Source organism: Hibiscus syriacus, unplaced genomic scaffold, assembly GCF_006381635.1.
Source record: "Hibiscus syriacus cultivar Baekdansim isolate YM2019G1 unplaced genomic scaffold, ASM638163v2 tig00111403_pilon, whole genome shotgun sequence".
In the NCBI taxonomy this organism is placed as follows: Eukaryota; Viridiplantae; Streptophyta; class Magnoliopsida; order Malvales; family Malvaceae; genus Hibiscus; species Hibiscus syriacus.
This window is the reverse complement of record NW_024063083.1, coordinates 566,286-805,335: the sequence shown is the minus strand read 5'-3', so window position 1 is coordinate 805,335 and position 239,050 is coordinate 566,286. Positions and strand designations below refer to the sequence as shown.

Here is a 239,050-nt window from a genome sequence, read left to right as displayed (position 1 = left end):
GTGCTCAGTGTGAGTACCATGCAGGGAACCCTGGGCATTCCATTGAGAATTGTACTGCTTTTAAGAAGTGTGTCCAAGCTTTGAGAACGAGGAATGTCATCAACTTTGGTGACAGTGAGCAGCCAAATATAGCTCAGAATCCGTTGCCAAGCCATGCAGGGGCAGGAGTTAACGCGATTACTGAAGAGAAGGGAAAGAGAATTATAAGGAATGTTGGTGAGGTGGTATCACCCATGAGTTGGGTATGGTGCCAGATGGTCAAGGTAGGATTGTTGAAGCCCAGTTTGATGGGTGAACAGTTTAACAGTGGAGAGGTATGTCTGTATCATAACAGTGAGGGACACAATATTCAGCAATGTTCTGACTTCCTATCTTTGGTACAAGACATGATGGACAGTAAAGAAATTGAGTTCTTTAGAGAGATTGCTGAGGAAGAGGAAGTGGAAGTTTGCGCTTCAGAAGTATCGTCTAAAGGGGTATACAATGTCAGTTGTCCCCTAATTATTACTCCCAAAAATCGAGTTGCTGAGAAGGTAGCCCCGAAAGTGGTTATTACACCTCCATCTCCATTCCCATATCGGGATAATAAACAAGTGCCTTGGAGATATGATTGCCAGATGAGAGATGTAACAAAAGAGAATGAGGAAATAGATGAGGTGGGACGCTTTACTAGAAGCGGTAGGTGTTATTCTCTTAATCCACCTAAAGAGTCTGAGAAGAAGGTTGCAGTTGATAAAGGGAAAAAAGTGGATGTGCAGATAGAAGAGGATAAGCCTGTTATCAATGAACCAGTAACCGAGAGTGAAGCGGTAGAATTTTTGAAGTTTCTGAAACACAGTGAATACAGTGTTGTGGAACAGTTACACAAGTTGCCTGCCCGTATTTCTGTTTTATCATTACTTTTGAGTTCAGAGGCCCATAGGAATGCTCTGTTAAAGGTTTTGAACCAGACTTTTGTTCCGAAAGAGTTGCCCATTGAAAAGTTGGACCGGTTAGTTTCCAATGTACAAGCTGATAATTTTTTATCTTTTTCTGAGGATGAAATCCCTTCTGGGATGATGGGTAGTCAGAAGGCTTTGCACATTACAGTTAAATGTAAAGGACATGTGTTGTCCCAGGTCTTAGTTGATAATGGTTCAGCTTTGAATGTGATGTCCTTAGTGACTCTGAAGAAGCTTCCATTAGATAGTACACTTATGAGAACCTGTCAAAGTGTGGTTCGAGATTTCGATGGGACTAAAAGAAAAGTGTTGGGCAAGATTGATGTTCCTCTGAATATTGGTCCAGCAACTTATGAAGTAGAATTTCTCGTAATGGACATTATGCCTACGTACAATTGTTTGTTGGGAAGGCCTTGGATTCATCAGGCCGGTGCAGTTCCGTCCACATTACACCAGAGACTGAAATTTGTGATTGATGGAGGGTTGGTATGTATTCATGCTGAAGAGGACATTATTGCTTCTGTTTCTACTACTGCTCCGTATATTGAAGTTGATGAACAAGCCGTCGAGTGTTCTTTCAGATCGTTGGAGTTTGTCAATGCTACGTTTGTGGCCGAAGGCAAGAAGATACCGAAGCCTCGATTGTCAAACTGTACTAAGATGGGGCTTAAATTGACTCTTGGAAGAGGAGCAAAAGTTGGAAAGGGTTTAGGTCGACAATTGCAAGGACTAGTGAATCCAATATGCCCTATTACTAAAAAAGATCGATTTGGTTTGGGATATCAGCCAACTTCGAGGGATAAGATGAGGGGAATTAAGAAGGGCCAAGAAATCAGAAAGGCCAGATTGGCTGGTGAAGATCTTAGCTGGGAACCCATGACCTTCCCGCCGTTGAGTAGCATTTTCATGTCTGGGGGGCATATGTTTCAAGGGAATTCAAGAAACACTGAGACGATGGTTGAGAATACCTTGGGAGATTTAGGTATTAATGTTATAACTGATGATGAATCCGAGGAAATGAGAGCTATGTGCATTTATCCTGCACCGCCGGGCTTCGTGTTGAACAATTGGACCGCGGAAGAACTGCCTGTAGTTTACAAATCTTTTACAGAGTAATGCACTGGAACTTTCTCCCTGTTGTTCATACCCTGGGGCAATAGGTGATTTTATGTAAAGGGTTAAGCTGTTTGTTTTTTCTTGCTTTCAATAAAGGATGCATTCTGTTAGTTCCAAATGGCAAACATTCTCCCATGTATTTCATTCATTCATTCTTTGTTGTATATATGTATGTATTTATTTCTTTTTATTTATTTATATGGGAAAAGATCCTCCCATATGTATATATGTATATATATCTTCTCTTTCATTATTTTTTCAGGAGCTCAGATATCAATAATATGAATGCCAATGACTCTGACCCGGAGATTGATTTCGAGAAGCCTATATGTCAAGGGGAAATCAAAGATTGTGATGATGATGAGGGATGTGAATTACCTTCTGAATTGCTGAAAATGGTGGAGAATGAAGATAAGCAGATTCTACCTCATAAAGAGCCTATTGAGATTTTGAATTTGGGGACAGATGAAGATGAGAGAGAAATAAAGATTGGTACCACTCTGTCAGTTGGAGGTCGACATGATTTGATAGAATTGCTTCAAGAATACAAGAATGTGTTTGTTTGGTCATACGAAGATATGCCGGGTTTAGATACAGAATTGGTTGTTCACAAACTGCCAATAAAGCCTGAATGTAAACCGGTACAACAAAAACTGAGAAGAATGAGACCTGAGATGATGCTCAAGATTAAAGAGGAAGTGAAAAAACAATTTGATACCGGGTTTCTTAAAGTGGCCAAATATCCTGAATGGGTAGCTAATATTGTCCCAGTACCGAAGAAGGATGGGAAAGTTCGAATGTGTGTTGACTACAGGGATCTCAACCGAGCTAGTCCAAAGGATAATTTTCCCTTGCCACATATAGATACGCTAGTGGATAATACTGCTGGAAATTCTTTGTTCTCTTTTATGGATGGTTTCTCTGGCTATAATCAAATTAAGATGAACCCTGAGGATATGGAAAAAACGACTTTCGTTACCATGTGGGGAACGTTTTGTTATAAAGTAATGCCGTTTGGACTGAAGAATGCAGGGGCAACATATCAAAGGGCCATGGTGACGTTATTTCACGACATGATGCATAAAAAGATAGAAGTTTATGTCGATGATATGATTGTCAAAGCCAAGACAGAGGAAGAACATATTGGGAATTTGAGAAAGCTTTTTAAAAGACTAAGAAGATGCCAACTAAAACTCAACCCAAATAAGTGTACTTTTGGGGTGACATCTGGAAAGCTGTTGGGTTTCGTAGTAAGCCAAAAAGGAATTGAAATAGACCCAGATAAAGTAAAGGCTATTCAAAACTTGCCACCCCCACGAACACAAAAAGAAGTCAGAGGATTTTTGGGGAGATTAAATTATATAGCTCGGTTTATTTCACAGCTGACAGAAAAGTGTGATCCCATATTTCGCCTTCTTCGCAAGAATAACTCAGGAGAATGGAGTGAGGACTGTCAAAGAGCTTTTGAAGCAGTGAAGAGATATTTGTCGAGCACTCCAATCTTAGCACCACCCATCTCAGGCAAACCCTTGATTCTTTATTTGTCAGTTTATGAAAATTCAATGGGGTGTGTGTTGGGGCAACGTGACCAAACTGAGAAGAAAGAAAGGGCTATCTATTATCTCAGCAAGAAGTTCACTGAATGTGAGACAAGATACTCACCCGTTGAAAAGTTGTGTTGCGCTTTAGTATGGGCTACCCGAAGGCTTAGGCAATATATGTTGTATCATACTACTTGGCTTATATCCAAGCTTGATCCCTTGAAATATCTAATGGGTGTGCCTGCATTATCTGGAAGATTAGCTCGTTGGCAGATCTTATTGTCCGAGTTTGACATCCAGTATGTAAACCAGACGGCAATTAAAGGAAGTGCTATAGCAGAATTCATTGCAAGCAGAGCTTCGCAAGAATATGAGTCGTTGAGCTTTGATTTCCCAGATGAAGATTTAATGGCTATTTCGGTAGAAGAAGCAGTGGCATCCATTAGTAAATATTGGAAGTTGAACTTCGATGGTGCTTCAAATGCCATGGGACATGGAATCGGGGCAATTTTGGTCTCACCAGAGGGAGAGCATTATCCTTTCACCAGTCGGCTTAATTTTAATTGTACTAACAATATGGCTGAGTATGAAGCTTGTGTTCTGGGTATTAGAGCTGCTGTTGAATGCAAAGTAAAAATGCTCAAAGTGTATGGTGATTCAGCTTTGGTAATATACCAGCTCAGAGGAGAATGGGAGACAAAAGATCCCAAGCTTGTAGAATACCGTAAGTTAGTTATGGAACTTGTTGAAGAATTTGAAGAAGTAACTTTCAATTACCTCCCCAGAGAAGAGAATCAAATGGCAGATGCCTTAGCCACACTGGCAGCAGCGTTTAAGATGAACGAGCATTCAAATATGATGCCCATTGAAATGAAAGCTTATGAGTATCCAGCTCATTGTTTCAATATCGAAGAGGAAGAAGATGGAAACCCCTGGTATTATGATATCTTGCAATATATAAGGTATCAGAGTTATCCAGAACAGGCCACTGAGAATGATAAGAGAACCATTAGAAGAATGGCATCAAGGTATGTGCTTGATGGTGAGACCCTATACAAGAAAAGTCTGGATCAAGTCTTGTTAAGATGTGTGGACGCGAAAGAAGCCAAATTGATTCTTGAAGAAGTGCATGAGGGAATATGTGGTACCCATGCTAATGGGCATACTATGGCTAGGCAGATTATGAGGTTTGGGTATTATTGGTCAACTATGGAAACAGACTGTATCAATTATGCCCGAAAATGTCACAAGTGTCAGATTTATGGAGATAGGATACATACTCCTCCTCATCCGTTGCATGTAATGACAGATCCGTGGCCATTCTCAATGTGGGGCATGGATGTTATTGGACAAATTTCGCCCAAGGCTTCAAATGGTCATCGCTTCATTCTGGTAGCCATAGATTATTTCACCAAGTGGGTAGAAGCGGCTTCTTATGCAAATGTTACCCAGTCTAAAATATGTAAATTCTTGAAGAAGGAGATCATTTGTAAATATGGTTTGCCCGAGAGGATTATCTCCGATAATGCGTTGAATTTAAATAATAAGATGATGGACTCGGTCTGTAAACAGTTCAAAATAAAGCATCATAATTCCACCACTTATCGCCCAAAGATGAATGGGGCAGTAGAGGCGGCCAATAAGAACATCAAAAGGCTCATAGAGAAAATGACTGAGACCTATAAGGACTGGCATGAGAAGTTGCCCTTTGCTCTGTTTGCTTATCGAACTTCAGTATGGACTTCAACTGGAGCAACTCCGTTTTCTCTGGTATATGGGATGGAGGCTGTCTTACCTATTGAGGTGGAAATTCCCTCACTTCGGATTTTGTCAGAGGTAAAGCTTGATGAGGCAGAATGGGTCCAAGCTAGGTATGACCAATTGAATTTGATTGAAGAAAAGAGATTGAAAGCTATTTGTCATGGTCAGATGTACCAGAAACGTATGATACGGGCACATGGTAAGAAAGTTCGCCTTCGAGAATTCCATGAGGGAGATTTGGTGCTTAAAAGGATTTTGCCTATTCAGAAGGATTTCAGAGGAAAATGGATGCCCAATTGGGAAGGACCTTATGTTGTCAAGAAGGCCTTTTCAGGGGGAGCTCTAGTCCTAACTGAAATGGATGGATCAGAATTACCATATCCAGTGAATTCTGACGCTGTTAAGAGATATTTCGCTTGAAGAAGAAATAAAAGAAAAAAATATAAAAATATAAAATAAAAAAACGAAAAAACGAAAAATGAAAAAAATAATAATAATAAAAATGAGAAAAAGAAAAAGAAGAAAAGAAAAGAAAAAATGAGAAAAAATAAAAATGAAAAAAAGAAAGAAAAATAAAAAGAGAAAAATGAAAAAAATGAGAAATAAAAGGAGGGTTCAAGACGAAAACCCGAAAAGGGCGTCTTGGAACCAAATGAGGTCTCAAGTTGAAAACCCGCAAAGGGCGACTTGACTTGAATTTGAAATTCAGAATTCGCGCATGGTGGAGGTTCTGAATCAATTTTGGAAGTGGAAAGAGCTCCTAATATGGATAGTAATAATGACAGGTGGTGATCAAGGATGAGACTAAAGATTAATGAGTCTCGATGAAAACAACCAGAAGAGAAATGGAATACATATGAGATTCAATACTGGTTTAGGGCATCCAATGATAGAGATTTGGGGAGTTTAGAAGTAGCTTCATACTCTTAAGCATCTCAATTTTGGAGATCCTTCTGACAGAAGCTACACTCGAGATATTCTAACGGCGTGCCAGTTCAAAAGCATTTGCATTATTGATATTTGAAGACGCCTACTCTTTTGTTCTTTTACTGTTTCCAGTTAAAAGTTTGCCATTTAGTTGCCTAAAATTCTCTGTATTTATATAAATAAAGAGATGTTTTTTTTGATAATTTCCCTTTTGCAAACATCTTATTTTGAAAGGTTAAAACATATAGCTTAACTTGAAGTACATGAGATCATTTTGTATTATTGTGCAAAAGATTTTGGAAAATGCAGGTATTCTGAAGTTGACAATGGTTTAAACATGTAAGCTTGTGTGGCCATGGGAAACTAAAATCCTCAAATTCAAAGAAAATCTCAGCCATTAAAAGATGACCCAAGGAGGTTATCATTGGTCGAGAAGTTGGTCAGGGATACTGACGGGTTTCAAGAAAGAAATAAGTCAAGGTACTGTTAAGGCGAGAGATATGGAATTGAGATTGTCAACTGGGGTGAACTGATCAAACGTTCTGTGCCCAAGATGAAGCCGAGTTCCATCGAGATCAAAAGGAGATAGAGTTCCTACAAAGAAGAAAACACATTGAATTGCATAATTGCATACATTTTAGGCATGAGTAGGATCATGGCATTCATAATCGCATGATGGCTTAAATATCTACAGGTTTCCCAGGGATAGTTGAAGATTGAAGATATGAAAGTATCGAGATGAAGATAACTGGTTTGACATTTGAAGCAAATCATCTATAAGCCTTCACGAAAGAGTAGTGAAGCAAATAAGTTCGTTGAAGATTGAGTCCTATACTCTCTGAATGAATAGGGAGCGGACAAGTTCGTTGAAGATTGAGTCCTATACTCTCTGAATGAATAGGGAGCGGACAAGTTCGTTGAAGATTGAGTCCTATACTCTCTGAATGAATAGGGAGCGGACAAGTTCGTTGAAGATTGAGTCCTATACTCTCTGAATGAATAGGGAGCGGACAAGTTCATTGAAGATTTCCTATACTCTCTGAAGGAATAGGGAGCGGACACGTTTATTGAAGATCGAGTCTTATACTCTCTGAAGGAATAGGGAGCGGACCCGTTTTTTGAAGATTGTTCGAGTCTTATACTCCCTGAATGAATAGGGAGCAGACACGTTTACTGAAGATTGTTCGAGTCTTATATTCCATGAAAGAATAGGGAGCAGACCCGCCATTTGAAGATTTTTTCAAGTCTTGCTTATCCTGAAATAGCAGAGAAGCGAATTAATCTTCTGAAGTTCTAATGGCCGGACAAACTTGATCATCTATTGATCTTTGCTCTATTCTCGTTGCATAACAATGAGCAAAGAGGGGCAGCTGTAGATGCTTAATTTGTCTGGGCCTATATCATGGGCAAATGAAAGTAGTTTTTGGGAGTTGAAAACCAAAAAAAAACGTGGAGGGTCAGTTTTATTGGAATTAACTGCCATTGGAATAAAGGGGGGGAAAACAGTGAAAAGAAAACCAACGGAAAAACACAAAGAAAGGAGGAAAACGACCAAAAACGAGGGGGAAGCAGAAAATCGGACTAACTATCAGTGATTTTGCAGTACCGAGAGAATACGAAAGGAAATCACAGTGTAATCATACAATTCAAAAAAAGATAAAGTAATAAAGGTACATTTCTCCTAGGGGTTCTTCTCCAATTTTCTTAGTTTTCCAGTTCGTTCTTTCGTTTTATGCATGTGTGATTGTTTTTTAAAATTAAAATGTTGAAAGGGATTGGGACTTACTTATACTGCTCGAGCATAAAAAAGGAAGGAGTCTCGTCGGCTTCATTTGTTCACTGTGTGGGTTTAGTAGTCAATAAAAAGTGTGAGATTTAGTTTAATAATACCAAAATAAAGAAAATAAAGAAAGGAAGCAAGGCAGTACCTTAGGATTGAGCAGTAGAGATCAGAGTGTAAGGGTCTCGGGGTTGGGAGTTTAGGTTTGTTTGAGGTTTGTCTAACTGTCGAGATTAGTGACTAGGGTAGATTTAATCTTCATCGGAGCATGCGATGGCTTTGTGTGGTCGTGGGTTCGTAGGAGAGGGTGAGAGGCTCGGCGGCGTTCATGGATCGAAGGTAGGTCTAAGGATTTTGGCCCTCGGCTAGAGTTATTTGCGGCTAAACCCTCGTCGGGTTTAGATGGTGTTCTCACCGGAGTCGAGCGAGCAGAGAGGGTCGTGTGTGAGGAAGAAGGAGAGTTAGGCAGTTGAGAGTGATAGAGAACGGCGAGGAATTCGTTGGGTTAGATATTAGGGTTGTGTCTAAAGGTTAAACGCCGTCGTTTCAGCCGATACTTTCTTAGTTTCTATTTCTGACCCAGTATTATGCTCGCATTCCATTTCGGTCCCCAAAATTAGGCATTTCGAGCTTTGTTGTTATTTTAATATGGTCTCTTAATTTTAAACGTTTTATATCTTAGCCCAGAATCATGTTAGAGCCATTTTCGTACTGTTTTTACCTTGGTTGTGTAATTTACAGAACTTTTATTTTGGTCCTTGAACGAATCTTTTGCACCTTATTAATTTTGTCTTCATATTTATGAGCGCTTTTCATTTTAGTCCTGAAATGTTTTTATGTTTTATTTTTGAAATGTAATTTGTAATTTTGGTTGTTTGACCATTTAGTCACTTAGCATGTTTTTTAATTTAATAGTTAATTCCTATTTTGCATGCTTAGTTTAATTTTATTTTATTATGGTCCTTCATGGTAAGTTTGAATGTGAAGTCGAGTTATTAATAGTATGTTTTATTGTATATATGATTTTATTCTAATGTATGTCAATGTCGTAAATACATGTTTTTTTAGATTTAGAAGTTTGTTTGAGTGCATGGCATATTTTAATTAGTTTTTGCATGACATTATTTTGCATAATATACATGATAATCTCATTTGCATAACTCGACATATTGCATAATTAGATTAAGGGTAATGCCCTTTTAATTTAAAATTATTGTAAGTGGGCAGTCATAACTGATTTGAGGTCCGCTTTTAATGATTTTAAATTAAAAGTGTATCCCGAAAGTGAAACCAAAAAATTTGATTCGTCACCTAAAATTTGGGAACGAAAGAAAAAGAAATGTTCGTTTATTTAAATATATATCGAGAAAATGTTGTTATATCTTTAAGATCTGGTCTCGATATTTGTAGATAATCGAACATTCTTTATCTTTCTAAAACGACTTGGTAATTTTAATTTAATTATTTTGAGTGCTTTTGAATGTTTTAAATTTACATTTTTATTTCATGGGATCAAAAATCAAAATAAATTCGAATTTGTAAAGTTCATTGCAAGGACATTAATTAATCGACTAGGTACCGATTTAGGGCGTTGTGGGGGTGCTAATCCTTCCCCACACGTAACCGACTCCCGAACTCGGATTTTGGTAACGCAGACCTCAATTTGTTGTTTTAATTAAAATTAATTTTTATTTAAAATGACAAAGCATTTTTGGGTGCCCAATCACACCCTAATCAAAGATTGGTGGCGACTCTTCAAACCGTATTTTTCGATCGTAAAGGAAATCTAAAATTTTTTCAAAACGAGAGGTCTTTTAAATCGCATTTGTTTTTAAATTAAAAAAGAGGATAATTAAGAATTAATGTGGTTTTCAAAATCTCACCTTTTTCAAATCTAAGAAAAAATCGTTTCGACACATGGTATGTGCATCGATGCATAAAATGCATTCGATGTTCAATTAAATCATCGGTGCATCGATGCATAGTTTGATGCATCGGTGCATGCCTTTGAATAATTGAATTTAAGGCTTGATTTTGGTTCAAAATACTTTGTGAAAGTTGTTTCAAAGATATATTAAGTATAAAACACAATTTTACACATTTAGTAAGGTTTAAAATTGATCTTGAAAGATTTGGAGTAATAATTTGATATTCGATTAATTGAATTGAATATATTTAGAAAATCATTTGTAAAATCTTAAAATTCATTTAAACTTAATTTGTTATATCGCATCAAAATATTTTCAACAATCTCCCCCTTTTTTATATAACAAAACATTTGTGTTATTTTAAGATTTTCTAAAATTTGAAATCAATTTTGAAAAATTACTCCCCCTTACTATAACACTTCTCCCCTTTAAAAACATATCAACACTTAACACTTAACATTTTTTAAAAACATATAACATTTCTCCCCCTTTTTGTTAAATCAAAAAGCTTCATATTAAAAATATAGCCAATTGATTAAAAATATATGTATATATAGCTTAAGCTGCTAAGATCACAATCAAAAGAGAGATTAGCCATTAGTTTCATAATCAATATTCATAATAAAATGTGAAATTGTAAATTGGTCATATTTTAACTAAAAAGTAAATGATGCATATATTGAAATAAACCAAAATATATATGAAATAAAATTTCAAATATCCATCAAACAAACATCCAACAATCAAAGAAAGACAATCCAAAATGTTTTAACAATTAAAATTAAAGTACAAAGACGATCCTAAACCAAAACAAAATCTACTCGTCTATAGAGGGATCGGGAGGAGGCAGAGGAAAATGGGCTTGCATCTCAAGCGAGAGAGTATTCATGCGTGCAAGCATCTCCTTTTGAAACTCCATCTGTCGAGCTTCCAATGTGTCTAAGCGTTGATTTACTGCTTCGTGAGTAGCAGTCAAGTGTGATTCGATGGAAGCATATCGTAGATCAAATGTCTCCAAGAACGATTGAAAATATGGAGGTATTTGATCCTCTTGTGGAGATGGTTCTGGTGCAGGCTCGTCATCGGGTACATGATCATCGATGTCTTGCATAAGCTGTTGAAATTTAGGATCATCGTCATCAGCTGGAGCCGGAGGAGGAGGAGCACGAGAGGAGCTAAGAGCAGTTCGTGAGAAACTAGCTCCCGGAGTTTGCTTGCTGGGTCTAAAAACCCATTGACCGATTACCGCGTCTTGTTTCCAATCCGCTTTCTTCAAAGATGTGAGATTGATTGGGTTTTGGAGAGGAATAGGATTGTCAAGAGAGACATCCATACCGAGTTTGATAAAAAGATTGCTAAGAAGATAACCATAAACTAGTGTTTCAACGTGTTTGGATGGGATAATGTTTACGGTATCGACTAGCACACTAAAGATAATTTGTGGAAGATTTATTTTGATCTTATTCTTAATACAATACATCCACCATAAATCCCTAGCCCAAAGAATGAAGTACCTACCCGCGGATGGTCGAAACCACCACGAGATCATTAAGTGAAGAAAACGATCGTGATGAGATCAGAAGGTACTAACACTAGCATTTGGGAGATATGGATATTCCACAGTTTCTTTTTCGTCATAAACACCATCGTCATCTAACCCAAATTTTGAAGCTATAGTTGTGGAATCAACAATAATATATTGTCCTAGAAGATATAATCTAATTCCTATAGTTCCACATTGAGTTTCGTTTTGAATACAGACCGCATTAGAATAGAAAATGCGAACTAATTGATGGAAAACGACAGGTTGAAGACGAAACAAATTATCAAACTTCCAAGATTGAAGAATCGAAAGGTATTCAAAATCAATATCTATCATGGCTTGAAGTGAGGGAATACGTTCTTCCCGAATTCTATAGGATTGGAAAGAATTTTTGTACCTAGAGTACAGTTCGTCTCTACGACGCTCAGGCATGTTAAAACAAGATCCTAATAGACTAGTTGGTGGAGGAGGAACGGGATTTGGCAATTAGTTTGAACGAGAACGACTAGACGAAGTTCTAGGGCATTTGGGATTAAACATGATTAAAGGAAATCGGAATAAGGAATATCACCTGCAATTTGAAACACATGTATGCATAATCAATCCCAAAACTCAAATTAGTCCTCAATAATTCAAGGTTCTCTAAACCATATCCTAATGGGCATGTTTTGAAAACTATTTAAAAATAATATTTGATAATCATAATATAGTTTTCATGAAAACAAAACAATTAAATCAAAAAATATTACTAATTTTCGAAATCATATTTTTTTTAATTTCGAAATTCAAAGAAAAATCTTGAAAAATTGTTTGTTTTTGACAAAATTGGTAGTAAAATTTAGTTTAGAACCAACAAACAATCAATGCCCGACATAATGTACATTCTAGAACTAATTAAAACTAGTTCTAAAATCAAAATTTTGTAAAATAGAAGTTTTTTAGAAAAATGCCTTGAAAATTCAGATTGAGAGGGATGAGTAGTTGTTTTGCACGATTTAATGATTGAAGCAGGTTTGCAAGTTGAAAAGCTTGAAGATTCCGACGAAAAATCGTTGATTTTTGAGCAAGAGGAGGATTTAGAGATAGAGAGAGGGAGGAACAGCGGGAGAGTTTTAGTTTTAGGTTTTGAGAAAATAAAGAAAATGAGGCATTTTAACCCAAAACCCGACGGATGCATCGATGCATGACCCTGTGCATCGATGCACATTCAAGGCGTGCATCGGTGCATCAACATGATGAATCGATGCACATTCAAAGGGATGCATCGATGCATTGTTAAGTGCATCGGTACATGAAGCACAAAAAATATACAAAAATCTGGTTTAAAAACTCAAAAATGCTAAATTAATTAGCTCTAGTGGTATTGGTAACTCATATATTGAAAATTAATCATGTTCAAACAATCAAATTAATCTTTAAACTATATATGAACATAAAGTTAATTTTCATCAAGAATCATAAACTCCCCCTAACTAATAGCAATGAATGCAATCAAAAATTACTATTCTAAGCATTTTTCATTTAGTCTTAAAAGTGCTAAAATTATTTTAAACACTAAGTGAAGATAGATTGGTCAAACCTAATTCTCTCCTAAGTGTCCAAAATCTTTCCTTGTCTAAAGGTTTTGTAAAGATATCCGCTAATTGGTGCAAAGTATCAACAAATTCTAGAACTACATCTTCCTTAGTGATATGGTCTCTAATGAAGTGATGTCTTATTTCAATGTGCTTAGTTCTAGAGTGTTGGATGGGATTTTTAGTGAGACAAATAACACTAGTATTGTCACACTTGATAGGAATGGAACCAACTTCAATTCCATAATCAAAAAGTTGTTGTTTCATCCATAAAACTTGTGCACAACAACTACCAGCTGAAATGTATTCGGCTTCAGTGGTAGATAATGCAACACAATTTTGTTTCATTGAAAACCAAGAAATCAACATATTTCCAAAGAATTGGCAAGTACCGGAGGTGCTTTTCCTATCTAATTTGCATCCTCCATAATCCGCATCAGAAAAGGCATGCAAGCTAAAGCTAGAGTCTATAGGATACCAAAGTCCTAAACTAGGAGTGTCCTTAAGGTATCTAAAGATTCTCTTAACAACTAGTAAATGTGATTCCTTAGGACATGATTGAAATCTAGCACATAAGCAAACACTAAACATAATATCCGATCTACTTGCAGTTAGATAAAGCAAAGAGCCAATCATTGACCTATATAATTTAACATCTACACATTTACCTTCTTCATTTAAGTCAAGCTTTGTTGAAGATCTCATTGGAGTGTCATGAGGTTTGCCATTTTTCAGTCTAAACTTCTTGAGCATATCTTTGACGTACTTAGCTTGATTGATGAAGATGCCATATTTTCTTTGCTTGATTTGGAGTCCCAAGAAAAATGAGAGCTCCCCCATCATGCTCATCTCAAACTCACTTTGCATTAGCTTAGAAAATTCTTGCCAAAGAACATCATTAGTAGAACCAAATATTATATCATCAACATAAATTTGAACTACTAATAAATTTTTACCTTTATGCTTTAAAAACAATGTAGTGTCAACCTTCCCTTTTGAAAAACCTTTTTCAATTAAAAAATTTGACAATCTTTCATACCAAGCTCTAGGAGCTTGTTTTAAACCATAAAGTGCTTTTTTCAATTTAAGAACATGATCCAGAAATTTTGAATCTTCAAAACCTGGAGGTTGTTTCACATACACTTCTTCCTTTATAAAACCATTTAAAAATGCACTTTTAACATCCATTTGATATAATTTAAATTCATGAAAACATGCAAATTCTAATAACATTCTAATTGCTTCCGTCCTAGCTATGGTAGCGTATATTTCATCATAGTCTATGCCCTCTTCTTGAGTATACCCTTGAGTAACAAGTCTAGCCTTGTTTCTCACTATATTACCACTCTCATCAAGCTTATTCCTAAATACCCATCTAGTACCTACAGTGGATTTATTACTAGGCCTTTCAACTAATGTCCATACTTTACTTCTCTCAAATTGATTTAATTCTTCTTGCATAACCATAATCCAATGTTCATCTTTTAATGCTTCTTTAATATTCTTAGGCTCTATGCATGAAATAAATGCAACATAATTACAAATATTTCTAAGAGAAGATAGAGTTGTTACCCCTTTGGATGGATCACCTATAATCTCACCATCCTTGACATAGTTGTACTCTATTGGATAAGATACTTCCCTTTCTTCAATAGTTGGATTCTCAAGAGGATCATGAGTTACCTCATCTTTTGTTTCTTCATTTGATGATGGTTCTTCAACGTCATGTCTAACTTCATTTGTATTTATAATACCTACATCATCATTCACACAAGAATCCTTCCTCGGAAGGGGATTATCATCGAAAACAACATGTATAGACTCTTCTACAACTAAAGTTCTTTTATAAAATACTCAATAAGCTTTAGAATTTAAGGAATAACCCAGAAAAAATTCCATCATCACTTTTAGCATCAAATTTGCCAATATTTTCTTTACCGTTATTTAAAACAAAATATTTACATCCAAAAGGATGAAAATAGCTAATGTTAGGCTTTTTATTTTTGAAAATTTCATATGGAGTTTTCTTTAAAATTGACCTAATCATTACTCGATTTATAACATAACAATCGGTATTTGTAGCTTCCGCCCAAAAATATTTTGGCAAATTATTTTCACAAAGCATGGTTCTAGCCATTTCTTCTAAAGTTCGATTTTTCCTCTCAACAACTCCATTTTGTTGAGGGGTTCTAGGTGCTGAAAAATTATGGCTAATACCATCAGAATTACAAAACTCATTAAATCCAAGATTTTCAAATTCAGTGCCATGATCACTTCTAACACTAGTGATAGAGTAACCTTTTTCGTTTTGGATTAATTTTGAAAATGTGATGAAATTTTCTATGCTTCATCTTTAGTACTTAAGAATATAACCCAAGTATATCTAGAATATTCATCTACCAAGACAAATGCATATTGTTTTTCACCCAAGCTAGTAGTCCTAGTTGGCCCAAAAAGATCTATATGGATCAATTGTAATACTCTACTAGTTGATACGTCATTAATGGATTTAAAAGAAACTCGCTTTTGTTTTCCTTTAGCACAAGCATCACAGAATTTATCATTATCAAATTTTAGTTTAGGCAACCCTCGAACTAAATCACCTTGAATTAGTCATTGCAAAACACTCATACTAGCATGTCCTAGTCTCCTATGCCATAACCAACTATCATGTTCATCGCACAAATTAGTCATATCAATAGAATCTAAATGCACCATGTATATGTTTCCTATTCTATGACCAACAAGCATAATCTGATTAGATGCAATGTCAATGACTTTACAACCATTAATATTTAAGAATATAACCCAAGTATATCTAGAATATTCATCTACCAAGACAAATGCATATTGTTTTTCACCCAAGCTAGTAGTCCTAGTTGGCCCAAAAAGATCTATATGGATCAATTGTAATACTCTACTAGTTGATACATCATTAATGGATTTAAAAGAAACTCGCTTTTGTTTTCCTTTAGCACAAGCATCACAGATTTTATCATTATCAAATTTTAGTTTAGGCAACCCTCGAACTAAATCACCTTGAATTAGTCGTTGCAAAACACTCATACTAGCATGTCCTAGTCTCATATGCCATAACCAACTATCATGTTCATCGCACAAATTAGTCATATCAATAGAATCTAAATGCACCATGTATATGTTTCCTATTCTATGACCAACAAGCATAATCTGATTAGATGCAATGTCAATGACTTTACAACCATTAATATCAAACATGACATTTAATCCCTTATCACAAAATTGACTAATACTCAATAGATTATGCTTTAATCCATTCACATATAAAACATTCTTAATTTGTATGGAAGAGGTATTACCAATAGTACCAATACCTTCAATGTGACCTTTTGAATCATCACCAAAAGTCACTTCTCCTCTATTTTTGGCGTTAAGCTCAATGAACCGGTTTTTGTCTCCGGTCATGTGTCTTGAGCATCCACTATCAAGGTACCATGAATTTGGATTTGTTTCTCGTACCTTGTAGCAATGCTCATTTTCCTACAAACATAGATTAATTTCTAATTTTTGGTACCCAAATTCTTTTGGGTCCATATTCATTAGTTTCCAAAATCCTAGTCTCTTTAGGTATCAATTTGTGTAGGATATCCTTATCTTTAGTAGTAATGAGCTCTTTAGGAACCCATATACTTCTAACGATTTTTCCATTAGAGGTTCTTTGGGGACCTCTATGATTGTAGTTTTTAAAACTTTTTTTTTAACAAAGTTGGATTTTGAATTTTCTCCATTTTCAAAACGTTTTGTTCCAACTTTATCAAAAGAAGTTTTAATATCATCAAATTTCTTTTGATGATCATTATTGACCTTTGAAAGTAAATTTGCAAATCCAAAATTTTCTTTTCAAACTCTTCTAGTTTGATTTGCAAATATTTGATTTTACTTTCAAGATCGTTGTTGGTTTTGGGTATGAGTTTATTTTCATTTTTCAATTTTGAAACATCATTTTTATATTTTAAAAACAATTTCTCATAATCCGAAACCAACCCATTATATTCCTCTAATAACTCATCATAGGATAAATCATCAAAATCAGATGAGTTAGAGGTTACCTTAGAATCTTCCCCGAATGCCATCAAGCACAAGTTTGCTACTTCTTGTTCCTCTTCATCAGAACCTTCTTCATCGCTCCATGTAGCCACATGAGCCTTGTGCTTATTCTTTGATTGACCATTTCTCTTCAATTGTGGGCAATCATATTTGACATGCCCCGACTTTTTGCATTCATAGCAAATGATTGAGTCATTCTCTTTTAGTTCATTTTTGAGGCCTTTATTTCGTTTGAATTTTCTTCCTCGGTAAGGTCTCATCATTTTTCTGAACCGTTTGGCAAACAATGCCATTTCCTCGTCATCGTCATCTTCATCCGAATCACTCTCATTTTTTGTGGATTTGAGAGCAACTCCAATGTTTTTCTTCTCATTCTCCTTTGGTGTCTCTTCAATCTTATCAAGGTCCACCTCATCTTCAAGCATCATTTCATGAGTGAGGAGTGAACCGATTAACTCTTCAAGAGTTAAGGACGTTAGATCCTTAGACTCGATGATTGTCGTCTTCTTTGATTGCCACGAGTTTGGGAGGGAGTAGACTAACTTCCTCACAAGCTTTTCATTTGAAATGATCTCTCCATATGATTTGAGACCATTGACAATCGTTGAGAATCTATCTGTCATAGCTTTGATATCTTCATTTGGTTTCACCTAAAATTTTCATAGTTATGCGTTAGAATACTAATTTTAGATTTCTTTGCCTCATCGGTACCTTCATGAGTGACTTGAAGTTTGCACCATATTTCTTTGGCGGTTGTACAAGATGAAACTCTTCCGTATTCATCTGGTCTAAGAGCACAAAATATGTTATGGATGACTTTGGAGTTGAGCTGGAACATTTTTGTCTCTCATTCACTCCATAATCTTGGATGAGTGAGAGGCTTGAAGTATCCTTCTTCTACGACATTCCATGCTCCCATGTCACTTGCTTGAATGAAGTACATCATCCTATTTTTCCAATAGGCATAATTTGCCCCATTGAAGAAAGGAGGCTTGTTGACGGGCATCGAATCGAGACCGGAGTCAAAGTTTGAAGTAGAGGCCATTGATGACTTTGATTATCGATGTAACTCTTCCCGAATCGACTCAAGAGGCGATTAAACCTTCAAATGAGTTAGGCTCTGATACCAATTGTTGAGTTAATCGATTGACGAATATGACCAAGAGGGGGTGAATTGGTAATTAAAATTTTGGTGGAAGCTTTTGTAGAAAATTGAAAGAAATTTGCACAGCGATTTAGAGTGGTTCGACTTTCTCAACCAAAGTCTACGTCCACTACGTTAGCTATCCACACTAAGAATTTTCCACAAATTAACTAATTTGTCTTTCTTTAGAGGACAAAGAGTAACCTTACAAACCCTCAAGAATTATACCCCAAATTCTTGAGAACACTCTCTCCCAAAGAGAACAATACAAATTTGCAAACTTACAAGGAAATTCTCACAAGGTAGATTGTTTGCACAATTCTAGAGCAAAGTAAAGAACACTCAAGAATGAATACAATTGAGCACAATAAGTGTTCTTGAAAGCAAAATGAATATTGAATGAAAAATAGGCTTGAAATGCTCAAACTTGAGGTTTGATGTTTTCTCTTTGATTCTCTCTTGATTCTAGTTGCTTGATGTTTCTTGTTATTGATCAATGGCTTCTAAGCTTGCTTAAATACACCTTGGATCACTTATGAACGTTGGGGATGATTAGTGGAGTCAATAGAGCCGTTTAAGTGTGAAAACAATTAATAAAATCAGTTAGGAGCGTCTCATGCATCGATGTATACCCTGTATCAGTGCATTAAGTGTAAAATTCAAATATTTTGACCGTTGGACTCTTAGTGCACCGGTGCACTAAGAGTGCATCGATACATAAAATGCATTCGATGTTTTGAAAAAGCCTGAGTGCATCGATGCATGGTATGTGCGTCGATGCATCAAATGCATTCGATGTTTTTATAAAACCCTGAGTGCATCGATGCATGGTATGTACATCGATGCATAAAATGCATTCGATGTTCAATTAAATCATCGTTGCATCGATGCATAGTTTGATGCATCGGTGCATGCCTTTGAATAATTGAATTTAAGGTTTGATTTTGGTTTAAAATCTTTGTGAAAGTTGTTTCAAAGATATATTAAGTATAAAACACAATTTTACACATTTAGTAAGGTTTAAATTGATCTTGAAAGATTTGGAGTAATAATTTGATATTCGATTAATTGAATTGAATATATTTAGAAAATCATTTGTAAAATCTTAAAATTCATTTAAACTTAATTTGTTATATCGAAACATCAAAATGTTTTCAACACAATAGCTTACGGGGTTGGCAAATCTGAAACCTCTGATTCATGGACATGGTTTATGGGGCATCTTAGGGATTTCATAGGTCCTATTAGTTATCTGACAATCATATCTGATAGGGCAAACTCAATTGAAAACACTGTTAGAAGGTGTTTCCATATGCTTTTCATGGACTTTGTGGTGTTTATTTGTACAGAAATCTAAAATAAAGGTCTGCTGGTATAAAAAATCACAAATGGACATACTGAAAGGCTGTAAAAGCTTATCGGGAAATGGATTTTAATAAGCATATAAATTGTTTAAGACGTGTTTTTCCTCAATGTGCTCAAACACTAGAAGATGTCGGGTTTGAAAGATGGTCAAGAGTACATCAACTTGGAGCAAGATATGGTTTCATGACGTCTAATAGTGCAGAATCAATCAACGCTCTAAGTCGTCATTCCCGAAAATTACCCATTACTATGTTAATGGAGTTTTTTTGAGCCTATATTCAACAGTGGTACTACAAGAAAAGAAACTATTCATGTATTATTTCTTTAAATTCGCAACTTATCATATTTATATATTTCACTAAGTATTATTTATTTAAATTTACAGGAACATTGGAACGTCGTGTTACACCATGGACTGAAAAAAGATAACGAAACGTGTTGTGAAGTTAACGTCATGGAGAGTTGAACCATGTTCAAACACTTTGTTTGAAGTATTGGATAATAACTTAAATGGGCTTGTCGATCTAAATATAAAGACGTATAGTTGTAAGAAATGGCAAACATCTGGTTATCCGTGTGGCCATGTTATAAAAGTTGCTCTTCATCTAAACCAAGATGATTCAAGCGCATACGCTATGGATTGCTACACTACAGAAGTATATCAACAAACTTATGTCGTGATTGTCTACCCATGTCCACATCCTTCTAAGTGGGACATACCAGATGACTTACAAACATTTTTGCCACCAGTCATGGACAGTAGGCTACCTGGCCGACCAAAAAATCACGATCGTATACGTCTAAGGGTGAAGAGAAGAGGATATCGACATGTAGTCGGTGCAAGGAAAGTGGTCATACAAGGTTGACCTGTGGATCACCAGTGCCATCACAATCATCTTTTCCTCTACCAAAAAATGGATCCTCATCAAAATCCAAAGCTCATATGGTGTCAAGCAAAAGAAAATCAAAATCGCAATCAAAATCAAAATCTTAATCACAACCGGCTTCACCTTTTGGGACTTATTAACTTAGGTGATTTTTAAATGCAAATGTTGTATTATGTGTATTTTATGTGTGAATGCATATATTTTCAGTTAAATATTCATTAGTAACTTGAGTTTGAACATTGTTATGATCTGTTCTGTTGCTATCATGTTGGGATTTTCTCTTGTGTTTGATTGCTTGGATAGTTGTTCTCTTGCTTCTTCAAGTGACCTTAGCTTGTATTTATAGCTTGGAATGTGTTTGATGTTGTATATAACTTGATGTTGTGATCAACGCGAAAGTCAAATTCGCAATGCAAAATCGCAAACTGAAAATCGCAACGCGAATTTGATATTCGCGTTGCAAATTTGACTTTCGCGTTGCGAATTTGACTTTCGCGTTGCGAATTTGACTTTTGCATTTCGAATTTGACAAAATTACAACGCAAATTTTACTTTCACATTGCGAATTTGTACCTTCAACAGGTCTTTTCTGCCTTCAACATAATGCAAATTGAATTTAAAACAACAAATCAACTTTTACAAATCAATTAAACAAGCAAAAAAATAATTCTTATTTACACATCAAATTAAACAAATCAACTTTTACAAATCAATTAAACAAGCAAAAAATAATTCTTATTTCCTCATCAGTTAAACAAATCAATTTTCAATGTAAAATTCAATTAAACAAGCAAAAAAAGTGTACCCCAGACTGTTGTTTATGCACAAATACATCAATTTCACGCAGCTCACGTCAGGAATAACCTGTAGAAACCAAACATTTTCTCAAACAACACTTTCTACACATCTAAAACCAACAAACAACAAATTATTGAATTCTAAGTACTTAACCAAACATTTTCAAACCAACAAAGAGTATATATGTTAACAACACTTGCTCAAACTTACCAATTGTTTATGCAAACTTTCAACACGCGGATGCAGGTAGGCAATGTCTCGCATATATCACTCGAGCCATAAAATGCTGAAACCATAAGCGTACTGTACCTCTATCTCTATCTGTGGGAGGTAGAAGGTGTTTACTTCATGTCGTCAAACGCTCCAAGCACATGCATACAAGAGGACCAAAATCCCCTCTGGCTCCCTCCGTTTGTTATGGCACGATATCGTCTCTGATCATTGTAACTTTGAACTTTTTTGGCTTCTTGTTTCCAGAATTAGTCCAATAATCAATCGCGTCCAAGTATTTCACCAAATGAGCGCTCCATCCCTTACAAATAATATCTCTCAAATCAGACAATTGTATGTAATTCAACATGATGTCATATACCATTATCTTCAGGAATGGGAGTTGAAGCTCGACGAGAAGCCAATGACGACGTTCTAAAACAGGGATAAACACCTGCAATCATAAATAATTGCGCACATCAAATAAAATTTATGAAAACCTTTAAAATATTCCAAAAATAAATACTAACCTTATCGACCTCCCACCACGCAGGATAAAGTTTAGCTTTTCCATTACCCAACGTATATGAAGCATCTATCGGATCCTTCAAGTGAGCTACGTGAAAAAGCCGTCCGCATAATAGTCCATCGAGTATTTCTTATTTTCCTCAATTTCCTTATTATTAGAAGACGTGACATGACACCCATGCATCAATATGTCGTTTTATAAAAAAATACATATATTAGTGAATTTATTAATAATTTTTAAAAAAATTAATCAAAATGCAATATAAGAAGAATATAAGACTTACCATCGCTTCAAGATAGCCATTATCTTCAACCCCTAATAAAATACCCCACCAAGACCGATCAAGAAACAAATGCATAACATCGTCGAGTTTGCATAGGTCAGAATAACACCCCCTTGTTCCACTCATATAGATAAAAATCAACTGCGGTCTTAGCCCAAAGGGTATTATTCGTAATTGTGTCCGATAGTGTTTCCCTCCCCTGCTGAGGAATGGTACTGGCCGGTAACACATACGAAAGCCAACTCGCATCCATCATATCGGGCACGGGAAGGGGTTTATCAATATGTCGACATATGACGCCATGTGCATCAGGCTCGGACCTCTTGAACAATGACAGGGGCCTCTTGAACGGTGGGAGGGGCCTCTTCGATGATGATAGAGGCCTCTTGAAAGATAGAAGGCGCCTCTTGAACGATAATAGGTGCATCGGACTTCTTCTTACGGAGTCTTGGCACTAGTGGGGTGAATGGAGACGTAATGGCACGTGTACGACGTCTGATGCGTGAACCCCGTCGTGCAAGAAAAACCCGACGTAAAGCATCTACCTTATCGGGCCGCTAAAAATAAATTAATACATAAATCAGTAAATAAATAAATAAATAAATAATGCCGAAAAAAGGTTATTTGCATTTTTAGTATAGTATTAAACAAATTTACCTCATTGCGTAGAGTATGACTCATTTTACAACGATAAAACAATCTCACGTAGAGCGGCAACCTCATCACGTAAAGTAGATACCTCACCACGTAGCGTACCATTGTCATCGCGTAAAAAATCTACCTCACCACGTAAAGACCGAACCTCATCGCGCCATGCACCATTATCTTCACGTAAAGTACCGACCTCATGACACAAAGCACCGACCTCATCACGTAACTCCCCTAACTCATCCCGTGGAGGTGGAGAACATGGAGATAAATGTCCTGGCCTCTTTTTTCGGTCGCCTATCATGAGGTGATGGTGGAGAAGAGGCTCGATGATGTGATGGAATATGTGATGGTGGAGGTGGAGAAGAGGCTCGATCAGGTGATGGCTCCGGGTGTCGAGCTGTAGAATCAACCCGATCAGGTGATGACTCTCGAAGTGGGGGGTGCTCATCATCCGTCCCATCAAAAAACCGCTTACTAGCTTGCCACCAATCAGTGGCAACCTCAGCCTCTGTGGGTGTCAGCCTCTGTAATGGATAGTTGGCCTCCTAACAATATAAAAGCTCAAACAAAGTTAAACTTGTTCTAGTAATAACTTGTTTATATATGGTATTATTTGTGTGTTAACTTGCATCATTCATCGACGTATATGGGAGTAACTCTTCCCAATCCAACACGCGGATCCTCTTCCAGGTAATAGCCCTAGGAATATCATTTGATATTTTTATCGCATATGTCCGCATACTGGGGAAAACCTCAAATATCCAAATCTACAAACAATATAATACATAAACATTAGTAATTGTTAAATAATTAATTATAATTTTGGAAACATTATATAGAAATTCTTACCTTAAAGGCCCAAGTAAAGCATGTCAAAGTGTATTTAGAACCATCGCCCCGCAAACTTTTTTGGTCCTCAAAGGCAGACGACAACTTCTTCCAGGTAGCTTTCCATAGATATGAACCCCACAGAAATAGGTTCCATGCATTTAGGTCCTCTACCAATAATATTAGGTCCTCAGAGATAGGTTGTATGCCCTCTTTGCCTAAAAAGTCGGCATGCAAAAGTAATAAATGTCATACTCGGACAACATCAAGGTCATCCATCCGAGTAAAACCATCTTTAACAAATAATCTCTTCAAGTCGTCGACGTGTAAACTCGGCTTCGACTTTTCCAGCTCAGGAAAAACCCGAGATAACCATGATGGGCGGGAGATATGACAAGTGTACCGGGTTACTTCATCATGTCCGAAGCGTAGACCAATGATTAAGCAAAACTCCTCCCGCCCAAAACAAGTATACGTCGGTGCCGGAGGAAAATGAAACCATATCTTTTCATCACCATGTTATATCCTCTCGGGTAGATCGTTAGTCATGGTCTGAAGAAACAAATGTGTCAACATAGCATCTCCACCCGTATGTTGTACTTTCAGCTATGGCCCGAAGCAAGTATCCTCAAACAATTTTCTTTGTAGAGGTGTAAGCGTCGACGCAATTTTAGTGGCTATGCTTAATTTATTCCTTAAGGTCAATGCAGCCGAAAAAAATTTCTACAAAAACAATAAACATAACAAGTTAGATATACCAAAAACTATAAATTATACACTATAAACAAACATGATATTAAACAGTGAAAACAAAGCCAAATATGTTTCAAACTAGAACGGTATTCACCCAAATCATTATTCCATCATAGTTCACAAAATGCATCAAATAACATTCCAGAAGTAAGCACTTATATAAACATTTAAAAGGACAACATATAGGTTTAGTGCAGGTTCAAGTACAACATAAAAAGTAGTAGTTTATTCTTGAAACTTAAATTAGCAACACTGTGAAGTTAGTATTTGTCTTTGTTTTGAAGAAATACAATTCATTCAAGTTTCGATTTGCAGAAGAATAGTTTTTGAAACTTAAATTCGCAACACGAAAATGAAAATCGCAACGCGAAAATGAAAATCATGTGATTTTCATTTTCGCGTTGCAAATTTAAGTTTCAAAAACTATTCTTCTGCAAATTGAAACTTGAATGAATTGCATTTCTTCAACAAAAAGACAAAACAAAGACAAATACTAACTTCACAGGGTTAAAGACTAAACATTTTAGCAGTATTGGCAGCAACCGAATGAATTTACTAAGAAATCTCAGTGAAATGATTAATCTTTATATATATTGAAATTACCAGTAAATTTATCATCAATATAAGAAAAATCTAATAATAATACAAAAATTTCAAAATAAAAATAAGAGATTAAAAAACTAACCCTCGGTGGTTGATTTTTCATTTCTGATCGTGAATGGTTGTGAGGGTTGCTCTGAGAGATGGAGATAGATGGGTTTCGCCGGAGATGGGGATGAATTTCGTAGGAGATGGGGACAGATGTCGCCGTAGAGAGTGAGAGATGGAGATGTGTATGAGTTGTGATTTAGGGTTTTAGGTTATGATTTGTGATAATACTGTTTACATTTGTGTTGCGAAATTGATATTGTGTTTCGCGTTGCGAATTTGACTTCTGTGTTGCGCATTTGGGAAATCGCAATGCGATTTACATATTCGCGTTGCGAAATTGGAAACTGGGTTGCGAAATTGGAGTTTGCGTTGCGAAATTGGAGTTTGCGTTGCGAATTTGTTGGTCATTTTGGCAAATCCAAAAAAAGTTGGTTAAAATCGTATATTATAAGGCATTTTCGATCACTGAGATTATTTTTCTCTTTCTCTAAATGCATAAGGGAAATGAAAATCAAGTTGCTCATCCGCTTGTCAAAATTAACGGATTCGATATTGATATGATTAAAAAATTCATCGATTTGATATTGGCATGAATAAAAAATCACCGAATCAATATTAACTGACTAAAAATCAAATGATCAAATATTAATCCGATCTGATACTTGAATTGATCCGATTTATCTGAATCAAATCTAAACTAAATATAGTTCAAACTGAAAATAACCCGATTACTTGCTCTAGTCACAAGTGATCATTTTATGATTAACAAAGAATATCATTGATTTAAATATCATTGATTTAAATGTAACTTTCAAAAGTTGAATAATCAACATAAAAAAATGAAGCAAAATGGACCACCAGTACAATATATCCAATAAATAAACCCTCCAATTTGACCGGCTTGACCAAAAACTAAGCTCAATTTTGAAGCTTTGTTAATTCGTTGAGTCCTCCTCTATCTTCCGTCAAACCCTCTTTACTCTTTAGTTTAGTATTTATGTTATTTTCACTGTTTTACACTCTTCCTTGAAGCACCCTCAAACATGAGGTTCTTTAATTTTTCCCTCTTCTTTCCTGATTCTTATAAATTTCCATCTTTCCTTGTACTGTTTCATCTTGCTTGATTCCTCTGATGTCAAAGAAAGAGGGAAAAGATGTTATACTAAATTTGTTTTGATTTTTAAGAACAAGCCAGTGTTTGGTTCTCAATGTACCAAATATTTTTGGTAAAAAAGTTGTAGATTTTGCAACCATTTTATGTTTTTATCTCTAGTTCTTGCTGTATAATACTGTAAAAAACTAATAAATAAGCGGGTTAATTGTATTTGGTTTTGCTTCAGTTTGCTTCATTTTGATGTTGATTATTTATGATTTTTATTGTATTTTCCTGGGTATTTCTCAAATATATTTGTTCTCTCTGGTTTTCTGATTTATGGGTTTACATTATTTTGTTGCTTTGGGTTTTACTTAGAAATTGATTAATATATATATATATATATATATATCGGTTTCCATGATCTTAAAACTGTTTGTTTTTCTCTGTTTCACAGTCGTCAACCGGAGGCTCTTTGGGCTCAGCGTTCTGATAAGGTATATCTTACGATTTCTTTGCCTGATGCGAAAGACATTTCTGTTAAATGTGAACCCCAGGGGTTGTTTAGCTTCTCTGCCATGGGAGTGCAAGGAGAATCTTTCGATTTCAGTTTGGAGCTTTTTGGGAAAATAGTTCCCGAGGTGAGTTTTTGTATCCTAGTTGCTCATTTTCGTTCTTCTTTAGTATTTTAGTACCATAAAGTTATAATGCATTTCATAATTTTTGTTTCCACTCAATTACTTGACTTGTGTGAGTGGGGGATATGGAAACATGTCTGACCCAGGTATGTTCAATTTCTTTCAAGTTTTTCATGTATTTGGAGAGTTCTTGGAGGGTCATATTGTCGTATTCATGTCTAGATACGTATCAGATTAGCATTAGATAAGAATACTTCAAGCAAAATTTATAGGTTGAGCAACATAGTTTCTTCATGCCTGTCTGTCACTCTGTCTGTCTGCATGACTATTGTTCCAGAAGAGTGGAACTTGTGAAATGGTCAATGTTATCTGCATAAGATAAAGCCATTAAGAATGCTTGCATCTTGTATTTTTATAATGAGTTTAATCTTCTAAGAGTCTAAAGCTGATTGAAAGGAAAATCAAGAAAATGAGCCTAATTTTTTTTATTGATAATTGGCCTTGCCTGTTTCTTATTCGAAGTGACATACAAGCATTTCAAATCAGGATCATAAACAAATTCCTTTAAGAAAGTTGGGATCTTGCATCTTCTCGAAGTCAAAAAGCTGAACGTTGAAAGAAGGAAATCATGAAATCAAGCCTTGTTTGTGGCTTTGATCTTTGGGCCTTTTCTCATTTGAAGTGAAATACAAGCATTTCAAATTGGGACTTCTTAGCTTTTGTTTAAGATGGCCAGAGTTGAATGGCATTGGTGAAAATTTAAATGATAGAAAACCCAGCAAACTTGTTACATACGAGGGTGCAAGGCAGTTTTGAAAATTTCCCTGAAAGTATAACATGGAAGGAAGTTTTCTTTATTCCTTTGCAGTAACTATTATTGTTATTTTCATTTCTTTCCTTCTATTAACATTTTTGTTTTAAGGAAATCCTTCAAACTTTCATTCAAAAAATTATTCTGCTTATTTTGCAGGGTTGCAAAACTAATGTTGGGTTAAGGAATATAATATGCTCGATCATGAAAGAAGAAAAAGGGTGGTGGAAAAGATTGTTGAAGTCAGAAGAGAAACCTGCACCTTACATCAAGGTTGATTGGAACAAATGGTGTGATGAAGATGATGAAGATCCAAATTGTAAGTTATGTAATCATTTATTTCAGTTTCTAATATATTAACTTCCATTTGCATGATGTGCGTTGCAAACTTTGCACTCTTGCTGATTCCTAGGAACCTAGACTATTTGTAGATTATATATTTGCTTTTGTTTTGCCTTTTCATTTCAACATCGATGAAGCATTTACCTTTGTACAATTATGTTCATTCTATTTCATCCATGCCTTTCCATCCCTATGCTTTTGGGAAACGGTGCTAGTACATTTATATCTTAATATGATATTTTATAATTTTGGAAACCCATGAATAATCTTATTTTCTGATATGCATGAAAATCCCCCTGTTCTGCCCTCCGACTTAAATTATTTTGAGTTTTATCTAATGTTTCTCCAACTCTTCATTTTTTTGGAGTACCCATGTCCGAAATATATTTGGATATGGATGCAGGGAGTATGACTGTCCAAGGGTTCTCCAAAGACATGGAAAAACTTCGAAAAAACAAAAATACCCATACCGGATGCATACTTTATATTCAACACTCACCCCTACTCCGAGTAACATAGTTTTTTCATATGGTCTTAATGCTGGAGTATTACTTGTCTATTCATAACTTTCTTTTCTGTATCTAATGGACTATTCTATTTCTGATGTATAGCGTTCATATTTAAGTTATGATTATATTGGATCTAACTAGAGCTTTTTGGTCATTGGCAGCTGATTTGGCCTCTGATGATGATGATGACCAGGTAATTGGTTTTTTGTTTCACTTATGGATGCATAATGCAGTTGATGTGGGATAAAATTGCGGATTTAAGTTAGCCATTGAGTCTGAAGTTTCACGCCCAGAAAGAAAGAGAAAATCTCTTCTTGGCCGTTGGGCAAATTATAAAGTTCCTAGAACTTAAAAGTTCAATGCTAGTAACATTTTAAGTCGAGAAGCAAGCATGACTTAAAAGTTTTTTTGTATCCTTTAGTTATAATATAGAAGACAACCTTAGATCCTAAGAACATCTATTAATTGTCTCTGTCATCGTTCTTTGCTATGGTATTGCATGCTATCTTTACTGCCGTATTTAAAAAAAAGGGTCAAAAATCCTAACTTGTGTCTACATCTAAACTGGTAGAAGCATTTGAAATGCTTTATAATTATTGATTAACCATTTGATGTGAATTTGTTTCTTTTTGCAGTATGTTTCTCGAGAAGAAGAAAGTAGCGATGATGAAGGAATGCTGTGTGAGTTAAACAACTTGATTGCTTCCTGAAACTATTAAATTGGATTGCATTCTTAAGACATGTATTCTTCATAGAGTACAATTTAAGGTTCCAACTTTTTTCTCTTATGTCGTACAATGAAAAAAAGTTGCTTTAAGATTCATTACTAGGCCTAAAAATTTGAACGCATTCATTGGGGACCTGGGGAAATGGATTAAGGAATTTTACTTAGTTTAGTTCATATTAATATATATTATGGTTGCATGTCTACTATGATCTTTGCAAAAATTGTGAATGATATGATTTCTGTTCCTCTTGAATTACATTTCAAAATATATGCAGAAGTTACAACTTCATAAGTTTAACTCGGTTTTAAGATATACTAGACTATATATATCTACTTGATAAACCTTATAACTTTTGTGATGAGTTTTCTGCTGCATGTTGCAACCTCAATATGTATTGACCTTCCCTGTATTAATGAGGGAATCTATTTGATTAAAAGGGTCAAGGCTAGAATGACTTGCAACTGGTTTAGCACTTACATAGTTACATATTTACGTGGTCTTGTTCTATGTTACTCTTAAAACTTTGATTTTCTTGGAGTATTCATGTTTGATGCATATCGGGATATGGTATTAGGTTGTAACCTAGCAAGGACCCCCAATATACATAGAAGAACTTTATATAAAAAAATGAATGTACCCATCTTGGACATGTACTCGTATTTGACGATCACACTGGAGTTCAAATAAAATAGGTCCAGTTTAATTGTTTTCATCTCTGCTAAGGCAACACTAATAAATCCTGGGTGCGTTTATTCTGCATTTAAGTCAAGGAACAAGGGAGTCTAAGCGCTTAAAACCAGTTGAAGATACATGAATAAGAGAAAACCTCTTATTTATGGTTATTTTTTTAGGTTTCACATTTCTCGTTTCCATTCTTACTAATTTTCTTATATGCACTGCAGATCTTCCTGATTTGGAAAAAGCAAGAGGAAACTAAGAAATGAAACCCGATTTACCATTGACAAGTTGAAGATGGAGGTACTAAGCTTTTCTTGAAGAGCTACTCAATTTTATGTAGTGGAATTATAACCTTGTGCTTAAAAAGCAGGGTTAGTTGCAAATTTAGAGCCGATAAATAATTGTGACCGTCTTGAAAATCTGAATTCAGTTGAATATATTGTTGCATGAGTAACAAATTGAGTGCTTTCATGGAACAAATGACTACAATGCATTGAGCATCAATGGAGAGGAGTCGATGGTTGCGTTATCTCATTCGATCTAAAAGACGACGAAAGGGTATTTAGACATAAAAACTCAAGGACGAGACATCAGCAGAGGCAACCAGGTGGGTCTATGATGCCACGACACTCTAGATGGAATTTCCCACCTATAATGGTATTGGGGATCCTTTAGGGTAGCTGAAACGGTGTGAGAAATTCTTTGGTAATCAACGAACTAATGAAGATGACAAAGTAGGTTCAGCCACATTTCATCTCTCAGGAGAGGTGTAACCATGGTTTGATCAAATGGAAGAGGAGGCATGCCTTGATTGGGGGCATTTCAAGGAGTGTTGTCATGTGAGGTTTGAGCCACCTATGAGTAATAACCCCTTGGGGGGAATGTGCCAACCTGAAACAGATCAGGGCTGTAGAAGAATATCAAAGTCAATTTCAATCGCTATTGGTTAGCACTTTTGATCTCAAGCCGCGATAAGTAAAGCTCTTTGCTATTGGTTTGGTAGAGGAACATAGAATCGATATTAAGATGCAATAAACGGGAAAATTTAGAGTTGCAATGAACATGGCTCGAGCATTGGAACGTAATCAAAGACCTTAAAAAATATTATCTCGAACTAACCTGAATTAGCCAACTTCCCAAAACATTGACAGTAATCCGATCATTTCAACCACATGACCCTAAACTTGCGGCCAACAAATGTTCTCTAAATTTTTTTTACAGCAATGATCATAGTTTAAAAAATATTAAATAAACATGCAAGAATTGATAACGTAAATATTCACAAAAACAACATTTTTTTTAATTGTAAATGAGGAATCAGATTACATACAAAAAACAACATTTTAACTTTTGGTTATGTTATATAAATCTCTTATAATAAAATAATTATATAAACTGCGAGCTTTTTATGATGGGCATTTGAATTGTATAATTATTATATTTATTAACAATTGCAGTGTGTAAAGAATGATAAGACACCATACATTCTTTATAAAAAAAATCAAGTTTAAAATTTAAAATTACATTGTTGAGAATAATAACTCGAAGGCAAACATAGAGGATAAAAGAATAAATTACAAATTATAGAAGCTCAAAATTATGTGATGTGGAAGTTTGTAAAACTTGAAAATTATCTGGTCTGGAAGTTGAGTCTTTTTATGCAGTAGGCAAACATGAAGGCAAAAAAGGCTGCAAAACCGATCAAAGCACCGGCAATCGGCCCCATGAAGTTTGACTCGTAGCCGTACTGATCTTTAATATACGATTTAACAGAGGGATCGGTCACGATACCAGGTGCTTTGATGGTGTCTTCAATATCTCCGTATTGGGACAGAATGAGTCCGTAAACTGTCCATGCCACGGGACAAATCCAGTAATACCAGATCCACCACTTGGGAATTCTCTGAAGGTAATGAATTTGTATCAGTTTTTATGATCATTGTTAAAACTCAATGATTGCTTATGAAACAAGTAAACTTACCGGTCTTGGAATGAAGAAGCCAGAGAAAAGATTAAAGAGAGAATAGAAGGCGGCAGCGAATACAGCTGCTATTTGATGGTTGGGTGTGATGGAAACTGTCATCATTCCATAGTAAGTGAAGTAAAGGAAGGAGAAGAAGTTGACAAAGAAGAACCAGAAGAACTTTGCTGCAGTCCATTCAAATCCAACCATAGCATACACTATAAGTGTATAATATGATGTTTGGAATAATATGTATGGCACTTCACATGAAACCTGCAATTAAGAAGCAGTTAATTTCGAGATTAAAGAATTCGAGTGTAATGAATGAGTGCAGTAAACCTGTTTTCACGCACCTGCGCCAGGGCATATGGTAATGCAGAATACATCCCAGCTGCTCGTTCGCGATAAAACACTGTTCTTTCGATGGCTACAATCGGCTGCACTGTTGAGCTGTTAGCAATTCCAACGAACATGACTGCAGCATACATTGCCCCAATTATCATCATAAGATCGGTTGTGGTATCCCTGAACCATGGAACAAAGAGAAAGAAAAATGTAAGCTTATTGTCAAACATTGGATAATGTTGCAGGCATGAAAAATAATGCTTTGTAAGTTGAAAATCAGTAACCTTTTAGTGCCGACCTGCAAAAATACAGTTCCGACCATGAGGGCCGAAACTAAAGTGAAGAAGTATCTAACAAGGTTATAGTCTGGACTTCTCCAATAAGTCCACCATTGTTTCCAAAGGCATGACTTGAATTGACCCCATGAGGATTGTGAGTACTGAGAGGCAAAATAAAGGTCTTTAGCTCCTGCAGGCGGTGAGCTTAACTCCATTACTAAGGCCTTGTTTCTCCTGTTTACATACATTTATATATATTAGCTCAAGGCAACAAAAGTAAGTGAATGGTAGACAATTGAAATTCCTTATGTCTGGACATACTCGTATAAGGATGAAGATTTATAGTGTTCAGCAAAGTCAATTCCAAGAAAGCTTCAGCTGCTATAGAGCTCACTTCTAGCATCCATGTAGCTGGATTATACTTATCTTTAATTTTGGGAACTCCAGGGATTGCCTGCAATGGTGAGCAAGAAGGGAATGAAATGATGATGATTTATTTTTTGCCTCTTCGAATTAGTGAAATAGATACGAGATGTTATAGTTACATACCTCGAAATATTTGATGATATTATGAGAATTTCGTCCCAACAGTCCAGAGTAAATCACCTGACCTCCTCTTTTCATCAGTAGTAACTCATCAAAGGCTTCGAAGATATCGATACTGTTAGGAAACTGGTTAAGCATGATATTCAAGAAACATTGAATACTTCTCATTCATTCCAGTAAACGGATTACATTGCTTTATAGCAGCTAACATAAGCTTAGTTCTAGTCTAGAAGCTTTGTAACTACCTTAACTGACTACTAACAGCTCTAACAACTCTTAACTGACCTTAGCTACTTAGCTCTAATATTCCCTTTACTTTCTCCTCCTCCTTCAACAAAGTAACACGCACATCTTAGCCCTGAACAATTGAAAAGATGAACAATTGAATCGAAAGTGCGGATGCTTCCTTCCGTTCACTTGAATCGAAAGTGCCGATGCTTCCTTTCGTTCTTCTTGAATCGAAAGTGTCGATGCTTCCTTCCGTTTATTTTGAACCGAAAGTGCTGATGCTTCCTTTCGTTCTTCTTATTCACCTTCATTTCTTTCTTCTTCACCCTCTTTTACAAGGTTCTTTGACATATTTTTTTATGGACTCTTGGCTGTGAAGTCCCATGACACTTTGAGATAAAAGCAACAAAATGAATACAAAATTAAACTTCTGTTTACACACACAAAAGAATTATACTACTATGCTACTTCAGTGGCCATCTCCTCATTTGCTTTTCGTAAGTGCCGAAGAATTGCATCAGTACTCCATCAACTTTGATAAGCTCTGTTGCAGCTTTAGGATCAGGTCCCTTGATAAGGTTTGACAATGCCCAAGCTGTTGTTCTCACAGTTGAACCCTTGTTTGGCAACATCATGCTTGCAAGAGGTGGCAAAGCACCTTGAGATAGCAGAACATTTCGCAACTCCTCCCCTTCACCAGCAACATTGCCTAATGCCCAGGCACACTGCTTGGCAACAGGCAAGTAACTCTTTTCTCCAAGGTGTGCAATGTGGAATGGTAATGCAGGCATCAAAGCTTTTGTTTCTTCCGGTTTTCCTGTTGCAAAATTTGTAAGACACCAAGCTGCCTCGAGCAATTGTTCATCCGGAGATCCAAACGAAAGGCATTGCACAAGCAGGGGAATAGCTCCAGCTTTAAGAGCAGCTTCAACCGGAGAGAACTCAGATTTTGACAATAATCGCCTTAACTCACGTAGTGAATTTACCCTCTTCTGCATTGCACCTTTCCCTTGGTAAGCAGCAGCGGATTTTAACTCCTTCACAGCTGTAGAAGTTTGGGCATCTAAAAGAAACCCTGTTTTATCAGTTATCATATCATTTCCCTCGACGGGAACATTGTCGTCACCAGTGGCTCCCACTCTACACAACCGTTTCGCTCGGACCAACGATTCTCTCCTCTCTTTCCCCACCGTCACCGCCTTTTCCCGCCGTCTTTGAGCCGCTACGTTCCCAACTGATGATTTAATGGGATCTCTTCGATGGGAAGTGGAGGAATCATCGGCCATTCAGAACTACTGAACAACCACCTTCTACGCCAACAAGCACGATGAACTAACAAAATTATGAAGAACTAGAGAGACAGAAAGTTTAGAAGCGTGAAAGCAAAATTCCCAGGACTTTGGCGAAAGATACCATGTTAGGAAACTGGTTAAGCATGATATTCAAGAAACATTGAATACTTCTCATTCATTCCAGTAAACGGATTACATTGCTTTATAGCAGCTAATAGAAGCTTAGTTCTAGTCTAGAAGCTTTGTAACTACCTTAACTGACTACTAACAGCTCTAACAACTCTTAACTGACCTTAGCTACTTAGCTCTAATATTCCCTCTACTTTCTCCTTCTCCTTCAACAAATCTCCACATAATCGTAACCCCCACTACGAAACTTTTACCGATATATTTATGAGTCATAACTAACAAATCTCCACTTTGACGAATATCCTGCCCCTTAGGAAACATTCAATGTGGGTTGGGTTACCTTACTTCTTTAACAACTCGAAACATTCAACAAGTCCAAGCAATGCATGAACTTGTCTGTCGTAACTGGCTTGGTGAACATATCAGTAGCATTCTCATCAGTATGTACCTTCTGAAACAAGATCTCTCCAGATGCAACCAAATCTCTAATCTTGTGAAACCTTACATCAATATGCTTAGTTCTAGCAGGATATACCTAATTCTTAGCCAAGTGAATAGTACTTTGATTGTCACAAAGCAACTGAACTCCACCTTGCTGAACAGTCAACTCCTTCACTAAACCAGTAAACCATAAAGCTTATTTTGCAGCTTCAGTCGCTACCATGTATTCATCTTCAATTGTAGAAAGTGCCACAACAGATTGAACAGTAGACTTCCAACAAATAGGCCCTCCACCAAGAGTAAAGACATATCATGTCGTAGATCATCTATTATCCAAGCCACCTACATAGTCTGAATCCACATATCCTACAACCAAAGGATTATCCCGCTGACTACCAAAAACAATTCCATGTCCCACAGTACCCTTTAAGTACCGAAAATCCACTTGACTGTTTCCCAATGTTGCTTACTAGGTTTAGACATGTACTTACAAACTTGACTAACAACATGAGCTAAATCAGGACGAGTACATACCATTGCATACATCAAGCAACCAACAACATTAGAATACGGAACCTCTGCCATATCTTCAACTTCTTTATCTGTCTTAGGGAACTGTTCTGATGAGAGCTTAAAGTGATTCGCCAATGTAGTGCTAACTGGTTTTGCACTGCTCATTGCAAACCTTTCTAGCATTTTCTCAAGATAACCCCGTTGAGATAACCACAGTTTTCTTAAGTCTATATCCCTGCAAATTTCCATTCCAAGAATTTTCTTTGCAGCACCTAAATCTTTCATATCAAATTCCAGACTCAATAAAGTTTTCAAACCAATAACATCATCCATGTTCTTCGCAGCAATTAACATATCATCAACATACAGTAACAAAAAAATAAAAGAATCATCCTCAAGGCTCTTAACATAGACACAACAATCATACTCACATCGTTTGTAGCCAATCTTGATCATATAAGAGTCAAATCGTTTGTACCATTGTCTCGGAGACTGCTTCAACCTGTACAAAGATTTCTTCAATCTGCAAACTAAATGCTCGTTTCCAGGTTGAGTGAAACCTTCAGGCTGTCGCATGTAGATCTGCTCCTCTAAATCATCATGCAAAAAAGCAGTTTTTATATACATCTGCTCTAAATGCAAATCCCAACTAGCCACCAATGCAAGTACTACTCGGATTGAAGTGTGCCTGACCACAGGAGAAAAAATTTCATCATAATCAACTACTTTCTGCTGTGAAAAACCCTTTGCTACCAAACGAGCCTTGAACTTCTCCCCCTCTTTTTCTGTCACTACTGGTTTCTTCTTATACACCCATTTGCAACCAATCGGCTTCTTACTCTCAGGAAGGCGAACTAACTCCCATGTACGATTGTGATTCAAAGACTTAATCTCCTCAATCATGGCAGCCATCCACTTGTCGTTTTCCTGACTAGTAACTGCATCATGAAAAGTAACCAGATCATCACTACTAACAGTAAGTGCAAAAGTGACCAAGTCTTCAAAACCCAATCTGTTCGGAGGCTTTATATTTGTCCGTCTCACCCTTTCTCTCGCGAGACTATAATTCTGCAAATCATCCGTAGCGGAACCACTAGAAGTTGGTTGAGAAGTTTCTGTTTTCTCAACTGGAAACTGATCGAAATCCACCACTGTCGTGTCTTTCTTCTGCTGCAACATGGGTTGTTCACAAAAACAACATCTCTACTGATCACAATTTTCTTCGCAACTGGATCCCAGAACTTGAATCCTTTGACACCTTTCTTGTAACCCAGAAAAATGCACTCCTTCGATTTTGCATCAAGTTTGGATCTCTCATCAGCAGGTACATGCACATAAGCAGGACAACAAAAAATCCGTAAGTGATCAAAAATAAAATAATGACCAGTCCATACCTCTTCTGCAACTTTCCCAGCCAATGATGCCCTTGGCGATCATTGATAAGATAACACGCCATGTTAACAGCCTCAACCCAGAAGTGTTTGGGAAGCCCCACATTCAACCGCAAACATCTGGCTCTTTCATTTAACGACTTGTTTATCCGTTCCGCAACACCATTCTGTTGTGGTGTCTTGTGCACTGTAAAACGCCTCTTAATCCCATGCTCCTTACAGAAATGTAGAAACAGTATGCATCTCCTTTCTTCCACACACTCTCTCTCTTGTGAGGTGTAATATATAATAAAAATATCTAGGGGTAATGATGATGTTGTTGGGATATTGTTGGGTGCAAAATACCCCTCATACCCCTAGAATCACATGTTGTGCATAAACCTTATCCTCCAGGTGTCAGTGGTCCCCTAGCAGGTTGTTACAACCATCATTTCACGTGCAGAGCCAGCTGTCACGTACAACTGTATATTTTTGTCATTTTTTGCGCCAGAAATACCGAGGCATTTCAATCTGCTTCAGCGTGTGATGCTGCGGCATTACTTCCCAGCTCGCCTATTTTGCTTGTTATTTCCTGCACATACTAAAAACCACACCTTCCTCTTCATATAGCACCTTAATAAAATAAAATAACATAACCACCAAAAATGCAATTATATACAGCTACATACATCTAAAATGACCTATATGTACCCTTAAACAAACAATAACTTAAGTTCAAAAAGGCCTTAAAAATAGTCTTTTTACGGAGTTATCACACCCCCAAACTTAAACTATTGCTTGTCCTCAAGCAATGGATAACAATTAACACAATCAAAATGTCATGGCAATTTCAACAGTAGGACAACAAGACAAAATTTGAATTTCAACCCTCAGAAAAATTGGCTTCAACATGCTAGACATATCAAGAATTCAAGTACTTTTCCCTAGGTCAAGATCCTTTATGGTGTTGTTTGTGATTGATTGTATCTAATCTATACTTAACGAATTTAGGCAATTTCTAATTGAGTTCCCTAGTTTCGCCAAGACATTTACTCATTCATTAAGCACATTTATACTCCCTTTTCATTTAGTACACATTTTTTTCTTATTTTTTTCACTTTTTTTTTACTTTTTCATTTTTTTACGCTGCTACGAAGGGAGTCAGCTCATCACACCTACCATCCCACACTCTAGGTGAAAGAGAGCATACCTTCCACCCCCAAGCTAGTCAGACAGAGTCATCCCGTGACTACTTTCATTCACTCATATGCGCGTGGCTGCCATTTATTAAAGAGAGTTCTAGGCAATGCCACGACAAAGAGGAGTGTCCCTCTACAGCTATGCCGAAGAATTTATTCACGATTAAACAAAATTCAGAGATAAGGGAGTTTTTTTTAATTGATTTATCATTTAAGCATAATACCATATTTTAATGCCAAGGCTAACCAGAGTTCTTTCATAAAAACTTCCTAAGTTCTTTAAGTATGGAAAACATACAAATCGTGTAAGACTAATTCACAAAGCATCAAGCCCTAGAGTTAGTTCTATCATTCTCAACAGTCATTTACATTCAATTTCTAGCCTAAAAAGTTCATCATCATCAGGTATCATCAAAACATTTCCATCTAACTATCCTACCATTTACTGATGCCATGGCATAACATTATGCTAATATTATCATGCACATGTTCTACAAAGAACACTACCTCCCCCAAACTTGAGAGAAGCATTATCCTCAATGCTGAATAAAAACTAAGTTAAACTAGACTACATGCTATGTGATGCGATGCAATTCCATGCAAGGTACCTTGTCTTCCTAAGATGGTGGTGGAGTCGCGCTGGTAGTGCTAGTAGTACTGCGCCTGGTGCACTTCCTCAGTGACGTGGGGCTTTTGTCAGGATCAGAATTGGGTTCAGCAGCTGGTGTGCTAGGGCCTTCAGTGTTCTTAGATGTTGAAGTCTCCATACGCCCAACAGATGACTTCAGACGTCATCTAGTCCATGCTGACTGGGTTAGCATCCTCTGGCTTGGGTGTATTGTCTTGCTGAGTGACATTTACAAATGTCGTGGCATCATCAAATGATGGCAAGATCTCGTCCAGAATGACTAGAAGATTATAAGCCCAATGTGGGAGCATCTCCTTGTGAACAGGTGCCACGACTGTGTCTTGTTAGAGCCTCAATTACATCTAGATTTACCATGGCATATTGGTTTGTGAAGTTCCCTCGTGAGATTTCATCATATTCCTCCTCCAAAACACCCTTCGTCCTAAAAAGAACTAATATTAAAAATAAAAATAAAGAAATAAAATAAAGAAAAACAAACAAACACTCATGAAAAAAAACAAAACAAAACTTCTAAAACATAAATTAAAGAGAGTTGAAGGGATGCAAACTCCAAAACATCATGAATTGCTATGGCATTTTTGTCGCGTTCGATTGGAGCACCAGTATAGACTAAAATACTCCATATATATAACAGCGCCACCTTCAGTGTAAGTCGATAGAATCCGATCTGTAGGACCTTTGCAGTAGTCATCTATCCTCTTGAGTGTTCTCCATATAAAGCTAATTTGTGGTGAAATAGGATCTCTTTTCGCTCCCCGTTGCCGTGGCATATTTTAATTGCTTGGGCAGCAAAGTCGTTCAAGAAGTAGGGGTCATCATCCTGCATCAATCCGTTCTTGCCCTGGCTATTCAAGTACGGAAGCAAAACACCACTAACGAGAAAATTGATAATGTCAGCATACCACGACAATGCCGTGGCAAATAATAATTTCTCATCAGGGAATTTAATCTCCATTTCATTCCTTAGTTCTTTCACACTTTCTAGCCTAGAAAAATGGACAGCTACTTGGAGTTTAGGATGAGGAAATTCAATGAAATCCAAAGGTTCAGATTTCGTACCTAGTCTAGCTATGAGTAAGCTAGACTGACCCGTCTCTTTTGAAATATCCTTAAGCTCATCTTTTTCTTCTTCATCGAGCTTCAAGTAATCACCAGTGCCTGAAAAATTGCCTTGGCAAAATTCTGCAGCTTCCCTTTGGTCATCAACTTCTGCTAGTGGGGGTTTTTCTTTTGCCGTGGTATTATTTTGCTTGTCATCATCGGGTTTACTCATTGAACATCCAGCTTTGTTCTCCAACGAATGTAAGTCCTCTTGCAATTGAGACTCTTCATGCACAATCTCATAGCTAGGTTCTTCTAGTGTTTCCCCCCCAAACTTAGCATCTTTGTAGATCTGGGTGCCACTCTCTAAGGTGAATGTACTAAATTGCTCACTGGCTTTAGCCTTAGTGACTTCAGTATCACTAGGCAATCTGTCTGGTTGGTATTCTTGTAATACCGTGGCAATATGACCCACTTGCATTTCCAAAGCTCTCAAAGACAAATTATGACTTTGCAACATTGCCCCTTGGCTTTGTAATAATTCTTCTTGATTCTTAATAGATGCATCGTGATCTTGTAATAGAGCCTTTGTAGTTGCCATAAAGTCTTGCATAGTGGCCTCTAGAGAACTTGTATTAAGAGAAGATGTTGTCCCTTGATTATGCCATGACATATTCGCTTGAAAGGCTGGGGGCTCATCTATATATTGCTGCTGAGCGAGATGACTGACATTACAAGCTCCTTGATTTTCCCATGAGAAATTGGGATGCTGACTCCATCCATTGAAGCTTCCCACATAGTTGATGGACTTTTGATTGCTCGGGCATTCACATTCATGGTGATTGCCTTGGCATAACAGACATGCCAAGCTATCAACCTTCACTTCTTTCACCTCCTTAGAATTTTGCAAATTCTTCAACATATTGGTGATGGTAGAGAGTTGGGCTGACACTGAATCTTCAGCTTCCAACTTGAATGTCCCAGATGCCTTCCTTATAGTTTCAAACCTTGAAGAGGGAAATTGGTAATCATGGTTAGCAATTCGATCAAGAATGCCAAAAGCTTCTTCAGGTGATTTGTCAAGCAAAGTGCCATTTGTCCAGGCATCTAGCATCATCCTCGTGGGTGCATTGGCTCCATTGTAGAACATCACGACTTGAGTCCAGTCGTGGAATCCATGATTGGTACATTTGCGAAGCAATTCTTTGTAGCGATCCCAACACTCATATATTGACTCGTCATCAGCTTGGTGAAAAGATGCTATGGCATTCCTAAGATGGTTGTTCATATTCGGTGGATTATGCCGTAGCAAATTTTTTTTGCACAATTCAGTCCAAGACCTTATAGAGCCGGAAGGTAATCCATTGAACCATGCCCTGGCATCATCTTTCAAAGAATATGGAAATAACTTCAATTTCAGCACATCTTCATGCACAGCTTCTTGTCGAAAGGAGTCACAGACCTCCAAAAATTCTCGAACATGTTGCCTTGCATCCTCATGAGGAGCACCACCAAACTTTCCAATCAAGTCCAACATGTCGAACATAACTGGTTTGAGCTCGAATTGGGTTGCCTGAATCTTGGGAGGTATAATAGCAGATTGTAGGTCATCTAAGGTGGGAGCTAAATAATCTCTAATAGTTTGTGGTCGAGCAACATTCCTAGCATTTGGAATTGTCGTGGGATTTAGAACTGTAGGATCCTTCACTTGATTTTGAACAACATGAGCCTCAGGTTCTATATGAAATAATGGTTCTTTGGGTCTTTTACGTGTCATGCGACAACATAACACCTGAAAAAGGTAAACACAAAAACAAGTAACTATGTACAAAGAAAATAAATAAAACGGTGCAACAACTAAACTCAACATCGTCAATTGCCAATCCCCGGCAACGGCGCCAAAAACCTATTGCGTATTGCGAGTACTATAAAATTATACGCAAATAATGTGCAAGTATACACAATCGCAAAAGTAATACAGTGATGAGTGAGTATCGTCTCCACAGGGATTGGAAGGATATTGAGTAAAATTTATGCACTATTCTAAATTAATTAAGTATAGCTAATGGTATTCACAAATGATTATGCCGAGGCAAATGAAATGTGTATGAGTAACAAAAAGAAATGTCATGGCAAAGGAAAATGGTAAAAAAAAATAGTAAATAAATAAAAAGAAGATAATCCTCACATGACAAGCTTTCAATGGAATGAATGGTAGGGATTGATCTAAGGATGTTAAACTTATCTCTCAGGCATATTTAAGCTACATGGTCGTTATTTACTCGACAGGGCTTTCCTAAAATGTTCTCACAGGAACCTAACAGAATAGGATGCCAAGGCATCTGCTCTCACTCAACGATGTTGGACAGCCTACCCTATTGATAAAGACACCCTTTTTAGTCGTTGAAATCCTATCCTAGTTTCTTCCGAGATCTAAGGGATTAGGTTATAATACTCCTAGGCCAGTTCAAAGCCCCTTGAAAATACTATAACCCATTGCTTATGAGGATCTTGTCTTGCGTTTCTTCCGAATACTTACAAGTATTTTTAGCTTAGGATTCTTCCGAACACCTAACCTTCATCTAAGAAATAGACATTTCCATGCCTCTTACAAGCCTAGATGGTGAAGAATTCATAAGCAAAGCAAATAAAGAACCAAAATAAACTTAAACATACCATTAAAAATAAAGTTTAAACATCCATTAAACCAACCACCACCAAATAAGTTAGTTCATGGTAGGGTTCGAAATATTCATAGAAAAATCCATAAAATATTCGTTCCAACAACCCACAAATAAAATAAATAAAAATAACAGCAAAGGGAAGTGAGAAAGAGCCTTCGACGCGCGCCACCGGAGGTCTCCTCGGCCACCACGAACCGCCTTAGCTTGCTAGCTCCTCTCGGCGCCTAGCTCGCCACTCCTTGAAGCTTTATCAATGGAGGAAAACCCAAGGAAGAAGAAAGGAAAAGGGAAAATAAAAATCTGATTTTTCTGCTACAGTATGCGTCTCCTTTCTTCCACACACTCTCTCTCTTGTGAGGTGTAATATATAATAAAAATATCTAAGGGTAATGATGATGTTGTTGGGATATTGTTGGGTGCAAAATACCCCTCATACCCCTAGAATCACATGTTGTGCATAAACCTTATCCTCCAGGTGTCAGTGGTCCCCTAGCAGGTTGTTACAACCATCATTTCACGTGCAGAGCCAGTTGTCACGTACAGCTGTATATTTTTATCGTTTTCTGTGCCAGAAATGCCGAGGCATTTCAATCTGCTTCAGCGTGTGATGCCGCGACATTACTTCCCAGCTCGCCTATTTTTCTTGTTATTTCCTGCACATACTAAAAACCACACCTTCCTCTTCATATAGCACCTTAATAAAATAAAATAACATAACCACCAAAAATGCAATTATATGCAGCTACATACATCTAAAATGACCTATATGTACCCTTAAACAAACAATAACTTAAGTTCAAAAAGGCCTTAAAAATAGTCTTTTTACGGAGTTATCATCCATCCACGTCATCAATCATCTTTACCATTCACATTCATAAGGGAGATCTTTTGATTTCTTGGTTATCTTATTTTATTTGCAATTCATTTATCTTTTCTTTATCTTGTTTTAATCTTATTTCTTATCTTTTTTCCAGCAGAAAAAAGAAACCCTAAAGAACTTTATCTATTGCCACCACCTTCCCCATTCATCCCTTATTATTCTTTATCGAGTCTAGATCTTTTCTAGGTTTGATTCTTCAACAACAACAACTTTCATCAATCCGCCACCGCTTCCCTATCAATTGGTATCAGATTTGGGTCGATTCTTGGAAAGAAGCAAGCAATCTTGCTTGTTCTTGCACATAAAACCGTCAAGGTATCCCAACGGAGCTAGTCCAGAAAAGATTCATCGTTTCAAGTTATTTTTATTTAATTTTAATTTAGATTCAAATCCTTCTTGTTAATTTGCTATTTTTTAAAACAAAAAACAAAAAAAAAACAAAAAAGCCAAAATTTCAAAAAATTGCAAACAAAAGTATTTAGGGCTTATTTTCTCCAGATATCATATTCATCCTAATATAAATCTCCAGTCCAAAATTCACCCAAATCGGAGTTTATTAGAGCCTTCAAATATGTTCTTCAAGTTTCATCGGCAGATTCGGTCTAGGATCTTGTCGAATTTCTTGAAAATTATAAAGGAGGAATTCCGTGATGCAAATTTCCAGATTGCAACTTCATATATTGAAGATCATTTAAAAAAATCAGAATATTTGGAGATCAAGAACACCTTCGAACAAAGTGATCAAGAAAAACAGATTATTTGAGGACTCACCGTTCAACAGAGTCCACTGGATACTACTGAAGGTATTTGGTTCTGAAATTTTACAGGTGGTTTCTTGACGCATCGAAAGACATTCAAGAATTTTTCCAAAATTTGTGGACACCGGTAACCCCCTAAAAAATATTGCTCAAGATGATCCAGCGTTTTCCAGGTTTCTGGGTTGGTTCTTTTTTTTCTTTGACTCTTAGTACTTTAAGTTCTTTTGTTTTTTCTTTTTATTGTTCTTGTGCATTATCTAACACACTATATTTCTTGTGTTAGTAGGACTAAAGAGTTTGCATACTTCTTCCATCTTTGCATTCTCGTTCTCTTGGAGTCTAACCCTTGTTTGGCCTCTTAGAACTTCTAAGTTTTTCTTATAATCTTTGCTAGTAATCAAACTCCGATACGAACTGTGGAAGACTACTTGGTAAAGTGAGTTTTAAAGAGTACAAGATCGGCTTACTTGCCTCTCGTTGTGTTACTTTCTTGGAGTGACTTGTGAGGTTTCTTGCTTTGTTGAATTTTCTTTCTTTTATTTTTATTTTACTTTAAAATTTTCTTTTGAGTATTATGATTTCAGAATGGGCGACAATAACAACAAGACACTTACGGCTATCTTATCCATACTTGCCCGACTCACGACTCAAGTTGAAAGATTTGATGAAATCGTGAGAGAACGACAAGAACCACAACTGGATCTACCAAACCATAATTCAAGACCAAACAATGTTGAACTTTTGGTGCCCGGGTGAGAACAACCACGTTTCCAAGCACCCAAGCTCTTTACAAAACCAAAGTTCACGATCCCGTCTTTTAAAGGAGACAACGATCCAGACAGGAACATCAAATGTGAAGGAAAAGTTGATATCATGTTTGCATACCATGACTGCCCCCAAGTTAAACAAGTTCACCTCATCACCATACAATTTGAAGGATATGCTCGAACTTGGTGGATGTAAACAAGGAGAAAGATCCAGAACTTCCAAATTCTAACAATCACTTCTTGGACCGACCTCAAACAAACCATGAGGAACCGATTCCTACCGACACATTATACATGAGAAATTAAACAACGACTACACCGACTTCGACAAGGTGGAAGTTCAGTTGAAGATTACTACAAGGAGATGCAGTCCTTACTCAATAGGGCTAACATAACCGAAAAAGAAGAAGTCACCGTGTCAAGATTCGTCGTCGGCTTAAACTCAAACATCACTGATCTTCTTGATCTACAAGGGTACGAAAACCTTGAAGATACACTAAAGAAAGCAATGACAATCGAAGCACAAATACAAAGGAGATCTCGATTCAGTGAACATTACCAAGGTACTTCATCCTCTTACCGAGGTAATCCTTCAAATCCTTCCTCATCTTCTACTCCATCTTCTCTGAAAAAGCCAAGAGATGACAAACCTGACAAGGAGAAAGAACGACCAGAAAAGAATGACACACTTTCAGTCCCTAAAGATCAAATGATAATTTGTGAGGAGGTAGGGAAAGCAAAAAAAGAAAAAGTTGAGAAAAAGACAAAAGCAAAAGAGGTCACTAGTTATAAAAGCCAAAAGAATAATGACCTATGGGAGGTGAGTGAACCTAAATGTGAGAAGAAAAGAGTGACTCAAAATCTATGTGTGAGCACAAAAGAATTGAGAGAGAACCTTCTTTACAAATAACCTTACATCCTTGTTCGCTTTAGGGAATCAATTGTTTCGATTTCTAACATTAACAAGGATTTGCCTAGTGTGTTTTCATCTCTTTTACAGGATTTTCGAGAAGTGTTAGGTGATCTACCTAACGAACTACCACTGAAAAGAGGAAAATAATTCCAAACCAATATAATTCAAGGTTCCATCATACCTCGTCAAACATACAATCTCGAAGAAACCAAAGAGTTGGATTTGTTACAAAAAGGCTACATCCAAGAAAGCCTTAGTCGTGACGCCATCTTAATGATGAAACATGATTTGAACAACTCTACAGGCTTTATAGTTTGTGCACAGGAAATCCATGTAAATGATGAAATAGTAAAAGCAACACGAGACTGGCCCACACCATCTTCCATAGCCAAGAGTTGTCGAATAATATTAGGTGACCCTCCTGATGGGTTACCACCTGAAAGCCCTAATCACTATGACATATCAATGAAGAGTCATGATTTACGGGAGTCCAAAGGTAAGTATTTTATTACTTATTTTAATGACATTGTAACATACTTCTTCTCTTTCTTATAAGGTAAGGCTCGTGAAGTTGTCATCCATACTAAACACAACTCCTTTAAGTGCGTAGCTGACCGAGGTAAGCAAAACACATTAGACGATGCACTACCACGAAGGTATACTCTTAAGCATGCTACTATTTCAAGAATTGAACATATAAAAGATGTATATCACGATAACTCGGATATTTCTGATATTTCTACCCATACTTTTAAAAGTACTTTTAATGAGTTTTATCTTGTATATGAGTTTCCTTGCCAACTAAACAGGTTCTACAATCCACAAATCTCCTACCGAGAATTATTAATTCATGAACCACACTTAAGAGACTTAAGGGATTACTTTAACAAACCAGTTGACATGGTTTTTAAGCACTCATTCTCACCACACACGAATAAAACCATGGAGAAATTATCTGAAGAAATCATACAGAAAGCAAACAGTGGTAGACACCATGTTGAATTTCAACCTAAACATCATATTATAAGACTTGTATGCAAAAGAGGATTTCAAGACTACAAGAAATCAGTTCCTACAAAGAAGAAACCTCGACTGAAACACATAAAGACACATCACATTGATCCTGGTAAATGTTTCACAAGTTTTCCTTTCAACACTTCTAAGTCTCTTTCTCTTGGATTTTCATATTCGAGGACGAATCATTTTGAGGAGTGGCAGAATGATACATGCACCAGAGTCCATAATACATGCTTCTTTGGACTAATGTTACTACTCGAACCTATTAGAAGAACAAAGTCTCGAAGATTCAAAGCATATCTATTCGGTAAGTATAATGTGAATGAATCATTAAACGATTCTAATGTTGCTCCCTGTAATGTTTCAGATTCGAGGTCGAATCTTTTTGAAGAAAGGGAGGATGATATATGCATCACAAGGCTCACATCAAAGGAAGAAGTAATAACTCTTCCAAATGATCCACTCGTCCAAGCATTGGAAAAGAAGATCAGAACAGAAGCAAACTTACGACAACTTTTTGAATGGGATCCTGATCTTATTTAGTCAAGATGTCTCTTTAGATACGACCGTCTGTCTCTTATATTTCCAACGGTTCTTGAATCGCATCAATCCGATATTGGGAACTCAAGATATGTCTATTTTACTGAAGACGGTGCATGCAGAAAATCCTATACGGGATTAATACGGGATTTTGTAAATATTACGAATTTTCAATATTTTTATTGATTATTTGTAATATAACTTAATATAGGATGATGCATTATGTTTTAGGATTAGATTTATTATTTTATTAGGAATTAAGGTTGGGTTAAAAATATTATCTTTAGTTATTATTATTTTATTAGGAATTAGAGTTAATATATGTTTAGTTTATTATTATTTTATTCATTAGTTATTTAAGACCTTTAGAACTCAGCCCCTATTTAAAGGAGGCTTCATTAAACTTTGTAAGGCAAGATTTCTTTGATTAATCATACAATGAGAGTTCGTTTTTGTAAGTGCTGATTGCCTTGTGCCTTCGAAACTTCTTCTCCTTGAGTTCTTTCAAGTTCTTGTGAGGGAGATTAATCTTCACACTCCAATTTGTCTTTTCATCGCGACTAGGAGGGTTGGTTAGAGCCATATTATCGTGTTTTTCTTTTCATTGCAACTAGGAGGGCTCGATAGGACATTATCCATCAATTTTCCACATATCCATTCACGTCATCAATCATCTTTACCATTCACATTCATAAGGGAGATCTTTTGATTTCTTGGTTATCTTATTTTATTTGCAATTCCTTTATCTTTTCTTTATCTTGTTTTAATCTTATTTCTTATCTTGTTTCCAGCAGAAAAAAGAAACCCTAAAGAACTCTATCTATTGCTTCCACCTTCCCCATTCATCCCTTATTATTCTTCATCTAGTCTAGATCTTTTCTAGGTTTGATTCTTCAACAAGAGCAACGTTCATCAATCCGCCATCACTTCCCTATCACTTAATACCTAGATCCACCCAAAGACGATGTCGTGGAAGGCTCCCATACATCAAAATGCACATAATCAAGAATCCCTTCAGTTGTGTGCTTCGCAGTCTTAAAACGAACTTTGGTCTGTTTACCAAGAACACAATACTTGCAAAAGTCGAGCTTACAGCTTTTAAAACCATGCAACAGATTTCTTTTATGTAATTCAGCCATACCACGTTCTCTAAGATGAGCAAGACTCATATGCCACAGTTTGATTGTATCATAACAGGACTCAACAGAATGAACTCCACCTACAACAGTACTATATAACAATCTGTAAAATATTCCTTGCAGTCATCTTTCCTTTCATCACATTCAAAGCTCCTTTAACAATCCGAATGGTTTCTCTATCCTCATCAGCCTTAGGGATAAAACTATTCTTGTGCAAAGTGCCCAAAAAAATTAAATTCTTCTCCAAATCTGGGATATGCCGAACACCACTCAATTGGTATACCGAGAAACTAACACAGCTTGTGGCTTTCCAATGGCTATTATACACCAACCAAGAAAATGCAGAAGATTAGTTACCCAGAGGAAGAGACTGATATGCTAGAAGAACACATTAGTCCAATGAGTGTTGAAACTTACGGTTTAGGTACGTGAGGGCGAATGTGAAGAGAACATTGAAGAGCACCGTGAAACCGAAAAGAACACCTGCTCCAATCCAATACCAGTTTTCATTATTTGGAACATCATAGTTCCTAAGCAGTTGTACCCCCAACGGCGTGACATTGTCCGAAGCCTGCATTGTAGACAAAGTTTCGGCTTGTAGCTAACCTTCTTTTAAATGAAATTGTATGTTTTTTCAAAATATAAGAACATCCAATATCTTACTGAACAAGAAAGCTAAATAACATACCAGTTTGTTCATCAACCTCGGGTCGAACATTTCATTCACAGTGAAGGCATTGTAACCATAACTCAATGGTGAAACCCAGTAAGCCCATTCCCACCAATTCGGAATTTCACCTGTCAAAATAAAACACCCCATATCAGTTAAAACCTTAATAAATAGGGTGAAGTCTGATAATCTTCCTTTTTTATCGTTTTATGCTTACGTTTTGGAACAATGAAGCCTCCCAACAAGAACACAAGGAGAAGCGTAAGAGCCCCACCAGTATTAGCTATGACCATCGTTCTGCATAACCCAGCGATGAGTCTAAAGAACCTGGCTGCCATTTTTTGTGTCAAAAACACCAGCATAAGCTGATTGAAAAACCTGGCAATAGGTTTGAAGGGTGTTAACTTGTTGCTCGTGTAAAAGAACAGCTGGGAAGGATTAGTAGAGTGACATGTTAAAATATTACTGCAATTCGATAGACCTGCTGGCCTCAGGTACAAATCCGATAGTGTAATATGTCACAGCGACCCAAACAACATATTCAAGAATCGATATTGGAACCCTGAGCAAGAAACTGGGCAAAGTGTAAGTCCAGGCTGGGTGGAATAGAAGATCCCTTTGTTTGTAGAACACCGGAAGCCTATTGATCATCAAGGAGAGCTCGGACAGACCGTTAAACATGTTTATGGCCATTCCAAATATAAGTGCACCAACATTCGTTCCTGGTGTTCAATTCCGTCCGCAAAAACACTGTCGACGCAATGATTGCCATGAGCCCATGATGATAATTTGAACAGTCTTGAACACGTAAAGGAACGAATTCCTTGTAATCAATAACCATTCTTTGTCCCAACAGGCTTTAAGGAGTTCCTTTTTAGAGACTGGGAATTTTTGGAAAGCCAATGCTGATTTGTGTCCTCTCGACTTGTCGAAAGGCACAGAGAGCTCGTTATGGAGTTGCATTCCGACATGGAAGCTCTTGAACCTGCTTGCAAATTCACTCGCTGTGATGTATCTGTATGGCTTGCTTCTATCTGCCCAATATTGTTCTTGATCCTTCTTTGAAGTAACCTGTAACCATTTCACCAGTGTCATGTGTCGGGCACGGATAATTACATAAAAGGAAAAGAAGAGCTGGACACTGCCTTTCCGGTTTTCATTTTACCTCTTGTAAGAAGTCAGCAGTGCCTTTCCTTTCAGGACATATGAAGCCACTGTTAGGAAAATAAACCGAGTACAAGTAATTTCCCTATAACCAGATTAGTGAGAATGCAAAATAAAAGCGGAAAAATAATACCCGAAAATTGATAACGGAGTTCAGCCAATTGTGCTTACGTCTCCGGGCTGCTGCAGATCTTTTACTAAGAGAGAAAATTTACAGGTGTTTACAAAACACTCACTACTCACAAGAAAGCTCTCTAGTATAGGAAGAAAGAAATGTTTTGGGATGATTTTGAAGCTAAATGGGTAAGGGTATTTATAGTAGAAACTTAGGGACTAATCTTTGAAAATACCCTAAAGTGCAATGACTAAAGTGAATTTACCCATTCCTATTTTCAACAAACATCTACCAAAATTTTACCAAACTTTGAAAAACATTTTTCAAAGAAACATTTACCAAACTTTGAAAAAAACATTTTCCAAAGTTGGTTGCCAAACTTTGAAACTTTTAACAATCTCCCACTTGAAGACTGATTTTAATATGTCTTCACACCTCGATCAATGCAGCAGCATGTCTGGTCTTGTTATTCTAGCATGCCAACTGAAGTTGAACACAACTTCAGTTTATCCGTAGTCACCGTCTTTGTCAACATGTCTGCCGGATTTTGAGCTCCACTAATCTTTTCAAGTTTCAAAATCCCATCTTCCAGAAGAGACCGGATAAAATGATATCTCAATTGTATGTGCTTTGTCCTGGAATGAAAAGACGGATTCTTTGCTAGATGGATAGCACTTTGACTGTCGCAATACAAGATATTGTTTTCTTGTTTCTTGCCTAACTCTTCCAAGAAACTTTGGAGCCAAACCATCTCCTTGCTGGCTTCCGTAACATCGACATATTCTGCTTCAGTTGTGGAGAGAGCAACTATCTTCTGTAGTTGAGAAACCCAACTCACTGCAGTTCCTCCTAGAGTATAGACATACCCTGTAGTGCTCCTTCTGATGTCGACATTTCCGGCTAAGTCAGCATCTACATAGCCTGTCAGTATCATATCTCCACCTTTGAAACAAAGTGCTTTGTTTGTGGTACCCCGAAGATATCTGAGGATCCATTTGACTGCTTCCCAGTGTACCTTGCCCGGATTATTCATGTACCTGCTAACAGCTCCCACTGCATGAGCAATATCTGGTCTGGTACAAACCATGGCATACATCAGACTTCCAATTGCTGAGGCATACGGCACCTTCACCATGTGTGCACGTTCTTCCTCCGTCTTTGGTGATTGGTCTTTGGAGAGTCTGAAATGAACACCTAAAGGTGTACTTACTGGTTTAGCATCTTGCATGTTGAACCTGGAGAGTACTTTGTTGATGTACTCAGCCTGTGATAACATCAAAGTCCCCGACTTTGTGTCTCTCTTGATCCTCATCCCAAGAATCTGCTTTGCAGCGCCCAGATCCTTCATAGCAAACTGCTTCGACAATTTTTGCTTCAAGTGTATAATCTCTTGCATGTCTGAGCCTGCAACGAGCATGTCATCAACGTACAATAATAAAATAATGAAGTTGTTGTCGAACCTCTTGATGTAGCAACAATGATCTACTTGGCATCTGATAAAACCACTGCTACTCATGAAACTATCGAACTTCTTGTACCACTGTCTAGGAGCTTGTTTTAAACCATACAAGCTCTTCTTCAACCTGCATACCAGGTTTTTCTTGTCTGCCTCTATGAAGCCTTCTGGCTGCCTCATATAGATTTCTTCCTCCAAATCACCATGAAGGAAAGCTGTCTTTACATCTAACTGCTCAAGATGTAAATTCTCTGCAGCTACAATTTTCAACACCAGTCTGATTGTAGACAATTTTACGACTGGAGAGAAAATTTCATTGTAGTCAATACCTTCTTTTTGCTGAAAGCCTTTGACAACCAATCTTGCTTTGTAGCGTTTGCTCCCGTCGTGCTCTTCTTTGATCCTGTAAATCCACTTGTTGTGGAGCGCTTTCTTGCCTGGTGGTAATTCAGCTAATTCCCATGTCTGATTTGACATAAGCGAGTCCATCTCATCTTTCATGGAAAACTCCCACTTGACTGAATCCTCCACTTGCATTGCTTCATCATAGCACTCTGGTTCACCATTGTCAGTCAGCAACAAGTAGTGTAAAGAAGGAGAATACCGTTGGGTTGGTTTAGGAATTCTGGAGGAGCGTCTCAGTTCTGGTGTGCCTGGTTCTTCTTGAACTGCTTCAGGATTGATCTGAACATCATTTCCAGAAATCTCCTCGAACTCAGCAAATTCCTTTGTTTCAGCTTCGGTATTACTTGATTCTACGGTTGACCTATCTTTGTACATCACATTTTCATTGAAAATGACGTCTCTGCTTCTGATGATCTTTCGATTTTCGTAGTCCCAAAACCGGTAACCGAACTCATCACCACCGTAACCAACAAAGACGCATTTGTTGGACTTGGCATCAAGTTTACTTCTTTCAGCAGAGTTTATGTGTACATAAGAAATACAACCAAACACTCTTAAGTATGAAAGGTTTATTTCTTTCTTGCTCCAAGCTTCCTCTGGTATTCCGCCATCCAAAGGAACTGAGGGCCCACGGTTGATCAAGTAAGCTGCAGTGTTGATAGCTTCAGCCCATAGAAATTTGGGCAATCCGGCATGTATCCTCATGCTTCTGGCACGTTCATTCAGAGTTCTGTTCATGCGCTCTGCTACGCCATTCTGCTGCGGTGTTATGGGAACTGTTGTCTCCATCTTGATCCCATTATTTGCGGAGAAATCTCTGAATCTACTATCTCTGTATTCTCCTCCATTGTCAGACCTCAACCGCTTGACTTTCAAACCAGTCTCATTTTCCACCATGGCCTTCCATTTTCTGAAGGTATCAAAGACTTCTGATTTCTTCTTCAGAAAATAAACCCACACCTTCCTTGTTGAATCATCGATGAAGGTGACATAATATAGTGAGCCTGCAAGAGATGGAACTGGGGATGGTCCCCATACATCAGTATGAATCAATTCTAACCTTTCTGCCTTGGGTGTCTTGCCAATCTTTGCAAAACTGACTTTCTTTTGTTTGCCAAAGATGCAATCCTCGCATAGTCCGACATCTACATTCTTTAGATCCGGCAGCTTCCCTTTTGACAAAAGTGTCTTCATCCCTTTCTCGCTCATATGGCCAAGCCTTTGGTGCCATAGGTTTGATTTTCCATCAGCATCTGCTACTGCAATGATATTCTCTAAATTTGAGGTTACATAGAGAGTACCAGTCTTCTTACCACGAGCAATGACGAGTGCTCCTTTGGTAATCTTCCATTCACAGCCTGAAAAGGTTGTGCTATATCCTTCTCCATCAAGCTGTCCAACAGAAATCAGATTTCTTTTGAGGCCAGGAATATGTCTCACTCCTGTCAGCTTCCAGGTGGTCTGGTTTGGCAACTTTAGTCGGATGTCTCCTTTTCCGACGATCTTTAAGGTTTCATCATCAGCAAGATGAACCTTCCCAAAATCACCACTGACATAGTTCTCCATGATTTCTTGGTATGGGGTGGAGTGGAAAGATGCCCCTGAATCCAAGATCCATGATTCAATCGGACTGTTGACGCTTAGAATCATGGCATCACCTGTCTCCTCTGTCACGTTGGCAGATTCCTGTGCACCGGTATCTTTCTTCAGTGCTCGGCAATCTCTTTTGAAGTGACCCTTCTTGCCGCAATTATAACAGGTAAAATCTTTATTTCCTGTTCTTGATTTGCCCCTTCTGGATTTTGATCTGCCACGATTTGAATTTCTTTCTGAAGTTCTCCCTCTAGACTCGGTGTGCAAGGCTGAGGAGGTTGATGCTTCACCCGATTCTCTTCGTCGAATTTCTTCACTCAATACCAGATCCCGAACATCGTCGAATTTTAATTTGCTGTTTCCCGACGAACTGTTGACTGCTGTAACAGTAGCATTCCAACTGTCTGGTAGAGATGATAAGAGAATTAAAGCTCGAACTTCATCATCGAACTCAATTTCCACTGAACTCAACTGGGTTGTGATTGTGTTGAGTTCATTTAGGTGTTGTGCCATCGATGCCCCTTCCGCCATCCGCAAATTGAATAATCGCCTCATCAAATGAACTTTGTTTGAGGCCGATGGCTTCTCATACATACTGGAGAGAGCCGCCATAAGACCCGCCGTGGTCTTTTCCTTTGCTATGTTGAAAGCAACATTGCGGGATAACGTCAGTCGGATAACTCCGAGGGCTTGTCGGTCGAGAAGAGCCCAGTCTTCATTCTTCATGCCCTCTGGTTGCTTTCCTGAGAGAGGTTGATAAAGATTTTTCTGGTACAGAAAATCTTCAATCTGCATCTTCCAAAAGCCAAAGTCCGCACCATCGAACTTTTCAATTTTCACCTTCCCTTCGTCTGCAGCCATCGCTTCCACTCGAATCTGGCTTCTTTTGGATCGTTTCTGACAATTCTTGCGAACCACAGTGTATTAGAACACCACTGTCGACAAACTCGTATCGCCGACCGAAATTTCACTATTCACGAAATTCACTATTCACGTGAATAGTAATGAATAGTAACCTCGCAGAAAAATTGACAAAATTCACAACCAAAAGCTCTGATACCAGTTGTTAGGAAAATAAACCGAGTACAAGTAATTTCCCTATAACCAGATTAGTGAGAATGCAAAAATAAAAGCGGAAAAATAATACCCGAAAATTGATAACGGAGTTCAGCCAATTGTGCTTACGTCTCCGGGCTGCTGCAGATCTTTTACTAAGAGAGAAAATTTACAGGTGTTTACAAAACACTCACTACTCACAAGAAAGCTCTCTAGTATAGGAAGAAAGAAATGTTTTGGGATGATTTTGAAGCTAAATGAGTAAGGGTATTTATAGTAGAAACTTAGGGACTAATCTTTGAAAATACCCTAAAGTGCAATGACTAAAGTGAATTTACCCATTCCTATTTTCAACAAACATCTACCAAAATTTTACCAAACTTTGAAAAACATTTTTCAAAGAAACATTTACCAAACTTTGAAAAAAAACATTTTCCAAAGTTGGTTGCCAAACTTTGAAACTTTTAACAGCCACAAGTCTCAAGGAACTCAACAATATGCTCACGTGGACCCTGATAAACAATTTTGACCTTCGGACAAGAGGATGATGTCATCGAACAAATCGAAAGTCTCGGGAGCGGGTTGGAGCAGGGACTCGAAAATTGTAGCCTCGGTTAAGTGCACAATCTGCTGCAAACACTTGACAATCTGATATGTTGTGGAACTGTCGAGACCGGTTGATATTTCATCCATGAAAAGGGTCTTGCTTGGACCAACAATCATTTCCCCTATAATTAATCAAATCCTTACATTATTATATGAAGACGAATGTGAAAAAGAAGGGGATTAAGAAATAATCAACCTGTTGTTACTCTTTTCTTTTGTCCACCAGAAACTCCCCGGTGCATCTCATCTCCAACAATGGTATCCTTGCATATGTCAAGCCCCAACAGCTGACCAATTCAATACAAAAGAAAATCAGAAAACTTTTCCATGGTTTGGTTGGTGACTGCACTTTTCAACTAGACGAGTGATTACTCGTAGACCTTTCAAGGGTCGTTCAGTTTGATAGATTAAGGTTTGAAAAAATATTTATGAATGAATGGTATCTTACTTTGAGAGTGTAGTCAGTAATGAGGCTGCTTTCAACTCCTTCCATGGCAGTTGCCTTCATGAAAAGGTCAACATCAGCTTCTGGGAAAATTCCTGCTTCCTTTTCCCTTCTAGCAAGCTCTTTCAAAAGATCTTCAAATAAAAAATAAAAAAATAGGCATTTCAAAAGTTTCAGTTAAAAATCATATTCAACAAAGCTTGAAGTTAATGGTTTATTTCTGGTTACCATATCGAGTCCCGACACCCTGACATCTTGCCGAGAAATCTAAGGTTTCTTGAACGGTCATTTCTCCTACATGAACATCGTTTTGACTGATATATGCAGACGTTTTCTTAGGAACAAATTCATCAAGGCTGTATCCATTGTATGTTACATCTCCTTCAACCCTTAAGCTTTCATCCAATTTGCCCGCCAGTGCCAGCAAAAGGGTCGTCTTCCCAGAAGAAGGTGGCCCCAGTAACAGTGTCATCCTGTAAATCCCAAGTTCAATTAATAATCCTTGGAAACAAAGAAGCTCGAGGTCATAGCAAGATTGCTACCTTGATGGTTTAACAATCCCAGAGACATCTTTAAGAATGGTGAGATTTGTTGTCTTTGCAAGTTTGATTCCAAGCACGGCGAGAGCCGATTCCGCAATGTTTCTAGCAACGTTGGTAAGGGAAGGAAGAGCTCTGCTTCCAATGTAGCAATCGGCTTCAACGGTCAAGTGATCAAACCTCACTTCTACTGTTGGTAGTTTGATACCAACCCTGTGATGAACCAAAAAGAAAATTGGTGATTAATTATGTTACTGGGGCGATGAGTACCAAATATAGATACGTGTGTCGTATGTTCAACGCTTACCTATCAATCCTGTTTCTGAACTTCTTCAAGTACTTTTCATTGTCTTCCTCGGCAACCTTAAAGTGCATGTCCATGAATTTCTGTCTGTCATTCATGTCAAGCTTTGTAACATCAACTTGTCGATCTTCCAACTTCTTCCCGATGATTTCATGATCCACAAACGACTGCATGACGCTGGTTCTAAGGCGATCATAAGTAGGTAACCTCTCGATGGCAGCCCATTTTAAAGCTTCTTCGTCTTCATCGACTCTGCGACTTCGGCTTGAGTGCTTGGAAGCTGAAAATACATCTTCCATGATCCAGCTGCTTCTGCTTATACTCCTTCCTATGCTGCTAATCCCTATTCTTTTGTTGGGATTTCCAGCTCTTTGTAAACCATCCATGTTTTTTTCGATTCTTTTCAAAACAAATGGAACAGGGATTTTCCCTTTTTCTGTGCAAGCTGTGGAGAAATTAAATAAACAAATGAAGAAAAGCACACACTGTGGAAATCAAAATCCAGTTTTGAGTTGTGTCAATCTCTTGTAATTTTCTCTCTGGATTTGGAAGTGTGGAAATGGATGAGAGTATATATAGTTATATACATGCAAAGGAAGATACTGAATGTTCAAATATGCAAGACTATAAATTAGATACTCAATTGTGAGTTATTATTTGGTGTTCTCATTGCTCCGTATGCCTTCAACAAACATTCCCCATTTTTCTTAATTCAATTTGTCATTAATTAGAAAGTCAATTGTGTGTTATTATTAGGTGTTCTCATTGCTCAATAAGTCCCTACTTCAACAAACATTCCCCATTTTTCTTAATTCAATTTGTCATTAAACAACTCACTATTATTTAGGTTTTTGGTTTTGATTTTTTTAATAAATAGATTTTAATCATGTTAACGATTCAAATATTATATTTGCATTAAAAAAATTAATATCCGAAGAATTTTATCTTACTCATTTTCATTACAATGTAGTTTAATTTTATTACATCTCCTGAGGTTATTTTGGAAATTTGTCAGCTATTCGTTTATTAAGATATTCGGATAAATCTCTTTATCCATTGAAGCATTCAAAGAACCCATATCCTCCGAGCTAAGGAGCATCACAGCCTCCGAACCATCTATATTGCATAAGATAAGACCTCTGATAAGTTTACTTGTTTGACTAGAATGAAATTCAAGATCTGATAATCAAATCTATTTGGTATACTGACTAACAAGTAGTCATAATGAACTTATACCTAACACCAACAACTAGGGTCATTATAAATACCTTTTAGCTACAAATGAAAGGGAGGAAAATTTTTTCCATCAACTTCCTCCTCCTTCACTCTTATACCTCCCATCACGTCATCATTCTTATTATAAATAAATATTGATCACAATTCTCCACTTAAATCAATAAAAATAAACCGTTAACGAAATGAACTTATTCTCATCAACTATTGATGCATTCATAATACATATAAAAAAAAGTTTAAAATTCAATTGTGTTATTATTAAGGAAACATAGTATATTTGATTATTGAATTGAATATGGAGTCAAATAATGAAATCCACTTGGGGAAGAAAAAAGATTAATAAATATAGGGTATTTTGGAAATAATTGCATTGCCCAGGAACCTTCCTTTCTCCTCCACGTTTGAAATTAGAAATCAATTAATTAAACAAGAAGCCATTATCCAATTCTATTTTTGAATCACGTTTTCAACATGGCTTATGCGTTAATAGAGTTTATAGTCGTCCAAAAGTTGACTTGGTCTTATTTTCATTTTGGATATTTAATTAATTTTAAACAATTAATGTTGTTTTGTTTCATATTTTATATGATATAAATTCTTTTTTAAATAGTTGTGTTTCAAATTTTTGTATTAATTATATATGCATACAACGTAAATATTATCGAGATTTATTTTTAATGTGTTTTTGGTATGGGTTCTAAGTGTTCTTCATTTATTTAACGGTGTAAATAAAGATTAATCTTATCAAATTATATATGATCACAATGACAATAGAACTCTTCCCTCAAGTATCTTATCACTCTTACATTTTAAAAAATTCAAGCACAAGACCTCTAGTTAAACTAAAGCAACATCAACTAGTTAATATAAAAGTTTTACGATAAATATTTTTTTAATTAATCACTAGTATCCGATCTATTGACTGACTAATTAAGATCGGACACTGCAAATGCGAGGGCAACCTTCCCAACCCAATTTGCTCGATTCGCAAACGTCAGGATTCAAACCCATGACATTGCTTAAGGGATTTAGTGTCTCATCCCACTAAACTGATTGTTAGTTGACGATAAATATTAAAAAATTATTAAATGTACATTGCATTTCCAATGATAGTCAAAAAGCAATCATCGATGCATCACAATCATAACAAACAAACAAATATAATGATGTAGTTCGAGGTCACGTAACATTGCGAGATTCACACCTCTCTAACTTACAACATTGATATCTTGGATGAGACGTAAAACCAACATCAAGTATGTATATTCAATTAGCCCATATTACAGAGCATCTCAAGTGAGATATGGGTCGCATAGCATCAAAGTCATTCACCAACTAGCCTACTTCTTTAAAGTATAGAAATAAGTCTGGGTCACCTCAACATCATAGTAACATTCGACTAACATTTAAGTGTAAGTGAACCGAACAACATAAATCAACTACGTGAGAGTGAAGTGGACCCGTTTCAAAAAAACTATTGGGACATAGTTCTCTAAGCTCTTGCAGAACCAAGTGATGTCCATGGTTATATGAACATAATCATGAGAACCAAATTCTTTTCAATGAGATATTTGTGTGAGGCATGTCATCGCTTACAGAAACGGTAGGACAGTTCAAGAAAATCACGTCTATTAGACAGCTAGTAAGATAAACATATTTTCACAAGGGAAGGTTCAAAGGGGAACACCTATATTTCTTATGCAAATATCAAATGTATAATCTATCACTATATCAAATCAATGGTTTTGAACCATCAATTTCATTTATGTGGGAATTGTTAGAAAATAATAAATTAATTGAATAAAAGTGATGTTATTTATAATAAGTCATGTGAATGGTGAATAGACCTATTTTTTTTTTTGTTTAAAATTGCATTCATTCAATTATACCTATTAGCTTTTCAATAATTATCTTCATCAATGGTTTTAACCTTTCATCAAAAGGTCTTACCTTTTAATTAATTTACACTCTACTATAAATGACAAAATGGCTGAGTAAATGATGTGGGAAAAAAATCCCCAATTTAATCCACCCCGGGGATTATTTCCCCATCTAGGGTGAATTGCACAGTACCAACCTAAAGATGTCAGGTGATCCACGCGTCTTCAAGCTAAATATGAAGACTCCACGACTGCATGGCGTCTTCAAACAAATGAAGAATACCCCACAACTGCATGGCGTCTTCAATCAAATGGAGAAGACCCCAGAGTGCATGGCTTCTTCAGACCAATAAGAATCCCTAGTTCAGGAAATAATTGGTGGACGCCTTATATGGACAAATCATTTTTCCCACAACCCTATATGGGTGAGGAAGCCACTATAAATAGGTTAGTTGAGACACTTCCTAGAAAAAAGTTACAACTTATAACTTTGGAATAGGAAAAATACTTAGAAAATCCCTTCTAAATTCATTTTTTCGGTGATAGAGAAAGACAAGATTGTATTTGACTTATCATTACGATTGTGCTTATTGTTGTGATCATTTGTTGTTGTATCATGGGAGAATGACATCCAATGTAACTCAAAACATAAAGGAGAGGATAAATGTCTTTTGAGAAAACTATTCACACGAACAAACAATTTATTCTTCTATTTTAATTTTATATTCATTTTTATTTAATTATTATATTTCTTTTATTAACATTTTGTCTAACAAATATGCCTTAAATACTCCTAGATTTAGGCTTCAAGTCAAAATCCTTTCTAAACCTCTTTCAAGTACATGTCTTTAAAATGAGTGATATCTATTTCACTTTAAAGTTTATGATTTTATAGAAATATTTATTATCGCGATGAAGTGAAATATGAATGTTTTGATATCGATCTTATCGCAACACATGATTGATGAATGATGGTGTTCGGCTACCGTCGGCGGTCAGAAAGTGTAGTGGTAAAAAAGAAAAGTATTTAAAGGTTCGATAGCAAAATCGATATACCTAAAAAATTTAGTGTCTAAAACGACGTCGTTTTAGGCATTAGAACAACCGTACAAAATTAAGATAATGAAAAAACAATAAATTGATATGTGGCACAAAAGTCTCAGGAATCCATATACCTAAATATATAAATACAGAAAATAAAAAACAATAGTTTGATGTATATTAATAAATGATCACCAATTACACACTGCCTCTATTAAATTAAGATAATATTATTTTCGAAAATGAATATGACCTTTCATAACCTCACCGGTAACCCAACATCAGTGGTCAGTGGTCACACTTCATATGTTGATGCACTGCTGTAAACAAAACCGTTGTGGTTTGGTCAATATGACTCGGATGCTAAATTATTAATTACTCACTACTAATTTATTTATTTTCTAATAAATAACAAGAAATTATTAAATTATTAATTTACTAAATTTTACATATAATTAAAAGAACAAAGTACAAATTATGGTGACCTTAACAAGCAACAAGTCGAGTTGAGTAACAAATCTTTTTAACTAACAACAAATCAAATCGAGCAACAAGTTTTTATCGAGTACAAATAGAGCACTACTCAACTCGCGATGGACTTATTATTTCAAACCTATACGAATGTAACATAAATTTTGTGTTTATAATTCATATACAATATTAAATTTCATGTTATAGAATTAGATTTCAAGTATGATATGTATGGATAAAAATTGAGAAAATTCTATTTAAGAAAACAGAAAAATGAATAATTGGTTCAGTTATAAATGATGGAAACGTCTACGAAGTTAGGAGGATGATTACAAGTGAGCATAAGCCATATTGAAAACATGTTTCAAAAATAATTTCAAATGTGTTTGAATGAAATATTTTGCCCAATTTTGGACAGTTGGTCTTCGATTGTGTTCTAGTTCAATAATTTATTGAAGAAAGGAAAGTTCTACGTGCATGTAATTTTCATTTTCTCCTTAATATTTATTTCCCGTGCGGATTGCATTATTTGATTCCATTTTCAATTGAATAATCAAATATACTCTCTTTCTTGGCGTCTTTCCAACACTGGTTGTTTGGGGTTTTATTTTATGAATTAAACCCCCTTTATTGTTGTAATAATTCATTCTACTATTTCACCAGATATCAAAGGATATAAAATTATTCAATTATTAGTTTTATCATGAAAATTGGAACCCTAAGGCCTAACACGTTGATAAATTCTTATCGGAACCAAAATCCAAAATGAATATTTATTAAAAATCATAACATGAGTTGTTAGTTGAGCAATGAGAACACCTAATGATAACACACATTTGACCTTCTAACCATATTTGAACACTAATCATTTGCATGTATATAACTATATATACTCTCATCCATTTCCACACTTCCAAAACCAGAGGGAAAATTAAGAGAGATTGACACAACTCAAAACTGGATTTTGATTTCCACAGTGTGTGCTTTTCTTCATTTGTTTATTTAATTTCTCCACATCTTGCACAGAAAAAGGGAAAATCCCTGTTCCATTTGTTTTGAAAAGAATCGAAAAAAACATGGATGGTTTACAAAGAGCTGGAAATCCAAGCAAAAGAATAGGGATTAGCAGCATAGGGAGCAGTATAAGCAGAAGCAGCTGGATCGTGGAAGATGTATTTTCAGCTTCCAAGAACTCAAGCCGAAGTCGCAGAGTCGATGAAGACGAAGAAGCTTTAAAATGGGCTGCCATCGAGAGATTACCCACTTATGATCGCCTTAGAACCAGCGTCATGCAGTCGTTTGTGGATCATGAAATCATCGGGAAGAAGGTGGAACATCGACAAGTTGATGTTACAAAGCTTGACATGAATGACAGACAGAAATTCATGGACATGCTCTTTAAGGTTGCCGAGGAAGACAATGAAAAGTACTTGAAGAAGTTCAGAAACAGGATTGATAGGTAAGCGTTGAACATACGACACACTTATCTATATCTGATACTCATCGCCCCAGTAACATAATTAATCACCGATTTTCTTTCTGGTTCATCACAGGGTTGGTATCAAACTACCAACAGTAGAAGTGAGGTTTGAGCACTTGACCATTAAAGCTGATTGCTACATTGGAAGCAGAGCCCTTCCTTCCCTTACCAACGTTGCTAGAAACATTGCGGAATCGGCTCTCACCATGCTCGGAATCAAACTTGCAGAGACAACAAATCTCACCATTCTTAAAGATGTCTCTGGGATTGTTAAACCATCAAGGTAGCTATCTTGCTATGACCTCAGGCTTCTTTGTTTCCAAGGATTACTAATTGAATTTGGGATTTACAGGATGACACTCTTACTGGGGCCACCTTCTTCTGGGAAGACGACCCTTTTGCTGGCAGTGGCGGGAAAATTGGATGAAAGCTTAAGGGTTGAAGGAGATGTAACATACAATGGATACAGACTTAATGAATTTGTTCCTAAGAAAACGTCTGCATATATCAGTCAAAACGATGTTCATGTCGGAGAAATGACAGTTCAAGAAACCTTAGATTTCTCGGCAAGATGTCAGGGTGTCGGGACTCGATATGGTAACCAGAAATAAACCATTAATTTCATGCTTTGTTGAATATGATTTTTAACTGAAACTTTTGAAATGCCACTTCTTTTTTATTTGAAGATCTTATGAAAGAGCTTGCTAGAAGGGAAAAGAAATCAGGAATTTTCCCAGAAGCTGATGTCGACCTTTTCATGAAGGCAACTGCCATGGAAGGAGTTGAAAGCAGCCTCATCACTGACTACACTCTAAAAGTAAGATACCATTCATTCATAAATATTTGTTCAAAACCATTCATTCATAAATATTTGTTCAAACCTTAATCCATCAAACTGAACAACCCTTGAAAGGTCTACGATTAATCACTCGTCTAGTTGAAAAGTGCAGTCACCAACCAAACCATGGAAAAGTTTTCTGATTTTCTTTTATATTGAAATGGTCAGCTGTTGGGGCTTGACATATGCAAGGATACCATTGTTGGAGATGAGATGCACCGGGGAGTTTCTGGTGGACAAAAGAAAAGAGTAACAACAGGTTGATTATTTCTTAATCCCCCTTTTTCACATTCGTCTTCATATAATAATGTAAGGATTTGATTAATTATAGGGGAAATGATAGTTGGTCCAACCAAGACCCTTTTCATGGATGAAATATCAACCGGTCTCGACAGTTCCACAACATACCAGATTGTCAAGTGTTTGCAGCAGATTGTGCACTTAACCGAGGCTACAATCTTCGTGTCCCTTCTCCAACCGGCTCCCGAGACTTTCGATTTGTTCGATGACATCATCCTCTTGTCCGAAGGTCAAATTGTTTATCAGGGTCCACGTGAGCATATTGTTGAGTTCTTTGAGACTTGTGGCTTCAGATGTCCTGAAAGGAAAGGCACTGCTGACTTCTTACAAGAGGTAAAATGAAAACCGGAAAGGCAGTGTCCAGCTCTTCTTTTTCTTTTATGTAATTATCCGTGCCCGACACATGACACTGGTGAAATGGTTACAGGTTACTTCAAAGAAGGATCAAGAACAATATTGGGCAGATAGAAGCAAGCCATACAGATACATCACAGCGAGTGAATTTGTAAACAGGTTCAAGAGCTTCCATGTCGGAACGCAACTCCATAACGAGCTCTCTGTGCCTTTCGACAAGTCGAGAGGACACAAATCAGCATTGGCTTTCCAAAAATTCTCAGTCTCTAAAATGGAACTCCTTAAGGCCTGTTGGGACAAAGAATGGTTATTGATTAAGAGGAATTCGTTCCTTTACGTGTTCAAGACTGTTCAAATTATCATCATGGCAATCATTGCTTCGACAGTGTTTTTGCGGACTGAATTGAACACTAGGAACGAGCAAGATGGTGCAACCTATGTTGGTGCACTTATATTTGGAATGGCCATAAACATGTTTAATGGTCTGTCCGAGCTCTCCTTGATGATCAATAGGCTTCCAGTGTTCTACAAACAAAGGGATCTTCTATTCCACCCAGCCTGGACATACACTTTGCCCAGTTTCTTGCTCAGGGTTCCAATATCGATTCTTGAATCTGTTGTTTGGGTCGCTGTGACATATTACACTATCGGATTTGCACCTGAGGCTAGCAGGTATATCGAATTGCAGTAATATTTTAACATGTCACTCTACTAATCCTTCCAAGCAGTTCTTTTACATGAGCAACAAGTTAACACCCTTCAAACCTATTGCCAGGTTTTTCAAGCAGCTTCTGCTGGTGTTTCTGACACAACAAATGGCAGCCGGGCTCTTTAGACTCATCGCCGGGTTATGCAGAACAATGGTCATAGCTAATACTGGAGGGGCTCTTACGCTTCTCCTTGTGTTCTTGTTGGGAGGCTTCATTGTTCCAAAACGTAAGCATAAAATGATAAAAAAAAAAAAGGAAGATTATCACACTTCACCCTATTTATTAAGGTTTTAACTGATATGTGGTGTTTTATTTTGACAGGTGAAATTCCGAATTGGTGGGAATGGGCTTTCTGGGTTTCACCATTGAGTTATGGTTACAATGCCTTCACTGTGAATGAAATGTTCGACCCGAGGTGGATGAACAAACTGGTATGTTTCTTAGCTTTCTTGTTCAGTAAGATATTGGATGTTCTTATATTATGAAAAGACATACAATTTCATTAAAAAGAAGGTTAGTTACAAGCCGAAACTTTGTCTACGATGCAGGCTTCGGACAATGTCACGCCGTTGGGGGTACAACTGCTTAGGAACTATGATGTTCCAAATAATGAAAACTGGTATTGGATTGGAGCAGGTGTTCTTTTCGGTTTCACGGTTCTCTTCAATGTTCTCTTCACATTCGCCCTCACGTACCTAAACCGTAAGTTTCAACACTCCATTGGACTAATGTGTTCTTCTAGCATATCAGTCTCTTCCTCTGGGTAACTAATCTTCTGCATTTTCTTGGTTGGTGTATAATAGCCATTGGAAGACGCAAGCTGTAATTTCCGAGGAAACTGCAGAAGAACTAGAGGCTAACTATGAAGGTATTGAGGGAGAACCAAGGTTAATGAGACCTGAATCGAGCAAAGATTCATTCCCACGAGCACTCTCAACTGCAGATTCACTTATTTCAAGTAAGAAACTTAACAAAATGGTTTGTTTCTATAAAGTTTACTCTTTTAACTATCAAGATATTAATAGTATTAAATGAAATCTTTTAGAAGAGATAGAAATCCAAAGAATGAGCAGTCGGACCAATCCCAATGGAATGAGACAGAATGATTCTTCACTTGATGTAGCCATCGGTGTTGCTCCCAAGAGAGGAATGGTTCTTCCTTTCACTCCTCTTGCAATGTCCTTCGACACTGTCAATTACTATGTAGAAATGCCACCGGTAACATCCCATTTTCCACTCTCGCATTTCGACACAGACCTTATGGTTGTTACCATAGAGCATGGTTTGAAAATAAAGTATTTGAACAGGAAATGAAAGCACAAGGAGTTGCAGAAGACAGATTACAGCTACTTCGAGGAGTAACCAGTACGTTTAGGCCAGAGTATTGACTGCATTGATGGGAGTCAGTGGAGCTGGAAAGACAACATTGATGGATGTTTTAGCAGGAAGAAAACCGGTGGATATATCGAGGGTGATATAAGAATATCCGGTTTCCCCAAGGTACAAGAGACCTTTGCTAGAATTTCTGGATACTGCGAACAAAATGATATTCACTCACCTCAAGTTACTGTCAAAGAATCCTTGATTTACTCGGCTTTCCTACGGCTACCGAAAGAAGTCAGCAATGAAGAAAAGATGGTAAGAACACTGATTTGTGTTATTTTCAATGACATAAAGCGTTGTTTAATTCAGGTTCTAAATATTATTTGATCTTCTTTTTAGACTTTTGTGGATCAAGTGATGGAACTGGTCGAACTCGACAACCTTAAAGATGCTATAGTAGGGCTGCCAGGAGTCACAGGGTTGTCGACCGAACAAAGGAAAAGGTTAACAATTGCAGTGGAACTTGTTGCTAATCCCTCAATCATTTTCATGGATGAACCAACATCCGGCCTCGATGCAAGGGCGGCCGCCATTGTCATGAGGACTGTTAGAAACACGGTGGATACTGGACGAACAGTTGTCTGCACTATTCATCAGCCTAGTATCGATATCTTCGAAGCCTTTGATGAGTTACTACTGATGAAAAGAGGAGGTCAGGTGATTTACTCTGGACCGTTGGGACGAAATTCTCATAAGATTATCGAATATTTCGAGGTATGTAACTATAACAAGATTTCTCGTATCTATTTCACTAATTCGAAGAGGCTAAAAAGAAATCATCATCATTTCATTCCCCTCTTGTTCACCATTGCAGGCAATCCCTGGAGTTCCCAAAATTAAAGACAAATACAATCCAGCTACATGGATGCTAGAAGTGAGCTCTATAGCAGCTGAAGCTCGACTCGGAATTGACTTTGCTGAACACTATAAATCTTCATCCTTATACGAGTATGTCCAGACATAAGGAATTTCAATTGTTTACCATTCACTTACTTTTGTTGCCTTGAGCTAATATATATAAATGTATGTAAACAGGAGAAACAAGGCCTTAGTAATGGAGTTAAGCACACCGCCTGCAGGAGCTAAAGACCTTTATTTTGCCTCTCAGTACTCACAATCCTCATGGGGTCAATTCAATCATGCCTTTGGAAACAATGGTGGACTTATTGGAGAAGTCCAGACTATAACCTTGTTAGATACTTCTTCACTTTAGTTTCGGCCCTCATGGTCGGAACTGTATTTTGGCAGGTCGGCACTAAAAGGTCAGTACCGATTTTCAACTTACAAAGTTCATGTTATTTTTCATGCCTGCAACATTATCAAATGTTTGACAATAGGCTTACATTTTTCTTTCTCTTTGTTCCATGGTTCAGGGATACCACAACCGATCTCATGATGATAATTGGGGCAATGTATGCTGCAGTCATGTTCGTTGGAATTGCTAACAGCTCAACAGTACAGCCGATTGTAGCCACCGAAAGAACAGTGTTTTATCGCGAACGAGCAGCTGGGATGTATTCTGCATTACCATATGCCATGGCGCAGGTGCGTGAAAACAGGTTTACTGCACTCATTCATTGCACTTGCATTCTTTAATCTCGAAATTAACTGCTGCTTAATTGCAGGTTTCATGTGAAGTGCCATACGTATTATTCCAGACATCATATTATACGCTTATAGTGTATGCTATGGTTGGATTTGAATGGACTGCAGCAAAGTTCTTTTGGTTCTTCTTTGTCAACTTCTTCTCCTTCCTTTACTTCACTTACTATGGAATGATGACAGTTTCCATCACACCCAACCATCAAATAGCAGCTGTGTTCGCTGCCGCCTTCTACTCTCTCTTTAATCTTTTCTCTGGCTTCTTCATTCCAAGACCGGTGAGTTTACTTGTTTCACAAGCAATCATTGAGTTTTAACAATGATCATAAAAACTGATACAAATTCATTACCTTCAGAGAATTCCCAAGTGGTGGATCTGGTATTACTGGATTTGTCCCATGGCATGGACAGTTTACGGACTCATTCTGTCCCAATACGGAGATATTGAAGACACCATCAAAGCACCTGGTATCGTGCCCGATCCCTCTGTTAAATCGTATATTAAAGATCAATATGGCTATGAGTCGAACTTCATGGGGCCGATTGCCGGAGTTCTGATCGGTTTTGCAGCCTTTTTTGCCTTCATGTTTGCCTACTGCATAAAGAGACTCAACTTCCAGACCAGATAATTTTCAAGTTCTAAACTTCCACGTCACATAATTTTGAGCTTCTATAATTTATAAATTATTATTTTATCCTCTATGTTTGCGTTCGAGTTATTATTCTCAACAATGTAATTTTAAATTTTAAATTTTAAACTTGAAACTTTTTTTAAGAGTGTATGGTATCTTTTCATTCTTTACACACTGCAATTGTTAATAAATAAAAGCTTAGTCGTTGGAATGATTGGATTAGTGTCAATGTTTTGGGAAGTTGGCTAATTCAGGTTAGTTCGAGATGATATTTTTTAAGGTCTTTGTTTACGTTCCAATGCTTGAGCCTTGTTCATTGCAACTCCAAGATTTCCGGCTATTGCATCTTAATATCGATTCTATGTTCCTCTACCAATCCAGTAGTAAAGAGATTTACTTGTCGCGGCTTAAGATCAAAAGTTTAGCTTAAGAAATCGAATAATGACCAACTTAACTATGTTGGAAGCGTAGATAAGCTCACGATAATTTATAACTCGAACTTTTTATTGATACAAAACAAAATATGTTACAATGACACTACCTCAATATTACAATACTAACTACGGCTAGTTTACAAACTCACAAATATAGCTTTGCTAAGCTCTCTAAGTTTTCTCTAATTTTTCCTCACTTCTCACTCGTATTTTTCTTCCACTCACTCACACTCTCTTTGCTACAAATTACACATATATATATAGGAAAAACTAAACCGACTTAGAAACTCTAGTTGCTTCTCAATTTTTCCCTACCATCTCATTTTCTCTTGTCGTGATTTGCTCCATGCCGTGTAAATTCAATTTTGCAATCTAGCTTTGCATGTGCTGCCAAGCTGCCTTCTATGTGATAATATTTTTTATTGTTGCCATGCTTTGTTGCTGCCACATTTCAACTAATTGAAAAATATATTTGCCGACATTGAGTTTGAATTCCTAACACTCCCCCTCAAACTCGACTTTCCATTCTGAGCTTTTCTTTGAGTTTGTTGAATATATCTACTCTCAATGGTTTTGTGAAAATATCTGCTAGTTGATCTTCAGTTCTGCAATAAATTGGCTCCACATTTTTGTTCTTCACCTGCTCTCGTATAAAGTGATACTTTGTATCAATATGCTTGCTTCGGCTATGAGAGACTGGATTCTTGGCAAGAGAAATTGCAGACTTGTTGTCGACATAAATTGTAAACGGTTCTTCTTGTGCCAAATTTAGCTCGTTCAAAATATTCTTTAACCACGTTGCTTGGCAAGTGCACACTATTGCGGCTATGTATTCTGCTTCACATGTTGAAAGAGTTATCGTTTGTTGCTTCTTTGATGACCATGAAAATGCTACAGAGACACTATGAAATAGATATCCAGTCGTGCTTTTCCGATCTTCTAAGTCTCCCTCATAATCACTATCAGAATAACCAACCAGCTTTGAATTTTCTGAATGCGTGTAGAACAAACCATGATATGTTGTACCTTTGACATATCTAAGGATTCTTTTTGTTTCAATCCAATGATCTTGTTTCGGATTCTCCATGAATCTGCTTACTAATCCCACAGCGTATGTTATGTCTGATCGTGTGATAGTCAGATACCTTAGACTTCCAACGATGCTTTTAAACAACGTCGGATTCACTTGCTCTCTTGTTGAATTCACACTTAATTTGATTCCTGGTTCTGCTGGAGTAGCTACCGGCTTGCAATCTTTCATTCTGAATTTTCTTAAAATTTCTTCTGCATACTTCTTTTGTGATATAAATATTCCTTCTTGCATTTGCTTCACTTCAACTCCAAGGAAGTATGACATTTCTCCAATATCTATCATTTCAAATTCTTTAGTCATAGCTTTCTTAAAATCATTGAACATACATGGATTATTTACTGTGAAAATCATGTCGTCCACACATAAGCACACGATCATGATATCACTGTCTTCATTTTTCTTTGTGTATAAGGCATGCTCGTATGGACTCTTCATGAACCTATTTCTCTGGAAATATTCATTAATTCTCGTGTTCCATGCTCTCAGGGCTTGCTTCAGACCATATAGAGCTTTCTTCAATCGATAAACTTTGTCTTCATGTCCCTTTTTAATGTATTCAGGTGGTTGCTCAATATAAACTTCTTCTTCTAGCCATTTAGAAATGTCGACTTCACATCCATCTGGTAAATTTTCCATCCTTTTTGTGTTGCGACTGCTGTGAGAAGTCTGATGGTTTCGATCCTTGCTACTGGAGCAAATATTTCATCATAGTCTATTTCTTGTCTTTGCTTATAGCCTTTGACAACTAGCCTCACTTTGTGTTTCTCGACCTTTCCTTCTTTATTGGTCTTAGTCTTGTAAACCCATTTTACTCCAATTGGGTTATGACCTTCTGGTTGTCTTGTTAGCTCTCATGTATCATTTCTTTTTATTGATGCAATTTATTCATCCATTGCATTCCTCCATTTGTCATCTTCAATCGCTTATTCGTATGTTATTGGATCACTATTCACAAGTAAGCAGAAAAGTGAAACATTATTTAGTTCATAATCGTTGTACCTTTCTGGCATTCTTCTCTCTCTTGTGGATCTTCGAACTTCTGTGAGAGGTGTTTCAGAATCTTCTATTATGTTGTTGGCATCTCTGCTGCTGCTTGACAACGATGATAGATTTTCTTTATCTTCATTAAAAAATGGTCCTTCGACTTTCTTTTCCTCTTTACTCCACCTCTAATAGTCTGCTTCATCGAACTCGACATCTCATGAAATTATTACCTTCTTGGTAAGAGGATTATATAATCTATAAGCTTTGCTTCTTTCATCATATCCAATGAAAATACATTTTTTCTCCTCTGTCATCAAGCTTCTTTCTGGTCTGTTCAGGAACGTGTGCATATGCGATGCATCCAAAAATCTTGAGGTGTCCAACTCCTGGTTTCTGTCCACTCTATGCTTCGTTTGGCGTCATATACTTCACACTTTTTGTTGGACATCTGTTCAATAGGTAAACTGCACATCGAACTACTTCAGCCCATAAATTTCTTGGTAGTTGCTTACCTTTTATCATGCTTCTTGCCATGTCCACGGTTGTGCGGTTCTTCCTTTCTGCAACTCCATTTTGTTGTGGCATGTATCTGGATGTCAGCTGATAGATGATGTCATGCTCTTTGTAGAATTCTTCAAATAACTTTGATATATCTTCACCTCCTCTATCTGATCTGAGTATCTTCAAATATTGACCGCTTTGTTTTTCCGCCATTGCTTTGAATTCTTTCAATTTTTCCAGCGCTTCTGACTTTTCTTTCAAGATATAAATCCAACATTTTCTACTAAATGAAAGTTAGGTAGTACATGTTACCTCCAAGAGATGGTATGTCAAAAGAACCGGCTATATGTGTGTGTATTATCTCCAGCGGTCTTCGGGCACGCCAGGATCTACCAACTTCAAAGCTTTGTCTATGTTGTTTTCCTTTGATACAAACCTCACATAATTGATTTGGAGGGTTGATCTCTGGTAGTCCTTTCACCATGCTTGTTTTTTATAACAGCTTCAAACCAGAAAATCCAAGATGTCAATATCTTAAATGCCACAGCCATGAATCATCTTTGATCGCGGTCTTCATGCACTTGACTTCTCCCGACTCGATATCAATTGTAAAAAGACGATTTCGAGTCATATCGACTTGGGCTATCAATTCTCCTTCTTTATTTTTGATGGCAAGCGAGCGGTTCTTCATCTGCACATCATATCATTTTTCCAGGAGTTGACCAAGACTGATGATATTGTTTTTCACAGCAGGTACATAATAAACATCTGAAATATATTTCTTTTCTCCATTTTTCTGAGTAATCATGACTTCGTATTTTCCTTTTAATTCTGGGTGTGAGTCATCTCCGAAAGTTACTCGCCCATGGACTGTTTCATCTAATTTCACAAACAGTTCCCTTTGACCACACATATGGCTACTGGCACAATTATCAAGATACCAAATATTTTTCTTTAATTCTTCATTTCCTTTATAAGTGAGAAATACATGAGATTTTTTAATTTTTTTCTTCTTCAGCTGCTGCTACGTTATTTCTTTCTTCTTGTTTAGGAGCAGATCTACAGTCATAACTATAATGACCATACTTATTGCAATTATAACATTGTATATGGAATTTATTTCCTTGTTGATATTTGTCTCTACCTCGGCCTCTGAATCATCTTCCATGACATGATATTGGATTGTTTTCACTCATTTGATCGGTGTTATATGATCGACCACCACGTCCACGAGTTCCTCGTCCTCCTCTGTATCTTCCACGATAACCGCCACGATTTCCTTGACCTTGTGTGTAGCTGCTGCTAGCTTCTCCTTCGTTGACATTCATCTTGCTTTGTAGAGTTTGCTCCAAATTTTCAGAATCTTCATTTTGTTTTATTTTCTGCTCATGGGCTTGAAGTGAACCCACAAGCTCATCAATCGATATTTGGGATAAATCTTTCGATTCTTCAATTGTCACCACCACGTAATCAAATTTTCTTGTTAATAACCACAATTTTTTTTCCATCACTCTAACATCGTCGAGTGATTCACCATTTCTTTTCATTTCATTCACGATCGCTTTCCCACGGTTAATATAATCATCGATGGTTTCTTTATTTTTCATTTTTAACATCTCAAACTTAGCTCTGAGAGTTTGTAAGCGTACATTCTTTGCTTTTTCGGCACCTTGTAGAGATTTTTGCAGAATTTCTCACGCTTATTTTGCGGTATTCGCATCAGAAATTTTTTCAAAGGTAGATTCGTCTACTCCTTGAAAAATAAAGAACAATGCTCTTTTATATTTTCTCTGGGATTCCTTCATTGGTCAGGGCTGCTTCTGCTACTGCATTTTTAGGCTCGGTGTAACCATCCTCGATGATATCCCAACAATCTTGGGAGCCTAGTAACGTCTTCATTTGAATGCTCCAATTGCCATAATTTGTCTTTATCAATCTCGAGATTTGAGGTTGAATCATGTTGGCCATATTCTTCACCATGTTGAACTCGAACCAAGCTCTGAGGCCACTTGTTATAAGCGTAGATGGGCTCACGATAATTTATAACTCGAACTTTTTATTGATACGAAACAAAATATGTTACAATAACACTACCTCAATATTACAATACTAATTACGACTAGTTTACAAAATCACAAACATAACTTTACTAAGCTCTCTAAATTTTCTCTAATTTTTCCTCACTTCTCACTCGTATTTTTCTTCCACTCACTCGCACTCCCTTTGCTACAAATTACACACACACACACATATATATATATATATATATATATATATATAGGAAAAACTAAACCGACTTAAAAACTCTAATTGTTTCTCAATTTTTCCCTACCGTCTCATTTTCTCTTGTCGTGATTTACTCCATGCCGTGTAAATTCAATTTTGCAATCTAACTTTGTATGTGCTGTCAAGTTGCATGTGATAATATTTTTTATTGTTGTTATGCTTTATTGTTGCGACGTTTTAACTAATTGAAAAATATCTTTACCGACATTGAGTTTGAATTCCTAACAATAGACAATATGCAGAAAGAGAAAAAAATCAGATTTGAGATATGATTTATGAATCAATTGATGAAAGGCCGTGGCTGCCATATGCGGGCATAAATAGGCATAGACTCCATCATCTTCTGAAATCGTCCCGCTTCTCCCTCTCCGCCTTTCTCTGTCTATATCTCTATTTTAGTTCATCTATCTGGTTCCTCCTCCTTTCACTACGGTACGGTTCGGTTCTTCTCCTCCTCTCATTTCTCTCATTCACTCATAAGTACTGTTTCCCTTCATTCAAACTCTTCTTTCACTCCTTTTTCAACGCTCCTATTCATGTTTCCTGTATGGGTTTTCTTTAAAATGTTTTAAAATTCTCTCAAAGTTCTTAAAAATTGGCCTTCCCTTGTCTAAAGTTTAATCTTTTTTATTAAGATTTACTGGTAAGTGCCATATATTCTACTTTTCCTGGTGATTTCTTTTTGGGTTCTCATCGATATGACTTGAACTCCTCATTATTTTACGTGGATTATTCTGTTACATTACAAAACAAAACAAAAATGTGCCGTTTTTATTTAGATTTTTTTTTGTAAGTGTTAGTATTTCAACTAGACCGGTTCAATGCTAAAGTGTAGAAGAAAGTGTAAGCCTTGATCAGGTCTGTCAATTATTTATCCAACTTTTTTATTCGACTTTCTTTCTCGGTATTTATTACTAATATTCTAATTTTAACTTGTTTGTGAAACTATTGAGGAATCTTTGTTTTTTAGTGTGATCTATTACTTAGCTTTATCATTTGATCATTTTTTTTGGCTTTATCTTTTATAATATGTCTTTATGAAATCAATTTAATAGATCCAATCATTTGAGATTTTGGATTTTATAGTCTAGTGTTTAATCGTTGGTTTCTGCTATAGATATAAAGGGAAGCGAGCAGTCTTCTTCCGGTTTCCAGCGTATTGTTATCTTTCAGGCACAGATGATCTAGTAATCTAGATGTCCTTAAGTGTGTGTGTGTGTGTGTGTGTGTGTGTTATAGAGAGAGAGGGAGAGAGAGCGGATATATATATATATATAAATGTATATGTATGCATGTACACACACACTAGATCACATGTACCAACCGAGATCTTGAATTTAAGTGCAAATTTGCTTTTTCATTGAATACTGCAATATTGTTTTCAGTTAATCAAACTTAGGACTATGTTGAGTTTGGTCTTGCCAATGTTTTGCATTCATATTCACACCTTTTGGGCATTTAGTCTTATGCTAGACAATTATATGATTTCTTTTAGCTCAAAACTTCTAAAATATTTTCATATGAACTTTTCATCCCTGTCCATGCTGAATTGCATATGTATCATGGATCTTAGCTTTGATTCCAATGATTTCCAGTTTAGGAGTATAAAATACTTAAAAGTTGTGTTATCCTTTATGTATGATTTTTTATCATAAAGATGATCTTTGTCAAATTTTTTTATTTGGTTCAGAAAATGGCTTCTCACATTGTTGGATATCCTCGCATGGGACCCAAGAGAGAGCTTAAATTTGCTTTGGAATCTTTCTGGGATAAGAAGATCAGTGCTGATGATTTGAAAAAAGTTGCAGCTGATCTCAGGTCATCCATCTGGAAACAGATGTCTGCTGCTGGGATCAAGTACATTCCCAGCAACACTTTCTCTTACTATGATCAGGTTCTTGATACCACATCGATGCTTGGAGCTGTTCCACCTAGATATGGCTGGAGTGGTGGTGAGATCGGATTTGACACTTACTTCTCCATGGCTAGAGGAAATGCCTCTGTACCTGCCATGGAAATGACCAAGTGGTTTGACACCAATTAGTAAGTTTCCATTCTTGGTGGTACGTTTTGGTTTTGTTGTTCTTGCCGAGTTTTCTGACGCTAATGCTTTTATTGTGTTGTGTGTGTTATGTTCAATGTTGTTTCAGCCACTTCATCGTTCCTGAACTTGGACCTGATATTAAATTCTCTTATGCATCTCACAAGGCGGTGGATGAGTTCAAGGAAGCTAAAGCGGTATGCTTTGGCTCTAGTTTGTATGTGTGTGTGTTGTGTGATGGAACAGGAGGATTTATAAGTTCTTGTAATTGCATGAAAATGTATGATGGTCTGAATTTGGGATAGCTTCAAGGATTTAGACAATTGATAAACATCTTTTAGCATAAGTTATTCAATGACAGAACATATAGTTAGCTGGGTCAGGGTTCTGGGAATGGTTTAATGTTTGTCCTTCTGGTGTCTGAGATTTTGTGCAATAGTTTGTTGCTCTCTAGTATTCTATTTTTATATGATCCTTTTATTGAGAATTCCTTGAGTGGAACTCGGAATACTCATAAGATCCAACTTGATTATTGTGCCCCACTTGTATCCCATTTTTCATATTTCTTATTTGATGTTTCTCTTATTGTGTAACTTAGATGCTGATTTTCTGTACCACGTGCAGCTTGGAGTCAACACCGTCCCTGTCCTCATTGGCCCTGTCTCATACTTGTTGCTGTCTAAACCCGCAAGGGTGTTGAGAAGACCTTTTCTCTCTCTCTCCTCCCAAAAATCATCCCTGTCTACAAGTAAGAGTTGGTTCTTTGTCTTCTAGTTATTTTTACATGTTTAAATGCATTAATTTGCGTATTATGACATTGACTATCTCTGCAGGGAAGTTATATCCGAGCTTAAGGTAGCTGGTGCTTCCTGGATTCAGTTCGATGAACCCACTCTTGTCTTGGATCTTGAGTCTCACCAATTGGAAGCATTTACTGCTGCTTATGCTGATCTGGAATTGACTCTTTCTGGCTTGAATGTTATTATCGAAACTTACTTTGCTGATCTTACTCCTGAAGCATACAAGATCCTCACCGGATTGAAGGGTGTCACTGCTTATGGTTTGGATTTGGTTCGTGGAACACAGACTATTGAATTGGTCAAGAAGGATTTCTCTAAGGGAAAATACCTCTTTGCTGGAGTTGTTGACGGAAGGAACATTTGGGCCAATGATCTTGCTTCTTCTCTTAGCACCTTGCAGGCTCTTGAGGCTGTTGTTGGCGAAGGTATTCAACTTTCGTTTGTTTTTTATGGCCTGTGCATGAACTATGAAGAGTATTACAGTATTGGTATTTATTATAGACTAATATCATTGAATTAATTTTCCAATGTGCAGACAGCCTTGTAGTGTCCACCTCCTGCTCGCTTCTCCACACTGCCGTCGATTTAGTAAATGAAACTAATCTGATGATGAAATCAAATCCTGGCTTGCATTCGCTGCCCAAAAAGTTGTTGAAGTCAATGCACTTGCTAAGGCATTGGCTGGTCAGAAGGATGAGGTACATCTTAATTTGCTAGTTTTCTAAGAACTAGGATAGTATCTCTCGATGGACCTTAAACCGTCAGGCTTGGTATTTTGGTTTTTGGTGCTTGGTGTTTTCTCGATTAACTCACAGGTCATTCATCTACTTTTAGGCTTTCTTCTCTTCCAATGCTACTGCTCAGGCTTCGAGGAAGTCCTCTCCTAGAGTAACCAATGAGGCTGTTCAAAAGGCTGTAAGTGTTTTGACAAAACTAAAAACTCCTAGGTTTCCGAAGTGATTGCTCTGGGGTAATATCTTTTTCCATAAAGCTCTTTCTTTGCTTATAGTGTTTTACGGTGCTTGCATTTCCAGGCTGCTGCTTTGAAGGGCTCTGATCACCGTCGTGCAACAAATGTTAGTGCTAGACTTGATGCGCAGCAGAAAAATCTTAACCTACCAATCCTCCCTACCACGACCATTGGATCCTTCCCTCAAACTGTGGAACTCAGGAAAGTTCGTCGTGAATTCAAGGCTAACAAGTGAGTTAATCCGGAAATTTACCTGCTACCGTTCTTATAAATGTCAATGTTACCATTTTTATTACTAGTTCTTTCATCCCCCTTCAGGATCTCAGAGGATGAGTACGTTAAAGCCATGAAGGAGGAAATTAAGAAGGTTGTTGACCTTCAAGAACAACTGGACATTGATGTCCTAGTTCATGGAGCCTGAGGTAAGTATTTCTTTTTGGTTTGCCCTTTCGCAGTAAACAGGAGATACAATTTGGGTTAGTTGTTGGCAAGTTTCCTAACTATTGTCTTCATGTAGAGAAACGATGGTTGAGTACTTTGGCGAGCAGTTGTCTGGTTTTGCTTTTACTGTTAATGGGTGGGTGCAGTCTTATGGATCCCGTTGTGTCAAGCCACCCATCATCTATGGTGATGTTAGCCGCCCCAAGCCAATGACTGTTTTCTGGTCATCTGCGGCTCAAAGCATGACTAAACGCCCAATGAAGGGAATGCTTACTGGTCCTGTTACCATTCTCAACTGGTCCTTTGTAAGAAATGATCAGCCCAGGTATGCACGACATGAGAAATCCAAATTGGCGAAAATGACGACAAGTATCGTATTTCTACCAGGTTATACTTTGCAACACAATTATCGTTTTACTATTGCCTATCTTTCAGATTCGAAACTTGCTATCAGATTGCCTTGGCCATCAAGGACGAAGTCGAGGATCTCGAGAAGGCCAGTATCAATGTTATCCAAATCGATGAGGCTGCTTTGAGAGAAGGGTTGCCGCTTAGGAAGTCCGAGCACTGCTTCTACTTGAAATGGGCTGTCCACTCCTTTAGGATCACCAACTGTGGTGTCAAGGATACCACCCAGGTTCATATATAAATTCAGTCTTATCTCGAAAACATTGTATTCTTGTTCTCCCAGTGATTGCTGAATTCTCAAAAAATCCAACAGATCCACACCCACATGTGCTACTCCAACTTCAACGATATCATCCACTCAATTATCGACATGGATGCCGATGTCATCACCATCGAGAACTCGCGTTCAGATGAGAAGCTCCTTTCAGTATTCCGCGAAGGAGTGAAGTATGGTGCTGGAATCGGCCCTGGTGTCTACGATATCCACTCTCCTAGAATACCATCGACCGAAGAGATTGCCGACAGAATTAACAAGATGCTGGCGGTGCTCGAGACCAACATCTTGTGGGTTAACCCCGACTGCGGGCTGAAAACTCGCAAGTACGACGAGGTGAAACCGGCACTGAACAACATGGTTGCTGCTGCCAAGCAGCTCCGCACTAAACTTGCCAGTGCCAAGTGAGAGCCGCTTGGATGGATCCAAGAAGAGGGAGCAGAAGGAGAATGAAAGGAAGTTTTATTTTGTAATAATCATATCAATAACTGTGTTTTTTGATGAAATTTTGTTAGACCGGTTGATTTCCATGTTTTTGTTTACCAGAGTTATTTTTGCATGCACAAGTCAGCTATAATTTATTATTATTTTTAATAATAAAAATAATATTTATTCAATTTGAATTATAAAATATAAATATTTATATAAAATTATAGTTTATTCATACTCATATAAGGCTTATAAAGGTGATTACTTGGATTACTTGACATATATATAATGAATCATAATTCAAAGAAATTTATAATTGAATCATAATTTAGTTTCTTCTGCTCTTACTATTTAGCTTTTATCCTATATAAGGCTCCAATTATCTATGCTATATATGGTAAGGTTCATAAGGATTTTCTAAATTTGAGAGCAGATTAAAATTACTAGTAATAATAATTTAATTAAAATATACAAATAATTATTGTTAGTCATTTTTGTTTTATTTTTCTCTGACTTTGATCATTCAACTTTCATTAGTTACAATTTTGTCACTTACATTATTAATTTATCACAAAAATATCACTCCAACGTTAACTTCCATTTAGGGATGGCAACTCAACCTGAACCCGACGGGTTTCGACCCGATAGGGTTGGATTTTTTTTTAAATAAATTGGGGTCGGGTTTTTTTATGCACTGTTTGGGTCGGGTCGGTTTTGGGTTTAGGGTGGAAAAAATCCGACCCGAAAAATATATATTATTTTACCCTATATATTTAAGGATAATTACAATAATACCCCTCTATATATAAATTTTTTCAATTAAGTCATTATTTTTATTGGAAAAAAATATTTTTTTTATTATTCGGGTCGGGTCGGGTTTCTAAGTCATATATTCGGGTCGGGTGAAACCTTAATTTCGTCGGGTCGAGTCATGGTGGAGAAACCCTTTCTTCTCGGGTCGAGTTCTAATTTGACCCCAAAATTTTAGCCAAAAAATGAATTTGTATTTAAAAAAAACATTTAAAATTCTAAAAATATCAAAAAAAAAATATTGAAAATTTGTGTAAAACCTTAATCGTTAAAAAAATAAATAAATTTTAAAAACATGTATAAATTCAAATACAAATGAGTCATTGGAAGAAAAATAACTTTCCCTCTACATGATTGAATTGATATAGTTAAAGAAAAATTGCAAATTTCGTTATCAGGTAAATATTATTGACGACCGTTGATCCGTTCCCTCACTCCATAATAACAATTACATGCACGCAAAATATTTGGCTCTTAATGAAAAATAAATCCTTTTTTTTGAATTAATCATCGGTATCTGATCTATTGATCGACTAATTCAGGTCGGGTACTGCAGAGGCGAGGGTGACCCTCCCCAACCCAGTTTGCTCCATTCGTAAATGTCAATTCGAACCTCTGACATTGCTTAAGGACCTAATGCCTCATCCCACTAGACCAATTGGTGTTGGTACGTATCATGGTTTTTTAATTTGAGAATAAAAACAAAATTATTTCACTTTAGAAAACTAAAATGTCAATTATCATATACAGAAAAGCTACGTTCGAATCTTCAAAAGAAAAAGGAAAGGTTCAACACGCCATGAATTCCTTAGGAAAAAAAAACCATAGCTTAAATTTAATGCCACTTTTTAAATATTATTTTTCTCGTATACTAATTTTATTTGAAAAAAATAATCTGATAATAAATTCAAGTCTTAAAGTACAAAAAAAAAGTCATTATTCTTGATATATTACTTCGTTTATACTTAAAAAAGGGGCCATCCTGTTAATATGATCACTTTCTTGTTTATGAACTTTAGAAGAAGAAAAAAAGATCATTTCTGGTGACCATTATCTAGTTAGAGATGAGTAATAAATAATTAAAAATTAGATGTCTTATTCAATTTAATTTTACAATAAATTATTATTAATTAGTTAATGGAGATGACGTATTAATTTTTTTAAAAGTTATTGTCAATTAAGTAAATTTAGTTGAGAAAATTATTTTGTGACGAGTCTTTATAGTATTCGAACTAAATTAATTAATAATAGATTAGATAAAAATAACTCTTTAAAATAGTTAATTTCAGTATTACAAAAAGTTACCAAATACTTTACTATGATAAAGTTAACATCAAGCATTGAATTAATTGACAAAATCATAAGCAAGAATACATTTTTGTCAAGGTGATTGCTTACAAGTTTTGAGTAATAATTCAACGTTTTCTCCTTTCAGTTCTGTTTTTTTTTTTTTTTTGAATTCACAAATTGTTTTCTAATACAAACTCAAATAAAAAAGGAATAGGGAAAAAATAATATAGAAATCCTGTATAAATACCACCTTGTTCTTCCTTTCATTTCCAGACTGCTACTTGCACATTTTAGAAGCCACTTGGAATTCTGGGGTTTTTTTCTGTGCGTTCTTTGTTCTTGATTTTCTGCATTTGTTTTTCTTGAATCTGGAAAAAATATTGGAGAAGATAACCAGCGGCCATTGCAGCAAGCAAAAAGCCAAGAAATCATATGGTTTTTCAATCTATTCTTCATTGAAAACTAAACTTTCTTTTCTTCTTTCCTTTTCCAATTTAATATGTATTGTTTTCATTGGTATAGTGCTCTTCTTTCTTGGCAACATAGTTATTAATTGTATTGGTCCTTAAATTTCAAGGCAGTTGAAAGAACATCGAAGATGGCTGGAACAAGAATGACCATCTATTTTATGGGACTGCTGCTTTGGTGTTGCTTGACAAAAGCAGAATACATGAAATATAAAGATCCGAAACAGCCGGTTCGTGTTCGAGTAAAGGACCTGTTGGATCGAATGACGTTAGAGGAGAAAATCGGACAAATGGTTCAAATCGAACGCAGCGTCGCTTCGGCCGAGGTGATGAACAAGTATCTCATTGGTGAACATCATCTGTTAACTCTCCATTGACACCCTTTAGAGACAACATAATTGTGCATATCAACGGAAACAAGGAGTTTTCTTTTTGGTGATTGCAGGGAGTGTGTTAAGTGGAGGAGGAGTGCCCCAGCTCCACAAGCTTCTGCAGAGGATTGGATAAACATGATCAATGAGTTTCAGAATGGCAGTTTATCGACCCGGTTGCATATTCCAATGATTTACGGAATTGATGCCGTTCACGGCAACAACAATGTATACAAAGCAACAATTTTTCCTCACAACATTGGTCTAGGTGCTACCAGGCAAGTTGCTGCACTTTAATCAAATTTCAATGCTACTGTATTAGTGCATTTTTTTTAAGTTTCAAGATGCTATGTCGTCTGGACTCGGAATGAGTGTTGGATATGTTTATGCATCAGGGACCCTGAACTGGTTAAGAAAATTGGGACTGCAACAGCACTCGAAACTAGGGCAACTGGCATTCCATGCTTTCGCACCTTGTATAGCGGTAGCTTTCGTTTTACCTTATCCTAGATGCTATGTCGCTCGGAATTGGAATGATTGATCTTTGCATAGGTCCACTGACTGTTCTAACTTCTGATTCCTTCCACAACTTCTGGTTGAAACAGGTTTGCCGAGATCCGAGATGGGGTCGATGTTATGAAAGCTACAGTGAAGATCCCCAGATTGTTCAAGCAATGACAGAGATGGTACCAGGATTACAAGGAGACATCCCTGCTAACTCTCCTAAAGGCATTCCTTTTGTTGCTGGAAAGTGAGCAATTTAATTTTAACATATATAACACGAATTCATCCGTATAACTTTCATCGAATGTTATGCAGAAGCATAAAGATCGAATTTGATTGAACTTTGTATTAATGATTATTCAATTTCCAGTAAAAATGTTGCAGCTTGTGCTAAGCACTATGTAGGTGATGGTGGAACAACCGATGGCATAAACGAGAACAACACGGTGATCAACTGGCATGGTCTGCTTAGCATTCATATGCCAGGCTACTACACTGCTATTGCCAAAGGTGTTTCGACGATCATGGTCTCGTATTCCAGTTGGAACGGAGTTAAAATGCATGCTAATCGTAACTTAGTCACTGGTTTTCTCAAGAACATGCTTCGATTCAGAGTAATGTTCCTATGTCACTAGCATAAACATGCACAAGAACCTGAGAAAACATAACACAGATTTTGCTCCACTGTTGCAGGGGTTTGTCATCTCGGATTGGGAAGGAATCGACCGGATCACCTCTCCACCTCATGCTAACTATACCTACTCAATTCAAGCCGGAATCCAAGCCGGCATCGACATGGTTAGAGCTTATATTTGATGTTGAATTTCATGCGCTTTATCTTCATACCGTACATAAACATGCACAAGAACCTGAGAAAACATAACACAGATTTTGCTCCACTGTTGCAGGGTTTGTCATCTCGGATGGGAAGATCGACCGGATCACCTCTCATCATGCTAACTATACCTACTCAATTCAAGCCGGAATCCAAGCCGGCATCGACATGGTAGAGCTTATATTTGATGTTGAATTTCATGCGATTTATCTCATACCGTACTGTATCTCTACAGGTAATGGTACCATACAACTATACTGACTTCATCGACGGGCTAACCGTCCTCGTGAGAAAACGTCATACCATAGGCCGCATTGACGATGCAGTGAAGAGAATTTTGAGAGTAAATTTGCTATGGGTCTATTTGAGAACCCTCTAGCAGATTACAACTTGGTTGACCAACTTGGTAATCAGGTTAGTTATCAGCTCGGTTTAGGCAAGTAACTAAAGCCGACATGACTCAAACACGACACAAATACTGAATGTATTGAAATTTACATCATAAGTATTATAACAATACCTTAAACAGGAACATAGAGAGTTGGCTAGAGAAGCAGTGAGAAGATCACTTGTTTTGCTGAAGAATGGGAAATCTGCAGATAATCCATTGCTTGCCTAAGAAGGCATCAAAATACTTGTTGCTGGAAGTCATGCAGACAATTTGGGTTATCAGTGGCGGAATGGACTATTGAGTGGCAAGGTTAAAGTGGCAACGACCTTCAATCGGTAAACAAAACAATTTACCCTCTGTGTTTTTAACTACATTGTTCCGAGTCTTGGCTCTTGACATATATCCGAATGCGAGTACAAGGATATGTCAAAGCATACCGATACACTCACTCCCGAGAATGATAGCATAGGTTTTCTGCATCTCTCATTTGCCAATATGCAAATAGCCGTCAAGACTGCTATTATGATCGCAGGTACAACAATCCTAGCAGCCATCAACAACACAGTTGATTCGAGCACGAATGTCGTGTACAAGGAGAATCCCAACCCTGATTTATCAATCCAACAAATATGACTATGCCATCGTCGTAGTAGGTGAGTATCCATATGCGGAAACAAACGGTGACAGCATGAATCTGACGATTCCAGACCCCAGTCCGACCATAATCACAAATGTATGTGGAGCTTGGAAATGTGTTATCAATATCCGGTCGACCCGTCGTGATAGAACCATATGTCGACTCCATGGATGCTCTAGTTGCGGCATGGTTGCCGGGAACGAGGGTCAAGGTGTGGCTGATGTTGTGTTTGGTGATTATGGTTTTTCAGGCAAGCTACCTCGTACTTGGTTTAAAACCGTTGATCAACTGCCTATGAATGTTGGGGATCAACATTATGATCCACTCTTCCCCTTTGGATTCGGCCTCACCACTGACCCAACCAAATTACTGGGTAAACTGTACTCTTTTTTCCTAGAAAGTTTCATGTTTTTGAAGCATTGTGAATTAGATTTTACAAAATTATATAGAAATTAAACATGTATTCGGATCAAACACCAACGTTAATTCCACTGAGCGGACAATCAACGTTTTCTTAATCATGAATCATGTTGTGTTTTAACAGATTAAAAAACGTTTTTTAAAAAATAAAAATAATATATAGATAAACCGACACTGGAATTTGTCAGATAAAAAATATGAAAGCTATTTAATATCATCTAAACATAAAGTAATAGGAAGAAAGCGTGCATGACTTTGTCCAATATTTTTATAAATAATTATTTATGTCTAATAAAAACGTAAAATGATATCAAATTAATAATAATATTAAAGATATAAAAAGTTGAAAAATCTAATTATAAAAACATACTGATTAAGGAAATCAAAGGTTGAAAAACCTAATTATTTTATATTTTTACTACCATTGGATTAAAAAATCAAAAGTTTGAGATTAACACTAGGAAACGAGAATATATTCATTGGGGGAAAACAATGAGTTAATTTCAGCAATTGATTTTCTCGTCTAACAGTCTTAAAAATGTAAAATACGGTGTAAACGGATCCTAACCCATATAAAATATACAAAAACTATTAAAGATCCCATTGTCCATTAACAGCCTCCTTAAGTATTGTGTGTTTCAAGTAAAACCTCCAACCCTTTGTTTTAAATCCAACATTTTCTTCCATGGAAATTCATTTCCAACAACAAAATCAGCTGAAACTGCATCAAAAATCAAGCATACCAAATGCTAGCAAAGTCAAGGAAGAAACAAGAAGAAGAGCAACAACAATTATATTCAGGTAACAAGTTTGTCGGTGTGAGAGACAAAAGCCTTCAGGTAGATGGCTGAGATCAAAGACGCCACTCAGACGATCAGGATGTGGCTTGGTACCTTTGAAACCGCTGAAGAGACTGCTCGAGCTTACGAAAAGCCGCTTGCTCTCTCCGCAGTTCCAATACTCGTGGCGTCCTCGGATTCTCCTCTTGCTTATCGGATTCAGATCTTCTTAACAGAAAAAAAGGACAACAATCAATCAATCAACAAAGTGCTGTTGTCTCAGTACCCCCTCAACAAGTTCCACCATCAGTTTCAGCCCTAACTAGCCCTACCCTAGCCCTAGCCCTAGCAGTAGTAATGGTGGTTTAAGCAATGGAATTTTCTGCATAGTGGAATGGTTCAAATACTCAGTTGTTTGATGATGCATATCAGCCTGATGTAAGCAATTGCAGAAGGGAATTAGGGTTGGATTCTGATTTTACTTACCTCTTCTGAATTAGGATTTGATAGGTTTCTTCATACAAAAGAAATCATAAACTGGTTCCGAGTTAACAGAGTACTAATGAATGAAAGTTGAAAGGAGATTTCAGCTTCACTTTATGCAATGAATGGAGTTGAAGATTCTGCTGAAAACTTGGGGTCTTCCAGCATTATGTTGAATGAGATATGAGAAGATTTTAGACAAACAATATATATACATTTAGGTTCAGTACAATCATATATAGCTGATGAAGAACATCAACAAACTTACAATCATAAATAGCTGGTAAAGTAATCAGATCAGGATCATGGTAGATCATTACGAAACAACAATCTAGTAATCTTCTGGTTCTTCCTCGTCTTCAGCGCCTTCTGCCCCAACTTCCTCGTAGTCTTTCTCTAGAGCAGCAAGATCTTCACGGGCTTCCGAGAATTCACCTTCCTCCATTCCTTCACCATACCAGTGAACGAATGCTCTCTTGGCATACATGAGATCGAACTTATGGTCAATTCGAGAGAAAACCTCGGCCACAGCGGTGTTATTGCTGATCATACACACTGCACGTTTTACTGGAGCAAGATCGCCTCCTGGTACCACCGACGGAGGCTGATAGTTGATGCCGCATTTGAAACCAGTAGGACACCTGAGAGACAAGACACATCACAATTATTCGAAGCCAAACTCGATGTTTCCTCCTTGGCAATTCTACATATATTGATAAATTGTCATATGTAATTTTCGGAACCGTAACTTAAGAGATGGATACTGACCAATCTACAAACTGAACTGCCCGCTTAGTTTTGATGGTAGCAACAGCGCCATTGACATCCTTCGGTACAACATCCCCACGGTCAAACAGCATGCCATGTACTTCCCATGTCTCGGGTCACATTTGGCCATCATGCTCGATGGTTCAAAGACGGCACCTGTGATCTCGGGAACTGACATCTGCTCATGATAAGCCTTTGCAGCCGAGATTACAGGGGCATAAGATGAAAGCATGAAATGAATACGAGGATACGGCACAAGGTTAGTCTGAAACTCTGTAATGTCGACATTTATGGCACCATCGAACCTCAATGAAGTTGTCAAAGAGATATAATTTGGGATATCAAGCGGTTCAAGTTGGTATAAGTTGGCCTTTCAATGTCCAGGGATCTTCTGCAGATATCATATAGCTTCATTGTCAAGAAGTACAGCAACATCCGAGTGTTCAAGGAGAGAATGAGTTGAAAGCACGCTATTGTAAGGTTCCACAACCGCCGTCGAAACCTGTACAATCAGGATAAAAGATTACCCCTGAACGGTAAACATAATAGTTTCAATGTATGATAAAACTTGGAAGTCCTCGATGATACCTGAGGAGAAGCAACTGACACACGACACCGAAAAAGAAGTTTTAAGCCGGTGATCGGATCTAATAAATCGTCATATTTTGCAAGACGAAAGATGCATGTACCCGTATAAGTCCTCTAGCAAAGTTATTAGCAGCATCTTCCTTGCCGGAAATAAGTTGCTCGGGAGAAACAGTTGTCGATAAGTCCCGGTTCTAACTTCATCGATGACAGTGGGCTCTAGATCGAGAAATATAGCCTCGGAACATGCTTGCCGGACCCAGTCTCACTAAAGAAGGTATTAAAAGCATCATGGGAAGAACCTACGGTGGTGTCACTGCAATCAAACACGAAAGTGATCCATTTAGGACACTCATTCCATCTTCGTCTCTGTTTTCGATAATTCACAACAAAACTCTAAGCATTTTGCAGCTATTAAACCATACTAAACAATTCAGAATTATGCAGATTCAAGGAAATCAAGTGCATTTCATCACATAAACGATGATGATGATGCATAGAAAAATACACACCTAGGCATCATGCCATCAGGTTGATTCCATGTTCAAGACAATAAAGCTCCCAACAAGAATTTCCAACCTGATTCCAGCTTGACCAATATGAATGCTAATAATCTCCCTCATTCTTTTCTCTTTTCCTTTTTTTCTCTACAAGAATGAAACCAAGGAATTGTTGAAGAGAATGAAGAGAAGAAAAAAGGTTTAAAAAATATTAGTAAAAATGGGTATTAAAGAATGTTTAATTAATGAACAAATTAATTAGAGTTTGTTGGATGTCCCACCAACTGTGTGGTGGGATTCCACCAACTCGGCTCCATTGTCGCTTCTCTTCTGCCCCAACTGTTGGCTTAACAGTTTTGATATTTTTTTAATTTTATTTTCCTCTTCCATTTTCACCGCTAATAATAAAATATCTTCTAAATGTATTCTTTTTGATAATTTAGATGATTGGATAAAAGTTTGTTGTTATGTACTTTAAGTCTTCTAATTGAAATTTATGAGCAATGGATTTATAACAAAACGATTTCTTTATCCAATTTACAATAAGACAATATCTTAACAATTTATCAATTTTTATATTTATTTGATAGGTGAATTAAGAAATGAATTTACACTTCAATGATATGTATATACATTATGGGTTATTTAGAATTAAAACCAAATTAAAAATGTACAAATTTTAAAAATTAAAATCATTTTATATTAAAATTACATTACGATTTCTATTAAGAAAAGACGTTATATGTTGGTAATTAATTACAGAAAAATCAATTACACAAAAATAATATGGTGATCAAAATAGGAGAACAATAGCATAATGACCAATGGTAAAATTTGCCCTAGAAATTTTCACTTAAGGTATCTTGCCTCGTATCTTATTTTCTTAGTACATTAAAAGATCGCATCACCCTACTGATTGATCTGTAAAATTTAAAAAGACCAGTCAACGAAATTTTTTCATTTTAATCTCAAATAGATTATTGGTAATCAAATAAATTAACAATCTACTAAGGGTGGAACGCCAATTTTGCTTCAATCTTTGCTCTATGACGGTGGCCAAAATGACATTTCGAATTTGGCGCAAAGATACCTATAGATGAAGGAATAGAACATATCCATAAAATAAACATCGATTTCCATCTAAATGACTTCCCCTTATAGTTCAACTTAAAGGATGATATATTCAACATCGGTTCTCATGTCAAAACACGATTTTAGTAAAGGAACATCGAAAGAAGCGAGAAGTTACGGTTCAATCGTATATGTTTTCAAGACCCCTTCTAACCTCTCAACCATGTGTTTCGATATGACGAGTTGTCACGCAAAGAAGCATCGTGGGGCTTGTACTCCATGACATAGCTGTGGGGAAGCTTTAAGTGCCGTTTGATTGAATCTCGTAGGGCCATCACAGCCTGCCACGAACAAAACATGATCTATATAAATTCAGAAGGCAAAGAAACCAAATAGGAAAATTGATGTGATTACTAATAGCTAACCTGATGATCTGATGCATTACAATTCCATACACTCAATATATCCTCGTTGAAGCGGATGCTCAGCACTGCACCACAAACATTATCGCCATAATCAAGTTGATCACCAACCAACGCAAGAACCTGCAAATGTAACGAGTAAACAATAATGTGTATATATTTAGTAATGCATAATATTAAATACCCATCCCATAGTGCCCAAGACAATGCACCATTTCAAACAACCAATCACAAACTAATTAGAAATTTAGAACACTTCACACAGCCCCAAACGAAAAGATGTATCAAGAATGGCCCAGAATTTCACCACTCACAGTATTTCTTCCAAAAGCGCATTAGCAAATAAGAATCCTGCGTTCTATTTATTGTTTTTTATTTATAGTTTAAACTTGGGATAAATCTTTAAAAGAGAAATGAGGTTGACATTTAGGCCAAGGAAGCCTAAAGTTAATTAATAAAAAAAAAGATGGCTAAGATGTGCTTCGGGGGAAATTTGAACCAGGTTTCAGGGATCTTTTCATATGACAAGAAACCATTGGATTTCAGATCAAAGGTTGGTGCACAATATGACCAATTTCTTCCCCTCTATACAAACAAAAACGTACATGATAGTTATACATTCGGTATTGGTATTTTCAGGCATTAGATAGGTACCAATGTAATCAATAGAGGAACATAATAACTGGCTATGCACAGAAATGACGGCCACTATTTGTCTGAACACATTAAACTGTAGCTCTATATTTGAAAACATTCTATCATCGGTAGATCATAAATGTCAACAAAGAACAATAGCTCATATGGAGACAGAGACATCAGAGAGAGAGAGTGTAATCAACTCAACAATTTTCAGATTCCTCTCTCTCATAGCTTAACCACAAGACACAGTTTTAGTCCATACAAAGTATTTTTGTGGGACAAGGACTAACATTCTACACATCCATCTTCAACAATGGTATCATTATACTTCCTATGTGTTGACTATTAGAGAAGAAAGGTACTGTAGCTTTATTAATAGTGTAAAGAATCACCTTACAATGGAAAACCCTAGTGCTATTTAAGCTACACATAATACATGCATTTACACACCAACCTGTAACCAACCTACAGCTGTATAACAACTCTCATAACAACCTCATAACCAACTAGCCTCCAACCTTCATACTACAATACTATGAAATAGTCTAAGGAAGTTCAATAGATCGTAAAGGCTTTCTTTAGTTATAGAACAGGTCAAAATCAAGTTTATGCTTCAATGAAGGTGATATTCCCATGATTCAGATTAGAATTCAAAAGCATTGGTTAGAAACTATTGCAGAAAGCAGATTTAAAGGTGATATTTAACTTGTTCAAACAATAAAACCTAATTAGTATATCAGAAGGGAGATTCTTATATACAGTATTCTTTCTTACCAGATCTTCCCAAAAGCGACCTGAAACCACCTTTTTGAACCGAAATCCACTTGCCACCATTGCAGTTTGCAGAGTCCTGAAATAATAACATACAAAATCAAAAGGATTCATAGTAAATGAAATGTTAATTTTTATGCAAAAACAATGACAGTTATTGGTACAGGCAGTACAAAGGTAAGGTCTTCAAAAATTACCTCCCATAGTGGACGGATTCCCTCCTTGAATAAATGCAAATCTGTGGGGCTTGGCAAAGTAGAAGGGCGGGCCAAGTGGCAATAACAGACCCAAAAGCCTTCAACCTACAATGAAACACTTATACCAAGGTCAGTATGTACAATCAAACACATTTCGCATATGCTCTTTTAAAAGAACTTACTGTACTGAAATCCACAATTTTCTTTATGTTGTCCTCGTAGGCTGTTTGGGTTCGAGCTCCGGGCGTTCGACGAGTGTACCAGAACACAAACTTGTGCTGTTACAAAGAAGCATGAGAACCAAATGAAGGAGCTAATAGGCAACCAATTTGGTACTTAACAAGCTATCCATGCCAAACCAAGAAATCTATTATACGAACATATTATAAAAATTGAATACCAAAGTTAGTTGAACACAGATTTATTTAGATCATAAAACATGGACTAGAACATAACAGGTAGCAAGTGGGTAAATTATGCTTTCCCTTCAATTGAAGTGAATTCATTTTAAACCCTTAGTTAATTAGGATCAATTTTAGAATGTGTAGAAATTGAGTTCTAGTCATACATTACTTTGCTACTGTAGAACCATGGTAGGCTCTCTACACCACACATAATATATATATATATATTTCGAGGTTTGCTTTCATTGTTTCATGGAGTCTTTTCACATTTTGATCAAATTCAGATTGCATGGTCAGTATTATCCATAGGTTTTTAAGTGAATTATGGTAAGCTGAGGCATCACTAAGACGGTATCTAGGAACTCATTTGCCACTTCTAAGTGGAAGCATGCACGTTTGCGACTATCATTTTGAACATAAAAGGTTCAATAAAAAATCCCCTGTGGATTTAAAAAATCTCCTAGACGCTTTAATAAAAAAAGATTCAAATAATCAACAAATCACTTACAAAACAACCTCTTAAGTCTTAACCACACATTCTTTCACAGCATCATCAAATGTATCAATCGAGTAAATCATTACAAAGGTTATTTCAAAAAGCAATCAACATATCAAAAAAAACGTGAAAGTTGAAATGACAAAAAACTATTCAACAAAATGAAATAAACCTCCTATTAAAAAATCTGGTTTTAGAAGACTAATGAAAGATTATATCTTTGAAATGTAAAAGAACAGTTATCTGAATCGAAAAAAAAAAAAGTTCTACTCCATCATAAACCTAACAGTTTCAAAATGCTGAGCTTGAAATCGTAAACAGAGGTATCCAGACGCAAAAAAATTACACATAAATTCACATGATTCTAGATTTGAAGAAGAGAAAGTTTATGGACAATAAAAATACCTTTAGAGGATGCAAACCGGCTTTGAGCTCACGGGCTTGGCGTTCTTCAGCTTCTTTTCTATCAGAATCCGTCAATTCGTTATTAATATTATTATTGTTCAAATCTTTGCTGCTGTTATTGCTGTCTCCTTCCTTTTTCTCCGTTATATCCATTTCCCCTCTTTTTGCAGATCAGAAGCCCTAACGTTTTTATTTCTCTATGTTCTTTTTTTTCCTTTTAAGGGGAAAGGGAATGAAACGGTGCGTTGCGTGTTAATATTTTTATCTCCACCCTGTTTGGCAAGTGGGTCAGGTAGGCCGACTTGGGTTCTTTGTCATCCGTAATCCGGCTAGATTTATCCTACAAATGGATTGGTTTTAAAATAAAAATACAAAATGAATGGCCCAATTAATAAAATCCATATTTCTGATAGATTTTTCCGGTATATATTCCCAAACCAACAGCACAGTCATAAACCAATTACAAAATCAATCTAACTAGTACTCTAGTAGCTAACAATAGCAGACGCACCAATCAAACAAATAACAGATATGCCATGGATTACCGTTTGCAGAATGTATCCATTGAAGAAGGTTCAGAAGTCCAAATTCAGCCAAATCGGAGTTCATTCAGCCCTTCAAATCGATCGTTCAAGTTTATTCGACAGACTCTCATTTCTGGCATTGTCGGATTTTTCTAGAATGAATTTAGCTCTAAATTTTCCAGATGTCAACTACATCAATCGTATGACATAAAAAAATTCAGAATTTTTTGAGAACAGAAACCCCTTCATAAACATTGATCAAGTTGATCATGTGTTTGTTCAGCAGATTCGAGTTCTTCTCATTGTCGAATTTTTCTAGACTTTTTCAAAAGGAATTTCAAGCTAAAAATTTTTAGATCACAGCTAGACTCACTGAGGAGCATTAAAAAATCAGAATTTTTGGAGATTGAAAACCTGCTCAAAAACGTTGCTCAAGTTGATCCAAAGTTTTAGGTTCTGCTGTGGGTTTGGGATTTTTCCATAAATTTTCTTTGACTCTTATTGCTTCTAGGTTCTTTTGTTTTACCTTTTCTTATTCCTTTACACCATCTAACACATTATTTTCCTTGTGTTATTAGGATTCAAAGAGTTTGCATATTTCTTTTCCTTGTATTCTCATTCACTTGGAGCTTTTCCTGACCTCTGAGAACTTCTAAGCTCTTTTGTCTTCTTTTGTTAGCGATCAAACTCCGATACGAACATCGAAAGAATCTTGGAGAGGAAAGGTTTTAAATAATACAAGATCAGCTTTCTTGCCTCTCGTTATGTTGCTTCCTTGGAGTGACTTGTGAGGATTTTCTTGTTTTATTTTCTTTTTACACATTAAATATTTTCCTTTGAGTTTTGGTTGTCAGATGGGAAACAACGACGAAATACTTACTCAGGCACTACGATATTCTGGACACAATCAATCAACAGACAAAAACATTTACCATCCTACAACAACAAAATGTTGAACTCAACACCAACTTGAGACAACAACAACAACCACATATTGCAACCCCGAGATTTCAGATCCAATAACTTTTCGCAAAGTCAAAGTTCAGAATTCCATCTTTCGATGGAGAGTGTGATCCGAACGGCTATATAGATTGGGAGAGCAAAGTCGACCTCATAATCTCTCACTGCAATTGTCCCATGGAAGAACAAGTACCATTGATCACCTCAGAATTTATAGGTTATGCTTGCACTTGGTGGAAGCAAACAAGAAAGGCGATACAATATTTTCGAATACCAAAGATCATGTCTTGAACGAATCTTAAACGAATCATGAGGAATCGTTTCCTCTCAACAGAATACATTCGTGCAGCTAAACAACAACTTCAAAGACTACAACGAGGTCCAAGTTCAGTAGAAGACTACTACAAGAGATGACATCCTTAATGAATCATGTAGACATACTTGAAGTAGAAAGATATACAGTAAATTGTGAAATTATAGTTAAAAATTGTTCATTAAGTGGTAAAAAACATGCAACTCTTTTTCAAGGAAAAATAAATTGCATATACACGATAAAAATGGAGAAATAAAGTAATAAATATGACATATTTAGATATATAATTAATACGATTGATTTAAAAAAAGTAAAAGAAAAAGAAATTAACCATAGGAAACAAATAATTTATTATGTCACTAAGAAACAAATCATATCAATTACACATTAAAACTACAACAACAACAACAAAAGTATGCATACATTCAATAATAGTCACAAGCGATAAAAAAAGTTAAAAAATCATATATATATATATATATATATAATAATGTAGCTAGATCATCAAACACCGGCGTTTTAAAAAAAGAAATCCAAATGTAAGAGCAATAAGGGAGGCAAACACCGCCGGTACGAAGGTGGTGGCATCCGAGGTTGGACTAGGGGCTGGAGCATCGGCTGCTGCAACATTTTGGACAGTAAAAACGGCCACCAGAACAATCACCACAGCCCAAAATGAACTCATCCTCAATGCCTCCATTGTTGATGTTATCTTTGCAGAGAAAATGAAGACAAAGGAAGGAGAAAGAAAATGTCTCCTTGAACAAATTGAGAATAAGCTAGCTGGCAGTGCATCAAATGTGATTTTATAAAAGTGATGGGGGGCAAGAATGAATTTTAGAGGGGTTACGGGCAAGCTACCCGTTGCTTCAATAATAAGCATATGTACAAATGATTTTACAAAATATCATTAAATTATAATATTTAAACATAAAAGTTATTAAAAATGTAAATAGTATAAATTATTAATTTATAAAAAAAATATGTTAAATATAATTTATGATAAAAAATATATATACTACTAATACAATTCGAATACACTTTATTTTTTTCGTGGGGCGGGGTTGCCCGTTCGTGGGGACAGTGTGGCTGTCCTTAAGCTTTAGGTGTCATTACAGCTGTCGCCAACGATTTTTTGTGGCCTTTCTTTAGAGGGTCCCCTGCCTTAACGATCTTTTTCTCTCGGCAGGACAAGCGACAGCTAACTTTATAAAACCCTTTTTTATTTTACAAATTTATGGAGTAATATTTAAAGACTATTTTATTCGCCAAAAATAAAAAGACTATTTTAAGCCTAATTGAATGGATGTTATCTATTCTCAGCGTTTTTTTTAAAAATCACTGGTGATCTGTATATTTATCGATTTAACATCGATCAGATTATATTTCACAATCTAACACCCGTAGCAGTAAAGCGCGCTCCCTGTCCCGCGCTATATGACGATTTGGCGCCATGTGGGGCATAACACGCCCCCTCTACCGCGTTATACGCTGACATGGCTTACACGTGGGTATAGCACACCCCCTGATCAGCGCTATACGCCACGTTTATCTGACACGTGGGGTATAGCGCAGCCCCTGATCCGCACTATATCTGTTTATCTGACACGTGGGGTATAGCGCGGTACAGGGGGAGTGCTATACATTTAATTACCCTCAATCCTCCCTATAAATACCCCATCCTATTACTTTCATCACACCATATTCTCACCATATTCTCTCAAATACTCTCTCTATTTAAGGTATATTTTATAATATTTTAATATTATGTATTTAATTTATTTAAGCATTTACTTTATTTAATATTTTACTAATATAATTTTTTGTAAATATAACGGAAGGCGATCTACTTCGCTTGGATGGAAATCATATATCTCGACACTTTGCTGATACGGTAACATTTTAACGTTTTAATTTAATTTAAATTATTTGTAATATTTGTTGATTTATTTAATGCATGATTAAGAATTAATTTGTGTAATTATTTAATTTTAGGAGAAGGACCGTGTATTAGATCTTTTTATTAGGAATCTTAAGTTAGTGATACCTAGTCGTGTCTTGTTGTATTTAGTAGAGGCTGGATTTGGTTACATAGGTAGATATCAGGTTCACTATAAGATAGAACCAGACCTTATTTCTGTCTTAGTAGAGCGGTGGAGGCTGGAGACCCACACGTTCCATCTTCCGTACGGAGAATGCACGATTACACTTGAAGATGTTACTATGCACCTAGGGCTTCTGGTGGATGGATATGTGATATCAGGGATCTCGCAGGGTTCATAGACTACTTTGTGACGGTATAATCTAGGTCGTGTCCCGGAAAATTTTATCGGAGGTAGGATACCGTTAAATTGGTTAGATGCCAATTTTCGGGAGTTGAGCGCATACACCTTTGAGGATGAAGTTAAGATGTATGCACGGGCATGCATACTGCAGTTGATAGGAGGGTTGCTGATGCCGGACAAATCGGGCAACCTAGTTCACTGCATGTGGTTGTGACATATTAACGACTTTCGTCTGGTCGGATCATTCAATTGGAGCTCGACAATTTTGGCTTTGTTGTACAGGGAGATGTGTGGAGCTACTGACTACAGGCGTAATGCTATCGGCGGATGTCTCATGCTGCTGCAGTCTTGGGCATGGTATCGACTGCCCTTTTTATGTCCCGTTGTGAAAAACCCATTCGTATTTCCACTACTTCTGAGGTAATTATAAAATTGATTTTGTATATTAATAATTTTATACAGCATATAATAATTTTTTTCCTTGAATAGGTGGTCTACTAATAGGAAAAATCATTAGGATCTACCTGATGATTTAAAAAAATTAGGGTGCTAATCGATCAGAAGGATGGCACACAGGTATGAATTTTAATTATAAAATCGATTTTAGATTATAGTTATATAATTAGATTATTATTTTGATAAAAAATTATATAATATTTGTTTTAGTTTGAATGGGTGACATATTGTACTGATGATGTGAGGGCGGTGATCCCACCTGAGTTGAGGGGCCCATCAGATGTTTGGATGGCGATGGTCCCTCTGATTTGTTATGCGACCGTAGAGTGGCACTCTACTGATCGCGTGCTCCGGTAATTTGGTTGTTTTCAACCAATTCCGGAAGCACATCGCAATATGGACGAGTTGCATAGCTTATATAGATGCGGCAATACATATACAGATTGACTGGTGAGACATCATAAGTGGGTCGTGTTGTGGGAGGATCGACATCGGCGCCTTCCCCGTAGAGAGCCCATTTTACTTGACCTCTTGAGTGTTGCTGAAGGTTATTATGAGTGATTCAACAGTAACGGGAAACCGTTTTTGCTTCCCGAGGATGTACGAGGGCAGACCTTTCTGCGACGTCGATAGAGACGTTCACTGACACAGCACCATCGTCCCCCGACTCGTGGACGTAGAGCAGGTACTTCCGGTTCATCCTCAGCTGCACCAGTAGGACCTTCACAGCAGCCACCACAGCCATTTATGATGCCACAACCATATATGATGCCGCCGCCTTTCCATTACCAGATGTCGCCGCCGCCGCTTTCACCTGGTTTTATGACCTCGCCGCCACCACCGTCACAAATGATCCCTCTTAGAGGCTATTATGGGTCTATGTTTGTAGATCTGACTTGGGGTTCTTATGTTAGATATGGCGGGTTCAGCCTCATCACCCATGGCCGTAGCACATACACCTCTTATACAGTTTTCACACTCAGCGATGTCTGGGTTTTATGAGTTTTCCCAGTTTTCGCAGGCCGGTGGATAGTTAGTCATACACCTCCAGGGTTCTTTATTCTATGGAGGTACTTCATCATCATCAGCTCCTCATCAACCTAATGTACCTGCTCAGGACGACGATGGTGATGATGATAACAGCGATAAGTCAGAACTAGTGATACGAAGAAATCCTCCTCGAGACCGACACCCACCGCCCTGCGGAACACATTCGCAGCGCAGACATCGATAGATTTTTTTTTATATTTGTATTTACTTTATTTTGTTAAATTTGTTGGACTTTTTTTAATGTATTTCAGTTAATTTTGTTTATTACCATTTAATATCAGTTATTGTAATTTGGTTATCATTTACTATTTAATTCTTATTGTAAGTTTGTTGTATTTAAAATTATATTCAAATACCAAATTGTTATTAGTTTGATAAAATTTAATGATTGTGTTCGTTTTTTAATCTTCATCACGATTATCGAATGACATTAACTTGAAGTAAATGCAAATCAAAGTACAAGAATTATTATTTGATAAACAAATACATCATTTCCTCATCAATTGTTACTTGATGGCAACAGAAGTGGACATGTTTTTCTAGTGTGTTCTGGGTTTCTACAATGCCCACATCTTCTGTCTTGTCTAGATCTTTCTCGAATATCCATATCGCAATGAATTCGATTGGATTTTGGACGACCACGCTCCCTCAATAAACTCGGGTTTGGTACAATTGGAAGACAATCTTGAACCTCATCAGAGTCTTTGTCATTACCTATGGGGGGAAACTCAAATTCGTATACCTTAAAAACTTCAGATAGTAGGTATACGGGATCCACAAAACGGTTATAGTCTTGACGTGTATGCGAGCAAGCTGCTATCACATGAGGCATGGATACTTCAGAGCTTGAAAAAACCCACAGTCGCACGTTCTATCCCTTAGATTTACTCTTAACGACACAGCTTCAATCCGTTGAAGAGGTCGCGGTAACTCTGTGACACGAAACATTTCATGCCTTCTAGAGAAGCTTGTTACAGACATTCCATTTGATGCATCAATTTTTTTTCCTGTAGATATGCAACTAATCTAGGGTGATAGACATGACCGCCTTGCATCCAGGTTTGAGCTTGTCCCCCGAGCTTCGCAAAAAAGTACCCCAAACAAAAATATATAGTTTTTTACCAAAGCCGCTACTGGTAAGTGGCGTGCACCCTTTAAAGTTGAATTGATTGTCTCTGCCAAGTTGGTCGTCATGTGTCCATATCGATATCCACCATCATATGTGTTCGTCCATATTTCTTTATCGATGAGGCTGATGTAATCGTATCCTTCCTCGTTCTTCGCCCGTAAATCTTGAAGCATTGATTCAAACGTTCGAGGAAGTAGTTCGTAACCTGATCAAAAAATGTATAACTTACTAACTTGCTTTCTTTGCAAAATTAAAACGATTGAAAGAAAACAAACTACATCAGTTTCATTTACCCATGCGAACAATTAATTGAAGCTCATCATTCTTCTTGTACCTTCCATGATAGTTCGCAGCAATGTGTCGGAGACAATACTTATGTTGGACAAAGGGTGGTTGCCACATTGGACCCAAAGACTCCATTGCTGCTTTGATCCCAGCTCCGCGGTCTGAAATGACACATGTTTTCCCTTGTGATAACATGTGCTCGTAAATTTCGGAGGAAAAAAGCCCAAGAATCTATATCTTCTCCTTCGAAAAGAGCAAAAGCAACTGGAAGAATGTTGCGATTGTCATCTTGGATAACTGCCAATAATAAAACTTGCTTGTATTTTCCATACAAGAAAGTCCCGTCGATCTGGACCACAGGCTTGCAGTATTTGGCAGCATTTAACGCATTGTGGGTAACTCCAAAAAACCTGGTAGAATTGGTATCGATCGCGGAGAACTCGATCATTATGGTATGCATAGGAGGTTTCGAAGTACACAATTATCCCAGGATTCAACCTCCGTACCAGTCTAAACCATCATGGAAGTTCGTTGTAAGATGCATCCCATTCGCCATGAAGTTTGACAATAACATTTTGTTTTGCCAACCAAGCTTTTTTATAGGAGACAGTATACCCATACTGCGATTGTATAGCTGAAATCAACACTGCAACATCTATATGAGAGCTTGCTTTTACCATGGGTATGATGGCTTGGCATATCACTTCAGATTCCAAGTTGGGATGATCTTGGTTGACCCCTCCAGCACAACATGTGTAAGGACCGTTGTATATGTTAGTTCCCATATGTTGTTTTTCCTCTTTATTTTTGATACGCGAACCATCCAATTGCATCCGTTTTCGCGTCGGGCACAATAGCATACATATTTTTCGGTCGTGGATCGGTTGACTCTGGACTGAACAGAATTACGGATATTGTAATTTTTTATAGCCATCACCACTTCTTCTTTGCTTGAGAACTCTATGCCTAAAGATAACTCACCATTATTTATTGATGAGTAATATCAATAGTCACCGAGATGAGGCATATCCGCAAATTCTGGCCCGTACATTTCACCATAATCAGCTTCATACATGTGTGCAAGAGGGTCAGTTTGTGCCACATTTCCTGGAACTTCATCATCATCGGAGTTGAATTGCGGTGATTCTGGGTGAATGAATAGTCCAGTCTCAGCACCATCCGCACCAGGCTCACGAAGCAGTTCTTCTGGTGGAGATGATGGTTCCTCCATGCTCTCCAGATTTAGGTCGAAGAACCTACTACTTGCACGCATTCCCCTTGAACTGGAAGGCATATCGACATTGAGATCGAAAAAGCTCGCAGCCGAATGCCTCCTCCTGGAGCTTGAAGCCATCGTGTCAAATGGAAACTGCACAGATGGTTGCGTCGATGACATCTCCATATGGTCAAAGAAATTCGCAGATGAATGTCTTCCCTTTGAACTGGACGCGGTGTTGCCATATAGATTATTCGTGGACCCACCTCAGTACATATCGTAAGGAGTTATGGATGAATGTCTCCCCATTATGATATTAAAATCATTACACATTACTGTAGTCGGGCTGTCAACTTGATCAACTTGTTCAGCCAGCCCATAGTGGGAGCTTAAAGATTGACCCCGAACAGCATGCACTTGAACAAAATGTGCATACATCTCAATAGCGGCGTCTGAATAATTACTTTGAGCTTCAACTATCATTTGCACATCATCATTGTTCGAAAGTTCAAACGATGTATAAGTTAATGGCAACAATGATGTTTGAAATCTGTACTGCAACGACGACATTCTTCTATTACTTCCAACATGAATTTTCCTCGAAATCTTCGTTATCAGCTCCTCAAGAATTATGTTTCTCTTGAATGATATTTTAACACGCTCATTTGATACAAAAACAATGCCGGTTTCATCTTCTCGAATTTCACCATCATAATAAACAATAGCTGAAAGTCGCGTCATTCTTTGAGTTTAAAAGTGCGGCAATATTATATCTGCAAAAAAAATAACTAAAACAAACCTGATTAAATAAATTATATATGAACGAAAATATAACACAATAAATTTTTTACACATCAACGTAAATAACTTAAATAATATAATTTTATATTATTACCTGTACCGCAAAACTATTTTGACGTATGCTTATGCTTTTCAATTTTACAAACACAAAAATTAATTGAAAATAATTAGTATAATATTTTTTCAAATAATCATAATAAACAATAAATATAATAAAAAAATTATAACAAAATTTATAACGAAAAATCGCTCGGACTTCTAAATCAAATATGAGAAAATTACCAGAATTATTACTTGTTGACGGAATTGTTGTATTAATTTATAAGTAAGAGGAGAGAGATGTGAGGAGATGTGAGATACTTAACGGGGAGTGAAGGGTATTTATAACCATATAAGGCATGGTACTTGCACCGTGCTATATGTAATTATTCCAATAAAGGTATAGCGCGGACCAGGGTCCGCGCTAAATATAATTCATACCTAGATATAGCGCTGAGCAGAGGCAGCGCTATACCCCTATGTGGCGTATAGTGCGGATCAGGGAGAGCGTTATACCCCACGTGGTGCCAAATCAACATATAACGCGGGATAAGAAATACGCTTTACTGCTACAGTCACCGCTGATTTTTCGAGAAAAAACGTCTCTATTCTCCGAGTTTAACTTTTCTAATGGCAACTTTTTTTATTTTAGATAATAATTAATAACAAATTTTTATTTTATCGTCTTTGTGTTTGAAACTGATAGAAGATATTTTTAGCACTTTGTTTTGTTATTAGTTTTTACTATTTCTATGTTCATTTTGTTTTTATTATATTATTTCTATAATAAAACGAATATATTTGATAAATTCATGTTAATATAAAATTTACTAACATGTAAGTTTATTTTTTAAAAAGTAAATTATTTAAAAAATAATAAAAATATAGAATAATATTCAATTTACTGCAACTGATTTTTTTAATTTCATAAATAAAATTAAAAATCCAACATATGTTTAACATTATACTTTACCAAAAATGAGAAAGACAAAAAAATAACTTCAATTTTTTAATCCAATTCGTATTCCTAAAATTAGAACCTCAAAGTTAAATGTACATTTCAACCTCTCGTGTAGATTTTTTAAAAGAATAAGACAACTTGGTTCACGGGCGATATTTTATAGCCACGCATCACACCAAATTTTAATGGGAGATAGAGCATGCATTTGTGGCCCTTATATTTGAATGTATTCTTCTGATTTTAATTTATCTGCATATATATATTACTTAGAATTGTAATGGTAATTTAAAAAAAAAATCCTACAAATGATTTATTTACGGATTGATGCATTTTATTAATAACGATTTAATTATATAGCTTAATACCTAAATAATTGTCCAATTATATCTTTTTAATTTGAATAAGTTCCTACAGTAATTTTTTGGATTATTCAGGTGCCTAACGTTACAAATGTGATTTATTTAGGTGTTCAAGACATAACGACCGTTAGTTTTCTCTGTTAAGTGACATGTGCCATGATCTGGTAATTTTAAAATCTATTTTCTAAAATATATTTAAAATATTATTATATTTATAAAAAAACTAATTTCTTTTAAATTACAAAAAATCTCAAAATCAATAAAATCCCCAAACCCTAACACTAACCTACCATCGTCACCCTTTCCGGACATGACCGTCGCCGCCGCTATAGTATTTACCATCATACTAGTTATACGCCGTCGTAGTTGTCGTCGATTGATCGTCAAAATCGTGTGAGATCACGATTTTCATCCTAGGGTTTGTGGGGTATAAAACGTCGATTCGCCGTCAATCGGTCACGATTTCATATGGGTTTTGGTCGATGGGGGAGATGAGATTGGGTGGAGCTTCATTGACAATAAAGGGCGATGGGTGACATAGGTTTAGGGGTTGGAATGAAGGTTTTCAATTTTTTTTGTTATTTCAAAATTTATGTGTGTTTTAATATTATATATATATATAATTTTATTTTTTTTAAAATTTTATATAAAAATTTTAAAATTATCTTGTGATACATGTCACTTAATAGAGTAAATTAACGTCGTTGACGGCCCGAGCACCTAAAGGATAACGTTTGTAATGTTAGGCACATGGATGGTAAAAAAAAATACTACATGCACCTATTCAGAAAAAATGATATAGTTTGAGCTCTTATTTGAACATTAAATCTAACTATATTTATAACTATTAAAAAACTAAAACCAAACTTTATACATTAAATCTTAAAAAATAAAATTCTTAAACCACAAATTATAAAATATTAAATCATTAAACTAAAGAAATCTTAAATCAAGATTAAAAAAACCTCGGAAGACGTGTTTTTTTTTTTTGGTAAAATGTACAAATGGTCTCCATGTATGGCTAGAACTCAATTTCTACCCATTCTACAATTGATCCTAATTAACTAAGGGTTTAAAATGAGTTATAAAATGGTTTCTAATTATATGGAGTTGCTTTGTTAAGTTTTTTTTTACTATTAAAAGTTACAAAATGGTCATCCCACTATTCATTATGTTCAAATTTTGTCATTTTTTGTTAAAAAATTAACGGTCGTCTGAGCTGGACGTTAACATGTTGATTGAGATATGATATTCGTTTGAGATTATGAGATCAAATTTTATTATAGCTCAGTCAGCATGTTGACGTCGAACTCAAACTCTCAGCTCAAATTAACGTCCAGTCAGTAGATTAGCGTCCAACTTAGACATGTTTAGAACATAATGAATAGTCGGGTGACCATTTTGTAAATTTTAATAGTCAAGGGACTCAACAAAGCAACTCTCTATAGTCGAAGCATCAATTTGTAACTTTTAATAGTCGAGAGACTCAACAAAATAGTATCTTATAATCAGAGGACCATTTATATAATTTATCCTATTTTTTCTAACAATTCCTATATAAGGAAGGCGGAAGGAGAATTTTACTTCTAATGGGTATTAAAACTACAATTTTGCTTCTAAGTTTGCTTCTAAGGAGAGTTTTTAACAATCTACTATAAAATTATTAACTGAAAGACGTATTTTATGAATCGGGTTTTTAACTTATTTATGATAAGTGTCACGTGTAAAAAGAATATGTATAGTATGTAACACCCTAAATCATATTTGTTGAAACAATTGACTCATGATGTTACATTCGAGCCCTTGAGAGACCTAATAAACTTGCTATTCTCACTGTCATTAAATTTGTCTATTGTTGACTTTTTTTGTTAATTTTTTTAATTTTAACTCAATATTATTTAAAATTTACTATTAATAAAAATATAAAAAATATATTTTAAAAATTTTAAATCAATTAATTTTAAAAACTTAATTATTTAAAATATTTAAAATAATCATAGTTAAAGTCTAAAAATTTAATTTTAAAAAATCGATAATTGACGTTTTAGTAAGACAGAAAAAATATAAATTTTTCATTGAAAATGTTGAAATCACATTTTAAAACATGACATCATCTATTAGAAAGTTTTAATAAAGATATTTTATATAAATACAGAGATCTGACACACTCAAGTTTAAATAAAAATAATCAATACATATGTCCTTTATAAAAATCAACATTGCATTGAAAATAAGTGTACTAAAATTCCTTGACGACAGTACTCCTTTAATCCCTAATTTATTGTCGTGAAAATGATAAACAATTAAATACTGAGTTACACGAATTCAATAATACACAATTTATTTTATACAGTTCGTTCAGCACATAAACATAGACAAGTAAGTAAGAATATGTTTCAATACATGGTATAACACATTATGTACAATAGACTTAGGGTTATTAATTATCCACTCGTGTTCAATTCATTATTCCACATATCGATGTTTCATTCTCATCTTATCATGCTAGGCACCTTATCATTTATTAATTGGTCATTTCGTATCATGTACGTTATATTGTCATTCATGACTGCTACATAATTAGATCTCGCGTGTTCGAAATGGTTTCCTAAACATCATTCATGATCGCTACATAAGAAAATATTGGGTGTTCGAATAATTTTTCTGAGTGCCACTCATAATCGTTAGTTAGTCAATTTATAGCGTTCGTGGTTTCAATGGCACTCTTATACGAATCACCTTATTTATTAATAATTAATGTTCGACTTGATTCTCATTTATCATGTTATGGAAGTGTGTATTACTCTTTCAGGTCTCATTCCATATTTATTAAGCTTTAGTAACATACCCGAACAATTCAAGTAACTAAGTGGCTTTTTTTAAATCTAAATGGGTATCGATACTCACCTTATGACGTTGATACCGAAACAGGTTCAATGTTGCTCAATATCGATACCATACAATTGGTATAAATATCCAATCTCATGGTATTGATATCCTAGGAAGATATTGATACCAGAAAATAGCTCGATGTTTGATTAATATCGATACCCCACCCAAAGTATCGATACTTAACTTCATGGTATTGATACCCTATGGAGATATCAATATTAGAAAATAGCTCGATGTTGCCTAATTTCGATAACCCACCATGATATCAATATTATATGAATGATATCGACACTACATAAATAGGTATCGATATTCTATGCCTAAATTGCTTAGATTTCTTCTTTAGATTTAAAAGTATCGATACTACAAGAACAATAATGATATCAAAGTATAAAATTAGTCTACTAAGGTCTGATAAATCACCCTAACATAGCTCTAATAATCTCCTATGACCCTCAAATCAATCCTTGTGGCCATTAGTATTATCCATACATCATTTAACAATACGAATAATCAATTTTTAGGTCAAATTCGTCACATATAGGTCAATCCAATATATTGTCATATCACACACCAAACACACATTTCACCTTACGAGTTGTTACATTTACGATTCATATAAATCCACTAAGAATATAAAATGTATTATCTTAAATAAAAATACCAAAAATAATATACTTTGATTTTCTCTTCAAACTCTCTCTTTATCGCTAAATTGGGATGAATCTTCTCCCTCTTTCACTAAAAATTTAATAGAAAAATTATAACATACCTAGGGGTGGAAAGAAAGATATAATACAAACTCTAAACTATAAATCCTCCATAAGTCTTCTAAAATCAAAACTCATATAAAATTATAGTTTTCCTTTCAACCTTTCTTTATAGAGATTTACATTTCAAAATGGAACTTATAGCATGAAGAAGAGGATGATTACTTTAGAAGTGAGTTCTAGCGATACCAAGAACAAAAGATGGTGAAGAAAGCCTGTGGAGAAAGAAAAATGGCCAAGTAGAGAAAGGTTAAAAAAAAGAAAAAGAAAATGAGATCACTTTGTCCCCTACATCACCAAACCTAGGGATGGCAGTAGGACCTGAACCTGACGGGGAAACTCGAAATCCGGTCAAATTCGGGTCGAGTTGAATGATATCGGGTCGGGTCGGGTATAAGAGATTTTTTTCGAAGATTTTTTCGGGTAGAGTTCGGGGCAAGGTATCCCCGACCCGCCCCGCCCCGATTATATATATATATATATATATATATAATATTTTATATTTTTTTTCTATTAATTATATATATATAATATTTTATATATTTTATATTAATTATATATAAAATATTTTCGGGTTCGGGTTCGAGTTCAGGTTTGGGTATAACATTTCGGGTCGGATTCGAGTTCAGGTTTGGGTATAACATTTCGGGTCGGGTTCGAGACAAAAAAAAATATCCGACAGGACGCCCCGATAAGAAAATCCGTCGAAAATCAAGTCGGAGATTCATTTTGGGTTCGGGACGAGGTGAGCAAAACGGGCGAACCCGATAGGTTGCCCTTCCTAACCAAACTCACGTCTAAAACAAGGTTAAAGGCAAAAAATATTTATTTATTTTCTTTAAAGGGAAATTTATTCCTTTGGTCCTTATTTCCTCCCTTATTTAAAAGCACCCCTTAAGTAACTAATTTGGCCTTCAGTTCCTTCCCGAAAAGGCCTAAATCCATAACTAACTAATTTAGGTCAATTCTCAACTTAAACTTTTTGATTCGTTAGAAAACATTATTTTGATAAATAATTAAATATTATTTGAAAATTTTCTATATTCAAATAAAATAGACTTGATGATACATACATGAACAAATACAACAAAGGGAAGAATTCAGAATCCACAAGAGAGAAGACAAACACAAAAATAATAGACTGAAAAGAGAAATAGAGGCAGAGCAGCAACAGAAGAGGAGCCTTCCTCAATTTCAAATTCATTTTACAATTTTTCTTGAAGCAATAATTTTGTGGGGAAATCCTACTTTTTTTTCTTCTCTGGGATGATTGTATTTTCACTGTAAGATTTCTTCTTCCTCCTCCTCCACCTTTCATGTTTTCTTTTACTTGGTAATTGACATCTATTTTATCTTACCTTTTAGGACTTCTGAGAAAAAATATAGTGTATTTGTTTAGATCTTTAAAGTCAGGCAGCAAATTCCTCTCAAAGTTCCAATTTGAGTATGTATGTGTAAACTCATATATATTGCCTTTCTCTATCTCTGATGACTCATCTGGATTTTACTTGAACCAAAAACAGGAAAAAAACCAGAGTTGATTTTCATCATCTCTTTGAGTTTCACATCATAAACCATTTTAATGGTATCGTTCTCTTGTACAAAGAAATTATCCGGGTTCTTTCAACATTTCTTCCTTCTTTTCTTCAACGGTGTTTTATTTATTTATTTATTTCCCGAGTCAAGAAAATTAAAAACTTTTTTTTTTTGCTGGTTTTGATAGCAGAGATGGAGAAAGAAGAGAGGAACCAAAGGACAAGCAAAACAATAAATTCAGAGCTGTTTCTACAGTGGGGAAACAGAAAGAGGCTAAGATGCGTGAGAGTTAAAGACCCTAAAAAAATATCTCATAAATCGAATGTCATGGTCCGTAGAAGAATCACTTGTCGGCTTTTAGATAAAGATTCATCCCCTTCTTCTCGATCCAATCATCGTCTCACTAGGTAAGAGAAGATCAGTAATTTTTTTTCTTTTTGGATTTTAAATAAAATATGAATTTTCTCGGTACCTCTTGTTTGTTTGGGATCATGAGATTTTCTTCCGTTTTTTAATACTTTTTTTTTTTGGATTTTTTTGTTAGCATTTTGTTTGATTTCTGAAAAACTGTTAGGTTGGGAAAAGAATGAATTTTGTTTTAATTTCTTTCATCCAAACTAGCTGCGAATGGAGCTCAGCCACCTAGTGTGTGTGAGGAATTTCCCGAGAAAATGAGGTTGGGAACCTTGTTTTCCCTTCCCCCACTGTTTGGTTGCTGGGAAAAAGAGAGAAGGCAAGTTTGAATTTGTTTGTTTTATGCCATTTTAATTAGATGGCTACTATATTTTAGTCCCTTAGGGTGTTAAGAGTTTCCCTGGTAAAATTTGTACAAATTAGCAAACTAGTAAAAGTTTGTGAAATTCTCTTTTTGTTTGTTTGATTGTAGGAATTCCGAGGCAGCTATACTCCGGTCGACTACAACCGAGCACCGGAAAAATTCATCACAAGAGGAGGAAGATCGCTACTACACAACAAGGGGATCGGCGGTGAGTCTAATGGATGAGAATGGGAAGGTTGCAGTGGATTGTAGTAATGGAGATGATAAGAAAGCACTAGTGTGGCCAAAGTTGTTTATCACTTTGTCAAGCAAAGAGAAAGAGGAGGATTTTATGGCGATGAAAGGGTGTAAACCTCCCCAAAGACCTAAAAAGCGAGCCAAGATCATCCAAAGAAGCTTACTTGTAAGTAACATTGATGGATTCATGCTAAACTTTCAATAATTGAACTATCGAGTTCGAGTCATATGCAGTTTTGTTGTTCCAAGTCTTCATTTTGCTTGAAGTACTTGTATATTTGATGTTCGTGTTTGACATATATCCGGATATGAGTAGACCTCCAACTATATGAAAAAACCTTTTAAAGTTTGAACATTCCTGTTTCAACAGTCACAACCAAGTCCGAGTAACATAGTTTTGTATCTGGATTGATGTAGGTAGGACTGAGATTTAATCATATATCTTTGGGATTTCTTTGCAATTTCGGTTAATTATTAGGTATAATTTTTGAAATCATTTGATGATTGGCAGTTGGTGAGCCCCGGTGAATGGTTGACCGATATGTGCCAAGAGAGGTATGAAGTTAGGGAAAAGAAGAGTTCTAAGAAGGTACGTACTCTCAATCTCTCTCTCTCTCTCTCTCTCTCTCTCTCTCTATATATATATATATATATATATATTCAGTTTTCAATATATTCTGCGAGTGTAGTCATTTGTTTTTCGTTTTCTTTGAAATATCTGTATCCGACATAGGTATGGACGTATGGGGTATGATCCTTAAAACATAGGAAAAAATTAGGGAAAAAAAGAACATACTCGGTCTTCTGTATATCTGACACCTGACCTAATTCTGAGCATCATAGGTTATTTTTTATTTTCCGTTATGCAGAGACCAAGAGGATTAAAGGCCATGGGGAGTATGAAAAGTGATTCAGATTGAATGATAGTCTATTTATCTATCCATGGCGCAGCAGAGGTATTTTCTCTTCTCAAGTTTTGCAATTAATGGGATTGTTAAGAGTTTTTCAAAGAAGAGAAATTTTTGAAGAATCTCTGCCACATTTGTTATATACAAGTTGACATTTTCATTTTTATAAATGAAAAACCCCATTTTATTGCACAAATGCATGCATGCCAAATTATGTATCAGATATCCGGCATGAAGTTTTATTTTTGTTAGAGGATTATATCTTTTATTCGTATTCGAATATAATATCATGAAAAATGAGTGGGGAGTAACCAAGATTGAAGTTAAACAACGTGGTCAATGAAGCAGTAGACATGGTAAAGAATTGTCAAATTTTATGGGTTTTTTAATAAGAGTTGGATGTCTCGTTGAAAACCCTTTTCATAACCATCCTACGTATAAAGTGTTGTAAAGTCAAGGAAATTGGGCTAGCAGCCGGTTGCTAGAATAGTCTAAGGGGGCTGATAATTTTTATTATTATTTTGTAATAGGGATAATTATAAAATTGAGTCATTAAACTTTAGGGTATTTATAAGATTAACCTATAAGTTTCAACTATAAATAACCTAACCCATTTAGTTTCAAAATCATCCCAAAAATCATTCTTTCTCTCAATACTAGAGAGCTTTCTTGTGAGTAGTGAGTATTTTGTAAACACCTGTAAATTTTCTCTATTAGTAAAAGATTTGTAGCAGTCCGGAGACGTAGGCATAATTGGCTGAACTCCGTTATCAATTTCGGGTATTATTTTTTTGCTTTTATTTCGCATTATTACTAATCTGGTTATAGGGAAATTACTCGTACTCGGTTTATTTCCCAACAATTGGTATCAGAGTTTTTGGTTGTGAATTTTGTTAATTTTTGCGAGGTTACTATTTACGTAAATAGTGAATTTCGTGAATAGTGAAATTTTGTCGGCTATACGAGTTTGTCGACGGAGGTGTTCTAATACATGGTGGTTCGCAAGAATTGTCAGAAATGATCTAAAGAAGTTATATTCGAGTGAGAGCGATGATTGCAGACGAAGGGAAGGTGAAAATTGAAAAAGTTCGATGGTGCAGACTTTGGCTTCTAGAAGATGCAGATTGAAGATTTTTTGTACCAGAAAAATCTATATCAATCTCTCTCAGGAAAACAACCAGAGGGCATGAAGAATGAAGACTGAGCTCTTCTCGACAGACAAGCCCTCGTAGTTATCCGACTGACGTTATCCCGCAATGTTGCTTTCAACATAGCAAAGGAAAAGACCACGGCGGGTCTTATGGCGGCTCTCTCCAGTATGTATGAGAAGCCATCGGCCTCAAACAAAGTTCATTTGATGAGGCAATTATTCAATTTGCGGATGGCGGAAGTGGCATCAGTGGCTCAACATCTAAATGACCTCAACACAATCACAACCCAGTTAAGTTCAGTGGAAATTGAATTCGATGATGAAGTTCGAACTTTAATTCTCTTATCATCTCTACCAGACAGTCGGAATGCTACTGTTACAGCAGTCAGCAGCTCGTCGGGAAACAACAAATTAAAATTCGACGGTGTTCGGGATCTGATATTGAGTGAAGAAATTTGACGGAGAGAATCAGGAGAAGCATCAACCTCCTCAGCCTTGCACACAGAGTCTAGAGGGAGAACTTTAGAAAGAAATTCAAATCGTGGCATATCAAAATCCAGAACGGGAAAATCAAGAATGGGAAAGAAAGATTTTACCTGTTATAATTGTGGCAAGAATGACCACTTTAAAAGAGATTGTCGAGCACTGCAGAAAGATACTGGCGCACATGAATCTGCCAACATAACAGAGGAGACAGGTGATGCCGTGATTCTAAGCGTCAACAGTCCGATTGAGTCATGTATCTTTGATTCAGGGGCATCTTTCCACTTCATCCCATGCCAAGAAATTATGGAGAACTATGTCAGTGGTGATTTTGGGAAGGTTCATATAGCTGATGATGAAACCTTGAAGATCGTCGGAAAAGGAGACATCCGATTAAAGTTGTCAAACCAGACCACTTGGAAGCTGACAGGAGTGAGACATATTCCTGGCCTCAAAAGAAATTTGATTTCTGTAGGACAGCTTGCTAGAGAAGGATATATTACAACTTTTTCAGGCTGTGAATGGAAGATCACCAAAGGAGCACTCGTCATTGCTCGTGGTAAGAAGATTGGTACTCTCTATGTAGCCTCAAATTTAGAGAATATCATTGCAGTAGCAGATGCTGATGGAAAATCAAACCTATGGCACCAAAGGCTTGGCCATTGAGCGAGAAAGAGATGAAGACACTTTTGTCAAAAGGGAAGCTGCCGGATCTAAAGAATGTAGATGTCGGACTATGCGAGGATTGCATCTTTGGCAAACAAAAGAAAGTCAGTTTTGCAAAGATTGGCAAGACACTCAAGGCAGAAAAGTTAGAGTTGGTTCATACTGATGTATAGGGACCATCTCCAGTTCCATCTCTTGCAGGCTCTCTATATTATGTTACCTTCATCGATGATTCAACAAGGAAGGTGTAGGTTTATTTTCTGAAGAAGAAATCAGAAGTCTTTGATATCTTCAGAAAATGGAATGCCATGGTGGAAAATGAGACTGGTTTGAAAGTCAAGCGGTTGAGGTCTGACAATGGAGGAGAGTACAGAAAAAGTAGATTCAGAGATTTCTGCGCAAACAATAGGATCAAGATGGAGACAACAGTTCCCATGACACCGCAGCAGAATGTCGTAGCAGAGCGCATGAACATAACTCTGAATGAACATGCCAAAAGCACGAGGATACATGCCGGATTGCCCAAATTGCTATGGGCTGAAGCTATCAACACTACAGCTTACCTGATCAACCGTAGGCTCTCAATTCCCTTGGATGGTGGAATACCAGAGGAAGCTTTGAGCAAAAAAGAAATAAACCTTTCACACTTAAGAGTGTTTGGTTGTATTTCTTATATACACATAAACTCTGCTGAAAGAAGTAAACTAGATGCAAAGTTCAACAAATGCTTTTTTTTTGTTATGGTGGTGATGAGTTCGGTTACCCGTTTTGGGACTATGAAAATCGAAAGATCATCAGAAACAGAGATGTCATTTTCAATGAGAATGTGATGTACAAAGACAGGTCAATCGTAGAATCAAGTAGCTCCAATACCGAAGCTGAAACAAAGGAATTTACCGAGTTTGAGGAGATTTCTGGAAATGATGTTCAAATCAGTCCAGAAGCAGTTCAAGAAGAACCAGACACACCAGAACTGAGACTTTCCTCTAGAATTCCTAAACCAACCCAGCGTTATTCGCCTTCTTTGCACTACTTGTTGCTGACTGACAATGGTGAACCAGAGTGCTATGATGAAGCAATGCAGGTGGAGGATTCAGTCAAGTGGGAGTCTTCTATGAAAGATGAGATGGACTCGCTTATGTCAAATCAGACGTGGGAATTAGCTGAATTACCACCAGGTAAGAAATCACTCCATAACAAGTGGATTTACAAGATCAAAGAAGACCACGATGGGAGAAAACGCTACAAAGCAAGATTGGTTTTCAAAGATTTTCAGCAGAAAGAAGGTATTGACTACAATGAAATTCTCTCCAGTCGTAAAACTGTCTACAATCAGACCGGTGTTGAAAATTGTAGCTGCAGAGAATTTACATCTTGTGCAGTTAGATGTAAAGACAGCTTTCCTTCATGGTGATTTGAAGGAAGAAATCTATATGAGGCAGCCAAAAGACTTCATAGAGGCAGGCAAGACAAACCTGGTATGCAGGTTGAAGAAGAGCTTGTATGGTTCAAAACAAGCTCTTAGACAGTGGTATAAGAAGTTCGATAGTTTCATGAGTAACAGTGGTTTTACCAGATGTCAAGCAGATCATTGTTGCTACATCAAGAGGTTCGACAATAGCTTCATTATTTTATTATTGTACGTTGGTGACATGCTCGTTGCAGGCTCAGACATGCAAGAGATTATACATTTGAAGCAAAAATTGTCGAATCAGTTTGCTATGAAGGATCTAGGCGCTGCAAAGCAGATTCTTGGGATAAGGATCAAGAGAGACACAAAGTCGGGGACTTTGATGTTATCACAAGCTGAGTACATTAACAAAGTACTCTTCAGGTTCAACATACAAGATGCTAAACCAGTAAGTACACCTTTATGTGTTCATTTTAGACTCTTCAAAGAACAATCACCAAAGACGAAGGAAGAACGTGCACACATGGTGAAGGTGTCGTATGCCTCAGCAATTGGAAGTCTGATGTATGACATGGTTTGTACCAGACCAGATATTGCTCAAGCAGTGGGAGCTGTTAGCAGGTACATGAATAATCCGGGCAAGATACACTGGGAAGCAGTCAAATGGATCTTCAGATATCTACGGGGTACCACAAACAAAGCACTTTGTTTCAAAGGTGGAGATACGATACTGACAGGCTATGTAGATGTTGACTTAGCCGGAAACGTTGACATCAGAAGGAGCACTACATGATATGTCTATACTCTAGGAGGTACTGCAGTGAGTTGTGTTTCTCAACTACAGAAGATAGTTGCTCTCTCCACAACTGAAGCAGAATATGTCGCTGTTACGGAAGCCAACAAGGAGATGGTTTGGCTTCAAAGTTTCTTGGAAGAGTTAGGCAAGAAACTAGAAAACAATCTCTTGTATTGCGACAGTCAAAGTGCTCTTCATCTAGTGAAGAATCATTCTTTTCATTCCAGGACGAAACACATACAATTGAGATATCATTTTATTCGGTCTCTTCTGGAAGATGGGATTTTGAAACTTGAAAAGATTAGTGGAGCTCAAAATCTGGCAGATATGTTAACAAAGACGGTGACTACAGATAAACTGAAGTTGTGTTCAGCTTCAGTTGACATGCTAGAATAACAGGATCAGAAATGTTGTTTCATCGATCGTGGTGTGAAGACAGATTAAAATTAGTCTTCAAGTGGGAGATTGTTGTAAAGTCAAGGAAATTGGGCTAGCAGCCGACTGCTAGAATAGTCTAAGGGGGCTGTTAATTTATTATTATTATTTTGTAATAGGGATAATTATAAAATTGAGTCATTAAACTTTAAGGTATTTATAAGATTAGCCCTTGTTGTGCGAAACCATCAGCCATGGTATTACCACTTGTATGAATACAACACAAGATGACAGCTCTTTCCTTGACCCAAGAATCAATTTCCCGAATGAGAGAGTTGAAGGCCGGAAGATAAGAAGCTGGAACAGAGATCCAATCCAAAGCCGATTTGCAGTCAAACAGTCGAACGAAAATTATCACACGGACAGTCCAAGTTTGATTGCCAAAATTTCAACTAAAATGGGAGGACAGATTCAGAAAATGAGATCAAACGTTTATCGTCAGAGTTACGAAGGATATCCCCAATCCCACCTGCATACCTATCGCTTAACATATCACCATCTACGTTAAATTTCAAGAAACCGGAAGGGGCAGGGCTCCATGAAATAGGAGAGAGGTTATTACATCTCACAGAAGAAGATTTATCCGCCGATGATGGATCAAAAACAAGATCATCCATCGAAACCATGGAAGATGGAAACTTAGCCTTAAACCATGAAGCTGGTCGGAAACTTGGTTAGGAAAAATAATTGGATTACATCCAATTTGCTATCACCAAAGACTATTTCATTTCTAAAGAGCCACAAAGAGCAGAGAACTACAAATGGAATAAAATGTCAAATAGAGTCCTTGGAGGAATGTGAACTAGAATCATACCAAGAAGACAAGGAGGAAACATTACTCGGAAATACTGTCGAGAGATCCCAGAAAAGTGAAAAACGCATACAAATCTCCCAAGAAACCTTGCATAATAAAAAGAGATGAGTAACAATTTCAATTTCATTTCGGCAAAAAGAATATGATCTTACAGATTTTGGTTTAAATTATAATAATATACTCTTTACCAAATAAGAATGTCCAAATTACATTTCAATATTATAATAAAATTACATTTCAATATTATAATAAACAAAACTATAATTAATTAAATTAATATATTCTCTTACTTAAAACAAATTAATTTAGAACTAAATCTTAGATTTGATGAAAAAATTTAGATGACATTAGATTCATGAAAGACCTATCTCATGCAACTAACTCTTAGATAATGAGAAAAAATTATAGAAAAAATTCCCAAAACAATGATTATAATTTATGTAGAAATAATAGATTTCACTAATTTAATTATTAAAAATTAAACTAAATTATACTTCGAAATTATTTAATTATAATTTTAATAAAAAATATTTAATTTTCTTCCAAAAAATATATTAAGTAAAATATTATTATAAATATAATACTATTTCGTTAAATATTAACAAAATAGTAATGTAGTATGATATAACAACAATTTTAATCTTTAAAATTTATAAAACTTATCAAATTTATATTAATATGAAATAATTCAATAAATTAATTATTTATATTTTAAAAGATAAAATATTAAATATTAACCAATAACTAACTGATCTAATATGATAAAATATTAAATTCTTTAGACACCTAAAGTTAACTTAGGTACAATTTAAGCACTACATTAAGCTTAGAATATAAACATAAACATGTCACTTAATCATTTTTTTAACAATTGTTACTGTGTAAGCACCTAAAAGTGTAATAGAGAAAACACTAGACACGTAAAAATATAACAGAGAAAACATTAGACACCTATTTTGACGAATGATTCTAAGTGTTGAAAGTTAACTTAGTGTATAATTTGAGCACTTGCTTTTACATTAAGCCTTATTTTATATATGTAAATTACGTTTTCATTAATATATTTATTGATTCTAATTATATTTGATATTTTTAAGATATTAAATTAAATTTCAAAAACATATATAAAGATTGTAAGAATATAAAACGTATAAAAAAAGAAGTTTGGTTTGGATTTTCAATTCAAATAAGGATACTCATTTAAATGAAGAAAAAAAGTATCTGATATCAATCATTCAGCCCTCAGTAACACAAGAAATTACATTCATATGTTGAGAGTAGAGCCAAAATACAAAACAAGAAAAAATAGAGATGGAGATTATATCAGATGTGGGTGTGAAACCGGCGACAAAGGAGAGGAAAAGTGAAGTTTGTATTAGCAATATTCTTCATGAATCTGAAGTCAGACTCTTTATATTTGATTTTTCTCCACAATTTTTTTTTACTATGATAACTTGGAGGTTAAGCAAAAGATAAAATAAGTTGATAACCATATCAATAAAGAACAACCAGCTTCGGGGTTACTGATTGATGCATAACAATCAAATAAACCATGACCACATCATTTTCACACTGCCTGTACCTCTACTTCCCAAGAAATTGTTGTCCTACTATAACCAAAAGCCGAAAGATTTTTGGGGCTGCCAATCAAGCATGGAGTGGCTTCATGTTTCTACATCGCACGTAAGTCAAAAATTGTACCGGCAGCTCTTCCAATAGAGCTTGGACACAAGAAATCTGCCCACCTGTACAAACACCGTTCTTTGATTAGTTTAAATCAAATGTAAAACTAATCGAGTGTTGGACACATCAAACGTACAATATCGGTTTTGATTCAGCATTAACCATATCCAATTTTTTTAGACTGGGATGAATATAAGATGGTATTTGTTCATAATTTTTCTTAGCCTATTGACAAACACACCTTGCAGACACAACTGCTCAAACCTAGGTCCTCTAAGAAGAACAACATTTCCTTTTACCATTGAGGCCATTCAATGGTCTCTAATACATTAAGTTTGGAAGAAATGGTTTGATAAAACGGAAAAGCTTGGTGGTGTAGAACATGACTTACTGTGCACTTCTAGCATGGGAACAAATTGTACAATGTCTCGTGTAGCAACACGACCTGTTGAGCTCTCCAATCGATGCCCAGCATCAACATCCAGAATCTACAAAATAATATGACCCCAAAACAAAATTTCTTATCATCCTTTTAGTAGAAAAATTACAACTATATAGTAATGCAAAAGGTGACAATTCAAAAGATTGTTCTAGAATAAAATGGCATACCTCCATTTGTTTAAAGTCTGCATTCCCCACTCCAACTATAAGAATGGATAAAGGAAGATCAGATGCCCTAACCAAAGCATCCATTGTTTGTTGAATATCTGTCAGCACTCCATCCTGCATAACACCACATATCTTTCTAAGTTCATTCAATGACTAACAATTCTTTACATACATAGAGGCAATTCATTTTTACCGTTATAATGAGCAGCACAAAATATTTGGTAATGTCATTTGAGGCAGCCTGGGAAGCCATTTGTGCAGCCTTGTTGATTACATCTCCGAACAAAGTAGGTCCAGACAGAGTGACATTCTGCAGCGCACTAGCATAAGCACCCATGATGCCGTGAACTCCTTCAACCTTTTAATAGAATTAAATAACTAGTCTCAGAAGAACTCGCAACTTTGGAGGTGAAGGATCATGGTGAAAACAACAAAGGGCTTCTCTTACCTCAGAGGCATTTGTACCGTTCAAGTTAAAACAATGGGATAAAGTGCCATTATGTGTCCTTCCTCCAAAACCCCAAGCTGAAAACCTCCTATCAGAATCATAAAATTGTATAACCTCCCCAACCTCCATTATAGCCTGTTAAGATGTCATTAGTAAGCTAGCCATCATTATGGGGGATTCAAGCAAGGAAAATTCTTGTGCTAGGAGAACATCTCTAAACTAAATAGCAATGCATTATAAAGCGCTATCCCCGACTTACTCGTTGGTAAGAATTCAATCGGCCTGAAGGATCAATGTAGTGCAAGGAATCTTGATGTCGAGGATTTCCATTTGAAGCTGGACAAGTCAAATATGTAAATTTGTACCAGAACATAAGAATTTGGAAAACAAAAATGCTTGAGACTAGTATGTCATAGATCACAATGATTATTTACCTGTAAAGTCAATGGCAACCATAAAATTTAGCTCAAACCCACTAGAAATGTAGTCAAGGAAACTGAATTGCTCCTTCTCAATAAATTGATCAACAAATAGCTGGCCCTTCAGAATCTGCAAGGCAAAGGAATGTTTAAAAACACAGCATATTGCTGCTAATAATATTGATGCCAAGCACGGTGAACACCTTTTCCCGACCACGATGAGATGGGAAAACCAAATTCGCACCACTTCCATCTTTGTGAAGTTTTTCCAACTCCGAAACTGATTTATGAAGTTGGCTGATTAAGTAGATAAAGAAGTCCAAAGTCAGCCTTTTTCTTGGCAGGCAACAAACAGTTTTAACTAGTACAAGCTAAAAGAGCATAAAACCAGAGGGAAATGCAATATATTTTGGTAAGCATGAAGAAAAAAAAAGTGCAGTTTTTTCAATAGTAGATGAGGATGAAGTAATTCTAAAAAGTACTACTACTTCCTTAGTTGATACTAAAGAAATACATAATATGATCCAAAAACAATAATGGATGAGAGGCAACTTACCTCAGACAGAAAACAAGTGGTTTCTCCCAAAAAATCCTGCTCATTCAACTTTAGTTCCTACAAAGTAACACATCAGAAAATTAAATAATAAAAAAAGCAGCGGTACTTGACATATGGTATTTAACAAATTCCTTTTATGAAACAATTTTTCCTTCACCAATTGAAAACTTTTTGTTCCAATGGTAAAATTTGTAAAAAATAAGGAAAACACTTTTACAGCTAAGTTATGCAGCTCTAGCTATTCATTTTTCTTGAAATTTCCGAGTATGACACCCGTGTATGGAAGATAGGACCCTCCAAATACATAGGAGATTAAGCATACCCATGACGAACATATATCAATATTTGATCTTTTTCTATGATTGTTGACTATAAATTTTGGTTCCTCATTTGTTAGGTGCTATATGAATCAAATTGTTAAATTCATTCAGAAAGGAGTTTGATTTAAGAAATATAGGAAGGGGATTATCTAGCACAATAAAAACTTGAAACATTATGATTGGTAGTGAAGCCGTTGTAATCTGACAATGTTTGCTGATATCTCCGCAGAACCTGTCAACAACAAAATCTAGAGGGAAAAAAGAAAAGGAATTTTGACATACCTTCACAGGTATGTTGTGATAGTTGGTATCCACATCATATACATGAAAACTGGAGCAGAGGGAAAAGAAGAACATCAGTCTAAAAATCCGTATAGAGACTGACGCAAAACTACAGTTTTTTTTTGGGGGGGGGGGAATGGGGTAATCTGAAAGATATGCTTCAGAAAACATGGGAAGCTTACACCAAATTTTGAACAATCTCAAACTGATAAGCAACATTAATCTTCCGAATCCAAACAGGATTCAAATTGTTGAGTATGACTTCAGTACGACCAAGCTCCTCTAGCATACCATCCATTTTCTTTACATACACAACTGCCATAGTATCACTCTACAAGAAAACAAGAGCAGTTGCAACTTTGAAGTAAACTTTTACTATGTAAACAAAGTAACAAACACATGCAATAGAACACCTGAACTTTCAGGCATTTGCTACAAAGTACATGTTCTATATCTCTTATTTTCCCTAAATTTCCAATACCTGCCATTAGAAAATGATAAAGGCACATGAACCCAAAATGAAGGAAGATTTATCAAGAATCTTACCTTTGATGTGATGTCAAGATCGCGCAAGTTTGATGCTGACATAGATAACTGCAATGCAATTTTAAATCACAATAAAACTCCATAATAAGCAGCATTTTCATATTACAAAACTAATATGAACTATCCACTGCATCTAAATTTGTAATTGGGTACTATAATATATCCTACTATCCCAAGTCCCAACAGAATCCATGAAATTGTTTCCATGCAATATTAAGGTGTTCGGAAACAAAATGGCTGCCTCGTAGTGAATGCATCATTCACATAATAGAAAGCCGAGAAAAGCTATACTTATTCTTACAGGAACATGACAGTTCTGGTATTCCGTCCTACTGAGCATGAAGACAATCTCTCCAATAAATTTAAATATTCCATTTTAAGTACTTCATACCATGATAGCAATAGACAATCACCGAGCTAATACTTGATTAAAAGCATAAGATATGAACAGTTGACAGCTTGATGCATTCTTATCATAATCAGTAGATATTTCTCCAATAAATAATAGTTAAAGGTTCTATAGCCAAGAAGCGTCCAAATGTTTGTCCTCTGGTAGGTCCAAGGTAATAAAACATTCACATCAGCAAAAAATTAAAGGAATCAAATTACAAAAGCATCTTGCAGTCTTATGTGCCCAATCAAATTTAATACATGTGTATATATAAGGGTATAAAAGGGTAATAAAAATATGGTGTCATGTCAAGCCCTTGCATATGATTAACTTGTGTTTCTACATCTCAGCTGACTATTTGAATAAGAATCTAAAAAAGAGAATCTTGCTCTGTTTCGGCCAGGGAAACAATGATTCGGAAACAAGTTTTGAAGTGGGGTTAGTTCAGCAAAGCAGATGGTTTGAACAAAAAGAAATTAAATTAAAGCAGATGACTTAAACCTTTCGAATAAATTGCAGAAACCAATAATAACACATCAATTAATCCATAACATGAAAAGTCAAAACCATCAACTTTGCTTAATGTTTGATGCTGAGAAATAGATAAAGATGTAGAGTTAACATGATAAGACCAACATGATAGATACAAAAAAATCATCTAAATATATAAAAAAAATTAAATTCAAGTTCAAATAACATAACACACTAAGAATCAATAAAATCTCAATAATCAATCCAAACTATACAGTCACGCACACGAGTACTGTGGTAAAATCAATGTCAAATATCAGAATTCATTACAGTTATACGTAAACAAAGATGATTTATCTTTTGATGTAGAACCCCTATAAAAAAAATTTTAACCCAACAATTATAAAAAAATAATAATAATAAGAATTATAGTACCTCAACTTGAGTGAAAAGAGGACATTGACCTCGAATTCTGAAATAGTGATCAATGGCGTCGTTATGTCCAGCATTGTTATTCACAATGGACCTACAATCAACTCCACCTACAGCTTGTTTGCCGCCTTTCAGGTCACCAGAAACACAGCCGCCCATGTCTTTCCAAATTCTTTTGACAATTTTATTTTTTTAAAACGAACTATTTAAACTCTTACCTGAAGCTTAAAATTTGATTTTCGCCTTCTTTCTATAAAGAGATTTCCAGGATACCGAAACCTTACACTAAAACAACAACAGGAATTTTTGGGTTTGGGTTAATTTTTATTTTCAATTGTTTCTGAAGAAAATTTGCCGTGGAGGTTTCTCGACTAGACCCAAAAGCAAAAGGAGAAGAACAGCAATTGTGTCATAGTCTGTTTCACCTTTCAAGTCGTTTGATGCACAAATTTGGTAACGCGGTTGAAATGTCGAGCGGTTAAAAAATAATCAAAATATGGACGAATTGAGCAATTAGTAAAAATCACGATATTATCCAAAGAGTCAAATGGAAACCTTGGGGCTTTTTTATTCATGTAAAGATATATTTTTCCATGATTACTGGGGAAAATGAACTGATTTTTCTCGAGAAAATTAACCACCGCACCGCCCGAATATAAGAAACTAACTTTATTAGGGGGAAAACCTTGATTAGAATTTGGTACGATAATCTTGGTCAAAACAAATAAGACGTTTTAAAGAAGATTGTTGCTGCTGAGTATCAAACTTCAATATGATTTTAGGGTTTAATACCTTATCTGTTAAAAAAGTAAAGAAAATTAATAATTAAGAGGCATTATCATTACAAGAACTTGTACTAAAAAAATTAAAATATTATACTTTATTTCACAGTTTTATTATGAATTATTTTTTCGATTAATTTAGGGTGATTATAAAATAATATATATTTTAAAAATTCTTAATCATTTGATAATAAAAATTTAAACACCTTACAATCACTAATGTTCGAACCTAAGATCTTAAACGATAACAATCATCTATAGCTTAGTTCGTGCTAGTTTAAATTATTTCAGTTTTGAATATATATATATATATATATAAACTAAAAAATATTGTTTTAAAAATATATTTTTTAAGCTCATTAGTGTCACGATTAGTTCCTGATACAACTTAATTAAAAACTTAAAAATTAATTAAATTTTGTAACCAAAAAGAAATATTAATTATTTTTTTATAAAATAAAATGTTCAAAAATAATTAATTTAATATTCTAGTTAATATATCCATATACTTCTAAACCATATATATGGTCAATTCGTCATCAAATTAATATTCTCGGGATAATACTGTCAAAAAATATTCTTTTTATAATCTGATATAAGAAAAGGAATAAAAAAATTAAACAAACATTCACAAGATTTTTTTTCATTTAATTAAGAATATTTTGCACTAATTTATAATATTTTTACTGAATTCTAAAAATTTATGTAATTAATTACATATTATTTCTATAAATATCATATAAGTAATCATTAATATTATCGTTTTTGGCTAAATCAATATAAATTATAAATTGATCAAAAACAATAATTGTAGAACTTTCATGCTAAAAAGAAATCAGGAATAAAAGATTCTATTTTTTTTTATCATAATAAGTGATTCTAGTTTAAATATTAGTATTAAAAGTTGATTTCAATTGAAAAAAAAATCAGTTTTAAAAAATTAAACTTGAAGTACATGAATATAGAAAATATTTCTAAAAAAATTGATTGAACCTGAAAATAATCTAAACTTTAACTTAATTTAGTATAACGATATCGTCATATAACAATATTAATCAAGTTAAAATTTAATCGATAATGGATTTATAACTAACAATATTTTAATTTTATTTTTTGGATTTTCTTATTATCTAAATTAGTCTTAACACATGATTTTATTAATTTAACAATGAAATTTAAATCTTCAGTCTTTTTTATCACGTGATATTTTAATATTGCACCATATCATTATTAAAAAATTAAAAAATAAAATTTAAAGATCAAATTGTCAAAAAAACCAATCTTGATCTAATAATGAACTAATGATCAAACAAATCCTTAAGTTAATATGAGTTAAGAACAAATGTGTTGCAAAAATATATACCGAGAGAGAGAGATGAAGAGAACTTACATGATAATAATTAAAAGGCAAAACTCAGAGTAATAACGAGTAGTTGGAAAGAAGCAGAGAAAGACTTAAAATCCCTGAGATGATAATCTGCTGCTGCTTGGTTTTTATATTTTCTCTAATCTATTTCTTCATTAAATCATCATCACGGCGTTGTATTTATAGAGACAATCCCACCAAACATCACTCGGTTTCACGTCACCTGCTACATGTCATCACCCGAGTATGCAATGTATCTCATTATCATAAAACATTTCATCCATCTTGGAACGATTACATGAATTGTTTAAGTGTGTTGAATATTCATAGTCCAAGGCCAATTCAAGTAGTAGACACTTATCCACACGTTTGGATTTTTCTAAATCTTGTTGTAATTTTCACTTAAAATACGTACCATTCACTTCACCTTTTCGATGTAAAGATTGCTTCTTCTTCTTTTTTCTATAAGTGATCAGAAGTTCATTTGTAAAATATATAATAATACTCTCTCTCTTTTCCTTAATATGATATGCTCGCTGCAAATCTGCATTTCTTTAATCTCTAACAATCTTCATGCATGGAATCCCTAAACTGGAAATTCATTGTTTTTTTTCTTTTCAGTTTAAATGGCGAAGCTTCGACGTTGTTTTTGCTGCTACTGCTATGTTTAGCTTTAGGGTTTTCGGTACCTTGTGGATACTTCAGACAATTACATCATGATATTTGTTGAACTCAACAATGATTTGAGTTCGAGTTGTAAGACTAATCCGCTTGCTTGTCGTGCCTGCTGAAGATGTGTGAGTTGTAAAAGGTTTTAAGCTATGTTGCATTCATACGGATACCGAATAGATACGAGGACGTGGAACAATAATTTCTAAAATTGTATGGTACAAGTATGGAAAGGGTACAATAAATATAAATAAAATTTAAAATTTGTAATTATTATAAAATCACGTATTAGATTCATATTTAATTTATTGTTTGCACTGTCTTCGTTAAAACGGACACATATTGAATTCTAGACATTAAGACATTTCAAGATGTGTTTAGAAAGATAATTGAATGACGATTCATATGTATGAAGACATCTCAATACAAAAATGTTCAGAAAACTAAACAATGGGCGACTACCATCTGGTTTTAATTTTATATTTTAAATTATTTGTATATTAAATAATAATAAATATCACATAATACCAAAATAATAATAATAATATAATTTAGGACGACCAAAACACGAACACTTTAAAAGTTCAGTTAGTAAATTAAAATAGATTAAGATTACAATGAATAAAATATGAGAAAGATTAATTTTTAGTGATGAATAATGTAGTTTACCCAACTTACAAATTCAATGGTTGCGTGCTACCAATCAATCCTAATTGGTGACGACTTATGTTTTAGATAAGGCAATATTGAATATACAAAAGTGTCCTTGTTCAAGGTAACACTCCAAATTTGAACAAAATTTTATTTTAACATCCTCTCCAAATGACCTAAACTAAAATAAATTACTTGGAGGGATCTTCCTTGAAACTCAAGAAGTGGATAAAAGCAAGGATAATCTATTCATATAACAATTTAATTTTGGTTTAATGTAAAAATAAGTGTTCAATTTATATTTTAGATTAAATTTAAGTGCTTAAAGAATTTTTTGTTAAAAATAAATGTATAATATTTTATTTGTTACACTTTTAGTTCATACTGTAAAAAAAATTGTTAAAAGATATGTGCAACATTTATATTTTCTTTTAAATATTTTTTAAAATACTTAAGATTATTATTATTTTTAAAAATATCCAAAATACTTTAAAATCACAAAACCTTAAAGTTTTTAATTTTAAACCTTATTTTTAATCACAGTTGATCATTTTCGGTCACCGTCGTCACATATCTTGGCCCACTTAATATCGACCATCATCTTTAGTGTCACCCTGAATCCCTAAATATGTAATTCTTAACTCTAAATTTAATTCGAACTGCGCATGAAAAATGGATATTTTGCACCGTTCATGTTAGGTTTATTTAACGCGGGCGAGGGAGGCATTGCCCGAGATTGAAGGGTTGTTTAACACCTGGGATTGAATTGTTGGGGTAGAGGCGGGCTAATATACGGCGTTACCGGATACATTAAAAGATATTTAATAAATTCAGTTTAGCGCTACCGAAAATGTTGAGTAATAATAATGTAGTAGGTCTAAATCATGAATAAATATTAAAAATTTTGGCAACCAGCAAACTTAGCTTGTCGGTTTATGTCGATACTTTATAAAACTGTATCGATCCACATCAATATAACAGGTAAAAATATGACAAAACTGGTCTCGAAAAGACAAAACCGGTAAAGCGGTACCAGATATATTGAAAGTGTCGATACTTTAATATAAGAATCGACACTTTGTGAATTTAAAAAAGTAGCAGTTTTAGCGTCTATAAAGTGTCGATACTTTATAACAATGTATCGATCCACAACGATATAACAAGTAAAAATATGACAAAACCGGTCTCTAAAAGACAAAATTGGTATAGAGCGACCGTATATATTGAAAGTGTCGATACTTTAATATAAGTATCGACACTTTGTGAATTTAAAAGAGAAACAATTTTAGCGCCTATAAAGTGTCGATACTTTATAACAATGTATCGATCCACAACGATATAACAGGTAAAAATATGACAAAACTGGTCTCTAAAGGACAAAACCGGTCTCTAAAGGACAAAACCGGTATAGAGCGATCGAATATATTGAAAGTGTCGATACTTTAATATAAGTATCAACACTTTGTAAATTTAAAAGAGAAGCAGTTTTAGCGCCTATAAAGTGTCGATACTTTATAAAAATGTATCGATCCATAACGATATAACAAGTAAAAATATGACAAAACCGGTCTTGAAATGAAAAAACCGGTAAAGCGCTACCAGATATATTGAAAGTGTCGATACTTTAATAAGTACGCGTAATAAATTATCGATACTTTCAAAGAAATAGGTAATTATATTATCGAATGTATCGACACCTGACATAAAAGTATCGACACTTTGGTAGTTGTATCGATTAAATATAAATAACATATCAGTGAAAATATAAAGGGCATAGTTAAATATCCTCTGAAAAATAGATAGAACGGACGAGTTTTTGAAATCGAAACGTAATTGTTGTTGCATTTCAGAAGGCGTTTCTAAAGCTAAGTTTGTTTGTTTGTTGCTGCAGTTGAATCGAAAAGTACGTTGTCGAAACCCTAGTTTTTTTATTATTACAGTAATCAAAAATAGTGTTTTTATGTGTTGTTTGGGGTTTTAGAGTAAAGAAGCATTTGAGACCGATTACAGATATAAAGTGATATTCTAGGTAAAATATAAATATCGATACTTTTATTAAATATTATAGGTAGAAAATTATATTATAGGTTGTATAAATGTGTCGATACTTGGAGTATTGAGTGTTCCCATTCGTTTGAAGGAAATAGGGATTAGGGTTTTTGGGTTTGGTTTGGGGATTTTGAATCGAAGCCAAGAAGGATTTAGGACCGATTATATAATATTATAGGTAGAAAATAAATATGAATACCTGTATATAATATTATAGGTAGAAAATGATATTTTAGGTTGTATAACTGTGTTGACACATTTTATAGTGGCCATTCAAATTGTTTTGAAGAAAACCGTTTTACCACAAGATTAGTTATCTATATTTGTATATTGAATAAAGTGTATGTAACAAGTATTTGATTTGATTTGCATAAACTGAAATATGAAGGAAAAATGGAGTCAATGGGTGGAAAAATTGTTGGTGGCGCAGATGACTTTGAAATTGAGGCCGAGACTCGAAAGCAACCAAAGGGTGGATATATGTACTTCTAGTAAGTATCAATGTCTTTTTGTTATTATTGTTGAAATGGTAATTGGATTAAAGTATTTAAGAACTTTAAATTGATTACAAATTTTAAATATTGACAGTATGACCGAATGCTAAAGGATGGAGGAAGGTGACGAACACATCGGTTCGATATGTAAATTGAAATTGACATTGAGTATTATTTAGCGTTAATGTATTGATTAAGAAACGTTTATGCTTAATATTAGTTGAGAAATGATGTGTTGGAGAAATGGAATTCGATGAGTGATGCTGATAAGGAACCTTACATCGCACAATCAAAGATGGATAGTGAAGAATACAAAGAATGGAGGAAAGCACATGAAAAGAATGTATTCATTAAACTTGTAAATACGTTGATACAAAATATATAAGAACTATAACATTATATATCGTTAAAAAATGTAGGAAGGGTCGATAAGGTGCAACATTAAAAGGGTGAATTTATTAATTAAACACCTTAAGGAGAAGAGTCAGTTGAATGTGCTGGGAGAAATGGGGTTTGGATTGTTGGTAGGAGTAAGGGATCGACCTATTCGGAGGGAATTGTATCGATCCTTGATGGCGTAATTTGATGTCGATCAATGTATTGCTAAATATGGTGATTTTTCATTTCCTCTAGGGATCCCATGTGCTGCAGCTATCTTGCGGGTAGGAAATGAAGGAAAAAGTGTTGTAGAAGTCTCTAAGAGTAAGAACTGGAAAACACTTACCTCCAAATATGGTTTGAAGCAGAAGGTGACATATGCTAAACTTGAAGAGGAAATCAAAAGTGGATCTTAAGAGGGGGATGAGCTGAAGGCCTGAGTTTTATTGTACCTTGTTGGGATCTTTCTTTGTCTAACGGGTGATACGTCAACGAACAAGGACTATATGAAGCTTATTTGCGATGAAAGCTTAAAGGGTGAATTCCATTGGGCTGAATATGTCTATTGGAGATTGATTGAATCAATAATCACCTTTAAAAAGGGCAGCAGAGATACCTCAAAGGGTGCATAGCAATCTTAGAGGTAAATGAGTTGAAGAACATTTTTTTATATAAAATGATAGTATAGTTATTATATAAAATTAAAAATTTTATTATAAATGTAGGTTGCATTGTTCGATTTTTGGTCGGGCTGTGAGGCATTACTGGCTTATGAAAGAACTGGAGTGACACACATCCGTGCATGGGGGAAGGAAGAGGTGGTTAGAGTGATGGCGAAGTTGAAGTTGAAGTTGGATAGATCGATGAAGCAAGAAAGGGTAATAAATGTAATTAAATAATATTAAGAATATAATCAATGTCTTAATATTGTAATTTAATTTTGAAGGTTATTGGCAAGGAGGTAGAGGATGCAGTGGAGGCAGAGGAGAAGGAAGAAGAGATGGTTGTATTGGGGGATGACGGTGAGGGAAAATAAAGTAAATTTGACATTTTGATGTCTGAATTGGTTGATATCAAAAAAATCCAATTTGACCTCCTTCTCAAACAATCAAGAGTCGAAGAGAGAATTGAGAGAGTCGAAGATACACTTGAGAGACATAAGGGAGAAGTGGAAGGAAAAATAGACGGAGTGGTGAAAGAAGTTGAGGTGTTGAGGGGTGAAGTGATGAAAGAAGTTGAGGTGTTGAGGGGTGAAGTGGTGAAAGAAGTTGAGGTGTTGAGGGTTGAACTTAAGATGGTAACGGGTGAAAAAATTGATGGAGTGGTGAAGGAGGTTGTGGAATTGAGGAGTGAACTTGCGGGGGTGAAGTGGTGGTTGATGAATACTTGGATGAAGGGGAAAAATTGAAGGGTGAAATAAAAGAGATGAAGAACTATGTAGAGAAAAAATACGATGAACTGAAAAAATATGAAGAATAAAAGATGGAGGAAGAAGAAAAGATGGAGGAAATGAAGAGGAAGGATGTCGATGTGATCTATACACCGGAGAGTGTTATAGATGCAGATTTAGATTTGGAATGTCATGTACCCCTGAAGAAGAAGCAGAAGGTAAGTTGAATAAAAGAAAACTTAATTTGATATTTATCATGTTGTTGTGACAAAAATTTGTATGCAAAATTGTAGGTTGAAAAAGCGGATATTCCAAGCAGAAATGATGATCTCGAAGCTGCAATTTGTGATTATTTATGGAATAGTGGGTTAGAATCGGGGTAAGTGAAATATATTGCTTTGTGAATGATATTTAAATATTTCATGACAAAGATATTAATCCTAATGATTTATACAGATATTATGTAATCTCAATGGGAAATCAATTTGCTAGTGTATCCAATGTTGAAGCCTACGGAATGGGTTGACAGTGTGGTAAGTAGAAAGTACAAAATGTTAAAACCTATTGAATATGTTCTAATTGTATAATTAATTTTGTTAGGTTATTGATTTGCTCGCCTGGACAGTATGCTACGATTCGAAAAAGTCACTCCGGAGGATTGGCTACCTTCTATACCACTTAGCGGTGAGTTAAATTAATAAATGTTGAAAAGTAGTGTTATAGACGGTAAATTAATAACGATTGTCGCGTAATTGCAGCAACAACATTGGATGCCAATAGCAAAGTAAGAGTTGAGGATATTGCTAGCTTTTTGGGTCCTATATTGGGTAACTATGTGAAATTCACCGACTGTGAGAAGGTAAGACACCATATGAATTGCAAATGATGTTTTCGGATATAGAATGTTGAATTTTGTCAAATTGGGTGTGAAATTTGTTGCAGATCATGATCACAATAAAATACTATAATTCACATTGGTATCTGTTAGTGTTGGATATGGTAGATCGTGTTGCAACATTATATGATATTTTGTTTACATTTGAAGCAGCTAAACAAAGAGTGAATGATGCTAAGAGATTGATATGTATGAAATGAAATTATGTTAATTATAATGCATATTTTGTTTGGATCATAACTTCATATTTTTTAATGCAAATAAAAATATTAGATAGTTATAATAAGAAATACAATTGGGTAGAAGCATGTGGATCTCTAGGAAACCGCCCCTTGAAAAATTTCAAATATGTTGAGCATAAGATGAATGAGCAAGTGAATGGGTATGAGATGTTATCATAAATAGAAAGCTTAATTTATGCAGGTTTCATAATTGACATGTGTGGTATTCAATTTTTTTAACAGATATGATTGCGGCATGTATGTGATGATGCGGATGAAATCGATCTGTTCTACAGGGGCAACTGGTGATTTTGTAAGTGGAATTAAAAAATCGTTTGCGGTTAAATTATTAAAAGTCGTAGATTGAATGTTGTGGTTTACAATACTTAATGTACTGATAATTTGAATATAGGTTTTTGGACAGTAGGATTGATCGCGAATATTAAACAATCTCGTAAGCCATAATCAAAATCAACTAAGAGATGAGATAACAAAAGCTGCCATGAGACACAAGAATAACAAAAGGAAGCAATGATGTAGATGTAGGGTTAATTTTGTATAAGATTTATAATTTTGTATACGATTTATAATTTTTTATGTGAATGTAATTATGTATAAGATGAGAAAAGTTAGCAGTAGATTGTTGTACATGTTTCTTATACACAGTAAGAGTCATGTTGATACTTACGATTTATGGAGATCGTTGTCTGCATTATTCCAAAAGTCATTATAATTGTCATCATGTGCGGCACTGAATGGTCATTCCATATTGAGGGTATGTACAATAACTACAAAATTCAATAACTTTCAAGTAAAATGTAAATTTACAATGTAGGTGGTAAAAAAAGACTTTTTAATGACAAAATTAATAAACACAGATTTATTTCCAACATTTTGTCCAGTATGGTTCCCAAACATAAAGTTCATAATCGTAAAGTTTCCAAAAAATAGGTAAGTAGATGTGTCGATACATTTATAAAAAGTATCGATCCCAAAAACATCGAAACTCATAATTATAATGTAATAGGTAATTTTGTAATATAACCAGTATAAATATACCGGTTTTATGTGATAATAGGTCTACATAATGTATCGACACTTTTGAAATTGGTATCGATACTTTTTGTCCAGAATGAATGCCCAAAATGGTGAACGCATAAAGTGTCGATACATTTATAAAAAGTATCGATCCTAGAAACATCGAAACCCATAATTATAATGTAATAGGTAAATTTACAATGTAACCGAAATAATTATACCGATTTTATGAGAGAATAAGTTTACATAATGTATCGACATCGATATTGTTTGTCCAGAAGGAATGCCCAAAAGGGTGCACCCATAAAGTGTCGATATATTTTTTAAAAGTTTCGATCTCAAAGACATCGAAACCCATAATTATAATATAATAGGTAATTTTATAATGTAACCGATATAAATATATTGGTTTTATGTGAGAATAGGTCTACATAATTTATCAACACTTTTGAAATTGGTGTCGATACTTTTTGTCTATAATGAATGCCCAAAATGGTGAACGCATAAAGTGTCGATACATTTTTAAAAAGTGTCGATCCCAGAAATATCGAACCCATAGTTATAATGGAATAGGAAATTTTGTAATGCAACCAGTATAAATATACCAGTTTTATATGAGAATAGGTCTACATAATGTATCGACAGTTTTTAATTATGTGTCGATACATTTTGTCCAGAATGAATGCCCAAAAAAATGATGCACGCATAAAGTGTCGATACATTTATAAAAAGTATCGATCTCAGAAACATCAAAAACCATTATTATTATGTAATAGGTAATTTTTCAATGTAACCGGTATAAATATACCGGTTTTATGCGAGAATAGGTCTAGAAAATATATCGACACTTCTGGAATTTGTGTCGATACTTTTTGTCCAGAAGGAATGCCAAACCCATTAAGTGTCGATACAATTTTAAAAAGTGTCGATCCCAAAAATATTGAAACCAATAATTATAATGTAATACGTAAATTTCCAATGTAACAGGTATAAATATACATGTTTTATGAGAAAATAGGTCATCATAAAGTATCGACAATTGTTAAATTTGGGTCGATACCATTTTAACAATCGTGTGTTTACCCCCTTCATTATTTATAGATTATAATCGATATAAACTCTAAATCAACAAACCCTAAACCTAAAGGCAGAAGAGAACTCTTCCTCTCCGACGAATACCAGCATTCTCATAACAGTGATGATAAGATATTCAGGTAAATTTATTAATATTTTATGGGTTTGATTGATTTCCATATTGGAGTTTTTTTCTTGAATGTGTTTGTGTTCCAATGTAACAACATCCACACCCAAAATGGCTCCAAAACGTCAGCGTCAGAAGCGCGGTCTTTCTCAAAACTCTTCTCAACCCAGATCTTCTCAACCACAACCTCCTTCTCAAACAATCGCTTCTTCTGAGGAAATCAGGTCTTTCGAAACTCTGAACTTTAGATCCGATACGAAAAAAGAAAGATGGCACAAGAGTTTTAAAGTAAGGAAGATTCGTCCCAAACGTGTCATTGACCTGGGTTTCTTGTTCGATGATAAATATGCATTTAGCTTTAAATCCACATTTACATCTTGGGGTTGACTTAAATTCCTTGGTGTAGAACCAAAATATTACCCCAACCTAGTTAGAGTCTTCTACAACAATGCTTCCTTACAACACGAGCCTAATAAGACTAATATAATAAGAATTAATACACATGTCATGGGGAAGGATATATATATATATATATATCCGGATACTATTGCGGAGGGTCTAGGTGTCGAGAATAAAGGGGATTCAATGAAAATGATTTAGTTACTACAATACAACGGGTTGCTAGAAATAGCCCAATTCACTTAGATGTAGAGTCGAGAGTGTTTCAAAAAATGCTCACTTGGTATATCTGGCCTACTTGGGGAAAACATTCAACGCTTCGAGACAGCGATTATTGGTGGATAGCAAAGTATAAATCCCAAATGGCTCCAAACATTGCTAAACTGATATTTAATACAATTGTATATATGGTCACAAAGGGAGCAACAATTTCAACTTCATTACCATATAGATGTGTCATCACCCATCTTTTGAATAAGAAAGAAGTTGATTTTTTGCATGACGCCCCTGTTCGATTAACCCGCAAGATTGACATGTTATTTATTAAAAAAGCGGGATATGATATTGTTGAAAAAGTCGGTTGGAAGCGTGTCAAGGATGTCAGATTAGATCAAGAGAGGGAGGAAATGGACCCCATTGGCCATGAAGACAACCAACCAATTGGAGACGCAATGATGAAAGAAGCTCCAGAAGCTCCAGTTGGAGAGGATGTCACAATTAAGACGGTGATGGAATACATGGTCAATTTTCGGGAGCATATTGATTCCCTTATGAGTGGAATGCGAGCCGATATTTCATCATTGCATGATGAAGTCTCCATGTTGTGTGACGAATTACGTCAACGACATCAAACAAGTTAGGTAATTAATTATTTATATTTCTAAACATTTACACGTTCTGAAATGTATTTTATTTTCTTTTAACAGATGTGGACAACCAATAGGTCAATGAAGATGAATATGACGATGAAAATGATGATGATGATGATGATCCAAACAAGTATATCGTGTCTGCAACGCCGCCTGCAAGAAAACTTGTAATTTTTTATGTCAATGGTGTCATTGTCTACTTCCCAAGACAACCAAAAGGTTTGAATTATGTTCTTTTGTATCCATTATTTTAACATATAAGCATAGAACTTTAATCTCATTTTCTTCATGTTGTAGATGTTGTCCTCAGAACATGATTATATGAATTTATGCATTTTTGTGTAGATAACTTTGTTGTTGTCATTTGGTCTTCCAAGATGAGGTTAGAACAGTTGAGCAATTGAATTACTGTAGCCAAAATCGTTAATATACAATTAAATGTTAACATTCAAACTTGATGAGAATCTCAGGCATAACATCGACCCTGTACTTGAGAAATTACCTTTGTTGTGTGACCATTTCTATTCACTTAGGTAAGATGAATGTCATTACAGTTTGTTAACTTTTATTTGTCTATGATTCCTACATATTTATGTTCAACTGTTTGTGAACAGGATCAAGTAAATTTCAAAACACGCGATGATGTTACCTACCGTAAAGATCTCAATGATGTTTGGAACGCGTTTCCTTATTTTAACGACCTAAATACACTGTTGGTCGATGATTCACCGGAAAAAATGATTTATAATCCGGTAAGTTACATTTATGCAATATGTTTTTCAATTTAAACAGGTGTTCATATATTGATTGATTAACAATTTATGTGTTTATATAGAAATACAATTACATATGTCTACATTCCTTTGACGATGATTCCCATTCGGGCGACAATGCTCTAGGTATGACACAAATTTATTCCTGCTTATGCGAATTTAGTTTATTGTTAGTAAAATTACACCTCAATAGTTTGATAATTGAAATTATTTATATATGTCCTCAGAAAAAGGTGGTAACATACGAAAGTATTTGGAAAATTTGTTGAAGGCGCCTAATGTTTCGAACTTCATTAGAAATAACCCTTTTTCATCGGATTAATTTCGTTGTGGGTATATTATTTGAACATTGTTATGTATAAATTTCTTGTGTATATATGTTTTGGTTTGATTATATTGTGTGTATATCTTCATTCAGATGGGATGGGCTATGCATAACAAAACAATCTATCTCTTCCATATGAGTACTTTATTCCCACTATGTCGCAAGTGTGACAACCCCATCAACTCACAACTCAGATTTGAACTCAATCAATATTGTCTTTTACCCGCTTGATGGTTCATAACGCATGTTACTTGAACAATATGAATTAATTCTACAATTTCCAAGTTCAATTGAACATTGTATTTCAAATTCATTTCATATGTAATTGGAGTTTGAATTTAAATTTCAATTTGAGTTTGAGTTTCAATATAAATTTTGGCTTCACTATAAATATTAGCCCGAGCCTTTGTTCCATCTAAACAACAACTTACTCAATGGAATCATCGAGAGTGTTTCAAATTTCATTTATAAGGTAACAACTTACCTTTTTCAAAACTTATTAACTTAGCTAATATGCATGTTATCATTAATTATTTCTAATTTCAATTATTTTTTTTCAACTTTAAACGCGAGGGAAATCCCGACCATCGTAATTTTTGGTTAACAAGTAAGAAGATTGGATATCCGAAGAATGCCTTCAGGATACTATCCATTTCAGCCAACTCACTGAGGTAGGTTAACCCTAAACCAAAACCATCTTAGCCAAACGTACTTGATGTAGAATCAGCTGCAGATTTAAAATCTCAACGGTGATGCATTTGGTTTTGAAATAGTTAAAGCGTCAGAAACGTTTCAGACGTATGATCTGGGTGGTATACGGGAAATGCAACAAATGGGGACTAAAAATCCTGATAATTGAGGGCTACAACTTGTAATAATAACAAAAATAATTGAAGGGTACACGTGTATAAACTATCGATACTTTGCTAAATTAACAATGTAAACGGTAAAATTCTACTAGTGTAATGGTAATAGGCGTACATGATAATCGTCGATACTTTTTATTTACGGCTATTTTCATTATATCGGAGAACTTTTATCTGTTTACTTTGTTAATTGTACCGGTACTTATGCTTTACATGTGTATCTTTAATTATTTTAACATTATTATTAAAAGATCTATGGTTTAATTATCGAGAATTTTTTGATGCATTTTGTTGCATTACCCGTGTATCACCCAAATCATAAGTCCAAAAATGCTTCTGATGCTTTAAATGTTTGATAACCAAATGGATCGCCTTCGAGATTCTAAATATGCAGCTGCTTCTACATCAACTATGTTTCTCTTAGATTATTTCGATCGACGGTTATCCTATCTTCATGAGCTGGATGAAATGGATAATATTCGGAAGGCATTCTTCGCATATTCAATCTTCCTGCTTGTTACTCAATATTATAATGGTCGGGATTTCCCTCGCGTTTCATTTAGGTTGATTGCTCCGAATATATAATGACATTTGATCTCCAAATCGTTGTTGGTTGATTGGTCGAGCTTTTATATCCATATTTGCTTCTCTGTATACAGATACATTTGAGGATTGTTGAAATATCAATACTAGTTATTAATGTATTTTACATCTGCGTGCAAATGTATCGAAACACATTATTAAAGAATCATTTTCTATAATCTCCATAACAAAGTTTTCATACTTAGAAATATCGGTAACTTATAAACATGTATCGACACATAAAGTTTCCAAACTTAAAGTTTCCCATAAAGTGTCGATACATTTATAAAAAGTATCGATCACAGAAACATCAAAACTCGTGATTATAATGTAATAGGTAATTTTTCAATGTAACCGGTATAAATATACCGATTTTATGTGAGAATAGGTCTAGAAAATGAATCGACACTTTTGGAATTTGTGTCGATACTTTTTGTCCAGAAGGAATGCCAAAAGGGTGCACCCATTAAGTGTCGATACATTTTTAAAAAGTGTCGATCACAAACATTGAAACCGATAATTATAATGTAATAGGTAAATTTCCAATGTAACCGGTATAAATATACCGGTTTTATGAGAAAATATGTCAGCATAAAGTATCGACAATTGTTAAATTTGTGTCGATACTTTTTTTCCAAAACGAATTCCAAAAGGGTTACATGCATAAAGTGTCGATACATTTTTAAAAAGTATCGATCCTAAAAACATCGAAACTGATAATTATAATGTAATAGGTAAATTTACAATGTAACCGATATAAATATACCGGATTTATAAGAAAATAGGTGAACATAATGTATCGACACGTTTTAGATTTGTGTCGATAAATTTTGTCCAGAATAAATGCCAAACGGGGTGCAGGCACAAAGTGTCGATACATTTGAAATTGTATCGATCCCAAAAACATCAAAATCGATAATTATAACGTAATAGGTAAATTTACAATGTAATCGGTATAAATATACCGATTTAATGATAGAATATGTCAACATAATGCATCAACACTTTTAAATTTGTATCGATACTTTTTAAATAATGTGTTTTTTTCTTCATTATTTATATGTAACGCTATACAAACCCCAAATCGATAAACCCTAAAGGCAGTTCTCTTCTCTTCCACTATGACGAATACCAGCGTTCATAACAGTTACGATCTGTTATTCATGTAAATTTATCGATATTATGATATTGATTTCTAGATTGGATACTTTTTTCCCTTCTTGTGCTCAATAGGTATGTTGTCAAAACCTTAATTTTTTAAAAAATCTTTAAAAAGAGGGGTTAGGTTTTAAAGTTTATTGTTTGTGAATGGTTATAAGTTGAAAGTTCAATCTTTGTTCGCGAAGATGATGACCTTCAAATAGAGCCCTAGCGTATCAATATTAAAGAAAATCAAAAGCGACCAGTAAGTATCAATGTATTCATGTAATTGTTCTTGAAATGGTAATTAGATTAAAGTATTTAATCCAATTTAATTGATTCAAATCTCTACAGTCTGACTGAATGCAAAAGGATAAAGGAAGCTCATAATCATGTTGACAACATAGCCAATAAAACCCCTTGTAGGGTCCAAATGGTAAGCTAAGAATTGGTAAGATAAGTTTTCTTGGAGGGTTTAGGGTTTAGATCCCTCCAACGTAAGGAGTGTATGATTGAACATTATGTATAATAATTGTATTTAGTTGTTGAAGAATTGTTCTTAATTTTATATAAGGATATTTGTTATGATATACGTTCACGTTTCTGGACCAATTATTAGATGCGTGCAGTAGCATATATCCTCGAGGCAGAGCACAAGAAATCTGGCACTTAAAGATTTACCAAGAGCGGTAGATTTTGCTTTGCATGAAGACCGAACCTAAAATCAACTTTGCAATTATGCCTATCATGCTGAATAATAAGATTTGCACACAACTGCAAGTATTTTAAACCCTAAACCCAATTACTCACATGGAAAATTATGCAACAGAGATGTCAATCATTTTATGGGAAATCCTGACATCTTTGTTGTATAATTTTCCATGTGAGGAGTTGGGTTTAGCGTTTAAAATGCTTGCAGTTGTGTGCAAATCCTATTTTTCAGCAGGTTCTCTTTAGCATGATAGGCATAATTGCAAAGTTGATTCTAGGTTCGGTCTTCATTCAGAGCAAAAGCTAACGCTCTTGGTAAATCTTTAAGTGTCAGATTTCTTGTGCTCTGCCTCGAGGATATAGGCTACTGCACGCATCTAACTAACTGGTCCCGAAACGTGAACGTATATCATAACAACTATCCTTATATAAAATTAAGAATAATTCTTCAACAACTGAATACAACTATTATACGTAATGCTCAATCATGCACTCCTTACGTTGGAGGGCTCTAAACCCTTAAAGGAAGCTTGCCTTACCAATTCATAGCTTACCATTTGGACCCCCAGGTTTTATTGGCTATGCAGTCAACATGATTAACCTAGATAATCCCAGTTACATAACTGATTCCGACCATGATTACGGGAGAGTATAGTTTACAGATTGTTTGACATTTATGTGATGATGCAGATGAAATATTAAACGGTCTCGTAAGCCACGATCAAAATAGACTAAAAGAGGAAATTTTGTTAATGTAGGGTTAATTTTGTATAAGATTTATAATTTTACATACGATTTATAATTTTGTATGTGAATGTAATTATTTATGAAATGAGAAAAGTTAGCAATAGGTTGTTGTACATGTTTTTATACACAATAAGAGTCATGTTGATACTTACAATATATGGAGATCATTGTCATCACGTGCGGGACTGAATGGCCATTCCATTCCATCTTCGAAAAAATCAGTTGATGTAGGATGTGTGCTTGTATTCAAACTGAGCTTGACTTGAGGACATGTTAGTTTGTTATGTCCCTCACAGTTGCAGTACCCACATCGCCTAATTTTCTTCTCGACCTTGTTCTTCGGTACTTCTTTTCGCTTGTGTTTTTTCATTGAGGGTTACGAACGTTGTTTGCTACACTGCTATGGTTGACTGAATCATTCAAACCAAACGAGTTTTCAATTTCTTCTATTAGTCTTTTCATCTCATCTCTTGTTGAAAGACGCGTCTGTCTTTGATGCAATGTAGCATAACCTACTTGACGTTGAACTTAGAGCAGTGAACCTTTCCATTTGCATCACTTTTGGAGGCACATTCAAGTCAACATAACTGGGTGCATAAGCCTTTGCATCCTTAGTCCACCTAATTTGAATCAAAGTCTCGGGCAAATATGTGTAATCCAATTGCTTCAAAATGTGAAATTGATGGCGACACGGAAGTCCAACAGTCTCGAACTTTTTGCATGAGTAAATTAGGATTTTCGTACGAGAATCAAAACTAATTTCAAAAGTCCTATTTTTTCTTTGTACTTTGTCAAAATATAATGTTGACATTCATCTGATAAGGACTGAATCTCTTCTTCAATTCGGTACAATGTCTCCCGTTGAAGTTCATCTTGGAGCGCACGGAAAGATTTGCGGGTAAAAATCTCAGCAGCATGACTTTCAAGGTCGACCAGTTTTGTGATTTGGAAGGGCTTCGTCTGGGAACTTAAGTAATCCGCTTTCAACTCGTTCATACGCATTCTACTAATTCCATCTTCAATTGCACGAACAACATTTAAATATGTCTTCTTGTGTTTCAGTGCAATCACTAGTGAAGCATTCATAGACTCGCACCTTTGTGTTGAGTGAATATTGGCAAAGAAATGACCGGTTAGATATGCTTGTGCCCATAAGTGCCAAGTATTTCCCTTCTCAATCATCCATGGATGCTTTTCGACGTTGAATTCTGAAACAACAGAACGCCATTGAATATCAAATTCCTCGGTTGTCTACCAGAAAGCCATGCATTTTGAGAATGCTGCTATAAATTTTGGGTCACCAATGTTAGCTTGTACATTGCGAGAAAGATGCCAAGAACATAATATGTGCTTAGTATAAGGGATAACAGATTTGATAGCCCTCTGCATTGCCCTATCCCCATCGGTGACAACTGAAATAGACGATTTATTCATCATGGCTTTTAAAAAATTCTGTAGCACCCACTTGAAATATTGGGATGTCTCGTTAGCGATTATGGTAGTGGCAAACACAATTGTGTTATGGTGATGATTGACACCGACAATAGGCATAATTGGTCGACCATACAAATTATCTTTGTACGTTGTGTCAAACGTAATTACATCATCGAAGCATGTGTAATCTGATCTCGATGTAGAATCCGATCAAATAAGATTATACAATGCCCCTAATTCGTCGTCTACCGAGTATGTCATAAAAAACTCGGGATCATCATGTTTCTTATAACCAATGTAAGCAATAAGCGCATTCACATCCCCATTGACGATTTCCTTTTCTTTACCTCTTTGAAGTGCATTGTAGAGGTCTTTATGTGTAAATCCAACATTATGATAGCCCTCTGTCTGCTGCGTTAAATAGTTCATTACTTGTGACATGCCAACACCGACCTCTTTCAATATTGTTGCCTCATTGATATCAGTCTTACTTATAACTCTATTAGAACGCATAAATGGTGTCATAGTAGGTGTGCACAATGCATGATTATGTTTCTGATAAGACTTACTTATAACCCAGTGATCGTTTGTATTTGTTGTTGTTACTACGACTCTAGCCTTGCATCCTGTTCTTGTGACTGGCGTATGAGCACGTTGACGATCAACAATATTGACTTTTGATACTCGAAACCCTTCTTTGGAACAACAAAATTCTTGTATCTTCACATTCCCTTCCACGTCAAGCCGTGTTGTTCCCTTACGTGCACTAAACCCATGTTCCCTTGCGAATCCCTTATAAAAGTACCAAGCTTGATCACGTGAAGATAAGAGTTGACCAACCAATATGTCAGATTCATCAACATTATGTACTTCATGGCATTCCTCGGTTAGCTTAACATTATCTGCATCAGTATGATCTATGGCAAAATTTTGTTGTGCAAGTTCAATGGTCCCGGAGTTGATGGAGATGTAAGTAAAGGTTCATTGAACATGTTTCAGTCGTGCTTTCAATAGGATATGGCATTGGTAGTGGTAGTTGAAGGGTGGGTACAACATTAAATTCGCATGACATATTTAGTATGTACAATAACTACCTAAATATGTGTCGATACATTTTCTAAAAGTATCGACCCAAAAAACATTGAAACCAATAATTATAATGTAATAGGTAAATTAACAATGTAACCGGTATAAATATACCTGTTAATTTGAAAACAGGTCAACATAATATATAGACACTTGTGGAATTTGTGTCGATACTTATTGTCCAGAATGAATGCTCAAACGAGATGCACGCATAAAGTGTTGATACATTTATTAAAAGTATCGATCCCAATAAAATCAAAACCGATAATTATAATGTAATATGTAAATTTACAATGTAACCGGTATAAATATACCGATTTTATGAGAAAATAAGTCAGCATAAAGTATCGACACTTGTTAAATTTGTGTCGATACATTTTGTCCATAATGAATGCCAAACGGGTGCACGCATAAAGTGTCGATACATTTATTAAAAGTATCAATCCCAAAAACATCGAAACCGATAATTACAATGTGATAGGTAAATTTACAATGTACCCGATAGAAATATACCGGTTTTATTATAAAATAAGTCTAAATAATGTATCAACACCTTTTAAGTTTGTCTCAATACTTTTTTCCAGAATAAATGTCCAACGAGGTGCATGCATAAAGTGTCGATATATTTCAAATTGTATCGATCCAAAAAATATCGAAACCAATAATTATAATGTAATAGATAAATTTGCAATGTTACCGGTAAATATACCGATTTACTTATAAAATAGGTCAATATAAGCGCTACCTATTACATATAAGCGCTACCTAATATGTTATTGTACTGATAATATTTCCGGTTAAATCTATTTTATTATATAAGCGCTACCTATTACATTGTATAAGCGCTGCCTATTACATTATATAAGCGCTACCTAATATGTTATTGTACTTGATAATATTTCCGGTTAAATGCCTATTTTATTATATAAGCGCTACCTATTACATTGTATAAGCGCTGCCTATTACATTATATAAGCGCTACCTAATATGTTATTGTACTTGATAATATTTTCGGTTAAATGATATAACATAACCAATCTAAATTTTAATCGGTCACTTGTTTAACCGGTCACGCCATTTTTTAGGCGCATCACAGCAGAAGTTCCCTGAGGGTCGCCGTTGAACGGAAGGGACAGAGGAGCACATGGTATTAATTAAAATAAATAAAAATGGTTTTTTAAATAATATTTTTATTTTTTAAAAAATTAAAAATAAAATAAATACGACACATTTTACTTAACATATTTTTTAACAGAGAAAATATTAGGTATTTATCTTTAACGAAAAAAATCTTTAGGCACAAATATTACTTGGGTATACTCTGGGCACTTATTTTTGTATTAAGCCTTTATCTATTGCACTTTTTTCACTTTAACCATCAATGTTTTGATTTTGTCAATCAAATAACCTAACTATTTAAATATTTCAATCAAGTCACTTGTCTTAAGCATTTAAATAGTTAGGTGGTTTAATTGACAAAATCGAAATATTGATGGTCAAAGTGAAAAGAGGCAACAATTAAATGGCCATATAAATAATAATGGTACAAAATCGAAATATTGATGGTACAAGCAAATCACTATTTGATTAGAGAATTAAATTTATTTGAATAAATTAAAATTAGTACTAAACTAATACCAATTTTTTAACAGCTACGTCATCTCCTATGTTAAATGTTAACGACAAGTAACTTGAATGAATAATTTAAATAGTTAGGTGATTTGCTTGACAAAATCGAAATATTGATGGTAACTTGCATGGGACTAGAATTCGACATGTTCTGATTCAATAGGTTTTGATCTGATCTTATTCGATTGAGTCAAATTTTTTAAAAATATTTTGGGTTCGAGTTTTTTTTGATGTTGTGTTCGGGTCGGGTTCGGGTTCAGGATAAAAATACTTGATCCGACCCAACCCGACCCGAGAAAAACATATAATTTTAACTTTTTATTTAGGAATAATTAATATAATGCCCCTCTATATATTGATTTTTCAATTAAATCCCTATTTTTCTTGAAAAAAAAATAATATTTTTAATAAATATATTATTTTGGGTTGAATTTATATTTTATCTCAAAAAGTCGGATCGAGTGGTAGGTGTATATTTTTTGGATCGGGTCAAATCAATTTGACTAAAAATCTGACCCGATCCAAGCACATCCCTAATCTCAACATGGATAGAATAATGTTTTAATTTGAGATTTTATTATAAAGGTTACATTTTAAATATTTTATTACTTTTAAAATAAAAATAGATAAATTGAGAGAGAAAAAATTAATTCACACTTTGATCCAACCAAGAACGTCATCTGATTTGTACTGTCGTGATGTAAAAAAATAAACTATTTTACCCGGTCATGAAATTATACGGAAGACGTTTTTGATCATAAATTATTGGGTAAAATATACTAGTGGTTACCTAATTTTTAAGATATTTTTACTTCGATCGTTAAAATTAAAAATATTTTATTTTATTTTATTTTAAGGTAGAACAAATTTGGGACCTTTGAAGAATATATACAATACCAAACCACTAAGCTAAACAAAAATTATTGTGATGAAATATAGTATTTAAGTTAAAGTGTGAAAGATAAATTAAGAAAAAAAATTCAAGAATTCAATAGGGATTGTACTTAAGACCTTCAAAATATTCTCCCTTAAAAGTCTTGAATTCGAACAGTTGCGTTTTGCATGATGTGTGTTATCAATGGTAAGAAAGATTATGAATAGATATTATTACATTATAATTACCCAATACTATTTAAAAAAGACCTTCAAAGAGTGTGTAACATCTAACCGTTAGACTAAATAAAATTTTTAAATATTTTCACAAAATATAATATTCAAGTTAAATTGTGTTGGATGAAATAAGAAAAAAATTAAGACTGAAATAATTAAAAATTACCACTTTTTAATAAAAATAATAATATTTAGATTAAAAATGTGATAAGTAAATTAATTTCATTTATTTTACAAAGATATATTAATAATAATAATAATATAAATTATAAAATATTATAAGAATATATTTTTAATGTCAACTAAAATATATTAGTTTTATAAATATTAATTTTATTTTTATATTTAAAAATAAATAAAATTAATTTCAACAAGACTTTAATTTTATAAATAACGTTATAAATATGATTATTTATTTTATGACATTTTAGATACTATTTGTTTCGGGTCAAAATATCACAACTTGCCTATTTAGTCTAATTGTACTTAATACCAACCCATGAACTGAATTCATTTTAATTTAGATTTAGAGAATCCTTAAAGGGTCAAAATTAAAAAAAAAATAACTAAGGTTGGGTCTCTATTTTGATAAAACAATAAAATAAAATTAGATCTCTATACGATGTCCAAACATATAATGGAGATGTTCAAAAAAAATTGTTTGCAGAATGCTATAAATACAGCGTGGCTAAAAGGATGCATCGGCAAAGAGCTGAATAGATAGGCTACCAAAGGACTGGAAACAAATTTGACTTGCAACAACCTGTGGTAAATATTCATGATAAACTATTTAACACAAATACTTTTTAAAGTTCAACAGCTACCGTGCAAATAACAGGGGGAGAAGGGAAGTCATTCACTGAAATACATTAAGTCTCTAGGGATAAGGGGCAGATAATCGAACTCCGACCCTCACCTATATGAAAAAGGTCCACCAGTAAAAGAGGTAACGGTGTGAAACTGATGTAGAAGCAGGAACAGGGGAGGCATATTTCGGATTCAATCCATCTACTTGGTTGTTTTCTCTCCTCCTTAAATGATCAGTCTCAATCAAGTGCGACTCTCTGCTTGAATGTGGCAGGTCAGAGTCAAACAATGAAGCACCATAGTAGCGACTATAATTTGGGTCTGTAGCAATAGGAATCCAAAGTAGAAGCACCAGCAAGAGATGTGTTCGCAGTTCCTGCAAAAACAGTTGATTGCATTTCTTGTGTAGCACCCATATCGTAAATCCAGTACTCTCTCTCGTTCGAGTAAAGAGGATCAGATAGAATTATATCTCTCCGCATAGGCACAGATCCCCTGTATACCACGTCCGGTTGACGTAAAGGCTGCTCTTCGTAATCTCTACGGAAAGTTCCTAATCTAGGAGACATATGATGCGGAAAGCTTGTGTTATCTTCTCTCTCCCCGAAAACCATAAGCTCCATAACCATTCTCATTAAGGTATAAATCACGATGAATGTCCTCTCTCCGTATAGGTGGCAACTCTCCATACGCAATTTCCCGATCCCTTTCATGAGATAAAACAGGATAGCTTCTGGGACTGATATTGGCATAAGGTCTCTAGCAGATGTTTCTCTGTCAGAAACGCACCTTGATTCTCTTGGTCTATCATGTGCTTCCCTATTTTCAGGGTGTTCAAGGATTCAAGCCGCTACCCTTGATGAAGGAGAACGGACAGGCAGTGCAGTTGAATGAACTGCAACAGGTCAGAACAGTTAAGTGAGTTTCTGAACCTGAAAGGGAAAATTCAGATGTCGTTAATGCCAAGATATTAAAGGATCAACACCAAATTTTCAGGTAAAACTACTCACTTGTCTAGCAGTAAGTTTGGTTTTAAATCTGTTGTTTTTGTTATAATTTCCCTTGATTGTCTTCTTGAAAAGGCTCTCTGCCAGAGGAAAACAATTAGCATGGACACAGAACCGCACCTGTAAAGGATGTCATTGATACACAAATCTCTTGGGTAAGGATGACGATGAGTTGTAACTAAAGATGACAGTAATAAAATGACACCTGCGCAGGGAAAGCCCCACCAAAAGCCTCAGGCTCAAGTTTCATGCCTCCAAAGGAGGATGCCTTAGAAACCCAAGCTTGAGATCATAATCATAGAGAAAAAGCTTAAACCCTCGTTTGATACCCAACACGAGATTCTTTTTAACATTTGATACTCCCATTACATGGTACCAGAAACAATCGGCCTTGGTCTTTGCATTGCACAGAAATATCAGACCCTCAATCTTTTCTTTCATTTTATTTCTTGCTTCTTTACCTTACCATCACTATTTTCTTTATTCTTGTTATTCTTCTCTGAACTCCTGTGCTTTTCCATCTGCTCATTCCATTTTCTATTTCTCTCAACTCTCTGCTGTTCTTCATTCTTCTGGTTTTTATTGAAAAGACCAATCCCCCTTCCCCTTCTTCGTATTTTCGTACTTCCATTTGACCTACTATTTTCCTTGCCATCTGACCGATATGTATTTCCTTCTATCTGTTGGATCTGCTGGCTTTTCTGTTCATGCAACATTCTGGTAGTAGCATCCTTTTGTGGATTGTCTTCTCTTGGATTTTGCTCCTTAGCATCATTTTCAGATACTTTGCTTCTCTCTGATATACTCTTGTTCTTCTTCCTTAGCTTCCTCTTCTGAACCTCAGAAGTATCAATGGCTTTTCTTTTCTTCAAGAAATTCTTGGCAACTGATTTTGCAATGTCAAATTTGGCCTTTGATAACTTTGGGCTTTTCTTTTCAGATGCATGTGATTGTGCCAAACCTTCATTTTCTTCTATCTTCTGGATATGCTGCCTTTTCTCTAAATGCACCATACTGGTGGTAGCATCCTTTCGTGGGTTGTCTTCTCTTGAATTTTGCTTCTCAGCATCATTTCCAGATACTTTGCTGCTTTCTGATATACTCTTGTTCTTCTTCCTTCGCTTTCTCTTCTGAACCTCAGAAGTATCAATGGTTTTTCTTGTCTTCAAGAAATTCTTGGCCAGACTTTGCAGTGTCAGATTTGACCTTAGGTAACTTTGAACTTCTCTTTTCAGATGCATGCGATCGTACCAAACCTTCGTTTTTGTTATTTTCTTGTTCCATGGTCTAGTGACCCACAGAGTGATAGAAGCCAATTGTATTCCTGGTCAAATTAGCAGTAAAGCAGATAAGATTTTAAAACTGGACACGAATGGGTGCATATCAATTTGTTGCAACTTCTTCTCAGTTGTGCATGTGTAACGATCAAATTTATGACCTTCTTAATATCAATACTACCACAGCAAAGCAATAAAAATGTGTAAAGTTATAAGTTGGACTTTGGAAAAGGATCAGGAAAATCACCAAAATGGAAGAGCTTCTTCCTTCTTTTCTCCTACTTAGAGCTTAGAAGAAACATAGAGATAAAGACTTGAAGTCTCTCCACATCACATTAACAAGGGACATAAAAGAGAGTAACAACAGCGTAGAATAACATGTCATCTAATTTAACTCTTTTCTTCCCTTTCTCCAGCTTTCAGAGATCTACTAAACATTCTCAATTTCAGTTATAAAAAAACCCATTTTCATTCTAAAAGTCGGGTTCAAAAATTAAGAACTCCATGTCAACACCAAAGCAAAGCAATACAACAATTAAGAAAACAACATGAAGAGGGGGACCCCCTCCAACATAGAACTTAAAAGAAACTTAACTGCAAAAAATTGAAGTTCCTAAACTTTCTCTCTCACCAAACATCATAATATCCAGAGACATAAAAAAGAGTAACAAGGCATAGATGGTAGAACCACCTCATTTAACTCTTTTCTTCCCTTCCACCATTTTCCCCAACATTTTTAAATAACTATTTTTTCATTCTAAATGTTTACTCATTTTTCATTAAAATGTCTTCCTCAATGCCACCCCCCCCCCCCTCAAAATTAAGAACTTTCTAAGCTTAGATACCACAGCAGAAGAATACAACTCTGTAAAGTTATAATTTAGACAGGAATGGGATAAAGAAAACATTGCCAAAAAGGAGAGAGTTTATCCTTCTTTTCTCCTACTTGGAATTTAGAAGAAACTTAATGCAGAAATTGAATCCCCTCAACTTCCTCTCTCTTACCAAACATCACATTATCCACAAATCTACTAAAAAAATCCCAATTTCAATTCCAAATAACTCATTATCATTGTAAACGCCTTCTTCAATACCCCAGAAAGGCAAAACTTATCTTTTATACATTTCGTCTCGATGCACATATCTAATTAGATCTTCAAGACTAATAAATTTTCCCAGAAAAAATAGAAACCAATAAAAACCAACCTTCCTAAAATCATAAAAGACAAAAGAAAAATCCCAACAAAGAAATAAATAACTCTGTTAGTTACCTTTTTCTTTCTCCGAAACCAAACAGAAATGACAAAATGACATTTCCAAAAGAAAGGAGAAAGAAATAGAAAACCTGTAAGAAGTCTGATTATACAAACATGCAATGGATCCTGAATTCGGGAAAGTTAAATCTTCTGAAGCAGAGGAAAAATTGCGTCTTGAATTCCGCAGAAATCAGCACTGCAAAATACTAATCGAATCTCCATTTGTACGAATTTTCTATAATACCCTCTGTGTCTCGCGTTGCATCGATATAATAAAACATAACTGCAATGGATTCTGCTGTATAATAGGAATTAACTTGCAAGTTGATTCTGAAGCCATAAATGGTTATAGGTGTTTAAAGTTGAAAAATCAAACTTTCATAAAGAGCTTGAGAACTCTCAGCTCACTAACATTTCGGAGGGAACCAGCTAACTCAGGGTTCAAGAGGCATTTCAGCCCTAACTACAACTCGTTAATTCTTCTACATCAGTTAGTTCTCCACTTAGTTTCACCCAAATCTTCATCCTGGACATCAACTAGGACCAAGTCCAAAAGTAGATCCAATTGCCTTATTAAAATTTGCTTCATTTACAGCTCCAGTGAGTTCCCTTGACCAAGCCACTGCCGAGTCACTGGCTCATTCTTCAACAGGCACAATGTCAGAGCCCATGGCCCCTCCCGCTGACCGGGAGCAAAAGCTTTCATGTTTTTTTCACTTCCCAGAGGGTTCTTTCCACCCTTCTCTTATGTTACTACTTTGCTATCGGTCACCAAGGAATATATGACCTTATTTCAGTTATAATTCATCAGTTTCAGTTGCAAAGTAAGAATTTTCATGTTCCAAGACACTTTGTTTCATGAAATATCAAGCAATGAACACAATCAAAGGACACCAATGGTTAATAGGTTTGGTTTAGATTGGCAAATCTCAAAAGAGAATCGAATTGGGTATCCATAAAAACTGAAAAAAAAAACTTACATGTCCAGCATGAAAGAACTCGTGGGCAAGTACAAGCAAGGCAAAATAAGATTATCACCAGAATCTGACACTATCCTTCTGCTCAAAACCTTCCGAATTACTTGCTTCAACATCTTCTAACAGACAACACCCTAAAACCAGAAATAAAATGTAAGAAATATAACTTCGCAGAGCGTAGTCGAACAGTTAAAGTGCATTGTTAAAACTAGAGTGAAGGGCAACCAAAGCGAGTCTTGCATGAAATGCGACAAAAAAATTAAAAATTATAGTCAATTTTGAAGTAAAATTGTTAGGTACTTACTATTTAATGTAGAATTTAGAATAAATGAAAATGGAGATCAAGAACTAGAGAGAGAAGAAAGGTAAACCTGGTGAAACCGTGAAAGTAAGAGACTAGAAATTTGTTTTAAAAACTGAACAGGGTCAAGCAAGGGCATTTGGTCTAGTGGTATGATTCTCGCTTAGGGTGTGAGAGGTCCCGAGTTCAATTCTCGGAATGCCCCTTTTAACTTTTGCTGCAAAAACCATATCAACAACACTGCAAATATATTATAGCCCTAATTCTCCAGTAATTTTGAGGAAAAATAACACAGATTATCATCACACCATAGGATTCTTGGTTGAGATCCGAGCGTAGTTGCTGGGCGAGGCTGTCGAAAATGAGTATTCGAGCTTTTAGTACCCAATGCCATGCTCTTCCGGCACCATGTAAGAGCATCCTGGATTGAAGTTATTGCAGTAGGTTGAGTAATGAAGCTATTGATGAAAGAAACATGAAATGCAACAGTATGTTGCAACCATTCAAAATGGATGAGTTTTGAGAATCAACATCAGCATTATCAACTTAACAGCTTTCTACCCCATCACTGACTAAAATATGTTTGGGTGGTCTGCCAAAGAAATTGATCACCTATGAGAATCAAGTTGTGGAACCACATACCTAAAAACGGCAAAATCACAAGTGGAATAGGTGCTAAAAATATAAACTACATTCAAGTAGTCAACGTGCGAGGGTAATAGGGCCTTTGCTATGGCTAACAGGAAAACTTGAGTTTTCACATAGTTAAGTTTATATGTGTGCTTAACACAAGGCACGCTGGGAATTGAACATCCATCCATAGGCTAAGAAGCCACCAAAATAGAGAATGTTAACACCTCTGGAAAGGCTAGAGAATTAGAGACCAACTGCACACATGTTGAAAGCCAACTGAAAAATCCTTGCTAATATCATTTACGTTGCACCTTGAATGATGTTGAAAGCCCTTGACTCTTCTTCCCAACGCTAGATACTAACATTACTCTTATTAGTGATTTAATTTTTGAAATAAAATTTTAAAAAAACTAACATAATTGATTTAAAATTTATAACTATTATTTTTCAGGCCTTTTTTACCTAAAGATACCCTTTCAAAAAATTATTATTAAATCACCACCATTTAAAGATTAATTCTCGTAATAACACCCACTTATAAATTTATAATGTGAAATGCAAAGAATATTCCGGATTAGACTGGTGGCGCATAATTTTCTTCAACTAGCACTCAGAGAATATTCGAATCCCTAGATGACTGGTGGCGCATCTCTCGTAACATGCTCCTCACGCCTTTATTCGAACCACAAATGAACCTGGAGAAAACATGAGATTAGACTACAAACAAGAGTAAAATTTCAAAATTTGTGTTCAAAACCAAAGAACCAGTCAGATGAAGTGAAATCAGTTCAAATATCTGGCATTATCATTGTGCTCATTCAGAATTTCTTTGTTTACAACTTTTTCAGATTTCTAAAATAGAAAGTCCCTTAACATTACTTAAAGTTTATAAGGGAACCAAAACAAGGTTTAGTTAACAAATGTTTAGGAAAGGGTAATAGCAATAATCAAATAGGTTACTCACATGCTGGAAGGTTGGATAGATCAGCGGAAACAGCACAAGGTATTCCCAAGTTTAAAAGAGCTCCCCTTATGATTCCACATGGAAAATTGAGATGCATGCTTTGCACAGCTTTGTTGTCAGCCATGATAGAAAGCTCTTCAGATGTTCCATTTTCAGGTGATTGCTCAATTGACATGCGTGTAAGCCAACGGAAACGATTATCTTGCAATACAAAGGTACCCTACAAGACAAGTGTAAACCCTTTCTTAAAACTACATTACCACAAACAATTTTGATCAGTTTCAGTACCTAAACATACTCTATGATTTGTCTTCAAGTTGTCTATTTGCTTCTTGAAGAGTTCAAACCAAAAGTCCTTGCAGATGAACTTGATTGCTTCTAGATGATCACTGATACGTGGCCTCTCCATCGTGTACCTGGTAATGACTAAACTTTGTTAGTACACTTGTATCATCTTAACCTCACAAAAAAAATGAATATCAGGAAGAATCCTTTATAATTTATGTGATTAATCAAGCCCAAAGACGTCAAAATGCATTTCACAATATAACTACGTATGATCATGTTTCTTAAAGTCCCCATTGTATATCAAATTTTGATTTCAGAAAACATACAACACCAAGACCAAATGTAAAGAGATCATTAAATAAGACAAGATGTTGAAAAACAAACCAGATCAGAGATAGAAATCAATACCTTAAAACAATGAAATCTTTTTGGTTTATAAACAAATGCATACAACTTAAGAAGAGCCTTCAAAACTGCAAACCAACTCATTTGAACTTTTAATCTCCATAGTATTTATCTTGCATTATATCATCACACTCGAGGTGAAAATGAAATTGTCAAACAATACCGATAATTGCGAAAGCTGATCCATTGCATTCATTAACAGCCACAATCGGAACTTAAAATTCAAGCGTTTTCAGAACATTGGTCGATCGTAAAAGTTCTATTACTAAAAAACTAAAACCAGGAGATTCGTTTTTCTCACATCAGAACTAAACCCGATCGGACAGAATCAAGATGAGTTTTTTTTTTATTTCTGCACAAATCAACTCAATTCCATCTAATGGGTTTCTTCTCCATTCCCCCAAATCCCAGAGAAAATAAAGACATTAAATCACAGTAACTTGAATTACCAAAATGTAATTCAAATAGGTTGCTTAGATTCATAAATATACTGATATTAACTCAAAAAAAAAGATAAGGGAGGTAGGGTTTTGATAAGAAGTGGAAGGGTTTACCGTTCAGAGAGCTGGTGGCCGACCTGATATCCGATGGCTTCGATCCGACGAGCAGATAGTTCAGGCTAGTTGGCGTAGAAACGATTGCAATATGTTGAAACCATTTCAGTTATTAAGCTATCGGTACAGCTTTCCGATACCTCTCTCTCCATTTTCTTTTCTTAACATGGGTTAGGCTTTCAAGTTTCATCTTCCTCCTTTAAAATGTCTGTCTTTTTCTTTCGGTCAAAAATTATGAATAAAGTTAAATAAAATATATAAATATAAGGATTAAACATGTTATTATCTCAACCAAAATCAAACTAATATAATGTGTAATTAATAAATTAAACTTATTATATAATTATTGTATCAATGATTTTGATAACTGTTAATATTGATTAACTTGATTTAAATCAAAATAAAACTTTAATAACTTAATTAATAAATATTTTATTTAATAATTAAAACAGAATCAACTCTATAATTCAGTGACTAATTAAATAATTTATCTTGTTCTAATGGTCCCCGAAAACTATCAATGAACTATTTAAGAAAAATCTCACGTTACATCACTATGTTAAAACACATAATAAAAAAATTGCAGAGAAAAATATTAATTTTAAGGTTAGCATTGATAAACAGTCATATTTTTTTTATTTTTTTTCTAATTTAAGAATTTAATGAGATATAAAAAAATTCAAGATTAAATTATTTAAAAAAAACTGGCAATGAAAATTCATGAATCAGGAGCAGAAAAATTAAGCATTAGCTTAACATACTATCAAAAAGCATTCCATTAAGAGAGCACTCGTTCTAAGTTTCAAAACAAACACTAAACAAGGGTTCTTCTTTTTACTTTTATTCACTACGTTTCGAGTTCACATACAGAGTTTGCTCACTCCAATCAATGTATTATTCTGGTCACCAGGGCCAACATTTCACCCCTGCAAACCGATGACACCTGCAAATAAAAGGTGTTGCAGAAAATTATTAACATTTGTAAATGATAGACACAAATACACTACAATGACGGATGTGAATTAATAAAAGTTGCTCTACATGTGATTCAAGATAAGTTAACTTACCGCAAGCTACTCTGCCACCAGCATTTCCTGTGCTTTTGCTAAGTTCATGCCCCCTGCAAGTATAATAGCAGTGACAGTAAATGCCGAGATCATTGGATATCTAACTTGGTTATTATAAGGGACTAACAATTAACAAATAAATGATTGAACATGATAAAGCCCCGAATATAACCAATCCGTTTAACAGTTCTTGGTGGATACTTGCGGGCATTGCATCCCCACAGACAAATTTAAGCATGATTGAACATGAACATTTCAATTTTGATTTTTCCATTGCAGCCAGGCCGAGAAGATAGTTTGGGAGGGGGATCAATTCAAGAAGACGACCATTTTTATGGCGTAAAGAAGATTTAAGTATCAAAATTTTGAACTATTACCCTTGCCAAGGTCATCAGGATCTGCATGGACGACCACGGCTCTTCCAATAATGGAGTTTGGCCCAGTGAGAGTAATCTGCCAAAACATAATACCGCAAGGTTAAAACATGAACACAAGCATATAAGAAAGGAAATTAAATTCAAGCAGAGGAAAAAGGAAATTAAGATCGCCAGCATGGCGATTCTCATCTTCAGGAGCACCGTGCTCTTTTCCAGCAGGATTGAAATGAGGTCCTGCAAGGAGATCAATCACAAGGAATTACAACCAAAGACGAAACAAATCAATAAAATCAATCTCCTGTCATTTCCCCCCATTTCCCTTCCAACTCCAAACGCAAAGGAAAAACAAATACTTTTAGACTTTTTACCTGTTGACATGCAACCATTTTGTTGTGTCACCAAGAGCATGAACATGGAATCCATGGAGGCCAGGCTTTAGACCAGAAATGTTCCCTGTAACAGTAGTTGGACCTAGGAAAGGCAGAAAAAGGTTATATAACTTTGACAAGAAAGAAATACAGAGACCAAGAAGTCTTATCAGGGTTGTGATTTACCATCTCCCTATTGAGCGAAGAAAACAGTTCCACGAACACCTTCACTGCTGCTAAGGACGGCAACGGCCTTCACCAATTTTATATGTGATCTATACTACACAACGTTAGATATGAAAGTAAATAATTTCACCCAATTAAAAGATATCTATAATAATTAGTTAAATACTTTAATAACAATGGCATAAAAGGCTCAAAAAGTATAATTATGATGAGCCATACTACTTGCTCCATCAGTGTCGTCCAAGGCCGGCCCTGGGCCGGGGCAGGCGCCCGCCCAAGGCCATAATATTTTCTATAGTGCCTATTAATTTAGAACTACAAGATTTTGTAGTAACAATGTTCCGTTAAACAATTGATTCAGACAAACAACACTTACTAGACGCTAAATAAAGAAATAAATAGGGGCTCATTTCTTTTATTTCGCCCCGGGCCAAAAATTCCCAGAGCCGGCCCTGGTGCCGTCCCAAATTTTTTACTGACATGACATATAATTATTGGATAAATTCAAATGCAATCAAAATAATAATTTTATGCTATATAAAAGAATAAAAAATTGGAGAAAAAAATGTGGAGGGACATATTATTTTCCAATTTGGATAGCTTTTATAGAAAGTTAAAATAGTGAAGAAAAACTATGAACTTTATCATTTTACCAAGGTAAGTTCATATACTTCTATTAAATCCAAATAAACTTTAACCTTGATTTTGCAGTAAATAACCTCTTCACATAAATAATTTTTTTATATTTGAAAAAAAAGGCTTTATTTAGGTATAAATCAAAAGATAAGTTCTTATTTGACACAATAAAAGCATAATGGGAATAATCCGAGAGCTATATTTTAGCCCATATAAAACCAGAAGTTAGTCTAAGTTTGATAAAAAGAGTTGTTCCTTGTTCTCATATGTAATGGGGTAAGGGGGAGGTAAGATAGTAGGCTGCCCCCAACACCAGGTTGAGAGCAGCTTCCGTAGAAGACCTCCAAATTATGAAATGCCCTCCGTGGGACTCGATCCCACGACCTCAAGGTTAAGAACCTTATGCTCTACCAACTGAGCTGGATAGTCACCTCAAGTTAGTCTAAGTTTGATGTTCACCATAAACTATCATTTATCCCAAAAAAAAAAGGATTAGTTTCATTCATCCGTATAACAGCAAAAAAATAAAGTCTCTCAAAGATCAGAAATAAACCAACTAAGAGAAAACCAAAAACTTGAAAATTAAGCTACTTCCTTCCTCCCGCATTAGATGTTCTTCGAATATGAGTGTGCATACAAAATTTCTTCTACTGTCAACAAAAAAAATATGATTCTATTGAAATTCAAAGCAGCCAGCAGCCATCAATTCTTTGGCAGCAGCCGGCTGCTGCTTAGAATTCAAAGTTAGGCAGTGTTTTTTGTTGAAAAATGATAATGAGAAAATTGTATTTTAGTCCCTATAATTTAGGGTATTTATAAGATTAGTCCTTAACTTTCAACTATAAATACCCTAACTCATTTAGCTTCAAAATCATCCCAAATCATTTTTTTCTCCCAATACTAAAGAGTTTAGAGAGTTTTCTTTGAGTTGTGAGTGTTTTATAAACACCTATAAATTTTCTTTCTTTAGTAAAAGATCTGCAGAAGTCTGGAGACGTATGCATAATTGGTCGAACACCGTTATCAATTTTGGATATTATTTTTCCGCTTTAATTTCGCATTCCCACTAATCTGGTTATAAGGAAATTACTCGTTTTATATCTCAACAACTGGTATCAAGAGCTTTTGGTGGTGAATTTGTCAATTTTTCTGCAAGGTTACTATTCATGTGAATAGTGAATTTCATGAATAGTAAAATTTTGTCGGTGATACGAATTTATCGACGGAGATGTTCTAATATACGTTTGCAGAAATTGTCAGAAACGATCCAAAGGAAGCCAAATTCGAGTGGGAGTAATGGTTGTAGACGAAGGGAATATGAAAATTGAGAAGTTCGATGGTGCAGACTTTGGCTTTTGGAAGATGCAGATTGAAGATTTTATGTACCAGAAAAATCTATATCAACCTATCTCAGGAAATCAACCAAAGGGCGTGAAGAATGAAGACTGGGCTCTTCTCGACAGACAAGCCCTCGGAGTTATCCGACTGACGTTATCCCGAAATGTTGCTTTCAACATAGTAAAGGAAAAGACCACGGCGGGTCTTATGGCGGCTCTCTCCAGTATGTATGAGAAGCCATCGGCCTCAAACAAAGTTCACTTGATGAGGAGATTATACAATTTGCGGATGGCGGAAGGGGCATCAGTAGCTCAACACCTAAATGAACTCAACACAATCACAACCCAGTTGAGTTCCATGGAAATTGAATTTGATGATGAAGTTCGAGCTTTAATTCTCTTATCTTCTCTACCAGACAATTGGAATGCTATTGTTACAGAAGTCAGCAGCTTATCGAGAAACAGTAAATTGAAATTCGACGATGTTCGAGATCTGGTATTGAGTGAAGAAATTTGACGGAGAAAATCGGGTGAAGCATCAAGCTCCTCAGCCTTGCACACGGAGTCTAGAGGGAGAACTTCAGAAAGAAATTCAAATCGTGGCATATCGAAATTCAAAAGGGAAAAATCAAAAATATGAAAGAAATATTTTACTTGTTATAATTGCGGCAAGAAGGGATCTGCCAACGTGACAGAGGAAATAGGTGATGCCATGATTCTAAGCGTCAACAGTCTAATTGAATCACGGATCTTGGATTCAATGGCATCTTTCCACTCCACTCCATGCCAAGAAATCATGGAAAACTATGTCAGTGGTGATTTTGGGAAGGTTCATCTAGCTGATGATGAAACCTTGAAGATCGTCGGAAAAGGAGACATTTGATTAAAGTTGCCAAACCAGGCCACCTGGAAGCTGAAAGGAGTGAGACATATTCCTGACCTCAAAAGAAATTTGATTTATGTAGGACAACTTGATGGAGAAGGATATAACACAACCTTATCAGGCTGTGAATGGAAGATTACCAAATGAGCACTTGTCATTGCTCGTGGTAAGAAGACTGATACTCTCTATGTAACCTCAAACTTGGAGAATATCATTGCAGTAGCAAATGCTGATGGAAAATCAAACCTATGACACCAAAGGTTTGGCCATATAAGCGAGAAAGGGATTAAGACACTTTTGTCAAAAGAGAAGCTGCCGGATCTAAAGAATATAGATGTCGGACTACGTGAGGATTGTATCTTTGACAAACAAAAGAAAGTTAGTTTTGCAAAGATTGGCAAGACACCCAAGATTGAAAAGTTAGAGTTGGTTCATACTGATGTATGAGGACCATATCCAGTTCCATCTCTTGCAGGTTCACTTTATTATGTCACCTTAATCGATGATTCTACAAGGAAGGTGTGGGTTTATTTTCTGAAGAAGAAATCAGAAGTCTTAGATATCTTCAGAAAATATAAGGCCATGGTGAAAAATGAGATTGATTTGAAAGTCAAGCGTTTGAGGTCTAATAATGGAGGAGAGTACAGAAATAAAAGTTCAGAGAATTTTGCGCAAACAATGGGATTAAAATAGAGACAACAGTTCCCATGACACCGCAGCAGAATGGCGTAGTAGAGCGCATGAACAGAACTCTAAATGAACGTGTCAGAAGCATGAAGATACATGTCGGCTTGCCCAAATTGCTATGGGCTGAAACTATCAAAACTGCAGCTTACTTGATCAACCGTGGGCCCTCAGTTCCCTTGGATGGTGAAATACCAGAGGAATTTTGGAGCAAGAAATAAATAAACATTTCACACTTAAGAGTGTTTGGCTGTATTTATTATGTACACATAAATTCTGTTGAAAGAAGTAAACTTGATGCCAAATCCAACAAATGTGTCTTTGTTTGTTATGGTGGTGATGAGTTCGGTTACCAGTTTTGGGACTATGAAAATAGAAAGATCATCAGAAGCAAAGATGTCATTTTCAATGAGAATGTGATGTACAAAAACAGGTCAACCATAGAATCAAGTAGCACCAATATCGAAGCTGAAACAAAGGAATTTGCTAAGTTTGAGGAGATTTCTGGAAATGATGTTCAGATCAGTCCTGAAGCAATTCAAGAAGAACCCGGCACACCAGAACTAAGACGCTCATCCAGAATTCATAAATCAACTCAACGTTATTCGTCTTCTTTGCACTACTTGTTACTGACAATAGTGAACCAGAGTGCTATGATGAAGTAATGCAGGTGGAGGATTCAGTCAAGTGAGAGTCTTCCATGAAAGATGAGATGAACTCACTTATGTCAAATCAGACGTGGGAATTAACTGAATTACCACCAGACAAGAAAACGCTCCATAACAATTGGGTTTACAGGATCAAAGAAGAGCATGATGAGAGCTAACGCTACAAAGCAAGATTGGTTGTCAAAGGTTTCCAGCAAAAAGAATGTATTGACTACAATGAAATTTTCTCTCCAGTCATGAAACTGTCTACAATCAGACTGGTGTTGAAAATTATAGCTACAGAGAATCTATATTTTGAGCAGTTAGATGTAAAGACAGTTTTCCTTCATGGTGATTTGGAAGAAGAAATCTATATGAGGCAACCAGAAAGCTTCATAAAGGCAGACAAGAAAAATCTGGTATGCAAGTTGAAAAAGTGCTTGTATGGTTTAAAACAAGCTCCTAGAAAATGTACAAGAAGTTCGATAGCTTCATGAGTAGTAGTGGTTTTACCAGATGGCAAGCATATCATTGTTGCTACATCAAGAAATTCGAAAATAGCTTTATTATTTTATTGTTATACGTTGATGACATGGTCGTTGCAGGCTCAGACATGCAAGAGATTATAAACTTGAAGCAAAAATTGTCGAAGCAGTTTGAAATGAAAGATCTGGGCGCTGCAAAGTAGATTCTTGGGATGAGAATTAAGAGACACAAAGTCGGGGACTTTGATGTTATCACAGGCCGAGTACATTAATAAAGTACTCTTTAGGTTCAACATGCAAGATGCTAAACAGTAAGTACACCTTTAGGTGTTTATTTTAGACTCTCCAAAGAACATTCACCAAAGATGGAGGAAGAACATGCACACATGGTGAATGTGTCGTATTCCTCAGCAATTGGAAGTTTGATGTATGTCATGGTTTGTACCAGACCAGATATTGCTCAAGTAGTATGAGCTGTTAGCAGGTACATGAATAATCCGGGCAAAGTACACTGGGAAGCAGTCAAATGGATCCTCAGATATCTACGGGGTACCACAAACAAAGCACTTTGTTTTAAAGGTGGAGATACGATACTGATAGGCTATGTAGATGCCGACTTAGCCAGAAATGTTGACATCAGATGAAGCACTACAGGGTATGTATATACTCTATGAGGAACCACAGTGAGTTGAGTTTCTCAACTACAGAAGATAGTTGCTTTCTCCACAATTGAAGCAGAATATGTCACTATTACGGAAGCCAGCAATGAGATGGTTTGGCTCCAAAGTTTCTTGAAAGAGTTAGGCAAGAAACAAGAAAACAATTTCTTGTATGACGACAATCAAAGTGTATTCCATCTAGCGAAGAATATGTCTTTTCATTCCAGGACGAAACACATACAATTGAGATATCATTTTATCCGATCTCTTCTGGAAGATGGAATTTTGAAACTTGAAAAGATTAATAGAGCTCAAAATCCGGCAGACATATTAACAAAGACGGTGACTACGGAAAAATTGAAGTTATGTTCAGCTTCAGTTGACATGCTAAAATAACAAGACTAGAAATGCTGTTGCATTGATCGAGGTGTGAAGACAGATTAAAATCAGTCTTCAAGTGAAAGATTGTTGAAATGCAAAGCAGCCAACAACCATCAATTTTTTGGTAGCCGGTGTTGAAAATTTGGCAGTAGCCGACGACTGCTTAGAATTCAAAGTTAGGCAGTGTTTTTTGTTGAACAATGGTAATGGGAAAATTATATTTTAGTCCCTATAATTTAGGGTATTTACAAGATTAGTCCTTAAGTTTCAACTATAAATATCATAACCCATTTAGCTTCAAAATCATCTCAAATCATTTCTTTCTCCCTCCCAATACTAAATAGTTTAGAGAGTTTTCTTGTGAGTTGTACACCTGCAAATTTTGTTTTTTTAGTAAAAGATCTACAGCAGTATGGAGACGTGGGCATAAGTGGTCGAACTCCGTTATCAATTTTGGATATTATTTTTTCACTTTTATTTCGCATTAACACTAATCTTGTTATAGTAAAATTTCTCGTTTTATTTCCCAACAGATTCATACAGCTTTGAATCAAAGCTTATCAAGTTATCTCACAAAGTGAAAATAACAATCATAATAATTCAACAAGGTCGAAGCTTTAAACCGAAAATCATGACTTTGAAAAGAATAAGAAGGAGATCTGCTTCAATATGCAGTTTTTCTAATATTTTTCTTAATTTCTTCATTCATCAACCAGCAAATAGGATTCATACAAAGTTACTACACAAGGAGAAAATGATTATAATAAAAGTATATATTCAACAAGCAAGCGAAGTCCAGGCAGAGTTCAAAAAAGAAAAATCTAGAACAATCTTCCATAAAAAGAGAGAAAACAACAAAATCAAGCTCAAGATATAGAGAAATGAACAAGCTTTAAAACGAAGGGGAATATGGAAGTCAAAAGATGCCTTACCTGAGGGCACCTCTATAGAGTAAAGGAAAGAAAACAAAGAGTTAGAAATGAAAGAGTGTGTTTGTTTAGGAATTTAATTCATATTTATCGTAACGGGTGTGAATCGCATGAGATGCCTTCATATCCCTACCACCCATCTGAGGGTACAATGGTAATTTAACTGACTACATATTGAAATATCTTTTAGTCTTTTACTCTATAAAGATAAAAGCCACAAAGTTTAAAGTTGACGTGGCTTTTATATAATCGGGGCTTTCTCAACTCATGCCTTTTGTTTTTTGATTTTGATGAGATTGACTTGGTTAAGTTAATTGTTTTGTGTCAGTAAAATAATAAAGAATAATTATCTATGAAAATCTTAGATTTGAGTAATTGTTAGGCCTGTGTTGTCTATTGGTCTATGAATTTTATTAATCATGGTACTTAATTATTAAAATAATAATAATTAAATAATTTATCATTAATATTTAATGTAAGAGTTGATATGACAGTTAAACATAATTGATATAATTATAAATTTGATTATTATTATTTATATATTCTATTAATTTAATTTTAACTTAATAAATTTAATCTTATGTACATTTATATGTTATATATATAACATCATTACAAATTTTTTAACTATCTTAAAAGAGTAATGGTCGGTTTTATTAACAGTAATGAAATTTATCGTTAGTTTTTATAATGTATTGTATTATTTTCTTTGATGTGAGAAATCTTAATCATGTCAAAACCTTTTACAAACAAAACTATAATGATTAGACATGATGAAACAAACTATTTGATGTGGAAACAAGTCATGTTTGCTGTTGAAAATCTTACTTCAACAAATCACAATGAATGAAAGTTAGAGGTGCCAACCCAACACATACTTGATGAAGATATGTTTTATTCAAGCAACAACATGGTGCTTTGGCCTTTTGGCTTCTTGCTTCTATTCGTTATTCAATATTACACGACTTAGTCGGCTGCAATTAAAGATGATAATGAGCTGGTTAGCTCAAGTTTTTAATTCACTCAAATCTAATCTTAAAATTAAAATTTTTTAAACGTACTTGATTTAATTCAAGTTTAGGAGAATTTCATTCGACTTGAAATTTAATTCGATTTTTAGGTCAAAATCTACATTCACACCTGCTTGACTTATCCTAAATGTATATCTAAAAAATATTAAGTAAAACGAATCAAATTGAGAAAAATAAAATAAAATAGAGAGATATATTATTGTATTTAATTTTAAATATATATATATATATATATGATAGTTATAATATTATGTCAATTCAAGTCAAACTTTTTTTATTCTAAATCTTAAATGGACTTAACTTGAGGCAAAATTGGTCCAATACACTAAGCGGACAGATTATCTAGCTCAATAGGACAATCAAGAAATTATTTTGAGATCTACGATATTTGTTATAATGTTCGTGGAACTCGTCATATGAGCGTGATGGCTTTTATAAAATATATTAAAAATTAGAATTCGTCACTTGATATGAAACAAAATTGTATTGAACTTGTTGTGCCTCGTGACGAGTTTTAATTTTTTGATATATTTAATGAAACTCATCACACCCATTTGATGAGTTCCATGTACACTGTTACAAATAGTCTAGATCTCAAAATAAATTCCAACCATCCACAATTTTCAAAAAAAAAATTATCGTTTATATTATTTCTCTAGTTTTACTCTTGATTTGAAATTTAAAATTAACTGACACTATTCTTCTATTCTTCTATGTAATGGGGGTGAGGGGGTAAGGTAGTACTCTTGACTTGGAATATTATTTTTTAAATCCACATAAATTATTATTTTTAAATAAAAAGCAAATCTAATTAAATCAAATTAAATCAGAATCAATTGTATGCTCACAAGATTCCAATTCCCTCAAAGCCCTCCTCTTCTTATTAAATTTCACTCTTTAATGGAAGACGAAGAAAAGTCAAAAAACTAGTATACGCGTCTTTTCTCTGAAAATCGCTGTCAAATCAACTACGAACCAACTTCGATATATTTGCTAAAAGATGAAAAATAATTTTTGAGTACCTTACTTTCCCTATAAAAAATTGTCTTTCTTCATTCTTTGCTCTCAGAGTTCAATTATGGCGGAGACGTTTTTGTTCACTATTGCCGAAAGGGTTGTGGAGAAAAATAGTCCATCTCTCGGTAGAAGAAGTTAGCTTGGCTTTTAATGTGGAAAGCGATTTGGGTGAGCTGAAGGAGACGATGCACAACATTAAAGCTGTGCTCTTGGATGCTGAGCGGCAACAACAGCAGAATGAGAAGTTGCGCCTCTGTATGTGGAAGCTCAGAGACATCTTTTATGATGCTGAAGATGTCATTGATGATTTCTACTGTGAAGCTCTCCGCAACCCCAATCATCACAACAATGAAAAGGTGCGATTTTTAGCTTCTTGTTGTTTCCCTTTTTCATTCTCTTTAAACATGGGTCATAAGATCAAAGAGATCAACAAGAGGTTAAACAAGCTTGCCACTGAGTGGAACAGCTTTAATCTAGGACAGTATACCAATATCCGACATGTTTTTCACCGACAGACTCACTCTTTTGTTCACTCTTCGGATGTTATTGGTAGAGATGCGGATAAAGAGAACATTATTGATCTCTTGATGAAACCGAGTGAGGATTGGAACATCCCTGTCATTCCCATAGTTGGAATTGGGGGTCTAGGGAAAACCACACTTACTCAATTGGTATATAATGATTATCGAGTTACCAGATTTTTTCCATTCAAGATATGGATCTGTGTGTCTGATGAATTTGATCTTCCTAGATTGCTCAAGCTAATCATTCAATCTTTAAGTAAAGGAGAAAAATGTGATGATTTATCAGTCGAAGCCTTGCAAACTTGTTTGAGAAATCTTTTGCATGATGAAAAGTTTTTGTTGGTTCTAGACGACGTGTGGAATGAAAATCGTGTTAAATGGATTGAGTTCAGGGATTTATTTAGATCAATGGGTGGGTTATCCGAAAGTAAGATTATTGTCACTACTCGGAGCTTAAAGGTTGCCTCTATAATGAGTTCAACTTGTCCTTATGAATTGAAAGGTCTCCCTCATGAAGACTGTTTGATTTTGTTTACAAAATGGGCTTTCAACGATGGTGATGAGAGTCGGCATCCAAATCTCATGAGAATCGGGGAGGAAATTGTGAAGAAATGTAAAGGGGTTCCATTGGCAGTGAGAACACTGGGAAGCCTACTGTTTTCGAAAACTGATGCATCTGAGTGGATCTCTATAAGAGATAGTGAAATATGGAGACTCGAGCAAAGCGAAAACGATATCTTACCAGTGTTGAAGTTGAGTTACAATCATTTGCCATCTCATTTGCAGCGATGTCTTGCTTTTTTGTCCTTGTACAAAAAGGATGAGATCTATAACAGTAACGAAGTCATCCAGTTTTGGATGGCAAATGATCTGCTTGAGCATCCAAAGCAAAAGCAAGAGTGGGAAGATGTTGGTGATCGGTATTTAAACGAGTTACAGTCAAGGTGCCTCATCCAAAAGGAGAAGGATTACGGCATGTATTGTACCTTCAAAATGCATGATCTGATACATGATCTTACACTAGATGTATCACAAAAAGAGTGTAAAACAGTGAATTCCCAAACAGAACTTGTTGACAGAAATGTTCGACATTTATCATTTACCGATGAGAAGCTGCTAAAAGTTCCACACTTGAAGAAATTGAAAAATGTTCGAACGGTTATTGTCCGGGAGGTTTTAGAGGAGTCTCTTAGACATCTGTGTGTCTCAAAATTCAAGTATCTGCGAGTACTACGTTTACGTGATTCACATTTGACAGTTTTACCAAATTCTATTGGCACCTTGAAGCACTTACGAGACCTTGACTTGACCAATTGCCGTAATATAAAAGAACTTCCGAGTTCTTTCGATCAGCTTCGGTGCTTGCAAACATTAAGAATGAGGGGTGTTCCTTTAATGCAATTGCCTTGCAACATGGAAAGCTTGATTGAGCTTCGATATCTAGAAATAACCATTAAAGCTTCGCATTTGAAAGAGATTGGACCAGGATGTTGGACTTCACTTCACACCTGGCCTTTTATGAATGTGACAATTAGAATGTTTATTTGAAGGAATGCAGCATCTCACATCACTTCGAAGACTTGTTCTGGATGGTTGTCCTAATCTCGTCTCGTTGCCACGAAGCCTGAAATTTCTAACCAAATTAGAAGACCTTTGTGTATGCTGGTGCAAAATTTTGTTTAGAAATGGAACCAGAAGAGGAAGAAGATAAAATCCTTCAGCTGAGCCTTAAAACTTTTGTGGTTTCGGATTCAGACGGGTTCACAGATTTACCACGATTGCTTCTCGAAAGATCTTATTCAACTTTGCAGCAAATAAAAATCAGTGATTGCTCAAATTTTGTAGTGCTACGACCGTGGCTACAACATCTCATTGCCCAAATCCTCAACTCTATAGGAGGGAATGGACCCACTCTCCAAACATGAGTATGTAGTAAAACTTAAAAATCTCATTTCTTTTAACCGGAAAACTTACATGTTTCATGTGATGACAGCCCACAGCACAGGCGTATGATAATGTGATTAGGAGGTAGTTTCTACTCAAAACAAAAGAGGTGAGCTTTCATTTACTCCATAACTATCCACTAAGCGCATGGTTTGCTACTTTTTGTAGGCATTGTCAAACTCTTGCTTAATGACTATATGTTATGGTTTGTAACTTTTAATTTTTAATATTCTACTTTATTCCAATGTAATATATATTCTGTTCTGCTCGATGCTTGTGGCAACTTTGCAAGCAGCCATCACTAAGGGAAACATCTGCGGTGGCGATATCAGTAATTTCGACTTTAGCTGCAATTAAGTTGTTTCCTATTAATAACCAAAGTTATGCCTTCAACATTATATTCCCAACTAATTTCATGCTTAAATGCTTCCTTTCAATCATGGTTTTAATTTGAGCATGAATAACCTTTTCAACAAACTAAGTCCAATCCCTCGTACCTTATCACCAGGACTGTAAATGAGATGAGACAGATTACGAGTTATTCGAGATCGATTCGATCAAAGCTCAGTCAACTCTCAAACTGAATAGATTTGACTCAAGTTCGACTTGAATTCTTAACGAGTCGAAGCGAGTTACTATTAACCTGACTCAAAAAGCTCACAACCAACTCGAAAAATATATTAAAGGATAAACTACATGATTAATCACTTTCATTTAAGTTTTATACATTTTTCCTCATTGAATTTAAAAATCATTATATTTGGTCACTTTCGTTTTTATTTAATTAAGATGTGGTCACTAAGGTTAACTGTCATTAGACTTTTAACGGATTGACACAGTTACTAAATAAAGTTAAAAAGGGTAAACTACAAAAATGATCATTAATATTTGAGTAAATTTTAATTTTTTCCATCGAAATTTTAAAAGTAACAAATCAGTCAAGACCACTTTGTAGTATATGTACGAGAATGATCTGAACCAATACATAACCTCTTCGGCACAAAAGGAAGCAGTCCTACAACATTGGAGATATTGTCTTCTTTGGCGAAGTGAACAACGAGTTAATGAAGCTTGCGAGTTTACCACCCGGAGATATCGGTTGCTTTACAGTTCTCATGTCACTGTAAATCTTCATGGCCTTGGGCTTTGTTCTTATGAAACCAATTCTTTCATGGTGCTTTGTTTCCTTATGTGTTGAAACACCGACATGGATATATTTTTCGAGCACCTTGTGTTTTGGCCGGTAACAATGAGACGAAGACGGTCTTGATTTTGCACTGTAAAAAGAATTCAACTCTGATGACGAAAACCCGCCGTTGCAGCTAGAATCTGAGGACGTCGAGCTTGAGTTCAACAATATTGGATCCATCTTAAAGGACTTAATTTCACAACCGCCGCCGCAAACTTTTTTTCTTTTGCATCCATTTATCGATCATGCAAGCACATTGAACTCTGTTATTCAGTTCTCCTTGTCTCAACAAACTACTGCTTTGATTCTTCTTCCTCATGGTAGTCTTGTCTTTCCGGAATATCAGTGCTCTTCATCTCGATTATCACCGTTTGATTCATTGAGGTACCAATCTTCTCTTGGCATTTTATATGGTGAAAAACAAGAGGAAAAGAACAGCGGAGAATCGAACAGTGGGGAATTGAATTTTGTTTTTTGGTCTTTATTTTCTGGTTCGAATAGTATGGGGTAAAAAGCTGGGAACAAGGGGTGAAAGATAGAGATTAATAGCTGCAGAAACCATGATTATTTATGTGGAAGAAACAAAGAGACATTGGAAGAAAAAAACTGTTTGGAAAATAAGAAAGCGACATTTTTATTGAAGGGTTAATCTTTGTGGCATCCATGGAGAGATATAAAGGAAAAAGAAAAGGTAATGAAAGCCAAAAACCACACCTGAAGAACAGAGAACATGATTTGCGAGAGCGGTAGGAGTGATATTGATATATATAGTATATTAAAATAGTCTGGACCAATTTGTTATTTTTAAAGTTTTAGTGAATAAAACAAAAATTTACTCAAATACTAGTTATCATTTGTGTAATTTATCCTCGTTAATTTTATATATTCACTATATCATATCAACAATCCGTTAAAAGTCTAACGACAATTAACCCTCTATGATCACATCTTAATAAAATGAAAATGACCAAATATTATATTTTTTGAATTAACGAGAAAAAATATAAAAAAAATTAAACTAAAGTGATGTAGTTTATCGTATATAAAATTTTAGATTTTTAAAATTATATCATTATTATTATTAACATTTATATGTTATTCTTATTTTTTAAAATAACATAAGACTTTCATTTACTTTAAGATTTAACTTTTAAGTTCGAGCTCAAGTTTAAGCTTCAAACGTGCGAAGTCTAAGAATATTTTGAGATCAAGTTTTTTGGTGCTCGAATCGAGTTCCAATTTTTTATTTCAAGTCAAGTTTGAAATTTTTATGCTTGCGAGCTTTCAAGTCAAGTTGTGTTTTAATTTTTTATATTGAGTTTGAGTCGAGCTTAATAATTTTAAACTTGTGAATTTTTTAGTCGAGTCGAACTTAGCATTACTCAAACTCGACTCACCTAGTTTCCAGCCCTACTTACAACAAACAAGAAGGTCTAAATAAAACACTAAAAAGAAGTGACACATAAAAATTCATAACCTATAATCCAAACAACTTGATTACGAGTTTTCCTACATATTGAACATAAAAGTTCACACAAGAAAGACATCAAATATCGGCATACGAACCGTCCGACTTAACTACTTGTTTTCTAGGCACTTTTCTTGCTGCAGAGGTCCTCAATAAGATCTGCAGCATCTTGAACAGTTGTGATGCTTTCTGCATTGTCTTCTTCGACAGTGATTCCAAATGTTTCCCTCCAGTCCCATCACAATCTCAACCTGAAATGGTGTTCTAACGATTATAACACGGACTACGTGCAATGATCTTTCAAGTTAGAAACAACTAATTGACAAATTCATGATCCCCTTGATCCTGCACACATACTTTTATGTTCATAATTATAAATCTAGGGTAGAATGTCAAGGGTTATAGAGATGAGAGAGAACCGTATCAAGAGAATCAGCTCCGAGATCAACAAATTTCGATTCACCGGTGATTGGTGTGTCATCTTCTATAGCTAGTTGTTGCCTTACTACTTCACAAACTTTATCCAGTCTCTTTTTTGGCCTGTACAATGACATTTAGCTCAAGGGGTCATCATTATGTTATTCACCATAAGTATAAATTTCATTTCTGCATAAATCTATACATCATAACTAGCATATTTACAACAAACCCTTCATATGACAGAAGATGACATTATTTTAATACTCATGTCGGCATGATAAATATGACAGAAAACATTACAGTTTAATTATATTTTTCCGAAACTCCAGTTGGAACATATCAAAGAGAAATAGTTATATATATATATATTGTAACAGGGGCCCAAAAGTGTATTCTTATGATCACTACCACATTTACAATAGGAAATACTATAGAAACTAATATCATTGAATTCAGTGAGAAACATACAGCACAGCTAATCTGCAAGCGAGCAGGCATTGGACGCATTGTAAATGAGAGGCTGCTTCTTCCCTGCTTCATAAATGAACCCAATTTCAACCCAGAAACCCTGCTTGTAGCCTGTTAAAAGACGATCAACAGCATAAAAATCAGCCAATAATTTACACAAAAGGAATAGTTTTGGAAGAAACAACAATCTTCAAAAGGTATCTCGAAACAGAAACTTTACTTACGCACATCAATCGTGATTCATGACCTATTTTAGTACACTTTAAAAACAAAAACCCCAAATCCAACAGCATAATATTAATATTTCATATGCACTCAAAATATCTTTCTACAATAATAAGTCATATGTGAATTCTCATGGTACTAAAGTTTCCATTTTTACCATATATCATGTCATTCGTATGCGATACTCAATCTTATTATCAAAATAATCCCATAGTATATCATGCCCAGAAAAGCCAAAAGCCAATACCACAACCCTTATTAACTAAGAAAGGAATTATACCCAGAATCTATTGCTTTCCTCTCTAGAACAACTTATTGAGATGCAAAAACAGATCTCCTGACGGTTAGTTGCTTTTTGCTCTCTAAGAACTTGTTAAACCCAAAACCATAATTATCAGAGAAAACGAATAACTATAACGCAACACCAATCAACATGAATCCTTCGTTCAATAGCAAGTGAAAACATTTCTTATACGGAAAATAATTTATAAACTTCAAATCCCAGATTAACCCGATCAAATCATCCATGGAAGAAGTTGAACTAGAAAAGTGAACAGCAAAGCCTCCGTAACAGCAAGAAACCAACATTACACTAAAATCCATAAAAAGTAAAATCAGAAACAGATCAACTGAAACAACAAACAGATGGAGCAAAAAAATAAATAACAAACATACAACAAAGAATAAGAGAAATAAATGAGTTAGTAGCTAAAAAGAAATAAGAGAGAAGAAAGTACAAGGGTGTTGCGAGGTTGCATGGAGATCGATGAACCAGCCATGGATGCCACTAGAGAGGATGCTCAGATACGAGAGGAAATGAGAAACGGCGGATAGATCGAGGAGCGTGTGGGGACGAAGATGAGTGGAAGGATCTGAGGGTCTAAGAGTTTGGTTTTTATAGCAGGACGTTGTGTGATATTGACAACTACGAGTTGGAATCTCGTGTTGCACTGCAAATGGCACATGGGGAAATATATCCGGCACTGTTTTATTTTTTTTAACGAGCAGATTTAATTAATAAAAATACTAAAATAAATCAAAATTACAATACATTAAATACTAAAAGAAGATTAGAGACGATAGTCACAAAAATTCATACATGAACGAAAATATCAAATCTAAGATACGAAAAAAACACAATTTTTTTATTAAGAATGATTTCTAATATTAAAATAACTTAATTTTCTTCATAAAATTCATTGTCTAGGTTGAACGAGACGTTTTATTAAGTGATAAAGGAGTGATGAACGAACAAATCAATTTGACATACTATTTATTTACACAATTTTAATTTTGATTATAGCGACAAATAACTTTTTACCAAATAAGGGATATGATAAAACGTGATCACTGACAAACCAATCAGAAAAAAATATCGTGAGGATTTTTGTGCGAACACCAACACAACTATAGAGGCATGTGAAAAACTTATTACAAGTCATAAAAACATACCAAAAGAGCAGACAAAAAGTATGCCACAAGAACAAGAAAAATAATGAACATGTTATAATAAAAATCTCTAACAATTAGCAACCAATATTAAAATTGGTATCGTCATATGTTAAACAAAAATTAAAAGAAAAGAGAAAGCGGAACAAAATAAATTAATAAGAATTGTATGATAAAATATATTAATAATTTATGTTTATTTATATTTTATAATATCTAATTATTATATAAATACGATTTTGAACAAATTTTAAAACCAAAATAAGTATTCATTATGTTTATTGGATTACTAACTTGATACTAAGAAATATTTTGATAAATCATAATAATATTATAACAGATTTAATATCGGCAAAATCCTTAAATGTGATGGGAAAAAATTAGTTGATTAAGAATATTAGAAAAATTATTTTATGAGATAGAATGTTTATAATAGTTGGTTAGAAAGATGAACGAACTATTTGACGTCTTTTTATATGTACTGTGATAAATATATATCTCACAAAATAAATTCTTTAACATTCTGAATGAATCAAATTTTTTTCAATATATTATTAAGTATTTTTGTTGTTTATGTTCATATTAAATTAAAAAATAATAATTCTCATTTAAACCAATACTATTGTTATATATAATTAAAATTATGATTTAAATTATCTATAAAAATTAATATCTTATTGTTTTATATTATTTTTTACATGAACATAAAAAAATATTTTTTATTATTGTATTAAAATTATAATTTATAGTGGAAAATTGGTAAATTAATTCACTGAATATTAAATTGAATTATTTAATATTTAAATCTCAAATAACTAAAACAATTATAAATAGATATTATTTTATAATCATATGTACAAATATCACCTAATGAATATTAAATTGTTTCAAGTTTTAGTCAATTTTATTAAAAAATTGAAATTTATTCTTCATTGAATATTTTAAAGGAATATATACTTGCATCGATATTTATATAATTTGATGATGCAATTTAAATAAAAATAATTATTATGAAAATAATAATTTGAACCGGATCTATCAGTAGAATTTCAGACAGATCAACTCATCGAACCGCCAGAAGGTCCGACTCTTAGACATTTCTTTCGATAACTATCGCCTTGACAAATTAACCTTATACGATACATTACAAAAACCATTACGGTTTAAGCTTCTGGCGCTAAACAAAAATACTTTACAAGATGTTGGCATGTTTGAGATCAACTCCGAGCATAGTGACGTATTGTCCCGTAGTTTCTCAGTGTAATTGAGGTAGATTATGTTCACTCCTTTCAGTTGGGGAGCCGGGAACGAACGGAACAAACCCCGGCCACCAAACATGGGCCGCATGAAGGCGTTATCAAATTTGCGCCAGTATAATGAACGGTGTGTGTTGGAGTCGTAAGAAGTGCGCGGATGCTGCTTGGCCGCTGAACTCCTTTGGACTATCATCAAAGGAGTCCCGGGCACTTCCGAGAAACGGAGTAGCGTAGCCGATTTTGGAGATGACTGTTCGGAGAGCATGCTTGTTGTTACTTTGGGATGAGGTATCAGAACCTTATTAAAGGTTTAGTCAATAGTCCAAAAACCTGATCAGCCGAACCAACAGATAAAGTTACAACATCTCCAAAAACGCAATCAGCATAACGGACGAAAACGATGATCGGAAAATGATGACCGAATATGGAGTTCAGGCATGTGATTCGATCATGCAATGATGAGAATACAAACTTCAGATAAAGAGCTACTAGAAACTTATGCTTAAGACGGATAAAAAACATGACCCGGATAATGATGATACAGTATGGAGGAGTTCAGGCATCTAATAGATTTTGCAAAGAAGAACTTCGGATTTGATAAACAAGACTAGGAAAAATGATAAAACATGGGATTCAGGCATCGGATTTGACAGTGAGAATACGAACTTCAGTGATGTAAATTTGAATCCTCAGTTAAGACTCTACATCAATCTTTAACAAAGAACAAGAAGAATAAAATAAAATGCCAGCCAACAAATCTCTAAGCAGTAAAAATGAAGGGTGGAGACATCTTACCACAGTGCTAAAAAGAACGACGGTAATAGTGCTTGTAATCATAATGGCATCCAATTGCGATTGAGTGTGCCCTGCCTTTGTAAACTGCAATTCATTACATAAAAGTGTATCAGATTTTCAAGCAAATCTTTCCACTCCTAGTTCTCTTCTAAGTTGCTGAAACCCCTGTCCGACACAATTTCAGATATAGGTATGTAGATAAGACCCTCAATGACCCTCCAAATACATGAAAATACCTTTAAAAAAATGAAGATACCAATGTTCTATTTCTAAAATGTCTAGACTCTAAAATCCATAACATAGTTTCTCTCCATTTTCCCCTCTCGTTCTATCATTAGTATTTGAACTTAACTCAAACATGCTACAAGCATTTTTTTATTTATTAATTTCATCGTAATCTTTTAGCAAACTTTACCTGATTATATGCAAGTGCCATAGATACAGCACCTCTCATGAGACCAGACCACCATATTATGATCTGAACAAAAGATTACAAAGATATTGTAATGTCAAATGCCAAACAACATTATTAATTGATTTGGAAGCAAAAGAGATCGCCACAAACACGTACTTGTTCCCTAAAGCTAATCTTTTCACTAGTGATTTTTTGGCTAGTTGGTTAAAAATGACAGGGAAACACAAAAGCTGCTCTTCCGACCATAACCAGCAAAAGCATACGGAACTAACCATAATTGATGTTCCAGGTCTGGCAAAGAGGATCAAATCCAATGTCACCATCAGATCATTCTGTAAATAATATTATTTTGTACAAGTTGAAAGGGAGATAAAGGATATGGAACAGAGAATCTGAAAAATATACCTGCAGCAAACGGATCAAGACCAAATTGACATACATTTTACCAAATTTTAGTTATTCCAGCTGAAGCATAGAGTTATGCAGTCGGACTTAGGTGTGATTATCGGACACGAACGTGTTTAAATTTTAAAAGTTTTTCCACATATTTAAAGATCTTTAGAGTGTGACATTTTTTCAGACAAATGAAAAGTTGAAGCAGCATTGGCATAGAGAATACCTATCATTTACAAAGCTCCATGTCTCAATGTCCAAGGCATCCATTCCAACATAGAGAAAAATAAAAATCTCAGCAACAAATGACAGGGTAGCAAAAGCATGCCTGTAAAAAGATTTGAATCATTTGAGGCATATAAAGAGTTAAACATTTGTTTAGGAGGTATTAAGCATCGATACCAAAACCAGTTAGCAATAGTTACAAGGGTGGCACTTCATTGTCTCTAAGACAACAACAATTAACAAGTTCTCTTCCCTCCTAATCTCAATGACCCATGAACTTTATTGTCTCTAAGAGAATATACATACTTGGAAGTTACTCTGAACTCTCAGTAACATTGTGCCAGGTATAATGCGACATCACAATCCCACAAAAAAACACCGTGAGAATGCCACTCAAATAGAACAGCTGCAGGGAAGGCAGTATTAGATTTATACAAATGAAAAAAGAAAAAGAAAAAAAAAAAGGAATGCAATAATTGCCATATTATCCCTGAGAAGGGTCTTTACTTCAGCCATAATATATGAAGGTATGCCATGAGCATCATAAGAGCAAACTCTCGATCTGTTGAGTGCCTGGATAATGTTAAAATCAAGAACATACAATTAGTTCTTGACTTCAAAGACTGCCATAAAAAACTGTATTGTAATAACAAAATTCATGTTCAGTTGGAGTCTTCTGTAGAGTAAAACATTTTAAAATAAAAAATGATTAAAACACTATATTTCTGTAAAACTTAATTCCCTAGAAAGGAGTACCAGATTCTTATAGAACTATATTGAGCTTTTATTTTCAAGAGCTAGTTGATATAAACCCAGATAGCGTCCGAAACATACCTTCCAAAGTATAACATTTTGATGATATAAGCACTTACCAGTCCAACCTGAACAGGAAAGAAAAATATCACACCCTGGGGGAAACTATGTTACCGGACTCGTGTATGAGAGTCAGATACATGAATGTGTCTAATACAAACATGTTCAATTTTAGAAGTTTTTCTATGTATTTGGAGGGGACCTAGAAGGATATATCCCCGGATACCAATGTTCAAAACTGCTTTGGACACAGTCAAGGAAATGAAATATCAGATAAACGTAAAGTGAAAGTGCAGTGTTCACAGAATGAAATCATATTTGTATGATAAGTGACTTACAACCACTCCCAGCAGAGTGCTTGCTGAAAATAAATACAAAAACTTTCCAATAAAATGCAAAGCAATTCCAGGACTCGTATTAGTGAGTCAAAACTCTGGATTGCATTGAAAAGCCCACTGAGTTGCATCGTTTACAACACCCTCCCCGAAAACCAGACTGTAGAGCAATGGAGTCTCTCCTGATTAAGAACCTGTACCATCAGAAGAAGAAGCTTAAGTTTAGTTTGATATACTAGTCGTTCAATTTAGAAATGCCACTACGACTTTCGATTTATGTATACCTGCAGTGTGCAAACAGATCTGTTGCAGCAAAGATTGCACCAATTGCTGAAAATTGCAACAACAAAAAATAGTAAGATGCTCAAACATGAACCAAACCAGTTTGAAAGGAAGGGGGCAAAAGGGAAAATACCTATAAACCTCCCACATCCAATGAACCAATGTCCATTTCCTTAAAGAACTTAATAACAACCTGTTTGAAGAATAAGAGATGCTATCACAACCACCAAATTAACCTCGAGAATATAAGAAGTACATCAATAAACCAATCCAACCCCTTGGCTGCTAATCCCACAGGTCACCCATAAAACAATAGATAAATTAAAGGTAATGTATATCTATCAACAGCATCTATAAAGTAGTAGAAATTACCTAAAGATATATTGTACAAGATATTAATGTACCAACAGCACCAATAGCATGATGGTAATAAAGTTACGGAAAATTGCTTCTTTTTCACCGAAAACCTGGCAAACAAGCAGAGATCAGAAAAGGCTTTAGGAAGGAAAATAATAAACTACATGTAATCTTGTCTTTTCCTTAAAAAAGATTTAATTAAAAATTAAACCACATTATTGCAAGAAAGACCTGTGTTCTTATGTATACAATGTTGAAAACAAGAAAATTCTCAATGCACTCAAGTTCAAGCTAGCTACATTACTTGAATACTCATTTTTTTCTAGAGCATCTTTGTTCAAACCCTTGTACACATATCCTGATATCATAGGGAGGGGAGGATGGCCTTCCAAAGATCTTACGAATGCATAAAAAGGCTTGGAAAATTTGAACGTGCTTGGAGAAATTGAACATACCCAAACGGAAAGATATTTATATTTGATACTCTTACTCAAATCCCGGAAAAATGACTTATAACCAGGGAAGCATAATTACAAATAAAGTTTCATGTTGAATGATTGTTGCACAGCCATCTTTTATAGCTTATGTAAGCTATAACCAACAATCTCCATATTTTCCATTCACAGAGAACGAAAATTGAACAGAACAACTTACCCAGCATTGAATATAATAGGGGAAGAAGATAAATAAAGAAGATCTTCACTGAAGACTAAAAGACGTGAGCTTTTACCCCCAGTCGTCAACAAGCTAATGACCCCAGTAAGAAGACCCTGCCGTAAAATCATTAAACTCAAATGTGCTAGAAAAGTAGAACATATCCAAGCATATCAAACTTGGCTTATTATTCAAAATAGAATAAATTCACATTTATAAATGACAAACTCACAATGACAAGGGCAGTAATTGATTCATTCATCCATCGATTCTCCTCCAAAAGATGACCGATCACAATGGAAGTGCAAAGAAGCGCGACAAATAGGTTCATGGAGACCACAGAGGCATGGTCTGAATATATATTTAACTTGGATAAGACAGCACTAACTGAGATGCCACCATTTTGACCCCTTCTTTGTCAACAATTTATTGAAAATATCAAATTATTCCAATTGAACGGAGTTATAGCTCAAAGCTTTAGATTTGATTCTCCTTCATTGCATATCTTCAAAAACTTCCAGGCTTCCTTGAGAAATCTGCATTTTACCGAAGAATCCAAAGAGTTATACTCATTTCTTTGCATATTTCATTCTCAAAACCTATATTTTCCCCCATTTGTCTTTCTTTATGTTCTGCTTATCCGAACATTAAAAAGAAAAAGAAACTTTATCGAATTGATTTGAAGAATCAATAACAACAACATGCGTGAAGACCGCATTTATGTTTCAGCATTTTACAACTCTTTTTTCAAATATCAGCCATTTCATTTAACTAAACAACAACACAACTAAAAAAATTCATAATTTCTCTCTTACAATTTTCTTTTCCACCCACTATCTCAGCAACCAAACGTCCAAAAACAAAATAAAATAAAACTTACAGAATCGTCTTGAATGGACAAGATCCTTTCGAAGTTCGTTTCTCTATTCGCTAATTGTGTGTGATTCGAAAGAATCCAAAGTTCCACCTTTTCGAAAATTTCCTACATTAATCTTCCACCTTGCAATTTGCAACAATCTCCCAAGAAATTTCCCAATATTTTCCAGCGTAAAAAAAATCGCGTTTTGATGCGTTGAAAGTTTATTGAAATCTTTTGTTTAGATTTAGAGAAATGGGATTGGACCTTTTTATTTTACGACAAGCTAAAGAGAAGGAAGGGCCGTGTTGCGCGGGCGATCATCTGAATACAAAAACATGAATTAAAAGACGACCGATGACAAAATATTAAAACGTCAAATTAAATTAAGACCGTCCGATTTATTGTCGGATCTGCTATAAAATTAAGGGTAAAGTACACATATGGTTACCAGACTATAAGGTGTTACATTTTTTAATATCTCGATTATTAAAAGTTATAAAATGATCCCTCAATTATAGGGTGATGCTTTGTTGAGTCCCGACTATTAAAAGTTACAAAACGATCACCTAACTATTCTTATGTTTCAAACTCATAATTTTCTGTTAAAAATTAGAGGTTGTCTGAGTTGGACATTAAAATGTTGATTGTATATGATAAAATCTGATCCTAGAATTGTTTGAGCTTTACTTTGTGGATCGATTCACCGTTTATATTATACAGTCAAGCTATTGCTTGAAAGCAATGACAGTTCCAACAGACATCATCAAAATATGATTTTATTATATCTCTGTCAGTAGGTTAACATCTGAATCAGACGACTATTAATTTTTTAACGAAAAAAGACGAAACATATGAATAATTGAGTGACCATTGTGTAACTTTGAATAGTCAATGGACTCAATAAAATAGTATTCTATACTCAAGATATCATTTTATAACTTTTAATAGTTGAAAGACTCAACATAGCATCGTCCTATAGTCGGGGATCATTTGTGTACTTTATCTTAAAATTAATTACGTGGTCGTGACTATGGTTTAATATGAGACGAGGTGTAACAAACTTAGAGATAAAAAAGAAATTAGGTTAAAAATAAATTTTTAAAATTGTTGTAGAGGATAAAAATAAATTATTAATTAAAAATATAAAAATAATTAAATTATATAAAAAATTACTTTTTTTAAATAACGATTGTCTTTACCAAACTTTATCGATTCATCTTGACTATAGTTCATAAATAAATTATCTTATGCCATTCATGATTTGTCCAAAACAACAATGATAGTTCTTTTATCTTCGGATAAGTTATGCCCAATCTCTATTGGCATTAAAGCATGGGCAGAGTAAAAAAAAAATTCATTTTGGGTGTCAAATTTAGGAATTATATGAATATTTTTTAATGAGAAAATTAAATTTTAAATTTTTTATTGTTAAATATTTTTTAAAATGTAGTTAATTTTTTTTGAAGGGTGTCAAAATCTTTCTAAAATGGGTATATCTTTTTTCCTTTTATATTACATATATATATATATATATATAATATTTGTAGGGGGGGGGGGGAAAAGAACTTTAAAAATTTGGGATGTTAATTGACACCCTTAAACCGGCTCCGCCAGTGCATTAAAGTGCTGTTTCTTAATGATTTTGATTGATATATAGGAGTGGTGACATTGGTAGAATTGAGCCATATGTATGTATTTCAAGCAGCAAAAATTATAAATAAATATTAATTTCTATTAAAATATCGAATTTAAGTAATTATTTTTATAGAATATGTATGAGTTGTCAATAGATTAAGAAAATTATGAACTATATTACTTTATAATTATCTCATCCTATTAAAAAATGTGTGCTTCTTGATGAGATCAAAAGTTTTACACAAAATAGCATCATCTTCCTTTAAGTTTTCTTCCACACATTTTGCATCTTTTATATGATAAAGAACTTCCACAAGAAGGAAGCAGCAGATGAATCAAAGTGTTTCTCAAACGTTCCGAAAATTTCGTGGTGGGCTGATGAGAAGGAAGGAGCAGGTGCTAATTTCTCTGGCGTTTATTAGATTAATCATCTGCTTTAAGGATCGTTACATGAGCATTACTTTATTCATGTTTCTCTTTTTTAAGTGGTTGAAAGAGGTTAAAGAAGACGACGATGAGTGAGACGAGCACAATTCTTAGTGTGTGTCTGTTTTTTTCTTTTTACAAGATTGAGCATCTATGATCCACAAACCAACATAACGTTAGAAGGAAACGGGCTTGTGCTGTTATCGTGGAAAGTTTCTGCCATGGCCATAACCTTGATCCTTTGTTTGCAATTTTAGTTTTTCATGTGCCTACCAGTTTGACCCCAGAAATGTTGAATTTGAATTGAAACGTTTTCTGTAGTTTCCCATATATATAGGAATGGTTTTCCAATTTTCTTCTTCTTCTTCCTTTTAGTGTATGGTAAGATTTCAATGGACGATAAGAACAAATTTGCAAGTGAAAGAAAAAGAGCGCAAGTTTCTTTCATTTCACATTACGACCACAAAAAGGGTGTAAATAAACAAACCTTTTGATGAATCGTCTATGAATTGTTCGTAGAACATGGATCTGTGCTCGTTTATTAAGCTAAATAAAAGAGTATGAAAGAAAATTTTTATCTTCATTTAATAAATGAACGAACACGAATAAATGTGTATTCTATTTGTTTGTGTTCATGAACAAACTCGTTTGAAGTCTCATTTATTCGGTTCTTCTTTTTCTTTTATTTTCTTATATTTAAAATATTGATGAAAGTGAGGACTAAATTGAACACAGTGTATTTTGGAGTTCAAACTATGAAGCCCATGGAGCTTAACGACGTGTAATCTTACCATTTTCTTAACATATAAAAACAATTTTACGAAAGCTAAATGAATCGAACACGAACACTTTTTAAAAAATAAACATACGAGAATAACACAATACTAAAAATTTATACAAACACAAACACCTTTTTGAAAAAACAAACATACGAGAATAAATGCAATACTAAAAACTTATACAATCAATTTAAAAATAAACAAGCGAATATGAACATAACTCATTTATAGCAATATAAGAGTTAAAAAATATAGTCAAATAATCTCTATAATATGTAATTAAAAACTTTCAGTTGATGATTCCTTTTCTTTTAAATTATGAATTTAATACTCGTTGATAGCAATATACTCTTTCCTCTCTTTTAGATAGGAATTGTTAAAAAAAAAATTACAATTACAAAATTAAAAGATTAATAACGGTAAATTTATAAAACATCAAGAAATGAAAATATATTATTAATAGAAAATACAAAGAAAATATGTCTTATTTTATTCTCTTGCTTTTGGGTAACATGAGACTCGTTCCGTTTAAATAAGCGCAAGCTATATTTTATAATCTCAGTGGACATAATTCTTCCCCATGACTGGTTGTAACTCATTTATTTATTGTAAATTTGGTTGAATAATGTGATAAAAAATTACTTATATAAAGTGTATCAAAAAGTTATATTTTGAATTAGGATATTTGTTATGGTGCTCGATAAATCTCAACAAGATAATATGATACTTTTTAAAAATTATGTAAACTACATTGTATTTTCTGAAAATTTTGCATGACAATTAGAACTTTTAAAGTGTATGAGTCAATATATTATAAATTTGACATATGAAAAATAAAAGAATATTTAAATAAATAATTAAATTTTAATTGAAATTAGAAATCAATTTCTATAATTCTTAGTTTAATGACTCAATTAGAATATATTAAAGTTTATGAATTAATTTAATTGAACGACAATTTAGATTGATATCTTGGAATTGACCTGAAATTTTGTATTTGCTTCGGGCCATTTTCCTCACTCGGCAATGACTGACGTGTCCAAATACCACATGCCAGCTATCCTGAGGGTATATGTCGGGAAGACCACTTGTGTGTCGTCCGCACCCAACCATAACTCTCCTTCGGCTAAACCCCCCCCCTCTCTTTCGATCTCAAACCTTCAAGTTTCAGGGGATCTTATTCTTATGCATGGGTTTTGGCATTGGTCCCGAAAAACACTGAAAAAAAAGTTCAAATAAAAGGTTAATTTTTTCTAAGAAAAAAAGGGCAAAAAACGCAATGGCTAATTCAAACCCTCGATGCAATTTGCGTTGTCATCACTGCGCCGGCCCTCTTTCCAAAGAGATGGTAATAATCTTCACTTACATATCAAGTTTGCTTTCTTTTTTTCTAGTGATTGTTGTGTTAAAAGATTTTAATCTTTTTAATGGTGCAGGAAACAAGTGAATGGACTGTTGCTCCACTTGTCAGGGACAGTTTTTCAATGGTAAAATTTATCACATTCTTTTCTTCCATTGTAGGGATCTATATTTGTTTTTGCTTATGTTTTTTTCTTGGGATTTTGTATATATATCGCCAGTTCAATAGAACTGGGCAGTGGACATTTTGTTCTTGTAGTTTTTGCTTAATCTTTTATTTCGATAGATTCTTACTTTGGAGGGTGGTTTAGTTAGTGTGTATATTGTTGTTGTTTTAGATTGGCTCTGCGGTTGGCGGGACAACCAGCGCCTTCTACGGATTCAACCATGGTATAATGATCTGTTTCTCCTTTTTTTTCCTTCACTTGTTAGATGCAGTTCAGTTCATATGACTTGATCATGTTGCTGTAACTCGAGCTTTTATGCATCTCTCATGGCTTCTTCAATGGCATATTGCTATTAGCGTATTATCTATTTATGCATTTTACTACGCATAGTTGTATTCTTTTAACTCCTTTCAATACTTCAAACTTAACTATACTCACCCAAATCAACTTATCTCACTTTAATATTCCTAAACATACAAAATCTCACTAGCATACTTGAAACCAAAAATCATACCAATTAATGAACATTGTTCTGAATCCTTTCTAACACTTAAGGTTTCTTATTCCAACATATGACACGTCAAATTTCATTTTAAAATTCATTTACAAACTCTTTCTCAACAATTCACTCACAAATCCTCCTTTACTTAATCATCCATAACTTATCTATCTTTTAGTTTTAAGCAACCCTAAACTTTCCTTAAGCTTATGGATCACCCAAAGACCAAAGACCAAACTTAAAATTAAAGAAACAATCAACTTGTAAGGGACTCACCGTTGAAATGGAACTTCACGGTTAAAGGAAGAAGAAGAAGAAGAAGAATTTCTATATACTTCTTCCTTTCCCACTTCTTTGCTTAAATATCTAATAGAATGAATTTTAAAATCTTTTCTTGCCTAAATGCCATTTTGCCCGTCCATCATTCAGTCTTTGCTAATACATCCTACACAAAGAAATTCCACTTAAATCCTTGAACTTTTCAATTATCACAATTTAATCATCAAGTTTTTATATATTTCACTTTGGTCCCTAACCCGGTATTTGGGATGTTATAGTGGCCTTGATTGTTAAAGGAAGTGTTTTTTTTAGGTCTTGGGTTTGAATAGTTGTATTTGCATTTTATGTACGTATTGTCAATAATTAAGAAAAATTATGAACATTTATATTGTCTTGTAATAACCTTATATAATTAAAAGAAAAAGGAGTAGTATACGAAAGAATTGTGCTTTACAATTATTAGTGAAAGAACTCTTTTATTTTACATCACACAAAGAATGGACATAGACTGAAGAATCAGAATATATTGCTTTTTAGTTCCATGAACACATCTATTATTATAATATCTAAAAAAATATAGGTTCAAATGCATTTAAATGTATAAATAGTCTCTAATTTAATAATTTTAAATATGACATAAAATAATAAAAATTTAAAAATTAATTAGTAACTAAGTAAATGCCTAAAAAGTTAAAGTTTCATTGAAAATAATAAAATAATTCCTCAGTTATATTCTAATAAGGGTAATAACACGACCTAATAGAGTCCGAAGAAAAGTAAGATTAACATTTTTAAATTTATTTCAGTAAGGTTTAACATTTTCGTAAATAATTAATTTATATTTTTAATAAATAAACTTCAATACTACATAATGCTTTATTTAGTCCAAATTATTAAATGATTTAAATAGAACTTAGGGTCTTTATAACAAAAATTGAAAGATAAATTCATTTTTTTAATTTAGCGACTACCGATATTCTATCTTTTTCTGCTCCTTTTCACTTTTTTTTTCTTCACACAAAATATTTTTTAGATTTTATTTTTATTTTAAATATTACATTTAAAATTATCATTTAATTTCATGTGTTGGTTTAAACTTCATAGTGATCTAATTTAAAACATAAAAAATATTATTCATTTTTATTTTGAAATATGTATTTAAACTGTTGGTGTGCAATGTAACATAGAAATTGATTTAGTATTTATTTCTAACATACGCTTCATATAACAATAGCCATAAGTTTAGTCCTTAATATCGCTGTCACTTTCCCTTCTTCTTTTCATTACTTTGAACAAAAAAGAAATAATGCCATTCATTTGATTAAGTAAAGATATATTATATTTTAAGATAAATGTCAAGGGCTCGAACTTATAAGATATGCACGAATTAACTTACAGTGATTAAAGGAATCACTATTGTTCCTAGAGGATATGAGTTCGAGCACCAGCAACTGTAAGAGTGATTGAACATTCATTCTCAAATAATTGAGAGTATTTAGAACAAATATTACTTTGTAATTAATTTAGCTTAATAAAAAAATTATATGATCACTCGGTCAACTAAAGGATATATATTAGGTAAATTCTTTAAGTTACGCCTATGTGAGTAATTAAACTCTTATTTAATCATTTAATAAAATTAAAATAATTACTTGAACCCCAAGAAAATCAAAGCCTAGTATTATTCTTTTACACTTAAAGACCCTCTATATAAAACAAAACTCGGTTTCAGAAACATTCACAACAAAACTCTAAAACCCTTAGTTCTTCCCCTCCCCCCCAACCCCCAACACAAGCTATGGAGATGGTGCTAACAGTAGGAAAGGGCAATGTGAGGCCAAAGACTTCAAGGTCCGTCGAGATGATAGGGAGGCTCTTGAAAGCTGGTATGAACGTTGCTCGTTTCAACTTCTCCCATGGTTCACCGTTCACATGCATACCACCAGGAGACCTTGTATAATCTAAGGACCGCCATGCTCAACACCGGCATCCTTTGTGCCGTTATGTTGGATACAAAGGTTACCCTTTTTTTCTTTCTTTGCGTTCTTTCATGTTTTAACTTTACTCCTCAGGAGGAATTTTTAATTTCCTTGCAATGTTTTCTTCTCTTTTATCGGTTATATGAATATTCCAGGGACCGGAGATCAGAACCGGCTTGTTGAAGGACGGGAAGCCCATACAACTCACTTAGGGCAAAGAGATTTTTATCACCACTGACTATAGCATAAAGGGTGATGAGAATCTGATCTCTATGAGTTATAAAAAATTGGCTCAAGATTTGAAGCCTGGGAGTGTTATTTTGTGTTCTGATGGGACAATTACATTATTATATTGGATTGTGACAAGGAACCGCGATCGGTCCGTTGTCGTTGTGAACTCTGCAGTTCTTGGTGAAAGGAAGAATGTCAATCTTCCAGGTGTTGTGGTTGATCTTCCCACATTGACTGACAAGGAAAAGGAGGATATCTTGTAATGGGGTGTTCCCAAACATGATTGCCTTGTCCTTTGTTCGTAAAGGCTATGATCTCATCGAGGTCCGCAAGCTGTTGGGAGAGCATGGGAAGAACATCCTTCTAATGTCAAAGGTTTGCAATTTGTTTTACATATAGACAATAAGAGAGTTGGCAGTTAATGTGTTCGATTCTGTTTTAACAATTTTTTGTGGATTCTCAGGTTGAAAATCAAGAAGGGGTTGCAAACTTTGATGACATTCTAGCAAAGTTGGATGCATTTATGTTGCAAGAGTTGATTTGGGGATGGAGACACCGATTGAGAAGATATTCCTGGCTCAGAAATTGATGATCCTTAAGGCCAATATACAAGGAAAGCCTGTGGTGACTGCAACTCAGATGCTCGAGTCTATGATCAGATCTCCAAGGGCAACACGAGCCGAAGCCACCGATGTTGCCAATGCGGTTCTCGATGGTACCGACTGTGTCATGCTAAGGGGAGAAACTGCTGCCGGATCATACCCTGACCTTGCTGTTCAAACCATGGCCAGAATTTGCATGGAAGCCGAAAACTTTTTAAACTATGGAGATCTTTTCAAGAGAATAATGGAGACTGCACCGATGCCAATGAGTCCCCTAGAAAGTTTGGCTTCTTCGGCTGTGAGTACAGCCAGTTGCATTAAAGCCTCTTTGATTTTGGTCCTAACCAGAGGTGGAACCACCGCAAAGCTGGTGGCTAAGTATAGGCCAAGAGTGCCTATTTTGTCTACGATCATCCCGTAGATTACGACAGATTCCCTCGAGAGGTCATGCAGCGACAAAGCTCCATCCAGGCATTTCCTTATTTTCAGGGGTCTTATCCCGGTTTTAAGCTCCGGTTCGGCAAAAGCTTCGTACACTGAGCCAACCGAGGAAGCAACCAAGTATGCTCTTCAATATGGAAAGGAAAATGGGCTAATCAAACCTGGAGATTCAGTTGTGGCATTGCGCCCTTCAGTGATTAAGATCTTGACAGTTTGTCAAATTTTGAACAATTTTTTGGTATTTTAACCATTCGAATTCCTTCTATTTAGCAAACAAATTTTGATTAAATGTAGGAGAACAATTTCACATGAATGAGGAAGTAGTTTAATACAATTGACCCATTTCAGGAGTTTATTGATATATATGTGTATATTTATATATATTCTTTGTTTTATAACAGCTACAAAAAGACAGGCTTAATACAGATATATATGCAGAAAAAATGTTCAATTATCATCTCTCTATCACTTCCTGGAATAGTCTCTGATGAGGGAGCTGAAGTGGATTCACTTTGGGAACCTGATAAGGTGCCTAAACCATCATAAGGCCGTGGAATAGGGATCCAATACCTTCTAACAGGTCCTACCCTGCCACTACTTTGAGCATTTCTGTTGGCATTAGGTTCAATCTTCGAATCGTCCAATGGCAACTGACACCGGCAAACCGGACAAGAGCTATGGAATTCCAGCCATGGAAGGATGCACCCATAGTTGAACTTATGCTTACACGGCATCTATTTCGCTTCAGTTCCAATCTCAATATACTCCGAACATACTGAACACTACAAATTGTCTTTGATGGCAACAGTTGGCAATGCTTCAACTGCTTCTTTTTGTGCCGGTAGGGTTCCTTATCGGTTCTCGAACATATACTGCAACAAAAAATCCCAACCAGGTCCCATGGTGTATTCACCACCAAAGGAACTAGCCGACCTACGACTCGGGTTTCGTCTGTGGTTGATATCGAATGAACCTTGAACGATCAAGGCTTCTTCATTGATCGGATCAAACAAAACCATTATACCACTTGTATCTCTACCATTTTCAGAGTTATCTGATTCAGAGGCTCCTAATGTACGCATATCCTGAAGCATCCTAATAGCTGAAGTTGAACTTCTTCTTCTCCCGAGTTCACTGTCTTCCATTGAGTCTTGTGAGTTGGTGCCATTGATTTGATCCTGGCCTGCGGTGCGCGAGTGCGACGGACTTAAACCGCCCATCAAACCGAGCAAGATGAGAGTCCAGAGTGAAAGATTGTGCACTGATCCTGAATCAATGGCGTTGGCGTTGGAATGGTTTCTTAGACTGTCCATTTCTTCAACAAATCCAGAGTCACAGAAAAGGCATTTTATTTCGGGATGTGTCATTGGATTCCCCACTTGAGAACACATGTAACACCAATACCTACTTGCATGCCTATCCCCCATCTTTCTCTTCAAAGTTCATAAACAAAGATATGAGAATTCAAATCACCACATAGATAAAATTTAACTGTTGTCAATTCAAATCCCGACATCTATAAATCTTTTCTTCTTAGCAATTAAAATATGATTCGATGCGGATATATGAATTTATCAAAATAACGAATCAAAATCAATATAAATAAATAACATCTTGAACATGACTAAGACATGAGAAAATAATATAAATACTAGGAATAGATCACTATAAACAAGGTTAATCCCAAGACACAACGTTGTTAGAAACTTAAGCACAAAGAAGAATCCTTGGGGAAGATTAAGATGGGATAGTATTGCCTGCTTATATCATCTTCCAGAAACCAACTTATAAGTGATAAAGAAAAACAAAAGAAAAAAAGCACATTCTGAGAAAACAAAAATGTAAAAGATGAGTTTTTTTTAATGGCACCTTTGAGATGGAGGATGAGGGGAATAGTTTATATGAATTTTTTTTTCTAAAGTTAATGATAATTATTGGTGATTTTGGTTTAGTTATAATTTTTTTATGTTATAGGAGATATGCTTATTTTAAGGGATAAAAATAGATGTGATTTTAATAAATAATTTTTAGAAATATAAAGCTCCTTTTGATGAGTTTATTGGGGTATGTAGGGCTTTAGATGATATTGTTGCCCAATGAATTAGCAGCCCAAACCAGATGAAGATTTCAGGGGAGTCTAGGGTTTTCACCACTATAAATCTGGAAAGCCATTACTTTCTCCGCTAACTACTTGATCTTATCTGAGCAGAGGAATCGAGGGCTTCCTTCTCTCTCAGCCGCCCTGTGCCTTACGGCGCTGCCGGTGGCTCCGTCTTAGGGCGGAAAGAGGGTGGGTTTCGAAGCCCCTCGTTGTTTTCTGCAGTGAAGACTGCCCGCAGTCGAGAGCCTTCAATGAAACCCAACATTGTCGGCAGTGATGGCATCGCGGGCTAAATTCCCAGTTCAAAAGTTTTTCTAACATTAATTCTTTGTTCATCTTAGAGTCTGCCTTTTTTTTTTCTTGTGGTTTTGTGCCTAATGTATCCAATTATTCAAATCACTCCAGTAAAAGCTAGAACAGAACCCTATTGAAAACAGAGTCCAAGATGGTAAATAAACTGGAAATTTATCACATTCAAAGTCACCATTAAACAAGACAACAGAGTTGATGTAAACATGAAAAGATTTGGGATTGTAATGAAATGGTATTAGGTTGTTTGTGGATTCTGATTCGATTGTGTTTTAATTTAGACATATTAAGAGAGAACAAACCAACCATTTTTTGGCATCTTTACAGGGACATTGCAACAACGATTTTGGTTTCTGCCTTCCCACTTCATGTATTTGTTTGATGAGAGGTGGGAATTTCATAGACAACTTTTTATTTCTAATTATACTTGTTTTTGGATAATTACCCTATATTTAGACATGGTATTGAATCTGAATTCACTTAATTAATAGGTTTGATTTTAGGGATGTCTTTAAAATACATATTATATTTGTTCTTCTTTGATTCTTCTAGTTCAGTAACATTGAAGTAGTCTAATCTCAAATTCCCAAACCAACATAAGCCAGATAAAACAAAACAAAAACTCTATCTAGAAAATTTAACTTGAACACATTTAAGGAGAAGAAGAAGGCTTGGTAGCAGTCCTAACAGAAGACCAAATCTGGGCAAAAACATGAGGCAAAATACTGTTGATGCCATTGAAAGCAGCCCCAATTGCGAAAGTATCCAAATACCTCGGCATCGAGAGAATATTTCAGGGGGGATAAAATTTTACCAGGCAACCCCTCAGGATCCCACTTGTAAAACATCAGTCTCCCTTATGATATCAAGCTTGAGCTTTCTTCTACAGATTTTCCGCTTTAAATAATAAAGAACCAACTCTTCATCGGAACCTCGATGGCCACACTTGATCGTCGCCAATGCGTGAATCAGTCGTCACCGTAATTTCTCTTGGTGATAAAAAAAACTTTTTATTTTTCCCCCTTTACGATATATTTTTCTTTTAAAAAATTGAAACTTTCTGACAAGAAAGGCAAAAACTCATGAAAGCCAAACTTTAAAAGAGTTGAATTATTTCACATGATGTAGAATTTGAAAGTGAATCTTGGGGTCTAATCAGTACGAGCAAATTTATGATTTTTTTTTAGCGAAACAAAAAGAAAGAAGAGAGGATTGCAGTGCGTGCTGCATTTGTTCGTTTACTATTAGGTTTGGATTTTGGAGAATGCCAAACAACATTCATCGGCAGAGCTTCTCAACAAAATGTTGAATGACAGCTTTAATGGCAAAGACAAAGAAGAAGATTGAACTCAACCAGACCGAAAATATAAGGACCATCCATATAGATTACCCAATTCTCTCATCATGTGCATCTTCAAACTACCATAGAAAACGGGTAACATTAAAACAACCAAAAAAATAAAATTTTAAAAAGTACGTTATCCAATACGTTTTCTAATACTCTTTCAGATAGAAAATTATTCATCACAATAAAAAAAAGGGTAAAGTATAGTAGTGGTCACTGAACATTTCTGAAGCTTGCATTTAGGTCCCCTAACATTTAAAACTTGCAATACAGTCCCCAACATTTATTCCGTTTGCAATATGGTCCCCCAACTTAAACCACAGTTAGAAAATTAGGATAAATTATATAAACGGTCATTGAACTTTTCAGTCACTTGAATTTAGGTCCCCCAACTTTTAAAACTTGCAAAACAGTCATCATTTTCATTCTAAACCCCAATTTCCAAAGTAATTCAATTTTATTCTAAACCCTAAATTCTAAAATACTTCAATTAAATTCTAAAATACTTCAATTTAAGGTAATATAGGCTTGAAGAAAGAGTTCAAGGCACAGACACAACGAATAAAAATATATTTATATAAATGTATATTTATATTTAGATGTATAAATAAAAAATATATTCATATATTAATGTATGAATCATTTATATTTTTTGAATATTTTATTTTTATTAATAAATTAAAATTATTAATTATATTAGAAATACTCAACTTAAGATTATATATATAATCATGAATTATAAATATGAAAAATATAATTATTAAATTTAGTTTAAAAATATATAAATCTTAAATTTATTCTTTTAAAATATTGTATCAACTAATATTTAAAAAACATATTAAATCTATCAAACAATTTATCAAATATAATATTTTTTTATTGTAAAATATAATATTTTCCCATCATTTATTGCTTTCAAATTTTTTGCCGAAGTTCAAATCTCATTATTTCCATTTTACATTATTCTTTTTTTTTTCTGGCATTGATCATACTATTAGTATATGTATTATTGTATATCTCTTAACACAAACGATGGTGTTAGCTTAGTGGCTCCACCCTGTATCTTTCATTTGCGTGACTCAGGTTTGAGTTTGCCCAAGACCCAAATTTTACTTCTTTGTAACTTAATTTTCTTCTAATTAGGAGGTGACATGTGTCACCAATAACACATATCATGATCATGTGTTAACACATGTCAGATCCTGATTAAATGATTAATTTATTAAATTTTATTTAATTTAGGACCAATTGATAGCATATAAATAATTAGGTGGTAACATGTGTCACCAATGACACGTGTCATGATCATGTGCTAACACATGCCAGATCCTAATTAAATGATTAATTTATTAAATTTTATTTAATTTAGGACCAAATTGATTATATAAATAATAAAGACTGAATGTATAATACCAATTCCTTTTAACTGCCACATCATCATTTTTATCAATTGGTAACGACTAGTGGCTTAGTTGAAACAGTTAAATAATTATGTGGTATGATTGATAAATTTAAAAGATCGATGACAAAAGTAAAAAGGGCTAGATAGTTAAGTTGTCAACCGAGTAGTTTACATTTTTATTTATACGTCAAATAACATTTTATAAATTTAAAATTCGAATTATTTTCAACCTCTTCTATATCCTAACTACTTTTTTAATTAAAAATTTCTTCAACAGATAAGAATTATACTATTATTTATATAAAAAATATGTATCACATGAAATAAGATGAAATTAAATAATAATAAATTTGACATAATTGAATTTAATTTAAGTATTTTGGAATTTAGGGTTTAGAATAAAATTGAATTACTTGGAAATTGGGGTTTAGAATGAAATTGATGACTGTTTTGCAAGTTTTAAAAGTTGGGGGACCTAAATTCAAGTGACTGAAAAGTTCAATGACCATTTATATAATTTATCCTAATTTTCTAACTGTGGTTTAAGTTGGGGACCATATTGCAAACGGAATAAATGTTGGGGGACTGTATTGTAAGTTTTAAATGTTTAGAGACCTAAATGCAAGCTTCTCAACAAAATGTTGAATACCAGCTTTAATGGCAAAGACAAAGAAGAAGATTGAACTCAACCAGACCGAAAATATAAGGACCATCCATATAGATTACCCAATTCTCTCATCATGTGCATCTTCAAACTACCATAGAAAACGGGTAACATTAAAACAACCAAAAAAATAAAATTTTAAAAAGTACGTTATCCAATACGTTTTCTGCTTATCCATCACAATAAAAAAAAAATAATCCATCACAAGCCGTTCATTTACAACACGACAAAAACATTCAACGGCTGAAGCTAACCTTTAGAGCTGAAAATAACAAACAAACCTGGCAAACCAAATCCAACTGAGAAAAAGGAAAAAGAGAGAGAAATAAATCACTTTCGCTTTAGAACTTTAAAGAGACTGCTAAGAAAACTCTCTCTCTTCATTATATTTTAATTATCGTTGAGATTAAACCAAATCCATATTGATTTTTGTTGCGAGAAAAAGTAAAAGAAAAAGAAAAACTAGCTATGGCTGAAGTTTTGGGGAAGGCAAATCTGTTCCCGACTGGTCTCTATAGTCAGAAGAGGAATTTAGAAGGTGGAGCTTGTTTGGTTCCTAAGAAAATTTCTGGATTTTGTTTGAAAAAGAACACTTTTTTTTCTTTGAAGGTGAAATCTCTCGCTTCGAGTAGTGATTTTAATGGTCAAAGAGTGGGTTTTTTGGAGAAGAAAAATATGAACAAGAGAAGGTTTTCTCAAGTTCCCATCAAAGCACAGGTTTGATTTAATTGACTTTACATCTTTTTTTAATTCAATTTCTAGATCTGTGTTCTTCTTTCTTTCTTATTTTTTTTTTGGAAAAGTGTGGCTATGTTGTTATTTCTTTAGTGAATTAAGCCTTTTTCGTCCCCATAACTTGATCTGCTGCATAGATCGATAAATAAATACTAATTGGTTTCACCCCCCTCTGGATTTTTTCAATGGAATCAGATGAAAACTGGACTTATTAGTCGAGGTCAAAAATGGTGGGAGAAAGGACTTCAACCAAATATGAAAGAAGTTACATCTGCACAAGAATTGGTCGATTCTCTTTTGAATGCCGGTGATAAGCTTGTTGTGGTTGATTTCTTCTCCCCTGGTTGTGGTGGTTGCAAGGCTCTTCATCCCAAGGTGTGTGTCTATATATTTATATACTCTTTCATGGTTGTGTGCTACATGTTTTTGTGTTGTTTGGATTTGGATTGATTGTGGATTTGGATGTTGGATTTGGCAGATTTGCCAATTTGCAGAGATGAATCCAGATGTGCAGTTCCTTCAGGTGAATTACGAGGAGCATAAGTCGATGTGCTATAGTCTTAATGTTCATGTGTTGCCTTTCTTCCGGTTCTATCGAGGCGCTCAGGGGCGTGTATGCAGCTTTAGCTGTACTAATGCCACGGTCAGTCTCGAATCCTTCCTTTCAGATGCCAATTTTATCAGACATGGTTCTATTCCATTTTCTGCTCTTGATTTTTTTATGTAAGATGCATCCCCTTGAATGTTTAGGACTTTAGTTTCATTAAGAAAAATGCATCTTAGTTTGGATAAATTGGTTTTTTATTATTTTCTTTCGTTAAAGACGTAATAGTTAGATGCAATGAAATTTGCATGCAGCGTTTCTTTGTTGATTTTTGTTTTCTGGATTGTTCCGATTGCTGCTCATCAGAGGCAGTGGATTTTGCATCTTTCAAAACTGCATGATTATTTCTTCATAACTATCATTTTAGGATCGATCATGTTTATCGTGGTATGTGTTCTAAATTACAATTACAATTCAACAGATCAAAAAATTCAAAGATGCATTAGCCAAACACACACCAGACCGATGCAGCCTTGGGCCGACAAAAGGGCTCGAGGAGAAGGAGCTTATGGCATTATCTGCAAACAAAGACCTTCCCTTCCACTACACACCGAAACCAGTTAAACCAACTCCTGCTCCCATGCATGAAGAGACTCTTGTATCAAAACAAGATCCATCTCATTCAACAACAAAGCTCCCGCTTTCAGTCCCAACGACATCCTTAAAGCGAAGGGACAGCGAGGAAAAAAGCTTGATTGGTGCTGGGAGACGATGAAGTATTCGATTTCCTGCCACCCCAACAGTACTTATTACAAAGTACTATTCACTGGTTCATGTTAGAAGTGAAGAAGAGGTGTATCTTGTCTCCCATGGAGTTGCAGGAATATTTGGATTTATTTTTTTGTATCCTAGCCCTGCTTGATTCAACGGTTGGTGTGAGCTGACCAAATCTAGTGTATATTTTTTGAGGAGGTATTTTAGTTTTCAAGGGAAAACCCCCTTTGTGAATGTAAAAATGTTGTGGTTATTGTATGGATGCTGAGAGCCTTTTCCTTGGCAATTTGACCAAACTGACACTGTTTAATCGAATATTTACCTCTTTAGTACCGTTTGATATATATTTCCCGAAGTGATACCCTTTCGACTGAGTTGGCGAAAGACGCATCCTCGGGGACGCGTTTTACCCGGGTTTTCGCTGAGTTGGATGCCACGTGTGGAAGGCACATCCCCGGGGACGCGCTTTCACGGGATTCTGATGACTCGGCTGTCACGCTGGTATTTTGTTTAATAATAAATATTTTATTTTTATTATTATTATAAATTAGTAATATATTATGTATAGTGTTTCGATTATAATGTAAGAATTATCAAATGTATTTTGTTAATGTGTTAAAGGTGGAGTGAATTATATACATTAATATGATAGAACATATATGAAACCAGTTTTGATTTTATTGTAGTTATAGGAAAAATGTATGAAATTATATTATATATGGTTATATTATTATTTTTAATTTTGATTATCAATCTATTAATTTGATCAGTTAATTATTTAAATGTTATCAATTTAGTCATCTCTTATCAATATTTAACGAAAATATTGATGCATAAGTTAATAAATTAGTATAATTACACATTTAATCTTCAAGACTTACATATTTTATGAATTTAATCTTATTGAAAATTTAATTTAATAAATTTAATCCTCCAATCAGAACATGAAATATGTCATCGTATACATAAATTTTTTAATAACTTTTAATTTGTTTAATTTAATATTTTTCTCTACTTAGAAGGTGTAATTATTATTATATTTTAAAAAAATTTATAACTAATAATATTAATTTTTATATTAAATAAATATATTAAAAATATTTATGTATTTAAAAGTTAAAAAAATTATTTAGGTGTACATACATTGACAAATTATATAAAATGCAATAACATTAAATTATTAGAAACAAAAACATTCATTTAAATACAATATTAATTACATAAGATTTAACGGTTATATGATGATAACAGAGCTGAACATTTTTTTCTATTGTGCCTGATGTTTCTATAATGCCCACATCGTTTTTGTTCTGTTGACTTCTCCCGAATATCCATATCATAATGTATTCTAGTAGATTTTGGACGACATGAGTCCCTCAATAGCAATGGATCTGGTACAATTGTAAGCCAAGTTTGAATCTCATTTGGGTCTCTTTCATTTCCTATGGGCGGAAACTCAAATTCATATACATTGAATACTTGTGAAAGTTGGTATATGGGATCAACATAATTTTTGTAGTCCAAATGCGAATGTGAGCAAGCTGCAATGACATGATAGCATGGATATTTGAGTGCTTGAAAGAAACCACAATCGCACCACCTCTCTTGCAGATTAACTCTGAAAGGGTTAGCTTCAATCCCTTGCAGCGGACGTGGCATTTCGGTTACACAAAACAATTCACGGGTGCGAGAAAAATTTGTAACTAACATCACATTTGATGTAGTCACTTTTTTCTGTAAATCAGCTACTAGTCTTGGGTGGTAAATATGGCCGTTTTGCATCCAAGTAAGAGCTTGTCCACCGAGCTTTGCAAAGAGTTGACCCAAACGAAAATAAGTCGCTTTAACCAACGCCGTGACTGGTAAATGATGCGTCCCCTTTAAGGTTGAATTTATTGCTTCAGCCAAGTTTGTTGTCATATGACTATAGCGATACCCCCTGTCATACGCATTTGTCCACATTTCTTTACTGATGTCCATAATGTACTCGCACCATTTCTTATTTTTGCCAAACAGCTCTTGTATCATCGACTCAAGCCTTCTATTATTTTGTCAGAGAATATGTTATCATTGCCCTATTATGTCACTCATGTCCCTCGGGGACACTATTCATATCAGTACCTATTATTTCTCAGGGGACTTGAAGGCTCGTTCCCAGGGGGGCGCCTTCCATTATTTTGTCAGAGAATATGTTATCATTGCCCTATTATGTCACTCATGTCCCTCGGGGACACTAGATGGATTGTGAAATCAGGTAAATTATAACCAAAATTTAACTTCTTTTGAAAGTTCAGCAAGTTAAGAATAAAATTATACATATAGATTAATTTAAGTTCATAACTTAAATTAAAACGTTATGTGAAGTTTGAATAAATTAGATAAAATGTTATAGATAAATTAGATAAAATGGTATGGATAAATTGAATAAATGTGAAGTGATAAGTTGATTGTGACATTGAAATTGTATGGAATGAGCATCGAGATGTTTTTACGAATAAATGTGAAGTGATAAGTTGATTTTAATGTATACGTTTTAATATATATGTTAATGATAAATCATATGTATGGATAAATTTAATTTCAATTTAAGTATTGTGAACTATAATTGGAATATAACTTTTAATTTCGAATACAATTGGAATATTAAGTTGAAATTTAATGTTAAATTTCGAATACTATAATTTATATTTTAATTTTAAATTTCGAATAATATTATTTTTATTTTAAATTTTGAATTTTGAATAATATAATTTGTATTTTAAAAACATTTATCAAACATTTAATGTTAATGTGAATAAAAAATAACATTAAAAATGTATGTAACAACCATGAAACATTTAAATAACATAACCAAATTATATAAAATTCTGAAATATAACTATTTAAATAATATTAAAATACAACTGGATCACCGATGTCGTCTTCTCGAATGAGTTCCACATGGCGGTAGTTGTCTATTTCGTGGAGGATTTCTTCGTGGAACTTGTTCTTCAGTCTCATCATCTTCACTATCATTATCAGCAGCATTTTCTTCATTTGGTGTAGATGACGCTGAAGGGGCTGTAGGGCCTGTATAAAATAACGACCCTGGATGAGTGCTAGTAACAATCCCACAGCTCCCCGGGAACTGTGAAAACTGTGGAAACATTGGCATCGATGTCTGTGATCCAGATGGATATTGAGGTGTCTGTGGAGAAGCACCACCAGCCAAATAAGATGTATATGAACCATATGCTGGATCATTAAATATAGTCGTATATGCACCTCCATACGGTATAAAACCATGCGGGCTAGGCATGTAACATAGCGGGCTAGGAATGTAACCCTGCGGGATTGGAATGTAACCTGGCGGGCTAGGAATATAACCCTGCGGGCTCGGAATGTAACCCTGCGGAGATGGCATATGAACTGGTGGGCTTGGCATATGAAGTGGAGGGCTGGGCATGTACCCCTGCGGCATCGATGGATAAGGATATTATGGTGGGACTGATGCAGAACCGGTAGCACCTTCTCTCCGTCCACGCGTCGGGGGACGATGATATTGAGACGGTTGACGTCTTTCTCGGCGCCTAGGAATGCTAACCCCTCGTGCTTCCGCCGAAAGTAGAAACAACTTCCCATTTTCATTAAACCAGTCCATATAGTTATCCGTAACCATATGACCAGTTTCAGCGTAATATTGTCGAGGGGCCAACAGTGCATATCGATTCTCCCAAAGCGCAATCCAATCTCTGTGTCTCACCACCCATTTAACCTCTTTCTTTCCTCGTCTATCTATGTTATGCACGTCGTCTAAATTCCTAGGTGCTCCAGGAATATATTGCGTACAACCATACTGACGGAGCACGCGATCAACTGGATGCCACTCAATAATAGCATAACATATAAGAGGTATAACCGACATCCATACCTCTAATGACCCACTAAGGTGGGGTGGGATGCAAGCCTTCACTTCATCGCTCGCATAAGGTATCCACTGAAATATAAATATACAATTCAAATAAATAAAATATTCTAATTATATCTAGCATTTTAAATTAAAATATTAATATTTAAACAGATTTAAAAACATACCTCAGACCCAGCTTTCGTATAAATAAGTAAACGAATTTCCTCTAACCCAGTAGGTATACTTTTATGGTTATTTCTTTTCATCGACCACCTATGAAATATAATATAAACTAAATATCACCCTATTTAATTAAAAATATTTAAATCAAAATTTAGTTCGAAAATTACCTCAACAATAAGGGGAATACATATGGTTCATTCACGATCGGGCATAAGAAAGGCATACGGAACCACGCCCATGATTACAGAAGAAGGAGACATCCACCGATAGCAGTTTTCCTATAATTCGTCGCCCAACACATTTCTCTAAAGAGAAATGCCAAAACTGCAGCGCCCCAACTATATCTTTCAGCTTCATCAAAATAGATCAGATGCCGCAACCACATACAATACACCTGGTTGCGAGATTTATCGGGCATCAATATTCCTCCAATTATTCGTAGAATATATGCCCGAGCACATGCCTTTGCTTGATCCTCTGAAGCATTTTCATTTAAAACCTCAAAATTAGCTTTGAACCAAGATAAAGTTATTCTACCTCCATTAAACTCTGGCGGAGCAACTCCAAGATAATCAATGCACATTGACTGCCAATCACCATCCGCCATACCACACATCATATTTCCGTCGACGGGAAGCCCCAGATGCATAGAGACATCCTCTAATGTAATTGTAGTCTCTCCACATGGAAGGTGAAAAGTGTGTGTCTTGGGCCTCCACCTCTCAATCAGTGCAGAAATTAGGACAGGTTCGAGTTTGCAACTGCCAATAATTGTTGCAATATACCCGAACCCGACAGAAGCCAAATATGGCAAAATACGTTTCGGTGTTAGTATACGTGGAATTTTAATAAACGCTCTAAAATACGATCAACATCCTAAATAATATGCATTATAAAAAATTAAAATTAATATAAATTCATAATAACTTTAAATTAAAAATAAATTTAAATATTAACATTAATTATAAAAAATATATTATCATATCGCTAAAATGTCTAGAGATATGATCAACATCCAATCGCAGCAACATTTCATTTTCCATTATAACTGTAGACAAAACAATATAATTAGCACACAAAAAATAATTAATAATTATAAATAAATAATAATTATATAAATATTATTTTAATAAAAAAAATAATATTTATATAATTATATTAATATAAAATATAATAACTGTTTAAAAAAATACTAACATAAAAATAAATTTCTTACCACTAATAAAAAATTTAAAACTCAAATAGTTGGAGAATTTGAGTTATATAAGAAAGGAGAATATGATTTTGGTGTGAAGAATGAGGGAGGGTTGAAGGGGTTTATATAGGGGAGGAGAAGGGGTAGTTGGGGGAAAACGGATGGGGGGCATTTATGGCATTTAATGGAAGGCGTATCCCCGTGGATGCGCCTTCCACACGTGGCAGCCGAGTCAGCGAAAACCCGGGTAAAGCGCGTCCCCGGGGATGCGCCTTTCGCCAGATCAGCCGAAAGGGTGCCACTTCGGGAAATATATATCAAACGGTGCTAAAAAAGTAAATATTCGGTTAAACAATGTCATTTTAATCAAATCGCCTTTTTTCTTTCCTTTTGGGGTTGAAATCAAGATAATGAGTATTTTGTATTTGGCGACTTTAAGGACAACTATGAAGGCAATGTTATTTTCTTTTCATGTGTCACGCCCCCAGAACTTTGACGCCCCAAACCGTCGGAATATCAGAGTCAAGGTCTGACGGGTCGTGCGACCTTAGACGCTCATCGGTCTTCTCCGCGACTAAGTAAGTCTTACCCAAGCCTAGTGAGTGTGCAAACTCACAAAGATTGGAACCAAGCTCTCAAGGCTTCGGATTGTGGAAGCTTTAAACACCAACGTGGCTACTCGGAGCCACAAGGTCGGACTATCGTGTGGAAGTGCAAACACGAAGGTGGCTACGACTGGCCACCGAGATAGGCAACAAGAACAAAGAACTAAAGAACTCAGAATGAATAGAGCAAATGCCTCAGAGCTTTATTACTCTCTCACAAAGAGAATAATGGAATTGGGTGATCACAAATGAGGAGAAGAGCTCTCTATTTATAGGGGAGCTCTCTCTCAATCGATGGCTAAGATCGTTTTACATGAAGGGCTAGGATTGATTCCCACCTAACCTAATCCCTTAAATCAAGGAAATTCCACCTAACATTATCCTTCTAGAATCCTCCAAGGAACGGGCCAGATCTGATGGTTCTGGGCAAGCCCAATAGTCTGTATAATTCTCTTACAGATATCTGCTCACATGTCTCGGTTTGAATCCATGAACCTCGACAACACTGCCCTCATCGCCCTCGTCGTTTTTCTCGGACGCCTCGGAATAGTTCCTTCACGGACTTGTTAAGCATTCTCCAAGAATTTGCTAAGTCTGATGGTCACGGTAAGCCCGATATTCTAATTTGTACCCCTTTGTCGGACGCTTACACCAATGTCTCAGACCCAAGTTTCTAGCCCGTGACATTCTCCCCCACCGAACCTAGCGATGCCCTCGTCGCTGCACTCGACGATCCTGGGCAACACCATCTTGGATACTCTTCAGTGCCTTGGCTCATCGCGGTCCTCCCATACGTACTGTTTGCCTTGGCTTTTGCCTCGTATAACTTCACGATCTTTTCCGCCATAGTTCACATCAACTTGGTTGCCTTTCGACGCCTCCGCTTGCTCATGTCCCCCCATAAGGACTCGACCTCCCATAATGGATGTGCTCGCTTCGGCTCTTGCCGCCAAGTGATGAAATGGGCTAACACGCCCACAAGTGCATCTCTTCCGTAGGAACTCCTTCCTATAAGTCTTGATTTGCCTCGACTTAGACCCTCTTGTCCCTTGCTGTAAAGTCTTGGATCCCATCCAAACTTTGTTTCATCCGCGTTAAGAGTTAGGTCTTGCCCGGCCTACACTCACTTAAAATTGCAAATCAAGCTTACAAGAACACAAGAATAGTGTTGAGATGTACCTTCCCCTCTGATTTGTTGGCATTTACTCAAAATTTTGCGTCAGCCCTTCTTGCTCCATGAAGTCTGACACTCCCCGTATTGAACTCTTGTCATTGGAGTTCTTTGCGCCATCATGAATCGGCACTTTCTCACGGCAAAGTCCGATGCTTCTTCTCGCATCCTCCCTTCTAACACGAAGGTTAGAGCTTGCTTCCCACCTTGTATATGGGTGGTGTCTCCACGGTTGCCTTGTCCCTCAATGTCTTGTCCCCATTCGACTCTTGTCTACGAGTCTTTGAAGGATTGTTCCTCTCTTGAACATCCTCGGTAAGCCCTTGCTTTGACTCTTTGGACATAGACAACTTTGTCTGCCCTTGGCCTCTACTTGCTTTGGCAGAAATGAACCGTATTGAGCCAAGTCGCAACGCCCCCTCGATCCTTGGTGCGTTATCTTCTCCAGACAACTCGATCCTGGGCTCATCCATCACCTTGGATGACTCGGCTCCCTTCGGCTAATCTTGCAATACTGTTGGCACCTCAAGTTTGCGCCCATTCGCTTGCTCGACTCTTACCCTCGGCTTATCGTCTGTGTCACTTAAACTAGTGCACACATCATCACCAGATCCACCGTCTGGTTCATCATTGAGTGGACTTGCTGTGCCACTTGAGGAACAACCTTCCTCTTCCTTCGACTTGCCTTCATTGCAGGATATCTTGCCACTTCCCTCGGCTTTTGGCTTGGATTTGGAAGTCTTGTTCTTCTTGACTCCAAACTCTTTGATGGACTCCGCGGTTGTCATGGCTTTAGACAGATCATTGATTTCCCTTCGCTCCAACACTTTTTATGCCCACAGCTTTAACCCGAACATGAAGGTGAAGAATGCATCTTCTTCAGTCAAACTTGGGACCTTGAGCATTAGTCTTCTGAATCAGCTCACATACTCCTTCAGTGTCCCCTTATGCCTGAGGAGCCTCAACTTGGACCACGCCTCCATCTTGGCATACTGTGAGCGAACATGCTCACTTTGCACCCTCGGCTTGATGGCTTTATCATTCGCGATTGCACCGGGTCCTTTCCTCTGCTCGACTGCTTTGACACCCGCAGTCTCAGCACGTCTCGATCCTGGGTGAATTACTTGACAGCTGGTAGTCGCACCATGCTTTCCCCTCGATTCGACTACTTTAGAACACGTAGCCTCATCAAGTCTTGCTCTTGACTTGATTGCTTGAACACTCGCAATCGCATCGAGATTTCCCCTCGGTTCGGCCACCTCATCATCGACAGACTTGCCTCGTTTTGATCTTTGCTTGGTCGCATTGAGCCCATCAATTGGACCAAGTATTTCCCTTGACTTGGCACTTTTACTTGTGCCTCCGCCAACTCTCGCTACTTCTCCTTCTCCCATCATCTTCAGGATGGTTGTAAGGCGACGCTTCTCGAGACATCCTCTTATCAAGTGAGGACCATCACAGAAGTAGCATTTCAGCTTTTCCCTGCTCACCTTCTTTTTTTCCCCGGACTTGGCCTTGCCATTCTTTCCCGATGGCTTTCCTTGGCCGCGAACAGTCGATGGCTCAACTTGGCCACTTGAAGAGCTTTCTATACCATCTCCCCGCTGCACCTTTTCCCGGTCTCCCCCATTATTGCCACTATCCCTGGGCATGGGCCTGGATGACATATTGCTACTTGGCTTGACATCAGTAAGCTCAGTTAGCGTTCCGGCTACAGCTATGACTCCCGAAAGTCTCTGGGCATCACCTTGCTCTCCCCCGGGCATCACCCCGGTAAGTCCTTCTAAGAAGGTCTTGAGCGCACCCCATTCACTCATTGCTCCCTTGCAAATGAGCAGCTCCCTCTTGAGCTCATCCACCTTGTTCCTCAAAGCCGCTACCTCGGCTTCTTGGGCATTTCTCCATCGAACCATCTCTAACTCGTCGAAAACTCGTTGCGTCTCGACCTTGAATCTGCCCTCCATGGACTCTAATCGATCAAGGCGGGACTCCACAACACCTTGGGTCTGCTTGGCCTCATCCTCGGCTTGTTCAAGTCTACCGACCCTTTGTTCCCACGAAGTTGAGATATGCTCTAGATTAATGAGCCTCTCTATGTGGTCAATAATACATTCCATCCAGTAGGCTCATTACTCGTACAATGAGAGTTCTTCTCCTTGTTCCTCATTAAGACTCTCCTCGTCTTCATGAGAGAACGTGTCTCGCTCGGACATACCTTCGGCTTCACCATTGAGCCTCTCAACCTCGAGAACCGACACCCCTTGGTGTGCTATCGTTGCCTCTAGCATTCCTGGCGAACTCATCATGGCATCCTCATGCTTGGACACCGATGACGCTCTTGAGCCCAACAGACTCTCTTCTTGTTTCCCACCATGGCCCTCCTTGCCTTTGCGTGCGGAAACTCCTCTCTTCTTGTGCCCCATTCAATTATCAAAGTAAATTGATTGAAAGTAAGTAAACAGAACTTACCCGTTTTCGCACCTTCCACCAAACTTGGTCGAAACGATCGTTGTTTGCTCGTAACGAAACACTCTGATACCACTTGTCACGGGGCTAGACTTCAACTAGTTGATCCGTGCGGCACTTAGGCGATTCCTCGGTTGAAATGACGCCTAAGTCAGCCTTACCCACGTCCTTGTGAGGCTCTGGCTCACTAAGCGACGAACACACCCAATAGGGTTCGATAATAATGCGGAAGCAAAACTCTGTTGTGGCTAATCCAAGCCACCTGTGTTGAAGCAAAACTCCGAAGCACGTGTACAGTGGGAACTTTCTAAGTCACCAAGACTTGAATCACGTTGGCACTTGAAAGAACTCGGAAAGGAACACTCTCGAGGCTAACTTAGCCCTCACGATCGGCAACACAAGCCACAAAGGCTTTAGAACAAAAGAGAACAAGCCGACAAGGCTAGAAAGTTAGCAAGCTAGAAACAAAAGAACACAAAGAGAATTAAGAGCAAATGCCTAAGAGCTTTATTACTCTCTCACAAAGAGAAGAATGGAATTGGGTGATCACAAATGAGGAGGAGAGCTCTCTATTTATAGGGGAGCTCTCTCTCAATCGATGGCTAAGATCGTTTTACATGAAGGGCTAGGATTGATTCCTACCTAACCCAATCCCTTAAATCAAGGAAATCCCACCTAACAGTATCCTTCTAGAATCCTCCAAGGAACGGGCCAGATCTGATGGTTCTGGGCAAGCCCAATAGTCTGTATAATTCTCTTACAGATATCTGCTCACATGTCTCGGTTCGAATCCACGAGCCTCGACAACACTACCCCCATCGCCCTCGTCGTTTCTCTCGGATGCCTTGGAATAGTTCCTTCACGGACTTGTTAAGCATTCTCCAAGAATTGGCTAAGTCTGGTGGTTACGGTAAGCCCGATCTTCTAATTTGAACCCCTTTATCGGACGCTTACATCAATATCTCGGACCCAAGTTTGTAGCCCGTGACATTATATCTTATGTTAATGATATCTACTAGTTTTGGATGGTACTGATGGAAGCTTGAAGAGTTGTCTGCAATGTTCTGCTTGAGACAGTGAATTGGACATCATCAACCACTGCTTCAAGATATTTGCTAGACTGTCTCTTTTTTATGACAATGCCAGAAACCCAGAAGAGGGCAACAACATATTCAGGTCACTAGTTTTTAACCGGCAAAAAAAAATTACGAATTCATCTAGTATTTATATATTTTATAATTATTTTTTGAGGAATTTTTTGCATTTATGAGTTGAACGTGTTGACGAAAACGGGTAAAGAAAACGAAAGAACACGAGAATTTTACGAGGTTCGACAATGTGCTTACGTCCTCGGTGCCTAGGCGGCGCTAGAAGTTTTATTCAATGATGATATTTTAGGTCTAGGTTACATCTCTATTTATAATAGAAAACCCTGGTACATAATTACAAAATTAACCCTGTACCGTACGCGGGGCTGCGCCCCGCACCCCCAACCCACATAATTCGTAACCCCACAACGGACTTTCTTTGTAAGGACAGTTGATGTTCGCTTCGCTCACTCCGCTCCATCCTGTCCTCTTTACTGGTATATTTATGAGCCATACCTAACAAATCTCCACCTTGGCGAATATCCTGCCTCTTGGAAAATTCAATGTGGGTCGGGTTACCTTGATTCTTTAACAACTCGAAACATTCAACAAGTCCAAGCAATGCTTGAACTTGTCTGTCGTAACTAGCTTAGTGAACATATCAGCGGCATTTTCATCAGTATGTACCTTCTGAAACAAAACCTCTCCAGATGCAACCAACTCTCTGATCTTGTGGAACCTTACATCAATATGTTTAGTCTAGCATGATACACCTGATTCTTAGCCAAGTGAATAGCACTTTGATTATCACAAAGCAACTGAACTCCACCTTGTTGAACACCCAACTCCTTCACTAAACCAGTAAGCCATAAAGCTTCTTTTGCAGCTTCAGCCGCTGCCATGTACTCAGCTTCAGTTGTAGATAGAGCCACAATAGATTGAACATAGACTTCCAACAAATAGGCCCTCCACCAAGAGTAAACACATACCCTGTCGTAGATCTTCTATTATCCAAGTCACCTGCATAGTCTGAATCCACATATCCTACAACCAAAGGATTATCCCGCTGACTCCCAAAAACAATTCCATGTCCCACAGTACCTTTAAGTACCGAAAGATCCACTTGACTGCATCCCAATGTTGCTACCAGGTTTAGACATGTACTTACAACTTGACTAACAGCATGAGCTAAATCAGGACGAGTACATACCATCGCATACATCAAGAGCCATCATCATTAGAATACGACCTTTGCCATATTTTCAGCTTCCTTATCTGTCTTAGGGCACTGTTCTGATGAGAGCTTAAAGTGATTCGCCAATGGAGTGCTAACTGGTTTCGCGCTGCTCATCGCAAACCTTCTAGCATTTTCTCAACATAACCCCGTTGAGATAGCCGCAGTTTCCTTGAGTCTCTGTCCCTGCAAATTTCCATTCCAAGAATTTCTTTGCAGCACCTAATTTCATATCAAATTCCTGAATCAATAAGTTTTCAAACCGATAACATCATCCATGTTCTTCGCAGCAATCAACATATCATCAACATACATTAATAGAAAATAAAGAACCATCATCAAGGTTCTTACATAGACACAACAATCATACTCACATCGGTTGTAGCCAATCTTGATCATATAGGAGTCAACCGTTTATACCACTGTCTCGGGGACTGTTTAACCCGTACAAAGATTTCTTCAATCTGCAAACTAAATGCTCGTTTCCAGGTTGAGTGAAACCTTCAGGTTGCCGCATGTAGATCTGCTCCTCTAAATCACCATGCAAAAAAGCAGTTTTAACATCCATCTGCTCTAAATGCAAATCCCAACTAGCCATCAATGCAAGTACTGCTCGGATTGAAGTTGTCTGACCACAGGAGAAAAGATTTCATCATAATCAACTCCTTTCTGCTATGAAAAACCCTTCGTACCAACGAGCCTTGAACTTCTCCCCTCTTTTTCTGTTACTGCTGGTTTCTTCTTATACACCATTTGCAACCAATCGGCTTCTTACCCTCAGGAAGGGGAACTAAATCCCATGTGCGATTGTGATTAAAGACCCCATCTCCTCAAACCATGGCTGCCATCCACTTGTCGTTTTCCTGACTAGTAACGGCATCATGAAAGTAACTGGATCATCACTGCTAACAGTAAGTGCAAAAGATACCAAGTCTTCAAAACCCAATCTGTTCGAGGGCTTATTTCGTCCGTCTCACCTTGTCTCTGGCGAGACTATAATCCTGCAAATCATCCGTAGTGGAACCACCAGAAGTCGGTTTGAGAAGTTTCTGGTTTCTCAACTGGAAACTGCTCGAAATCTACCACTGTCGTGTTCTGCTGCAACATAGACTGTTCATCAAAAACGACATCTCTACTAATCACTTTCTTCGCAACTGGATCCCAGAACTTGAATCCTTTGACACCTTTCTTGTAACCAGAAAAATGCACTCCTTCGATTGCATCAAGTTTGGATCTCTCATCAGCAGGTACATGCACATAAGCAGGACAACCAAAAATCCGTAAGTTATCAAAACTAACATCATGACCAGTCCATACCTCTTCTGCAACTTTCCCAGCCAGCGATGCCCTGGCGATCTGTTGATAAGGGTAACACGCCATGTTAACAGCCTCAGCCAGAAGTGTTTGGGAAGCCCGCATTCAACCGCAAACATCTGGCTCTTTCATTCAACGACCTGTCATTCGTTCCGCAACACCATTCTGTTGTGGTGTCTTGCGCACTGTAAATGCCCTGAATCCCATGCTCCTTACAGAATTGTAGGAACTGTGAATCTGTGTACTCCGTACCATTGTCAGACCGCAAACTTGATTTTTCATCCTGTTTGGTTTCTACCTCAGCTTTCCATAGCTTGAACTTCTCAAAAACTTCAGATTCTGTTTCAAAAATACACCCAAACTTTCCGTGAAAAATCATCAATAAAAGTAACATAGTACCTAGATCCACCCAAAGACGATGTCGTGGAAGGCCCCCATACATCAGAATGCACATAATAATAATCCCTTGAGTTGTGTGCTTCGCAGTCTTGAAACGGACTTTAGTCTGTTTACCAAGAACACAATACTTGCAAAAGTCGAGCTTACAGCTTTTGACACCATGCAACAAGTTTCTCTTGTGTTTGCCATACCACGTTCACTAAGATGAGCAAGGCGCATATGCCACAATTTTTGTCGTATCATCACAGGACTCAACAGAGTGAACTCCACCTGCAACGGTACTCCCTAACAATCTGTAGATATTCCTACAGTCATCTTGCCTTTCATCACAGTCAATGCTCCTTTAACAATCCGAATGGTTTCCCTATCCTCGTCAGCCTTAGGGATAAAACCATCTTGTGCAAAGGCCCAAGGAAATCAAATTCTTCTTCAAGTCTGGGATATGTCGAACACCACTCAACGTCCGAACGGAGCCATCGTGCATCTTAATTCTGACATCACCAATACCAACAATATTGCAACATCGATCATCACCCAAATAAACCGAACCAGAATTAACCGGCCTGTATGTCGAAAACCATTCCCCTATTTGGCGTGATGTGATAAGAACATCCAGAATCAAGAATCCAAGCATCCGTCAATTGTGTCGTTGAAATAGAAAGCATATCACCCTCACTGCAATCAGAATTATCATCCTCGACCACGTTCACAGACTTGGATGAGCCATCACGCTTCTCATCAGTCTGCTTTTTCAACTTCGGGCAGTCTCGCTTCATATGTCCCGCCTCCTTGCACTTGTAACAGTGAATCGTCTTCTTATCCCTGGATTTGGATCTGGAATTCCGCTTCCCGGACCCTGCCTTCTCTGGCTTCCATCCACGATCTCGATTACCCTTGACATATAAGCTATCGGCTTGAGAGCTTTCCCCTACATTATGCTTCCGCTGGTTGTGAGCCAACAAGGCTGCAGTAATCTCCTCAACATTGATAGTCTCCCATATGTAAGAGTAGTCACCATGTGTTCGTAAGAGGAGGCAACGAACACAACGAATCATCGCTCTGTCTTCATCCTCAATTTTCACATCAAGCCGAGCCAGATCAGAAACGATTTGATTGAATACATTCACGTGTTGCGCCAAATCGTGATCGTCCTGCATCTTCAGCCCATACAGTCGCTGCTTCAGATACAGTTTTGTCGTTAAGGATTTGGACATAAACTGACTTTCCAACTTCCTCCAAATTTCGTCTGGAGACGATAGATGCATGACGTGATACATGACCTCGTCCGCCAAGCATAATCGTATGGTTCCTGCCGCTCGCTGCTGCAATTCTTCCCAATCTTCCTCATCCATCGACGCCGGCTTTGTAGATCGCAAAGCCTTCAAGATCCCTTGCTGCGCCAATAGATCCTTCACCCTCGTTTGCCATAATCCGAAGTTACCCTGACCATCGAATTCGCGACTTCGAATTTTGCTCCTGACATCTGATACCAATTGTTGACGAAAACGGGTAAAGAAAACGAAAGAACACGAGAATTTTACGAGGTTCGGCAATTGTGCTTACGTCCTCGGTGCCTAGGCGGCGCTAGAAGTTTTATTCAATGATGATATTTTAGGTCTAGGTTACATCTCTATTTATAATAGAAAACCCTGGTACATAATTACAAAATTAACCCTGTACCGTACCGCAGGGGCTGCGCCCCCGCACCCCCAACCCACATAATTCGTAACCCCACAACGAGACTTTCTTTGTAAGGACAGTTGATGTTCGCTTCGCTCCATCTCCTGTCCTCTTTACTGGTATATTTATGAGCCATACCTAACAGAACGTATTGCCCTGCATGTTTAATCACAAAAAAAGACAAAGATGGCAAAGAAAGAAATAGATAATTTTAAAAGGAAATGTTGGATAAGGTTGCTTGAGTATTTAAATTCATCAACTTGGCCACCTTTGCTTTTTTTTTAAAAAAAAAAACTTTGAATGATTAGTGAAAAATGTGGGGTATTCGAACAACTGGATCCACTCAAATATTTCAAAATTTCAAAGCTCCCATTATTTCCTCCCAAGTGTTGTTCTATGATTCACAAGCTTAAAATTATATTGTTTTCAAATTCAAACCCATCTCTCTAATGTTTCCGCGTGTCTATTGAAGAAAATTTGTCAAATAATTTACTCCTTGAGATGCGGGATGCTCGAAACGTGTCTATATTACCAGACAAGAAATTTTGGTTACTGCCAATTGAGTTGGTTTTTTTGTTTTGACACCACTGGATCAACCATCTCATTCACTCAATAGTGACACCACATCGTTTTATATGGATAATATGAAAAATCAAAATTGAATGTTTTTATCCCGGAGATTAATTGCAACCGCGTTAATAGTAATTAGATTATTCTATTTTTTTATAACACTGATCCATATGAAACGTAATCATCGAAAGATCTCAGGAAATGGAGTGTAGCCCAAGGTAACTTGCCGGCAACTCGTTCTTGGCTGCACCGATCTTTCTACGCCCAAACTCTTGGCCCTTGGCAAATATATCAGACGTTAGTAAAGTAAAAGAAGGAACTGATAATTGAAGAAAGATGAGCAAACAAGAAATGGAATATTGAAAATAACATAGATTAAAACCAAGTCTCATAGATTCTTCGAAAACTAAACAACAGGACGTTTGAGGTGGAAGAGAAAGTCGCTATTGTTGCTTCTCATCCATCTCTAAGTACTCTGTCAGGATTGACTTAACATTCTTAAGTGTTAAATCTGCAGAATGATGATCTGGTATACTTCTGCCTGCATTTTATGTAAAGTTGAGTTGAGAAGTTGGTTATTTCCTCATACAAATTGTTGCAATGATCATATCAAAGCTTAGGAGTTTGATTTGAAGATCAAATATCGAATTTCATGTGTTAGTTAAGTATGAATCTTAAAAGCAAAGAGATTGATTTCTTTCTTGTGTGTGTGTCTGTTATTTTCTTCATCGTATAGCCATGAAAAAAAAATGCAGAAACCAGAAATGAAAGGCAGAGATTTGTGGGGGATGAATAAAAGGAGAAAGATTATCTCCAATGAATTGCCTCTAAAATCAAAGGTGTTCACCCTTTAGTTCCCAGGAGCAGTCAATAACATGGGTGCTGAATACATTGCCGAATCCCACATCCTTCGAATATAAAGAGAAGAGGATAAGGAGGAGTTATAAAAGAAGCTGGCTTGATACGTAAAATGTTATGATTGGTTTGTAAATTGTTAAATTTAATAAACTAGTAAAGTTCACAAGTTGGTGGTTAATTTGTATATATGAAAAATTTATCTATTGTAGGTGATTAATTTGTACGCATGAAAAATTTATCTTTAATCTTTCAAATATTAGATTATTTATAAGTTTAGTCATAATATTTTAGGGATTAAAAATGAAATACTCATGTGTACAATTTGGCCACTTATGAATTTTTCATGTGTATAAGTTAGTCATCAATTAATTTGTCAACTTTGCTAACTTATTAAATTTGACAATTTGTAAGTTAAACATAACAAATCTCCACCATTATTTGAAATTACCAAGCCTATTCAATTTTTTCAACTCCTCAAATTTGATAGAAGTTATTTTAATGTAGTGTATCTAATTGCGCTCACAAGCGCCATACACCCGAAGGTGTTCATACTTTCATGATGTTAATCAAGTTCAAACAATGATTGAACTTGATTACTGTTATCACCTTGGTCATCATATCTGCAGGATTTTCTGTTATTGCAATTTTCTGAAGTAAAATCTTTCATTATTCAAAGATCTTCCACATAAAGTGATACCTCACGTCGATATACTTTGTCCTTGAATGGTAGACTTGATTTTTCTCTAAGTAAATAGCATTGATCTTTATTGTGACTTTGCACAACTCCCAAGTCTTCCATCAACCCGTTAAGCCAAATTGCTTCCTTCACAGCCTCTGAAACTGCAATGTATTCTGCCTCTGTAGTAGACAAAGCCACCGTATATTGCAAAGTAGACTTCCAACTGACTGAGGCTTTAGTAAGAGTAAACAAATACCCAGTAGTTGATCGACGCTTATCCAAATCACCAGCAGCATAGGAATCAACATATCCAACCACACACACTGACCAAGTGCTTCATCTGTTCAAAAAACTAAACCAACATCCACGATTTGTTGAGATACCGTAGAATCCATTTCACAACTTGCCAATGACTTTTCCAGAAGAGTTTGAGTGTATCCGATGAAATCTAAAGATGAAGTGCTTCGAATTTTCCTTAAATGGAAAAATATGATTGAGAACCAGACATGCAAAAATATCAAACGTCTTAGGACAATGGAGGGAAATATAAAAGTGACCCATTCTTTGACGTTTTCCATGAGTATGGTATTGTTCGACACTTCACTGTTAGAAATACACCACAACAAAATGGGGTGGCAGAGCGTATGAATCGAACACTATTGGAGAAAGTTCGAAATATGCTATCTAATGTTGGGTTAGGCAAGGCATTTTGGGTTGAGGCTGTGACATATGCTGGTCATCTCATCAATCGTCTGCCATCATCAACGATAGGAGGAAAAACACCACTGGAGGTACCATTAGAGGTATGGTCTGAAAAACTTGCTACTGATTATGATTCCTTACATTTATTTGAACCCACTGTTTATTATCATATGAAGGAATTCAAGCTTAATCCGAGAAGATGATATTGCGCTTGCTATATTGGGGTTTTCTAGCGTCGCTTGCTCGGGCCTGGTGCATCAAGCCTAATTCTAGTTAAATTATTTTGTTATATGTTGTATGACCACTACACACTCTTGGAATATGATATTGCGCTTGAATAGAGTCACTCACCCTACTAGCTCACAGATCTTAGCTGTAATAAATGTTCACCTGGTGCTAGAGAAGATGCATTTGTGGCATTTAGCAAGTCAGAGTTGGGTGTGGTTGCCGTTGCGAACGCAGTGTTAAGATCGAAACTATCCTATAATCCTAAGGCATTCAAGCTGGATAAGAATGTACCACATCATTCATTGTAGTGTTCTTTTATAACAAAAAAATCAATTATTTCTTATATTTTAAGTTCAATGATTAAAGAAAAGATTATTTTAATATAATTAATAATTATTTATGTATTTACATAAATATTAGGATGAAGTTAGTCTTTAACTATTTTTAGAAGGAAATTTTTACTCTTAATAAGTATTGAATTTAAAACTTAAGAGAGAATGGAGGTATGAACTGAGAGTTTTCAATTACCAGTTCTAAAGATTATTGATAATATTTATTGTTAATGATAAATAAATAAATAATAAATCCTTGTATCTCTATCACCTATTATGTGATTGGTTTTAATAATAGTCTTAATAAAGTACATTTTGAGCCATTATTGTTGTATGATTTGAAAAGAAAATATTAATATTGGTTTCATTGAATACTATGAAATGATCTTTTTCTTCTTTTATGTAAATTAATATCATATTTGAGATTAATCTTAAACCGAATCTGATATATATCTTACCTTTATATAATCATCTAATAAAATTTTGAACCATATGAGTAAAATAATCTAATATCAAATTGTTCTATCTTACTAATAAACTTTATAACATATATTATGTATCAGACCGTGTGCCTCTTATGACAATACGACGTGACACTTTATGACAAGTAATTCTCTCATCTTAAAACAAACAAAAATAATTATTTTATTTTGCAATGATTTATAATCGTTAAGGTATATCAGTAAATGTGCTTTATTTTTTTTATTGTTTTTAAATAATACCACAAAACATAATCAGATTCGATCATTTTACCTATGCTTAATATTAAGGATCGAATCAGTATTAGGGTTATCAGTTTATGGTCCAGATCTAAGAGATTCGACTTATGCAACTACAGCGACGATATCAGGTATCAGCCACAATATCTCGAAAGACAAGGCGGCTTTGGTTTACGAGTCGGCAACACTCGCAAGTGAATAGCAGAAGACGGTACGACCATGAGCCTTTGGGATTGCAGGCGGCTTAGAAACAGTAGGGTTCAGTGACGGTAATCACGAGGAACGACAAGTGGTGATGGAAGCAGACTGCATTGCTTATGAGAGGTGGCGACAGCTCTGTTTTCAAGACGGGGTGTTGCCTTCGTTGACTGTAAAGGAGAAACCGGCATAGGAGCAGACGAGGGGTTTGACTTATGAATATGAGACGAGGGGTTTGACTTATGAATATGAGACAATTTAGGAGTCGTGTCGGACTGAAGGATGGTACATGACAACCAGGCGGTGGATTCCTTAAGACTCACGGTAGAGGTTGCGTCTTGGGTTTGCAGAAGTACGATGGAGGAGGGATCGACTTCTGTTCACGTGGCTGGCTAACAAAGGTGAAAGGATGTCGATAATAATAACGTTTCGGTGTTTGGCTGAAAGAGGGCGGTGATATTCGTCGGAACTTGGAATCAAAGCCGACAATAGTGTCGTTCAGATTCGTCGGAACTTGGAATCAAACGAGGGTGCTGAATACATTGCCCAATCCCACATCCTTAGTATAAAGGAACGAGGCTAAGAAGGAGCATTTAAAACAAGCCGGTTTGGTAAAATAGACTCAACCTTTCTCGGCCTTTCGGCTAAGATTAAGTGTATTATCTGTTTTTATCAGTCTAATCTGGTATGTGGGCCATTGGACCATATGGTATTAATTTTTTTTTTAGGGGTAGATCCTATCACAGTAAGCTTGCCACTGGGGCTCTCGTGTGTCGCCCAAGCTTCGCAATTGCTCGGGCCTGGTGTACCCCACCCAATTCTAATTTGCTCTGATCCTTTTTTATATGGTAGGCAATTTCAATCTTAGAAAAGAATTCGGGTATCAATAGTCTTCTCCAGGGAAAGAAAAGCAATGGTAGCAGTTTAAATGACTAGTGAGCTTAGAAATTTGTATCAATAGGTAAACTACACTTTTAAATTTGCATAGGCAAATTTTGCAGTCTAGCATCTCTGCAATAGATGTTCTTTATTCTCTTTCTTGCAAACTGGTAAAAAGTTTTAGTAGGCCTCACACACATGGAATGAAAACATACAAGAAAAACCCCAAGAAGATAATTCATGGGACCCTTCGAAGCTATGACATCGACTGCAGGAATGATACAGGTTCAATGTATAACGAGTAGCACCATATTAGAAGCATCCTGCATTTATCACACCATATTAGAACCATAAAAGAACATGGTAACAGAGATTACCAACATTCGACTCATATTTGAGGTTTATCATATGAAGGAAAAGGATGGTTAGAAACTTTGCTATGATTAACTTACAGTATGGGCAATCCTCCATATCTGGTTATCTCCCTTGTTCCATTGCCACAACACACGGTATACCATTGTGGATGCCACCGAATTTCTTATCACCATGGAAAGCATCTAAATTCAGGCGAATGTTATTAATCATTCTTATAGCTCTGTAGCCATCATGGACTTCCTTGCTCTCGCTCCATAGTACGGACTCGTCAAGATCTGGTTTGTAAGGTACCAGTTGGACCTGCAGGAAAACCCATTTTAAGCAAAACTTCAAGGTTGATAAATTCAAATGTTCTCTTATGTTTTGACCATCTGAAATGAATAAAACATCAAGATGCACAAACAACAATTCTTTCCACTGCCGGAGTCAAGAAAAAAGGGTCGGTGAAGTTATCAGCACTTCAGCCCACAAGAATCGGAAATGCACGCATTTGGTTTTACCAGATAAAGAGGGTATTTTAGCAATGGAAAAGCTGAAAACCTATAAAATTGTCGAGAATTGTTCATGACCGTGATAAGCCACTTGAATATTTCGGGCAGCCAATAAACTACCCCAATATCGAATCATGCTACAATAACAATAGACCACTGAATTGGCAGAACGGATAACACCACAAAAAAATTGTGACTCGGATAATTCCTATGTTTAACTTCTGCAGTATCCCATAGGCCATAACCAATCTCATGATGTAATTTGAAAGCGTGTCAAGTGTTAAACAACTCAAAACAGAAATCATATCTTAAAAGGAAAAAGAGGAAATGCAAAAGTTCTTAAGCGCAACGAAATACAAAGGAGAAACCCGTGTTTCCACATAAGAAGGAACTAAAAAATACAGTGAAAGCCATACAGAATTCTTACAGGATGAGAAGCTCCAATGGAGTGTTTAATGACTTGACCAGTGGCCTTATTAGCCAGAGAAAAACTGGGGAAACCCACTTCATCTTTCACCCTTGTGCTGAACTTCTCATCTTTGTACCAGTGCTAAAACAACAACAAAAATCAACATCCAGATCAAAATAAGATCAATGATTTGCCCTAATCTTGAGTTTCAACAGTCAAAGGGGGCTTTTGGGTTGTCAATTAATGAGTTTAATCAAGTTATACGGCTTTGAACTACACAATATAGGGAAAACTCATAATAAACCAAGTTGATAATTTTGTAGATTAATCCATAAAAATTAAGTTAAAGAAAATTGTGAATCTGCTGATACAGTACCTGGAATTCATCAGAGGGATCAGATGGAGCAAGAACAACTTTACCATCTCTGATCGTAAGATGATAACTAGGACCAGCTTTGCAATAGATTTTAACAGTAGGTTTGTTGTGGGTGGTGTTGGTGTAGAGTAGTTCAATGAACTATGTTCAGGCTGGTGGTGGACATGAGTCTCTTGGGTTGGTGGTTGGTGTGGCGTGGGTGACGTAAAGCCCGGTTGCTGAAAGTATGCTGGTGTTGGTCCATCAAAGGCAGGCTGCTGGAAGTATAATGATGGCGGTGGCGGTGGATATGGTCCGTCAAAGGCGGGTGGTTGATGGTAGTTTGGTGGTGGCGGTAGTGCTGAGACGGCGAGGAAACACATGGTGATGGAGATGGTGGTGGTCTTTCTCGGTTGTCTTCATCATCATTCCTATGGTGATGAGTGAATGTGACCAAAAGGGAAACTCGGGAAAGGCGAATTAATATACGGCTAATATACGATGTTATCGATATATTAAAAGATATTTGATAAATTTGATTTAGCGTTATCGGAAATATCGAGTAATAATAAGTAGTAGGTGAAAATTATGAAGAAATATTAAAAAATTTGACAACCGACAAACTTAACTTGTCAGTTTGTGTCGATAATTTATAAAAATATATTAATCCTTAACAAATAACAAGTAAAAAAATGGTAAAATCATAAATAACAAAACAGGTAAAGCGCTACCGAATATATAAAAGTGTCGATACTTTATAAAAATGTATCTATTCATAACAATATAATAAGTAAAAAAAATGACAAAACCGGTATAAATGATAAACAGGTAAAGTGCTACCAGATATATTGAAAATGTCGATACTTTATAAAAATGTATCGATCCATAATAATATAACAGGTAAAAAATGACAAAACCTGTCTATAAATGACAAAACAGGTAAAGCGCTACCGGATATATTGAAAGTGTCGATACTTTATAAAATGTATCGATCTATAACAATATAACAGGTAAAAATGACAAAACCGGTCTATAAATGACAAAACAGTAAAGCGCTACCGGATATATATTGAAGTGTCGATACTTTATAAAAATGTATCGATCTATAACATATAACAGGTAAAAAATACAAAACCGGTCTATAAATGACAAACAAGTAAAGCGCTACCGATATTGATAGTGTCGATATTTTATAAAAATGTATCGATCCATACAAACATGTAAAAAAATGATAAACCGGTTTATAAATGACAAAACAGGTAAAGAGACTAAATATGTTGATAGTGTCGATACTTTATTATAAGTCGACACTTTTGGAATTTAAAAGAGAAGAAGTTATAGCGCTAATAAAGTGTTAATACTTATAAAATATCGATCCATAACAATATAACAGGTAAAAAAATGAAAACGGTCTCGAAATGACAAACCGGTAAAGAGCGAAGGTGATAGTGCGATACTTTATTATAAGTATCGATACTTTTAGAATTTAAAGAAAGAAGTATAGCGCCAATAAAGTCGATACTTTATAAAAATGTATCGATCCATAACAATAACATGTAAAAATATGACAAAATCGATCTCGAAATGACAAACCGGTAGTAAAAAAGTTGCTTGTGTGATCATTTTTATTTCAGAATTTTTATTTTTTAATACAAAAAGTTAGATATTAAGCAAAACCCATAAGAAATAACAAAAACTTTGCTGTAACAAAAGAATAACATTGGAACTCACCATGTTATCAGTTTTCAAAGAACAAAAACCCAGAAACAAACATCTCTCAACGCAAACTTAGATATACTCTTATTATCTCCATAGGATAAAGTTAAGCCAGTTTTACTTTCTTAAATAAAACTTATGATTGAAGAACTCAAACTGGTGCACATAAGTATTGATGCATTTATGAAAAGTATCGATTCAAAAACATCGAAATCGATAATTATTATGTAATAGGTAAATTTACAATGTAACCGGTAAAAATATACTGGTTAATTAGCAAATAGGTTTACAATATGTATTAACACTCTTTAAATATGTGTCGATACTTTTTTTCCCAAATGAAAGCACAACGAGGTGCAAGCATAAGTGTCGATACATTTAAAATTGTATCAATCCCAAAAATATCAAAACTGATAATTATAATGTAATAGTAAATTTGCAATGTTACTGGTTTAAATATATCTTTTTAGTTAGAAAATAGATCAATATAACGCTACCTAATATTATTGTACTTGATAATATTTCCGGTTAATGATATAACATAACCAGTCAAATTTTAACCGGTCACTTGTTTAACCTGGTCACGCCGTTTTAGCCGTTTTTTTTAGGCGCCGCACAGCAGAATCACCCGAACTTCATTTCTTCGATCCTAATCAACTTTCTGAATCGTACTTCCTTCTTAACTTTTTGTTTAGTTGTGTTCAACAGTTTGGCCAATTAAGGCGATTTAATATAACTGACACCCTTTGACTCTAATATCTTTTTTAATACCGTTTAATCAATATCTCTTAATTAACACCCTTCGATTGATAAGACTGTCTCCGGAGATATTCTTTACGTAAGACGCATTTTTAGGGATGTTTTTCGGTCATGTGTAAAATCGGGTGATAATATTGTAATTATTTTTAAAATGATGTCTAATATTAATTAAATTATAGGGTGATATTAATGTAAAATGTCAACTTTATTTATTTTTTTTTTGTTGTGAAAAAAATTTTCTACGTTAAAATTTTTAATATTCTGTTGCAAATTATTTTTAACTTAACAATTTTGATTTTGAATGAAATTACACAATACGTGTAAATTATATGAAAACTTGAAGGTAAATAATTTAAAATATGAATAATTTTATAAAAAATTTATAACTAGTATTTTTTTTATAAAAGGATGATGATGATTATGATAATATAAATTTTATAATTTAAAAATTATAAATTTCATATAATTTTGAAAATTTATTGACTTTTAAAATTGATTGTTTAAAATATAAAATATTAAAATAATTTTTTAATTACAATTGAGGGATCAAATGAATTATTATTCATTAATTATTAAAATATCACCTCCGTATTTAAAAATATTCTTTCTAATATTAATTTTAAAAATATAAATAAATATTAAATTCTAATGAAAAAGAATGTAAAGCTAAAAAATAAAACATTTTATTTAAAATGTCTTTCTAATATTATTTTTAAAAAATATAAATAAATATTATAATTAATGAATAATAATTAATTTGATCCATCAATTATAATTAAAAAATTATTTTAATATTTTTTATATTTTTAAACAATTAATTTTAAAAATTAATAAATTTTTCAAAATATATGAAATTTATAATTTTTTAAATTATAAAATTTTCTCATCATCATCATCATCATCATTTTGTAAAAAAATATTAATTATAAAACTTTTATAAAATTATTCATATTTTAAATTACTTACCCTAAAAGTTTTCCTATACTAAATTACACGTATGTTATTTTATGTAAAATAAAAATTTGTCGAATTATAAAAATTTGCAATAAAATATTTAAAGATTTTAACTAAGAAATTTTTTCGCAACAAAAAACAAATAAATAAAGTTGACATTTTTACATAAATATCATCTTAATAGAATTTAATTATATATTTGACACCAATTTAAAAATATATAATATTAACACCCGATTTTTACACGTGGCTAGAAGCGCATCCTTGTAATGCGCCTTACGTCCACGTAAGCAAACCCTAGTAAAGCGCATCTCCGAGACCTTTTGTTCCACCTCAGCCGAAAAGGTGTTACTTCAGAAAATATTAATCAATCGGTGTTAGATAGAGAATATTAGAATCAAAAGTTGTCAGTTATGTCAAATCGTCGCCACTTAACTATATCAAACTAAACAACAGGGTAAATTTTGAAATGGTCATTAAATTATCTAAAAAATATGTTAGACATTTTATTTTTAAAAATTATAAAATAGCCATTAAATTTTAATTTTATTTAAAATGATACTATATCGTTACTATCACATATGAATCGAAAGGGGTGGATGCAGACAATCGCTCTTCTGAAAATTTCAAATTAGCTTATATTTTTATTTTAAATTTATAATATATTTTCGCTTCCCTATAATTTTATAAGTTTATTCCCTTATAAAATTTAACTTATAAAATTATAGAAGTTCGTCCCTTAACATAAAATTATGTGTTTCTTCTAATTACTATTGTCCAACTGAGATACCTAACACATAAAATTGATGAATAATATCTTATTTGGTCTCTCAATAAACTAAAAGTTTATTTCGACACTTTTATAATAATTTTTAAATAATAAATTTCAAAAATTAAAGATTTTATAAAATATATGAAAATAATAATTATTTTTAAAACTATAAAAATACTTTTAAAATTTACTATTTTATAACTTTTTAAATCTTAAAACTTTAATTTATATGTAACACAGTACTCAATTAAGTACATATAAAAATGTTAAATTAACTAATTATTTATCCCACATATTACTTAATTCCTATTTAGTCACTTAATTATTTTTTCCCCAAAATCATACATATATTATAGTTATCTAACATTAAAAATTAACAATAATTGATATGTTTAAAGTAATATCATGTCACATTTAAAATAATTAAAAATAACACGTCGGCATCATCGTTTTTTTAATAATAAATAATAAAAAAAATTAAACTTTATATTATAATAATTTTTAATAAATAAAAACTGAAACAAAGTAATATGAGATTAAGGGGCTGTTTGTTTACTTCATAATGATTAAGAACTGAATGATTCAAATGCTGAATGATTCAAAGGCTCTGTATGAATTAGCTCTAAATATGACACGCTGTTTGATAATGGCTCTGAATCATTCAGAATGTACTTCTGTGCTGAATCATTTAACACTATTTTGTTGAATCAATCAGCACTGAATCATTCAGAGGTGAGAAATAAACGCACTAAATGTTGAACGATTCATCATTCAACGCTGAATAATTCTATTCTGAGCCAAATAAACAGTCTCTAAGTGGGTAGTTCACTTTTTATAGTAGACGTGCTGTAACGTTAATGGCAAAGAGGGGTAAGTTTCAGAAAAGAAAATAATACACGTGTAAAGAAAATATTGAATAAGGGTAACACTAAATGTTTTATATATATATATAGAAAAAAGCTATCTTACAAACTAAGAAAGTATGATTTTGACATCTTAATTTCTAGTATTTAAAATTTATTCGAAATTGACTATTAAATTTTCTTTTATATAATTATTGGTGTTCAATTTATCAATCGATTAATCTAAATTAAGTATTGTAGAGTCTAATATGAGAGTGATCATCTCAAACCAATTTGTTTCATTTATAAATGTAAGATTCTAAACACATATATAATTTAGATCCATTAATAATCTAATTAGTTTTTTCGGCAGTAATTATTAGTAACTAAATGAACTCATCAAATGATCTTAATAGTAAAAGAGAATATTGTTCTCCTTATAAGTCATAAGTCTAAGCGTTGCATTTGTAGGGTGTGCTGCTTATTGATTAGTTAAGAAAGTTTTACTGCCTTATAATCACCTACATAAAAATTAGTAACCGAATTGATAACGGGCAAGGGATTAATTGAATTGCTTGCTAAACAGAATGATGAGAATTGAGAGTCCTTGAATGGTAATAAATCCGAGGAATAGTAAGTGGGATGTGTTGGAGAAATTTGGGCCTTTGATACCTAATTGGTTTAGTTAAAAGGCTAGGGAGATGAAGCTATACCTGAAAGGGACCTCTAAATTAGAACAAGTTTTGGGAAGCCCATAAAATAAACATAATTTTTTTTTGAAGGGGAGAATAATTAAATTTGTGCATTTAATATAAGTAATATACTTATTATTAATAATAAGCCTCCATTTTTAAAAAATCTAAAATTTCGACGAATAACAACTTTACAAAAGGTTTGATATACAAATTAAAAGATCTAACTCTAGTTGTCACATAGGATTGAAATTTTCATCGTGTCTACCAATGTTCTTAAATGACTTTTCACCATTTTGATTTGTGGGGAAAAAAACCCCATTTCATATTGTCAAAGATTTTTGAATTTAGTGAGTAAAAATATATAAGATAAAAGAGGGACCTTTTAGTAGTTTACCCTTTATGTTGTGAAGTATGATAATTGACTCGAGTTTTATTTCCTTGGATCTGTTGACATGGGCCTAATATTTGCCTGACGGACTCCTCAGTCATTAGAAATTCAAACCGAAAAAGAAAAAGAAAAGAAAAATTAAATAACGGGCCAAGATATAGCCGTTGGAATAACGTCTACTTTCCCCCCATTTCTCGAGAGTTTTTCCTTAAGTAGTAGTACTCGCAATTACAATCAAACTCAAACAGCTAAATTATCCCCGTTTCTTCTCATTTTCTCCCCAATCTTCAGATCTACTAACTAATTATTTCCAGGTAACCAGCTGCAGATTTTCGAGGGATGGAAAAACCTTTCATGATAAGCTCATTTTTCTGTATTAAAAGAGAAGATAAACCTTTCTTCTCAATTTATGCTTTGTTGAATTAGAATGAAACTGCAGTAGATATGAAATTTTTTAACTGCAATGGAAATCTAATTTCTCTTGTTTTGAAAATAACGGGCCAAGATATAGCCGTTGGCATAACGTCTACTTTCCCCCCATTTCTCGAGAGTTTTTCCTTAAGTAGTACTACGCAATTACAATCAAACTCAAACAGCTAAATTATCCCCGTTTTCCTCTCATTCTTCCCCAATTTTCAGAGTTCTACTAACTAAATTATTTCCAGGTACCAGCTGCAGATTTTCAAGGTATGGAAAAACCTTTCATGATAAGCTCATTTTTTTGTATTAAAGAGAAGATAACCTTTCTTCTCATTTTATGCTTTCTGTTGATTAGAATGAAACTGCAGTAGATATGAAATTTTTTAACTGCAATGGAAATCTAATTTGTCTCTTGTTTTGAATGTGAATGTTTTTTAATCTGATTGTTGGGATTCTTTTTTGTATCCATTTATGATTCTTTAGGTCTGAAGCTAAGTTTCATAGAGCGAAGATGAATGATCTGACCAAATCGTTTATGAGCTATGTCGACCTCAAGAAAGAGGCGATGAAAGATCTTGAAGCCGACCGGACTATGATCTCGAAATGTCTTCGACGGCGAACACCATGGACGGAAACCTGGTCTATTCCTTGAAGAAGCTGAGAAGTGAGCAAGAAATGGCTGTGATCCGTGAACTCTTGACAAGCTCCAAGAATCCAATGAAGAGAGCAAATCACTCCACAAACCAGAGTCCTTGAAAGCTCTGCGCACAAAATCAACAACGACATTGTTACCGTGCAGAAGAAGGCAGGACTATCAAGGCTCAGCTCGAAGAAATGGACCGAGCCAATGCTCTAATAAGCGCCTCTCGGGGTACAAAGAAGCCACATTGAATTACAGGACCAGGATTGCGGTCACAAATGGCTTGCGCAACAAGTTAAAGAGCTGATGATGGATTTTCAGGGCTTGAGGCAGAAAATGATGGCCGAGTATAAGGAAACCGTGGGAAGAAGTATTCACGGTGACAGGAGAAAACCCGGATGAGGAAACCATTGAGAAGATCATTTCGGATGGAAGTTGGCGGCGAGGGGTTTTTGACTAGGGCGGTTCAAGAACACGGGCGGGAAGGTGATGGAGACGGTAGTCGAAATTCAAGACAGGCACACCGCCGCTAAGGAGATTGAGAAGCTTGCTGGAGTTGCACCAGGTGTTCCTGGACATGGCGGTGATGGTGGAGGCACAGGCGAACAATGGATGATATCGAACACCATGTGATGAATGCGAGCCATTACGTGAAGATGGGGCGAAACAGCTCAATAGAGCGAAGCAGTACCAAGGAGTAGCAGGAAGTGCATGTGTATTGGGATTATTCTTTTGTTGTTGATTGTTCTTGTGATTATTATCCCAATTGCTACTAGCTTTATTAGTTCTTGAATTTGATATTCTTAAATTCACTGTGAAAAAGTAATGATAGTTACGGGCTTCATCATGTGTTCGTAACGACAAGGGCAATTTCCAAACCAAATAACAACCAATTCCAATACATCTATAAGAGTTTAAACTTTAAAACTTTATTATTTCACCCATAGGAGAGAATATCACATTCACGTCCATAAATCTATGTCGAAGATTGAATCATCCCAATCCCATTGCTGCTGCTGCTGCCACCTCATCGAACTGCCAAACTGATAATCCATGGCATATCTCCCGGCCTCCTCCGCTCCTGTGTGGCAGTCTTCTCCGCTCCTGGTTTTTTCTTCGGTTTTCGGCTGGTCATGATCCGGGTTTCTAATGAATTTTTCCGTATTTATGGAAGTTTGATGTTCAGTCTGTCGAGCATTCACGAGCTTTTTACTGAGATGGCAATTCCAATAATTTTTCACATCATTTGCTGTTCGTCCTGGGAGTCTCCCAGCAATTAGCGACCACCTGATATAATAATTTGAAAATTTTTTCAATCTTATGGTCCATCCGGGTGCATAGGGTTATCGATAATGGGTGAAAAACTTGCCTTTACCGAGGAGATTGTGGAGCTTAATGATGAGATTGACTTCATCTTCTGCAAAACTCCTCTTTGATGTTTGGGCGTAGGTAGTTCAACCATCTCAATCTGCAGCTCTTCCGGCACCTGTTTAGCCCTAATCAAACACCAAATTAACCCTTCATATCAAACCTAACTATTTCCATTCTAATTTAATTACTTCATACAATCATTTTCCGATTAAAAAAACATTTTAAAAAAAGTACCGGCCAAAACAGGTACGCGATGCCACTTGCCTTCACCATATCGCTCCACGCATCTCTTGAGCAATTATCTTCTTCTTCACTCCAAGCAACTCCTCCCATATCAACTCTCTCTTTCTTTCTAATCTTCCTTCACCATTTCAAGCTCACAAGCTTCCATATTTATCCATTTGCATATACTCTACTTTTTTATTGGCTCTGACATCAATGTTGTCCAATTATTGCAGGCTTTACAACATTTGGGAAATGGTCCCTTCCCCTTTAGGATTGTCCTATTGTTTCCTGAATTACGATGAAGCATCATCATCATTTCTGTGGGCTTTAATTAAATAACAATCAATATTTTACTCTTATTTATCCTAGATTGTGTTCTAGATTTTTTTTTTTTTTGGGAAATATGAAGAAGAAAAATTCGAGTTTTGGTTTTTTCCAAGATTATTTTGTTTATTAAACCCTCCCTCTCTCAGTTAAAAGAACATTAAATGTTATAGGGTTTGATGTTTCCATTGTTATTGCAATGGTCCAAGTCATCAAAGAATAACTGCATACATTGATTTTGTGCTATAGATGTCACGATACTAGTTTTATTAACATAATTTTTATGAAATTAGAGTTAGAGCTTCAACGTCAATTATTTGGGTAAAAGTGATTATATTTAAAGTTAAGTATAAAAATAAGGGTAAATTAAAAATTTCACCACTTTCAATTCTATTTTAGTTACTAAAGTTAAATTTTTCAAATTTACTCACTGAACTTTAGATTTGCTCTTATTTTGATTACTCATATGTTAAATCATAAATGAAACAGTGACAAGTCAGTTACATGTGTTGATGTGGGGTGCTTTTTATTGAGATGAAATCCATGTGTCTCACGTTATTTTTTTATCTTCTTCCTCTAAAGATGAAAGTTTACAGTTTTGTTTCTTTCTAGCGTTACAGTTACCATTCTCGACATCTTCTCCGACTCAAGGTATCGACGAACTGGTCTCATTATCTCATACCACTCTATCAATTTATATTTTACATAAATCACTTTAAAACTCATAAAATCTTAATCCACTCTATAATATCCACCATCTGATTAGCGTGGAATCAAGATATACAATTCACTTCCTCATTCATCCCTACCGTTGAAATTTGAAAGAAGATACTTCATCATTGAGAAATCAAATGAAATTTAAAACTAGGATTTTACATAAAAATGAAGAAGGTTTCGAGATAATTTCATCATTTTTAAAAGAAACATGTTTAGTCATGACACTATTAATTATACATAAAATTTAACTCAATTCAAATAATTAAATCAAATTAAACTTAATATGAATAACTATATTTCAAATATAAATCAAATCGACTGACTTCATTTTCAATTTTCAAAATTTTTCTCGATGTAGGCCAACATTGAACAAGTGATCTTAATTGGAACCTATGCTCTTTTATAGGAGCACACAGTTTTCGTATAAATGAAAAGTTTGGGTGAATCACGTCTTTATTAGGTTTTTTGACTTATACAATCGCCAGTTCTCCACAACCAACCCAACCCAACCCAACCCAATTTAATTTATTTTTTATTTAATATTTTTTTAACTAAAACGTGATATAAAACACAAAATAAAAATATATTTGTATTAAAATATATATTTTACAAACTATTTACTTGTCAACTATATAACTATAAAAGTAGTTAAATATTATTGACAGCCTAAAAAATACATAAACGCTATAAATATTATTTGGTTAATTATTTGATACATAGATTGTGTACAAATTATTTTATAGAATTTATCTATTTTAATCTTAAACTTAACACTTAAAATCACAGTTTTAAGCTTTAAATATTTTTTGAATAATTAAGCTTTAAATATTAAATATAAATATTAAACTCTAAACTAAACTTGTATAAATTAAAATTTACACGATCTATGTATAAAAAAATTCACATCTTTTCTTTTGAAAATACTATTACATATGTTTCAAATAAATACTATTACATTACTTTTATTTTTAATATACAATACAAATACGACTCTCCAAATACTTTGTAAATACATATATATTTTAAAAAATAATAATAAACATATCCTTACTCAACATATGTGCATATATTTTCAGAAAAACAAATGAGCAGAACTAAATAGCCAGCTCCTATTATATTCCTACCAACATATTTGAACATAATTAACATAAATATATTCTTTTGAAAAATTAAATATGGAATCATACTTATATTCAATTATGGTGCAATGAGAGTAACCTATATACAATAAAAGAGAAGTGAAAAGCTGGGAAATGGTTGAAAGATTGGCATTATTGTGATGGTTAGAAAGCTGTGCTGTTAATTACGCTTCATGACCTACTATCACATGGACCACACTAATGACTAGCCCTTTTCTTTCTTTGGACAATTGTCCATAGGAATGGTCGAATTAAATTAGATCAAGTTTTTAATTTATTTAAATTTGATCCAAATAATTTATAATTTTTTAATAACATAATACATTTAATATTCATAATCGGTCTCGATTTAGTCCTAGAATCAATAATACTCAAATTTCAATATCAATAAATATAACGCTCTTTATATGTTTCAAAATAGAATGAAATAGAAGATGCTACATTAATCAATAAATAACCTCAAAATAACTAAAACCTAATTACCAAGTAAATACAAAGTAAATAATTAACAAGATATTCAACCTACTAGATTCATTTTATAACAACCTTCAAAAAATGAGATGAATTAAATTTGAAAAAAAAAATATCAATTGACAATTCTTTTTAAAAATTTAAAGATTTACAATGGGTAAACTACACAAATGATCACCAAAGTTTAAGTAAGTTTTCGTTTTCTCTATTGAAGTTTTAAAGTAGTGAATTAGTATTAGGAAAACTGTAAACAAACTGTGTGAACAAGCAAGGTATTTTCCTTCATTGATTTACACATGCTTATATACACGGTGCAACTCACATTGCTCATAACTGTAAACTTAACAGACTCTAACAGTCTAGCTTAACAGCTTAACAAACTAACTAACTTTAACACCACAACCACTAGTACACATACACGTGTCTCTAGTTATAATAGTCTAACATTCCCCCTACTTGTTCCAGCTTTCTTGTTTCTTCTAAAAAATAGGTACAACACATTCTGCTGCGAAATCTTCAAAAGCAATTCTGGTTAATGGTTGGTGAAGCCATCAGCAATCTGATGTGTAGCTGGAACATAGTTAACCTGAATCTACTTGGCAGCTACCTTCTCCCGAACAAAGTGCATGTCCAAGTCTATGTGTTTTGACTGTGCATGATAAACTGAATTGGCACTCATTGCCAATGTACCAATGTTATCACACCAAACTACTGGTTCTTATAGCTATTGTAACCCTATAAACAAGTAAGGCATTCACCCATGTTACTTCAGCAGCAGTGTCAGCAATACACTTGTACTCAGTTTCCATCGTTGATATGGACACTGATTTCTGCTTTAGAGCTACATGCAACAAGACATCGACCAAGAACACTCCATAGCCAGAGATAGATCTCCTCATCAACATTAGCTCCCCAATCCGCATCGGCAAACGCTGAAATTGTCAACCCTGCATCAACCGACTGAAACAATAACCTATAGTCCACAGTTCTAGCCAAATACTCAGTTCTCTTAACTGCAAGCATATGTGTTTCTCGTGGTGCATGCATATATTGTGCCACCTTCCCAACACTGTAAGCTAAGTATGGTTGCGTGTGACACACATAAAACAAGGAACCAACTATGCTTCTATATTCACTAGGGTTCATCAATAATTCACCCTCATCCCCCGAAAGCTTAGAAGACACTACCATTGGTGTAGTGCACGTAACATCTCATTTCATTCTAGAATTTTCAAGTAATTCCAGTACAAACTTCCTTGACTCAACATAACTGAGCCATGTGCCCTATGCACTTTAATTCCCAAGAAAAACTAAGCAAGCCAAGGTCCTTTAACGAAAACTTGTTGCTGAGTAGCTGAACAACTTCTTGAATTGCACTCGATGACTGCCCAGTGATGATAATGTCAACATACACCAACATATATAAATCTTCATCATCCCTTTTGATGATGAACAACGAGGGATCAACTCGTGAGGCTGCAAAGCCAATATGAACTAGACTATGTCGAAGTTTGGTGTGCCAATTTCGTGTTGCCTAAGACCATAGAGGGCATTTTTAACCTTGCAGACAAAAAGAGTTCTATCCACATCATTTTACTCAAACCCTGGTGGTTGCTGCATGAAGACATCTTCATCAATATCCTCATTAAGGAACATTGTTGATGTCTACATGTCTCAACATGTCTATGTCTCAACTCCCAACCGTTAGCCAATTAAAGCTAACACAATATTAAAGGAGGAAAACTTTACAACTGGGCTAACAGTATCAGTAAAATCATGTCCAGACACTTGTGAGAAACCTTTTGCAACCAACAGTGCCTTATATCGTTGCATAGTACCATCATGATTGCGTTGAGTTTAAACAACCACTTGCAGCTAACTGGAGCACAACCTGCTGACAATTTAACCAACACCCACTTGTTGTTCTTCTGAAGAGCATCATACTTAGCTTGAACAGCTTCTCTCCAATTAAACAGACTGTAATGCTTTCTGAATTGTAGAGGGTACTTCATTCTCAAAATAACTGGTGTCGGATTTAGGTTTAAACACTCCACACTTGCTACGTATTAGCATGGGATGAAAATTTTATAATAATGAGTTACTCGGCAGTCTACTGCATGCAGCTGTGTCTGCCCCTCCACCTGATTCAGTATGACCATCTACACTAACCATGCTAGAGCATAATTGAATTTACATCATCGTTCATAGGAGTATCTGTGGTTGCTCTGCTGTGACTTCCTCAGCCACATGTGGTATGTATCCCTGTTGATCAGGAACATCAAACTAAGTCTGACCCGTAGCTTCATTATCATGAACACAGTCAATTACCTCATCTGGAGCAATATTACATGGCCAGTTTTTCACATCAACAACAATAAGAATGTCCTGAGATTACACTCCTGAATAATGATGTTTTGAACACATCACTGCTTTATCTGCAAAGGGAAACACCATTTCATTAAATACGACATGGCGTGTATATATACCCTACCATCACTTGTAAGGAGCTGATATCCTTTGTTGAGGACCGAAGCCAAGGTAAGTATATGGTTGTGATCGAAAAACTAACTTGTGATTATGAAAGGGTCTCAGATATGGAAAACATTGACACCCGAAGATTTCAACGAACCATACTCTAGTTTCTTTTGAAATACTTCTCGAAGAGTGTCATTCCATCAAGAATTATTGTAGGTAATCGATTAATAAGGTGAACTGCAGTTACTACTGTATATGACCAATATCGAATAGGCAGGGATCCTTGAGCCAGAAAAACGAGACCGAGTTCCACTATATGACAGTGTTTACGTTCCACAACACCATTCTGTTCAGGTGTGTGTGGGCAGTATAATCGATTAGTGATTCCTGACTTTGATAGAACCATGAGAGCAGACAAAATTCACCACCCCAGCTGGACTGCCTTAATTGTCAGCCCAAACTGATTTTCTATAAGTTTATGAAACAACTGGAAAGCTATACAAGCTTGTACTTTAGTTTTGAGGAGATAATCCATGTATAATGTACATGCATCAACAAAGGAGATGTAGTAATGAAACCATTGGATACAACATGAGGAGGCCCTACAAATCAGAACACAAGCTCAAATGTAGTAGTGTACTGATCTTCGAGGAAGAAAATGGTAATTTATAACTTTTCCCATAAAGCAAGCCACACATTTATTAATATTGAAATCAAGTTTCAATTTATTAGTTATTTTATTCATAGCATAATTGGTTGGATGCCCTAATCGACGATCCACAGTTCAGATTGTGACACACTAGCAGACACGAGATGAGCTGCATCATTATGATCATCTGCACGCTTACATCCAACGAAAAAGTATACAACCCTCCATTCTCTTCACCTTGCAGGAGAATTTCCTTAGAAACCTCATCACGAACATAACACTTTTCAGCATGAAATTCAATAAACACAATATTGTCCCTAGCAAGCTTAGAGACTGAAAGTAAATTCTTAGTTATCCGAGGTACGTGTAATAATTCATTTAACCACAAAATTCTTGAAGAATAAGCAACAAAATACTACCGATGTTATGTATATTAAGGGAAACTCCATTCCCACAGTGAGTTTACCTGAACCTTTGAATTTAGCCGAATTTGAAACATTTGCTGCAGGTGTAATGTGATGTGTTGTACTCGAATCGACAACCTAGTGATCAGCAGCTTTGGAGATCACATTAGCCTGTGCTTGACCAGTCCCTTGATAACACCCTTTACAACACTCACAGCCCATATTAGGAGTTTCTAACACTGAATAATGTGCATTAACAGGCTGGACTTTGTGAGATCATGAATCAGAGGTTACACACATATATTTCTCATCGAAACGATGCCAACAACGGTCAACTAGGTGACCAAGTTTCCTACATAGCTGACACTGAATCCTATCTTTACCCTGACCTCGCCTAGATCTGTGGATTGAAGATGGTCGAGTAACCTTGGAATCTCTTCGATCACCTTTAACAGAATTGTGATCTTTCTGATGCTGAGCTAAATTGGCACTCATGGGAAACGAGTCTAACTGCTATCAAAGCAGCTAACTAAGCTTCATAATCTAAAAGGACTGCATAAAGGCTGTCCAACGAGAGTGTCTCCTTCATTGTAGTAATGATAGCCATAAATGGTTGGTACTTACTAGGCAACCCTTTCAAGACACTGACAACATGACCAATATGTGAAACCGCACTGCCACAAGAGGCAAGTTCATCACAGACTTCTTTAACTCTGGTCGGTAAGTATGCATGCTGTCATTACCTTTCTTGAGTGATTGCAATTTACAATGCAAACTCATCACAGCCGTTGTAGATCTATTGACAAAGAGCTGTTACACCGTAATCCATATACAGCAGTCGATTCAACACCAACAAACTGAGGAAAAAGATATGAGTTGATGGTAGAAAGAAGCCACGATGCAAGCGCACTATCTTGTACCACAAAATCCTCAAAACATCATTAATGCACACCTCACCGTTGTCATCAATAATCATCTCAGGTGGCGGCTTCAGAGCACCGGTCAAAGTCGTTCTAGACGATGGCTACGGATAATCAATAGGATTTATTTCTTTCAAAGTAGAAAGTTCATCTCATCGAGAATAACATTGACTTTATTATGCGAGAAGCCTTTAGACAACTTATAACTAGGCGAGAATGAGTAGCAATAGCGGAGGTTTAACAAGAAACCCCAAGATCTTCGGCGAAAGATACCATATTAGGAAACTGTAAACAAATTGTGTTGAACAAGCAAGGTATATTCCTTAATTGATTTACACATGCTTATATACACGGTGCATCTCACATTTCTCATAACTGCAAACTTAACAGACTCTAATAGTCTAGCTTAACAACTTAACAAACTAACTAACTTTAACACCACAACCACTATTACACATACACGTGTCTCTAATTATAATATTCTAATAATTAGTTATCAACGTTATTGATTTATAATAAATCAATTACTTGTCGTTAACAATCGTTAACGTGGGTGACATAATGTTGATGTGGTATATTAAACTGATTTCTTTAGCACCATCTCATCACATTAGACGAAAATTGACTAACATTTTTCGTGCCTATTTTACATTTGCCTTTTCTCCTCATTTCTCCATACATTATAGACAGAGCAAATCTTCCATGCAAATGACGATTCTTCCAGTCAAGAAGCTTCAAATTGTAAAAATAACAAACCAATCAAGAAGCCGGTTGGTAAGCCATGCATGGCAGTATATGAAAAAAATGAATACTATTATAAATAATAAGTCTTCCAAAAAAAGAGCAGTTTTTTCCCTTTTCCAAGCAATGTTTCAACTTTTTCATCAAATAGTAAACTTACAGAAGAATCAACTTAGTTCATTTCATTAAAAATAATAAGCATTGGTGAAAATGAAACATACTCCATAATAAGGTACAAAGTCAAAATCTTGAAAAGAATAGAACAAATTTACAATGCACGGCTATCAACCTCGACAAATAAGTTTCTCGCAGAACAAACATGCTCAACCAAATGTGACAAAGGAAGGTGTTGAGTTAATCGATCGATGGAATTGGCCAAGAGGGGGTGAATTGACAATAAAAATTTTGGTGGAAGCTTTTGCAGAAAATTGAAAATATTTGCACAGCGATTTAGAGTGGGTCGACTTTCTCAACCAAAGTTTACGTCCACTACCTTAGCTATCCACGCTAAGGATTTTCCACAAATTCACTAATTTGTCTTTATTTTGAGGACAAAGAGTAACCTTACAACTCCTTCAAGAATTATACCCCAAATTCTTGAGAACACTCTCTCCTAAAGAGAAATACACAAATTTGCAAACTTACAAGGAAAACCTCACAAGCTAGATTGTTTGCACAATTCTAGAATAAAGAAAGAACACTCAAGAATGAATACAATTGAGTACAAGTAGTGTTCTTGAAAGCAAAATGAATATTGAATGAAAATAGGCTTGAAGTGCTCAAACAATGAGTTTGATGCTTTCTCTTTGATTCTCTCTTGATTTTTGTTATTTATTGTTGATAAATGGCTTCTAAGCTTGTTTAAATACTTCTTGGATCACTTCTGAACATTGGGGATCATTGGTGGAGTTAATAGAGCCATTCCTGTGTGAAAATAATTAATAAACCAGCTTGGAGCGTGGGGGAATCGGTACCCCCTCATAGGAGATTGGTTCCTGCAGTGTAAAATTCAAATATTTCGACCCTTTAAACAGGGGGAATCGGTACCCTGGACATTCTGTTTTCTCTCAGAGCTAAAACATGCATGGGGGTATCTGTACCCTCTGGGCAATATGGTTTTTCTTGAAACCCTTTTAAAAAGAAAATATTTTTGGCTCGATTAAGGCTCGAAATACTTTTTAAAATTTGTTTAAAAAATAGTTTAAGTATAAAACACAATTTTATACTTTAGTAAGGATTAAAATGAACTTTGAAAGACTTGGAGTAATATTTGATAGTCGAATAATTATATCGAATATACTTAGAAAATCTTTTGTAAATCTTAAAATTCATTTAACTTAATTTGTTATATCGAAACATTAAAATGTTTTCAACAATCTCCATCTTTTGATATAACAAAACATTTTAGTAATTTTAAGATTTTCTTAACTGAAAAATCATTTTTGAAATTACTCCCCTTACTATAACACTTCTCCCCCTTTTTGTTAAATCAAAAAGACTCTAAAACTTTTTAAACGGTTTTTTGAAAAATTAAGCCAATTGATAGATTAAGATAAAGCGTAAGCTGCTAAGATAACAATCAAGAGAAATGTTAGCCATTAGTTCATAATCCAATATTCATAAACAATGTGAAATGACAAAAATTGGTCATAATGCAACTAATATGTAAATGATGCAAAAATAAACATTAAGCTTAGAATGAAAGTTAAAACCAAATCAAATATATAAGCATGTAAGTTCAAATATCCAATCATCCAACAAATTCAAACATCCAAAATAAAACAATCCATGAACATCAAAATATTTCACAATTCAAAGTTATGAGTTCGGGGTTCAGTTTAAGCAAACTAAAGAAAGATAGGTATAGTCGTCCATAGGAGGATCGGGAGGAGTAGGATAAGTGCTCGCACTTAAAGTGTGGGAGCATTCATACGTTTACGCATCTCCCGTTGAAACTCAGTTAGTTGACTCCATGGAAGCAAACCTTAGATTAAATGGCTCCATACATGTTCAAAAAATATGGAGGCATTTGTTCCTCTTGCTGGTTTCGGTGCCTGAGAATCAATCGTCGGGTATGACCTTGTCAATATCTTGTATCAGCTATTGAAGCGCTGGATCGTCGTCAGCTGCTGCTGCCGGAGGAGGTGGAGCTTGTGAAGAGCTACCTCATGGAGTTTGCTTATTGGGACGATAAACCCATTGGCCCCATTTTCTTATCCTTTTTCCATCCCGCTTTCTTTAAGGAAGTAAGATTGATTTGTTTTGGAGAGGGATAGAATATCAGGAGAGATCCTAAGACTGAGTTTGATAAACAAATTACTAAGGAGACAACCATAAACCAAGATTTCTATATATTTGGAAGGAACATTGTTTATGGTAACTCACTAAAGATGATCTGTGGCAGATTAATCTTCTTATATGTTGGATAGTATATCCACCATATATCTATGTTCCTAAGGGAAGAGTACCTACCTCCGGATGGTCTAAACACTAAGAGATCATATAATGAAGAAATCTATCAGGATGAGTTCTTAGGGTACTCTCACTATCCTTAGACTTAGGGTGAATCCACAATCTCTTTTTCATTAAACCTGAGTTATCTAGTCCAAATGAGTAGTGATTGTGTTGGAGTCAATAAAAGAATTATCCTAAAAGATAGGATCAAATTCCTATAGTTTCGGATCGACGCTCGTTTTGGACACATACCACATTGAAATAGAAAAATACAGACTAATTGATGATAAACCAAAGGTTTGAGTTTAAAGCGTTTATCAAACTTTTAGGATTTAAGAGTAGCAATATTGGAAGTCCATATCTTCCATAGCTTGGATCGAAGGGATACGCTTTCCAAGATTTTGTATGACTCAAAACAAGTATGGTACCTATGGTATAGATCTTGTCTACGACCAGGTACGTTGAAACAAGAGTTCATAATGGTTATATTTGGGTCATTTGGATTAGGTAGAGGAAATAAGAGGTTGGTTTTGACTTGAGCGACTAGACGATGTCCTAGGTTGTTTAGGATTTGACATGGTTTAAGAATCGAAATATAATATGTATCCTGCAAATTTAAACACATGTATACAATATAATAACCCAAAAACTCAATGAGTCATCAATATTCAAGGTCCTCTAAACTGAATCCTAAAGGGCAATGTTTTGAAAAACTATTTGGAAAATAATGTTTGAAAGTTTTTTCTATGAAAACAACATAATTGAATCAAAAACATCAATTAAAAAAACAATTTTCGAATTTTTTTATTTGAAATTTAAAGATAAATTTTGAAAAATTGAGTGTCTTTGACGAAATTGGTTGTAAAATCATCATATAACCATGGCCGATGTAATTCATCTTAGAACTAATCAAAACTAGTCCTAAGTTCAAAAATCAATGAATATAGGATTTTGAAATATTTCCTTGAAATTTGGATTTTATGAGAATGTGATGTTGTTTGCACGAAATTAATGACGCTAGCAGGTTTGTGGAGTGAAAACTGAGTGAAATCTGACTTGAAACCGTTGTTTTTAGGCGAGAGAGATTTAAGGATGATAGAGAAAAGAACGATATGAGTATAAAGAAGAGAGAGTTTGAGAATAAGGGTTTATTTAGACGTATATCAGCCAGACCCGTGGAGGGTATCGATTCCCTAAAGGGGGAATCGGTTCCCATTCAAAGGGGGGATCGGTTCCCTGCAAGGGGGTATCAATTCCTCCTGTACTAAAATTAAAAAATCTTGTGTAAACACTCAAGATGCTAAATAATTAGCTCTAGTGGTATTGGCAACATATTGAAAATTAATCATGTTCAATCAATCAATTTTATCCTTAAACAACATTTGAACATATAATTAATTCTCACCAAAGATCAAAACCCCCTAACTATTAGCATGGAATGCATTCAAAATGTTATTTTATAAGCATTTTCAAATCTAATTTAAAAGTGCTAAATTTATTTTAAACACTAAGTGAAGATAGGCCAGTTAAACCTAATTCTCTCCTAAGTGTCCAAAATCTTTCTTTGTCTAAAGGTTTTGTAAATATATCCGCTAATTGGTACAAAATATCAACAAATTCTAGAAGTACATCTTCCTTAGCGACATGGTCTCTAATGAAGTGATGTTTAATTTCGATGTGCTTAGTTCTAGAGTGTTGGATGGGATTTTTTAGTGAGACAAACAACACTAGTATTGTCACACTTGATAGGAATGATACTACTTCAATTCCATAATCAAAAAATTGTTGTTTCATTTATAAAACTTGTGCACAACAACTACCGGCTGAAATGTATTTGCTTCAGTGGTAGATAATGCAACACAATTTTGTTTCTTTGAAAACCTTGAAATCAACATATTTCCAAGGAATTGACAAGTACCGGAGGTGCTTTTCCTATCTAATTTGCATCCTCCATAATCCGCATCAGAGAATACATTCAAGCTAAAGCTAGAGTCTCTAGGATACCAAAGTTCTAAACTAGGAGTGTCTTTAAGGTATCTAAAGATTCTCTTAACAGCTAGTAAATGTGATTCCTTAGGAAATGATTGAAATCTAGCACATAAGCAAACACTAAACATAATGTCCGGTCTACTTGCAGTTAGATAAAGCAAAGAGCCAATCATTGACCTATATAAATTAACATCCACACATTTACCTCTTTCATATTTGTCAAGCTTTGTTGATGAGCTCATTGGAGTGTCATGAGGTTTCCCATTTTCCAGTCCAAACTTCTTGAGTATATCCTTGACGTACTTAGCTTGATTGATGAAGATGCCATCTTTTCTTTTCTTGATTGGAGTCCCAAGAAAAATGAGAGCCCCCATCATCATCTCGAATTCACGTTGTATTAGGTTAGAAAATTCTGGTAAAGAACATCATTAGTAGAACCAAATATATATCATCAACATAATTTTGAACTACTAATAAATCTTTACCTTTATGCTTTAAAAACAATGTAGTGTCAACCTTCCCTTTTGAAAAACCTTTTTCAATTAAAAGGTTTGACAACTTTTCATACCAAGCTCTAGGAGCTTGTTTTAAACCATAAAGTGCTTTTGTCATTTTAGGAACATGATTTGGAAATTTTGAATCTTCAAAACTAGGAGGTTGTTCCACATACACTTCTTCTTTTAAAACCATTTAAAAATGCACTTTTAACACCCATTTGATATAATTTAAATTCATTAAAGCATGCAAATGCTAATAACATTCTAATTGCTTCCATCATAGCTACGGGAGCATATGTTTCATCATAGTCTATGCCTTCTTCTTGAGTATAGCCTTGAGCAACAAGTCTAGCCTTGTTTCTCACTATATTACCACTTTCATCAAGCTTATTCCTAAATACCCATCTAGTACCTACAATAGACTTATTACTAGGCCTTTCAACTAATATCCATACTTTACTTCTCTCAAATTGATTTAACTCTTCCTGCATAGCCATAATCCAATGTTCATCATTTAAAGCTTATTTAATATTCTTAGTAGATACACGTGGAAGGAAGGAAACAAAGTTTAGAGGTTTCCAGAGTTTCTCTTCTTCTTCACGTGTGAAGCCAATCAAAGGTGAGTTTTCTATTAGATAATTTCTGGTTAAATTAAGGTTGGATATAATCATTAGAGATAACTAAGCTTAAGGAAAGCTTAAGTTATCTTAAAATCAAAAGATAAAGGAGTTAGGGAAGATTAAAGATCGGAGTTTTTGAGGAAATCTTGAAATATATTTTAT

General features: G+C 35.3%; 8 protein-coding genes, 2 non-coding genes and 12 pseudogenes across 16 annotated transcripts; 10 read left to right on the top strand and 12 right to left on the bottom strand.

Annotated features, from left to right (window-relative positions):
* Nucleotides 1-25,524: 25,524 nt before the first annotated feature.
* Nucleotides 25,525-30,541, top strand: LOC120162633 (co-chaperone protein p23-2-like). Of its 2 annotated transcripts, XM_039172745.1 has the most exons (7): nt 25,525-25,537; nt 26,284-26,344; nt 26,847-27,030; nt 27,998-28,157; nt 28,851-28,882; nt 29,325-29,370; nt 30,320-30,541. In XM_039172745.1, the coding sequence occupies exons 2-7, from the start codon at nt 26,340-26,342 to the stop codon at nt 30,352-30,354; spliced, it is 462 nt and encodes a 153-aa protein (XP_039028676.1). In that variant the 5' UTR covers nt 25,525-25,537; nt 26,284-26,339; the 3' UTR covers nt 30,355-30,541. The 2 variants fall into 2 exon arrangements, with proteins under 2 accessions (XP_039028676.1, XP_039028675.1); XM_039172744.1 differs by lacking the exon at nt 25,525-25,537 and having other exon boundaries at nt 26,176-26,344.
* Nucleotides 30,542-31,725: 1,184 nt separating this feature from the next.
* Nucleotides 31,726-33,365, bottom strand: LOC120162721 (annotated as a pseudogene).
* Nucleotides 33,366-33,914: 549 nt separating this feature from the next.
* On the bottom strand, nt 33,915-34,741 carry LOC120162606 (annotated as a pseudogene).
* A 27,245-nt stretch (nt 34,742-61,986) lies between these two features.
* LOC120162677 lies at nt 61,987-79,829 on the top strand (annotated as a pseudogene).
* LOC120162675 lies at nt 62,842-69,064 on the top strand (annotated as a pseudogene).
* A 2,544-nt stretch (nt 79,830-82,373) lies between the features above and the next one.
* Nucleotides 82,374-85,494, top strand: LOC120162674 (annotated as a pseudogene).
* Nucleotides 85,495-87,031: 1,537 nt separating this feature from the next.
* Nucleotides 87,032-88,691, bottom strand: LOC120162720 (annotated as a pseudogene).
* A 991-nt stretch (nt 88,692-89,682) lies between these two features.
* On the bottom strand, nt 89,683-99,546 carry LOC120162672 (annotated as a pseudogene).
* Nucleotides 99,547-108,224: 8,678 nt separating this feature from the next.
* Nucleotides 108,225-110,568, top strand: LOC120162673. Of its 5 annotated transcripts, none has more exons than XM_039172780.1 (6): nt 108,225-108,296; nt 108,379-108,461; nt 108,737-108,956; nt 109,436-109,730; nt 110,076-110,153; nt 110,434-110,568. In XM_039172780.1, the coding sequence occupies exons 3-6, from the start codon at nt 108,742-108,744 to the stop codon at nt 110,482-110,484; spliced, it is 639 nt and encodes a 212-aa protein (XP_039028711.1). In that variant the 5' UTR covers nt 108,225-108,296; nt 108,379-108,461; nt 108,737-108,741; the 3' UTR covers nt 110,485-110,568. The 5 variants fall into 5 exon arrangements, with proteins under 5 accessions (XP_039028711.1, XP_039028710.1, XP_039028709.1 ...); XM_039172779.1 differs by having other exon boundaries at nt 108,226-108,296; nt 108,740-108,956; XM_039172778.1 differs by lacking the exons at nt 108,225-108,296; nt 108,379-108,461 and adding an exon at nt 108,583-108,599 and having other exon boundaries at nt 108,722-108,956.
* A 7,223-nt stretch (nt 110,569-117,791) lies between these two features.
* Nucleotides 117,792-122,563, bottom strand: LOC120162719 (protein BONZAI 3-like). Its single transcript, XM_039172813.1, has 12 exons — nt 122,388-122,563; nt 121,091-121,138; nt 120,727-120,875; nt 120,545-120,593; nt 119,901-119,999; nt 119,402-119,666; nt 119,227-119,303; nt 118,968-119,102; nt 118,713-118,877; nt 118,520-118,633; nt 118,302-118,398; nt 117,792-117,972 (listed from the first exon to the last, which is right to left on the bottom strand). Exons 1-12 carry the CDS (start codon nt 122,541-122,543, stop codon nt 117,875-117,877), a joined length of 1,452 nt encoding a protein of 483 aa, XP_039028744.1. The 5' UTR covers nt 122,544-122,563; the 3' UTR covers nt 117,792-117,874.
* A 23,804-nt stretch (nt 122,564-146,367) lies between these two features.
* Nucleotides 146,368-148,509, bottom strand: LOC120162642 (protein MNN4-like). Of its 2 annotated transcripts, none has more exons than XR_005519566.1 (4): nt 147,596-148,509; nt 147,209-147,557; nt 147,007-147,123; nt 146,368-146,928 (listed from the first exon to the last, which is right to left on the bottom strand). XR_005519566.1 is itself a non-coding variant. In XM_039172753.1 (4 exons), the coding sequence occupies exons 1-2, from the start codon at nt 148,242-148,244 to the stop codon at nt 147,441-147,443; spliced, it is 768 nt and encodes a 255-aa protein (XP_039028684.1). In that variant the 5' UTR covers nt 148,245-148,326; the 3' UTR covers nt 146,368-146,928; nt 147,007-147,123; nt 147,209-147,440. The 2 variants fall into 2 exon arrangements, 1 of the variants encoding a protein (XP_039028684.1); XM_039172753.1 differs by having other exon boundaries at nt 147,209-147,548; nt 147,585-148,326.
* A 2,438-nt stretch (nt 148,510-150,947) lies between these two features.
* On the top strand, nt 150,948-151,019 carry TRNAP-AGG. Its single transcript has one exon. It is a non-coding gene; the product is annotated as a tRNA-Pro (tRNA).
* A 904-nt stretch (nt 151,020-151,923) lies between these two features.
* LOC120162655 lies at nt 151,924-153,822 on the bottom strand (annotated as a pseudogene).
* Nucleotides 153,823-154,421: 599 nt separating this feature from the next.
* On the bottom strand, nt 154,422-155,887 carry LOC120162718 (annotated as a pseudogene).
* An 8,498-nt stretch (nt 155,888-164,385) lies between these two features.
* On the top strand, nt 164,386-166,936 carry LOC120162634 (putative disease resistance protein RGA1). The gene has a single exon (XM_039172746.1). The coding sequence runs from the start codon at nt 164,531-164,533 to the stop codon at nt 166,415-166,417; it is 1,887 nt and encodes a 628-aa protein (XP_039028677.1). The 5' UTR covers nt 164,386-164,530; the 3' UTR covers nt 166,418-166,936.
* Nucleotides 166,937-169,543: 2,607 nt separating this feature from the next.
* Nucleotides 169,544-171,470, bottom strand: LOC120162657 (annotated as a pseudogene).
* A 1,707-nt stretch (nt 171,471-173,177) lies between these two features.
* Nucleotides 173,178-178,172, bottom strand: LOC120162717 (annotated as a pseudogene).
* Nucleotides 178,173-185,268: 7,096 nt separating this feature from the next.
* Nucleotides 185,269-187,152, top strand: LOC120162668 (annotated as a pseudogene).
* Nucleotides 187,153-187,534: 382 nt separating this feature from the next.
* LOC120162669 lies at nt 187,535-188,702 on the bottom strand. Its single transcript, XM_039172776.1, has 2 exons — nt 188,683-188,702; nt 187,535-188,246 (listed from the first exon to the last, which is right to left on the bottom strand). Exon 2 carries the CDS (start codon nt 188,238-188,240, stop codon nt 187,665-187,667), a length of 576 nt encoding a protein of 191 aa, XP_039028707.1. The 5' UTR covers nt 188,241-188,246; nt 188,683-188,702; the 3' UTR covers nt 187,535-187,664.
* A 4,346-nt stretch (nt 188,703-193,048) lies between these two features.
* LOC120162632 (thioredoxin-like 1-1, chloroplastic) lies at nt 193,049-194,940 on the top strand. Its single transcript, XM_039172743.1, has 5 exons — nt 193,049-193,351; nt 193,565-193,744; nt 193,848-194,012; nt 194,395-194,597; nt 194,637-194,940. The coding sequence occupies exons 1-5, from the start codon at nt 193,103-193,105 to the stop codon at nt 194,686-194,688; spliced, it is 849 nt and encodes a 282-aa protein (XP_039028674.1). The 5' UTR covers nt 193,049-193,102; the 3' UTR covers nt 194,689-194,940.
* A 19,881-nt stretch (nt 194,941-214,821) lies between these two features.
* Nucleotides 214,822-215,011, top strand: LOC120162736. Its single transcript, XR_005519572.1, has one exon. It is a non-coding gene; the product is annotated as a U2 spliceosomal RNA (small nuclear RNA).
* Nucleotides 215,012-215,538: 527 nt separating this feature from the next.
* On the bottom strand, nt 215,539-217,089 carry LOC120162716 (ricin B-like lectin EULS3). The gene is made up of 4 exons (XM_039172812.1): nt 216,958-217,089; nt 216,728-216,868; nt 216,370-216,492; nt 215,539-215,751 (listed from the first exon to the last, which is right to left on the bottom strand). Exons 1-4 carry the CDS (start codon nt 217,087-217,089, stop codon nt 215,554-215,556), a joined length of 594 nt encoding a protein of 197 aa, XP_039028743.1. The 3' UTR covers nt 215,539-215,553.
* Between the last annotated feature and the right edge of the window lie 21,961 nt (nt 217,090-239,050).

Bases quoted from the DNA above. Each gene is read 5' to 3' on its own strand.
- LOC120162716 (XM_039172812.1), bottom strand. From the start codon at position 217,089: ATGTGTTTCCTCGCCGTCTCAGCACTACCGCCACCACCAAACTACCAT. The intron at 216,869-216,957 runs GCATACTTTCAG...GCCTGAACATAG, and splicing joins CCTTTGATGGACCAACACCA to TTCATTGAACTACTCTACAC. The intron at 216,493-216,727 runs GTACTGTATCAG...TTGTTGTTTTAG, and splicing joins ATCCCTCTGATGAATTCCAG to CACTGGTACAAAGATGAGAA.
- LOC120162633 (XM_039172745.1), top strand. The intron at 28,158-28,850 runs GTAAGTTATGTA...GGTCATTGGCAG, and splicing joins AGATGATGAAGATCCAAATT to CTGATTTGGCCTCTGATGAT. The intron at 29,371-30,319 runs GTGAGTTAAACA...TATGCACTGCAG, and splicing joins CGATGATGAAGGAATGCTGT to ATCTTCCTGATTTGGAAAAA.
- LOC120162719 (XM_039172813.1), bottom strand. From the start codon at position 122,543: ATGGGCGGCTGTGTTTCTGGTGACCTGAAAGGCGGCAAACAAGCTGTA. The intron at 121,139-122,387 runs GTACTATAATTC...ATTGCATTGCAG, and splicing joins CTCTTTTCACTCAAGTTGAG to TTATCTATGTCAGCATCAAA. The intron at 119,667-119,900 runs GTATTTCTTTAG...TTCATAAATCAG, and splicing joins TTGTTTTTGGATCATATTAT to TTTCGGAGTTGGAAAAACTT.
- LOC120162669 (XM_039172776.1), bottom strand. From the start codon at position 188,240: ATGGGGGATAGGCATGCAAGTAGGTATTGGTGTTACATGTGTTCTCAA.
- LOC120162642 (XM_039172753.1), bottom strand. From the start codon at position 148,244: ATGCATCTGAAAAGAGAAGTTCAAAGTTACCTAAGGTCAAATCTGACA. The intron at 147,549-147,584 runs AAAAACCAGAAG...CAGAGAGTTGAG, and splicing joins GGGGGATTGGTCTTTTCAAT to AGAAATAGAAAATGGAATGA.
- LOC120162673 (XM_039172778.1), top strand. The intron at 109,731-110,075 runs GTAAGTAACATT...GATGATTGGCAG, and splicing joins TCATCCAAAGAAGCTTACTT to TTGGTGAGCCCCGGTGAATG. The intron at 110,154-110,433 runs GTACGTACTCTC...TCCGTTATGCAG, and splicing joins AAAAGAAGAGTTCTAAGAAG to AGACCAAGAGGATTAAAGGC.
- LOC120162632 (XM_039172743.1), top strand. From the start codon at position 193,103: ATGGCTGAAGTTTTGGGGAAGGCAAATCTGTTCCCGACTGGTCTCTAT. The intron at 193,352-193,564 runs GTTTGATTTAAT...CAATGGAATCAG, and splicing joins AAGTTCCCATCAAAGCACAG to ATGAAAACTGGACTTATTAG. The intron at 193,745-193,847 runs GTGTGTGTCTAT...TGGATTTGGCAG, and splicing joins GCAAGGCTCTTCATCCCAAG to ATTTGCCAATTTGCAGAGAT.
- LOC120162634 (XM_039172746.1), top strand. From the start codon at position 164,531: ATGCACAACATTAAAGCTGTGCTCTTGGATGCTGAGCGGCAACAACAG.